This window comes from Copadichromis virginalis, linkage group LG10 (assembly GCF_057382275.1).
Source record: "Copadichromis virginalis isolate Kocher_CV1m ecotype Utaka linkage group LG10, C_Virginalis_male_GT1.1, whole genome shotgun sequence".
Lineage (NCBI taxonomy): Eukaryota > Metazoa > Chordata > Actinopteri > Cichliformes > Cichlidae > Copadichromis > Copadichromis virginalis.
This window is the reverse complement of record NC_140627.1, coordinates 4,386,322-4,674,679: the sequence shown is the minus strand read 5'-3', so window position 1 is coordinate 4,674,679 and position 288,358 is coordinate 4,386,322. Positions and strand designations below refer to the sequence as shown.

Below are 288,358 nucleotides of genomic sequence, written 5' to 3'. Positions count from 1 at the left end.
TAACAGTAAAATCTGAACGATCCAGGGTGCATGTTTTCCACCCCCTTCTGTGTGCCTATCAGAATAAATTCACTTATTAAGAACACTAGAAAAATAGGCTTTGTTCTTATACAAAGCCTATAAATATTCATTGATATTTACTAAAGATGATTCCTTGATGATGAATTAGAACGATATATACTTATGTTTACTTTGCAATAAATATTTGATTTATAAATATTCTCTTCATCCAACAGGAAAATAACTTGAAACATTACATATGTGTATCTGCGGGTTTAATTTTAGCTCTGACTTCCTTTTTACCTGTCGAGGATCAAGGTGGTGGTCGTGGTATGACTATGTCTAAGCACATTGGTTAAGCTAGTAAGCGAAGACCAGTGTTATAGTTCATGTTTCTGTGACAGATGTGTGGCAAAGCATAAGAAATGATTAGTTGAGACATATTGTGTCCCCCTGAGAAAAAGTGTACGACTTCTTTGGTCTGAATTTGCTTTATACTTTCTATTTATTTTGCTGGCCCCATGCTTTAGATTCCCCCAAGCCTGACTTTACAGGCCTGTGCTGGAATTACTAAGACTGGAGAAACGCTATTATTAACCCGAAGAAATCCAAGCGTACCCTGTATGCCGCAGATTATTTTTCTGTTTTTACTTTGAGGGATAGAGGGGCATGGGGCGAGATGCTGCCATGGAGAATTTTGTGTGACAGAAGCTTTCAGTTTGTCTGTCTATCACTTTGTTAGATGTGAGACATGTAGGATATAAATACACTGCCTAGATACCCTTGTCTCCATCCTTCGCCAACCCCACCCCCCCTCACGTGGTCCTCTGATTGCACATTGCCCGCCTCCCATGGCTCCTCATGGAGGCTGGAGGTCCGCCTGAGTGCTAAGAGTGCTTTGCCCTCCATGACTCTGATAAGGACCTCAAAATAGCAAAAGCCTCCGTCAGTGTCAAATTGGCCAGCCACTGCAGTGTAATGAGCAAAACCACTGACAGGGCAGATGCAGCACTTTTATTGCATTAGCCTTGTCTTCGTTTCTGTCTCCATGTCTATGAGGAGAGAAGAGAAATTAGAAAAAACATATGTGAACTGGCAGAGCAGGATCTATTTTACTGGCCTAGAGAAGTGTACCTTTTAGGAAACATGTAACATTGCAGCACACAGTTGTTTGGTCTCTGGATCCACGTCTATTTTACTGGTCAGATAAAATGTCTTCACCATGTAGACAGACAAGCTGAGCTGCATGCAGTGACCCAGATAAAACACCTGGGGCCAGCAGGGAAAAAGACTGCACACACAAGAAAGAGCTTCAGTAAAGGGTGAAATAAACATAAGATATATTGTACATTTTATTTTATTGTTTTAAGTTCTACGTGGAGGTTTTACAGTGCTTGCTGTGGATATAAAAGCCACCCACACAATTCCACCAAGTTCACAATTCAGTTGTGATTAAATGATCATATCTATAGTGCAAATAATAAAAAGTTTTTTCCAGTCTCAGATCACATTAGCCTGAATTGATTTTAAACATCAGTTATTTCCCATAATAGCAAACCATAACCAGACCTTAACATCTCCTCATTAAAGGAAATGACCTGAGCTATTTCTGTGTTTTAAATTCACACATTAAATAGTGAGACTAGAGCTACACTAGTCTGTCTTTTTACAGTTTTTGCCCGTTGCTTGAACACTATAAACCCATGCTCAGACTAAAGTAACACAACGTGAAGCTTTTGTTACCATACCTCAAACACATGTACCCATACCTTAAACAAAAGCGCTGCTTTGCACCCCAGTACCAATTATGCAACACTCCTACTCCTTTATGCAACACACCTACCCCTTTATGCAACACACATGGTCCTGCATGCTACACTCTATTTCATACATAAGACACTTCGCTCACAAAATGAAATCTCAGGGTGCCATTCGGAAAACACATGTATCCAAAATACAAAACACATCGGATAATTGCAACCACTCAAATACACACCTGAAGGCACTTACTTGCAAAACCGAACACCAATTAGCCAACTACAAAAAGCCCTCAGCGTAGCCATTTCAAGAACTTTGCAAGCATGGATGGAGGGAGAGCAAGAGGAAGAGGAAGAGGTAGAGGAGGAGGAGGAAGAGGAGGAGAAGGCCGAAGAGGCCATGAACGGACCCATATTTCTGATGAAATAAGAGCAACTTTGGTGGACCATGTCATCAACCATGGCCTGACTATGAGGGAAGCTGGGCAGAGAGTCCACCCACATCTAAGCCGCTTCACAGTGGCATCTGTAATACGAACATTCCGACTAGAAAACAGGTATGTCTTCACCTCCATACCTTCTGCTCTACTCAGATGGTTTCATAGCACTGTTCTACAATATATCACATTACCATATCAAGTGTACGGGGTGCTAATGCTCCTTTTGCAGCCAAAGTGGCTGATTCCTTATATTGAAGTACAGTGTTGTACAGTGGATGACACAGTACATACAGTAAAGTACTGTAAGAAAAATAAGCAAACCGATGACAATATGTGGTTGTATTCCTCCAGAATGACCCGAAGACCTTCTGGGGGAGGACGGCAACGCCTGTTCACACAACAGCAGGAACTTGCCGTTGTGGACCTAGTGAGGGCAGACAATGCCATCCGTCTCCACCAGCTACGACGGAAAATACTTGCAGACAGGCGAGTGTTCAGCAACATAGACCATGTGAGCATCACCACCATCAGACGCATCTTGGGTAAACTCAGCATCACCATGAAGCAGCTCTACAGAGTCCCATTCGAGAGGAACAGTGACAGGGTTTCGACATGCAAGAGGATATTTTCCCCGGTGCCCAGCGGGAGAGGACATTGCTTGCGATGTTGATGAGGTCCTGTGGCCAGACCCCAACAGACGGCGGGATCCATGAGCCCACTTATGCACAATTGTCATGGTTTTTTGTGTTTACAGTATAGTGTTTTTTCTATTGCAGTATTATTGTGTTGTGGTTTTTTTATTTTTTGCTTTATCTGAATTCATGGTACTGCGATGTACACTATTGAGTAGGTCTATTTGCGTTTTTGGTTGTTTGGAAATGTGTCTCCTGTAAATGTGCCTTCTGAATACACAATGGAAATCAAGGACTGCAGTGTTTTATATAAAGAAGACTAGTGTGTTCCCCCTGATCTGTCAGTGTTTGCATATGATGCAAGTATGTGTCATTTTGTCAACAGAGTTACATTTTGACAAAGGAATGTCAGGATTTGACAGCAGAGTTTAGGTTTTGGGAGTGGAGTTTCATTTTGGCACAGATGTGTATGGTATATTTCCCAGTGTTGTGTCGTGTTTACTTGTGTTTAGAGTTTTGGCACAATGAGCGACGTTTTGCCAAATGTGTTCAAGCAACGGGCAAAAACTGTAACAGCTTTTTTTGGACAAGTTTGTAATGCTGGTCAAGTTACACTCCATAGACACAATACATTTAGAAAAAGTTTCACAGGCGTGTTATTATTTGACTACGTGGCAGGATTAGTAAAAGCAAACTTTTATCCACCGAGTAAATGTTTCCACGTCTCTTGTTCTCTGCTGCCACTCACGTGGTTCTGTGCCATTATATGCCTGTCCCGAGTGAAATTACTTCAAAATATCATGAGACAAGTAGGAAAAAGAGACAAGTTAGAAAAGAGGGACGCGATCAATTTCTTAGTACAGTTTGCAACACAAAACTGCAAGAAACCACAAGCGTAGCCATAAATTAAGTGAAACTGAGATCTGGCAGACACACACCTGGATAACTGACAACTTCACTCCCTCAGACATAGACACAAGGATTCATTTTTCACAAAAATGCTAGCTGGCAGAAAAAGTCCATATGTATTAATGTGTGGTTCAGAAATGCCAAGATGCTTTCAGAGTCGGACCAGCGAGGCAGACAGAAAATGAACCAGACCACTGAGCTTGTTCACTCTGTGTATGAACATAGAATACTACACTAAATGATTTACTAATGCACTGACTCTGAAATGGAGTAACAGTGCATTATGTGAAAAAGCATGTCAGCCCTTAAGATATGAGTTAATTACTCAGTTGGTGAATCTTTGACTGTGTGAGGAGCTGAATCAGCAAAGTCCACAGAGCTTAAACAGCTGACTCTGTTGCCTTTCCATTATCAGCACTGAAGTGGTTTTGTGCCAAAACCGATCAATGACATCTAAACGTATGTAGATAGAGGTATTATTACTACATTAGGTTGTCCCTAATCTGTGTTCAGGGAATGTTGCCTATACTTAGAAAGTCTAGAAATACAAAAAATATAGTTTGAACTGTCAAAAGCATTGTCTCTCTGTCCCCTGATGTTATAATTGGGCAAAAACCCTGTTATAATCCTTTGGAGGTCAGTTACTTCAGCAGGGTAAGAAATAGACCTCAGAACAAACAGTCACTAGTTTGAGTCTTTCTTGTGTAAATAGGGTCTGTTCATGACTTCTCATAAGAAAGATTTATTTAAATTATTTTGTTCTAATAGTTTAAAAATAACATAAACCATTTTTTTCATACATTTTAAGAAAGCTGTCCAAGCAGCATTCAGTATGTGAACATCCAGTCTTTAGTGTTGGCATTGTTTTTCATTTGTGGCTACTTTTTTGCCTAAGACTAGACATTGAAAAAAGATGGTGAGCAAATGGTTTTTAAACTTTGAAATGCCATCCATCCATCCATCCATTTAAATTCTTAAATGCTGGAGCCTATCCCAGCTGTCATAGGGCGAGAGGCGGGGTACACCCTGGACAGATTGCCAGTCTGTCACAGGGCTAACACACAGGGATAGACAACCACCATGCCATGCCACCGTGCTGGCCCTACAGTGGCCAGCACGGTGGCATGGTGCCTCATCGACTAAGGGACCATGGCAGATAGCTGAAAAAGGCATCAGAAATTATTTTGGTATCCTGAATCTTTCTCTCCAATTTTGGACCAGCTTCATGTCTAAACTTAGCAGATCCAAGTATTTTATATAATCCAGTTTTTTTACTATGGGTGATTGGTATAAAGCATATAATAGAAAAATGTGTTCACAGTGTAAATTTTAGATGAGAGTCAGATGTATTGCCATACATTGAAAAGCCCCATTTTCTATGTCTTTGACCATATGTTTCATAATATGGCCATAATTTGCCATACACAGAATCCAGTTGGCATGCTGGCTTTCAGAGTTATTATTGGGCTGTACACTGTGACAAACATGGATACTACAGGCACAGTCTAAATGAATGTACTCCCTAGGACTAGCTGTTGGTCCTACCAAAACGATAAATATTTTTCCACAAGCAGTAAATGCAAGACCCTCTAAATTTCAAGGTGGACACACAATCAGGTGTGTGTGTGTGTGTGTGTGTGTGTGTGTGTGTGTGTGTGTGTGTGTGTGTGTTGTGCTTTATCCATCCATCCTCTTCCGCTTGTCCTTAACTAAAATTAACTTTAATGTCAAGCTATTTGATAAGTGACCATTGACTACAATCATTGCAGGCAGAGGAAGGATTTGGTGCAGACCAACTTTTAATATTATTATTTATCAAATTCTTTTATTACAGAGCTTAACATGGAACAATGGAGCACTTGTGACCTCTACTAGCATTTAGCAGCAACCCTATTTTGGTAGTTGACTGCACTGCTACAATGCTGCTAATGAGCCCAGCATACCAGGGCTGTTTCCATGCTTCCTAAAAGGCCATGTGACAATTTTGTATATCATAACCTATCTGGCTTTCATGGTCCATAGAAGATGAGACTACTGACTTTTTCATTTTTCATTTTTCTTATTCATTGAACCTTTTTAACATTTTAATAGATTGGAATCAAAGTGTGTACAGATATTAAATAAACCCCTCTAGAAGTTCAGATAATTAATGAACCAAATTAACACTATGCACCGATGTCCTTCTGTCTAAATTTAAATGTTCTATTTTTTTTTTCAATTACAGTTGTGTGCATTCTTGCTTAGTATGATGCAAAACTATCATTGCCAAGACCCAAGAAGAACTCCACTTCGTGAAACACAAGTGTTTGCTGCAAATACCAGCAATGCTGGTGAATGTTGACTCTCTTTTGGCAAAGCGAGCTGAGGGGATTTTGTTTCATCTACTTGCAAAAGCGCCAAAGCATCCATCTGGTATTTGAAAAGCTGTACATCCAATGAGTAAATCCAGTCACAATATTGCAATATTGCCTTTGATCACTGTGGGAATTTCCAAGTGGAGATGTTAGATGCATGCCAGTGCGAGAGGAAAAACAAATGGCTTGCCTGGGGTGAGAGAGCAGCCGAAGGCTTGTGTGCAGTCTGCTGGTACACGTGTCTGGCTTTGGCTATAATGAGGACACCACAGAGTCACTGTTTGTAGTGTTTACGGCAACTGGGGCACCTCAAGGTCACACAGAGTCACAATACACAGCAGGAAGTTTTTTCAAAAGCAAACAATTTGTCTATTACTGCTCACGTTTATATGCATGAGCATCACTGAAGTTTATGTCTTGATACATGCTCAATCATCCAGGTAAGTAAATCCCAAAAGATTGATTCTGTTCATCTGGACGTAACGTTTTCAGTGGGAGAAACGTTTCGTCAGGTGACTTCTTCAGTCTCAGCTGACTGCAGGTTTCCCCAACCTCATAAATACTACATTTGCACAATGACTGAAACCAGCCCACTGAATGAGCAATGGGCTGGGAGGTCAGTTCCTTGATCACTGAAGTTTAAACTTTTCACACGCTTCCAAGTCATCGGTTCTAAAAGCAACCTGTTCAGGCACCAAATAATTTGGCTTGTTGCCACTTTACACCTTCCTATTAGACCATGTAGTTACTGTACATAATGAAAGTTTTATGCAGGAATTACAGCCCCATCATTTGCAACAATTTTCTAAACCTCAGGAATCTTTCAGCCATGATTCATGTCCTGAACTATCCCTGTAAATCCCTGGGAACACCAACACCCACAGACTGTATGCTCACACCGGAGTGATTGAAAACACCTGCTAGATCCTGCTACTGCTACTTTTTACTCAGAGATTTGTAACATTTTGCTCAATAAATGAATATATAATAAAAGCTGGTGTTTCCATATGTTTAATTGAGTTGTCTTAATCTATTTTTTGGTTGTTGTTTGAAATTCAGAAACCCTATATAATAGTTTTAGTCTTTAGATGCTCATTAACCTGATTGAACAGGGATAGTTTCCTGCTCCTGCAGTGGACTTCAAAAGTGTTCTTCCTGAACTTAGAGGCTAATGGTAACAGCAGTGATTATTTAGAAGTTAAGATAATGATTCACTTTGAAAGGTAATATTGCTTTTAGCTACAGTGCAGTCATCATTGCAGAGACACTAAAACCACTTATGTGATTCCCTGGTGTCATTTTGATGGAAGAATAACCATCACTGTTATGTGATTAGTTTTAGAAACTTTATCTCTTTATTTCTCTCAACTTTACAGTTTTTGCCCACTGCTTGAACACATTTTGCAAAACTCCGCTCTGTGCCAAAACTGTACACACAAGTACACATGACACAACACTGGGAAATATACCATTCACATCTGTGCCAAATTGAAACTCTACTCCCAAAACCTAAACTCTGCTGTCAAAACCTGACATTCCTTTGTCAAAATGTAACTCTGTTGACAAAATGACACATACTTGCATCATATGCAAACACTGACAGATCAGGGGGAACACACTAGTCTTCTTTATATAAAACACTGCAGTCCTTGATTTCCATTGTTTATTCAGAAGGCACATTTACAGGAGACACATTTTCAAACAACCAAAAACGCAAATAGACCTACTCAATATTGTACATTGCAGTACCATGAATTCAGATAAAGCAAAAAAAAACAACAACAACACAATAATACTGCAATAGAAAAAACACTATACTGTAAACACAAAAAACCATGACAATTGTGCATAAGTGGGCTCATGGATCCCGCCGTCTGTTGGGGTCTGGCCACAGGACCTCATCAACATCGCAAGCTATGTCCTCTCCCGCTAGGCACCGGGGAAAATATCCTCTTGCATGTCGAAACCATCCATGGATTGCTGTCACCTGAATGTCGCCGCAGGCCTGTTCCATTGCCTGCAGAAGAGGCATGCGGGCATGTGGTTGGCGGTCATATACTCGCCATCTCCAAGCCGAAAAAAATTCCTCTATAGGGTTCACAAATGGTTAGTAAGGGGGCAAGTATACCACTTCAAATTGATTGTGGTTTGAGAACCAGGCCTGGACCAGAGCAGCCCGATGGAAACTGACATTATCCCATATCACCACAAACCTGGGCTGATCTGGTCTGTTCTGTACAACTATATCATGGAGAGCATCTAGAAATGTGAGTATGTGTTGGCTATTGTATGGACCTAGTATTGCATGATGGTGCAGAAGCCCTCGAAGGCTTATGGCGGCACATAATGTGATGTTTCCCCCGCGCTGCCCTGGGACGTGCACAATTGCCCTTTGGCCAATTACATTACGACCCCGTCGTCTTGTTTTGCTCAGGTCGAATCCAGCTTCATCAATGAAAATGTATTCATGAGGCTGTGCAGCTCCATCCATGGCCAAGATTCTCTGAAAAAAAGGGGAACATATCACTGTACTACAGTGCTACACATACAGCACCCTCACCCCATCACACAGGTACCTGTGTAGCTCTCAGAATAGATCCATGTGGTACTGATATGGTACATATTCAGCTGCTACTGGACTTCACCAATACTCTATTGTAAATGTAAGGGACAGTTACACGTACCCGTACATATTCAGCTCGAAGTCCTTTGACCGTGTCACTGTTCCTCTCGAATGGGACTCTGTAGAGCTGCTTCATGGTGATGCTGTGTTTTCCCAAGATGCGTCTGATGGTGGTGATGCTCACATGGTCTATGTTGCTGAACACTTGCCTGTCTGCAAGTATTTTCCGTCGTAGCTGGTGGAGACGGATGGCATTGTCTGCCCTCACTAGGTCCACAACGGCAAGTTCCTGCTGTTGTGTGAACAGGCGTTGCCGTCCTCCCCCAGAAGGTCTTCGAGTCATTCTGGAGAAATACAACCACATATTGTCATCGGTTTGCTTATTTTTCTTACAATACTTTACTGTATGTACTGTGTCATCCACTGTACAACACTGTACTTCAATATAAGGAATCAGCCACTTTGGCTGCAAAAGGAGCATTAGCACCCCGTACACTTGATATGGTAATGTGATATACTGTAGAACAGTGCTATAAAACCATCTGAGTAGAGCAGAAGGTATGGAGGTGAAGACATACCTGTTTTCTAGTCGGAATGTTCGTATTACAGATGCCACTGTGAAGCGGCTTAGATGTTCTCTGCCCAGCTTCCCTCATAGTCAGGCCATGGTTGATGACATGGTCCACCAAAGTTGCTCTTATTTCATCAGAAATATGGGTCCGTGCATGGCCTCTTCGGCCTCCTCCTCCTCTTCCTCCTCCTCCTCTACCTCTTCCTCTTCCTCTTGCTCTCCCTCCATCCATGCTTGCAAAGTTCTCTGTCAGTGCGCCCCAGGGTGGCTGTGGCTACAATGTAGCTTGCCATCACCAGTGTGTGAATGTGTGTGTGAATGGGTGGATGACTGGATATGTAAAGCGCTTTGGGGTCCTTAAGGACGAGTAAAGCGCTATATAAATACAGGCCATTTACCATTTACCATTCTTGAAATGGCTACGCTGAGGGCTTTTTGTAGTTGGCTAATTGGTGTTCGGTTTTGCAAGTAAGTGCCTTCAGGTGTGTATTTGAGTGGTTGCAATTACCCGATGTGTTTTGTATTTTGGATACATGTGTTTTCCGAATGGCACCCTGAAATTTCATTTTGTGAGCGAAGTGTCTTATGTATGAAATGGAGTGTAGCATGCAGGACCATGTGTGTTGCATAATTGGAACTGGGGTGCAAAGCAGCGCTTTTGTTTAAGGTAGGGGTACATGTGTTTGAGGTATGGTAACAAAAGCTTCAACTTGTGTTACTTTAGTCTAGGCATGGGTTCATGGTGTTCAAGCAACGGGCAAAAACTGTAATAGGGTAACATAATATTACTCTGCATTTTTTAAGAAGGCAATATCCTCATTGCTGTTTTATTCAACCGGGGTTAATCCGCTGCCTGACATGTCTCGCTCACCCTGTCCATCCAATTCCCAACAAGTGTGGTAAAAGTAAGATTGGCTGAGTAAGAAAGAGGGGGGGGGATTTGTGAACACAATGTAGGTTTAGTGAAGGCAGCTGGAGTTTTGAGTGAATGGAGAAAGAAGGAGTGTTGTTCTGAGTGCTAGAAGTAAATCTGAGACTTCAAGAAGTCTCCAGCCACCTCTATTATTCAAAAGACACAAGGAACACAATGAAAACAAAAGAGGCAGTGGACTGTGTATAGACGTGTGTGTGTGTGTGTGTGTGTGTGTGTGTGTGTGTGTGTGTTGTGCTTGGTTCAACTTCTTACCATGTCAAACTAGAATGTTTGATGCAGTCGGTGCATAATTCAGAAGCATTGTATCTGCCTATACTCTCTGGGACAAATTATACTATAGACCAACCAGAGGCATCAGTTTTGTTCCGTTTTTAATTCAGTTTAGTTCAGATTCCAAAGGGGATTTTCTTTTTGTGAGAACATTTATAGTATTAAGGGCAGCGGGCATCAATTTATATTTAAGGTGCTGATGCTGATTCAGTTCACTCACTGAAGTCTACCTTCTTTACCAGCTTTATAGCATCTAGGGTTTTAAAATCAGTTCTACAGCTCAAATGACATCTTTCTGAAGTCAATTAGTTAAATCCAAAAGGGGCAGTGAATATCAGAGTAGAAAAACAGATCACAGTCTGGACACAAAGAAAAATCAACAGAAATTTAATTTTGACTTCTGTTTCAAAATTTAAGGTGCATTTACATTTATCCAAAACAGTTGTAGTTCCTACTAAAAGAACTTGTGTGACTATTTAATTTGAGAAAATTAGCAGACAGTGTGATTTCATTTCAGTCAGTGATTTACAACAGTCGATGAGAGAACAAGGTGTAAGAATGGCTTTAGGTTTAGCAGACAGATAGAGATGGATGTCATCAGTGGGGCGATCGTGGCTCAAGAGTTGGGAGTTTGCCTTGTAATCGGAAGGTTGCCGGTTCGAGCCCCGGCTCTGACAGTCTTGGTCGTTGTGTCCTTGGGCAAGACACTTCACCCGTTGCCTACTTGTGGTGGTCAGAGGGCCCGGTGGCACCAGTGTCCGGCAGCCTCGCCTCTGTCAGTGCGCCCCAGGGTGGCTGTGGCTACGATGTAGCTTGTCATCACCAGTGTGTGTGAATGGGTGGATGACTGGATGTGTAAAGTGCTTTGGGGACCTTAGGGACTAGTAAGGCGCTATACAAATACAGACCATATAAACATTAAAATGTGTGCAAATTTTCCTTAAGATGTGACCCACAGGTAGGAGATAAATAATAAATGACAGAGCCCTGGGGAACACCACTGACAACTACGCAAGCTGAAATTATTTAATTGTACATATTGATTGCAATATGAGTACAATTTAAACCAGGCCTGTGAGATGTCAACAAGCATATTTTATCTCTTCAAAGGCATATCATGAGAGGCTTTATCAAAAAGGTAAATTCGCAATTGGATGATAATTATTTAGGTTGAAAGGATTTGCACCAGGTTTCTTAAGAATTTTAATGAATAAGAGACTAGGGAAGAATGTATAATGTCAGCTATTAAAGTGGAAGGAGGGGACAAACAAGATGAGTGGGAAGTGGATAAAGATGAGAGGTAGAAGGTGTAGATTTAACAAATCCAGATATTTCCTCAACAATTCAAGCTAGAAAAAAGAAGATGGGATCAGACAGTATATATATATTTGGACTGACCTAGAAGAGCCTTCTTGAGTGGTCAGTAGATGGTCAGTAGATGTTGTTTACAGTAGACAAAAGAGTCTTAGCTGTTCCTTCACCAGTAATTAGTGTTAAATAATATTCAGATTTAGCTGTAAATAGAGTGTTCTTATCATTTATGAACTACAAGACCAGCGTTAGTAATAAGGTGTTCCAAGCAGCAGCCTTTAACTTTAGCTGATGTAGTTATGGGGTGAAATAGAGAGTGGGGTGCATGAAAGAAAATGACAGAAAAAGAAATAATCAAAGTTCTCAAAGGAAGACATCGAAGTCTGCTGTTACAGAAGGATACCTATTCATCAGAAGTAGATAAATTGTGTCTATTAGGCAGGCTGTCATTGGAGAAGATAATAATAATATCAGTTTTCTTAATGCTGCATGAAATAGAGTCAAAAGAGTTTGATGTAGATAATATTAAACGGACATTTTTAGACCTCAGCTTATGGTCAGATATCGAAAGGTCAGATGCTGTACAAAATTGAAGAATGACACCAGAGAATAAAAATAAGCTAGATCGCATGTATATACATATATATATATGTATATATATATATATAGATATAGATATAGATATAGCTATATATAGATATATATATATATATATAGACATATCTATCGAGATATAGATATATAAAATCACCCAACACAATAAGACAATACTGTCCACCTCTCATCATGAGCGCAGGGGAGGGACAGATGCAGGAACACCTGATTAATTAAGCTGTGCAAAACCATCGGGTTGCTGCCAGGTCGCAGTCAAAAAGAAAATTAAACTTATAGTTGTCCAGCAGATTGCAAAAAAGAAGACCCTGGTGGATAAATGTACATTAAATACCCTGAAGAAGATTTTATTTGACCAAACTGTAGCAACCTCACTGTGTTAGTTAGCACACAGTGGCCTGTGTGATAGTTGAAGTTTTCTATAGGCACAAAATAAATGTATGTCTGATGGGCATGACAGAAAATATTCCAGTGGTGAAAATCCAGTGCTGGTGGTGACTTAAAAGAATTAAACAGAAGCTGAAGAAGCTCCACTGCTGTCTACTAATATACTGGTTTAACTGGGTGGAAGGTGGAAATGGAAAATGCAGAAGTTTCCAAATGGGGATGGCAGGGTGACAGCAACAGAATGAAGACTGATGAAAAAGAACTCCAGTAGAAAATGACAGCGTATACACTGTCCATTAAATGAAGAGACAGCAAATTTTCAGTGGAGGGCTCAACTGGCAGACTTTAACCCCCGAGTACACCCTTACTGCTTCCATAGTAAGAGGGTAAGCAGCCAGATGCTGCTAATCCATTCAATTAATCAATCATCAGTAGGTGTGACCACATCTATAAAAGCAGAGGTTTTGGTGGTATTTTACTGCAGCACTGGATAGTGAAGCTTCTATTAAATATTTAGGATGGCAGGTGAGAACTTTAATTTCTTTGATGTGAGCTTATCAAATTTTTGACACCTGTATAAAAAAGGTATCTGAATCAAAATTGCTTTCAAAGGCCATGCTCAGCTCTCCGCCTGCATGACCTGATGGTAGTCATGTCTGTGTCTGGCAGCAGGGATAGGAGGCTGGCTGAATAGCTACACAGTCTCTTGGCTTTGACCCATCTTTCCAACAATAAACATGGAGCCATGGTTCTGGATTTGAGTTAGTAGGGAACTTATATGTAAGGGTAAAAAAACATCTGATTCAACCACACTGCAATATGAAAATATTTTTCCACCAGTACTCTAAAGACAAATGCATTTTATGTAGGCTTCATTGTGCTGTAGTACATTGAAAGCACTGACATGCCTTGTTTGTATAGTGCAGGATTAAACTGGCATGACAGCAATGAAAGACTAAGAGTGGAATTTCAGGTCCATTGGAATGCCATTAGACATTACCATCTGGCTGATCCATGAATGATCGTATACTAGGAGTCATATTGGCTATGCAGGAGCTTTGATGAACAAATCCCTATTCTACAGCAGAGTGAGAGTCACAAATGGGCATCCAAACAGACAATTTAATTGAAGACATGTTTTGGTATTTTGGGTCTTTGTTTCTGTTTCAGTGTATGACTGAAATATAAATGACCCTTTCTCGGGTTTATTTATTCATGAAAAAAAAAGAATTTACAAGCAAAAGCACAGCTGAAGTCACATATATAGGTGAAAGGTACTTAGCTTCTACCTATATGTGACCAAAGGTCATTAAGCAATCAGCTGAAGGGCAACAGTGCACCAACACATCAGCAGGAACAGGAAGAAGGTTGAAATAGGTTTAAGCTAAACAAGGAATTCTCATTGGATCTGCCTTGACAGCTTCCATAATAATTTCAAACTCAAACAGAGAAACTAGCTTTTTCAGCTCTACATCATTTCCCTATGGGCTGTGGGAGCACAGTACATTCAAGCCCTTTGGTCTAATTCTGTTTGCCTCAATGAGACAAAGAAGAAAAAAATCACACAGTTTCAAACACAGTTATTTTCCACCAGGTTTTCAAGACACACAGCAGCTTGGAAAGCAGAGCGAGCTTTACAGACGAAGTGTTGAAAAAGTTTACAAGGAACAATGACAAGACGTTCAATGTGACGTATAAATCTCTGTGCTCCGCGACAGATGCTGCTGAAGTCACAGACAGTGGGAGGAAGACTGTGTTTATCAAGCACTCTTTTATATAACAATAGACATGCAGGTGTTTTTTAGAATCCTAATGACTACATACTGTGGGTAGGTTATGAGTTTGTAAATATTAGTGTTGTAATAACAGCAGGGCACAATGGGCACAATTAGACATATTATGTTATACCTTTTCTTGTAGAACAATTAGGAGACTAGACAGAAAACAGGGAACAGTGTGGTGGGAACAGGGGTGGTGTGCAACATATGTGGGAACTATAGATGGGTAGAAAACTAACATCCACAGTGACCCGGAAGAAGTAGCTCTGTACAATAATATCAATAGATGACAGCTAATATCAAAGCTGGAAAGTGCAACTGGACTAAATGATGCCCAGCCACACGCGATGACAGATGCTGAGCTAAGGATGAAGACTGTGGCCAGAGGAGATGCTTGCAGATGTGAACACTGCTCTGAGCCCAACACACGTCTACCGGTATCAGTGAAACTACTCACATATGCTACTGCCACACTAATCCTAGAATAATTTGGGTATGATCAAAGTTAACTACGGTGCAGAAGGTGAGCTTAATGAAAAAGAGGTACAACAAGATATTCATGAGTGAGGCTTTAGAAATTGCCAAGCAAAGGCTCACAGCTGTGGTCATTAGGCTCAAGGTATATAAGACGGAAGCAAATAATAAAATAAAAAGAATAAAATATAAGATAGAAATGCAAAGTGGCTGATGGCCCTAAGTGTAGACCACAGCAACTTCCCAGACCAAGAGCCAGTCAATATCTCAATGAGTCTTCGGAGTCGAGAGCTGCACAGCACAAGGACCTGACTGGAGAAAGTAACAGCACACCATGATTGCCTGACAATGCAGGACAATCTTGATCATTAAGAATCCCTGCAAGGGTACAATATCATCAAACTACTAGCTGATTACCTGCCTCGCCACAATATGGAAACTCCTCTCAGTCATCACAGCAACTAAACTGAATATGTGCATGGGCATGTGACCTAATACATGGGTACAGCTCAGAAAGACATTGGAAATAATACCAGAGGGCCAAAGCAACAGCTCTTGGTTGACAGAGCAGGTTGATAGACTCCAAGGCCAGGCAGACCAACCTGCGCACCACTGGCATTGACTACAAGAAAAACTTGAAACTCAATGCCCCACATGTGGATACTGGTGTGCTAATAACATTCATCAGGGACTTACTGGGACTGTGGAAGACAACACACAAATCACCATCAATTGTGTGCTATACCAAGGTGACGTATTGTCCCTGCTGCTGTTCCGCATATACATTAAACCCCAAGTCCATTCACTACCAAGAGTTGATATGAATTCAGGACTGAAGTGGTCATCAGCAACCTCCTGTACAAAGCGAACATCAAACTGTAGGCTGAGACTAAATAAAATATTCACAACTGATCCACCTAACCTCAGGATGTCATTTGAACTGGATAAGTAAATGGCCTGCATTTGTATAGCGCTTTACTTAGTCCCTAAGGACCCCAAAGCGCTTTACACTACATTCAGTCATTCACACACTGGTGATGGCAGCTACATTGTAGCCACAGCCACCCTGGGGCACACTGACAGAGGCAAGGCTGCCGGACACTGGCGCTACCATTCCCTCTGACTCATTGTCCAGTCATTTGGACTGGATAAGGAATGCTTGCAGGTGGAGCTACAAGAAGCCAGAATAGCACATATACAGGAAAGCTAAAACTAGCTGAGTGTTGCCAAACGGGAAGTCCAACTGAAGTCCAGCACCCTGAGGCTCTATGACCAACTGAAAAAGGACGTTTATGTTGACTAAAGGAAAAAAGTGGGGACAAATAGCCAAATGATATCACATTGGATATTTGCAGGATGACTCTGAGAAGATTGAGATTTCAAACTAAATAAATAATAAAAACAAAACCTGGAACAAAAGAGATAAGCTCTATGTCATCTTGTCAACAACAAGATGAGCATAATTTCTGATTTTTACTTTTTTTTAATGTTAAAATGTAGGAAAGGCAAGATTTTAGATTTTCATCTCATACATAATGATTGAAGTTCCCAAACGTTATTGAAGATGCACATTAAATCGAAGTATTTATATACACATTATAGAGTCATATTTATATATACATATTGGTACTTTGTAATCTTGGTGTTAGGAGGGTTTGTACATATTATTTGGTGTTTCCCTTAGTCTACAAACACAGCTTTTGGAACGTTGAGAAGCTTTGATTGCCCCTTTTTTGATAATCGAGTTTTAATGCTACATCACAGATTCCAAATACAAACCTAGAGAGCAGAGCCTGAACACAAGCGTGTGGTTGAAACAGCTACACCTGATTCATACCACAATATTGCCTGAATTACAGATTTTGATGTTATGTAATACAATTCAAATGCATTCTAGCATTATTAGACATACTTCTATATTTAGATACAATTGCTGCAGTAATGATGTACACAGTGAGCACTGTGCTTATTTTAAACGAGGCTTTTATGAGATCTATCACTGACAAATGTTGGTTGATCCTGTCAAAGACAAAAGCAGCTTAAAGTATATGAGATTATTTTTGCTGTTGTGAAACAGTTTGAACGAACCGGAACAGTTCGTATAGCATTTTTCAGGCTGCACCACTTGTCATCACAGACATGACATACAAGACTGGGGTTGCTCTTTCATGTGAACAAGGTGATACGTCAGCTGTCAATGGGATGACAGTTGCAAGCAGGTATGAGCAGGACTGGCCAGGTAAAGTTAATATTTAATTAAAGCCGGCCATATACTATTGGCCACAGTAACAGAGTGTTAAGTTCAGCATTTCACACATGATAGATTCCTCTAGAACTGAAAGAGTATTTACAGATTCATGTTTTATTGCTGGCCTTTATTATCTGTCAATGTGTTTTTGTACTCATATTACCAAATTTTTAATGTAGTCAAGGAAACTTGATATTTTTATTTTCTTAGTCAAAATGCTGTACACAGCAATACAGTATACAGAAGGCAGAGGTACCCTATTTATCTGCAACTGCAGATAAGTTACCATAACTACAGCATATGGCCCCAGTAGTGAGGGCCTCCCACATTGTGTCAACTATAAATTCTAGTCTGTGTGAGTGATGCTTTCGGTAGCTATGGAAACCTAATATAATAGAACCCCCCTCCCCCCTCCCTCCTCCTCCTCCCTGGCGCGCTCTCTCTCTCTCTCCGGTTTATCTCCATGTCTCTCTCCCTCTCTCCATCCCCAGCAAGGCTCTTCAGTCTACTTTGCGCATGTACAGTCAGCCAAATAGAGCATTGCATCGACTCCAAGATGGCGAAAACACGTCTGGCTTGGCTCTTGACTCTCCTCTCAACTCAGTGTAAGTGCAAAAATTATTTTAACCGACTACTACTTTGTCTTTTATCCGCTCGAGGAAGGTGGCCGCCAAATGCCATCCACTACTACATCTGTTTGGTCGATTTTTCTTTTACACCAACAGTAAGTGGAAAAGAGAGTGCCTCAGAAGTAACCGTGTAGACTCAACTAACGTTAAACTTAAACCAGACTGACAGCGAGTTCGGTCTCTTCGACGTGAAGTAAATATAGTTAATGAAGTGACCAAAATAGTCGCCATTTTTAACTTAATGTCAACGCGAGTCTGGCAAATGCACGGCTGGAGTGATTGTTTGAAGCGTCCATTGTTACTGAAAAACATCGCTCAGACTACTCTCAAGTATTGATTTTATTGGAATAATGCCGCCGTTAACAGGAGTGACAGATATATCTACATGTAACTACACATCAGGAAAGCAGGGCTGTCTGAGCTGAACGTTCAGATCTTCAGTTTAGCGGCACATTTGGAGTCGCTAAGCCGACACGTTTTCTGTGTGCGCGTGTCCTGGCTCTGAAAAAGTTTCTCTACAGTATGAAGACAAACTTTTCGTTGGGAAATTAAACATGAATCAAGGCGGTTTCGTAGCTTGTGCCGTTAACTATTTAACGCGGGTTTGAAGCTGCGGTGATGATGTTGGAAGTACTGACGCGAGATAACGGATTTTTCCTACAGCGGAATAAAAGCAGGCTGACCGCGGGAGGAGCCAGGCAGACCAGCAAAGCGTCCTCCACCCCCCTCCTCATCATCCTTCTCCTCCACTCCAACGCTTTCAAACCGCGACACGGCTGGTGAACCGACAAAGCCGAAATAAAATTAATTCTTTTTATGCTAACCGTATCCACCTGAAAGTCCTCATAACTTTATCAGTCCGATACCTAGAACAGAAAAACAGACACCTGTAAGAGCGGAGCGGTTTGTTTAAATAGTCATGCGCGAGCTCCTAGTTCCTTTACACGTTCCTCACACGGTTTGACGATATTTGTCATAAGACAAATAAGTCGTATTCATTCATATGATTTTACATAAATTTAAAATTTATTATTTGCTCAGAGCCGTGGGGAAGGGTCTTGAAGTTCAGGGTGCTACTGTAGACGGAAGGTGTTTTACGCTTGCGTGGTGGTGGTTGGGGGGAGTACTAGACTAAAAATTGTTAGTATACTTCATACACATTTTATTTAACAAGTCTGAGTCTGATTTTCAGTAAATATTCCACTCATCTAATGCAACTGGAAACTTAATTAAACAGAGTTGTCTTCCAACGAGCAGACCCCGAAGCACAAAGCAGACAAGAATAAACCAAAACAAAGATGAACAGATCCAACAGTCTGTTCCACACAGCCAGAAAAACACATTTTAAACATCCTGAAAGGACAATAACAAATACTGTGCTCTGTGAAAAGGTTCACACACCAATGAGCAAAGTCATTATGAAGCTAGAAAATGGTAGGCCAGTCTCTGAGGTTCAGTTCGATTGAAAGTTACTGTTCAAAAAATGTCTAGTGGGAAAAAGTTTGATGGCTGAAACGGCTCCTCGGATGCAGATAACATGTTAAACCCACTGCCAGTGGAAGTAAGTAAATGTGCCTGTTTATAAATCACTTTGGCTCAACTTCTGTTCTATAAACGTGCTATAGGATATAAATAAAACATGCACTATATTTTTTATAGTGCATGTTTGTTTATATTATATTTACTAAAAATTAATTTAACAAAATTCAGTGGGCTACATGCTGAACTTGGAGGATAGAGACAAAGCGTTGATCTAATGACAATACCAGCGTTGGTATCGATACTATCGATATCTAGATTGACCCGCCCATATCTGTTGTGTGAAGGAGTAATAAGGAGTAATAATAAGGAGTGGCAGGCTCCTGAGGGCCTCAAAGTTCTTCTCTGAGGTGGAACAAGTAGACAGCAAAGCAGATAACGACGTGGCGGCTGACATCAGGATGCTTTCCTGAATCAACTTGCCTCCTGTTGTTTTCTTTCTACAAGCTGGTGCTTTACCAACAAATGTTGAAATTAGTTTCTGTGATCTTGTTATAGCTAGCTAGCTATTTCAAATGATGTCACTAGGTGACTAGGCTATAATTAATATAATAATAAAATCTGTACAGTAATAACAGGAAATGTATTTGCTCCACTGGTTTCATGGTGTTACAGTGAGGAAACAAAATATTTGTTGCTGCAGTTACTTTAAAAAAAATTCTTTCTCATATCCCAACATAAAAATACAATTTAAATTTAGATAGATCGATTTTTATAGAAAACTGACTGCATCTCCGATATGTATCTGCCTTGTTGTAGGCATTAATTCCTTCCTTAATCTCATTTTTATTTATTTTTATTTATTAGCTTGGTGAAGAAATGCAACAAAATGTACTTAATTTGATGTGTAAATGATTCAGGAAACCTTGTTTTCGTGTGAATGCCTGAGAGGTTGGTAAGAATCTCGTGACATGAAATGGGTTGCTGGTTTTTCCCCTTAGATGTGAACAGACATATTGATCAAAGGGTACAGAAATAAGAACCTTTCCTGTGATATCGCACGTGTGTGACTGGGCTTATTCTCTTTGCTTTAATTAGGAGCAGCAGTGAAATCTGTTGCCGTGCTCTCAGCACATACCTCCAGGCTGTGTGCTGGATTACTTATTTATTTGCAATATATTTCAAAGTCAGTACTCTTAATGAATGATCCCTTGTGAAAACTCTGTGACAAGGCAGCACAACTGACATTTTCAGGGGAGGACAGTGAGCCGGTAAAGATTGAAGAATTTCTTTTGTCTTGCCTGGACGGGGCTTAGCCATGTGGTCTCAGTGGCTCCCAGCCTGCATCGCCACTGTCTTTAGAAAAGGAATGAATCTGGCTAGACAATCTGGCCACAAGCCATCTTATGAATTACTAATTGGTACTGAAAGGGTTTGATTCCTAATAGGTACCGACTGTAATTAGAATGCTTCTTGTATGTTGAAAAAGCTCTGCTCCCAATTTATTTTTTGAAGTTTTAAAATTGAGCAGAACTCAGTGAGAAATGAGTGTCACTAGCTCTGCTTTTGCTGTTGGTCACGCTCAGTGTTATTATCTGTCTCTGTGAGATGTGCTTGTTATTTTCTGTTCTTTGGGTAGCTATCATCCTAATGACCACACAGCCCTAGTCAGCCAAGCGAACGCTAAACCCAGCTCGGGCTGAACACGGCTGCACATATCAGGCCAATCATCTGACATCAGAGGGAAAGACGAGGGGCATCATTATTTTAAGTACACATGCTTACAGCAGACTTTCCAATCTGATCTAATGGAATGCACTGACGTTTTCCACTGCTGGCTCCACCTGAACCATTTCATGTAAAATATTCCAAAGAAAGTGCTAGACATCTGCCAGAACCTTCCTGCCAGCAGCACAGCCAAGAAATGTGTGGAACTGGAAGATGCTCAAAGTGGATTCGTATCAATATAAACTCTGAGATCACAAGCTCACTTTTATAAGAAACACTTGTGCAGAGCAACACACACCAAACGTAATTGTTGCATTTTTAAGTTACATAACTACAGCCTCGTAATTCACTCACAAACATTGTATTCATGTAAATGTTGTTACCTGGAAAGAGACTGAAATCGTGCAGATGGTTTTAGAGGCTCATTTAACCATCCTTCACTCTTGAAGTATTGCAGTCTCTTTCTGAACAGCTGACATTTTTATGAGTCGGCAGACTGCTAGATTGTTGTTAAATGTCATTATGTCACTCTGAGAATTTTGAACATGGGCTAAGCCACATGTAATTGGACCCCATTATGCTATTTAAACATTTTTGTGAAAAGAAAAAAGTCTTGGCTCTTTATTTGTCAGTTGTCACGGCAGGACTCTGACTGTGGCAGCACCCTGAGATGAATGCTGATAGTAGCTCCCGTACAAGCTGCTTGCTGTCAGATGCTTCTCTCCCCACCCAAAGCTTGTGAGCAAATGTTTGGAGCGCTCTCTGAATGGCATGGCTGTGGCCCCTGTGGACAAGTCTGATACAGTCTGACATTTTACTAATGGCAGAGTAAAACGGGGCAAACAAACCAAAAGGAGTCCCTTGCTACACAGCATTTGCCTGGTATGAGTCGAGAGTCTGTCGCTCCACACCCTTGAGTGAGAGGTGCAATACCAGCACATTCATCATGGTTCCAGGAAGCAATTATGCATTTTTGTGCTTGTTGCCTAACTGAAAGTTGTGTAATAATCTTGACAAAAAATCCCAATTCATTCCTGTAAGTCGAGGGGATATTTGTGCAATCCCTCCATGGGGGAGTGCCACATGAATCTTAGTGTGGAATGACCTGAAACAACTGTGCACGAGTGGGTGGTGGTCGTGGTGTTTTGAACAGCAGCATAACCAGAAATATGTGCATCCCTCCTCAACCTGACTGCGCATTAGCAAATGCAACATACCAAATAGAAAACATATGTAGACAGAATGCCTTACATCACATGAGCACCGACTGACAATCACAACCACCTGTTTTCCTTGGAGATAAAACGGACCACTGCTGATGAGCCGGCTGACCTCACCCAGCTCATCAGCAGAGCAGAAAGGGGGAGGACAGAAAGCTGGCCAATATTGTTAGTTGAAGGCATTCATCAAACATCTTCTGAGACACAAATCCACTTTAGCTTGACAGATAGAAGGATTTGGCTTGTTGTCCTGCTCACATTTATTCTCACTGTACCTGAGCGTTGAAGATGCTCGGTGTAAAAGGTAAACATAATGTTCCAAAAATGGCAAAAAAGCATGTGCATGCTTCAAATGTCAGTAAGACTAGCATGAGAACCAGCCTCCAGGCAGCTCATGCTCGCCAACAAAACAAAATGAAAATCTTGATGGCCTCGGTGGGTAAAAGGAATCTAAAAATTCTGGCTTTGTTTGTCAGCATGGTCCTATTTTCAACTGGAGGTTTAGTCAAGGGAGACATTCATGAGAAAAAAATTGCGTGTTGTGGAGTATTGAGTTTTGGAAGTTATGGCTCTGTTGTGATAGCAGGCTAATTGGTTGTTTATTTTGACAAGACATTATTACCGGGTGTTTAGGGTGTTTTAGATAAACAGGATAATCTCCAAGATGAGTCCTTACTGGCTGCCAAAGCTAAGGATGGCAGAAGACAGGCTTCCTGTTTGATTATCTCTCTTTGTTCACATGGCCTGTGTAGGGAGGAAACACCACGGCTATTCTCCTGCTCCTGTGTTCACTGGATTCTGCTGGAGTACATCAATAGTTCAAAAGGGACCATATCGATCAAACACTGGGATGCTGTCAGCTTAGTGAAGTGATTAGGGGTTTCATTAATGACATGGAAGAGGCAGTGAACTACATGTGGCTGAGCCGCTTGCGCTCGGAAAGGAAAGAGCTGGAGGCTGTGCTCCTGCTCAGAGTCATAACCAGATAATCGCTCTGGATTCATCTTTTGTTTACCAGGCTGTAACAAAAGGGCAATTACTGTCTAAAAATAGCTACAAGGCAGCGTCATCAAACAACCTCAGGTGTTTGATCACAGTTCATTCAAAACCACATCTACTATCAACTGTGCACAAAACTTGCATGTACAGTAGCTTAATAGTGTTCCAATGTGGTCCTAGGGCTGCACGATTTTGCATAAAATGAGAATCACGATTTTTTTGCTTAGAATTGAGATCACGATTCTCTCACGATTTTCTTTTCCAGTATAAATATTTATTGCACTTTTTAACTGCACATCAACTTCGTAACAGTTGAGACTGAACATAAAAACAACAAATGTCTCACATTTTGTCGTTGCTGCTTGAAATTCCGTCTCCACCGTTGCTCGACACTGCGTGTATAGAGCAGGAAGTGCAACAATAGAAAAATAGTTGCGGGACGGCACTGCGTAGCGTTTGTCTAGGGTGTTGATCATTTTCCTAAATCCCTCGTTTTGCAGTGTTGATGGGAGCCATATCTTTGGTCAGGTGATAAGTAATAGCCTCCGTAATTTCTTTGTGCCTGCGGGAGTTCGACGGGTATAGGGAAGCGCTGTATAAGGTTCCCGTTATTGATGTTTGGGTGGTTGACCGGGACGGATTTTCTCCTGCCACTTTCTCATCATCCCTGACGTGCCCTCTGTTGTTTTTTCCCTGCCAATTTTAGCAGCCAGGTTCTGTATCACGTGGTATAAGGCTCCGCCCTTGTCATTTGTTGAGCAGGAAGAGTGAGCGCTTGTTTTCATGCAGATTACGTATCTGCATGAAACGTAAAATGCGGTACAATTGTCGTCGTCTTTTTTTTTTTTTTTTTTTTTAAATCGTTGTCATTTGGAAATGAGATCGCACATAAGTATGAATCGAGGTCGCGATTTTCTAACGATTAATCGTGCAGCCCTATGTGGTCCCTTCAGTTCTCTCAGCTTTCAGTTCCATAAATGATATAATATAAGAGCAACAGTTGAAATAACAATGATAGATAACAAAAATCTTAAAATCAACCCTAAATTTTGAATGTGGTGGGGCTGTAGACAAGTGTTCACGTGAAAGAAAATGAAGCAGAGAGACTTCAGATGTCACAGGATAAACCAAATGGCTTTAAAGAAATCTGTTTGTTTTTTTTATCTGTTTGCTGTAAATGTTATTCTCCGAGTGAATTAAAAAAGATTTCAGCTCATCTGATGATGTATGCCACAAAAATAACATTAGATATTAAGGGAGCTCTGCTGAGATCCTAACCTCTTTGTGTGAGAGTATAAATGTGTGTTATCTTGTGTTGAGTTGGGGTTTCCCAATTCTCTAACTAAAGCTTCCAGAAATGTTGAGCATGACCTTGTGCCTCTCAGCACAAGCTGTACCGGGGATGAAATATGATGTTTGGCTGTTTTGAGTAAAGAGCTTTTGGAAGTTCCCCAGTTTCTGTTATTGCTTGGAACATGAGAATAAGGTGACAGGATGATGAACTGCATGTACGGAGCATTCATCTGTGCTAGGTAACAATGCTGTAATTAAGACTAGTATACCGGCACGTGTTATTACAGCAAGAACTCCCTTTGCTACACAGGAGCAGTTGGGCTTAAAGCTCATTTCCTTTTCTCACATCTGTTAGTCTGTAATTACAAGGAGGTTACTACACCTCCAGCCACCACCTCCGGGCTAATATCAGGCCTGCGTGATGTTTCTGTGGAGGTTGAATGGGGATCTGAGTGCACCTGCCAGACATGTGGTGTCTAAATAAAAGCATGCGGCATCTAACATGGGGTTAGTTTGGCTGGCCATGAAAGTAAAGCTCAGACCACAATCAAAAGCAATCAATAATAACCATCTGATTTCAGTGCTGCCCATGTGAGCTAATTGCTCAGCTGATTCAATTCAATTTTATTTGTATAGCACCAAATCACAACAGCAGTTGCCCTGAAGCACTTTATTTTGTAAGGTAAGAAGACCCTACATTAATACAGAGAAACACCAACAATTATACAATCAATATAAGTGAGCACTTGGCAACAGTGGGAAGGGAAAACTTCATTTTAACAGGAACATTGCTGCTGCTCTCTCTACCTCAAGGTTTCCATGTTTGGAAGCATGAGTAGGGAAGCACTCCCAGCATCATCATACCTTTCCAGATATGCATGTGGTCCCAAAACAGAACATTACCACTATTTATAAATGGCTGTAGATAGAAGCCTTAAACACTATAGAAATGCTGGACTTTATTAGTAATCCTGGGCTGTACTGTAATTTGTTGTTTAAAACATCAAGTGAATGTTAATTCTTTGGGGTTGGTCTAGTCAGTTTAGTAGTGATGCTAAATATCAGAGGATTTCATGGGAGTTAGTGGCATCCACTTGGAGGCTCTGCAAAGTGAGTTTTAAACAGCCCGGCTCAGCAGTGTGGGTCAGCCAGTGGGCAAGACCAGGACCTTGACGTTTTCAGCTTTAAAAATGAGGTTATTCATTACACACTGGGCAGTTTAACAATGTTAGAACAACGTCCAGCATCGTCGTTTTAAATGATAAGGACAAACGAATCACTTCTTAGTGGTTAGAAGTCTCCGTGTCATGAAAAAGACACTTTGTAGAAGCATCATACTTAATGGTATAGCTCTCCCATACTGCTAAGTCTCCTGTGAGGGGATTTAACTGCTTGGAACTCATCCAATGAGTCATTTGTGATGATTAAGTTACATATTACAAGATACAGATTACATTAGTTTCATCATAACAACATATGAAGGGATGGAAAGTGTTTCAGTGCGTGTGACAGAGAAAGAGAGTAGTGATGCAACTAGAAAATATTTGTTTTACACCAACGTCACTTCATTAGGACATAAATACTTCAGGTAAAAAGGTCAAAGTTCAGCATCCAGTCATCTGCAGAAATTTAACACGATCTCAAGTTCATCCTAAAATAATGCAGAATCCCAGAGGTGGCAAAAGTACAGACATTCTGTACTTAAGTAGAAGTACAGATACTTGTGTTAAAAATACTCTGGTCAAAGTTCAAGAACTGATTCAACTTCTGTCCTCAAGTAAAAATTTAAAAAATGTACAGAAATGTACTCAGAGGAAGAAAGTAAAAGTATTTATTTTTGTGAACTGCTAACTGAACCTTGTGCTTTAATAATGTAATAAAATGATAACAATACATTACAAATACAAAGTTTATATTGTTCTAATGTTTAATTCTAATGAATGTTGTACTCCTCCCGAGTCAGTTTCATAGAGCGTAGGTAATCACTGAAGTGAGGGTTTAATTAAGATGATGCTTAAGAATAACTGTCCCAACTTTAAAGTTTCCTGTTGAGGGCTGAAGTTTTCTTCTGAAAGGACTTTGGTTGACCGCAAGTACAGAAAACGGTCTTTGACTCTTCAGATGAAACAAAAAAGCACCTTTCTTACATCTTGTTTCCTAAATCTACAACAAACAGGCAAGCAACAGGATGTGATAGTGTCTAGATTTTATTATTTTCTGAGATTCAATGAGATGCAGCTTCATCTTGTTGCCTGGCAACCGCTCAGAGCCAAGAAATATTTTCAAATCAGAAAAATACCGAATCGAAGAGGTTAGAAACCAGAAATTTATGAAATGTCATTAATGCTGGTGGATTTTGTTACCACAGTAATTCACTGGTTTCTGTCTTTGTGCTGCTTGCTGTACAGAAGACTGGACTCGATCTTTCCAAGTTATCACATAAGAGTCTAAAAAACATAAACAATATTTTTAATGCAAATTCCAAAAGCTGTATCTATTTGTGATCAATAGCTGTGGTGCTGTACAAAGCCCACCAGCACTGACAGAAGTGCAGTTTGCATTCAGCTGACTGGACAGATAGCGTGGACAGATTGTAACCAGACCATGTGGCCATATGGTGTGAGCACTATGCCTTCTGGGCTACTTAGTGATAAATATGTTGAGGCTGCACTGGAATTGATAGCACTCTTTGGCTGCTTTGGAGCTTACCAAAGTACCTTGTGGTAGAAAGCGGTCCAAATGGCATTGATCTGAATGTTATCGATTTCTGTACACCAGTGGTTTTTCGGGTCAGAAAAGATGATGATGATGATGCTAGAGACCTTCATCTGTGTGCTCTTTCTCAGCATCCACGAAAAAAATGAAGTGTGGGGAAAATCTACCCTGGGTCTAAGTGTTGGTGTATGAAAGTAAAATAAATATTTAAAGAAAGTGAAATGGTTGATATGTAGGCGCATGAATGGAATTTCCTGATTATGTCACAAAGGATCATGAATGCCTGGATCAGCCTCGCTTTTTAGGTCTTTGCTTTGAATTATGCTTGAGCAGAAGCTCAGTATACACAGCGCTGTTGCCACATGTGTGTCAGGGCATACTCTGGGTAAGTGAGTGCCTTAAATATTTGTCAGGATGCCAGACATAGGTGACGAGTTTGTAACATGGTGGCTGGCCCGGCTGAGCTCCCATAGAGGGGGCTTTGCATGTGGCTCTGCTTCGTCTCCGTGACACGGAAAGCTATGGAGGGGGAAAAGGAAGAAGCAATTTGTGTGGATTTCACCATGACTCAGGAGTTTGTCAGGCATTCGTCATGAATGGAACAGATGGTTCAAAATGGTCAGGTTTATAAGACCGAAGCATTAAGCTGAGAATATTCTGTAATTCTAGCTCCTGAACTTAAAAAAAGATTACACAAGGCTATCCACCCAAAAAGCACTTACAAGAGTTCTGTAAATATTAAATTTCAATTTTAAATGCTTTACTCCATCTTAAACTGAACTAAATGAAACAGAAGAAGAAAAAAGGGGTAAGAATTAGAAGCAGAGGAGGAGCTAGTAGATATTTCACAGCCTTTCTGTTTTAAGGAATTTCCTGTATTTTTTCCTGTAACTGTAGTAATTAGACTAAATTGAGAGTTTGTCTACATTAAACCTCATATCCTGTATAAGAGCAGCTTTTTTCAAGACGATGAGGTTATCTGCTCATTTCCTTTAATGAGGGTGCTCCACTTCCTTTGTCATTATCATAGCTAAAATGGCAACTTCAAATGGTTCCACGTGCGGCAGCAGTAATTCCAAACGATTTTCCATGTCAAAGTTACACCAACTAAGGACGATAAAACGTATCAAATGCCTTTGTTTAGAGAGTTTTTGGCATTAAATGGTTCTCAGCTTTAACTTGATATTTGAGTCTTTATTTGAGACTAGTCAGTTAGTCAAATTTGTTTTCCTCGTTTTAGTCGACTAACGAGGAACGCCCCTACACCTGCAATTAATGATTTGGGCACGTGTAAGCATATACAGTACTGAATACTGGCTACTGAGGTGCAGTTTTCATTAAGCCACTTTATTTAGTTCAGTTGTGTTTTATCGCTACTGCATTGGTTTCTAGTGACAGAGCCGTTGCATAAAGGAAGCTAACAGCAAAATAGTTTTATTGTTTAGGTTTTTTTTTTAATAGCCATAAACTATGCTCAAGTGAGGTGAGAGAACTGAAAAACCTCCACGATTGTTTCACTGTTGGCTTTTCTCTTTGTCTGTCCAGGATCTTTGTTCATAACTTTAGCAGTTTAGGTATTATGTGGTTTCTAAAATCAGATTCAAATGGTCCAAGAGTGTTATTAGCGTCCACTTTTTGGTTCTTTTGCCTGATATAATGACCAAAAATCACCACTTTTAGAAAGGGGAAAAATATCAAAATATGGCTAATTTTAAACCTTAAGGCTGGACTACATATGTATATATTAGGGGTGCAACGATACACAAAATTCACGGTTCGGTTCGATACTTTGGTGTCACGGTTCGATATTTTTTCGATACAAAATAAAATGTTCATGCCTTTTTAATTTGTCATTTATTAAAATTATAAATATATATTTTAACTCAAAAGTACAGTTTTTAAATTTAACCCTAACCCTTGTGCGTGTTTTTTATTTTGACAGCGAATGTGCACCTGCGGACCACTTATGTGCAGCCCTGGTTATTTAGCTCGTCATATTGCAGCCACAGAAATTATTTTGTCCATGAAACCATAAAGCTGCACTTTCTTTTTGCCTTATAGTCTGATTTGTCATAACTTCTCCGTTTTGTGGTAAGCTTTTCTTTGGCTGTCACTTCTTCACCCTGACCTGTCTTATTTGGCTCAGCAGAACTGAAATATATATCCTGCTGCTTTTACACACACACACACACACATAACGGTCAGCGATTCTCTGCGCGATCAACCTCTCACATGTTTAAGCTTGCTGCGGGAGATTTCACTTGTCATGTTTGCATAGTAAGCTAACGATTAATAAGACGATGTCAGAGGAATTGGTGCGCAAATTATCATCACTCACCAATCAGTACTGTCGCTCTCTATACACAGTTCGCGCGATTGCAAAGTGAAAGCAAAAAACAAGCGCAAATTCAAACGCAACTTCAATATGTCACATATTCACAGTGGCTCATCGATGCCAATGACATAATTACCCAGCTACATTTCCGAAAGAATGCAAAAGCATTGACATATATTTTTGCTTCCTACGATAGGCCGACGGGCAGGGCAGAGATAGATTTTGGTAGCCCGACTGGAAAAATCTCTAGCCCCAGGACGTCGGGCTAGCGATTTTGCGAGCCCTGTATCTGATTGAGGAATCACTCATCTTTGGAAAAGAGAGTTTATTACAGGGAAATGGCTCTTTCCAAAATAAAAGCTATACTATCCGCTTCTTCTGGGCTATATTCTCAGCAGCATATTAAACATATCAGGTCCCCATAAGGAGAATCCTGTGCTAACGGCTGTCTAAATGACTCGGGTAAAGTTTGTAGCATGCATGCTTGTTGTTTTTGTCTTTGCACTAGGATGATGTTGGCGTAAATGTGCAGTCATATTCGTTGTGTTCCCACTAGTGCTTTCAGGTTAACCTCGTTAAAATGACCTTAACGCCACAACACGGCAAATCTCCGTTAACGAGCTACCCCTGATAGCTCTCTAGCCCCATGCACGGGGCTAACTGGCTAACACGCTAGCTCCCACCCATGTAATTGAGCATTGCGTGGCACATCCAACATACTGTTTTACTTTAGTCCATGAGCGCTTACCTTCAGGGTCATACGTCACATGAAAACCAAAATAATTCCAAACGCCAGATCTGAATGAGGGTGGGGGAGGTCCAATTTGCCATGTTGCAAGGTGAGCTTAACTTCTGTCACGCTAGCTTGTCCTGCGCTCTTCCTTCTGACTATGCTGTCTGTGTGGAGCGTTCAGTGGATCTGCGCTCGACAGTGCAGCCTAGGCGGAGTAGTCGAACGCAGATTCACTGAGCGCTCCACACAGACAGCATCGTCAGAAGATAAGTTGATAAAATAAATTACAAATGTTGTATTGTTCGATACATATGCGTACCGAACCGAAAGCACTGTATCGAACGGTTCAATATCGATACGAATATCGTTGCACCCCTAGTATATACATATAATATAAAAACCCAGAGGATAATGCTGCGCTGTTTTTCCAGACAGTACCAACAGGAGAGATCTTGCTGAGGTAAAAATTTTACCTTGTTCTTCAAGTGCTTCACTAGTTTTTACATTAGTGGCAGGCCCCTGCTTGCCTTGCTTATACTGAAAAACAAAGCCACTTCTGAGAGCTATTCTCTTAAAACCTAAGAATACAGAGAGCACAGATGTGTGGCTCCTAAAATATTCAACATACAAAAGCAAAAAGCCAACAAATAATTTATTGAGAAAATAAAAAAACAACAGCAGTAAGCAATGAGAACAAAAGCCATGTAAAGTTGATGGTGCGCCTCAGTATATTGTATATTCCATTTGTGTGAGGTGAAACAGAAGGAAAACAAACAGCAAGCCACAGTCCTCTGTACAGCCAGCGCACTCCACCCCAAAGTTGAACCCAAAGCCCCCTCGCAGCTTTTCATGCTGGCCCAATCTATTATGAGCTAGAACAATGATCTTATGGTTTCTTGAGCTTTTTGGCACACTTTCAGAGGAAATATTTATATCGCTTTGCTGACAAGCCTCTCGAAACGGCCTCCGTCCAGCTAGCGCTCAAGTGTAATGAACCCCCACCCCCAACTTCCCCCTCTACCACCACCGCCCTGTCCTTCCCTTCCCTTGTACAGGCTCACTCATGTGGAACTGAGTGACTGTACAGTTTTATCCCTTATCATCAACACTCAAGATCATCAGTGTTCACATCTGTGGGCGGTTTCCTTTGGGGCGATTGCTATCATGGTAATGTTCAGTGAGAACTGCTCTGCAGAGAGGAATGAGCTCTGAAGGACTGCTATGATGTGCTGCTATCTAACCCAAAGGCTCCAATCAGATCTGAGTAGAACAAGCCTTATGAATGGAACTAGACCACTTCTGTCTGTTCTATTATATTGTTTCCCTTAGATTATTGAGATGATGAATTTAAGCAGAATGAGTTGTTATCATGGCTTATAAGGGCTTTGCCTGCTGGTTCAGTGCAGTAAGTCTGTTCTATTCTACGTTCTAACTTGCAGTTATTACTAGGGATGGGTACCGGTAATGGCACCGGTTCTGACATAAACGGTAGTAACCAGACCGAAAAGCAGCGCACATTTTGGTGCTTTATTTCGGTGCTTTTTTTTTTTCCCTGAGATGTCATACACTTTGGATTCTAGCCAATCATTTTACCTTTCCGAGGATAGTAGGCGGGCCCAGGTACGTACGTTCTTTTAGAGCAGAGCTACAGATTAAAAATGCCCAAGGCGAAGCGGTCAAAGTCTGGCTGTACTTCACAGCAAAAGATGCAAACTCAGCAGCCTGCAACAAGTGCTTTAAGCTGATACTGTGCAAAGTAGGTAACTCCTAGAATCTGATGAAACACCTGGCGACGTATAGCATTTAGTTAAAAGCCGAGAAATGCGCCGTATTTGATAGCTTGCTGCGAGACCTCACGCCGGGCACATCTACTGCGGGTGTGGTGCCTGTTATCGGACCCGGAGTTAGCAACATCCCCCAAGAACCCGAAGAGGAGAGTCCTGGCCCCTAGCCCTGCCAGTGTAGCAGAAATGATGACGGATGATGATGGCAGCAGCAGCCGTTCTTCTCTGCGTGAGTAGCTTAATGTTGTTCGTGTGTAATTTACGTTGAGTAGGCTAACCACGACCGTGGCTTAGGGGGTTGGGAAGCGTATCTGTAACCGGAAGGTTGCCGGTTCGATCCCCGGGCTCTCTGTTCTGGTCGTTGTGTCCTTGGGCAAGACACTTTACCCTACCGCCTACTGGTGTTGGCCAGAGGGGCCGATGGCGCGATATGGCAGCCTCGCTTCTGTCAGTCTGCCCCAGGGCAGCTGTGGCTACACCATAGCTTGCCTCCACCAGTGTGTGAATGCGAGAGTGAATGAATAGTGGCATTGTAAAGCGCTTTGGGTGCCTTGAAAAGCGCTATATAAATCCAATCCATTATTATTATTATTATTATTATTAAATTAATGCATGTAAGGTGAACTAGCAAACACCATCATAGCTACATGCGGCTGTCTTCTTGTTTGATGGCAGATACTCCCTTCACCCTGGCCAAAAAGGGTAAAATGACCAAAGAAAAAGTGGAAAACAGCTAAACATGAGAGGTTTTTGGACAAAGTTTGTGTTTTTTCCATTGTTTAAGCACTGCTTCCAGCCAAGAGTAATACCATATATGCCCTATAGCTGCAGAAAAGGCTAACATTGTTATCTTTTTACAAAAAACAGCTGAACATGAGAGGTTTTTGGACCAATTTTGTGTTCTCCATTCTTTAAGCACCGGTTTGAGCACCGTTTAAGCACCGGCACCGTTTCAAAAGTACCGGTTTGGTACTGGTATCGGATAAAACCTAAACGCTACCCATCCCTAGTTATTACACAGGTAGGTTATCAATTCTAACCCACGACTGAGTCATTCCATAGTTGCACTGAATGTGAGCAAAAGCATTATCATTTTTATCGCTCTGAGAAGAGACAGAGATACATTCCACAGGGTTTGGATTTCATTACTGCATCGAGCGGCAGATGTGTGCAGGTTTTTGTTTTTGGATTTCCATGTAAGAACACCAGAAAGTGCATTATAAGCTGCTTAGGAATACATTTCTGATTTCTTACCTATAGGGAAAAGAGATTCAATTTATTGTTGCTTGTTTGCTTTTTTTTTTTTTAACTCATTCTCCTCGTATTTGGGGCAATCGACTTTGCTATGATTGTCACGAAGAGCAGACTGATCATGAACGAGGCACGTGTTCCATACTCGGCCACAGTATGCAGGAGAACACTAAGTAGTTACGCATGACGCAGGCAAAGACAGCAGGTGACTGAGGTCGCCAGCTGTCCTCTATTCTTACCATGAAAGTACTTTTAGATCTTTGCTTGTCCATTGTTCCCAGGACCAGTAAGTTGCTCTCCATTCACGTGCCGCACACCTTAGGACTTTGCTATGCGACTGTATACACAGTGGCATAGTTCATGTAACAGCCTGGAAATGGAATGGATGTCACGAAGCGGTCGGTCGCTGGACCGTCTGTTGCTTTTGTCTGGTAATTCCCACGGAAACCCATCAAGGATTCCTCCCTGAGCAGGTGATGGAAGTGCTCCCTCAGAGTGGGAGCGAATGGGAGGGGAGTGGCCAGCAGCAGGAGGCTCACATGCTTTCTCTCCCCAGCTGTTGTTTAAGCAGCATTCCCTGTCGCCCAGCTCAGCCACAGCCAGCCTGTGCAGTCTATTTGAGTGTATAGTATGCCTTTGCACACATTTGTTGTCTGAGTGGGCTGCTCGCTGGCAAATTCTTGCCTGGGTTGCACACTTTGATGGCAAAGTATTTAGTTTAGTTTTTCTCTCTCTCTCTTTTGACCATAGGCATATGACATAAACAACTGTCTCTTGAAATGAGTAACAGTCAGGGTTTGCTTGCAGCTCTGTCTTGCAGAATGGAATGTTTTTGTGTTTCCAGAATGTGCTGTATGACAGCAGGCATCTCCACTCTTTTAATTAGAAGTGATTTCAGATTGGAATAAACAATTTTTAGATTTATGTTGTGACTTTTTTTGCACTGGTAGTAGTTTCAGTGTTTTAAAATGTTATTGGTCAAACATTTTGACAGACAACAATTAATCACTTTAATCAAAAGCCAGAGCTTTCCAAAGACTGTTCTAAAGAAACAATGAGAACATTGTCGTTCTTTTCCTACGGATCATAACCTTGTCCCACTGCTTCCTTCATTTAAAGTCAAAAAATGTGGGGCAGTCCCTTCAATACTGCCTGCCTTTCAAAGCTCATTTCACCTGTGACCAGTCATTTCCTACACAGTGACGTACTTTTGGCGACCTCACATTCTGCACTCCTCCTCATGGCCGCCACGTTAGCGCTTACTAAGGAACAACAAAACAGTCAGAACAGCTTCCCACAGGATTATTCATCATGCAGTTGTCACAGTCTGCTGTACAGGAAATCTTTGTGAGAACGTAAACCTTTGCAGCAGTCATGTTTTTGACCTCGTGACTCTTTACTTGACTGTTTGACTTTTCGGGGGGTTTTGTGTGTATTTTTTTCTTTTTCTTTGTCACAATCAGCTGACTCTCTCTTCTGCCTGGTGCTAGAGATTTGAAATGTAAACAACAATCGAAAACGCTAAGTACACTTAACAGCACATGGAGTTTGTTAATAGCCCCGTGCAGAAGTATTGCTGTATGCTGTAGCTAGATGGCATATATCCGCTTTTAGTGCTAAAGAAGGGCACTTCATGACTGAGTTGTCTGTTGAAAGTCCTTCAGAGTTCTGTGAAATAAATTAGAATAGAATAGAATAGAATAGAATAATCCTTTAATTGTCCCACAAGGGGAAATTTGGTTGTAACAACAGCCAAAAAGACACATATACAAACAAAGAGTACACAGAACAGAAACATACACAATTTTTCTTACATATTTACATTAAGGACAATGGTTACTATATACAGAGTACTGTACAGTTATTAAATTAAATAAAAATAACTACAGATAAGAGGCAAACCCAGGTTGTAGTGCGAATCGGTTGATTAACTTATTGCAGTTACAGCGCAGATGTAAACATCTGTGTTTGGTGGGAGCAGTTCTGATTGTACAGTCTGACAGCTGCAAGGAGGAAGGACCTGCGGAAACGCTCCTTCGTGCATCTAGGATGCAGCAGTCTGTCACTGAAGGAGCTCTGCAGTTGTACCCATAAATTGTACCCATAATAAAATATTTGAGTGTTTTTAAATTGTAGAGAAAGAAAAGGGTGCTATTGTATCCAGCAGTGATCGGACATACATCATTACATCAGTCTAACTTCTTTTTCCTGCATTCAGTCCTCATCTGCACAAGGTGGCTTTTGTTCAAGGAAAGCAAACAAATGCTAGCTTAAAGGAAGCTATTGTTGTAACCATAGACTTTAGAAATACTGTTTTATTGAACTGATAGCATCTTGATGACTAAGCTGAACCCATCTGGGAGGCCCTGTTAGAAGACTATAAAAGCTTCCACGTCGTACATTTTTGTGCCACAAATATTCAGGTGAATAGTTCAAGACATTCCATGTCAGTCGTATTGTCTTTTAGCATCCACATTCAGCTGCCGAACAACAAAACATACTATTTTGCAAAATATATATATATATTTTGCAGTGAAGCTTAAGACCCTTAATGAACCGAACATCCACTCAAAAGAAGCACAGATATGCAATGTGTATAAAATAGTTATAACTGCATCTGGAATACAAGGTTAATATGATAACAGTATGCATAAACCTCTTAAGGCCATCTTAAAACTATCGGTTACATTGTTAAAGCAATGATCATACTGCAGATTATATTGTACTGGTAAAATACTTTTGTTCATCCCCACAGTATATTGACATTATTAAAGCAAAGCAGTTTCTCTCCTGATGCCAATTTCTTCTTCCATTCTTTAATTGACTTTAGAATACATGACATTTTTTCTCCATACTCGCCAAGTGCGCCTACTTGTAGGGTATGATTAAAAAAAATAGCACCTGCCTGTTGCCTAGGTCTCTGCTTTTTCCATAAACTGCATTTTTCTTTATCTCCTTTTGTCTTACACTTCAATGCAGCCTTAAAATTTATGGAATAAACGGAAAGCTGCAAGGCTGGGGGAATATTCTTCCAATGAAAACAGTCAGAATTTGAAGTCAGCATAGTTACACAAATTTGGCACGTCCCTAAAAGCTACATCACAAACCACCCTTTCATTTTAGCCCACAGCAGGCATCCTTGGAGCACGCAGGAAGTCAGGCAGATTAAACCTTTTGGACCTGCTAAGTCAACACGTCTCGGTTGCGTGGTGTTGTGTTATTGTTCCGTTGTCAGTCGAGCCTTAGCTCATCGTGACCGGCTACGCTTACTATCCACGCACTCAACAATGAGCGCTTATCTCTGCAGGCTGTGGCAGAGTGGATCAGCTCCCCCACTTCTCTGTCACTGTGTTGGTCAAATAGGGCATTATTAGGTAAAGGAACTGCTGGCTGGTCAGAAAAGGACCTGTGTTAATATGCCAACATCCAGATTAGCTTGATAGCTGCAGATGCGAGTGTTTCCAGATCTTTATATGTTTTGGGGAATTATTGGTTAATCCTTTATGGTGTGCTGATGGAAAGCTTCGGGAAAAAGAGGAATATTTCTGCTGAGGATCAAATGTGTGTAAGCGGGTTGTTAGTATACGGGGGGGTTATGGTGTGTGGTTGAAGGAACAGGCGGCAGAACGTCATCCATCCAGGATATAGGTTACAGCACAGTAGCAATAGTTATTTCTAAAAGCTCGCTCTTGATCAGTTAAAATGTTGTAACAATCAGTGGATTCCTAGAATTGTGAAATACTATTACCCATAAGCCTGTGCTGTAGCCATACAAATGTTTATTTTCATCATGGTTGGAAAAAGCCTGCACGGAAATTGTGTTCCTAATTAGGATTAAGGAAGGGGTCGGGCAGCCCGGACTAGAATGCGAAGCATTTGCAACGAGCGCCGCTGATGCCATCTGTGCGGAGTGTGGTGAGGAGCTAATTCTGGCACTGAGTGTGGCGTGATTTAACACAGAATTTCGTGGTAGCAGCTCATATTCAAGCCTGGGATTTGATTCTGACTGTAGCCAAAAAAAACTGTTACAGGGAGTTGAATTAGCCCTGACCCCCTCCTGTTAGATCTCCTTTAAGCTGACGCCATGGAGCTCCCCAATTCATCTGGACGTTCAACATGTGTGGCATGTCAGATTGCTCGCATAACAGAGATGCTGTGCCAGGGGAGGCCCGCTCAGCCTCTTGGCCTTGTGCTTCAATCTGTTATGACAAGGCGTTGTCACTGTCTCCCTCAAGAGGCTGACCTAGGCTAGAAAAATGAGCACCCAATTATTTCGTCATGAAGCATGGTCAAGGTTTCTCTCAGTGACCGTGAAAGTCAGGCAGAGCAACTCTTGTGTGCACTTCCTACCTGGGAGGGATCCTAATTAGCAGGCTGCTGGTGGTTGCTGCTGACAGCTACTATAAATAGTGTCTGGGCATTTGAATGCTAACCTGTTCTTACTCTGTTGAGGAATAGCTCACCAATGTAGGTTGCCCAAGATACCTGTGACATCACTGACATCAGTCAACATTTTAAAACTAACAGATTTCTATGTTAACATTTAGAATCTATGAAGAAATGCAGATTATATACACCTATTTAGCCCAAATATGAAAACCACAGCTCAAGTCGATGATATGGATTATGTCATCACAGTGTAATGTTCTGTTGGAAACTCGATTAAAACTCACTGAAGTCTAAGGAGAAAGGACGTGTAATATCTGTCCAAACATTGTTGCAGACCAAAAACAAGCCCGCGAAATAAAGGGCCTGAACTCCCCAGATCCTTAGGTAAACATTAGGGGTGCAACGATATTCGTATCGATATTGAACCGTTCGATACAGTGCTTTCGGTTCGGTACGCATATGTATCGAACAATACAACATTTGTAATTTATTTTATCAATTTTCCTTCTGACGATGCTGTCTGTGTTGAGCGCTCAGTGAATCTGTGTTCGACTACTCCGCCTAGGCTGCACTGTCGAGCGCAGATCCACTGAGCGCTCAACACAGACAGCATAGTCAGAAGGAAGAGCGCAGGGCACCTCCCCCACCCTCATTCAGATCTGGCGTTTGGAATTATTTTGGTTTTCATGTGACGTATGACCCTGAAGGTAAGCGAGTCGTGGACTAAATTAAAACAGTATGTTGGATGTGCCATGCAATGCTCAATTACATGGGTGGGAACTAGTGTGCTAGCGCAGTTAGCTCGTTAACGTGTTGGCCGTCCAGCCCCATGCACGGGGCGATCGGCGGTAGCTCGTTAACGGAGATTTGCCGTTTTGTGGCGTTAAGGTCATTTCAACAAGATTAACCTGAAAGCACTAGCGGGAACACAACGAATATGACTGCACATTTACCCCGACATCATCCTAGTGCAAAGACAAGTGGAAGCAGACAAAAAAAAGCAAGCATGCTACTAACTTTAGCCGAGTCATTTAGACAGCTGTTAGCACATGATTCTCCTTATGCTGCTGAGAATATAGCCCAGAAGAAGCGGATAGTATAGCTTTTATTTTGGAAAGAGCCATTTCTCTGTAATAAACTCTCTTTTCCAAAGATGCATGATTCCTCAATCAGATACAGGGCTTGCAATATCGCTAGCCCGACGTCCCGGAGCTAGCGATTTTTCCAGTCGGGCTACCAAAATCTATCTCTGCCCTGCCCGTCGGGCTATTGTAGGAAAAATATATGTCAATGCTTTTGCATTCTTTCAGAAATGTAGCTGGGTAATTATGTCATTGGCATCGGTGAGCCACTGTCAATATGTGACATATTGAAGTCGCGTTTGAATTTGCGCTCGTTTTTTTGCTTTCACTTTGCAATCGTGCGAACTGTGTATAGAGAGCGACAGCACTGATCTGTGAGTGATGATAATTTGTGCACCAATTCCTCTGACATCGTCTTATTAATCGTTAGCTTACTATGCAAACATGACAAGTGAAATCTCCCGCAGCTTAAACATGTGAGAGGTTGATCGCGCAGAGAAATGCTGAGCTTATGTGAGTGAGTGTGTAAAAGCATTTCAGTTCTGCTGAGCCAAATAAGACAGGTCAGGGTGAAGAAGTGACAGCCAAAGAAAAGCTTACCACAAAACGGAGAAGTTATGACAAATCAGACTATAAGGCAAAAAGAAAGTGCAGCTTTATGGTTTCATGGACAAAAGAATTTCTGTGGCTGCAATATGACGAGCTAAATAACCAGGGCTGCACATAAGTGGTCCGCAGGTGCGCATTCGCTGTCAAAATAAAAAACACGCACAAGGGTTAGGGTTAAATTTAAAAACTGTACTTTTGAGTTAAAATATATATTTATAATTTTAATAAATGACAAATTAAAAAGGCATGAACATTTTTTTTGTATCGAAAAAATATCGAACCGTGACACCAAAGTATCGAACCGAACCGTGAATTTTGTGTATCGTTGCACCCCTAGTAAACATCCGTGGGCACAAACAACACCATGCCTGATCAGTGGCACCCCCACATCCATGGCCACAGGGATTTCCTGCCAGCGCCACGGTGCCAGACACGACAGGATACTGCAAGGGGTCCGTGTCAAACTGAGCAACGTTTTTGGGGGAATTTCAAGAGATCAATAAAGCTTCCCTTTCAACAGCATTGAAGTATTAAACAGTTATCATAAATGTTAACCCGGCTAGCGCAATTGTTAATATTAGCAACATTTACCCCCTTAGCAATTGCCCGATAGCGACATTAGCCATCTGTTATCATTAATATAGAGGCTAGTGGACTGTAGTCAGATAAGAGATGAATAATTATTGAAGGGCTGAATGCGTTGTGGTATGAAATATTGATTGGATATCCAGCCGGAGTGTGGAGAACTGATCCGAGCAAATAAAGAGGGGAATCCAGAGTAGACCAGGCCGATCAGAAGAGCACAGCTGATGTAAAATCAGCCTGTGACCAGTTCGTCTTATTTTAGTATAAGTAGTACCACATGTTTCCATAATGCTCTTCTTCTACAATAATTAAGCTATTCAGATGTTAGGTACTGTGTTATTTGTTGGCTCTAAAATATATTTTAGCTTCATGATCTGTAATGAAATGATCTAATTACTTTGTAAAGCAAATGAAACCTCTATATTAGCTAAATATAACTTATATTTGGGAAAATTAGTGGAAAATTAACAAGTTAACTTTTTCCAGATATGACTTTTTCGCTATTCTGTTGTTGCAGGATGGGGTCAAAGTCTTCACCATGATGGTTATCAGGTATCGAGTAGTTTCCTGCGTATCAGTATCAAGTTTAAAATTCTAGTTCGGAAAAGAGTGCAGCACTGAAATTACTCTGCATCGCAGATACAAATCGATGGCATATCAGGATCTTACGACTTGATTTTCAGTCAGAGAATTTAGGTCTGCACTTCCACATTGTGTGCGTTTGATGGCTGTGGCATCACAGCACCCACTGACCATTGTTCTGATTAATTAGGCATTCATTCACTCCTCGAGCCTCAAACTATGGCACAAAACAAAGGTCTCCATTGGCATGCAGGGCCGCTGGGACCATGTGAAGAGGCTGTGTGACACCAAACAACTGGACTATTTTTGTACAACAGCCATCTGATTATCTTAGTACCAAGATGTTTCACATGACTTAATGAATGAGTAAACTTATCACTGGAGATCATTCAGTGTCGGTTAATCATTTCTAAATGCCTTGTTGACCAGATAAACTTGGGCAGCACACAAAGCTCATGTTTAAAGAGTGTTTGTACACTAATAGCAAAGTACACAATGCATTTATATGTGCTTCAGTATTCAGACAGTAGATCCAAGTGATTAGTACTGCTTCAGCAAAAGACCTATTATTAGATAAAAGCATATAATATTATACACACACATATTTTATATATATATATATATATATATATATATATATATATATATATATATATATATATATATATATATATATATATATATTAGGGGTGCAACGATACACAAAATTCACGGTTCGGTTCGATACTTTGGTGTCACGGTTCGATATTTTTTCGATACAAAAAAAATGTTCATGCATTTTTAATTTGTCATTTATTAAAATTATAAATATATATTTTAACTCAAAAGTACAGTTTTTAAATTTAACCCTAACCCTTGTGCGTGTTTTTTATTTTGACAGCGAATGTGCACCTGCGGACCACTTATGTGCAGCCCTGGTTATTTAGCTCGTCATATTGCAGCCACAGAAATTCTTTTGTCCATGAAACCATAAAGCTGCACTTTCTTTTTGCCTTATAGTCTGATTTGTCATAACTTTTCCGTTTTGTGGTAAGCTTTTCTTTGGCTGTCACTTCTTCACCCTGACCTGTCTTATTTGGCTCAGCAGAACTAAAATATATATCTGTCTGTGAAGGTTCTCAGTCATCCAGGTCATCGTAGTCAAATATATATCCTGCTGCTTTTACACACGCACTCACATAAGCTCAGCGATTCTCTGCGTGATCAACCTCTCGCATGTTTAAGCTGCGGGAGATTTCACTTGTCATGTTTGCATAGTAAGCTAACGATTAATAAGACGATGTCAGAGGAATTGGTGCGCAAATTATCATCACTCACAGATCAGTGCTGTCGCTCTCTATACACAGTTCGCACGATTGCAAAGTGAAAGCAAAAAAACAAGCGCAAATTCAAACGCGATTTCAATATGTCACATATTGACAGTGGCTCACCGATGCCAATGACATAATTACCCAGCTACATTTCTGAAAGAATGCAAAAGCATTGACATATATTTTTCCTTCCTACAATAGCCCGACGGGCAGGGAAGAGATAGATTTTGGTAGCCCGACTGGAAAAATCGCTAGCCCCAGGACGTCAGGCTAGCGATATTGCAAGCCCTGTATCTGATTGAGGAATCATGCATCTTTGGAAAAGAGAGTTTATTACAGAGAAATATCTCTTTCCAAAATAAAAGCTATACTATCCGCTTCTTCTGGGCTATATTCTCAGCAGCATAAGGAGAATCATGTGCTAACAGCTGTCTAAATGACTCGGCTAAAGTTAGTAGCATGCTTGTTGTTTTTGTCTTTGCACTAGGATGATGTCGGGGTAAATGTGCAGTCATATTCGTTGTGTTCCCACTAGTGCTTTCAGGTTAATCTCGTTGAAATGACCTTAACACCACAACACGGCAAATCTCCGTTAACGAGCTACCGCCGATCGCCCCGTGCATGGGGCTGGACGGCCAACACGTTAACGAGCTAACTGCGCTAACACACTAGTTCCCACCCATGTAATTGAGCATTGCATGGCACATCCAACATACTGTTTTACTTTAGTCCATGACTCGCTTACCTTCAGGGTCATACGTCACATGAAAACCAAAATAATTCCAAACGCCAGATCTGAATGAGGGTGGGGGAGGTGCCCTGCGCTCTTCCTTCTGACTATGCTGTCTGTGTTGAGCGCTCAGTGGATCTGCGCTCGACAGTGCAGCCTAGGTGGAGTAGTCGAACACAGATTCACTGAGCGCTCAACACAGACACCATCGTCAGAAGGAAAGTTGATAAAATAAATTACAAATGTTGTATTGTTCGATACATATGCGTACCGAACCGAAAGCACTGTATCGAACGGTTCAATATCGATACGAACATCGTTGCACCCCTAATAAATATATATATATATATATATATAAAAAAACACCCAGCACGCCCCTGCGGGCGGTTTATCCTTCAAGCTCGGGTCCTCTACCAGAGGCCTGGGAGCTTGAGGGTCCTGCGCAGTATCTTAGCTGTTCCCAGGACTGCGCTCTTCTGGACAGAGATCTCCGATGTTTTTCCCGGGATCTGCTGGAGCCACTCGCCTAGCTTGGGAGTCACCGCACCTAGTGCTCCGATTACCACGGGGACCACCGTTACCTTCACCCTCCACATCCTCTCGAGCTCTTCTCTGAGCCCTTGGTATTTCTCCAGCTTCTCGTGTTCCTTCTTCCTGATATTGCTGTCATTGGGAACCGCTACATCGATCACTACGGCCGTCTTCTTCTGTTTGTCTACCACCACTATGTCCGGTTGGTTAGCCACCACCATTTTGTCCGTCTGTATCTGGAAGTCCCACAGGATCTTAGCTCGGTCATTCTCCACCACCCTTGGGGGCATCTCCCATTTTGACCTCGGGACTTCTAGGTTATACTCGGCACAGATGTTCCTGTACACTATGCCGGCCACTTGGTTATGGCGTTCCATGTATGCCTTGCCTGCTAGCATCTTGCACCCTGCTGTTATGTGCTGGATAGTCTCTGGGGCATCTTTACACAGCCTGCACCTGGGGTCTTGCCTGGTGTGATAGACCCCAGCCTCTATGGGGTCTATCACACATATATGATATGTGATATATATATATATATATATATATATATATATAAATAATGAGTGGAAGACAAAAATGAGTCAAAATCCAGAACAGATAAATTTTATCACATTTATTTCTGGACTTTAAGTTAAATCTTGGTCAGAGTTCTTCTGTTTCTTTGCAGGATACTGCGCAGGACCCTCAAGCTCCCAGGCCTCTGGTAGAGGACCCGAGCTTGAAGGATAAACCGCCCGCAGGGGCGTGCTGGGTGTTTTTTTAATATATATATAATATACACGTGTGTGTGTGTGTGTGTGTATACATATATATTAGGGGTGCAACAATACACAACATTCTCGGATCGGTTCGATACTTTGGTGTCACGGTTCAATATTTTTTCGATGCAAAAAAATGTTCATGCCTTTTTGATTTGTCATTTATTAAAATTATAAATATATATTTTAACTCAAAAGTACAGTTTTTAAATTTAATGTTGCTGAAACAACAAAATAATAATAAAAAAATAAATTAATCTTGTTAAAATGACATTAACACCATAACGCGGCAAATCTCCGTTAATGAGTTACCGCGGATCGCCCCGTGCGTGGGGCTGGACGCCGTCAACACGTTAACAAGCTAACTGCGCTAATGCACTAGTTCCTACCAGTTGAGCATTGCGTGGCACATCCAATATACTGTTTTACTTTTGTCCATGACGCGCTTACCATCAGGGTCATACTTCACATGAAAACCAAGATAGTTCCAAACGCCAGATCTGAATGAGGGTGGGGGAGGTTCAATTTCGGGTAGCGTTGAGGCAGTTGCCATGTTGCAACTTCTGTCTTGCTAGCTTGCGCTGCGCTCAGTGGACCTGCACTCGACAGTGCAGTAGGGCTGCTCAGTTAATCGAATTTTAATCACGATTACGATCTGGGCTTTCAACGATCATTAACAATGACTGAGCCGATTATTAGCCCCTCCCTCGTGCTTTACTCTTGTGCTACTCCGTGTGGCAAATCGAGCGCACCTCTCTGCATTTCGAACACGCGTCACAACAATTAAGAGGACCCGAGGGAAGCTCGGAAAGCTAAGCAGAAGTTATTTGGAGAGGAGAGTGACTGCCGTTGTTTGAAAAGAGAGGTAAAAAAAAAAAACTTCAGTGGTGTGGAAACATTATGGGTTCGCGGAGTCTTTTTTATTTTATTTATTTATTTAGGACAGTGCATGTTAATGAACATAAATGTAAAAAAAAATAAATTACATGAATGTAAACATGCCAGATTATAGCCAAAGGCTAATTTCCATCTGTTGTCCTTAAACATAAAAAGGTAGACATAATAATTCATAAAAATTCATCATTCATTCATAATAAAAACTCCATCACCAAACTTACACATACACACATTCTGTTCCCAAATAAAACATTAAAACTATACAACTCATACATGATCACACACTTGATTTGTCCATAACCAGTTTTTAACCTTTGCCTTAAACAAATTGAGTGTAGAGCATTCTCTACTGGGTTGAGGAAGACTGTTCCACAGATGGCCACCCTTAACAGAGAGGACGTTCTGCCCAAATGCTGTCCGTCTGTGGGGTATAAACAAGTCTCCTCGGATTGTAGACGTGGATCAAGTAGACACAGTGTGTAAACTTTGCTCCGGTGTAGTAGCTGCACCACAGAGCAACACTGCAAAGTTCACTAAACATAGATCAGAATCAGAATCAGAATCAGAATGGGGCTTATTGCCAAATGTTGGGCAGGTTTACAACATTAGGAAATTGCTGCGGTGCTTCAGTGCAAACATAGTGTCATAAATAGCACTTAAATAGACATGGAAAAAAATAAAAGTAGGGATAAGAATTAAAAGTGCTACGTGGAAAGATATGTGCATGAGATATACATGAGAATAAGAATTAAGAGTGCTACGTTGAAAGATATATACATGAGTGCAGGTGGTGATCAGTGCCAAACATGGAATGATGCAGTGACACAGCGTAGGGTCATGTGTTAGTGGTGGGTACAGTCATATGGTTATTGTTCATGTGTCCAACAGCAGAGGGGAAGAAACTGTTCTTATGGCGAGAGGTTCTGGTGCGAATGGACCGGAGCCTCCTGCCTGAGGGGAGCAGGTCAAACAGACTGTGTCCAGGGTGAGAAGGGTCAGCTGAGATCCGAGCTGCACGCCGCAATGTCCTGGAGGTGTACAGGTCCTGCAAAGATGGGAGTCTGCAGCCAATCACCTTCTCAGCAGAGCGCACAACACGCTGCAGTCTCTGTTTGTCCCTGATAGTGGCTCCAGCGTACCACACGGTGATGGAGGAGGTGAGGATGGACTCGATGATTGCAGTGTAGAACTGCATCATCGTCCGTGTTGGCAGGTTGAATTTCTTCAGCTGCCTCAGGAAGTACATCCTCTGCTGGGCTTTCTTGATGACGGAGGTGATGGTGGGCTCCCACTTCAGGTCCTGGGTGATGGTGGTACCCAGGAAGCGGAATGAGTCCACAGAGGTGATGGGGGTGTCAGTCAGGATGATGGGGGGGAGTGGGGCTGTGTGCTTCCTGAAGTCCACAATAATCTCCACTGTCTTCTGGGCATTCAGCACCAGGTTGTTGTGGCTGCACCAGGACACCAGACGTTCAACCTCCCTCCTGTAGGCAGACTCGTCCCCGTCCGAGATGAGTCCAATAACGGTGGTGTCATCTGCAAACTTGATTAGCTTGACAGACTGGTGGGTGGAGGTGCAGCAGTTGGTGTACAGGGAGAAGAGCAGAGGAGAAAGAACACAGCCCTGAGGGGAGCCGGTGCTGATGGTCCGGGAGTCCGAGACATTCTTTCCCAGCCTCACATGCTGCTTCCTGTCCGTCAGGAAGTCAGTGATCCACCGGCAGATGGGATCAGGCACATTCATCTGGGAAAGCTTGTCTCGGAGATGGTCTGGAAGGATGGTGTTGAAGGCAGAGCTGAAGTCCACAAACAGGATCCTGGCGTAGGTTCCTGGGGAGTCCAGATGCTGCAGGATGAAGTGTAGGGCCATGTTGATGGCGTCATCTACAGACCTGTTGGCTCTATATGCAAACTGCAGGGGGTCCAGGAGGGGGGCCGTGAGGGTCCTGAGATGGGAGAGAACTAGGCGCTCAAATGACTTCATGACCACAGATGTCAGAGCCACGGGTCTGTAGTCATTTAGTCCAGTGATCCTAGGTTTCTTGGGGACAGGGATTATGGTGGAGGACTTGAAGCAGGCAGGCACATGACATGCCTGCAGTGAGGAGTTGAAAATGCCAGAAAACACTGGGGCCAGCTCGTTTGCACAGTGTCTGAGGGTGGCAGGAGACACACCGTCTGGGCCGGGAGCTTTCCGAGCATTCAGGTTCTTAAACTGCTTCCTCACATCTGCTTCATGAATATGAAGAGTTGTGGTGGGAGGAGGTGGTGTGAAATCCTCTTTTGTGTGGGGTGAGGAGGGGGGTGTTGTAGGTGAACGGTTTGAAGGTGGTGATGGCTCTATGGAGGGGGGAGAGGTGGGGGAATTAGTGTCCAAAGTGTCTCTATTGTTGGGGCCGTTGGAGGTGTGAAGGCTGCCTGATGGCTCGTCAAAACGGCAGTAGAAGTCGTTAAGGGTGTTGGCTAAGAGCAAGTCATCAGTGGAGTGGGGGGTTTTAGGCTTGTAGTTTGTGATATTCCTAAAACCTTTCCACACAGAGGCCGAGTCATTCTCTGAGATCTGCTGCTGCATCTTCTCAGAGTGCTGATGTTTAGCAAAGATGTTTACATTTTTCATTTATCTCTTATATTGCAAACATTTGCACTGTTATCAGTATTTGCACACTATTTTATATTATTTTTTAAAGTCATTATTCAATACATTGTTATTGTTAACCCTTTAAAGGCGGTCAGAGCGGCATGCTCCAGTTTGTGTAACTATTTTTAAATCCCTGTAGAACCTGAACCATGTAAGCTAGCGCAATATTTTTTTTTGCATATGAAACCAGAGGAGTTGTACTTACATCTTATGCCATCAGCTTGTCCTAGGTCACGGTTTCCTTCCACATATAGCTTTGCAAAAATTGCATAAAAAGCGCTTGCAGGAACAAAAACATAATATTCCAGAAACAGGCTTTGCCGATCCGATCAGCTGTTTGTAACACTTCCCACATTGAAACAGATGTCAGCGCGAACTATCGCATGTCCGCCATTTTCGCGGAAAATGTAGTTTTTTACTTGTAGGCCTTAAAAGCCTATACTAGTGTTTTTATAAGTCATGTTTACTTTTCTGAATAGTTTCTGGGATGCTTAGAACTCAAATTGCACTGCTGGAAATAGTTTATTTTTTTTATGCACATGCTGTTTTCTTTGCAAATTTGCATCATAGGATTGTTTTTTTTGTTTTTCCTGCAGTATATAAAAATTGCTGTATCTCCAAAATAAAACTATGAAGACACTCAAAATAAATTTCCTGCTGTTGTAAACTATTTTTTGCAACTTTTTTGTATTTAAAGTTTTGAGGGATAAACCTCTTAAATTTCTCCAAGTAGAAATATATGTAAAAAAACCAAAAACGATTTTCAATTTTTTTGTAGTTTATTGCACTTTTTTTGCAATTAATGTAGTTACTATGGACTTAATGCATACATATCATTAAAATATGGGCTATAACAGTTGTATTGATGTATAGCAACTTGAAATGCTCCCACAAATGGCACTACAACATGTAAAAAAATAATATAAGCTCTGGCGGACTTGGTTCTATAGTAGGTCTTAAAGGGTTAAATAAATATCGTCAAATAATCGAGATCTCAATTTCAGTGAAAATAATCGTGATTATCATTTTTGCCATAATCGAGCAGCCCTACAGTGCAGCCTAGGCGGAGTAGTCGAACGCAGATCCACTGAGCGCTCAACACAGACAGCATCGTCAGAAGAAAAGTTGATCAAATAAATAAAACATTTTGTATTGTTCGATACATATGCGTACCGTATATATGAGGTGCAACGCTACACAAAATTCACGGTTCGGTTCGGTTCGATGCACACACACACACACACACACACACACACACACACACACACACACACACACACACACACACAAAAACACAATATTATGAGTCATTAGACAGGTTATTCTACAGAATCATGAGTCTGTTATATATCTTGACATTTTCTATACGACTGATTTATATCTTTAAAGGAGAGAAATAAGTACAGTGCTGTTGTCAGTACCTTTGTGTCAGCTTATATTTTCCTGCAATTTATCAGGAAGGTTAAATCATAGACACACTGGCTAAAAATCCTGTTTTTAATGGGAACAAAAGGGCTGCATAGGAAATGGATAAAGTTAAGTTCCCCCAAGCACCAGACGTCCATGGATGTTGTTTTCTCGGCTTAATGTGGTCAGTCAGTCGTGGCCTTTATTTAGTCCAAAAATAGTCACTGAAAATTGGGCCGTGCTTAATCCATGAGATTTGATCCAATGTAGATGGGTCCAGCAAAAAGTTGCTGAGAAGACAATTTGGTAGACTTCTCAGTAGCCTTGAAAAGTGAAAAGGCGTGTTATCAGATTGTTTAGAGGACATGATGTACGAGGCTTCTTTCTAATCCAGCGAACCATTTTGCACTGATTTGACGTCTTTCGCAGTTCTGCTGGAACATAACTGTCTAAGAAGACCATTTCTGAGACGTCCTATTACACCTAGGTGTTTTTTTAAAAGTTGAAAGTTTTAGATTCGGCATTCGCAAGTTCAATCGAAAACTGTTGAGCTCACAAAGAGCTCTAAAATCTGGAGTGCACATCTCATATTTTGGTGGTATAGTCCCACATAAATGTACGTACCGTGTAACATGTGATGAAAAAGGACTAAGTATTAATATTTTACAGTTCTTAAACAAAGAAGAAGTGCAAAAACAGAAAGACATCCATGTACAGTTCAGCAAGGTGCAGGAGACTGTCAGCATATTTAAGAGAATAAAAAACAGGCAGCACAAAACGGTGTGTTTTAATCTGATCTAACGTGTCTTAAATAGAGGAAGGGGTCTGGGAGGGGTCTCTGCTTGCTTTTGTGTAAAAGTCACTACATGCCTCTGCTCTTAGGGACTTAGAAATGATGAAAAGAGAATGTAAAATGCTGATTTTACAAGGATGATTTTATAAGACTGGAAAAAAGATGTTTTTTTTACCCTTCACTCAAATGTAAGCATTGCTTGGAAGTTTTAAATACTAATTTTGCCAGGTGGGATTCTCTTATGAGAGACTGAAAGGTGAGACCCGAGTCTTCTAAAAGCTATTAAAAGTTGAAAGAGACTTAAAGGGTGGTAATGTGAGGATAATGTGAGTCGTCTTAAATGTGTCCATGTTTCCTAAACTGTTCTTGAATCCCTTAATGCGGCGCATTCATTGCAGTGACTGCCATAGTGGCAAGTGAAAGGCACTGTAAGGTGGAGGAGAAAAAGTTGCTTTTCCTCCACTCTGGCCCAGTCCTGTGAGCCAGTCATACTTAGCTTGAGGTTAAAGTGAGAGCAGGCCAGATGTAGACATTAACACTGACACAAAGTGACAGGTTCCCAGGCATTCAGTGACACCATCGGTTCCTCCCCGTTCCTCACCCCCTCCGTCCTCTCATTGGCTCAGGCCGAGTCTTTGACCCTCCTAGATCAGAGGGCTCACCAACACGAGACCTAGTCGGACTTGTAGACCATGGCTCGCAGCAGCCTCGTATGTAAATGCGGAACAAATTAGTATACAAGTCCTTGTAGGGAAAAGTAAACCATGTTTGTGTGCACCTGGAAAAGATATAATCTCTTTGAACTTTTAGTCAGACAGAATGAGTTTATTCACCAGGGGTCGAATAGTTGGTGGAAATAAAAAGCTTGTCTGAAACATTGCTCTTAGTCCAGGATGAGCAGGCTAGAGGGTGACTTAGTGTAACCGTCAGGATTCCTGGCTTTATTTGATTTAAATGCATCGTTTTAGGAAATAAGGACGACCCTTTTAAGTTAACTTTTTTTTTTTTTTTTTTTAAATCTATACCCACAAACGTAGATGGATAAGCATGCATCTCCCTCACCTCCGCTTCCTGCTCTTTGCTTTCATCTGTTTGCTCCTGTGCTTATTAAAACTGATTGTGTCCAGACCGCTTAGCATTCTGTACACACTCTTGGCCTGGACACTTTCATCTCTGAACATTATGATTCTGCAGGCTCAGTGCCACTTGGCCACAGTACAAGCCACTGTAACTGGGCTGATTCAAAATACTGGAAAGTCCTTACCTTAAAGGAACAGTTCAGCCTATTTATGTGCTGTCCTGTAAAGGAACTTAGTTTCTTACTGTTCGGATGTCTATATGATAAACGTGAAAATACATTCTAGCTTAGCACAAATAATGAAGAAGAATGATGAGTTCATATGAATGCAATATTGTATTCAGTGTTATTTACTGAGCAGATTCTATTTTATTGTTTAACAGAGCTAAGTTAGTTGTTGGCTGTAGCTTTCACATTTAAATGTGAAATTAAAACTACTTTGAGCAGCTCTCTTGGGATGAAAACATATTTGATTTGTCAGATTTTTCCTTCCTGTCACATTTGTGTCTCTTTCTGGGATCAAACTAAGGAGCTCCTGTTATTGGGCGGTTGTGTAAACCACTATGCTGTGGCGCATCTTAGCTTACCTGCTAGCAGTCTGTTAAATTGGCTTGTGTTTTTTTCACAGAACCCTACCAGAAGCACATCAAATCACCCAAACAACTAGAGCTGGGCGATATGAGATTTTTTCATATCACGATATGTTTTTTTTTTTTCATTTCAGGCGATAACGATATCTATCACGATATAAGCCAAATAACTATATTTGTAAGATTTAAATGTGCCGTTGCTCACAAGTAAAATGTGAAATAATCAGCAGCTTGTTTTTATTTAAATATTTATTTCCCATAATAAGTTCAACAGGGTAGATGTACTTAAGGAACATGAGACTTTTTCAGATAAATAAAGGCAAATATTGCAAACTACACAAAAGGCAGCCGCTAAAGCGTTTAAGTTTCAAAATAGAACAAACGAAACAGACTAAATTGTCAATTCCACTTAGAAACAAAATATTAATTCTAAAAATAAATCTTAGTTTGTTTTACAGAAGAACAGACAAAACTGACTAACTTTTGTCAATATCAAATAAACTGAGAACTAAAAGGAAATTCTCAATCTCTCCTTGTTGTATAGCTGAGCTTTTCAAACAGTTTTAACAGTTACTTTAGTCTGACAAAAGCCGAATGACGAATTAGCGCTTCCAGTCAGAGACTGAGGCTACGTCCACACGTACACGGGTATTTTTGAAAACGGAGATTTTCCGTTTTCGTTTTAAAAAATAATCCCGTCCACACAATAAAGGCAGAAATGAAGGAAAACGCTGCTATGAACATGCCAAAGCAGCAGGTGGCGCTAGATTCCTAACCGTGCAGAAATGTTGGCCAATCAGAAGTCTAGAAGCCTCGGTGGGAAAAAGTAAACAAAGCTGGGGCATAGAAGCAGAACCGAGTCGTATGTGTGGACGGACAGTAACTGTGTATATGTAAGCATTTAAACACTGCAGAGAGTAGAATTAACAGTAACAGTATTGTAGAAATTCATTTCACCGAAACAATAACGTGGCGCACAGTGTGACGCATGCACCAGTTTATTGTATTTCCAGACTTGCTTTCGGCACAATTTACAGTGCACGCTACTCTGTTTTTTGTCAGACTTGAAATAGCCGAAATACCTTCACACTACGGAACTTCTATGGCTCTTCCGTTCGACAATCTCTCCGGCATTGGAACCATCATCTGTTTTCTCTTCGGTCACGCTCGGTTGATTTTTCTAGTCGGCACACTCATTTCCTCCATTACGCGCTGGCTCCATTACCCGCTGGCTGCTTCCCAAACAAACACACGTGCGGCTTGGCACTTGTGCTGTACGTAACAAGTCACGGGACGTGACGCTGCGGCCGTGATTGGTTCGGCTCTGCGCTACTTAATTTGGATTGGCTGACCTTTTTTTTTTTTTTTTTTTTTTTTTTTTTTAAGAGGACAAGAGCGGCGAGGTCTATCGCGATAGCTTAATTTCTCTATCGAGTAAAAGTTATATCGCGATACATATCGTTATCGTTCTATCGCCCAGCTGTACAAACAACATTACATAACGTAAAGTTAGTGATCCAGTCTGTCACAGAGTGGATCCACAGAGTGGTCTGAGCTCTGGGGAGGCCAGTCCATGACTGATCACGTTCCACTGTGTGTTCTTCTGTCCATGTATGATTTTACTGGTGGTGTGTTTAGGATCATTTTCAATCAGACACTTCCACATGGTATTATAGATCAAAATCCGATGGTATTTTTTTGTATTCGTAAATCCATTAATTCTCACGAGATCCTCAACACACAGGAGGGAGAGGCTGATGATGGGACATGGGTGCCTCCCAGTCACCATGAACTCGTCTGTATAGCAAAGTATTCTAGAGTGAAACATGAGGCCATCTGTCCAACAGCTAAAGCCTGGCTGAAATTAGGTCACGCAACAGAACAATGGTCCGAACCAAACCAGCTAATCTACAGCAGAATTGCTGTAAATCAGAAGAATCAACATGTTGCAGTGGTCGAATCACAGTCCGAACCGGAACCTGACTGAAATTCTGAGACCATGAGATATAAACATAAACAAATGGTGACAAACCTCAAACAACTGAAGAATGGCGGACCAAAATTCCCACTGAGAGGCTGATAAAGTCATACTGAAAATCCATCCATCCATCCATTCTCTTTCCCTTATGCTTTTCAGGGTCGTGGGGGGGACTGCAGCCTATCCCAGCTGTGCTAGTGCGAGAGGCAGGGTACACCATGGACACGTCATCATAATGAAAATGATTACTTCAAATTATTGCTCCCAAAGGTGTTCAACAAGCTATTGAATTATTGGGTGTACTTAGTTTTACACAGGACTGTATAGCACACATAGACAACTCTGACAGTAATACAGTAGATTAAGTGAATATTGATGTAAATTACAAGCTCGGCAGGAGAAAAACAGGCCGCGTGTCGTATCACATTGTTGTATGTCCTGCTCAGAGGAACAGACATCAGTCAGTGAAAGATTGTTGAAAGAAATAGGTTCTCTCCAGTCGATAGAAACTGGTTTTCCCAAATGATCGAACAATGAGATTACACAGCGATGCAACATTTTAGGAGTTATTCCTCTATAATGTCCACATGTTTTTTCAGAGCTCCCAGCACACATAGACACCGGTGGCTGGGGATAAGGTTTATGTGGCACACCAGCCCCGTTGGATGGCCACAGCTGTGACAATACAACCTGGGGTCATGGTTCGTGCCAGCAGCCCTAAAACCTTTCCCTTGTAAGAAAGTTTCTGAGATCTGTTTAGTCACTTTCACCCACAGCTACCAAAACAGGTGGGATCCTGTCAAGCACTGGTCATCAGTCGGTGGTGGGAGGGAGACGGCGACTAAGAAAGAAACAGAATCCAGTTACTATGGAAATATCAGCAATATTGCTATGGGAACTGGAGCACCAGAGCATGCTTTGTCTAGGATCGAGCTGTAATCGTCTCTGAGAAAGAAGCTTATGGTAATATGCGATGCTCTTATGAATTAATTTGTCAGGCTTTGTGTCCCAGCTGAAATCATAGACTTTTATCAAATGGAAATTAGCATCTCCTCAGGGCAGAGTATGCACAACATGAGAGAGATTCAGCAATACACTGTTCAGCTTGGTGCTTACTTCCTGTCAGGGCACCAGTGTCTCAGTCCATAGCTTAAAGAGCTATGGACTGAGAAATATTACTGTTTACAGTTTTATAACTCTCATAGAACTACTGGGTACTATATAGAAGTTGTATAACAAATAACAATGTAAAGGTGCAAAATAACACAAATCTGTGACTACAGACTATAGTATGTATTGTGTTTGTTTTACTTTTAGTAGTAAGTTGTCCCTTATGGTGACATCGGTATAACCCAGTCCTCTAAATGTCATGGTGTGGTTTTATGTTTTATTCCTTTCAACACTTTAAAAATGTCACTCTTCCCTGGTTTGACCTGATCCTGCTCGGAGCTTACGTTGAACTTTTATGCACACTGACCACAAATGTGCCGGTCATGTGCCAAAACCAGTAACCCAGTTTGTATGAGAATATAAACTGGGTTACTGGGCGCTTTCTGCAAAGAAATTCCAACAGAAACTCCTTAAAGCGATGCTTCAGTAAAGCCAGAATCAGAACTGTCTTTGCACGGTGTTGATTGTGAAGGGCATGTCTTTATTTGGCTCTCTAATGCTACAGTCACATTAGGCAAAACTAGACCATGTGCAATAACTTGTTGCCAAGGGAGGAGGTCTGTCACGCTCAGTCAGTTAAAGCAACGTTAATGTGTCATAAAACAGAAATAAAACAAGTTGGCAAACATGTACAGCCTGTCTAGAAATAGGAAATCTGCAAAATTCTTCATGTTACAAGTCTGTTGCTCTTTATGCTCACACACAAATTCACATTATACAGAAATTTATGTTAACTACTAAAGTTCAGTCTTCAGCCAGAGCCTCAAAGATGTGAAGCCTCAAAGATGTGAAGCTCTGACTGAGAGAAAAAAAATTGACTAGTTGCAGGACGGCCTTGCTTTTATATTGGAATATAAGTCCTTTACTGCAAAGAGATGCATTGCAGACAACTTAAGCTCATCAGCATAGCCTGACTCAGATTGATTGCAATGTACTGGCAGTCTGTCTTCTTTTAAAAATTAGGAGACTGCAGCTGTTTGCAAAATTTCACCAATCTTCAAGCGTGATCGTTAGGAGGCTTGATACCTCCCACCAGGCGACCTGTGCAGTCACCCTGCAATCAAAGGTGGTCGCCCAGTGGTTGAGTTAATCATTTCAACTACTTGAAATCAGCCACCAAATATGAATAAAAATCAAAACCAGACAACGATCAGTTTTTCTTAGTCAACAGGAGGTTGCGGTCATCTTTTTAATCTAGCGTGACCGAGCCATAAGGAGCATCACTTGGTGCGTGACTTTATTATGATAAAGTAATTTCTGTAATTTTAGAAATTATTTTTAAAAAGTTTATTTGTGCTGATCCAATTCAAGAAAAAAAGTTTCATGACAAAAAAGGGGAAAAAAGGCAAACATGTCTTTGCCGAACATGTAAACAGTGATTTTTAACCAAGATTTGGTTAAAACGTCAAAAGGCCTGCAAATTAAAAGGCAGCGTCGCTGTGAGGGGACACTGTGGGAACAGGAGTTTGGTTCTCGTGTCACTTACATGCTTCATTTCTCCACCACCGCACACTCGTACTCTTCAGTAGTGATGTTGTTGTTTACTTCATTGGTTAGCTTGTTTACCTATGTTTAAATTGGAATCAAGATGCTGAACACCTATTAGCGGTATGTAGGTCATGTTGTTCATGTAACAGTAGCTATGCGACATTTGATGTATGTTCTTTTAACCATTCTGTGCTTCTACACGTGTTTGAATGCACGTGCTCATCCTGCGTCTGTGTGGAAAGGCTGTAAAGCTAGTCTTTGGTGTCTTTAAAGCAGAACAGAAAATGTGTGACACTATAGTAATGTTAGTAATGCTTATCATACAGTCTTGGAGAAGTCAGTGGTTGGTGACAGGCTGTGAAAGGAGGAGGAGGGTCCTTCTTTTCTGTTAAAGATTCCATATAACATATAATATTAAAAGCTTCTTGGGTGTCCCATTTGCTTGTAGACAGTCAGAGTTGGCTGAGAGGATCAGTGCAACTCAAGCAGGTGAAGACTTTCCAAACAGCAACTGTTGATAGTATGCAAAACTGGGTGTGCGTACTTTGATGTTTGAGCTTCCAAAGGGTGTGGGAATATTCTCCAAGGGCACGAGGTAGAGATGTTCCACGGGGAATATCACCGGTTGCCTAATTGAATCTTTCTATTTATGATACCGGCCTCATCTCGCCGGATTTACAGAGCAGCGGTACAGGAAACAAGCGCGGCGTCCCAGGGGAAACCACTGAAAGAATGGAGGGTTGTTTTTTTTTTATCAAGGAATAACCAACTCCTCTGTGCCTATTGTATTATTCAGTGATGTAAAACCTGGGGTGGGGTTTATGAGGGCTTTACACCAAGATTATAGAGAAAACCCTGCACCCATCATGGAGGCAGCAAGGAAGATTAAAAGAAAAAAACTTTGATGCAGATTTGCAGATTCCCTGATCTCTCACAGCTGTGTCCAACCAAGAAGCAAAAAAGAAAATAATTGCATATGTAGGTCACTGAGCACCTGCATGGTTTAAAAGCTAAGAATTGACATTACACCCAGCTTACGCCCGGACCCGGTCACGCACTGCTTAGCTATAACACATAGAGTAAGAGTTGCGTCCCATTTTCATGATGATGACCTGAACCTCTAACTAACTAATTATCACTGGCTTTATTGATGCAGGAGAGCAGAAGAAGACCTGAGAGGCTATTCAGGGATGGCAGAAGACAGACAGGATGAGTTTGGCATGATCAGGGAAGGATGTGTCAGACAGGCTGGAGCAGAGATGGGAAACACCGCTCTCATAACATCCAGTCAGCAGTTCCTGATACTTTGCTAGCCAGTCCAGCTGTGGCTCGCTGTTACAGAGCCGGGAAAGATGCAGTCTTTGCTGAAAGGATAGAAAGCAGTTGTTGGACTGTTCGGCTTTTATTTTATTCTGGGGTCAAAACATGTGACGTTCTTGCTGATAGGAAGCAGTTTGGTTGCTCATAGGGGGTCTATCTGTATTATTGGAGGGTCTCTACCCTACGTTATATTAGAGGCCAGCCTGTTTGAGTGGGGGTTTAATATGCATTCTTGGACAGCTGTTTCCACAGAAGACCTCTCAAGCTTTTTATCTCTACGTCAAGCTCACTTAGGAACCTAATCTGCACTAATACTGTCTGAAATAAGGAGGAGGTCAGGGAATGGAGGGGACTTCATTGCCTCTCTCTAACTGTAGATGAAACTGAATGCTGTGTTTAATGGAAAGTCGTAGAACTAAATAACTTAATTTTAATCATTCACAAAGAACTTCTGGTTTTATTACAACACACCATCGTCAGAGATTTTGGACTCTTGCCATTCTCGCATGCTTGGATTCAGTATTAGGTTATGCAGTTTGCAGTGCCGTTGAAATTTAAAACCAGAATTAAGCAGTGGCATTCCATCACGTGTACAAACTTTTGTCAGTAAATATAGTGCATGCATGAATGAAGAAGCTCTGGATTCAGTCATCGTTGCACTGCACATGTAAAGCAAAGATTACCCTTCAGTGATTCTTCATCAAATGAAATAACAAGAGCCGAGCTCAGGTACGAGGAGCTCTCAGTAACTGTGGAGGCTGGGAAGCATTTCTGCTCTGCGCACAGCCTTTTTATGCGCGCAGCGCGGTGGAGTACAAGTTAAAGAGGCGACATGCTTTCACTGGATTACCACATTTCTGTGAAAAAGTGCATACTCTAATTCTGCTCTTGTGCTGCTCTTTGTTGAAGTTCTCAGTCATACTTTCTGGAGCTGTAGGAAACTTTTTTTCATTTGGTGTTGTGAAGACAACTCTGTCCCACTTGGGACCAAACTTTGCCTTCTGTGTTGCTGTGTAACACAAGCAAAAAAATCAAATATGTCTCTGTATTTATTTAATATTTATTACAGTCCAGAGCGCCGTTGTACTGCTGAACATTTTCCTTCAAATAGCTTTGAATGTGAGTCTGCATGCATTTGACATCTTTTCTGCTTTATTTTTCCCTTCCTTTGCCACCAAGAGTTCAGGGTAAGTTGTAAAGCAGCGCCCTGAAGCTGAATTTAAAGTCTTGCTGTTGACCTTCTTAGCAGTTCAAATATGTGAGTGAAGGAGTATTTGAAACAGTGTTTTCTAATTAAAGAACCGTCTGTTATCATCCTGGTTTTTGTGTAAAATTTCATATGATGAGCGTAGCCTGGCTATGCAAAATTAGTAGCCTATAACGGTACTCGATGCTAAAATAGCCATATTTGGTCTCAGTGTGAGCCTGGTGCACAAAACGTGACTCCTAGAATTAAGCTTATTGTCACACATAGGTGCAACCGTTTCTTTGACAAGGTTTTATAACAGTCAGCAGCTAAAAACAAGCTGTCGTCTTGTTATGATCTCCGGGAAGACTGTGGGCTAATCAGCTTATCCTGTCTGCTTTAGCAGGTGACCCTACACACTGCTGTGCATCCAGATGACAGCTGGTGGAGGTCACGTTATCCCTGTTTGAGCAGGTTTCTTTGATTGAGAGGCCCAACACCCTTTCAACCACTAATTAGTAACTGACTGCACCAACTGTAAATATTTTCTGCAACTTTTAGGTGTGGGTTTAAAAATACCTTAAACAGGGGATTGGGTGGAGAGACTGGGGAAAGGTTTTAAAGAATAGCAGGAGCTGCATTTGGCTTCCTCGCCGTGCTGTAATAGACAAGCAGTAAGTCTAAATATTGTTATCTTGATTTCAAGATAACAGAAGTCGTGCGTGACGGCTCAAATTTGTGTAGAAAAACATGTTAGTGCAGTCATTTTTAGTTTTCCACAAGTTTTTAACAGATTTGTAAAATATTTGTTTTTTGTGAAAAGTGGTCTAATAAAGTTGTAACGTTGCACCTTTCAATGTACGTTTGCACACACTTTCTACTACTACTTAGCCAATCACACACACATTTTTACAGTACTTTGATCTATACCCAAGCACTTAACGATCAATCCACCGCCCGTCCGACTAGTAGATGACCCACTCTATGAGCTGAGCCACATCCTCCATAAAGATGAGGATTTCAAACCTAGCAACACTGTGCATCATACCTTGGAACTGTTTTGTGCCGGTGAAACTTGGTGACAGCTGGGACTTCCAGCTGTACAGTAATCCCAAAACTGCTTTTGGAATGGATACCATTAAGTTCCCAGAATGCCTGGACTACACTTAAAAGCCAGGTCCGTACCAGAAAACCAACCAATTTAAATGAGTGCTACCAATTCTGCCGAAGAAGAGTGACCAAATATCCAGCTAGAATTAGGCCAGAAAAAAGCTACAACATACTGAGGGACATTTAACAAAATATTAGTAGGGATGTAGGCCTATATTTGAGCCTCTGTTTAAGTATACTTTGGCCATTCTGTATATTTGAGAAAATCCAAAATAAATTCAAACCTGTGCAACCAAATCTTATTTTTTAAAGCCATTAAAGCTGTATAATCATTCCATCCTGGAAGAAAACAGAACAATTCAAAGAAATCATTAAAAGCCCAAATTACCAGGATATTCATGCCTATGAGAGTATATAACCACAACTGTATGTCTGGACTCTATGTAGCCTGTTTACTGTGAGCCAGAGTACTAGATATGATTGCAGCATCTCGATAGTGTTTGTTCAATAAACAAATTTAGTAAAAATAGATTATTGGTGACTCTGCATCCATGAGCCAGGCCATCATTTTATCTCCCTGCAAGTGTTGATGAGCAGGCTGGTAAGTTAACTTTGACATGGAAATGACTTTGTGTGAATTAATTTGCTGACCAAAGGCTGTCGAGATGATTCATCCATGGCCCATTGTTTGCACTTTTAGTCCAACACTGGCAGCATCGGGCTCAGAGAGAGAGGAAGGGGAAGGTAGAAGCAAGGATAGAGGGAGAGAGTAGGGCTCAGCAAGCTGTTGACCTACTGGTTTGGTGAGGTTTCCCTGAAAAGGGCACATGCCTCCCCGCACTGTGCATAGAAACAGCACACACACACCCACACACAGTGGTTTAACCAATACAGCTAAAAAGGGAAGATATTAACAGAACGAGGGCAAATAGTGCCTCTATGTTTAGATCATCACAGTTTTGTAGGAATTGACATTTAAGTTCCCTTTTATTGTGTCAGTGAAATTTAAGATGAGTGTTAAAAACAAGCCCAGCATCAGCTGGTATTGTATCATGACAGTCTGGAGAGTTATGTTGCCTTCTTCATCTTGCTTTGCAGGCTACCTGAGCGTGTTTGCAGTCGTGCTGAAGACAAATAATGCCTCACCGTGGACAAATGAGTTTGACAGTAAGAGCTCGAGACTGACGACCCTCAAAAAAAATACAAACCAGTCATTGATCTTGAATTAATGTCCTCGTATCACTTCCCGTTTCTGCTTACAGAAGTTGAGCTATCATGTGTGATTGAGTCTATTTCCACAATCAATCCCAGAATTGAATGGAAGAAGATAACAAGCGGGGGGCCAAGCTATGTCTACTTTGACAAGAAGATCTATGGTAATACATGAAGTAGTCTGTAAATAGTTTCTATATGTTACATATTTTTAAATATTCACCTTTGCTGTGTTTTTATTCTGGCAGGTGACCTTGAGAACAGAGCAGTGATCAGAGAACCTGCCACGTTACTGATAACCAACGCCACGAGATCAGACACAGCCAAGTATCGATGTGAGGTCACTGCTGCAGATGACCAAAAGGCCTTTGATGAGATTCTGATTGACCTGGTTGTAAGAGGTACTTTAACCTGCCTGCGCCACTGATCACGCTCTCTCTTACTGATAACTGCCAGAAAATGCTTCTAAACACAGAAAGCAAGTCATTATTGCGCCCTCAAAAGGACAGACCTCGCTCAACGATTCGCACGTCGGATGCTGTAAGATGAAACCGTGTTGTAGGTTGCACCAACCCTTTGGCATACATGTGAGGATGCGTTGTGACCAGACCTGCCCAGCTGCAAAGGCGTGTTCTAGGTTATAAAAGGAAACCTCTGAAACTGCATCTCCTCGGAATTGCAGTGCTAAAGAAAGCAAGCGCCGCGTGTTTTGGTGGCGTTTTCTGGCATGGAGCGAAAATCACGTTCCCGTCCACTCCCTGTCAATCCTGGCAGTCCAGTCAAACATCAGGGTCAGGGTGACATTAACCTTCAGAGTCATAAAGCCAGCAGCGTCGTGTCGATTGTGTTGGTTTATTTCTCCCCGTTGTTTACAGAGCAGAAAAGCCCATCTGTGCAAACACTCGCTACAGCGACAGTCATCGTATGTTCTGTTTCCCCACAGTGAAGCCAGTTGTGCCAAAGTGCAGCGTCCCGAAATCGGTGCCTTTGGGGAAGTCGGCTGAGCTGAGCTGTGTGGAGGAGGAGGGCTTCCCCAAGTCTCGGTACCAGTGGTTCAAGAACATGGAGGAGATCCCCGATGACCCAAAGACCAGTGTCAAGTTCTTCAACTCCTCATACACGCTCAGTACAGAAACAGGAACTCTGGTTAGTACTCGTGTGTGCGTGTGCTCGGACAAGGGCAGATATGAGCGCCAAGGGCGGGGCAGCAGGGACGGTGGCCTGACGCCGAGGGGTGGAGGCAGATATTTTGGGGAGACAGTTGATGGCGTGAGAGGGCTTGAGCCATGAGGGGAATCTGCTGTCCTCGTTTGCACATTCCTCTATTCTCTCTTGCTTTACAGCACAGCGAAGATGTGACACACGCTCACCGTTTGTCTTTAAGTGAACGTACTGGACGACAGTGCTGTAAACTAAGGAGGTTTAAGGAATGTTTTTTTCTACTGTTCTTATCTCGTTATTTTTAGAGTGCTCCCTGTAAACACAGTAATCACTCCTTTGCTATTTCCACATGGGAGAGGAATGGCAGCCAACTGATGCAGAGATTGGAACTGGTGAAATAGTTCAGAAGGGGAGTGTCAGCTTTATTCTCTTTAAAAAGCTGGAACTGAAACTCTTTGTAATGCTCTACTAATATTTACAGGTTAAAATACCTTAATCTCTTAAACAGTTGTATTTAAATTCAGTCCAAGTTTGATTTTTAATGTTTGGATCACGTCATCGTGATCATTTCCTGCACTCTCGATGTATTTAGACACCTAATCCACCTGCAATGTTAACACCTGTACTTTGACGTTCAGGCTTTTTTAACACTTGGAAAATGGGTGACGGTAACTGTTTGAAGATGACAATTTGTCTGAGAATTATTCTTAGCGTTATAAGTGTGTGTGAGAGGTGGGCACAAACTCAACAGATGCTTTTATTTTACTTTACGCTTCACTTTGAAATCACTGATATCAGTGTGTTTACATTTATTTGATCATTTTAATGTGTAATGTTTAGAATAACTTGAGGGGCATGAATGTCCGTGCAGTTACCACACACTGATGATCCAAAAGACGCCCAGTCATTTTTAAATGTAAAGTTTCACTTGTATGACCAGGGTGAATATTATATATATATATATGTGTAAGATGTAGCTTTAACTCCGTCCTTCGCTGAATCCAAAGTGCGCAGCAGACAGCAGTCTGTTTAATTTTCCTATCTTGCATCTCTTCACATGCTCATGGCACTGTCTCTGTATTTGCACAATGCAAATCTCTACCTGTCTGTCCCCTCTGCTCACAGTAACGGTCACTACAGTTGTTTCCCTCTGTAACAGCTGCCTGTGCGTAGTTCCACTCACCTATATTTATCTATTATATTAATTAGAATAAAACATCTGCATAAAAAAAAGACTATGAGCTTCACTTAGGGAGTTTGCATTAAGCAGAGGTTTGTCTTTTGTCTCACACAGAAGTTCATTTCAGTCAGGAAAGAAGACGCAGGCGAGTACTATTGTCGAGCGAAGAATGATGCAGGGCACACTCAGTGTGCACCCCAGAAGATGGAAGTGTGTAAGTATGCATGTTTCCTTTGGAAATAAATCTGTTGTGTTTATTGAATGCAGATAGTACTAGATTTGTTGAAAGGAATCCAAACGTCAGTGTTTAAGTTTTTTTTTTTTTTTTTTAACTCTTTATTTTGTACTTTTTCCTTTGTATTACATACGGACAAGACAATAATAATAATAACACAACAACAAACACACAAAAAAAAAAAAAAAAAAAAAAAAAAAAAAAAAAACACGAGAGGTCCCGCCCTATAAGGCTGACTGAGACTTATAAATTATCCATTTTGTCCACTGTTTTCGGTGTTTGTCAGATTTCAGTCTCAGAGTGTAAGTCATTTTTTCCATTGTATATATGTCCTCGATTACGTCCATCCAGTCTTCCAGTTTTAAAGGATCGCTTTTCAGCCAATTCTTTGTTATCACCTTTTTGCTTGACAACAACATAATCTTAAACAAATACCAGTCCTCCTTTTTTACATTTTCCCATATTCCAAAATACATTACTCGTGCCTCACACAGTACTTCATACCCCAGCACCTTCGTCATTGTTGCCGCGATTCTTTCCCAATATGATTTAATATATTTACACTTCCAAAACACATGTGAGTGATTGGCGTTCCAGTCTCCACATAATCTCCAGCATTGTTGGGGTGTTTTCAACTGCTTGCTTTTGATATACGGAGTAATAAAAAACCTAATCACATTTTTCCAGCCATATTCTCTCCATCGTCTAGAGCTAGTGGAGTTATGCTGTGTGAGACATAAGGATCGCCAATCATCCTCTGACAACTCAATTTGTAGTTCCGATTCCCACTTTTGTTTAATATATAATGTTTCATTCCTATTCGAATTTTGTAGGCCATCATATAATTTCGACAGAATTCCTGATGGAAGATTTTTATATGCACCTGTTATTGTTCCTATTATACGATTTCTTTCTCTCGAGAGCTTCTTTCTAATTTCTGTATTGTAAAAGTGTCTTAATTGAAAGTACCTAAATAAATCTGATTTATCCAATCCGAATTGTTTCTGTAGATTCTCAAAAGATTTAAATGTTGTCCCATCTATTAATGTACACATTGCTGTAATTCCTTTATTGACCCATCTTAAAAATGTGCTATCCCATTGTCCACTTTGGAATTTTCGAGAGTATGCAGGCCAAATCAGCAATTTACAGTCTTCTGTAATTCTATATTTCTTCATTATTGTCCACCAGAGTTTAATAGTAAATTCAGTGATGAGATTTTTGTTCGTGGGCTGGGTAGTTTCTTCTCCCAATCTTGCTTGTGGATGACATGATAGGCAATAATTTAACTCTATATGCTTCCATTTTGAAGTATATTCTGATGAACACCAATAAACAGTATATCTCAGCTGAGCTGCATAGAAATATTCCTTGAAATTCGGGAGGGCAAGTCCTCCTTTTTCTTTTCCTGATTGGAGTATTTTAAATCTTATTCTTGGCTTTGTCCCTTTCCAAATAAATCTACTAACTAATTTATCCCATTTACCAAACTGTGCATCTGTTATTTGGACTGGTAATGAGGTGAATAGGTACAATAACCGGGGAAGCACATTCATTTTTATTACCTCTATTCTTGAGCTAAGGTCCTTGACAAGCGGAGCCCATTTAATCAGATCTTTTTGGATTGTGTTACTAAACTTCACATAGTTTGCCTCGTATAAAGTACTTGTATCACTAGTTAAATAGACACCTAAGTATTTGATCTTATTTGAATCCCATTTTAGTTTAAGTTCATTTTGTAATAATTCTTTGGGGAAATAATTCAGACAGAGTACTTGAGTCTTTACGATGTTTAGTTTATATCCTGCGTTTTTACCAAAATATTTTAATGCTTTAAACAGCCAAGGAAAGGTCGTATCAGGATCCTGTAGATATATAATTATATCATCTGCAAAAAGACCTATTCGTTGTTCAAGTTTGGAAACAAAAACCCCTTTTAAGTCTGTACTTTGCCGTATATACTGAGCCAAAGGCTCAATATACAAAGCAAAAAGAGCTGGACTCAAGCAGCAACCTTGCCTAGTTCCTCTAAAGAGCTCAAAGCTGTCTGTCAAGTCCCCATTTATTTTAACTCTAGCCATTGGCCTATGATACAGGGATTGTATACACTTGATAAAGATACTGTCAAAGCCCATTCTCTTCAAAACAGCAAAAAGAAATATCCAAGAGACTCTGTCAAAAGCCTTTTCAGCATCTAAACTCACTAAGGCTGTTGGGATTTTTTCTCTATTAACTTCATTAATTATATGCAATGTGCGTCGTATATTGTCTTGTGTCTGTCGCCCCTTAATGAACCCTGTCTGGTCTTCATCCACCAGGTCAGGAAGGAACAGCTCTAGGCGTCTTGTGATTATAGATGTAAATAGTTTATAATCAACATTTAAGATGGAGATTGGGCGATAAGAATCACAGTTTTCCTTGTTTTTACCTTCTTTCGGTAAGACTGAGATGATGGCCTCTTTCCAGGAAGGTGGAATTTTAGCGTGTTTTATTGTCCAATTAAAAGAATCTATCAAAATAGGGGCCAAAACCTCTTTGAAAGTCTTATACCACTCATTGGGGTACCCATCACTCCCTGGACTTTTATTCGTCTTCAATCTCCTTATTGCCTTATCCAGTTCTTCCTTTGTAATTGGTTTGGTTAATAGTTCATTTTGAGTTGTCCCTATTGAGGGGAGGTCTAACTGATCCAAAAACTCTACAATTTCTGGTCCATTTTTCTGATCCGGTTGACTATACAATGTTTTATAATATTCTTGAAAGGTATTTTTTATCTGTGTTGGTTCATATAGTAGTTCCTTGGTATTTGGATCTCTAATCTTGTTGACTGCATTAGTTATTTGCATTAATTTTAACCGTTTAGCCAATACTTTAGTTGCTTTGGAGCCAGATTCATAGAATGTTTGTTTTGTGAATCTCAGTTTCTTTTCTATTTCCTCCATAGTCAAATCACTTAGTTGTTTTCTTACGTTTTTGATTTTTTCAGCCAAATCAGGACTCAAATCTGTATGCTTTTTTTTTTCCAAATCCCTTAATTGTTGTTCTAATTTGGACTGTGTAAGCTTCTTCATTTTTTTGAGGTAGCTGGTCCTTGATATCAAATACCCCCGAGTTACTACTTTCACAGTATCCCAAATTATTGTTGGGTCTATCTGATCATCCTTATTGTGGGCAATACAGGTTTGTATTTCTTTTTTGATCTCTTTTACCTCAGATTCATTATTGAGAATACCAATGTTCAATTTCCATAATAATTTCTTATTCTGATTATGTAGGTGAATGGTCAAATGAATGGCGTTGTGATCCGACAAGTCGGCTATACCGATATTGCATTCTGTGACTCTATGTTTATCACTTCTATTTATCAAAAAAAAATCTATCCTAGAGTAGTGTTTAAGTTTTTACTCGCATTTGAACTCCACAGATGATATTGACATAGTGGGGATCATCCTGGGAGTGCTGGTGGTGGTCGTTGTGCTCTTATGTATAACGGTGGGCATCTGCTGTGCTTACAAACAAGGCTACTTCTCCAGCCAACAGCAGACGGGGAACAAGTAAGATTCCAGACTACTAATGTAACTGTAACCAGCACCACTTCCACATGTCGCCCAAAAACCGGATGTGCTTTGTGTGTTTTAGTTACAAAGTTCCAGCTAAAGGAGATGGAGTGGACTACGTCAGGACGGAGGATGAGGTTAGTAGATAGTCTGGCTGTGTGGCCATTTGTACTTTTAGGCATTTTGTTGCTAAACGTCAATTGCAAATAAAGTGAAAATGCAGTCTGCTATACTGCTCCAGTTAGGTGCTAATATTTATGATTGAATGATTCATGTATCAATAAAAGTGATCAGGTACAAAGACCGGACAGAAAGTGAGTAAAAAAGTGTCCAAAGACAAACTTTGTTTCTGTCACTAATTCATTATGAAAACAGAATTCAATTAAATTCAAAGATTGGAGAAAAGAAATGAAAGTATTACTACTTGGTTGCTTTCTCAAAGCTTTCATTTGAAGGACTCGCCTGTAACTGTAACTACAGTGTGCTGCATGCTGACAGCGGTGATTACGCTGCTGTATTTAGTCTCCAGGTCTGCACAGGTCTGAAAGCAACAGCTACCCAAATACTTAGCATCGTGTTGCTGCCTGTAACAGAGAAAACAGGGCCTCTCTGCCCCTCATCATATTACTTTTTGAAGAACCTTTGAAAAGTTAAATTCAGATTCTGTGTGAGGTATCGGCTCAGCAACACTGAACACGGGAGTCTGCTGGGAACAATGAGAGCCATCATTTCACGGCAGGCAGTGCTGATGTCGTAGTCGACTAAAAGAGTTTGTTTTCCGACACCTGTCTCACTTAAATTCCCCTCAGCTGGCAGAATGTTGTTTTTCTATTATGCAGCACTAGAAAGGTCCAAAAAATCTCAACTGTTAAGCGAACTTGCAGAAAGCCTGGACATTACGATTTGTGCCAAATAGACAAGCAAACACACTGAGAGGAGAAGCGTGGAAAGAATGGCGCTCTGGCGCCGTGTGATAATGTAATAACGATGAGTTGTTTCCTGCGTGTTGTCTGCAGGGGGATTTCCGACACAAGTCATCGTTTGTGATCTGAAAAAGACGACGGGGGCTGTTGTGCTGAGTGAAAGCTGTGACACACGGGTCTGCCCTCCACACTGTCCGACCACGGAGCTGCCGCAGTTCGTGCACCGAGCTCTCAGCATGCCTGAAATCCAATTACACAAGCTTGCCAAATGTGGTGGATGACAATAATGTGTAAAAAAAAAAAAAAAAAGTATGCGCATAGGGACTGAGATTCATTTAACTTTATTATCTTCAACCGAGTTCTTTTGCTAAATTCTGGCGTTCTTCAGTTACAGTGATTGCATGGTTTTAAACTCTAAAGCAGGCGGCGAGCAGGAGTCACGTGTTTGTTGTGTCCAGTAGAACAGTCAGTCTATCATGACAGCTCTGTCTGCTGGCAGCATTCAGTTTCAAACCTTTTGTCATTTCTATAACATTTCTTTTCTACTGTTAAAATTTGTCAGACTATTTTTGATGGAATATATTTTAAAATGCCTATATATAAAGGTTTACTTTTTTAAGTATTTGTAAATGACTAACATGTTTTGGGGTTTTTTTGTTTTTGGGGGTGGGATTAAAAGAGATGATGTAACACAAACCCCTTTGCATAAAGTTGTAAGCATTTACACCTTTGCAGATGAAAGAAACAAGTGAAAATTGGCTCGTAGTAGCATATCGGCGGTCTTACATATTGAATTTGTCGGCTGGGATTGTCCAGCTTGTGTCATGACAGACTTCCATGTTGATGTTTGTAGATAGTCTTAGTAAGATGCTTTGAAGAGTGCCAGTCAAATGCTGTGAAACACTGTACACGATCAGTGCTGCGTTTTCTTGATTTTAAGTGTCCTTCTCTGCTCGCTGTTAATCTTGTATATATTGAAGTTGCTGTCGAGTTTAGCTGTCATACATGTGTAGATTTCTTCACTATATTAATCATAGTAATATTAATACAGGGTTTGTATGTTAACCTTCCAGACCCCGAAAGAAGATGGACAAGAATGATTGTGGACTGTTGACAAAGTAAATGGTATTTAAAATAGTTTCTGCTGATAATCAAGACAAAGCTGTTAGCGGGTTATTTAAACTACTAAATCTTCAGCTGGTACTGAAAGTCCCAACAACATGAGGTAGACCACATGCTGGAACAGCGTTTTTTACAGAGTTAACTTCTACACATGGCACAGCTGCTTTGTGTTCCAGCTGTGTGACACAGCCACCGGAGCCAGTGGCTTACTCACAACTGTGTGTTTGATTTCACCAGATGTGCAAAAGCACATTTTAGAAGAGTCCCAGGAGCAACTCTGCGCTTATCAGTCACTCAGCATGGTGATTTAGTATTCAGAATAAAAGACCCTGTTCAGGCTCAAAGCTCTGCGTCTCAGACCTTTCAGCAAGATTTGAAGCCGGGTGGAGAACAGAGCGAAACACATGACACGACGACAGACCTGCATCTGGTTTATTCCTGGGTTTAGCGACTGGATGTTTTAATTGGAGAGGAAAATAAATCTTTCAGGTTTTGGTTTTCTGAGCAAAGCTGATGGTGAACAGAACTGAGCTGACAGCAGTGTTACAGTGAGATTCGGCTGTCGGGGGTCTGGAGGGTTAACGCTTGTACTAATTGTAAATAGCTATTTGGTGTTTTTTGTTTGTTTTGTTTTTTCTCTTTCGCAAGATCATGTAAAGTGAAAAAATGTTTTCAAAACTCCCGTTTGAGGCGATATGAAACTCTTTCCATTTGTAGGACTGAAAGAAGGGTAGCATTTTATCAGATCATTCAGAACACGTGAGCAAGAGCTTCTTGAGGCAGTTTTTTAAAAGCATTGAGAACAAACAGTTCTCTCCCTCAGTGTTCGCTCTCTAACCAGACTTTTAAAGGCTGTAACCTTCATGCAGATAAGAAGAATCTCTTGTTCAGCTGTGCTCGAGGTTTTCAACAGAGGAAATGCGGTCAAATGTTAACCAATTATCAGTCGTGGTAGAGACGATCTGCCGGTCATTTGCACATCAACACTGAATCTAACGTGTTCCACTGTGGAAGTGTACTATTAGCCCAAATAAGGTCACAAATGAGTCCTGCTGCAGTTGCACAGTGTGGTGAGAATCAGACATTTCACCTCGTCATTTGTGCATAGTTCATTCCTCTTAAGTGCCTTCAGGCTTCAGACTAGTGCGGTTTCACGTGCACGGTCCCACCTCTAGCTTCTGCCGTGCAGTCACGGCTTCGTGATTTTCCTTTTCTTTAACCACAAGCGCGGCGTTTGAGAGGAATGATGACACCAAAAGTCTCCACTCCCCTACATATCTGCAAATTTGTAAATGGCTTTTTACATAGATTTGGAGCTGTAGATGCGTTGAAGTGAAAAATAATAGTGCCTCTATATTGTGGGAATTATTTTTAGTAAAGACATGTAGCACTATTAGAAAAAAACAGATTGAAACCCACAGCAGGGTGGTTTCTGTGAGCTCTGGTTTATAATGTCTTTATCCAGGTTTTCTAACACTGATTGGTATTTCAAAATAAAATCCCTAAAGAAAATTTGAAAGACCAATTTAGTCAGTACTGACTTTTTTCTTTTTGTTTTGTGTATGTTATTTATTCTTCTCTGTGCTGGCGGGGAAATGTTTCAGGTCTTCACAACACTGTTTAAACCAGGGGTGTCATACTCAGGGTCATAACACCGGCCCGCTGGACATCTTTCACACGTTTCGGACTTTTAAATGTATTTTCATAAATTTTGCAGCTTGTCCTAAGGGTGAAGACCTCTCCCACAGTCTTTCATACTGCATCAAAGTAATAAATAAATAATGAAATGACAGAAAAGTTACTGCTTTTTTTCCACTATCTAAAGTACAAAAGCCTGTATCCATGGTAAAGTAAGTAAAACTGGACATTTTTTTTGTGAATTAACAAAAACTTGCTCTTCTCCAGGACAGTCTGGTCAATGAGCAACCAGAACTTTTTCTGTCATTTTACACATTTGCTTTTTTACAATTTAAGCCCAAAGAGTCATGCTAGCATGTGTTTTTATTATACAGAGCAGCATTTCTTTATCATGTAGTAAAACTGAGACGTGCTGGTGAAATTGCACTTCTTTTTTGTATACTGAGATATTGCAGGGATTAAATGTGCAGCTACACTTATTTACATTTACAGAAAGGGAATTTTTACTAGTCTGGTCCACTTAAGACCAAAGTGTGACCCCTGATTTAAAATGAGTCCGACATCCCGGGTTTAAACATTTACCCTGTACAAAAACGAGGGGGCACAGTTGGTGTCAGGAAACACCAACCTTGTGTAGCGTTAAGAACGGCACCAATCTACAAGAAAGGAAGATGAAATTAAGAGCTGACCCATTCAATGATAAAGGAGCTGGGACTCTGCAAAATGTAAGTGAAGTTTATAATCCAGAGTTCATGGACAGTTAAGCTCACAAACAGCAAAGAAGTCTTGTATCGCATCTTTACACAGGTCTGCACTGACTCGACAGGGAGTCCTGAGCGAGTGTGTCTGCAGGCTGTTTCCAGGCAGTGATGGTGGAGGTTATACTGGCAGGTTCACTCTGTGCTGTCTTTCAGTTTAAGGATGGCTGCGTTCCAGTGATCCAGCTCTGCTGGAAGACTGATATACAGCGTACCTGATCCTCTGATCCAAATGTACACGCAGCAGAATGTCTTTTTGGGGCCTGCTTGGGTTATTTTTTGTTCATTTTAGAACCACTCTATTTGTGATTAATAAAACTCACTTCTAATATCACAAAGGTGTTTTGTGTCTTTTCTATTTATGGTGTGAGTGTAGTGAGGATTCTAGATCTGCACTGCCAGTCTTGTCATTTCACTGCTTGTTCCAATCCTCCTGGCCTATTCCACAGTCCCCCCACTGTTCACAGAAATCCTATTGGTCCATCCAATATCCCACCGACTGCTCTTTGTTGATCTAAAGCCATAATCTATTAGTGGGAGTTAAGCCATTTCCACTTTCCACACTGCAAAAAGCCTTCTTGTTCCTTTCTGGTGACTGTGCCAACTGGCAGCAGGTTCCTGGATAAAGAGCACTAAAATCAATGAGCCCAGAGAGGATAATATATCGTCCTTTGCATCACAGCTACTGAACACTTTTATTTATTTCACAGTAAAATCAATCAGTGCTGGCTTTATCGTCAGGCAGAAGGATGAAAAAATACCTACTTTTAAGAAGGCAGCAAGCCCTGTGTTCAAATTGTGATTAAATGTAGCACACTCAGTTCATTCACTGAACAAAGCACACAACGCTGCTCTGAAAGTCATGCAGCATGTGAGTCAGTGTTACTCCTCTAACAGTTAATAGGATGAAACACATCTGTGGTTAGTTGTACTGGTAACTCTACTGTAATAGTCAACATCCAGCAAATTATGGTGTTAAGTTAGTCTTTCAAAATTCTTAGCAAACACGCAGAGATCTTACTTGGGTCAAATGATGAACGAGGACCACTGAAGCAAATTACAATTGAAGTATGACAAGAAGTACCATGAACCCACAGTGGAAGAAGTGCACGAGGCCGAGGAAATAATTATGAAGGAAAAATCTTTAGTTTTGTTTGTGTGTGTGTGTGTGTGTGTGTGTGTGTGTGTGTGTGTGTGTGTGTGTGTGTGTGTGTGTGTGAGTGAGTGAGTGAGTGAGTGAGTGATACATTTTAAATATTTAGATAAACCTGAACTCACTAAAACTTGTGAACCTTAAAGTTTGTTCTTAATGTTCTTTGTTAAGACTAAGAAGAACAGCTATAGGTGGCATTTGCTGTGTGCAGCATCAAACTGATGTAAGTGTGTTACTATTAACTGAGAATGGGTTAAGATATTAAAACACTGTTTGTGTGTCCCACATGGTTCTTCCATTAAAAATACAGCTCACAGATAAATGTAGCCATTCTGGTCAGCACGGTGAAACAAAGACAGGTAACTACTAATCATTTCTGACACTTTCACACTAAAACTAATTTAAAAAAAAAAACAAAAAACCCTGAAGTGTCTGGTTTCCTCTGTTTGCCGTCTGTGTGCAGGACACAGTCCACAAAACTCTACTCAACACGTTCCACAAACATGGCTGCTTACAGTTTTATTGTCAGTGGAACAGCAGTTTGATTACATTTCGGGGGTTCATTTATACCAGCAGGAAGATCTGTTCTCAGAACCAGCAGGCTGACCTTTACAGTGTTAAAGGAAAACAGCAACATTTGCCACGGTGTGATTACAACCCAAACAAGTGAGGAGTTCAGAAACACACACACACAGGTTTATGCCTGTTTCGCTTTCTTGTATAATTTGTTCACTTGCATCTTAAATATTTTACAATATTATTCGAGGCGGGCCTCGCTCTCACAGTTGGACTCGATCGCTGGGCTCGGAATAGAAGTTTACCAGCTTTTTTCAACACAGCGAGGTCACAGGTATTCAGACAATGAGACAAACAAAAGGGAAGTCCGCTGAATCTCTCTCATGGGAATCTTGCCACACTGGTCTCTCGGCCACTCTTCGACACAGGCCTTCTGCACAGAGAAGAGGTTGAGTTGCAGAACAGCAGAAGGCAAACTTGAACACTGGGCCAGTACGAGGAGCTGAACCACACTACCAGAGCTAGTGCAATCTGGTGTCAACTGGAGGATTTCTTCAGCCTTAAATAGCAGAGGTGATGAATGACTGCCAGCAGATGTGAAGACTCAACCACCTCCAGGTGCACAAGCCCAGAGGGCGGGGACCCAGTAGGAGTCTTTGGATTCCTGGGCAACAATGGTGATGCCGTTTAGCGTTCACACATTCACATTCATATGTTACCGCCGTTTCCACGCCACATCTTTCTCACACCTTGACCACATATTCAGTTTGCAATGACCACTTTTATTAGGAAAGAGGACTTCTGGCAACCATTCCACAGTTTGAATACGCTGACAGTCAGAGAGTTCATCATAGATTTGAATGCAAATTTAATGCAAGAGCAAATGATTGAAAGAATTACTGACCACAAAAATCTAACAATTTCCAATGCAAGGGGAAAAATGAATAAATAATGAGAGATCCCTTCCTGTGGCCCTATAGTGTGTGGATCCATAACTGCTGTGGAGGAGCCAACATCAACTTAATTTTTACACCTTTATTTGTTATATGATGTTTTATTAAAATAAATGTCAGCTACAGCACAGGTGTTCCTCTGCCCACAGCAGATGCTTTGCCCCTAAACTGGTTAATCTGCCCAGTCTTCACCTCATTTCTCTCTAATATCTTCAAACATTCTGCATTTTCAGGGACTTTTCAGAGGACAGGGCTGCATTCAGTGTATGCAGAGCAGACACCACAGTGAGGGGAAAAAATGATACTTGACAGAGGGAAGTTGGCCATTTAGAAAATATCACAGTAGGATGTGTCCATGTCCAAGCAGGGTCTACAGCTGCACCTCACACTCCCATCGTCACAGAAATAATTGGTTTGAGTCGCACCATGACAGCTAGGAGGCATCAGCTTGTTAAAAGTTTTTAGTCATTTATCCAAAAAGGAGTTGCACAATTCATGTGATGCTGTTGCAGGACAATTTTAGAAGAAAAATGCTGTCAAAAATGAGTCATTGTTTTAAAAGAACATTTCTATCTCTCAGCCTTAAGGGGGCTGTTTGACTATTTTCATGTTGGATTCTAAAGCTATTCACAAAAAGAGGATCATTTTAATCTGTCTTTGTAAGCCACCAGAACTAATTAGGCAGTTAGCCTCATAATGAGATAAAGCAACACACACACACACACACACACACACACAAAATTTAATAACTGTTCCCACTCACTTCATATCTGAAACACTGCTGTGACTGATGTGTGTGAAGCATGTGGTTCATGTTACCAAAACTACAGGTTGCATAAAACAGCAACACTATGCTGGCTTTTAAAGGTTTTAGAGGATTTCCCACCAAGAGTTCAAATCTGAGAGTGAAAAAGACATGACGTGCCTGCAATGAGGGTGAGGATTTATTTTTCACATGAATATTTTTTTTTAAATGCTAAATAATGGCACAAAACATCAGGAGCTCAATTGCAAAAACCTGAGAATTTAGGAGGGCTCTCAGGTTTATCTGTCCTGCTGTGGTTAAACCTTGCCCTCTAGCAGTGCCATTAGAGAACCGGGTCCAGGGAAATCCTGGAGCCAGTTTTCCCTTTTCCCCACTCATTGGAGAGACCGAGTGAACGACAAAATTTAAACAGACTGCAAAAGATTTGTGTTTGTGGATTTATTGTTACTGCAGTCATTCCAGACACCACAATGAGCTTAGTTTGCATAAGGATGTTACAAATTGTGCACTCCTGACCTCTAGTGCTTAAAACTGGTACAACATGCAGTCAATATGAGTCAAAAGCAGAGGGGATTAAAAACGAATGGAAACGCATCATCATTATACTTACACAAGTCGATTTAGTACATTTCTAAACGTAGTTTCTATACAGTAAGTTTTTTCTAAGCTCCAATACTGTTTCATTCAGGCCAGGGCTGTACCAGTCCAACCTCTTCCTATTCTGATATGAGACAGATACCTTGGCAACAGTGAATCTACCAAAATTGAGAAGTGATGCAATTCATTGTTAAATTAATCTTGCTCTTTGGATAAAAGTACAAACCATTCTTTTATTTGTAAGAATTAGGCGAGACACATTTCCTCACACTGGAAATAAAATTTAGCAAACAAATCCAAGGAAAAAATATAGACCTACTGAATCGTGGTGCAGTTACATTAGATTCTCCTTCGTCTGCTTTGGTGGTTAGATCCCTGACTCTTCCTTTCAAAGTATCTTTGTGTACTCCCGAGTTGCTCACAATGCAATTTTGTCTCCCAATTTCTCCCAACAGAGTGCTTGGCATAGATAAACTCTGTATGAGAGTGTGTTAATGGGTGAATGTGACTTGCAGTACAAATTTCTCTCAGTGCTAAACTGAGTAGAAAGGTGTTATATGAGTACCAGTATACCCAGTATACCAGTAATACCCCTCCAAACTGTAACCCTTCTATAGCTAACACAGCTCCTGCATTGTAGTTGAGGCATGGAGTCATAAACACAGACCATCAGAACTGAACCAAACACTCTCTACCAATTGACTTGGCTGTTTGAGTCATGATCCCTTTCACAGATTGCATCACTAACACAAAAAGTGAGGGACTCAAATGATTCCATATGAAACCAGATCTTAAAAGCAGAGAAAGTTGAGGCTTGCAGGAACACAAACAGGCGTGGGAAATAATTAAAAAAGCAGCGAGAAACTTTAAGACTAACATATTAAAAACACATTTAAAAGATGCATCTCATATTTAGAATGTTTAATGTTAAAGTTCATGACAGTACAATTAGAAAAAGAAAATTTTTTTTGGAAAACAAAGTAAACTTCTGATCAAACTCTTTTCTCACTTTCTCACACTTACTAAAAATGTAAACAAATTTTGTTAAAAAATGTAGATGAATAGTACAAATGTACTATATCCACATAAACAAAAACATAATTATACTCAGAATAATACCAAGTATATTAAGAAGCGGGCAGCACACACAGCCTCACAGCACGAAGTACCCCAGTATCATCATCAAGTACCCCATCATCCAGCCATGGCGTTTCTGTGAGTTGTTTGCTTGTTCTCCTCGTGTCTTCGTGAGTTTCTCCCACAGTCCGGTTAATCTGAATGACATAGGTGTGGCAATGTTAGCCAGCAGATTGGTGACCTGTCCAGAGTGTACCCTGCCTCTTGGTCGCTGGGACAGCCTCAGCCTCCAAAAGAACATCTTGGTCAATCATAATTTGAAGGCCATTAAATTGTGTTTAAATTGGACATTCCAACACCTGTAAGACTTTACTCGGGGCAGTAGCAACTCAAGGAGGCCAGGAGTTGTGGCTTCTTCCGCCTGTTGATACTGCGCCTGAAAGGTGCAGAGGTGGGGTGAAGGGGAGGGTTACCATTGTTTGAAAAGTTGGCATTCAGCGAAATATTGCTCGTTATAATTTTTCATTTTAGCACCGAGAGTACAATTTGTCAAAAAAATTCATGAACAGAGAAACGAAACAAACTACAAAGAATAAAATTTCCTTCACGTGACTGTAGACGCATGCGTAGTCAGGCGGTTGTAACTCAAAATATGCAATAATCTGGGAAGCAGCTCGCGCTGGACTCCTCGCGGCAAACCGAGAACAAACTACAGTGTGTTCTTTCATTAGGAAGACAGCGCATTTCCAGCGGGATCCGGCCACAGGGCTTCGCTTGACTAACGAGCAGCAATGAGCTTTTTTGGTTTTGGTCAGAGTGCGGACATAGATATAGTTCTGAATGACGCCGAAACGAGAAAGAAAGCTGAGCACAGAAGCGAAGACGGCAGGAAAGACAAATATTTCCTTTTCTACGACGGGGAAACTGTTTCCGGAAAAGTCAACGTTACGCTCAAATACCCGGGAAAGAGGCTGGAGCATAATGGCATCAAAATCGAGTTTATCGGCCAGATAGGTGAGCAGCTGCTAGGCCTGAATTCCACATTCAGCCCCAGACAGAAGTAGCCAAAGTGTGACAGGAAATACTGGGTAGCTAGCTACATGTACTGACGACTATCAGCATGGTGTATTTTACAGCTTTAATGTGTAAAAAGTGACAAGAAACGCATTTAAAGTTCGGCCGTACTGCAGTAACAAGTGTCTATTTGAAGTGTCGGGTCTCGTGACAGATGTGGGCGCGAGCGACGTCAGCTGACTCGTCAGCCATTGGAGAGCCGTTACGTCTCAGTGACCTTTGGCCCTTCTTTTAAACATCTTCTGTAACGTACACTTTTTGTTAAGTCGCACTTTCGGTGCCTAGATTATCACATGTAAGTAAGAACTGAAGTATTAGGTGATTGTCACTTTTACTTTTGTTCAATCAAAGATGGCAGCCTGAGAGCTGAGAGTTTCAAGGAAACTGCTTAAAGGCGTTTCTGACGGTGCGGCGAACTGTGTATTGTTGTGTCTGTGTGTTTAAAACAGTGTTTATCAGATGATACCGTTTAAGTGACCTGGAAGTGTCTCTGTGGCGGCCATGATAAACGCTGTGATCAGTGCCATCCCATAATTCATAGTCGGAGGCCGTCAGACAGGATGGTCTACTAACTAGGCTATATTTATATACAAAAGCCCAGCCAGTTCACTAAAGCAATCACCACATTAATGCTAAGTACCACAAATTAGCAGCTAAAAAACCAGCAGACCCAGCAAAGGAGAGTATGATGTAGGGCTCACCTCTAACCATTCAGCATGTGAAATCAGTGAAGAGTTTAGGACAGCCAAAGTTTGGCTTTGCAGTCACCGCTTTAAGCCCTTCACCCAATGTGCCAATTATGCATTTATTCTTCCTCTCTCTTATTCCAAATAAAACTCATCTAAGAATGCATCACAACCGGAAGAGGCATAATTCTTCAGTGTTAGATTTAATGTTTAAATTACAGGCTGCAAATGTAATATTCGCCTCCTGAAATTATATATGCCATAGGACCAGCTGCAAAAATACCGCTGTCCACAACTTTCAGTTACAAAACTGACACCATGCCTCTTTAGCAAATCCCAGCAGTTGCATTTTAATGTTAAATAAGGGTTTATGCTGCCACAGACTGTTATTAGAATTGGCCCTATATGTACCTTCTTTAAAACATCAGCTTTTGTAATGGTTATTTTACTCAGGTGGTTCCCTTTTACAACCGGTATAAAATAACCGGGTAACGCACAGCAGGGTGAAGTAAGTGTTGTATTCCATGGTTCTGCACATTGTAGTTTCAACCCTGCAGATATCCAGTCTTACACTGGATATTTTTTTTTACTCTCTCTCAGACAAACTCAAACAGATTTCTCTGACATTTCTTATATATAGTTACATATTTGTTTGTTTACACTCTATCCAAGCTGGTTGTTGTTTGTTGCACTCTAGAAACATGCAGTGTGTATATATAGAGGTTTAGGACCAGAATACACTGCTGTATTTTTCGTTTCTGTAGGTAATGTCTACGTTATTTAAGCAAAACAGAGCCAAATCATATTCCACAGATCACAACTCCTAATTGTGCATTGAAAGAATCTGGGTGCTAAACTGGCCTGCCCACAGTACAAACCTGTCACCTGTTGGAAACTTCAAACACATTCTGAAACATGAACATGACAAACAGTGTCCTGCACTTTTAAGCAGCTGCAATGCTTTAACAAGCAAGAATGAGAAAACATTTTGGCCTACAGCATTCACGCTCCTTAGTTCCCAAACCTCTACAGTTGTTAAAAGAGGAAGTGATGCAACAAACACAGGCCTGCACAAACTGTTTCAAATGTGCTACTCACGCTAAAAACAAACTTAGAATAAATTTTTTCAAATAACAGCGTTGCTTAGTTTAAACATCATGCTGTCAGTCTTTTTTTCAGTTGGTTAAAATGATTAGCATTTTTCATTTGCATGTTAAAGTATCTCAGTTGATTTTGAAATAGTTGTGAGCAGATAGGAAATGGAAAGCAAACAGTAATAATTATAAAGTATGTAAATTCATTTCTGACCAGTCATTTCACTGAAATTCAGCTTGCACCATGTAGTCAGTGTGTCAGCACAGTGGGAGAAGTGGTCACTGTGAGGACTGTCAGTACACAATTGTCTTTGCAGTTCCTCAGATAAAAGAGTTTAAAATGACTTCAGCGATGGGCAATGTGTGACACTGTTAATTTGTGTTTCCAGAAATGTACTATGACAGGGGGAATCATCACGAGTTTGTGTCTCTGGTGAAAGACTTGGCTCGACCAGGGGAGCTCACACAGTCACAGACGTTTGACTTTGAGTTCACACATGTGGAGAAACCCTACGAATCATACACTGGTCAGAACGTCAAGTTACGGTAAGTTCTGCTCTGTCCTCTGCAAGTGGAATCGTTAATGGCTTGTTCCATGTTTTTGATGGCGTGCTATAACGCTGGACATTCCTTAACCTTTGTGCAGTTGAGGTGTTACCCTGTATTTCATTCGTATATGCTAAGCTATACATCTTCAATTTCCTGCTTCATATTTAGGAGTGAGAATGCTATAAATTTTCTCATCTTTGTTTTTTGTTTTTAAAAAAATGCTCTCTGTCAAGAGAGCCTAATGTCTTCTGTTCACTACCGAAGAAAATTTAAGCTTTTTGAAATTATGCCAAATTACAAAACTCTTAGATTTATCTCTAATAAAAACCTCTGTAACTTTGCTTTGCTTTACTTCAGCAGCATCAGATATATGTTGATTCATGGTTTTCTTATCTGCTATAAAAAGCCAGGCCAGGAAAATTGCCTTCATGTTTTTCTGTTTTATCTTCAGTTACTTTGACACAAAGGCATCTGCTGTGATGCTCACACCTCTGATGAAGTCTGACAAGTGTCAGTACTGATAAATGATTACAATAATAATATTTCTGACTATCTGAGTCAAAATTGAATTAAATTAAATCAAATCGAGACCTTGTGAATCAGAATTGAATCCGTTATAGAAATCAGTGACTATACCCAGCCCTACTTTCAAGCACCGGGAAGGTCCACTTTTAAGTCTTTAGTTGAGCTTTTTCGTCATCACTATCTTGCTGTTTTGAAACTAGATGTTTTGAGTAAGTGGTGCTCCTGACTAAGAAATTGAGAGACAGTGTGTACTCATGAAGATCTTCAAGTGGCTTCTTTTTCCCATTAAATTTGCATGTGAGGTTTTCAAACTAGTTCAAAGATATCTTTGAAGTTTCTTTGTAAGATTACTTCATGACATGCAAAACCATAACAATACTTGCTGTTACCTCTTCAACAACGTTGGTGGTAAAGAAAAGCATCTTCAGGTGCTCTGGTCCAACCCCAGCTTGCTTTACTAAACGTCAGTTACAAAGAACTACTTAAAATATGATCTGAAATGCAGATAAACTGCTACATTAGTTTGCCTTCACTTGTAAAAGTTGTGTGTTTCTTGTACACTTTGGTGTTCTCTGTTGTAGCAATACCTGCAGCATGCAACAGTGCATCTAAAGAGGGGCATGCTGTGCACACAGAGATGAAAATCTGTGTACTGGTCAGTGCAACCTCACATGCTGCTTACTGGCTGTTAGTGACATGCTCCTCTCTTGTATCCAAATGTTTTTGCATTTGCTTCCAGCTACTTTCTCAGGGCGACAGTAGGCCGGAGACTCAACGACATCAGCAAAGAGTTGGATCTTGTGGTTCACACACTCAGCACCTACCCCGAGCTGAACTCCTCCATCAAGATGGAAGTTGGCATTGAGGACTGTCTACACATAGAGTTTGAGTACAATAAGTCCAAGTATGATTTTCTTTTTTCTTTGCAATCAGAAATTGAAATGATCAAAGCAAGAGAGAATATTAACAGATTCCATCATCTGCTTGCAGGTATCACCTAAAAGATGTTATTGTAGGGAAGATTTACTTCCTCCTAGTGAGGATTAAGATCAGACATATGGAGATTGACATCATCAAGCGGGAGACAACTGGCACAGGCCCTAACGTCTACCATGAGAATGACACCATAGCAAAGTATGAAATAATGGATGGTGCCCCCGTCAGAGGTGAGGTCAGAGGCCTTTTATGGTCTGTGGTTCTGCTGCTTGTTGCAGCAGATCTCATTTGTTGCAAACTAAACCTGATTTTGTCTTGTGCTACAGGAGAGTCCATCCCCATCAGGCTGTTTCTGGCAGGCTATGAGTTGACCCCCACAATGAGGGACATTAACAAGAAGTTTTCTGTGCGGTACTACCTTAATCTGGTCCTCATAGATGAAGAGGAAAGACGCTATTTCAAACAGCAGGTACACAGACAGTGAGATCACACAAGATCTGTAGTTCTTCTGCTCACTCACACAGGTGACTGTTAATGACGTTCCAGCTGCTGTGGTTCAAGCAGTTTCGAGTACTGTGTCGTTCTTGGAGCTCTACTTTGTGTTTAGTCATAGTATCTAGGAATATGACCACTTTAGACATAGTAAAGAAAATGTGTACTCTAGAAATATCGTACTATGGATCTATAATGACTTTGTGTCTCTGGACGAGCTTTCTGCGGTTTGGGAAAAAGAACCCTTGGCGGGTGAGGGTTACAGGCAGGCAGCAAGTTCATGGGCTGAAAACTGAAGCCAGTCCAGAAATGCAGTTTCTGTACAGGGAGTGCAGAATTATTAGGCAAGTTGTATTTTTGAGGAATAATTTTATTATTGAACAACAACCATGTTCTCAATGAACCCAAAAACTCATTAATATCAAAGCTGAATGTTTTTGGAAGTAGTTTTTAGTTTGTTTTTAGTTTTAGCTATTTTAGGGGGATATCTGTGTGTGCAGGTGACTATTACTGTGCATAATTATTAGGAAACTTAACAAAAAACAAATATATACCCATTTCAATTATTTATTTTTACCAGTGAAACCAATATAACATCTCCACATTCACAAATATACATTTCTGACATTCAAAAACAAAACAAAAACAAATCAGCGACCAATATAGCCACCTTTCTTTGCAAGGACACTCAAAAGCCTGCCATCCATGGATTCTGTCAGTGTTTTGATCTGTTCACCATCAACATTGCGTGCAGCAGCAACCACAGCCTCCCAGACACTGTTCAGAGAGGTGTACTGTTTTCCCTCCTTGTAAATCTCACATTTGATGATGGACCACAGGTTCTCAATGGGGTTCAGATCAGGTGAACAAGGAGGCCATGTCATTAGTTTTTCTTCTTTTATACCCTTTCTTGCCAGCCATGCTGTGGAGTACTTGGACGCGTGTGATGGAGCATTGTCCTGCATGAAAATCATGTTTTTCTTGAAGGATGCAGACTTCTTCCTGTACCACTGCTTGAAGAAGGTGTCTTCCAGAAACTGGCAGTAGGACTGGGAGTTGAGCTTGACTCCATCCTCAACCCGAAAAGGCCCCACAAGCTCATCTTTGACGATACCAGCCCAAACCAGTACTCCACCTCCACCTTGCTGGCGTCTGAGTGGGACTGGAGCTCTCTGCCCTTTACCAATCCAGCCACGGGCCCATCCATCTGGCCCATCAAGACTCACTCTCATTTCATCAGTCCATAAAACCTTAGAAAAACCAGTCTTGAGATATTTCTTGGCCCAGTCTTGACGTTTCAGCTTGTGTGTCTTGTTCAGTGGTGGTCGTCTTTCAGCCTTTCTTACCTTGGCCATGTCTCTGAGTATTGCACACCTTGTGCTTTTGGGCACTCCAGTGATGTTGCAGCTCTGAAATATGGCCAAACTGGTGGCAAGTGGCATCTTGGCAGCTGCACGCTTGACTTTTCTCAGTTCATGGGCAGTTATTTTGCGCCTTGGTTTTTCCACACGCTTCTTGCGACCCTGTTGACCATTTTGAATGAAACGCTTGATTGTTCGATGATCACGCTTCAGAAGCTTTGCAAATTTGAGACTGCTGCATCCCTCTGCAAGATATCTCACTATTTTTGACTTTTCTGAGCCTGTCAAGTCCTTCTTTTGACCCATTTTGCCAAAGGAAAGGACGTTGCCTAATAATTATGCACACCTGATATAGGGTGTTGATGTCATTAGACAACACCCCTTCTCATTACACATCACCTAATATGCTTAATTGGTAGTAGGCTTTCGAGCCTATACAGCTTGGAGTAAGACAACATGCATGAAGAGGATGATGTGGACAAAATACTCATTTGCCTAATAATTCTGCACTCCCTGTATTGCCCAGTTGAAGCAGTTCACAGCTGATCCTCTGATTTTCTTAGTTATTTTTCCTTTTTTTGAGACCAGCAAAACTAAGTGAGCTTTTCTGCACTTTTCCAGGGAGACGTGTACTGTTTCTTTGTTGTTGTCTAATAAGTTAAGAAAAAAACAGAGGAAATGTTTGCATCCATTCATGGCTAAAAAAAAAAGTATAATAGCGGCTTGTGCATAAAAGTTCATAATGACCAAGATGAATAAAAGAAGGAAGCATTTGCACAATGAAAAATGTATGTGCGCTGTTCTGCACTTCTGAAAACACAGTCTCAGTTATCAATCAGTACAAGGACTGGGCTTCTGTCCAATCATGGTCCTGGGACTCTAGCTGGAAAACAAAGCTGATTGGGTGTCAGAGTCTTGGCATCAAGGCCACACGCCCCAATCTGTGTACACAGAGGCACTGAGGAGGGTTAAACATGTGAGAGGAAGAAATGTTTATAACTGAGAATGATTCAATTACTGGTAAATATGAGAGCACATGGGGCAAATAAAAAAAGACTATAATTCTTCTGGCAATCTGAGGATATTTTGCAGTTAGTTAATTGTTAATATTTTGAACTTTTATAGATCTGAGAGTTTACCAACAGTACATCCCCCTCACACCACCATGTATGTTGTTTTAATTTTTTCCAGGAGATCACACTGTGGAGGAAAGGCGACATTGTGAGGAAGAGTATGTCTCATCAAGCCGCCATTGCCTCGCAGCGCTTTGAAGGTACCTCCAATCCAGAGAAGTTCCTCGGCCATAACGCCGAGGAAGACACCGGCTAAAACCCAGCATGTGCTGCAGCGAGCGTCCGAACAGAGACAGCGCACGGACGTCAGTCTGAACTCTTAATGTGAAAATCACTCGTTTGCATCGAGACAAAATGCACTGCAGTGTTTGTCACAGCTGGAGTAGTGTGCTGAGCGTGTGTGTGCGTGTGCGTGTGTGTGTGCGTGTGTGTGTGTGCGTGTGTGTGTGCGTGTGTGAGGGTGGGGATGGATAAACCAGAGTCGGACTGTATTTGTTAGCAATTTTCAGCGTTTTCATTTGAACAAACAACCTTGGCGTACCAGCTGGTTCGAGTTTACCACGCTAAGACTGATGGTGTCAGCTAACTTCTCTGTCTCTCAAAACTGCACAAAATTGGCTTGTAAGTACTTAATTGATGCCTTGGCATTTATTGTACACCTCAGTGGGGTGAACTTCACCCATTAGATGCACTTAAATGTCATTTGCAGGTGTGTGTGAATGTAGAATACATGGCACAGAGCCATCTGGAGGTGTATTTCTGACACCGCCTTTCCTTTAAACTACTTACTTTGTGGGAAGATTGATACAGCAGCCATTCGACAAGTTAATGATGACTGGCTAAACAATACATGTGACGGCACGTGTGTGTGTGCTCACAAGAATGTGAAATTTGAACTCATGTAATGTTTTTCTGCCATGCCCTCTGCTGGAAAGAAATGCTTTTATTTCCATTTTGCATCTTAATTTTACATAAGTCAAGGAAACCAAACAGCAGTCTGAAAAAAACTATAATGGAAGAGACTTATTTTCATACATTCCAGAAACAGGCGTGACTACAGAGTATTCATTTGAACCCAAATCAGTTTGTTTCAGCCAGCACTGAAAACGTTTGATGCTTCAGTAGGTTACAGTATAGTGTCCCTTCCATCTTTTGTTACAGCTGCCAGTCACTGATAGTTTGAAACATCTCTGCCATTTGCACTGTGTGCTTTTCTTTTCTGCTCTCAGCACTGTTTATGAACTTGAGTCAAGAGGAGAAAGTTGGCATCACTTCAGATCTAATAAAGATAGTATTACACCTGCGCTTATTTACAAAGATGCGTGTTAACACAGTATAGACTCCTGAGGATGCTTCTTTGTCCCTATAAGGGTTTGGTGCCAAAATGTCTGCAATACTAGAGAACAGTTGCCACGGTGAGTTGCTACGCCCTGCGCTCCCACGTTTATCTACCAGTAAATAAATGGGTTTAGTACAAAGGCAGGTTTAGATGATGTGGTGAATGTATACTGAAGGCCTCTCTTTTATATTAAGCACTTAATGACATTTTGAAAATTAACAATCCCAGAACATTTTCTAAATAGAATGAGTTCTTTTGCTTTTACTTTTTAACTGCAGGTCAGGCAGAGTTTATTGGAGTTCTTGTGCCATTATTTGCTTTGCTTTTCTAAACTATGAGAGGACACTAATGAGTACAAAATGAGAAGCACTCGAAGCAAGCCCCTGGATCTTCTTGTCCTTCTGTCTTCTGCTTAACATGTATGTTTCATACTCTCCTAGGCAGTAGGGTCGGGTTTTCGCCATGCTGCTGTTTTGCTCTGGTGATTTGATTGCTGTCACCAGATGGCTTTTTAGATACTGTTGAAATATTAAGACTCGCAGCCTGAATTGTGTTGCTTTAAGCCAGCAAGACATGTTCTAATTCACATGTATAGAAGTTGAGCAAGGGGGAAAAAAACAGTTAATAAAGCTCTGGTAATATCTGATAAATACGACTGTAGGGACGGTGGTTTGTCACCTTCAAAGTGCAGGAGAGAGTTGAGAGGTGGGGAGATTTCAAAGACATTTAAATTGACAGAAACATGCTGGCAAGTTTCTAATGTTTTCAAAAACACACATTTTGTGCTGAAGGAAATGAATAAATAAAAATATCGGAATTGTTCTTAGCTTAAATGAGCACCTCCATGTATCAAGACAAGCAGGAGACCAGCACCTCCTGGTCTCCTGATAGATAAAAGAAAGCAAGCTTTCCCTTCTCTGGCCTCACTCTTCACCCTGATCAGTCTCAAAGAGCTCCTGCAGTATTTCTCGGCCTCACAGGGCACGCAGTTCATGCTCTGCTCTTTTCATGAATGGCCTGTGATTCTACTTTTTATCAGTACTGGTGAACTCTGACAACAGCGAGAATGTAAAACCAGAATAAACGATGAAATGTACAATATAAATGCACAATGTAAATGCAGCCCCCACCTTCTGTTTATATTCCTGTCATATTTTATCTTGTTTATAAATGTTGATTTTAATCATTTTATATTCCAATTATTCTTTGAAATCAAAGGGATTAAATAACGGAGAAACACGCCTAATGTTTTCGATGCACTTTTTTCTTACGTGAGTAGATTATCTCCGCTCTGAGTGAGACACGTCCTGGTGAACACATCTCTTAGTTACTGTGACTCAGTTTTGTTTTTAAACGGTTCTCTTCCTGGGAGTTTAAAAATGATCAACATTGGGCTCTGTGATATTCTGTATTTCAGTGTTGTCACAAGGGGGCAGGATTGAATCAGGTTTGGTTCTGATTTTATGGTACGCACAGGTGGTGATGATGATGATATCAGGAATAGTTGTGCCATGCTTGGTGGGAAATACGAACGACAAGTTAAAGATTCTGTTCTTAATAAACAACACGGGCTTCATGCTGGTTTTGTTTGCAGGTTCACAGATTCTAAACAGGGGCATGAAAGGGGGTTCAACTCCATCTTATATTAAAAAGATCTTATATTCAGCTTGGTGAACAGTATCATTAAAATTACAATTTCTTATCCTCGAGTACTAAAATACAGCAAGTGTTATACTTATCTTCAAAGACATTACCTCTGTAATGTCTTTGAAGATTTGACTGTAGAAGAAAGATTGGAATGCAGTTTTTGCTTTAAAAATAAAGCAGAAACTTTCATGTCTTGAGATTTTCTGCAGTCTTCAGAAAACTCAAAACTTTCAAATGAGTCATTCATTCAAAGTGAAAGTTTAACAGCAGCTGAAGAGCTTCCGAGGAGAATGATCTGTTGGCATGGTATTATATGATGAATGCACCTTCTTCATGTGCAGAAGAACTGAGTCCTATGTAAAAGAAAACCTTGCTGCTAAAAAAATAAATTTTACTAAATGAATGCAGAGCAATGGTCCTGTGACCTGACGGTTCCTGGGTCACAGAAAACTTCATGCAGGATTATTACACTTTTTGAATAATGGAATATTCAATAAGTGTGAACATTATGAGAATTTGAAGCCATGTTCACGAGACAGATGACTGCCAGTTCTGGATATAAGTAGCCTGAGGCTGTGGCTCAGGAGGTAGAGCAGGTTGCTGGTTCAATCCCTGGCTCCCCCTAGTCTGCATGCCAAATGTCCTTGGGCAAGATTCTAACCCCAAGTTGCTCTTAGATGCATCCATCAGAGTATGAATGTGTGTGGATGTTAGTTAGAAAGCACTTAAAGTATAGAAGAAAGTACTGGTGAGAAAATAGTGTCAAAGTTTTTCTCTGGAAAAGGAATATCAGCCGGAAAAACAGTCCAGATCTCACTCTGACTGAAAACTAATTCTGGAAATGAAAAACAAAGCTCTATGACAAGGTTCCTTTTGGCAAAGCTGGAACCAGCTTGATGAAGAATACAATCATTCAATAGTGAATCCATGGCTCACATAACTCAGGCCATTATAAAAACTTGAGGAGGTTACTTTTTTTTGTTTCACAAAACCAGAATCTTCAGCTATAAAATAAAACAGTTTTGCATCATATCTGTGATTCGCTACAAAGTGAACGTCCTCCAAGAATCAACATTCCAAACTTGTGTCTATAAACAGCTTTTTGCCAGATAGTTGTAAAAATTGGTGATGTAAAAACTATAACTATAATGATAATAATAATAAAATTATTACTAATAATACAGATAGTTCTGTAGTTTCAGTCACAGTTCTTTTTCAACGTAGTGATTTAAATCATACTATAAACTTTTTTTACATTTCAAATACTCAGCTACATCATTTATACACAGATTCAGATACCTTTACATTGGTAATGGCATTTTTATTTATATAACACATTTTATTATATATAAAGGGCCACTGAGTGTGGGTAGTTTTGGCCTTGAATTCTGAAGCTGTGCAAGTCATTCTTCAGTTTCGCTCTCAGATGTACGGTACACATGTCATGTGCTGAAATGAAAGGTATGACTTCTGTCATTATAACATATGAGTGGCTTAATTTATACGTGTGCATAACCTTCACATGTGTATTGTAACGGTGTCACTGTGCTCCTCGGGAGAGTGGATAGGTTTGCTGTGCACCTAATGGCTGAGTCATTAAAAGCCACAAAATGTGTGAGTCATCTGTGTAATGTATGCAAAGTCAGTACAGCTTGTGCTACAGAGACTGGAGTCACGAATGTGGATGCGCTGGAGTCCTTGTCCAGACTGCTGTTTGACTGGTGGCTTCAGGTCATTTGCTTCACTGCTGGACGTTTCTTCGGGCTGACAGAACTGACAGGAAGGTGTTTGGCTTTTATCCTCAGGCTGAGACAGTCTGTCATCGAAGCCTGCCAGGTGAAAAGCGAACTAAAACTGGCCTGGGATCATCTGTCGAGAGCAAGCAGGTGAGACTGGGTGTCCAGGTTTAGGTTCCTTCTTCCTTACTTTGATCCTCTTTTAGTAGCTCTCTGCAGTGACAAGGTTTTTATAATCACCCTCCATCTTTCCATAGGAAATAGGCCTGATTTGTCAGCCTGTCTAACTGTTCTTCACAAGTACAGCTGAAGTTTATTCTTTAAACTATATATCCCATTCCTGTAAATTCAATTCAATTCCGTTTTATTTATACAGCATCAAATCACAACAACAGTTACTTCAAGATGCTTTATATTGTAAGGTAGACCCTACAATAATACATACAGAGAAAAACCCAACAATCATATGACCCCCGATTAGCAAGCACTTTGGCGACAGTGGGAAGGAAAAACTCCCTTTTAACAGGAAGAAACATCCGGCAGAACCATGCTCAGGGAGGGGCGGGGCCATCTGCGACTGGTTGGGGTGGGAGAAGAAAGACAGGATAAAAGACATGCTGTGGAAGAGAGACAGAGATTAATAAAAAGTATGTAAATCTTTCCTACTAGACCCACACATCTGTCGAACCACTGACACCAAATATGACTAATTTGCTTTATGTCAGTGGACGTTCCAAGACAGGCATTTTGATGTGTGAGTGACTGGATGCTTTGGTGAAACACTGGTCAAAAGCAACTTTTGGTGTAGCCTGTTCTGCTCGAGTTTCTGAATTCTCTTCTGCTGGGAAGCAAAGTACTCTCAGAAGATCACACTTCCTTTTCACAATATCTATACTGTGTGTGTGTGTGTGTGTGTGTGTGTGTGTGCGTGTGTGTGTGTGTCTGAAATGGCCCATATCCATCTTACTTTGTACATCTATTACACAAGACCTTTCTCTTTCTTTGAGCTCTCTTGAAATAAACTGTTCAATCTGATCATCTGGACTTCCTGCTTTTGCATCATGGCTGAAAAAAAAACCACACACTGAGCAACTGTGGAAGAAATACTGAGCAAAGTTAAAAGCTGCCCACCCATGTGAGTACTCAGTCAAAGTGCTGAATAACCGTTCAAAAAGTGTGATCATTGCATTTCCATTTATTTGCAGTGTCAGGCACCTCGCTGTATTCTCTTTATTTTTTTATTCACCAGTCTGGGCCTTTTCTGCAGGTGGCTATGGTAGCAAAGTCTTTATTTGTGTAGAGTAAAATCAGGGCGGTAGCAACCCAACGTATTATGAATATAATGCAGTGAGCTTTTCTGGCGTTGTGTTGTTTTCACACTTCACATTCCTCACAGTCACAGTCCTCTTTGAGAACGAGCTGCTTTTGTGTTTTTAGGTTGGGATAACCTAAGAAAATATGTATGCATCACTTGCTCACATAAACGATCAGTTATTTTAATTGTAATTTATAAATCCTTGGACTTGAATAGAATATGTGTTTCAGGAAGATTCACGAAGGACTCCAAATGTAACACTTTGTGCATTTTACAAAGCGTGCCACTTTTTTCTTTCTAATGCATTCAATTTTATTTCTATAGTGCCGAATCATAACAACAGTCGCCTAAAAGTGCTTCACAGAAAAACCCCACCAATCAGACGACGACCCCCCGAGCAAGTACTCAGTAACAGCTGGAAGGAAAACCTCCCCTTCAACAGGAAGAAACCTCCAGCAGGACCTCTGGAAGAAAGGCTCATATTAATAATTTTCAGGACTATTGATCATCCTCTGAAAGTGTTAACTAAGAGCTTCGTAACCGGAGGCAGTGTTTCATCAGCTGAAACGTTTTCAGATGTATGCAGCTCATCTTTAAAACGTAGAATTTTCTCCACCCATATTTCCTCGAGAGGTTTTGTCTTTTCCCCTGCCACCACTGTAATTAAGAACACGTTCTCGAGGATTTGCCTGGTTAAATGGCAGTTACATTGACTCAGTGCATGCAGTCCACCTTGTGGTACAAATTTGCATGTTATGAAATACTTTTATATTCTCTCTCCTATGCGTTTGTGTGTGCCGGAGAAAATTAAATATATCACAGAAGATTCAATAGTAATGTGAAATATAGTTCTCTGTCATGATTTTGGAGTAACAGAAGACAAGAGTACTGAGGCATTGTTGTATTTGAGAACAACTTTTTTTTTACTGGCAAATATAAAAGACAGACATGTAGATGCTGAATCGGCTTCCTGTAGCTAATAAAAGTCTCCTCTTATGGGCATGTTTCCACATCTATGTGGCCGTCCTCTGTTACTTGGGTATGACTCCTTTTTTAGAGCCTTCTAGGTGCCATAATATGGAATCAGACTGGCACATGGGAACCAAAGGATGTTGACCATTACAGTTGGGAACAATACTATTTATGTGACATGACCCCTGTCTGACTTGTTAGGATGCTTATTCGAGCACAAAGATAATATTCATCTCACTGACAGGCTTTTGTTCAGTTAATTCAGACACAGACACGGAGCATTCTGGATATATTGAATAGACGTATTGGTGTCTGCCTGGTTATGTGGCATTTTAAAAGTCTGAACGAGGTTTATATTGGAATATCGATTCTTTTAATATGGTGCTGCAGGTTTATTCAACCACCGAAACACTTATCAGCTAAGCTATAGTGTCATCCTTACACCATCACGGAGTATGACGGCGAATCCTGTGTCCTATTTTCTCATGCTTTGGGGTTGGACATTTCCGACAGCCGGTGAAGGCAGCACAGAGAAAGCGCCGCTCCTCCGCTCCAGCTAGTATCGCTCCACTCCGAGGTGTGCACGCGGAGGAGAGGGTTTCTTTTTGTACAAGTTTTCTTCTGGAAATACCGTCCTGTGACTGGAGGGAATGGGGAATTGACCATACTCGGGCTTCCAGCGGGAATGAAAACTGTGAGGAAGATAGCGGTGATCGTTTTTTCCCTCCAGAGGAGAAACCGTAAGTGACAGACTGAAAGGGCTCGTGCGCCTTGCTGTCCCGGGGGAGTCTTTTTTTGTTTAGTGTTAACCCAACTAACTGTGATCACGACCACTGGCGCGCTCTCCTCGAGGCCGGGGACTCGCTCAATGATATCCTCCAAATACTTAGTGTCTGACGTGTATGAGTGTGTCCGGTTAAGCTGCGATGAGGAGGGAATTTAACAGCGGTGAAGCTCCAGACGTAGACGGCGAGAGCTAAGCTCCCCTCGCCAGCCAGTCAGCGGTGGTCAGGGACCGCAGACCACAACCACAAAACCAGGTACTTTTAGTACATTCATGCTACATGCTCGCACTACGTGCTTTGCTCGCCTTTTTACCCCTCTAGATAACGTTATTTAGAGCCGCAGTGCTGATGAGACGGTGGCGATGGTGGTGTCTGAAGGGGGGATTCGGGCACAGCGCGAATAATGTCTCGCCAGCTAAGCGAGGCTTGCGTGGAGTTGCTAAGTCCCCCTAGTTGTGCAAATTATATTGAAAATCTAGTTGGAAAAAGGGGCAGATTAACAGCGCTTTGCTTTAATTGTGTGCTCCACGCCCAGGATGTTAAGAACAAGAGAATTTCGGGTGTATTTGTGATATTTTGTTCTGTTCGGCTCTACAATTTCCGAACTTAAAAAGAGTTAATCACTTTCACCGGTATGAGAGTTGGATTAAACACAGACTGTGTGACGTTTTCTGAACCAGGTGATGCCACATTCACCTGGACCTGTGTCTGTTTGTGTATGCTAACATTAAACTGCTCTTTTTTTTGTATAGAGATATATCTGATATTTCACGTTTACTACCGTACAGTACTGCAGTTCATTGCAATCTCTTTTTGGATGTTTATTATATATCAGTAAGAAGGAGTTGGCCCTGTTTCTTTGCATTTGGTATTCTCTTTTAAAATGATTTCGTTTCAAATGTTGAATCTTAAATTAGATGTCATCCATATGGGAGTGTCTGAAAGCTTCCTATTCCCTCACATGTTATTTGATCCACAGTTCCCATGGTCTTCTGATGCTTCATGCCTTGTATTAGATTACAGTTTAATCAGACATGTATTGAAGCCTTCGCTCCCTTTTTTTTTTTTTAAATCAGGCAAACCAACTTAAAACACAGAGGAATGTACACATAACATCTCATTCATCACAGCTGTACATCGCTGCCACATTCAGGAACTAAATGCCTTGCTGAAGGGCACTTGGAGTTAAGTTTCTGGGGAAGATTTTGTTTTGTAATTGTCTCCCTTGTGCAACATTTCTCAGTTTGCATGGATGATTAGTGGGAGCAGCATGCCTGTGAAACCTATCACGTTTGAGCCTGCACCGTGATTGGGCTGAAACAGTTTACAAGCTATGGTTTGTTAAGTATTTTGCTGTCAGGGTCACGGTTCAGTGCAGCGAAAACATGACTGCAGCAGTTCCATTTCCCCCCCCTCGGTGTGTATTTATGAGAACAAACACTGAGTTCTTAAATACATTTCGGTGACGACTGGCATTTCCAGCATGTCGGTGCTTGATGTCTTTTCTGGTCTAACCCTTTGCTCTAGTTCAGTATCTTTTATATCAAGAAATAACCCCACTTGTCTCACGGTGGCTCCTTACATTTTTGCAACTTTACCCTCAGCTGCAGTCAATTTCCTTTTACTGCAGGAGCAGCTGACCAAATAAACCCATTGTAAGGTTGACTAACCTTTTTCTTTATTATATACATGTTCTGTTCAATTCATTTTTAAAAAATCTAGTAATGTAAAGACCCTGCAATAATACAAAGAAAATGACAACAACCAGGTGACCCTCTATAAGCAAACACTTGGCGACAGTGTTGGGACATGTAGCTGTGATAAAATAATGTAAATTGTTGGGAACAAACTTGTGTTTAACAGAAATATGAGACATAGATAGAATTAGTTCCATCTATGTTATGAAAGAATAGAAAAGGTTCGTGATGATGAGTAGTGCTGCATCTCGACAGTCATTTGGTTAGAACAGAATTAGACATGTTAGTTAGGTTGATGCAGAGTGTAGGAGGAGTAGCTGTAGTTTTTGTTTTTTAAATATAGAATATCATTGGTTATTGATACTTGGGATGTAGCGAACAGGATTTATGAAGGACTTGTATTTTTACATTAAAGAATTGCCCTGTTGTGCAGCTATCCTTATGACTCTGCGTTATTGCACCTGCTCTGTGTTCTACATTGTAATCAGTCCATTTCTGGCCTCCTAAAATATCCTGTCCTCCTAAAACACATTTGAATTTCAGTGGCCAGTTTTTACCAGGACAATTGAAGGATATATAAAAGTCACTTGGCTGAAAAATGTATGCCGATTCTAACAGAAATATTCTTGCTAGCTCAAAATGAGTTATGCGTGACAGATTATAGGCTAACAAGTAATTTACAACAGTTTAAATGCAAACAATCATTTATTTTTGGTTTGTTTGGCAAATACTGGAAATCAGTTTTTGGCACATCACCTGACAGCAGTACACATCAGAATATTAGGAGTAGGAAATGTTAATGGAAACTTAAGCAACAGTGTTACCAAACACGAACTGGACACAGTTGAAGGCTCAAAAAACACGAGCGCATTGGTGAAACGACGGGTCTGAGAAATTTGTCAGGGTGGAGATATTTTTGGCTATTTAAAGTCCAACAAAGAAGCAGGGAAGCATTCACTGCAAACACTATGAAAAGGATGTTTCCACGACGGCAGTAATACTAAAAATCATTTTTTAAAATCATTTGAAGTGTTGCCATCATCAACAGTGTATATTTAACCGTTCATCTGCAAAACGCAAGACTTTAATGTCCCAGACTCTTTCTCTGTACGACAAAAAAATGAACAGACAGTGACGTCACAAATTGCGTTATTGTAAAAGACACCAGGCCAGAAAGATAAGTTGCCTGATTAAAGTAACCAACTTGTTACGAACTCCCTGGTCATGAACCTTTCCCTCAGCCAACTCTTTTCCAGCAGTACAAAGTGTAGAGAGATGGCTGAATAGCTGTGTCGTACTTCGGTTTTGTGGTCAAGTCGCACATCTGATCCAAATATGACTCTCGCTGCCCTTTCATTGAGACAGCACTGCTCTTCTTGTGGCTTTAAAAAAAAAGAAGCCAGATCTATTCCTTTATCTTGTGGCATAAGTGGACCATAACTAAAGAAGTTTAGTATAGATTTTTTTTGTACTTCTATTTTATTTATTTACAACTAGGGCTGGGCCATATTATACCGTTCACGGTAATACCGGTATAATGTTAGGCAACGATAGGAAAATGAAATATAGCGATAGAATGGGAGTAAAACGCGCATGCGCAGTGCCTTTGTTTTCATACGCACATGGCCGATTGTTGAGTGAAACAGATGAACCAGAATTGGTTTGTAAAAATGGTGCAACTTCCGTGATGTGGAACTGGTTTGGTGTTTGTCCGTCAGATACACAACAAAGCACATTTTTTTGCAGAACATGCAAGCGGCCGTTGTTATTGTCGTATTTGTCGGACTAAGATGCTCTTAAATCTGGGAGTAATCTGGGTCCTAAACTCCGTATACTTCAGGTCAAACGAACACTGCAGCATCACTAAGAGTTAAAAACTGTCTAAATTCTTTCATCTTTAATAAAACGATCAGCATTGCTGCTTTACCAGGTGTAACTATAAAGTTTAACTTCCAGGCATCCATGAAAACAAAAGTTATTACATTTAACGAGTTAGAAGTTAGCAGGAAGCTAGCGGAAGTTAGCTCGCTAGTTTCGCTAGTTACCGAAGCATGATATTGCATGTTCTGACTGAGAGATTTCTGAAAAAAATCAAACGTACAGCTCTGCTATCACTTCCAACATAAATGAAGACAGGAAACTAAACAGCAGTGACGTTTGTAGGGTTACTGAAGTTGGGCTAGCTGGTATATAATGATGTGCTACGTGATCGCTAGCGACACAGCTATGTTAGCATAACATAAACAGTGAAGCTGGAGGACGAACACTAACACTTTTCCACTTATAAAAGTTAACGTGAAGGTTCTTCATGGTTAGAGACAAATGCAATCGCATGGCAGGATGCTGTAAAAGGACCAAACTTCAGTCAGGAGAACAACTGAGATAATCCATCCACAATACGAGGTTAGTCATTAATATACTGCAACAACATGGGAATAGAGCAGCTGCAGAGAATTCAACATTAATGAATCAATGGTACAGAAGTGGAGGAAGCAAGAAGAATGAGTTTAATAAAGTTTGATTTATCTGACTGCTTTGTTTCGCTTAATGTGCCTTATAATCCTGTGCACCTTATGGTCCGAAAAATACGTACTGCACACTGCAGTTTAATGTTGCAAAGCACCTCTTTTTAACTTCAGTGGATATTATACATGGTTATGCTCAGGATATGTCAGCCCATTTCTACTGGAAATGCCTTTTGGTTAAACTTTCAGCAAGGAATTTGCATTTGCACTGTTACATTTTTATAAAGCTTTAATGTACATAAAAACCAGCTTCTTAAGTGAAAATAAATGGAAGGTTGTCTTTTTGCGCTAGTAATGTTGTGGAGTTGTATTTTGTCTCGCATCAATTATATCGTCGGTTATATCGTTATTGCAAATTTTCAAATATATATCGTGATAAATATTTTTGGCCATATCACCCTGCTCTATTTACAACTGACAACAAAAAAGACAACCCTGCATCACTTTCTTCTTTCATCACGTCACAGGACTGTTGTTAACTGACCCCAGTAGGAAGCGGTATTGCTTTTGTTTGCTGCACCCTTTAAAAGATAAATGTTATAATTATTGAGCTGTGACTGTGCAAAAACTACTCTAGAAGAGTTAAAGAATAACAATATGGAGCTGGAAATTAACATATTAAGTCTGGTTTTATAGAATAGTTCTGGATCAGTTTAGTGAGCCTGCACAGGTATTCAGCGTTAAGACAACAGTTTTAATATCCAATAGCGATTGGCTGAAATGTACACACAGTGTGGAAACAGAGTGGACAGAGGCTTGCTTGTAACTTAGGCATGCAAATCTCACCATGCAATGAGTCTGGTGTCATTCTTTTGCAATAAAGTGCAGCTGTCAAAAAGCATGGGTGGATGCATAGTTTTCATGTCATAGGGTCATTATGACACGGCAGAAGTGGGATAGTCATAGTAAATCATGTCATCATTTATGAGTAATTTAGGGTTAAAGATTTGGGTTTTGCTCTATTCAATGAATTGTTTTACTTCACTTTTGGAATGATAGCTGTGATATTGAGATTTGGAACAGGATTCCTGTACAGCAATGTTATCATTGTAGCTTGAATAAGTGTTGTGTTCACAGCTGACAGAATTAAAGCCAGATTCAAGCTCATGAGAAAATCTACAGCCATACCCCCAAAAAAGGAAGAGCTCATATGTTACTCATCAAATGACTCTTAGGTTTTATTCAGACAAAGCTATCTATAGACTCCATGAATATACCACAGTTATTTCTGTGTAACCCTCTTCAAGTGAAGCTCTTCCACTCTGGGATGCGTTTTTCTTGGTTATTACTGCAAACGGTCTCATTTCAGTTTGGTGTCACAGGGAGTTGTTTGTTGATGAATTCCTAAGCTTTTTATCAGGCCGTATTAGGATGAGGAGGGGTTGGATTAGTCCTTTGTGAAATGGTGAAATGTCAGGCTTCAGAACTGTTTCGGCTTTGTGTCATTTTTTATAACAAGACTGTTCACATGACCAAGATGAAATACTAGATAAGTAATTGCTCTCCAAACCAAACATGACTTGGAACTGTGGTGTTTCAGTTAGTTTCTGTTTTAAATAAGATCTTAATGAAACTGTGTCGTCAGCTTTTTTTATTTACTGCGTGTTTGTTGGTGAAGCACTCTGTTATGTCACACCAGGTATCATGGTGGGTGAGATGGCTGTACCAGCCATTTTACAGGTGGATTGTCAGACTATCCCAAATATCTTCAATCACATTCTTATAGCGCTGTGCAGGATGACGTAGCACTTGTATCATGATTTTTTTAAGGTTCTATTAGGAGTAAATAAAAATAAATTCAGTGTCTTTTATGTACCGTATTTTCTGCACTATAAGGCGCACTTAAAATCCTTTAATTTTCTCAAAAATCGACGGTGCACCTTATAATCTTCCTTATAAGCCTTATGTTTGTATTCTGGTTGTGCTAACTGACCTTGAACCGATTTTATGTGCTACACGGCGCTCAAGAATCTGTCAAAAATGTTTTAGTACGACTTTGGTGAGCTACGAAGCCGCACCGCTTGATGGATTGTTGGAGCATTACGACTACCATAGTCAGGAGCCTCACGGACTCGGAGTAATTTGGGTCCTACACTCCGCCCACTTCAGGTCCCAAAAACAAACAAACACTGCAGCATCACTGAGAGTTAAAAACTGTCTAAATTCTTTCATCTTTAATAAAATGATCAGCTTTGCTGCTTTACCAGGTGTAACAATTAAATTTAACATCCAGGCATCCATGAAAACAGAATTTATGAAATTCAATTGAGTTAGAAGTTAGCAGGAAGTTAGCTCGCTAGCTTCTATCTAAATACAATATAGCATGTCCTGACTGCGGGGTTTTGGAAACAAATTAAAACGTACAGCTCTGCTGTCACTTCCAGCATAAATGAAGACAGAAAACTAAACAGCAGTGACGTTTGTAGGGTTACTGAAGTTGGGCTAGCTGGTATATAGTGATGTGCTACGTGACCGCTAGCGACACAGCTATGTTAGCATAATATAAGCAAGCTAACTTTTTTCCCACTCGATAAAAGTTAACGTGAGTGTTCTCGGTGGTCAGGAACAAATGTAATCGCATGGCAGGATGCTGTAAAAGGACCAAATTTCAGCCAGGAGAACAACTGAGATAATCCATCCACAATATGAGGTTAGTCATTCATATACTGCTGCATGGGCTGGGCTGTAGTTACATCGTAAGGTTTTAAAAACTGAGCTTAAATAAATGATTAGCGGTAATAAAAGCCGAGGGAGCTTTTTGAGATCAAATAGAAGAAAATACAAAACATTAAACATGTTAACAACATAAAAGCCATATTAAACGCAGACTACTTTAGGCCTGGAAGTAGGATTCCTCACGTCATCACTTAATGACCGGATATAATGATGTGCTACATGATCGCTAGCGACACAGCTATGTTAGCATAACATAAACACAGCGAAGCTGGAGGATGAACGCTAACTTCCCGATGGTTAGAGACAAATGCAATCGCATGGCAGGATGCTGTAAATGGACCAAACTTCAGCCAGGAGAACAACTGAGATAATCCATCCACAATATGAGGTTAGTCATTAATATACTGCAACAACATGGGAATAGAGCAGCTGCGAGAGAATTAAACATTAATGAATCAATGGTACGGAAGTGGAGGAAGGAAGAAGAATGAGTTGAGTAGAAGTTTGACTTATCTGACTGCTTGTTTCGCCTAATAATCCAGTGCACCTTATGGTCTGAAAAATACCTTGGCTAAATCTTATTTTGAAAGGTTTTCATCACGTATTGTATACAGAAAGGAAATGGTAAAGCAATGTGAAGTTTATCCAAACAGTAAATGCATGTTAAAACGATCAAGTCTTAAACAAAGTCGACCTGTAAGCAGTGCCGTCTGGTTTGAGACACAATAGTTAAAGAAACGAACCAAAACTCAAAGGACACTGACTGTCCTCGTCCTCCTGTTATGCAACCAGCTGCTTTCTTTTGTTGTCTTCCCGAGTACGTGAAACCTCCTTCACCCTGAAAGGTCTCCTTGTTTGTCTCAGTCCTCGACAGCCACGCACAAACACAAAGCCAGACGTGGCCTCTGACCCCAGGCACAGATACTGACGCACTGTGCGGGGCTGTGTCCATTATTATTCCTTTCTGTATGTTCATTAATGATGCAATATGCATACACTGCTGTCCTTGGGCCCTGTCCCACAAATACATGGGGCCGCAGGCTCTCTTGTTCTTAGTGTGGATAAAGCATCTTGCTCCAAGCTTGCTGCACACTCTCAGTCCTCTGAGGATGCTGTGACATTCCCAGAGGAGATTCCATTCCCCCGTAAACAATCCTGGCATTGACACAGGCGCTGATTAGCAAGTTGCCAGGGTGTTTCCACAATGGCCCAGCAGAGGATAATGAGATCGGATCTGGAAACTAAAGTTCTCATTCAGGAGTTTGTTGGCAACCAGTTGTGTGAAGCAACCGTCTTAGGAAAAGTGTAGAAACTCAGCAGATCGTTCTGGGAAGCACTGGAAGCTGTCAGCGATTTGATTCGGATATTTTTCTGTCAGCAGTTGGTGTCAGTTGCTGGGGAAAGGTGTTGGTGAAAGTAGAGTGCCACTGTTCTGTGAGCAGGATAAAAACCTGTACCTTCTATTTCTGAATTACTCTTGAAGGAAAGATTGCAGCAAAAAACTGAGCCCGGAGAACAATGTTTTACAATTTGTATATATAATGATCGTAGTGTATGTATACACGTCTTCTCTGTACCCTGAGTGCCACCCATTGTGTCAGATACATTGTAACTAATAAATGTTATTCTTGACTAGCAGCCCAGAATAACATCCTCTTGAATACTTTCTGTAAGCTTGTGTTTTCGCATATTCAAGGTGAGGAAGATTGTTCCTGCATTAAACTATTTTTTTCTATGTTTTAATCACATTTTATTTAGAGGAATGAACTTTAAATCTAACTGCAGTTTTTCGTGTCACAAAGTTATTCCAGTTTCTTTGTCATAACGTAGCCTCGTGTCTATACGTGCTTGGCTCTTCTTGTTTTGTTCATACTGAAGTGTGGATAATAACCAGAGTTCAGCAGAGTTAACCTTGGCCCTTAAAATCAACCTCCCCCAAACTTTTAAGGTCATGTATCACAGCACTTAGGGTCAGTACTTCATTTGTATAAACAAGGAGCCCTCATAAACACTTAAACTACCAACTTTTGATTGGATGAAAGAAACCAGTTCTCCGTTTTTAGATTTGACATTTGATGAGCTCTATAATAATGATGCAGTATGGTAAAAGCACAAAAACAGCCAGGCAACGATGCAATGGAAACAAACAGCAAGACTTAGTGATATTCAGAGTGTTTGTTTTAATTCCAGGTTGCAAATATCTCTCAAAACTATGAAATGTTGTTGATTGAACATTTTCTGATGCATAAACGGTAAGAAGTTTAATAATAATTTACCAATGTGTTACAAGTGAGTAAAAACTTCTTACTCAACCACAATAAAATTCACTGAAAATATTGTTGGATAAATGAAAAATATCATTTTGCATGTTAATATAAAAGTTTTTAGGAAAAATGAAAATTTGTTTCACGGTCACTTTCATACGTCACCACAGTAATTTTAGGTCTTCATACTGTCTGTGTGCAGCCGCTGTGCACGGCTCTGCTTTCTATTTTGTCTACTTTACTGGCAGATTGTGCAAAAAGCATGGTGGTGTGAATGTAAAACCTTTGTCACTGTCTGACATCTCATTAACGGGAGCAGAACAAGACTTTTCACAGAAAGTTTCTGACATATCTGGAGTTGTATAACTTCAAATCCACCCTTTGAGTTTTCACAGTACATTATAACTACAAGAACATGTTAAGCCCTAGCTCTATAACTGCTGACAGCTAACAAAAATTAGCTGTCAGTAGTTTGGTGATTTCATTCAGCGTGGAGGGCACGTTTGTTACTTGCCATTCTAATTCTGCCGTGCCGTCAGAGGCGAAGCATTTCAATGAGAGCTCAGCTGTACGCTAACTTTGTAAAACAATTCAACAACCCCGCTCTCTATGCAGCGACTGGTCAGGTGTGCAGTGCTGTGAAACCAGACAGGGTGTGAATTTCATCAGGGCGACGATTCTTTGATGAGACGGTGTCAAGTGTGCACCGTTGTCACTCAGTTCAGTTCGGTCTTATTTACACAGCACCAAATTACAACAGTTTCCTCGAGGTGCTTTGTGTTGTAAAGTGAAGAAACTGTAATAATATAGTAATTGAGATCCCTAAAGTTTATAAGACGGTTGAGCCAATCCCCTAAGACCTTTCAGTGCCATTAGACGTGCTGGAGGAAGTTAAAGGCAGAAAAATAACTTTATATTAGCTGTAAGGTAAGAACTCTAAAAACTGATGAGTATTGCAGGTTGTTCAACTGTGCTGTTTAAAAAGGTTTAGTCTGTTATGATTGTTGGAGTAGAAGAGAAGAAATTAAAGAGACACATTCCTTCCTTGTTGCACTTGTAGGCAACAAGTTGCTAAGCACTTACAGTGACTGCACTCTGAGATCCTGGAATTAAAAATGTCAGTGTTTGTTTTTAATGGAACACTTGTGTCTAGGGCTGGGCGATATGGCCTAAAATTCATATCGCGATATAATTTGAAGCATGTGCGGTAACTATATATATCGCGATATATTCTTTTCTTCTGTATGACGTATTTTCCACACTATAAGGACTTAAAATCCTTTAATTTTCTCAAAAATCGAGAGTGTGCCTTATGTATGAATTCTGGTTGTGCTTACTGACCTCGAACCGATTTTGGCGAGCAGAAATCTGTTAAAAAATGTTTTAGTACAACTTTGGTAAGCCGCACTGCTGGATGGATTGTCAGAGCATTACGGCTGCCGTAGTGAGGGAGCTTCGCGGAGTAATCTGGGTCCAAAACTCCGTCCACTTCAGGTCCCAAAGTCAAACAAACACTAAGAGTTAAAAACGGTCTAAATTCTTTCATCTTTAATTAAATCATCAACGTTGCTGCTTTATCAGGTGTAACAATTAAGTTTTACATCCATGCATCCATGAAAACAGAATTTATTAAATTTAACAGGAAATTAGCTCGCTAGTTTACACCTAAACATTTCATACCATGTTCTGACTGAGAGATTTTTGAAACTAATTCAAACGTACAGCTCTGCTACCACTTCCAACATAAATGAAGACAGAAAACTAAACAGCAGTGGCGTTTGCAGGGTTACTGAAGTTGGACTACCTGGTATATAATGTTGTGCTACGTGATTGCTAGCGACACAGCTATGTTAGCATAACATTAGCACAGTGAAGCTGGAGGATGAACGCCAACTTTTTTTCCACTCATTAAAAGTTAACGTGAGGGATTCTGGTGGTCAGGGACAAATGCAATCGCATAGCAGGATGCTATACACGGGGCAAACTTCAGTCAGGAGAACAACTGAGATTATTCATCCACAATACGAGGTTAGTTATTAATATACTGCAACAACATGGGAATAGAGCAGCTGCAAGAGAATTCAACATTAATGAATCAATGGTACGGATTTGGAGGAAGCGCAGTTTTTGGCTTTCCTCATATTTCAAAAGTGCTTCATGTCTTTGCTATGACTGTCGCCCGCCATAATTTGCAGATGATAATGGTTTTAGCCGCTGCGATGCTTTCGACCAAAACAGGCGCAGCTTGATGACATCATCAACATGCGCTATCGCGATAGAGCCATATAGTCAAAATCTCTATCGTTGGCCAAATTTATCATTTCTATCGTATATCGTTTATTTCGCCCACCCCTACTTGTGTCTTGATGGTTGAAATAACAATCACGTGGTTAGGCTAATGGAGGAAAAGAAATAATGATTAACATTGGACTTACTCAGGCTGGAGGTGAAGGTGGCATGTTAATTATCATAATGACTTTTATAATTATTAGTAACATTTGTAGAGGTGGGAATCACCATACATCCCACGATACGATATTATCACAATACTTAACGCACGATACGATATTATTGCAATTTTTTAAAAATATTTTGCGATATTCAGATTCTGTACATAAAGGTAAACTTTATCAATATTCATTTTATCTAATATCAAAGTCTCACACTCAGTCTTTCTCTCATTTCAGCCAGTTTTATTGTTGACAAACTGAACGGTTTGTATTACAGTCTAGTCCAACTTAAATGAATGCAACCATCTGGTACAATTATAGCTATTCTGAACTATGCAATTTATGAAAACTATGCAGCCCATTCAGCAACTGAAGAATTTGAAAGTAAATTAAAAATATATATAATTTTACATTAAATAAAAAAGTTTTAAACTTAATTAAAATAAAACATGTCTTAAATTAAAATAAGTAAACTGTCACGTTTATTCCTGCCAAAAAAAAAAGTTAAACACATTTGGACAGTGAAGGAATGTCAGGATTCTTGCTCAGAAAAAGGAGCTGATCAACATGCTCTGAAGTCAGAGCATGTTCCAGTCCACAAAAACTTATTTTGTAACAAAATATCGATTTGTGCTGTCCCTGTATCGATACATTATTAGCAAACAAAATATCACGATACTACACAGTATCGATTTTTTTTCCCCCACCCCTAAACATTTGTCAAAATAAGGACTTATGATTAGATTTTAAGGTGTTTTATTAGTGTTACAAAGAATTTGGATTCTTTTCTTACTTCATTATAAAAAGGAAAAATATACTGTATAATCTACCAACAAATCAAGGGTTACACAAATGTTAAGCAAAACTGCCAAATGTAACTCTTGTAATTACAGTTGAAGATCTTTATGCATAAAAATGATTTAGTTACTGTAGCAGTCGTGGTTAACATAAAGGCGACCAGATGATGGGGAAAAAAACAACCACAACAGGCTTTAGTTGTTTTCCAGTCTCTGAATATATTTCCCCTAAAGATACCAAGGTTCAACATCTCAACATGAACATCCCAGCCCCCAAAAACCCTCCTTAAATAGCTACCGATCATACCACCAATAAAATTTAAGAGATCCTCCCTGATGCACTACCAAGAAACGCATACAGTGAAATACTGGACTCATTTTAACACGCCCCACATACATCTGACTACAAAACAAACCCCATTTAAATAATATACAAACAAACGGAATCAAATCAAACTGTAGATTCAGCCCACTCTCATCTAATGGTTAACCCCACTGACGGTGGATAATTAGGGAATTCCTTTCAGATGAAGGAAGCTGACCTCAAAAGGAAGCGTGGTTAGTGGACTTCAAAATAAAAGCATAACAAAACCAAAACTTCCTGTCAGACATTGCGTGTGCTTCACTTTAGTGAGGGAGGAGCTTCCCCCGCACCCACACAGTTACTAAAATAAAAACACAGCACTCGGTGTGAAACACATTGAACATTTAGACCTCACAGTTAAGGAGGAATAACAGAATAAGAAACACATTTTTAATAAATTCTTGTAAAAGTAGAACGGTGAAGGTTTTTCACGTTGTCCACCGCTCTCCTTCATCAAATGTCCACACCGCTCCACCTCACCTTGTCACCTCTTTTCTTCAGGCCTGAAACCTTTCCAGTTCAGATTCTCTCCTCAGGATTTCATCCTTGCCTAGCTTAGCTCTCCACACAAGCCCCACGTTGCTCTGCTTTGCCCAGGCTCACTGTCCCATCGGCGACTCATTCAGCACTGCAATAATTATTCATCTTTATCTAACTGCAGTCCCAGTTGCACTGGATCGTGATGTAGCAACCTTCATATTAAATGTGTGTAAACAACATGTGTTAAGTAACAAAGCCTGCAACAATTGTTGTTCTACACTGATTTCTACGGGGTTAAAAAGGACTCTCTTGGGGGTTGTTGGCCTGTTTTTTGCTTTTTAGCCCACACACCCCAAAATTCACTATATGATGAATAAATCATTTTCAGGAAAAGTCATAAAATAAGAGAGAATGAGGTTTTATTTGAAGAGTTGCATGACTTCAGAATAAACACTGGCAGATCTCTTTGCCTTTTGTTCACTTAAGCCTGCACAATATTGCCACCTGATAAAATTGAAAAATATATATAGCTGGGATTTTGTGCCTTGGATTGAGGATTTTAACCAGTGTCTTACGGCCCTGCTTTTCCATCATGTGAACACATGAGTAATTTCCATCCATCGTTTTTTCCCCCTTTCGTATGAAGTACATGTAGTGCGTGCTTTAGGGGCACTCGGTGAAGTCGTAGGTTTACTTTGGGTTGCTCGTCACCAACTGCTAGTATCTGCTCCTTCGTAGCCTTGCTGTACTCTGCTGTGTTTGGGGTGAAGTACCGTGCTTCGTTGAAGATTGTTAGTTTTTAGTTACTGAATCGTCATCGCAGGCAGACACCTCTCTTCCTCTCAGAGATGCCCAGGCTTATCTAATTGTTGTGCACAGTAAGGAACGCAAACACCCGCTGCTGCTATAGCAGTAATGTGACAAGGTAGTGGCACATTGTTCCTATTGTAGAATCTCCATCCTAAATTGTATGTGTGTAATGTTCAGAGATTGTGCAGCTGGGACTGAAAGCACTTATTTTCTTTGTGACAGCAGTATCTGGTAGAAGTCAGAGCTATTTACTTGCTTATCATGAGGCAGACGACATTTAATGTCTGGTGAGTGAAGCACATTGTTTCCATCCCCTTGTTTTTTTGCACCCAGTTATCCTATTGAATGAGACGCCTGTTATCTGTTGTGTTACAGGCCCTGAACTTTTTATTTTAAGCTCATTCAAGATGATGTGCAATAAATAGATTGAGTTCATTTCTCAGTGTGCAGATTAGTGACCCCTAGTTTTGCATCTGTGTACGTTTCCTTTTGAATATCACAGTCCCTATATTTTCTTTCATAATGCGTAAGGTTTTACGCGCTATCACACAGTCAGGATGTTTTCTTAAAAAAGTCAAATCATTGTTATATTATGGTTGAATGACTTGGAATAGGTAACAAACATGTTTAAATTGTAAGCTGTTCTGTTGTTGTCTTTTAAATCCATTTGATATTTTTATTTTATGTGTCTCTTCATAACTAAATGCTTTCTTGTTGTTTTCTGTAAAACGAGGTTTGGTTACAGGTTTGGTTGGACTTGATGCTGTTATATTCTAAGCTGCCAAACACACCTTGAAAGACTTGGTGACTCTTTAATCATGTTTGATGTCAGTGGGGAAAGCACACAGCACCAAAAAACAACGTCACCTCACAGAAAACTTGTTCGTGTGATTTTTGCATTTTAACCGTTCTGTTCTTTATGTATATACGACTTTTTGTACCACTTGGCAGCTCAAAATGCTTTATGGAAAACGACATACGCCAAAAAGCCCAAGCATAGTCTCTTGCTCTCAGATACACACAGACTTGCACAGAAGCCTCTGTGTAGATGACTGGACAAAGAGCAGTAGCTTTACTTTAAATAAAGTTGATTCATGGTATAACTCCAGGGAATCATTAAATACATTTGCCTACATCATGCCCAGAGTAGCATTTGGCAATTTGCTAGTTTACAAATCAGTCAAAGAAACTTCAGCTACAAGATAAATGTCTCCACACATTCATACAACACTTTATTCTATGCTCTTTAGCCATGGATGTGAGGTGGACAATCTGGAATCACCAGTATACCAGATATAGATGTTCTTAGACTGTGGGAGGAAACCCCACAGTACCCCTGTGGACACAGGAATTGCACATTTAAAACTAAATGTGGAACATTTAAAAACTACACATAGCTGCATAACATGTTGTGTTATTTTGTGTTTGTAATAACAATACCATAATGCTTTTCAGACCAAAAGAGCAAACTATTTAAATTAAGTGCAGCATTTACAAAACTATTATTGAGATCTGTTCAAAGAGTTAATGCTAACAACATCCAAAGTTTTATTCTCATGTTATCCTGAAATGCACGTTACCATTTTGTTTCAGTCAGCTGCATTGTGGTTGTAGAGTCTGTTATGGTCCAAAATGTTTGTAATGGCTAATGTTGGACGAATGCTTACCTAATGTTACTAACGTTATACCTCACAGTAAAGTTAGCAGGCTATTTAGCAACCATCCTAACATTTTGTTTTTGAGATTCACTGTACAGTTTAGTGCAACTACAAGTGCAGTATTAAATACTGAGTGAACGTGTGTAAATGGATATTTAAATATAATTTTAGCACTTAATCAGTCTAATGTGTGTATTTCCTCTAGATCTCTAGGTTTCCAGTTACATCCTTCATTCTCACTCCTTCAGGTGAATCTGTTGATAATCATTTAGCTAACAGTTACATCCTTGTGTGTTTGACATTCGATTAGGGGTGGCTTTCAGTATGGATGTGATGAATAGCTGTACAAGTTGCCAGCTTGGATATCAGCACATTGTGTTGGAAAAAGTTAACTGCTCCTAGCAACTACAGGGTGGACTGAACATGCTCTCTGTGCTGTCTGCTCATTGGCCAAGGTAACAGTGTCAGGTTGAATGAATCAGCTGAAATGATGTGGCAATTCTGTTAAAATATCAGGTGATTGCAATGGCTCGGGAAAATATATGGGCTCATTTCGACAGTCATGGTGTTTTTGCGCAATATAGTAGACACAACATTTCTGTGTATCCAGTGTGAGCTAATGACCCAGAGTGGCTGAAACTGGTTGGGTGCTGCAAAGAGTTAGAGATCAGTTATATTATAAGCTCTAACATTTTCTTGGTGAAATCAGTGATTCAAGTTTAATTTAAAATGTTTTGAGGAGGACTTCCGGTTTGGCGGGTCGTGTGATGGCTGTGTAGGATAGTTGCTCCCGACATTTTTTCTACCCCAATTTACCTAACTCGAAACATAAAAAGTTTGGATTTATCTTTGTGGGGTACTATACCAAGGAATAGAAATGCCCAGAAAATCCAAGAAAAAGGATGTAGGAGAACGTACTGAAGCGGAAGAAGATGCTTCGTCGCAAGCTAGCAGCAATATGGAAGAAGACCAGCAACCCGATGCTAACGCCACAGCGAAGGACCACCCAGCTACGATGGACATGATATTAAAAGAATTACGTGCTTTTAGAAAAGACACAAATGATCAGTTTAATGCTATAAGGGAGAAGGTCGTCGGCATTGGTATAAGACTCGACGAAGCAGAGGGACGCATAGACGTAATGGAGACTCGAATCCAGGCCTCGGAGGAGCTGCTAATTGAAATGTCAAATTTTCAGTTGCGATGCGAATCTAAGCTACTGGAATTAGAGGGACGGTCACGTCGCAAGAATCTTAGAATATATGGCGTGAGGGAAGGGGAAGAGGACAAATTTCCATCCGTTGTCAATTTTGTAGAGGTTCTATTTGAAAAGACAATGAGTCTCTCCCGCCCCACGGTGTTGGGAATTGAAAGAGCACATCGAGCCGGTGGCAAAAAAACCCCGGAAGGAGCCCCTCCATGCTCAATTGTAGTTAAACTCGCACGTTATCGTAACAAAGAAGACATTATTAAGAAGGCCTGGCAGGCTAAGGGCTTCAACTTTATGGATTCTAGGATATATGTGGACAATGACTATGCCCCGGAGATACAAAGAAGAAGAAAGGAATATGCGACAGCGAAGAAGGTGCTTAAAGAGAACAATATTCGCTTCCAGACGCCTTTCCCGGCCAAGCTAAGGGTGTTCTACAGAGAGGGAATTGTGACATACAACACGGCGCACGGAGCGACTACCGATATGGTGAAGAGGGGATTATCGGTAGAAGTTGTGAAAGACAGAGACTCATTCTTGGATCAAATAAAACAGCACACTTGGCAAACAAGTACGAAGAAGAAAGGTGGAAACTCGACTCCAAAGCTGGGTTTCAAGGAACGCCTTCAGATATTTAGGCACCAAGATGACAGTGGATAAACAGCAAGTGTGTGACGGAGCACTATACTAGAGGTAAACTCAAGAATATTGAGACCTAAGATGAACTGAGAATATGAATTTTATTTCGATTTACTTGTTTTGTTATATAATTAGTTAATCTTATAAAGAGGGCATATAAAATTACATTAAAGTCGGGTCATTTATTTGCACAATAAGTTGGACCCTACAGACCACTGGGCTTTCGGCCTGTGTGCCGGAGAGGGCACTCTTCCACAAGTGGACAGAAGAGTTTTTCCCTCACCAAATATAGCTAATATAGCGATTATGTTTTTGGAAGTCAACATGATTATATGTTTTCGTTGTATAATGTTTTTTTTTTTTTGGTTTTTTTTTTTTTTTTTTTTTCTTCTTTTCTTTTTTCTCTTTTTTTTTCTGTTTTGGGGGAGTACCTTTCGATCTTTGGCTATGGTCCGTGTACTTTTCGGTATTTGAAGTTTCGTTTCAGAAAGTATAATTTAAAAAAGAAAATGAGACACTTATTTAATTCTCAACTTAAAAAGCTAAAATGAAAAACGTAAAACAATTGTTTTTTTCATTTTGTCCTTTCGCACATCAGAAACGAAAAACCCAAGAAAAAAGAACGAGAAAGGGCCCTTTATTTATTTTGTCTGAACCGGAAGTTTTAGTAGGTCAACAACCTGTACAAGTGATGCGCAAACTTATGGCAAACACTGTAGTGTGGACATCATGACGTTGGAAAAATACTCAGACGTGATCATGGAGATGGCAAAACAAGGCCTGTCATCGGAAATTATATCAGAGCGTCTGTCATATGAACACGGGGAAGTGAGAGGATTTTCTGCGAGAAATGTTAGAAAGTTTTGTGCTGAGCAAATCACTAGCTGTCGACTCTCGGACACACGGTTGGAGCTTGAGGTGACACAAGCTATAAATGAGGTAAGGTACTTTCTTCCTTCACCTTATGACTGTGTATGGTTGTCTTAACTGGGTTGTAAGGGGGTTAGTCTAGACTGTGTGCGCGCGCCCGCGCGTTTTAGCGTCTTGCGGGTGGTGGGTAACGTTAGTTATTTTAAAGATGTCTCTCACTGGTATTTGTACAGTTAATTAGCACAATACTTTAGCTTTACACATTTGCTTTCAGAATAAGCTACTTTACATTTGTTGTTCTAGTAGTAGCATGATCTTTTATTTTAAACAGGTGGGCCCAACATATGGCCGCAAAATGATGAAGGGCTATCTGTCCACAAAAGGGGTACATGCTGCAGAGGGACGAATTGGGTCAATTTTAAGAGAGGTGCATCAACCTTATCATGAAGCAAGACGCCAGGTAGCCTATGTTATTTAATCTTCCACTAGAACTGTATTCCAATGTTCTTTGTCATATTTGTGATATACATCATGTAATGGTAGGGCCTAATTCTGTTTAACAGATGTACGCCCTGCTTTAACAGTTACTTGACTCTTCCTCAAACGTATGATCAAATCTGCCTTTATCCAGTCAGCTGTCATTTATTTTTGTGATTTTTTTGTAAGGGAGCTCGGAATCTTAATCCCACACCGTACCATGCTGAATGCATGGGGCACAAGGTTCACCTGGACCAAAACGAGAAACTTGTAATGTTTGGAGTCACCCATGTTTTAGCTGTAGATGGATTCAGTAAAAAGATTGTGAGTCATTCCACAATGCCAATCAAAAACAACTTGAGCATCTATGAATATGTTTTCAGGTAATACAACCTCTCAAACCATTTATTTCATCTTAAGTGTTTTGATGGACATGTTAGTCATATTGGACATGAGCTGCACCCAAATTTACAATATTTGAATTTAAATTAGACATGCAACAGATGGGTCTGGTTATGTTCCTGAATATAATATATTAAGAACTTACCAAACATTTTGATCAACATTTTCTATTAATGTAAAAATAAATAAAATGGAATTGCACATGAATCATTTAACTACTTTATTGCAATTAATCAGTGTTCATTTATGAATGGAACAAGGTTCTTGGATTTCCACATATCTTTCAATTGTTCTGACATACATCTAAAGTCTGAGCATGACAGTGACATTGCAAAGAAACTTAAGAAATATATGTTGTCCTACTACAACTAAAATATTACCCAAAAAAACCATGAATGAATACATTCAAAATAATAACACCTTTGCTGGTCTTAAAGCCAAATAGTTAATAAATGTTCTTTATTTTTCCTGTACCAGACCTGCAGTGATCACCTATGGTATGTGGGACCAGGTGCGAGTAGACCATGGAAAGGAATTTTATTTAACACTGTTCATGCAAGAGATGCTGTCACATCATCGCTTCAATCAGGAGAGACTGCCTTATTTACAGACCTCATCCACAAGAGTAAGATTTAAGTACCATTAACATCAGCTGAAATTCTTATACTATTACGTGTACTACTACGTACATTTAAGACATGTTTCTTTTAACTCTTTTAGAACCACACAGTTGAAAGGATTTGGCCTGAAATCAACAACCGTGTCAACTACCCACTAAAAACTGCCCTACTCCAGCTGATGGACCAGGAGGAGATGGATATGGAGGATAACCTTGCAGACCTTTACAGGCAGCACTTGGGATCTGCACTCAAAGAATATTCGACTTTTGGAGTTGATCCCTTCACAACCGAACAGGACAAACTTAGAACAGAGAGTCATTTTGCAGAAAAATATCCTGATATTTCACATTTGTTTTTTAGAACCGTAAATGGTGACTTTATGCCATACAAAGAAGCTCTGCTCTGTCTCATAAACATAACTCAGAGAAATGTATGAACCACTGCATCTGTAAACTGTACAGAACAGACAAAAAAAAAAATCAACTGACTGTAAACATTTGTGTGTACACACTACATTACTCCTCTGCAAAAAAAGATTTCAATACAGAAAATGCAGCTGTTAAACCAGTAATTTGTAGAACTCCGTTGTTACTCTCCCTGCATTTTGCACAGTGCTGTGATGTCTCTTGCCACTGTTCCACACATGTCTTGCAGCCAATAATGCTTCTGCAGCACAGTGAGAACACTGGATCCTCAATGATGTCTGCAAAAGTAAATCAGATAAGTGAGACTGTTATCCATTTATGTTGAATTTAGTTCAAACTATAGGTTCAAAGTCAGTCTTGACATAAATTTACAGACAGCATGCAGAATATTTTTGGTTATTCTGTAATTCCTCTTGTTCACGCTGTTCTGAGAAAGTCCCTGTCTATATTTTTGTCTATAATTGATGAGGGGCAAAATCAGTACATTTTCTCAATTAGCAAGGAAGAAAAATGAAAAAGTTACAGGTACTTGATTCAATATATGCAACTACAGTCCCATTTTAAATGTGAACTTTTTAGTTTTACATTACTGTGAACAGTGTACCGTCACCCATACTGACATTGTAATCAATTTGAAAAGCTATACTTTCATAGTCAAGATTGCAAGGAGAACCCAAATTAAATGTGCATGTAAACTTTTGAATGTTATGTTACAGTAGACCTGCATCTTGATTGTCTGTGCCTAAGTATTTAAATGGACACTGCTGAATAAAGAGCCTATGTTTGGTAAAAAAATGTTTGTCCAAAGTAATGATTGAATGTGGTTTGACATTGTTTTAATTGTAATTAAAATGTTAGTGTAGATGTAATGTATTTACTAAGCAACATTTGAACATACTCATACAAACCACGCAGCTAAATCCCTCCTTGAGTGTCTGCAGCTTGGGGGTTGTGACTTTCTGGGCAACTGCAAGATCAGTGAGCTCTTTGATTGCTGCTGTGACAGCTGGCAGACTTTGAGATGCCAACACCAACTCTTCTATTTTGTCACTCACTTCTCCCAAACTGGCACTGTCATCATCTTTACGGCTGCTACAAATAAAAATGGATAATCAGATGTCAAAGCTACTTACTGGCTTAAAGAAACATCACATCACTTACTGATAGATGATGATTTATGTAGTGATGTCTTACTGCTATTATAGGATTTAAATCAAATTAATTCTTCTATATTGATGTTCATCCTATAGTATATACATATTTATTCACATACCTCAGTTTCTTCCTCTTTGTTCCCTGGAGGCAATTAAAGTCTTGTTCAGGCACAGCAAGAATTTTTCGTGCATTTTGTCTCCAGTACTGTGACCCTACAGATGAAAAACAAAACCAAAGAAACCTGTTTAGAAGCCAATACCATATTACCCAATAAATATTACAAAGAGTCTGGTAAGACATGTCTCTCCATAAGATATGGGCTTTAGCTGTAATATTATGGCTCACCTGTTGTGCCCTCCGACTCCAGAATTGCATTGCCCTGTGCATCTGTCAAAATTATTGGGTTGTAATTACCAATGGCATCTTGCACTTTTCCTACTATCCCTTGAAGCGTAGCCTCAGACTCCAGGAATCGTACAACCACCATTCTATTGGGAATCAACCTCCCACCAACTACATCTGCAAAGTACACTGATCTGTAAAACAAAACATAATAATTTTACATATCTTGTAAAAGACAGCAGGCCACAAATCCATTCAGTGATTGCTATAGGCAAATTGTACTAAAACAGCTTTGCTATTCTTAACAATTCAACTATCCATGCACCTTATGTTTCTTTTTATTTTGCCTGTTCTGTAATTTAATATTCAAGAACACAGACTCATCCTACCTCTGAAATGTTTTGGAGGACATAGGGGAACTTGAAGTAGCCTGCTGTGAACGTGAAGGTGCAGATGCTGCCACAGCTGGTGCTCGCATAAATGCAAAACGCTGCCCGCTGGAACCTGCTGTTGGAATTGACTCCATGTCTTCTCCGTGGACTTCATAGTGACCTCTGGGTGTAAGGTCTAATGCGCTGAAAACACCAGAGACCGCACCGGGGAACATAGCCACGTTTGAATCATCCGTGATGTACAGAGTATGCGCGGATACCTGTTTAAGAAAAGTTTCCGTAAATCACGTTGCTCTGCTAACGTGTTACTCCTGTGCACACGGTTAATAGGCTCTAAAGGCTTACTTATTAGCTAGTAGCCGGTAAAAGTCAATGAATAACTATTTACACATTAGCACATGTGCACAATTCACATATTAGCACAATGAAGACGGCTAGACATAGTATTAGTAAAAGTAGGCCTACATGAAATCACCAAATGTTAACGTTAGCCGTTCCGCAGTAAGGAAGAACAATAACGTTCATAAAAAAACTGCTGAAAGCAAAGTTTGCGAAGTTTACATATCTACCTGAAAGATGCGACCCAGTTTTTCTGCAGTCATGTCTTCGTCCCGGAGTGTCACTCTCTTAGTTTTCCTAAAAACAACGTAATGGTCCATCCTCTGTTTATTCCAGTGTAACTTTAAGGCCGTCGATCTCTTGTGTGGGGGACGGTGTGCGCGCGCCATAAAAAAACGCGCAGAAGAAGTACTTCCCGTTTCAGACATTGAAAATGCGTCTATTTTTTTGTTTTTGCGCTAGTATACTTTCATTATTTGAATCACGAAGAAATCCAAAAAAGCACGTCTAATTTTAAGTGTATGACGGCTATTTGTTACCACCGAATGAAAAAACAAGTTATTTTCGCCCATTTTATTCTTTATCAAAAATTTAAAAAATGAAAATTCTTTTAAATATCGTTTTTTCGTTTTGGTTTCTGAAACAAAACTTCAAATACCGAAAAGTACACGGACCTGCTATGTACAGAGATTGGAATTATATAAGGTCGTACATCAATGCCCTGTAAGGTAACTAAAATAGTGTCATTTAATGTAAATGGTCTGGGGAGCCATATTAAAAGAAGTAAAATTATGTCAAAAATAAAAAGAGAACAAATAGAAGTTGCCTTTATACAGGAATCTCACTTATTGAAGCTCGAACATGATAAATTAAAGAAATGGAAATTTAATCAGTATTCCTCTTCCTGCCCTCAGAGTCCTAAAAGGGGTGTGGTAATTCTAATCTCTAGTAGGTTAAATTTTGAATGCATCCAAGAAATCAGTGATAAGGAGGGGAGGTTTGTGTTAGTCAAAGGGTACCTGGAGGGTATACTGATTACTCTTATAAATGTATATGCTCCCCCAGGATCAGAGATAAAATTTTTCAAAAAGGTTTTTGAATTGATTGTTGGAGAGGCACAAGGTACTCTGATTTTGGGAGGAGATTGGAATGTTCGCCTCAACCCGTCCTTGGACTCATCAAACCCACACGCTCCGGGATTGAATAAAACAACCAAAAACATCAAATTAATCTTAAAGGACGTAGGGCTCATAGATGTATGGAGAGAACTAAACCCCAACAAGAAGGATTATACCTTTTTGTCTCACCCTCATTCATTTTATTCTAGATTGGATTATTTTTTTATGTACCAAAAAGATTTTAGCAGGGTGATCAATTGCAGGATAGGAGTGATGGATTTATCAGACCATGCCCCATTGTACCTGGAAGTAGTGCTTGGATACGAAAGAAGAGTTACATCCTGGAGATTAAATACAAGTATTCTAAGCACGATGAAAGAACAAATTAGTCAAGATATAATAGATTATATAGCGGAAAATAATAATGAAGAAGTTTCCCCAAGTATTCTATGGGACGCCCTAAAAGCAGTGATAAGAGGAAAACTCATAGGTTACAGCGCTAATTTAAAAAAGAAGAGAAATGAGCATTTAAGAAAACTCCAGACACAACTACAATATCTTGAAGATGCCCATAAAATAAGCGCAGTTACAAACTTACAATTAGAAATACAAAAGAAGAAAAACGAAATCGATGAAATTTTTTCAAGTGAAATACAAAAAAATATGGTTTTTTTAAAACAAAGATACTATGAGGTAGGAGGCAAATCTGCTAAATTACTGGCTTATAAATTAAAAAAACAACAATTAGAAAATACAATATATAAAATAAAGGACCCTCAAACAAATAACATTGTGTATAAACTTGAAGATATACAGTCAGCCTTCCTAAAATTCTACAAAGAACTATATACACAACCTAGAGTGGATATTAAAGGTATGATATCTTTTTTAGATTCATTCGACTTACCAAAGTTGAATGAAAAACAGAATATAACCCTAATCAAGGACATATCTGAATTTGAAATTAAAAAAGCTATTACAAAATTGAAACCGAATAAATGCCCAGGCCCAGATGGATTCCCATCAGACTGGTATAAAGAAATGAAAGAGGTACTGATTCCTTTGATGAGAACATCATTCAACTATATTTTAAAGACGCGAGTAATTCCCCCATCTTGGAATGAGGCTTCTATCTCTATAATAGCTAAAGAAGGAAAGGACAGGCTTGACTGTGGAAATTACCGCCCCATTAGTGTTCTTAACCAGGACTTTAAGATATTTACATACATTCTTGCCAAAAGAATTGAAAATATTCTTGTTCAGATAATTAGTTTGGATCAGACTGGTTTTATTAAGCAGAGACAAACGCAAGATAATGTTCGCCGAACACTACACGTTATTGATTATGTTAGGAAAAATAAAATTCAGATGGTCCTTATGAGCTTAGATGCAGAAAAGGCCTTCGATCGGGTTAATTGGGAATTTTTATACAAAGTCATGGATAAATTCGGATTTCATCAATCGTTTATCAGGATTATACAAGCATTATATAAATCACCAAAGGCAAGAATCAAAGTTAACGGGGCGCTTTCAAATGTTTTTAACCTACAGAGAGGGACACGTCAGGGTTGTCCTCTAAGCCCCTCACTCTTTGCTCTCTTCATAGAGGCCCTGAGTCAAAGTGTAATACAAAGCAATACTATTACTGGAGTCAAGATTAGGGGTCGAGAGCATAAGATTTCCTTGTTTGCTGACGATATTTTGATTTATTTGACAAATCCAAACACTACTTTCCCCAAGCTATTGTCACTTCTGGAGATCTTTAGTTCAATATCAGGTTATAAACTAAATATATCGAAGACTCAGATATTAACTTTTAACTATGAGCCCAATTATGAAATTAAGGCTAAAGCCAATTTGAAATGGGAAACGGAGCAGATGAAGTATCTTGGAGTAAATATTACTAAAGATCTGTCTAAGATATACAATGCAAACTTTAATCCTTTAAGTTATAAAATAAATGAGGATATTAAAAGATGGAATTTATTACCATTTTTAAATTTTGAATCACGTATAGATACAGTTAAAATGAATATCTTGCCCAGGATGCTCTACCTATTCCAAACACTCCCTGTAGAAATAACTGACAAACAATTTCGGGAATGGGACAAAATAATCTCTAGGTTTATATGGCAGGGGAAAAAACCACGGATTAAGTACCAAACTATTCAGTTGGCTAAAGACAAAGGAGGGTTGGGGTTCCCATGTTTGAAAGACTATTATATTTCTGCTCAATTGAGGACATTAGTGTGTTGGTGTAATGTAGATTATCAAGCGAGATGGAAAGAACTAGAAACAGTGACCTTAAAAGATTCTCCAATTCAGGCAATTCTAGGGGATGTGACACTTATTAAAAAACAAATTCATCAAGGAAACCAATGGATTAACCTACCTTTAAAACTCTGGTTACAATTTCTTAATAAGAATGATTGGATTGAAGAGGTTAGGATTTTAAGATGGTGCGCTTTTGACAGTGATTTTTTTACCTAATGAATTAGACGTAAGATATAAAAAATGGTCTGGACAAGGTTTAACGGCATATTGTATGTTTTACGATAAGGGAATTCTTAGGGACTTCCAATCAATAAAAGATCAATACCAGTTAAGTAAAACGGACTTTTTTAGGTTCTTACAAATTAGGCATCATCTATATAATTTTATACCTAAGAGAACAGATCTTTTTTCTTTACCTGTTCTGAGTATATTTGTCAAGGCTTATCAGGCTGACACAGGCCTTAAGGTGATTTCAAGATTGTACAAGGGTATACAAGAGGTTAAGAAGTGGAATACTACCTACATAAAAAAAAAAATGGGAAAATGAAACAAATATAGCAATATCAGATAACATTTGGTATGAGCAGTGCGCTTTTCAGTGGAGAATTTCTAGTTCTAATACATGGAGATGTTACGGTTGGAAGAGTATCTGTAGGTTTTTTATTACCCCTGCACAAAGTAAACATTATTTTAATCACTCTAATTGCTGGAGAAATTGTGGGGCCCAAGGAGTAAAACATTTTCATCTGTTCTGGTCTTGCCCAAGGATCAACATTTTTTGGGTATTGATCCACTCTGAGTTGCAGATTATTTTTGGTATGCAGCTTCCCTTTAATTGGGACGAACTTTTGTTTGGATATTTATACTCAGTAAATGTAGATAAAATGTCTAAGCAGTTGTATGGTATCCTGAGTTTGGCTGCCCGTAAAATTATTACCAAGAAATGGCTTAGTGTGAAAATTCCATCACTGGGTGATTGGCATGAGACTGTACATGGGATGTTTAAAATGGAAAGAATTACCTTCATTAAAAGACTCCAGTTTGATATATTTAGTGAAATTTGGGGTAAATGGAAACACTACATCCGGTTAAGGAGACCCGATCTTGTTTGAATCTCTGTAACTATATATGCCACATTTCTGAATCGTTATGTGTTTATATGTATATGTTAGTATGTATGAGACTACAAGTGAACACATATGTAAGTAGGTATGTGTATGTATGCTTAAGAATATGGGTGTGTGAGTGAATATGTGTGTGCGAGTACATACACACTAGAGGGTACACCCGTCTGTTTTTCTTATTTTTATTTATTTATTTTTATTTATTATTTACGTCTGTTCTTGATTATATGTTTATTTTGGATTATTTGTGTTTATATAGGTTGTTTAATAAAAAGAGAATAACAAAAAAAAAAAAAAATGTTTTGAGGAGCTTTAATGACTGAATAAGTTGCAGTGGGGGGGAAAAACCTGCTCATGTTTCACACTCCATCAAAGATGTGTAGAGCAGAAGCGCCCTCTGTAAAGTGCCTGCTTGTGATATTTAACACCGTCCCTTGGCAGACAGACTTTGTATTCATCGTCTAAAGGTGAATTGAATTAACAAGGTCATTCTCTTGACATCCAGTCTCCAGAGGCTGAAGACAGTAGACTTTAAACAAGGCATCAAATATCAAGCATAAGAGGGCAGATAAAAACACATAGTTGCATCACACATCAGATTTCATCTGGAGTTTATTCTGGAATGGCAAACTGTCGGCTAGCGGGCATACGGGCATCATTGTGAGACTGAATTGTAAAGACCACATTTGAAGTCCCATTTTTACAACTTTGGCAGAGGAGTTGACAGAGAAATCCTCTAATAGTGAACAGTGACGTTACCTTTGTCTTTTAAATTCTGCACCTTTTCCGAGAGTGATGTCTTGCAAGGATGTTGAGCAAACCTGCCTTGTCATGCCCTAATTCCTGCAAAGCTTCAAATAACCTCATGAATATGCACTACTGAAGGTCAATGTCATACTGAAATGTGCAAAATAGCAGCAGGAAATGAACCGCGCTGCAGGGTTTCTCTCCATTTTAGGCATGAAGCTTATATTCTCTTGAGATATTTACCATCTTACTTTAAGTTCAGTAAACCTTCATTCATTTTCTACATTACACAAGTTAAAGCATCCAGTAATAAGAGTTGCAATCTTGATTAAGATCCACATTTATGTGTAAAAATCAGATGAATGCACAGAGCGATGTGCTGCGTTTTAGCGTCTTCCAGTTTGTTTTGATTTTGCATCTCACAGCAAGTTCAAGTCCATCCTCAATCCTTTCATGAGCCTCGTTTTCAAAAGTAACAGGCAGCCGGTTTCAGCAGTTTCAGTGCCCCAAAAATCAAATCTCTTAAACAAATGAAACTGCACGCTTGTTTCCATTGCAACATCCCGAAGCTCCTACGTGTTGTTTCCATAAGAACGGTAAATTTCACCGTTCCTTGAATTGTTTAGCCTAATGTGATGGCCTGTTTGTTTTGCCTGTTTCACAGTGCGCTCTAATTTGAAATTGCTGCTCCTCTTGAATGGAAAGTCACAACTCCTGCAGCTTCATGCTTTAGTGTGCTGGCATTTTGTGTGTCTGTAGGGGAAACACTGTTTTGATCAGTGGCTTTTCATACTAATTTCTCAAAGAAGAACTGTATATCTTTATGAAGAGACTTTTTTCATTTTCATAGGTCTGAACTGTAGGTGGTCACATTCAGCAGCACTTTGATAAATAGAGCGTGTCCTTCAACAGGACATGTTTCAGATACGATTATAGAGATATGTGCCTTAATGTTGTAATTGTACTGGGGAAAACGACTTCAGAACATTTATTATTAGGAGTTTTAGAGTCTTAGTGTGGCCTTTTGAAGGACACCATCAGAAACCTGCTATGGTTGAATGCAATTAGACCTGTTTCACGTTTTAGTTTATAACAGAATCTTAAAATGGTAAAACAGCACTTTATCTTTGGAGTGCTGCATCAACCAGCTCTCCACTGGCTGGAGGTTCTGAGTCAGAGTAACCCTGCAGCTCACGGAGTCCATTAGGGGGAAAAACTGCAGAGAATTGAGAATTCCTCTCAAAGTGTTGCATAATTAAGTAGGCGGCTCTTGTGAGTGACAGTTGTTTTCTCTTGTTAATTGTTAGCTTACAATTACAGAATAAGTCAATGTAAAGAGCAGATTACTCAGTGTCTCTAAGTCATTTTTTGATAAACCTGTTCGTGCTCGATAAACAATAAAAACAAAAATCTGCTTTGTTTTTAAATGACTGGCTGGCTAAAAACATCTGTTTCAAACTGGCAGATAAACAATAAAAACAATCTTTTCTGTTCAGTCTCAAAAAAAACGTTCATGTCTAAATTATGGGTACACTATCCTTCTAAAGAGCCCCAACACCTAAGTTTTCAGCGTCGTGCATCTGCCCCACACAATCGGCAAAACCAGCGATGAATGGAAACTGTCCAAAGCTGTTGTGGAGAACTTGTTTCAAAGGAGACGAATGATTAAACAGGTGCGGTACAGAAACAAACAAAGAAAAGCCTCTACGCGCTAGCGTCACAGACTAAGATGGAGCACAAGATGGCTTTCAGTAAACAGAAAGGTTGTCATTTTCACCGGAGACGAGGCTTTACTAAACAGCTGTGCAAGTGAAAGCAGCACCAACCACCAACCAGAGTTCAGACCTCAGAGAAGGATGACCTCTCTGACCTGGCAGATAAGAGGGCAACTGTTAGATTTGTATTGTTGATTGTCATTTATGCTTAGAAATATTTAACCATATATGCTTAGGGAGTGTGATCCATGCCAGGACACTCTGAGTAGAGGAATGTATGCACCCCCCTCTACACAGAGTTAATAGGATGAGACATCCTTTCTATCTACAAATGATTATACACCTCTAAGCATATATGGTTAAATATTTCTAAGCATAAATGACAATCAACAATACAAATCTAACAGCAACCTTTTCAGTCCAAATATCCCCATGCAGACGTGTGCATCTTTTAAAGTATTTCCTTTTTTACTCTAGTTCACTCCAGTTTTGTTTGTTTTTTACAATTGAATTTTCTGGCAATTATTTCAAAGCTTTAAATTATTTAGCCTACTTTGTTTCTCTTCATGAAAAATAAATTCATGATTTTTTTTTTTTTGTGCAGGTCACACTGTGTGAAATATTGATGATGGTTTACTTGATAGCTGGACAATGGAGAGCACTGAGTGCACATATGAGCACTGTCATGCTAGCTGGGTAGAAACCAGCATTTGCCTAATTTTATATTCTGAACTTGTATTCTGTGTATTTGTTTACATTACCACATTCATCTGCAAGCCAAACGTGGGTCTCAGTCCACAAATGTCTGCTTAAAGTTCTTTGTGGATTTAAAAACTTTGATTTGGAAAGCCTGTAGATCTCACACAGTTTCTTAGGATGCACATAAATGTATATATTGTTGTTCGGGTGCTTTTGTTGGCTATTCATTATTTGGTTGAAATACTGTCTGAAGTCATTCACTCGCTTGCTCTGAATTTTCTGGATTATTGGCTGCACTGTTCTCACTTTGATGTAAATTGGTCAAACTGGACATTACACAGACATCATACAGACTTGATATTACAGAGGGGATGGTGTGAAGATGTTTTATTTTATTTCACATTGTTTCTCACCATTAGCCTTAGCTCGTTTGTCAAAGTTAGCAACACAGTCCAAATTTATTTCACCATCTAACACGCTCCTCATAGTTGACCTTTTAAAATCAGTCACACCTTGCTCGCTTGGTCCTTAGTTCTATCACATCTTCCCCTTTGGGGAGGATATTTTCTACAGAATCCAGTCCTGTACTGTTGCAGAAAAGACAGCGCCTGCCTTGTCCAAACTGTTGGGAAGGTTTAGTTTTGTAAACAGGAGGTTTTTGTGTAATTTGTGGGGACTGTGCAACTTGTGTTGTGAGGTTATATGACCGTCCAGCTCTGGAAAGAATCTCTCTTTGATTTTATTTGGTTAATTTCTCTACAAAAAGTCTTGCTTTATTCTTGCCTCAAGCCATAGATCGCTGTCTGCTGTTGATTGATTGAGCTCTTGTGTATATTTTTCGTAATGGAGTTGAGCTGTCCTGGCCTCATTAATCAGTGCGGGAGAGATGGTAATGAAGACGAGACATGCAGGCATGCATCTGGTCAGTGAGCCATGGCTAGCATGCTATTCTGTTGCTGTGAATTCTGTCAGAAATAATTGACAGGAGAGATGCTCGGCTTGGACGGGGGATTAGTTTCGGCAGTATTTTCAGCTTAGCTTTCCGGGAGATTTATGTCCTAGGTTTCCTGATAAATCGCTTATTAGTGTTTGTCACCATGACTCAGCATGTCGTGTTTGGGCCGGGATGCCATCCTGCCACATCCTTCTCCTCTCCTGTCTACGCGACGGTGGCGACACGCCTAAAAGACTTCTCGCTGCTGCAGAATTACTCCAAAGCAGGCCATTAAACAGATTCACTGCAGAATCCATGAAAAATAAAATAAAAAATAAAATAAATATGAAGCCCCAGACTCAGTGGAGTTGGCTCTCATTGTGGTTTCTGCCTTGTCTTTGGACTGTGCCGCTGCTGTTGGGTCTCCTGTAAAGCTGTAGGATAATGGGTCTGTCTGAATAATTAAAAACAGACTCCAAACAAACTGGTGCTTTTACTGCTACTACTTGGAAAACCCATTAAGTGGCATTGTAAAGGATTTGTTCACATGCAGGTGCAATTTCTAAGATGCCTGGTGGGCTCTGTTCCTGTGAAGATGGTTTGTTTAGTTAATTCATGGAGCTTCCCCCTGATGAAACGTCGTACACGCTTTTTTAAAAATAGATGTTGTTCTAACTCTAAATTAGCTGTGTGCTGTTTGGATTTCACTTTAGCGCCGTTTCACTGGGTTCACAGGCTGTTAGGTAAGGAAGGTGCGTGGACTGTGCTCGTTCACAGGGCAGGTGATTCTGCCGCACATTTCAAAGTGACCTTGGGTATGACACTGAAACCTTAATCAGTCCCAGTGGTTAAATCAGCACCTTGAATGGTAGCTTACTGTCATCAGTGTGTGTGTGAGTGGGCGCAAGTTGCATTTAGCACTTTCACTCACATTGTTTTGGATAAAACTGCTACATAAATGCATTTAAGTGGAAAATAAGCCCCGTGTCTCTCACTGTGGAGATGTGTAAAAGTTATGTGCCCCAACTGTTTGGCCTGTTTCGCCATATAATGATCAATCAACATTACAGTAGGTGGTTTGCACTATACCTGGCACCATATGCCCACCCTCCTCAGAGTCGCAGCACAGCACAGGTTTAACACTTGTGTCGGTGCAAAGTTCCCGTGTTTAACTATGACTTATGGCTGAGCTGAGGCTAAACACAAGTGACCCAGGGATCACATGTTTCATATATTTACTGACTATGTGTTTGTGGGCTCATACTTTTAAATAATAATAAGACATGGTCAAGGATTGTCCAGCACAATTAAAAAGTTGATTGAAATCAGTCTGTTTAGGTGAGCCGTTTCAGCAATAGTGTATATTTGCAATATCATACAAAAATATAACCGACTTTCAAGGAGATGATCACGTGGTTTCTGTTTCTGTGTGTGGTGAAATAGTGCTTTCTTCAGTGAGAGGGCACAACACGAAAGCAGTTTACAGTAAACACCATCCTGTGACAGCTGATAAACACAGGCTGAAAGCACATTTTGCCTGAAGTGTTGCTCTTTGCTTTGTCACACTTGAGTTAGCCAAAGCATTTTCATATCAAAGAGGCTGTGTGATGTTGGCTCTTCATACCAACAAAAACTTTAAAGGTCACTCTCTGGTCACCTCAGATAGATTTAGATATAGTTTAGAGCCCAGCTGATGATTGTTTTATTGTCGCAACAAATAGTCGATTACTGCATGAGTCTCTGGGTTAGTGGCAAAAACACTTGCTATGCCGATTGGTGAATAAACATCATATCAAAATAATAACATGGTTGAAGAAATTCTCCTGTCTCCGCTTTACTTTTTAAATCTTCATTCATTGGCCTTTATAAATGTGGATGCATACATATTGGGGAAAAAAGCTCATATGGACCGATATATCTGCCACATTATAGTACGGCTGAAGCTGGCTGTCAGCTGTATGTAAGCTTTCGCCTTGGTTTGATGTCTTTGTGGGTGGTCAGAATCAGAATACCTTATTAATCCCTAAGGAAATTATGTGGGTTACATTTGCTCCAAGACAGTAATAGCAACACACTAAACTATTTAATAGGGGTGCAACGATACTCATATTGATATTGAACCGTTCGATGCAGTGCTTTCGGTTTGGTACGCATATGTATCGAACAATACAACATTTTTTATTTATTTTATCAACTTTTCTTTTGACGATGCTGTCTGTGTTGAGCGCTCGGTGGATCTGCGCTCGACAGTGCACCCCAGGCGGAGTAGTCGAACGCAGATTCACTGAGCGCAGGGCAAGCTAGCGAGACAGAAGTTAAGCTCTCCTTGCAACATGGCAAATTGAACCTCCTCCACCCTCATTCAGATCTGGCGTTTGGAACTATTTTGGTTTTCATGTGACGTATGACCCTGAAGGTAAGAGCGTCATGGACTAAAGTAAAACAGTATGTTGGATGTGCCATGCAATGCTCAATTACATTGGTGGGAACTAGTGTGTTAGCGCAGTTAGCTCGTTAACGTGTTGGCCGTCCAGCCCCACGCACGGGGCGATCGGCGGTAGCTCGTTAATGGAGATTTGCCGTGTTGTGGCGTTAACGTCATTTCAACGAGATTAACGCTGACAGCACTAGTGTGAACACGACGAATATGACTGCACATTTACTCCGACATCATCCTAGTGCAAAGACAAGTGGAAGCAGACAAAAACAACAAGCATGCTACAAACTTTACCCGAGTCATTTAGACAGCCGTTAGCACATGATTCTCCTCATGGGGAACTGATATGTTTAATATGCTGCTGAGAATATAGCCCAGAAGAAGCCTATAGTATAGCTTTTATTTTGGAAAGAGCCATTTCTCTGTAATAAACTCTCTTTTCCAAAGATGAGTAATTTCTTGATCAGATAGATTTTTTTTTTTTTTATTACTTTGTTGTTTCAGCACCATTAAATTTAAAAACTGTACTTTTGAGTTAAAATATATATTTATAATTTTAATAAATGACAAATTAAAAAGGCATGAACATTTTTTTTTTGTATCGAAAAAATATCGAACCGTGACACCAAAGTATCGAACCAAACTTTGGTGTCATGAAGAAAAACGCCGGAATAGGATAAGGTAATAAGAATAAGATACTGTATACAATAGAATAAAATACAACGTTGTCAGAAAGAGAGAATTGTACTTGGTGTGTACACGTGTGTGTTTGGTCAGCTGCGAAGTTCTTGTTGTGGAGTTTGACAGCAGAAGGAAGGAAAGCCCTGTGGAATCTCTCTGCCCACCATCGTGGGTGCTGCAGCCACTGAAGGAGCTGCTCAGTTCTGTCAGGGTCTCCTGCGTGGGGTGGGAGGTGTTGTCCAACAGGGAGCATCCTAGAACAGAGCTGGCAGTCTCTTCCTCTCCCCGGCAAAGATGCTGCTGCACCAGCAGACCACACCGTAAAAGATGGCTGAGGGCACTATCACTATAGAGTCATAGAAGGTAGACCAGTTTATTGGTCAGATAAACACCAATGTGTCAAGTTTAAGAAATGGCACTATACACATACAAATCACTCAATTATACATATCAAGAATATTACAGAGGTGATTATAAATATCAAGAATATTGACAAAAAATATTACAGGGGTGGAAGATATGATTGAGATTTGACTCTAAATGTGAACTTTATTTGCTATTTTAACGTAGCGTGTGTGCAAAAGGGTGTAACTCTATTGCAATGTTTACAGTGCATTAGATGGAGCAGTTGTAGAGGGAGATGGCCACAGGCAGGAATGATTTCCTGTGTCGTTCAGTGGTGCTTTTTGGTAATCTCAGTGTATCACTGAAGATGCTCCTGTTACTAGCCAGCACGTCATGAAGTGGGAGGGAGGCGTATTATACAGCATTGTCCTCATCCAGGACAACATCCGCCTCTTAGACACCACCCTAAGAGAGTCCGCCTCCATCCCTACAACATTACTGGCCTTGTGCATCGTTTTATGGAGTCTGTTGGCATCTGCGACCCTCAACCTGCTGCCCCAGCATGCAACAGTATAGAAGATGGCACTGGCCCCAACAGACTCATAGAAAATCCTAAGCATTGTCCGACAGATGTTGAAGGACCTCAGCCGCCTTAGGAAAAAAACAGAGATGACTCTGGCCCTTCCTTTAGAGTGCAGTGGTTTTTTTAACCCAGTCCAGTTTATTGTTTATGTGTACTCCGAGGTATTTATAGTCCTCTACAATGTCCACATTGACCCTCTGGATTGAAACAGGGGTCAAGGTTTTCCTGGTCCTTCTAAAGTCCACAATCAATTCCTTGGTCTTTGACGCGTTGAGCTGCAGACAGGCCTGTGTTACACAAGCCTCGCCACTTGTGGGAAATGTTTGGATATGAAAGAGATTTTTCTCTTGCCACCAACAACATTTTTCATGTTTCTGCTGCCATTTGCCAAGCTGCTCCCTTTTCAGATGCACCACTTTAAATTCACTTTGCTGTGTGAATGTGAAGCAATGAAAGCAGCGAGACCAAGGAGCATACATGGGAGTCACTCGAAAGACTGACAAGTAACCTACTTCTGATAACTGAGTTTTGTTTATTTTAACTAGATGAAGATGTTTAAGTGACAGTTGAAATGAGCACTTTTACCTCACTGTGGTATTTGCATCATTAGAGTACAGATGCATGTTTTTCTTGGTCTTTCTGCTGCCTGCTCATTTTTCAGCTTGGTAATTTAGATCCACATCTCACTTTGTATTGTATTATCTCCTGTGGTAATTCACTAAACGTGTTCACCCCATGGTGTGGTGTTGCGAGTGGGTACCTTATCAGATTTTTACCTCCTAATTATCAGATTTTCTTACCCAGTCCTACACAAGGGCTCCTAAATCAGCTTCAAGGACACTCATGTTTTGCCTGCTCCTAGTCTGTTTGCTGCAATAAGTTCTATTTGTCTGGATACATTTCCTGGTCCAGGTGAATCACATCTTGGCTTTCTTTCTTTGGATTATCCCTCCCTGCTGCAAGGCAGTGATAATGAAGTAGAGCAGTGAAAAGGGTGTTTTCATACACAGTTTTTATTTTTTTGAAAGTACACCAGATTCTGTTTTAATGAGCTCATCCCCTCCCGCGATTCACATTTGGGTGTGTGTCTAACAGGAATCCAACTATTACTCAGATGAGGTCAGGCTCGCTGCAGACCACGCATCACATGAATCTCTTTGGTTATTTAGCACAAACAGGTTTTTGTCTCTTTATAACAGTCAAATAGAGCTGCAGAGGTTAGTCAGTGAATCCATCACTCAGCTAATCGACGTTGCCTGATCCACTGTTTTCCTGTGGAAATCGGCTGCTTATTAACGGTTGCTATGGTTTGGGCAGGCCTCTTTTTCAGGCAAAACTCATGAATAATTGCACACATTGTGCCTTCCTTGTATTATAGGGCTGTTCGATATAACGATATATATCGGATGACGATATAAAAAAATCTATCGTTTCATTTTACGCTATTGTTTGTTTCGTGGTGTTGCAAAATAAACTGTTTACGGCAATATTTTTTTCATCGTTCTGATGGTCACTGTAGTGGCTATATTAATTTCTTAAAGTTCTCTCTTTCTCTTATATTTAAAATAACCACACTACAGACGGACAAGCATTTGTTTTTATGCGTTGTCGTTAGCAACAGCGACGGTAAAACCACCGCGTGTCCGCTTGTTCCACATAAACCTTTCACAATAAAGCTCAAGATCCTGTTGAGACTTTTCAAAATAAACTGAATCACGTGAAAGATGCAGATTATTTACGGATGAGAAGCAAAAAGGAGCCGTCAGGTGCTAAAAAATAAACCTTTGACTCAAACGTTAGAACAGGCTTTTCCCCGCAGCACGCCGTGTAATAAATACTTACAAAGAAAACGGCGTACGTTAAAACGTAGGTCTAAAAATGTATAGTTTCATACATCGTTAAAACACTCGACTCCAGCTACACAACGCCCAGCTGGAAACACTTCACACAACTCGAGCTGCCCGAGATTCACAGAATTTACAGAAAATGTAAAATTTTTGTGATTTTACATCATTATCAGACAATAGATGTCTTATATCGGGACATGAGATTTTGATCATACCGCACAGCCCTACTTCTTCTTAAAACTGATGGGGTTTTTTTCTTTCTTTCTTTTTTTTTTTTTTACCTTAACGTGCTACTCTCACATTGTATTTTGCTATTTACCATTATACCATTGCTTTGGGGTTATGTGTGGTCATTCACAATAACTTCACAAGGCCCCAGCCTCGTTGTAAATACAGTTCATTCTGCGCTTGGGTGGCAACTCATCAAAATGATTCTCTGTGTAGGGAGATGCTCATTATTTAAAATTCTCCCTCTGTTGTCAGCAGTGGCCTCAGTGCCTGCTCTTTCATAGGAGTCTCATTTTAAAAAGAAGACTGTGCAACAAGTGAAAGAGCAGCTGCTTTGGCCTTACGAGACATGATAATGGTAATTGCTGTAACAATGTAAAACTGTAGCTTCTGAGAGGATGTGAATTAGGTCAACAATGTCAATTCAACAGCACTACCTTTCTAACATCATACAGAAAGTGAACCCAACATCAATACGGACAAAACAACGAGTCAAAATAATCCAAATATAAGGTCCAGCTAGAGCAGGGCAATATGGCCAAAAATATTTATCACGATATATATTTGAAAATTTGCGATAACGATATAACTGACGATATAATTGATGCGAGACAAAATACAACTCCACAACATTACTAGCGCAAAAAGACAACCTTCTATTTATTTTCACTTAAACAAGAAGCTGGTTTTTATGTACATTAAAGCTTTATAAAAATGTAACAGTGCAAATGCAAATTCCTTGCTGAAAGTTTAACCAAAAGGCATTTCCAGTAGAAATGGGCTGACATATCCTGAGCATAACCATGTATAATATCCACTGAAGTTAAAAAGAGGTGCTTTGCAACATTAAACTGCAGTGTGCAGTACGTATTTTTCGGACCATAAGGTGCACGGGATTATAAGGCACATTAAGCGAAACAAAGCAGTCAGATAAATCAAACTTTATTAAACTCATTCTTCTTGCTTCCTCCACTTCTGTAACATTGATTCATTAATGTTGAATTCTCTGGCAGCGGCTCTATTCCCATGTTGTTGCAGTATACTAATGACTAACCTCGTATTGTGGATGGATTATCTCAGTTGTTCTCCTGACTGAAGATTGGTCCTTTTACAGCATCCTGCCATGCGATTGCATTTGTCTCTAACCATGAGGAACCTTAACGTTAACTTTTATAAGTGGAAAAGTGTTAGTGTTCGTCCTCCAGCTTCACTGTTTATGTTATGCTAACATAGCTGTGTCGCTAGCGATCACGTAGCACATCATTATATACCAGCTAGCCCAACTTCAGTAACCCTACAAACGTCACTGCTGTTTAGTTTCCTGTCTTCATTTATGTTGGAAGTGATAGCAGAGCTGTACGTTTGATTTTTTTCAGAAATCTCTCAGTCAGAACATGCTATATCATGCTTAGGTAACTAGCGAAACTAGCGAGCTAACTTCCGCTAGCTTCCTGCTAGCTTCTAACTCCGTTAAATGTAATACATTTTGTTTTCATGGATGCCTGGAAGTTAAACTTCATAGTTACACCTGGTAAAGCAGCAATGCTGATCGTTTTATTAAAGATGAAAGAATTTAGACAGTTTTTAACTCTTAGTGATGCTGCAGTGTTCGTTTGACCTGAAGTATACGGAGTTTAGGACCCAGATTACTCCCAGATTTAAGGGCATCTTAGTCCGACAAATACGACAATAACGACGGCCGCTTGCATGTTCTGCAAAAAAATGTGCTTTGTCGTGTATCTGACGGACAAACACCAAACCAGTTCCACATCACGGAAGTTGCACCATTTTTACAAACCAATTCTGGTTCATCTGTTTCACTCAACAATCGGCCATGTGCGTATGAAAACAAAGGCACTGCGCATGCGCGTTTTACTCATATTCTATCGCGATATTTCATTTTCCTATCGTTGCCTAACATTATACCGGTATTACCGTGAACGGTATAATATGGCCCAGCCCTAGGTCCAGCTTATGAATAGCAGTTACAGAGGTCTTTATATGAGCTCTGAACTCTCTCAAGGAGACACAAGATTTCAGCTTTAAAGTGCACTGAAGGTTATTCAATGACTGAGGTGTAAAGTTGGACAACGTTGTGCTACTGAGTTAAAAAATGATGTAAGAAGCAAACTAGAGGAACACAAATCATAGCAGCTGTTTGATGTTATTCAGGGTTTACCCAACATGGCATTGAACATGAAGCTGCTAGTAAAACTGCCTCCTTAACTAAATGAAGGCCAAGAAACCAGATTATAAAGTGCACAGTGATATCAAGATGTTTGATATGAAACATAAAGAACTGTGACACACAAAGTGCAAAAGTGGCAGCGTGCATATAAATAGTGTCGTCATTATCAAGAACATAAGTGCTTTTAATCAGTAAGGAAGAATACAACATTGTATTAACAATTTTAATAGATTTTTTTTTCAGTAAACTCATACAAAAGAAAGCATTTATAAAATCAACAGACTGAAGGTTGTAGTTGTTACAGTTTTGTATTTTCTAATTAGTTTTAGTTTTTGTCTGAAAGCTTTATTTTAGTAAGTATTCAGGACAACACTTTGTAAAGTCACACGACTCAGTTATGTAGACGGTGCCGAGTCAGACCTTTCACCAGAGTAACAAAGATAAAGACATTTCCTGTGTATTTCTATTTTGAGTTAATTTGTAAGTTGTTGTTTTTTTTTTTTCAAACATCTTTTTAAAATATATTTTTTAATAATTTCAGTTGACCAAAAATATTTTTATCACATCCTAATCAAGCTTAATTGTATCCTTCATGTTGCTCTGTGTGCGTGGATCACACTGCAACACTATTATGAATTATAAATGTGTGTTTTTGAGTTGCCTTAAGGTCTCTAGCTCACTCGTGTTCTGGATTCAGTTTGTCTGTAACATTTCCTGATTATCTTAATCAAACGTTAAATATCTACTCAAATATACACAGAGACTGAGAGAAAGTGCTGTTCTCTTTAGTCTGATGCTAATCTGATAAGAACATCTAGGATATGAACTGCAAGTTGCCCAAAAACGTATTTGGTGATGATAACTAAAGCACTTGTAAAATATACAATTTTAAATTTTTGTTAACCTAATTAACTGAAAAAGAATTAATAAAATAAGAAGAGTCATGGTTTCTCTTTTTCACCCGCCAGCATGTTAAACTGGTTTAAATGCCACGGAACTGCATAAAGGATGGCTTTGGTATTACAGGAAGGCTTCAAGTCTGAGCTTCTCTTAACGTTTAAACAAGTGACGGCCTTCATTTAATTCAATTCAAGTAATTCAGTTCACTGTAATTTCACACAAATGCTGTGTTGTGTTGCATGTGGCTTCAGATCCACGGGTTCCCTTGTTCTAAAACTGAACTGAATCAGGAGTTTTTGTTTTTTAAATTATTATCTTATGTAGTACTATGTGTACATCAGAGACGAGATTTTGAAAAATCAGTACATGTATTACAGTAAAATCAAAAGAAAAGATAAAATAATGAAAATGTCATTGGTCTTTCTTACCATTCAGTTGAATCAGAATGTCTAATCTGAGGCTTACATCCAAATATGAATATTGGGGAGTTAAAAATTTCCTGTAAAACTCCATATTTGAGCAAGCACTTATTGTTGGTGACACTATTTGGATGGATGGGTTCCAGGTGGTGCTTTAATTATAACTGAGAAATATTTTCTTAAATATGGACATGACATGTTTCATTCACCGTCACACATGAATATTTGATGCTGCAGAGTTTACTTTGTGTCTTGTAACTGATGTGTGGTGTTATTGGAGACCTTTTTTTAATGCAAGACAGTGCAGTATGTTTTCTTGTGTGTTTTCACTTGTGTTGGGTGTTAGAGAAACTTCACTTTCTTCCTCAAGGACGCTTTGACAGAACAGATGGCTCTCTTGAGGATCCAACCTGTAACCTTTGCGACGTGTCGTGTGACCTTTCAGAGCAGTTTCTCTCTAATCGACAGGCAGCTCTGCTCCTGGCATTACTGCTGCATGAATGGAGAATAAAGGCTGATTGCAGCGATAACACTGCAGGCACATTCATTAGTTGTACACAAAAAGGTTTCCTAAACATCAGAGTGGTTCCTGCCACAAGTGTATCACATTGTACCCTTTAGAATGATTGTGTGAAGGCATTTCTCCACACACTGTTTTGTTGTACATTGCTGCTGGCACTAGCTCAAGGGTTCAATGGTTCTCCCAGTGCTGATGAGGCTCTGCAGAATAGAGTTTAACACAGTGGGAGGAATGTTGGAAATGGGGAAGAACCTCATTAAGCAAAAAACACAAGTCACTGTAAATGTCAGTCTTGTAGTGGCGTGGGAGTAAGATAAGAACCCAGGCACTGTTTAAAAAGGTAGTTTGATTTTAAAATATGTTCCTTAAAATGTTGAATAAACCTGTGAGTGAAATAGTGGATGTGACTTTTTTTTTTAGTACCTACTTGACTGGGGATCAAAGTGATCTCTTCCGGTCCTGCATTTCTTCAATGATCCCACCCACATTAAGGTGGTACTCTACTGTAATGGACAACAAAAACAGTAGAGCCAAGCCGAGTAGGTGCTAGTGCAAAAAGGCTCTGGAAAAAAAAATCAGAGGAAAGGTCTTTGAATTAGAAGTTTGTTTCACACGCTGCCTTCTGTTCATGTAGAATGTGTGTTATGATGTGAGTATGAAGGGTGCACAGTTACAGTGCAGGCCCCCTGCCGATGTGCTCTTTAGTGATCCCAGTGGGTATTTTCAAGTAGTTTATTTGAAAATACCCACTGGGCCGTTGTGTCTCTTTACTGGTAAGGCTATATGTGGAATTCCTATTTTGTACACCTCCCAGCACCACTCTTAATCCCTGCTCAGTGTGAATGTACTGGGAAAGAGGCATGAAAAGTCGACAAATCTCTGTTTATACTGTTACAGATAAATGTGGCAGAACTGAGCCGGCCTGCTGCTCACTCTCTAAATGATGTTTGTCGTGGGAAACTTTAATGACCTCTTCATTTTGCGAAACAACTTCTACAAATTGCTGCTTGCCTGTCCGTATCAGAAAGCATGAAATGGTTGCATATTGCTGGTATTCAGTGAGCCTCTCAGAGACACTGGAGTGAAATGCTCCATTCAAAGCTCAATGCTGTTGCTAGGTTGTCAAAAACTGGTCCAGAAGTGTCCAGGTTGCCATTACTGGCTAATTTGCACATCAATGTATTTGAAGTCTTTCAAGTTAGGGAAAGGGCTCCACTGGATGGGCCCCCAGTGGTTTATCATTCTGTGCGTGTTCGAGGTCGAGGAGGTCAGCGGTGTCAGAACAGGAGGCGACTACATGCTGGCGCTCCTTTGGCGTGTTTTAGCCACAGTAGTGAAATGGCTCTATGGAGGTGGCGTGTTTGTATGTACCCAAATCTACTACTTTACTTCAGATATTTTAATGACTGTTGCAGTTCTCCATCAGCCCCTTTAAGCTCCAGTATGCCTGCCGTGTTGGTCGCTTCACGTGGCACCAGTAACATCTATAACAGCCACTTGTATTTATAGAAGGAAGTGAATCTCTGAGGTTCTGTACAACCTGAGACTCCTCTGTCTTCAGCCCAGCCATGGTGGCAGCGGCACCATGTTACAAAAATCAAGAGATGTGCGACAGGTCAAAGCCAGTCGAGGTGACATCAGATCCATCGTGCCACAGGGTGATGGATCAGCGTGAGCACAAAAGCACCCTTCACCTGTCAAACAGTTTCCCTGAACTCGAAAGTTTGAACTACTTAAAACTCTAACTTACCCATCCTATAACTCATTATACAGGACAGTTGAGCTTTTTCAGTGGTTTCCATTCAAGGTTTCGTGGAGGTTTTTACTATTAATGTTGGTGCTTCCTAAAAGTCTGTTTAGATTATTCCTTAAACACAAACATGATGAAACAACTAGAATATTTACGTGGTGTCCACAAAAGGATAAATGGAGACCAAACGAATAATTCAATTCACATTTCTCCAGGATGAGGTGACATCTCATGTCATATTGATTTGTTTTATCTTCTTTTTTTGAAGTGTCACAGTTTGGTGTTTTTTGGAGCCAGAAATTACTATACAAGGATAAAAGGGTAGCATGCTAAATTATATGCTATCGCTAGCTAGTTTAGATGGCAAGTTGCATCAGACGTGTATGCAAGGCTGCAACGATTCGCCGACATAATCGTCGATGCAGAATTTTATTGACGTGTCATATTCTAAATGTGTAAATGTGTTATTTTAATACACTACAGCAAGCGATGGGGGCACTAACGCCTAAATCATCTGCTAAGACTGCTCTCAGTACTAACGAAGAAGAACGTACTGTGAACAGCAAAGTAGGAGGAAGTTTAAAAAAATGGAAACAGATTTAAAAAATAGAGTGAAAGCATTAAACAGAAAACAAAGTTAAATGCAGACTGTTCAAAGTAGAACTTTCCTTCCATGACAGCATTTTTCTTTTCAATGCTGCTATCATTTCAGTAATTAATGTCCAGTACTCAATGCAGCTCTGTTTATAGACATACAATTTCTGCTTTGTTTTAATCTCATAATCTCAGATTTATTTATTTTTTAATGCTGAAGTCATTACTGTACAAATCTGAAGTGCTAGAATTACTGTTGAGCTGTAACAGAGAAAAGGTAAATGAGAGAAGCTCATGTTGCAGACGAGCATCAAGTCTCTGTCTCTTTAAATTGTAGCTGCTGTGGCTTAAAGTGAAGGAGGGATGAGTGAACTTCGCCTTGCTGATATTGATTTAATGTTGAGTGACCTGTTTATATTTATGACTCACTACCGCACTCCGGAGACGCTCTGCTTCGTGACATTGAACCGAAAGTGACAGAGGCAAAAGATAAAAAGTTAAAATGTGACCTTTATGGGAATTAACATTTTCACACTCGTTTCTTAAACTGAAATGTAATTGAATTCGATTTTTATTTTTAAAGAAAAACTACAAGTAAACTTAAGATCTTAACCGTCACATTGTCTGAATTTTTCCAGTTTTCCATGTTCCAGTTTTTGGACCTGGTGCGTCCCCTAGCTGATACATTTGGGAGCATGGATGGTTGCATTTGCATTGAGACAATAATTACATCTTCATATCTATTTTTTTATGTTTGTTTGTTTGATTAAACATGAAAGAAGACATGTACGTGGACCGGAAAATATTAGAACATTGACTTATTCTAAGTAAAGGAACATGCTCGACTAGTTGACTAATCATCACCATTGTTACTAGTAGGTTCCAGATGTGGTAGCCGTTTAATACGACCTCGGGGTAATAAACTTAGGTTTATCAGTTTTTCTACTGTTAATTTGTCGTGTTTGAGTAATATGTGAACATCTTTTGTAGTATCGTGTTTTTTAATATCATATTCTTTCCATTGGTTTATTTTAAGTGTCTTTCTTTTTCGTCGTCTGGAGTATAATGTGTAATGTTGATAATGCGTGATGCAAGCTGTTAATCGGCATGATTAATGGTGACTAATGGTTTGGAATGCCCTTTTTATTAGTTTTTTTCACTACTTTAACTTGATATATGAGGGTGTTTTTTAGTTTTAGACTAGTCGGTTAGTCTAATTCTTTTTCCTTGTTTAGTCGACTAAGAAATTAGTTGTCCTGATGATCCGTTAATGCATTGTAGGCTCAGGGGGCTAGCTTATCCCAGTGTCAGAATGTAAAAGTTGGGGTACACAGGGCCACCAGAGAGAGACAACCACATACCAGAAGGGTCTGCTACAGAAATAAACGGCTGAGCGAGCCAAGCATAAAGTCTGAATGGCTAAGTCACTGTGGTAACTTGAACTAAACACCTAACCTGTTCTGGAGCATCTTATATTCTGAGTTTTGGTTTAACATCAGCTGGAAGTGCCAACTTTTCACAGAGCCTTTAATTTACAGTATGTTTGAGGTACATTGTATATTCTCACTTTAAATGTGCAAGTTGTTAAGCCGTACCTAAGTAAAACCACTGAAACAGCGGGTCACATTTTCACAGCAACGAGCATGTATTCATTTGGTGCAGCGAATGTGTAAATGTTGGTATTCTTTATTATAATCTGCCAAGTCCGGAAATACAGCTTCTAGAACAAAAACCAAGAATACTTCTTCAATCAGTTTAAAATGTCAGAGCTTTAATGTTCAGTCATCACAGTGGAAATAAACAGCAACGCGGAGAGTGAGCCAGCAAAGGCAAACAAAACTATGTTGACCTTCCTTCGTAGAACACCCCCCGGAGGTCTGAACCTAGAGCCTTTTTGCTGTGAGATGAGATTGCTAACCGCTCCCAGTTGGGCTCTAGTAAGCTCAAGATTTCCTGTTTTTGCCATTCAGATTAGAGTGAGGATGTTTATTGTGTAGAGACTATTGAATCTTGATTTTTAATCTCCTGTGAGATGAGCTGAGGCTCTGTCCTCTCTCAAGGTCAGCCATGTTGTGGCTTTTTCTGCTGCATCAGGTGTTCGTGGGAAGCTCACCCTGCTTTGCTGTGCCTGGCTGCCTGCTTGGTATACACAAACTCGCTTTCTGTTAACAAATGCACACACTTCATTCCGTCTGCACACGGTACCTAAAGGGATATGTGTTTCCATACCCACAGCATAAACAGGCGGATGAAGTCACACAAAAAACATCTAGTTAATGTCAAATGGGATGAGCTGCCTTTGTGTGTGAGTTAACAGTAGCTCAGGGCAAGCTGTGTTTCCAACATGAAGCCCATGTCCATGTCAACAACTTGCCCGGGTTGTGCCAGGCCAGTCCGCTTGTGCATAGCAGTCAATACAGCCACGTGCTGCAGGTCAATAATGTGGTGGTTAAAAAAGGTGAACTGCGCTGTGCAGCATACAGAAAAGTTTATCATCTTTCCATTCAGACTTACTGCTTATATCAAAGACGGTCACAGGTCAAAAGAGTTCGTCGCTTTTCGATTGGTTTGGAAGAAGCGTAATCACTCTGGATTCAAGTGCATGCTTGTTATTTTCAGGACAAAGATCTCTGAGTCACTTAACTCATTCACTGCCAGCCATTGGCAGTGAATGAGTTAAACCCATTGACTCATTCACTGCAATTGACGGCTATAGACGTCAATGGCAGTGAATGAGTTAAATGTCTCAAAAGAAGGTGAGGCAAATATTTGGAGTCTCTAATACTGGCATTAAATTACTATCCATGTTAATAGATGACATGTGCCTTTTAAACATGGTGCCTTTTTTGCCTGAGCTACACTCTGTGTGCACCAGAGAGGCCGGAGGATTACGTATGCCCGGCAAGTCTGCCTCGGATGTAGAACCAGCTGCTTCAGTGTGGCTTGTGAAGATCCTCTTCCTCCTACGCTTTCTCCTCTCGCGCCCCACTCTTGGCACCATCCTCTTGGGATTACAGAGCGTAGCCATTGACTGCCACAGAAATCTGGCTCTTTGGCTCCCAGGGGATGTAAAGTTCTTGGTCATTCCTGTTGTGTCACTGTGATCTATTTTGTTGCACTGACATGTTAAGATTTCCCTGGGAGGTTTTGTGGTGGGTGGTATTACAGAGATAATACCAGAGATGCGAAGATGTTCTCTCCTGTGATTATAGTCACGGTGATGATTCAGTGGGTGGGTGATGAGCGCTGTTAATATTCCCTAAAGTCACCTTAATCACTGTACAATGCTCCCACTATGTGTGCTTGGCACTGAACACAGGAAGGAGTGCTAGCTGTTTCTATGACGTGCAGAGACCCCTCAGGTAGTAACTTTATTCCATAGTCACATGATGACAAAATAATTTAAAGCATTTTGCAATTCATTCATTTGAAGGAAAAACATAGTTTTGGTTCAGGTTATAAGTCTGATGTGTAATAACTTCAAAGGACTTTCAGCTCCTACATGTTTCTGCTTGAACACATAATAACCTGCATCCGCTAAATGGAGCAAGATGATATAAGGTGTGATTTTAATAAACAAAGAACAAAGTGAACACACATTTAAAGATTCTCGGTTTAAAAACATTCAAAGGCTGCAGGTGGATCTTAAGAGCAGTAGTGAACGGTAACTATAGCTATACGTACAGGTTGTTTAGTTGTTATAAGTGATGGATGCATCGATGGTGTCAGTTTGTAAGCCTCACATTTCCTTGTTTGCGCCTTTTGATATATCAGGGTTTGCATCTTATCGTGATATGTTACATTACTGTAAATTAAATCTTTGTCGAACTGTTGCCTTTATAGAATAAGCACTTGAAGATATTAGGAAGTAGTCATTTTTCAACACAGAAAATAATTTCTGGTAAGTAGTAAATTACATGATTCTTATATAGCGCTTTTCTACTCTTCGTAGTACTCAAAGCGCTCTATACAACATGCCATATTCACACCCATTCGCACAAGCACAGTCTTCTATAATTTCAGTGCTTACTAACTACCATTCATACACATTCGTACTCCGATGCATCTGAGAGCAGCTTGGGGTTAATATCTTGCCCAAAGATATTTGGCATGCAGACTGGTGAAGCCAGGGATCGAACCACCAACTTCTTTGCATGTGTTTACTTTGTCTCACTCCTTCATTTAACAGATATGTTGTTTACCAAAGAGTAACTGCCACAGGCTGCAGTAGACTGTAAAGCAAACAAACTGTTTTTTACCAGACTAACATGAGAAATCGCTGCGCATGATGGATAAGTTGAAATGCTGCTGCACAACCAACTCGACCAGTCAGAGGCCGGTGTTGAGCTTTTTGGTAAGCGTAGTAACTTTTGGCGTGAGATTTGCATTGCTGAACATCCTATGCTAGCATTCTGCTTGTAGTTTGTGGCTGACGTTGATGAGGGTGGAGAACACATTCGTTTGCTATAACCTTTTAGGACTTTCTGGAATGTTTTTGGAACTTTCCCTTGAAATCAGACCTACTTGTGGAGATGTGAAAAAGAATGGCTGACCAAAAGATGCGAGGACTGTAAAAAGACTGTTTGAGGATGGAGACTTCAGACAGCACAGCTACCGCAGCGGGAAAGCCGATGGAGCTGATGATGTTGTTTGACTTTTGGTTCACATTGGACAGCGTGTGCCATGTGTCGTGCAAAAGTCATGACTTATCTGGTCTGCTGACTAAAGTTAATTTGTTTTTGTTTTTTTTCTACCACCCCAATCTCACCCACCCCCCCACCCCGCCCGTCTTCGCACATCTTTTCCTGTGTACCTTTTACACCACATCATGTTCTCAGTCTTGTCTCTTTTCTTATTCCCCACATTCCTCTCCATCCCTCTGCTTTCCCCCCCCTCTGTCGAGTTCCTACATGTGATTTCTTTTTATATCGTTCCTCTTTCTCCCTCTTGCTCTACCTCTTCACATCCTCCCCCTTCCCTCCCGCCCCCTCCCTCTCTCCCCCTCCCTCTCCGCTTCTCTGGCAGGCTTCTCATTGCAGTGAGTCAGTATCATGGAGGCAGGCAGCGGGGCTGCCGCAGCAGTGGGGAGTGCAGCACTGGGTTTACTGGGAGCCACAGCCACATCCAGCCATGACATCTTGGACAGGTAAGCGAGCTGCATGAGGCTGGCACACACCCCCAGGAACACACTGCCCCCGACGTTCTCCATCAGAGTGGAGAGTGTGTGGAAGAGAAGGACCACACCTTAGGGCTTTGAATAGCATGTTAGTTTGTTTATACTCAGAAAACAGGTATGGAGAGTTTGTGAGCATCTGTGTGTGTTTTGGGGGTGAGGTCGGAGGATGGGAAGGGGTGTGTGTGTGCTTGCTTACTTACAGTAAGTGAGCCCATCTTCTTCTCTCTGTGCATGCGTGTGTCTCGTCTTCTGTACCATTACTCTCACTTCATGTGAGGCAAATGCACTGGCAGGCAGTTCAGTTTTTCAGCTGATAGTTGGAGAATCTGGTTTGTGCTCGTAAGAGTGTGTGTGTGTTCACGCTATGACACAAGGGGGGAGTTACTTGGCTTCCTCTGTGCCTGAAGGAGAAATGACACCAGGGTATGCGCATGCAGAGGAGGAGGGGAGGCATTGGTAAACGTGCCTGAGCGCTGTAGCTTTGCTGATAGGTTGAGTTTGTACAGCCCCCCCCCCCCTCACACTCCAGCACACACACACACAGACACACACACACACACACACACACACAGAAACCGTAAAGCCCCATAGCAACTAGCCATCACTGCTGGAAACTCCTCATTCAGACTCCCAGATCCCAGCTCCAAAAACCAGTGTCCCCATCGATAGGCTGAGTAGATCAGCTTTCAGCTAGTTACGTCATCTCTACAGCTGTGCACCCACACCCACACGGACTGTCGTCACACACACCCTCCCCTCAAGCATGCACATTCACAAAAACGCATATGGACTTTCATCCAGTAAACACGCATGCTTCACAGGGATGTTTTAGGACAAACACTGCTGTAGCTGTTCCAAGGTATGCCTCCCTGTGCATAGCGAGCTCTATCATGAGCCAGCGGGTGCTCCTGGAACATTCCGGTTGTTACGCTCTCTACCACTGAGGTATAAGTAATCTCCGACACGTTCCGGGGATCTCCTTTGACACATTATACAATGTGAGATTGCATAATGAAGGGAATGAAGGCTGTGAGTCATTTAGCTGTTATTTCCTTACTATTTCTGTTAGTCACCACTCGCATTTGATTGACGAAGACAGATTTTCTGCAGCCTTCTCTGAACTACACCTTTATGCTGTTCGTCTGAGCAGGTAGACAGAGGCCTCTGTCTATCTCGCCAACGTTACTGCTAATGTGGGCTATTCTCGCTGCTGGATTAGTGGCGTGTCGTGCGCATCTGTCTGTGTTTTTGCAGATGTGCTGTCTAGCTTAGTTTTTCTATTTTTTGCTCATGGTGTTGGGGATTACAGTTAAGGCCGCTCAGCTCTTCCACCTGCCCCTTTCTCAGTGCCCCTCCAGTCCTGAACTGGGTCTAAATCCTGTACTGAGGTTACCATGGCAGCAGCAGCTTAGCATATATGAGACAGTGGTCCCAGCAAAGGGAAACTATGAATTGGATGATTCCTTTTTTGCTAAATGTTTCCTGATGATGATGATGTATAAAGTATCTATACAGGAGTATGTCTGCTCAACCTGACACTGCAGATTATTTCTTTTTTCTGTGTGGGTAGGAGAAGGTTTTTGGCTTGACCTAGTGCAGTATAAAAGTAGCCGGCTGAATCGTGGTGGACAAAGTTTGATCACAGGATCAGGAGCCGGGACTGACGAGTGACGAGAACCCCAATTGGGGACACGAGGGCCTCAGGAGGTGACGCAGAGCTGAATGCTGTAAAGCTGCATGCTGTTTTGGGATGTCGTAATCAAGTCTGGGATAAGCGGACCACAGAGCAGGATGGAGTGCAGGAGGAGGCCTATGCAAACGAACCAAATGGATCACATTGCTGGTAATTTAAGGCGGGCGCAGGCTGCTGGGGGTATAGCTTTCATGTGTTGATTCAGGGATCTGATAAAACGTTAATGAGTAACTTGATGTTTATCTGAGCTCACAAGATGTGCAGGTTTGAGCTGAGAGTGCAGCATGTTTTTTAACATGTCACCCAAGGGCAAGTATGTCAGTTTTTACTTGTGAATATACATTTACTTTTTGTTGTTAATACTGCTAAACACATTAAAACAACTGAGTCTTTCTGCTTTGACAAGTCTGAGGAAATATCCTTGATTATGTCATAGTGTTGTCATCGTTTGTGATATTGTGTTTTTGGCGATTAGGTTTAGAGACTAGTGTGCAAGATCTGAGGAAATTACCACAGCAAGGGTCTAATGAAAGATCATTTTGAGTTGCATTGTGGGAAATCTCTGCCTTTGCTCCTTTCTGATTGTTTTGATTTTGCAAAATGTTCAGAGACATATTACGTTGCAGCCTTTTAAACAGAGTGGCTGGGTTTACAAAGCATACACAGCTTATGAGTCTATGGGGAAGAAAATGCCATCTGATTCAGGATAACATCATTTGTCTCGTGACTATGGAAGTTAATCATGAGACAAGTTAAATCTTTGAATAGGAAACATAATGTTTGGATCTTGGGCAATGTGGTGACAAATGTCCTAATAAGAAAAAATAACTTTCCTATATGTAGCACATGTTGTACATACATGTCCAGACTCGAAAACAAGCATCTTAAAACTATATAGCGCAGAAGTCCCACCCACTTGTTTTTCAAACCTGGGTTTGCGAGGGGCAGCCAGTGAGAAGAAAACTGCCTTAAAGGGCACCAAGGCCCAGTATAAGATACATAGGAGTTATGTGTTAATTGGGAATCATGCAAAGCTGCTCCAGCAAATTCTAAAGAAATAAAGGTGCAGTTTGAAATGAGCAGAACATGTCCCCTTTAACAAACTCTTCCAAGTGAATTAATCAGAGAGGCTTCAAATTCAGATTTGGTTCGTGTCCTCTGAAGAGCGTTGCAATGCATCATTATGGAAATTGCGACTTTTCATTGAACAGTGTTTCATTGAACATTGTTGCCGTGGCAACATCCAGGCATACAATGTGCGGCCGTGAAAAAGAAAGTTGTTTTAACACAATTGTACATTGTCCAATGTTCCTATGCTGAGAGAGACATTCTGTGTCGTAGGGCAACAGAAAGCCGACAGTAGATGTATTTCCACATGTGATGTGCAGCTTCGTAACAATTATGTAGATCCATTCACTCTTAATGTCTAAGAGTGAATGGATCTACATCAGCGGTCCCCAACCTTTTTTGCGCCACGGACCGGTTTATGCCCGACATTATTTTCTTTTCTAAATGTACTTGTATATTGTTCACATGTTGAAATAAATTACCAATCAATCAATCAATCAATTATTTTCACGGACCGGCCTTTAAGGTGTCGCGGATAAATACAACAAAATAAAACTAGTACCGGTACCGAAAAAAAGAAGATTTATTCATAACACACGTGAAAAGACCCAGGAAAACAGAGTTAACGATAAAAACGATAACAAAATAACGCTGAAAACCGATAAAAACCCTGAAAACCAGACATTTCACGCTTGAGCCTCAACTCTCGCGGCCCGGTACCAAACGACTCACGGACCGGTACCGGTCCGAGGCCCGGGGGTTGGGGACCGCTGATCTACATGACGCCAAAGCCCCTCAACTCTCTCACACTAATGAGCACAAAGGTACAAGGACCCAATCACTGGTGCTTGGAGATTTAAAATCTTTTAGTCCTTAGTCACTAGTCAGCAATAACCCAGGAAAATGCACTTTTTAAATTATGATTACATTTATTAAGAGAAATAAGCTGTCCAACCTACCTGGCTTTTTCTGGAAAAAGTAGTTACCCCCTCACTTGTCCCAGACCTCTTTTACCTTGTCAACAGTCAGTGTTCATGACTCAACAGCAAGAAAGAGAATGGAAAAAAATGGTATCCAAGGGAGAAAGCCACTGCTGGACTAACAGGATCATCTCACTTTTACCAAAAAACATCTTAATGATCCACAAGACTTTTTAAAGGTTTGCATTTCATTACATCTGTCATAAAACTAACACAGCATTTCATAAACTGAACAGCACACCACCAGTCAAACATGGTTGTGGTAGTGTAATATTCTGGGGCCGCTTCAGGACCTGAACAGCATCCCATAATTGATGAAACCATAAATTCTGTTCTCTGAAAGGAGAATGTTTGGACCTTGAAATCAGCATGTCCACCTCTGAATTTAACATAAATAATAATATTGTAATAAAAATTACAAAGTGTGCCACTTATCGCAAAGTTCATATCTGACCCAACAGCATCATTATTCATATATATTCGTATATATCCACATACGTATCTTAGATTTTTAATAATATATGCTGCCCAGCAGCCACGCTACTCTTTAATGGTTGGTTAATGGTTATTACAGTCGAGCATTTATTCCATGCCCAGTTTTTGCTGAGCAACAGATATACTTAATCAATAGCAGAGAAATATTTATGGAGCCATCAAGACATATTTCAGTTGAGCATTGATAGCTGCTGACCCTGTAGTGCTGTTTAAAAGTACAGCTGGAGCACAACAACATGCCGGATCAGAGCTTCCCCTTCATAGGATGAAAACAGTTCATTAGTAACTGGTAGAAATATGTGGATGGAAGTCCCGTCTGTGATGCCATATGTAGGACAGATAAACTGCCTCACTGGGATGGCAGCTAAACTGCTGGCTGACTGGAGAGACTTCCAGCCTGTGGATGAGATCCAAAACATGCATAAGGTTGAAATCCTGTGCGCTGCCTACTGATGGATTCCACCCTGTTTGCTGTCTTTCTATCCATTTATTGCTGCTCTTTGCTTTCCCAGATTTTTTCCTTTTAAATGGGAAATGACATGCATCAGACTTTACTTTTGATCTGCTCAAAAGAACATTTTATTATTATTATTGTTATTATTGATATTTCATAGCCGGTCAGAGAAAAAAGCCCAGTTTTCGATTGAATTTTCACGTATTGATGCCCTGAATAGAACATGCCATTTTTCCAATTGAGGTTTTTTGTCAGGCACGTTAGTTTCCAGTTGATGCTCCATGGATTATCCAACCCAAAATTATAAGTATCAAAACTTTATAAAAAATGGTCTGGTCTTATTAACTTAATATCTAGAATTTTAGTTATTGTACATTATCAGGATGTTCTTTGTGACCAAGACGTGAGGTGATGCAAGAGTTAAAATGAAAAACCAGAGTGCATCAAACTATTTGCAACATGAAATGTATTTAACTTTGCTTTTGGAACCTTGGGAATCCTGTTTAACTTGGAGTTAGATGGGAATCTAAAATAAGGGAGGAAAATGACACCTGTGGAACCTGTTATATGCAGTAGCAGAAGAAATGCAAACTGATACCCCTGAAAACCACGTTGTTAGTTGTTAAACCAAGAGAAAAAAAAACTAGTGGACTTTTTTTCTTCTTTCTGAGACAGAAAACCTATAAAATGTTTTAAACGGAGCAAATTATAAATGGACGAAGTCAGGAATTGGCCAAACAAATTCACCTCAAAATCCAAATCCATTTTGGAGCTGTGTGAAACCACTAATACATTTCCTCAGTAGTTGCTGATATGTGAGGTGCTTTGCTCCATGTATAACATTGCAAGCACAAAAAGTCAGTTTAGTTTGCTGGCTGATGTTAGCTGTGCTTGCAGGTTTTTTTCCATGTCGGTATCAACATCCCCGGTGCAGAATGCGGTTACACCCTGCTTTGGATGCTTGCTTATATTTCAGTTTGATCTGATGAAGCTGATGTCCAGCTGCTTTGTTGTTTAAAAAAACAAAGCAAAACAAAAAGAGATCAAAGTAGTGTAGATGAGTGCTGGTTAACACGGCTATCATCTGTTTTCTAGCCCCCAACACGTTTACAACTGTCATTGTAACATCTACTGACAGAACATTAATAATGTCTCTGAGTTCCCACATTATGAACTGATCACCTGCATGTCTTTGGACTGTGGGAGGAAGCCAGGTTACCTGGAGAAAACACACAGGGAGACTTGCTGACCCCATACGGGAAAGCCCCCGCTCACAGTGAGGTGCCACTGCTAAGCACCACATCACTGTGCTGCCTCTTAGCATTCTTGTCAAATCCAAAATCAACCAAAATGCAGATTTTTGTCCTCTCATGAAGCTGAAAAATCTCCAGAGAGCACCACGAGTACCGAGTTCTGCCATTTTTTCGTAGACACAAAACAAACAAATGTTACTGTGTTGCCTGCATAGTTGTCAGGCTTTGGTGGCGCTACAGCAGTGTCTACATGACTGATTAAAAGTGTGATAATCAAACATGGTTTTAATGATGAAGCTGAATGATAACACTGATTGTTGGGCATTTCGGCACTGAACCCAGCAACGTCTTCACCGGTATTGAAAAAGGTGTAATATGATGTAATCATGGTAGTCGTGAGATGCAAGGGTTCTGTGCTTCAGTTTCACAGCTCCGCACCGGAGTTGTCAGAATCCCAGAGATCTCACTTCAGAGGCTTTATGGTGATCACATTCAGGCAATGATATGATGTGCTTCATGATAGAACTGTGAGATTCTGATAGCTCTGTTCACCTAAGGCGAATGCAGAGTTAGTCATATAAATGTCAGGAGGCCATACCTTCATCTGTCTTGAATAGGACGCAACCCTTTGTTTTTAAAGCATGTGCTTTCAGGTTTCATTCACCAAACAACTGAGTTATATTTACACATCGGCCTACCGGCAAATGCCCAATGGCCAGTCCAGCTGTGTTAACCTGCAACCAAATCTGCAGCTCCACACAGCAATGTTACGACTTGGATTATATCGTATAACTCGTAACTCTTATGCTAGCTCCCCCCTGTAGCCTACTGTCTGAAATACCCGACGGTTGCAATAATTCTTTAAGTGTTATTTTTTTGGTATTCTAATTTCACCGAAGTTTACTAAACTCAACAAACTTAATATTACTTACCGGGACATTTATTCTCTCCTCATTTTCTTTCGCCGAAAAATTGTTTCCTGCGGTGCCTCTTTCGCGCTTGGCTCTCCTACCTTTGCTAACGTGATGCTCATAGTGCAAAAGCCGATGCTGCATTCACTTACACTCGGATATCTGAGCTTCACTGTGAAAACATAACCGTCCATTTGATATTTGATTGAATTTTATTGTTTTAGCTTCGGGGTGGCACCTGGGGTGGCCAGTCTGGTTGGGAGGGTGGTATTTTTTTTTTTTTAGAGCTCTGGCAGTGCTCATCCTTTTCCACCTTGCACAAAGAAGCAGTCCTGATGATGGGTTAGGGACCTTCTTCAGCCCTGTCCAGCTCTTCTGGAGCTCTTCAGGAGGAATCGGACTACCTGTGCAACCTCTGTAGGGTTAGATATCGCCTCATGCTGTCAGTTATGACATTGACCCTAGCTTGTAAACAACAGAAAATGTGAGTAGGGAAAAGTGTCAGTGGCCTCCACCTGTAAAGCCACTGCTGTTTCCCGGGGTTGTACCACTGTTGCCTCTGCAGAGCACCTGTTGCTAATTTTGTTAACACCAAAGCAGCTGAAAATGATTAACAACACCCTCTGCTACTCGGCTGCCCAGGACAATATCCTGCAAGTTAACGTGATGCTATACTCAGATTAAAATGTGTTTCTTTTCTTTTTTGGCTGTGTGTGTGTGTGTGTGTGTGCGTGTGTGCGTGTGTGCGTGCGTGCGTGCGTGCGTGCGTGCGTGCGTGCGTGCGTGCGGTTTTTAGTGAAATTTCAGCTCGGTTTCGGGATATTCAATCACTGAAAGGAAATGTATTAAAACAACAGTGGGGAACTAAAACTAGTTCCACCTCTGTGAGGGAGAGACTTCCTAAGCCTTTTATACGTCTGAATATCTGAAATGTGAATACTGTTCCAGTACCAAAGATGATATAGACTCATTTATGCCTCTTGCCAGAGAAAACATTCCACTGTATATAAAACATAAAGAAATAGAAATTGCAGAGAGTTAAAACCTTTCGCTTCCTTTTTGATGGTAATTAGCCCAAAGGCTTAGGAAGTCTCTCTGCGTCACGGAGGTGGAACCAGTTTCAGTTCCCCACCGTTGTTTTCATTCATTCCCTTTCAGTGATTGAATGTCCCGAAACCGAGCTCGAATTTCACATAAAAATTTCTGGAGCCAGAGGCAGCTCCTAGAAGCTGGTTATGTTATATTGGATAGCCAGGCCCTGCCCAGCTGCTTCTCACGTTAAAGTACAGTATGTTGATTCACAGACTAATCAGTGTCCTAGCAAGTCTGTCTGTAATAGCGATGAAGTTGGCTGAGTTTTTAAATTGCACACTTTTAAAACACAAAGTCATGGAAGGAACCGAAAGAAACAACTGTCACCGTCAGTGCAATAAACTGCTTTCTTTCAGTTCTGGACGTGCTGATTCACTAGCTTATTCCTTGTGGATAAATTATTGACTTGAAATATCAATTTAAACTAAACAAATTCACTTAATTCTTGTGAGGCCGAACATGAGGCAGTATACTCCCTGCAGCCCCCATTTGCTATTTGCTGGATATCTCTTTCACCAAACCAGTGCCATGATATTCTCTGGAGGGTAATATTGGCAGTTCTAAAAGTGGCATGTATCCATGTGTGTTCAGTTCAGTACAGAAAACATGTTTATGCTCTTAAGAGTTGCTCTCATAAATAGTGATCAGAGCCACCCAAACTGGCATTACTAGTTGTTGTTGTGCTTTGTCTGTATTTATTCATGTCTCATCTCTGACTTTGTGCCGTTTACCTTTAGACTCGCCTTCATTTGCAAATTACTGCTCGTCAAGTGAGTGATTTCCGTCTTGTATGCATGAATATTTTTATTCATGCTTTCAAATGCTGTTCTGGACTCATTCTTTGTGAGTGACTCTCAGATCAATATGGAAATTACTCTCAAAGTTTAGTTGACCCCAAGTCCCAAAGGTACTACAGAACTGTAATGGAAGCATCTCAAATTCATTTCACAGCAGGAGAACAAGCCTAAACATTCAGTCATAAGCATTCACTCCAGCCAAAAGAAGAACAACAGATGGTGTCCCCACAGCGTCCAGTTGTCGTCGTCATAACCAACCATCACAGTCAATCAGTCAGTCTGGGATTACACAGAGAGACGACGCTATGATAGGAAAAAGCCACAATCAGTCTGAGGAAAACTCACTGACACCATGACAGGATTTAAGTGTTTTATTTGTCGTTCCTTACATCAGATCTGGCTTCACAGATTTGTTCTTTTGTCTTCTTTGACGCGTGTCACTCATTAATCAATTATATTTATTGGTTATACAATCATAGAATTTACATAGTCTTAGTTTTTCATTAATGAGTATTAGGGGGTATTCTGTTTGTTATGCGATGGTAAACAAAATATCTTCACGTTTTGGTCTCTTCAAATAACTTGAAGATGACACTTATTGCTCTGGTGTTACAGCCACAGCCCTCTAATAACTATTCAGCCAACCCTGTAATGTACATACTGGTGGCTTGTGTCTGCACAGCCTGGCCTGATTAGTTTTGCTAATTGCAAAGTCTGCTTCAGTAATGGCTCAGATTGTTTATTAGTGGTGTAACCATTTTCTTTTCCACAGTTGTTTTATTGTCCTTTTCAAACCTCTGGGGAAAAAGGAAAAGCATGATGATAGTGGGCTAGACTCCCATTTTATAGCACAATGTTTAAAATACAAACTATAGATGTAGCCACAGTTTAGTGAAGTGCAGGTGTTGGTAAATGTTTTTGGTGTTTCTGTCTTGGCGCTGGACGCGATAAATGAACGGTGTGTCTGACTAACAGAGACGTACTGTAGGCTAATCTCAAGGTAGCACCTCCCCAAAGCAAACCCTGCTTTATCCTCTGTTATTCTAGTGAGACCACTATGCACAACACGATCCTCACGTTATATTCATAAGACTTGAAAATAGCAATTGAGACTCATCAGGAAAGGGTTTACTGAGCTTGTAGTTAATTTGCTGAACAGTAGATCTTTATGCAAATGGACTTTTTGCAGAGCTGCCCCATGCTTCCACGTTGGCTTCACTTTTCAGGCCCAGGAGCCACATCCATCTTTTAAATACAGTTTATGGTATTTGTCCACAGGACTTGGTTAACGAGGGCAGCACAGCATTTCCTGACAGCGAGGTCTGGGTTTGTATCCACCATCTGGCTGGGGCCTTTCTGTGGCGTTTGCGTGTTGTCCCTGTGTTTGCACGGGTTCTCTACGGATTCTCCGGTTTACGCCATTAGTCCAACAACATGCGCCGTTGGGTTAGGTTAAAATGACCACATGTGTGGTTGTGACTGCTATCTCTGTGTCTAGGGAGTAGCCTGCCCTGTGGTAGCTGTCATAGTCTCCAATGGAGCGTCCTCTTTATCTTCAAACTAGTATCTTCATTTGAAGGGTGAGACCTGCACCAGACGGACCTAAAAATGCATGAAAAACCACAGGATTTCTGTTCGTGGCTGAGGACATGTTGAGTCAGACATTCAGTGGCTCCAGTACTGAGGCAGCCTAATAGAGGAGAAATGAGAAAGTTGAGGTTCAGGATAAATGTGGGGAGAGATTCATGGCTTTCATTTTCAGAGCAAAAAACAAGCTGCTGTTGCTTTTCGTGGCGTAAAATTGTGATGCTGATGGAAATGCTGGAAAACTAGTCAAGACTGAAACTTTCACACAGTCTCGTATGTGGAGTTCGTTGCATTTGATCTTACACAATTGGAGAGAGAAAGATTTGACTCAGCAGGCCGGGAGCTTAGCAGAGGGAAGTTTTCTGTCAGTTTCTCCTCTTATCTGTTTTTGTGGCTGGGAAGAAGGTAGGCAGGAAAGCAGAGACGAGCGCTGTTCAAGATGAGCAAGCTTTTCTGGCTGCAGTCTTATAAGAATGTTTGACAGAGAAGCTGTGGAGGGCAGTCTCTTTCTTTTTACATGCAAACTCGGAGGCATTCTGAGAAGTCTGTGATTTCACTTCACTTTTGAACAGAAAAGGTGGCACTGGGCGAATAAAATGCACTAAAACGGTTGGCCTTTCTGTGGTGTCTCAAAGTGCTTCACACTTTGTCAGTAGTTCCTCAGCCTTCCCTGATAAGTGCTGCTCAAAGCTTGTCATCATGCTCAGGCTGTGCGACAGTAGTCAAAAAATTCTGAAGGCCTTCTCACAAGTTATTTCATATCATTTACCGTGTGGCCAGCGAGCTGACTTTCAGGATAAATAACTGAAGTCAGGGAAGAGCCCAGATAATACTGGCCTGTCAGAGATACTTTGGTATTGGATTGATGTGTCCAGTATACATGGGAATGCTGCTGTAATGTATAAACAGTGTCTCACACTCTATTTTTATTTTTAAATCTAATCCAATATATCCATATTCTCTCATCACCACCCAAGAACATCCAGTATTGGTTGTTTGTGGGATGAAACATTTCATGCAAACTGATTTGTTTGTAATCACATTTTTTTTTAAATAAAATATTTCTTTCCAAGAATGATGTGTGGACACATCTGCTATGTGCACTCACATACTTTCAGACTAAGACACTTTTAACAGCACATGTACGATGAGCTAGCATGATACTTTTCGTTGCCATGACAAATGGATTATACCTTCCCTCCATAACTTTATCAAACACTTTTACACAATCCAACCAAAGCTCTCGATGGCTCTGGTTCAGATTCAGCACTCTTTAGAAGAGAACTGTCACAGCAGTGTGTTTGGGCACAGCGCTCTAGTGTCTCCAGTAGAACAAATGTTAGTTGGATTTGGTTAGTATGGAAGGAAAGAAGCTCCGCTGACTGGGAGGCCCGACTGGAGGATGGAGATTAAAGAGCTGAAGAACATTCAAAGGGATTTCCCTTTATTTTAGAACTTTCCAGAATTACCTCTCACTAAATATTTAATCTTGCATTAAAGGAGGACGTGACATCACTGAGTCATGGAGTAGCTTTATTAGACTCTCCATCAAGGAGAACGCGGCATTTTGCCAATAAATAAAAGCCATAATACTTTCTGCTGGTTCTGTTCCAGTAGCCTCTCTTAAATTTATCAACCTAGTATATTGAATAATGCATAATGAGTCAAATGCAAAACGCCTGAAATAAAATAGAATAGAGTAGAATAGGCCTTTATTGTCATTGTACATGCATAACGAAACTGTGGGTGCTCCACACTATCAATGCTGGAATATACACTCAACAAAAATATAAACGCAACACCTTTGTTACTGCTCCCATTCCCCATGGGATGGACGTAGAGACCTAAAATTCATTCCAGATACACAATATAACCATCCCTCCCAAACAGTGGTCACAAATCAGTCCAAATGTGTGGTAGTGGGCACATCTGCTATATTGAGATAATCCATCCCACCTCACAGGTGTGCCACATCAGGATGCTGATCTGACATCATGAGTAGTGCACAGGTGTACCTCAGACTGCCCACAACAAAAGGCCACCCTGGAATGTGCAGTTTTGTCTCACAGCAAAATGCCACAGATGCCACAAGCAATGAGGGAGCGTGCAATTGGCATGCTGACAGCAGGAATGTCAACCAGATCTGTCGCCCGTGCATTGAATGTTCATTTCTCAACCATAAGCCGTCTCCACAGGCGTTTCAGAGAATATGGCAGCACATCCAACCGGCCTCACAACCGCAGACCTCGTGTAACCACACCAGCCCAGGACCTCCACATCCAGCAGGTTCACCTCCAAGATCGTCTGAGACCAGCCACCCAGACAGCTGCTGGAACAATTGGTTTGCACAACCAAACAATTTCTGCACAAACTGTCAGAAACCGTCTCAGGGACGCTCAACTGCATGCCCGTCGTCCTCATCGGGGTCTTGACCTGACTCCAGCTCGTTGCCGTAACAGACTTGTGTGGGCAAATGCTCACATTCGATGGCGTCTGGCACGTTGGAGAGGTGTGCGCTTCACGGATGAATCATGGTTCACATTGTTCAGGGCAGATGGCAGCTGAGAATGTCCCAGTTCTTGCATGGCCAGCATACTCACCGGACATGTCACCCATTGAGCATGTTCGGGATGTGCTTGACCGGCGTATACGACAGCGTGTACCAGTTCCCACGAATATCCAACAACCTCGCACAGCCATTGAAGTGGAGTGGACCAACATTCCACAGGCCACAATTGACAATCTGATAGACTCCATGCGACGATGTGTTGCACTGCATGAGGCAAATGGTGGTCACACCAGATACTGACCGGTTCTGGGTCCCCAGACCCCCAATAGCGCAAAAAACTGCACATTCCAGGGTGGCCTTTTGTTGTGGGCAGTCTGAGGTACACCTGTGCACTACTCATGATGTCAGATCAGCATCCTGATGTGGCACACCTGTGAGGTGGGATGGATTATCTCAATATAGCAGATGTGCCCACTACCACACATTTGGACTGATTTGTGACCACTGTTTGGGAGGGATGGTTATATTGTGTATCTGGAATGAATTTTAGGTCTCTACGTCCATCCCATGGGGAATGGGAGCAGTAACAAAGGTGTTGCGTTTATATTTTTGTTGAGTGTAATATAAGTAGCAAACAGCAAGAATAATTAGCAAACAGGAGAAATTAATACAATGAAGAGGGATATACAGTGGGGCAAAAAAGTATTTAGCCAGCCACCGATTGTGCAAGTTCCCCCACTTAAAATGATGACAGAGGTCAGTAATTTGCACCAGAGGTACACTTCAACTGTGAGAGACAGAATGTGAAAAAAAAATCCATGAATCCACATGGTAGGATTTGTAAAGAATTTATTCGTAAATTAGGGTGGAAAATAAGTATTTGGTCACCTCAAACAAGGAAAATCTCTGGCTCTCACAGACCTGTAACGTCTTCTGTAAGAAGCTTTTCTGTCCCCCACTCGTTACCTGTATGAATGGCACCTGTTTGAACTCATCATCTGTATAAAAGACACCTGTCCACAGCCTCAAACAGTCAGACTCCAAACGCCGCCATGGCCAAGACCAAAGAGCTTTCGAAGGACACCAGGAAAAGTATTGTAGACCTGCACCAGACTGGGAAGAGTGAATCTACAATAGGCAAGCAGCTTGGTGTGAAAAAATCAACTGTGGGAGCAATCATCAGAAAATAGAAGACATACAAGACCACTGATAATCTCCCTCGATCTGGGGCTCCACGCAAGATCTCATCCCGTGGGGTCAAAATGATCATGAGAACGGTGAGCAAAGATCCCAGAACCACACGGGGGGACCTGGTGAATGACCTGCAGAGAGCTGGGACCAAAGTAACAAAGGTCACCATCAGTAACACACTACAACGGCAGGGAATCAAATCCCGCAGTGCCAGACGTGTTCCGCTGCTGAAGCCAGTGCATGTCCAGGCCCGTCTGAAGTTTGCCAGAGAGCACATGGATGATACAGCAGAGGATTGGGAGAATGTCATGTGGTCAGATGAAACCAAAGTAGAACTTTTTGGTATAAACTCAACTCGTCGTGTTTGGAGGAAGAAGAATACTGAGTTGCATCCCAAGAACACCATACCTACTGTGAAGCATGGGGGTGGAAACATCATGCTATGGGGCTGTTTTTCTGCCAAGGGGACAGGACGACTGATCCGTGTTAAGGACAGAATGAATGGGGTAGAGATGGCACGATACCACTTTTTTATGTCCGATACCGATACCGATATCATAAATTTGGATATCTGCCGATACCGATATGAATCCGATATAGTGTTTTTTAATCAACAAAACTGTTTTTTAAAATATCTTGCTGCATTTTGCAAGTCTGCAAGTTCATACTCAAGTTTAAAACAACAACTACACTAAAGCTATTCTGTTATACCTGTATACAAAAAAAATATTTCATAGTTCAGCAATACTGATCAATCTAATAAACTTAGACCTACACCATCCTCCCTGTTCTGGTATTTTAAAGAGTACTTAGCGTAAATATTAAGCAACCTAACTAATAGGGTTCCAACTCCCAGCAACAACAAAAATAAATAAATAAAAAATAGGGAACCACCCCTCACGCTCCACCTCATGATGCTTAATCAACGTAATCAACCTTAATTTGATGCAGTGTGAAAAAAAATGCACAGAAATCAATTATTTTTCAAGAAATATTAAATAGATTCAACATCTTTCTTCAACAAAATTGCAGACTGCACAGATGGTACCTTCCCAAAGGAAAATGTACTATAGCTTACTAGGGTATATTAGACTTAATAGTCACTATATACAGTAATTGACTTCTATTCATTTTACATCAAATTAAAACTTTGGGTGTCAGATAATTATTTATTAAAAGCTCGACATTTTAAATGAGAATAAGAAAGAAAAGTATGTCTTTGTGCCCCCTTTTCCCTGTTAATGCCCTATCGGCCCCCCTGGCTAAACTTTGCTAGATCCGCCCCTGCACAGTTACCAGCCGTCAGCTACGTAGAAAAAGATCCTGGTGTAGAAAGTAATATTAAATAAATTGTAACAACAGCTTATCAAGCTTAAACGTGCTGCTGTTGTTCAGCCGCTGGTTTGCTCTTTCTGGCGCAAAGTGGACCAAAAACAAACAAGAGAGACTCACGACAGAAAAGCCGATCAGCTGATCATTTAAGCAGTTTCACGATTGAAGTAGCAGCCGGAAAGCGAGAGGCAGTCGCTTGTTAAGCTTAACGTGGGAATGCTTTACAAACATTCAGAGATGGACTTACACACTTGCTTTACTTCTCTCGGGATAACTTTGTCGGAGATGAAATGCCAGGTTGCTAGCGAAGCTCCAAATGCTATCCAGACCACCGACAGGTCCCGCATGCCACAGCTGCTCTATCACGTGATGCATACTGCTCCGACGTTCTGAGGCGAGTTACGGCGTGTTGCAAGTTTTGTGAGGTGCTTTCGTGATATTTAATGGATCGGATTACATTTTTTATTTTTCTCCGATATCCGATCCAGTAATTTAGGTCAGTATCGGACCGATACCGATACGTAATATCGGATCGGTCCATCTCTAGAATGGGGCCATGTATCGTGAGATTTTGAGCCAAAACCTCCTTCCATCAGTGAGAACTTTGAAGATGAAACGAGGCTGGGTCTTCCAACATGACAATGATCCAAAACACACCGCCCGGGCAACAAAGGAGTGGCTCCGTAAGAAGCATTTGAAAGTCCTGGAGTGGCCTAGCCAGTCTCCAGACCTCAACCCCATAGAAAATCTGTGGCGGGAGTTGAAAGTCCGTGTTGCTCGGCGACAGCCCCAAAACATCACTGCTCTCGAGAAGATCTGCATGGAGGAATGGGCCAAAATACCAGCTACTGTGTGTGCAAACCTGGTAAAGACCTATAGTAAACGTTTGACCTCTGTTATTGCCAACAAAGGTTATGTTACAAAGTATTGAGTTGTATTTTTGTTATTGACCAAATACTTATTTTCCACCCTGATTTACAAATAAATTCTTTACAAATCCTACCATGTGGATTCATGGATTTTTTTTTCACATTCTGTCTCTCACAGTTGAAGTGTACCTCTGGTGCAAATTACTGACCTCTGTCATCATTTTAGGTGGGGGAACTTGCGCAATCGGTGGCTGACTAAATACTTTTTTGCCCCACTGTAGATACAAAACAAAAATATATATACAAAATAAAGCGAGAGGCACATATTAGATGGTGCTTGGAAGTAGTCCAAAGAAAAGACTTCATCTGAATGGAGTCTGTGTGAGTGGCTTGAGTGATGAGGGTTACTAAGACCATGGCTCAGTTTGGTGAGGTGGGTGGGCAGAGTGGGGTGTGGGGGGATATAGTGTTTGTTAACAGTCCCAGGGGAAGAAGCTGTTTGTGAGTCTGGAAATGTGGGACCTGATTGACCTGAGGCGCCAACCAGAGGGTAGCGGGTCAAACAGGTGATAGGTGGGGTGCAAGGGGTCACCTGTGATGACCCTGGTTTTCCTGACACAGGAGGATCTGGAGATGGCCTCCAGGTTATTCTTCCTCAGGACACAGAGGACGTGCAGCCGCTGCTGGGCCTTCTTTACCAGGGTCGAGCATCATAAACCAGAGGACTTTGGTTTATTATGAGTAAAATCAGTTTAAGTCAGTTTCCTCACTTCAGGTCAATCAGCGCAGTGCAGTTACAGACAGCTATATCTCCCTGACCTGTTGTTCAGTCATGTCTAATCAAGGCTTTTTATCTCTCAGGCTTTTCAGCGAGGGTCTTTGCTAGGTTGACTGGCTTTATCGGGCCCACAGGGAATCAGGTCATATCTGTACTGATGAATGTTCAGGACCTTGTTTTGGATTTTGCTGCAGTTGGAATGAATAAAATGCTTTCACACTACTTTTGTTGACTGTTGAATGTGTCAGTTGGTATAGAGTGTGTTTATTGTTCAGTGGGTCTTAGCCCTGGTTTTAAATCTCTGACTCTACATTAAATTGTCAGGCAGAAGAAAAGCATCATACCTTGAGTGAATGATGAAGTAATTTACATGAAAAATTCTGTAAAAAGGTTTGGGAGTAAAGAGATGTAGTCATTGCTAAAGTTGGCTTCCGATATCTCGTCTCAGAGTCTCGAGCCCTTAAGTCCAATTATCTCAATGCAGAGATCTTGTCTCAGAGTTAGTTCGGTCTGTCATCTTGCAGCTGCTGCAGATCTTCCATTCTTCCCAAAACTGCCTTTTTTCCCCCTCTTTCAATTTCCTCTCTTGTCTACAATGGTTAAAACACATCCTTGAGGCAACTGTTTGTATGTGAATGAGTGAGAGTGTGTGTGTGTGTGTGTGTGTGCGAGAGACGGCTCTATGGAAACAAGGTCAGTTCAGACAGATGTCTCATCAACTTCAACTTGTTCTCTCAGAGTATTGCAAACTCATTTGCCCTCATCAAATTATCCACTGTTCATGTCATGTTTCATTTCCTGACTGTTACATTCGAGATGCCTCGAACTGGACCCTGCAATCCATACATATTAAGTTTATAGTCATGGACAAGTGATAAATCCTCTTTTAAGGATCAGCATTTTATGTTCTGCAGTTTAATAGGTTTAAAATGACACTTCCAGACATTTATTGAAAATAAACCCAAGCTTCACATCCTTTTGATTACTGGATATAAATGATTAAAGCATAATAAGTGATTCGTTTTAGTGTCTAAATACAGTATTTTGCCTTCTGGCATTCCACACAGTTGTGAACAATTCAACTGATACATTTGTTTAGTACCTGAGGCACTGATCTCAAAGTATACGAAACTGAACATGCTTACATATGAACTTACTTCTTCACACACCCAAATAACCCAGAACATAAGGAAATAATAAAAAAATAAAAAAAAGCAAACAAAAAAACTACATCTTATGCAAAAGGTACAGTCTGATGGGAGACTCTAAGGTCGTTGGATGTTGCTAGGATAGTAGTCTGTAGGATAACTTTGAAGTGAAGTTCAGTGAGCTCCTGTCCTGAAGAGCACCACAGATGTGATGTTTGGGAGGATCTATGGTACTGCATGGGGAAGTCAAATAAACAAACTGGTACCCAAAAAGTTGATTCTGTGTACCTGGACGCAGCGCTTTCAGTGGGAGAAACATGTCCACCCCAAGGATCTGCTCTGCCAGCACAGACAGAGTAAAATAGAGTGCCAGAAGGATTACCATGATTTATACGTTGGGGGAACCAAACAACCTCTGGCTAAGCGGATGGCACAACATAGAGCTAACTTTTCATGCCAGGATGAGGATGTACACATCTTGGGCAGGGAGGAACACTGGTTTGATTGGGAAGTCAAGGGGGACATTTCTTTCAGTGTCATGATTGCAGCAATTCCCCAACTCTCTGTGAATGGTACTCAGCCATTGATCCAATGGTCATCAGAATCAGAAAGGGTTTTATTGCCAAATGTTGAGCGGGTTTACAACATTAGGAAATTGCTGCAGTGCTTCAGTGCAAACATACTGTTATAAATACTGTTATAAATTAAGCTTAAATAGACATGAAAATAAAAATGAGAATAAGAATTAAAAGTGCTAAGTAGATAGATAGATATATACATGATATATACATGAGTGCATGACAATTTGCATTAATAACCAAGAAATTGAAGTCATGGCCCATTGTTCGTCAGTGGTGCTAGTGCCAGCCCTTGTGCAAATGTACTGTTTATAAAGTTGGGGAAAGTCAGCTGAGACTGAAGAAGACTGAAAACGCTACGTCTAGATGAACAGAATCAACTTTTGGGGATTTCCTTACCTAAGTGATTGAGCATACATGAAGATGTAACAAACCGGTATGCTATGTGGCTAGCTAGCATCACCCAACATGCTGTTCTGCAGTAGAATTTTGTAAACGTAGTAATTGTTGTAGAGCTTGTATTTAAAAAAATAAAAAATAAAAAATAGAAAGAAATGTTATTGTAATTAACCCCATTGAAGAGAGTTGGGTTTTGGTTATTGATAGTTTTCTTTTATTAAAACTTGTGACACGTAAAGAACTGTAAGTGTGAAGAGTGCTCGGTTATTACAGCTCACCTCGGTATGCTCCACAGAGCTGGTAGCACTGTGCAAAAGATTTGAGCCCACCCCGTTTTGTTTTTTTTTGAAAAAATATTTCTTTATATTTTAATGCAAATATAGTATCTCTGGTTCAACTTGTCTTTAGTATGCATAGAGGTGGTCAGCATACTAGTACAGGAGTCTATAACCATCCGTAAAACCCAGCCTGTGTCGTACCAGTGGTGATGGGAATCTTGTCAAAATTTGATGGAATTATGAAGGTAGAAAGTGGACTTTGATCCACCATGTAATACCATCTGGAAAGCGTCTGATTGGCAGTGTCTTTGTTTTTCAGTATGACAATAATCCCAAACGTATTATTTTATATTTTCCTAGCAAAATATAAAGGAATAAAGCTATGTATTAGATTTAAATGCATTGAAAAGCAACATTTGGGATTCTATTTATTCACTCGTACTGGATAAATTCATATTTCATGAAGTTGAGATCGTTATACCAGGCATTTGGCATAGCACTTTCACATATATACATACACTAAGAGTGATACTGTGATAGTCCAGTGTGTGCCATTTGAGTTCTAAGCTTCTGTTTGTGTGTGTCTGGCTGCAGGGGTCTGAGACCTGGACGTCATCTGGAGGACGACGACCTTGTGCCTGAACTGGCTCACATCCATCCCAGAGAGAGACCAGACTGGGAGGAAACCATCAGTGCCATGGTGAGAAACACTTGACTTTTTTTAACATGGATTTTTAATTAGAAGCATCATCCATCTTTTCTTTTTCTTCTTTTTTCTTTCTTTCTTTTTTTTTTAAACCTACCCACTTATGCTCAGAGTGAGCTGCTTGAAATATCACCCTGTGGCTGGGTGACTCCCCCTCGCTGGGTGATGGTAACAGGGTGTTAAAGAACCGTTATAAACCAGATTAATAGTGCTTGCTTGTCAGTGAGTACTACATCTAGAAAGAAATGTGGCCTGTGAAAGTAATCTGATGCAATCTTTTTTCCAAGGAGTATGTACGTGTTCCTCATTCCTTCATTCTGATGGGACTTTAAGTTTGTGTGTGTGTGTGTGTGTGTGTGTGTGTGTGTGTGTGTGTGTGTGTGTGTTTTTTGTTTCCTTTTGTTTTTTAAATGCACTAAGACACAATTTCCTGTATTCCTGTATTCAGACTGTTCCAGATAAGGAGAATATACCTTTAACCAGTAAATGAAAAATGGATTAAGATTCTTATATCAAGCAGGCTTATCACTGTAACGTTCTGCTGATTGTTGATTGTTGATGGTAGAATATTCGGGAGGGAAGAAATGTCATAAACTGGCTTGTTGCAACAGTGGCATCCTGTTATAGTACGACAGTGAAATTCAGCGACAGTGAAATTCAATATATTTGTATACATTTAATGCAGGACTGTCAGTTTCTACCATCAGTTCAGCTCCATCAACAAAATACATCATTAGTATTTGCAAACATTAAAAAAGCTTTGAAGAAAAAGGGAACCAAAATCCAGGTATCTGAGGTCCAGATGACTCCAGCCTGCAGGGGAAATTGTGCACCTTTCACTTTTGCCATGCATTTGTGTCGCCAGCTCATTTTGCTGTGTTTGTCAAATGTGATCTATGTAAAACCTTTAAGTTGAACTTATTGTTTTGTCCTGTGATCACCGCACTTCAGTAAAGTCAGTCATTCCTGACACGTCTGATCCATGATCCAGTGAGAACACCTCCCCACCCTGTCGGCTTGTTTGTTGCCTGTCACTTCCTTATCAGTCTGTTTTTAAGCCACTGGGCCGATGACATGTCTGTCTCTCGTATTGAAAACTGTCTCTCTTTTGCTCCCAAAAGCCTGCTGAACCTTAATGCAGACTGTTGGTGTTCTAAACCTACCACACTCCAAGCTCTTCGCACAGATCGGTCATGTACAGATCGGTCTGATTATTTCATCTCTCCGTGCTCGTCCCATTCACCAGACGCCATTCATTCATTATTTCCTTTCCTCTTATTTAGTTCGGGTCTTGCTTCCTGCATCGGCAGCACCGTGAAAATGAGGCCGTCTCCATGGTAACATGTCGAGCCACCCGTGGTTGGCGCGTGGTTGGAGCGGTATCACGACTGCTCATTTCGATCGGGCAACAGAGAGGAAGAGAAACAGCAAGAGAAATCTGAGCAACCTATTGAATATTATTTAGAGAGGCGGTGCTTTTAATACTGCGTGTGTGCGATTGTTTGCTCAGTTTGCGATACGGCTGTGTCCACTGGGGCACTATGCATCATTTATGTCTCCAGTGGTTGGAAGACATGATGAAAAGAAGTGTGAACAACTTGGTGTAAGCTGTCACACCAACGCCCTGGTGCACTGTGTAGGCTAGATCATATTCTAGTAGAACAAAACCCGCACGCACCCGTGCAACGTGATCATCATCAGCAACTTAAATACCTGCAGTCTACATGACATGCAACATTCCTATTTTAGCAACGATACAAGATAATTCGGTTCGTTTTTTTATTTTATTTTATTTAGATTTTATTTTGTCTTACCAACAAGCGCTTGTTTATGTTCAGATACAGAGTGTTTGTCTGTAGTGGTAAAAAAGTTACAACTGTAATTGTAGCGAGTGATGTAGCTTTAAAATGAAATCAAAAAACGATGTTAGTAGCTCACAATCCCCCCCCCCCATTAAATCTTCATGTGATGCAGAAACGCAGCTCTGGCTGTTTGATGTGTCCGGGCTTCTTGTTGTGTATGTAAAACGCAAGGCATGATATCGCCCAATGAGAACACAGTGAGTTTATACATGTCGTCAGAGCTGTGAAAATGAGAACTGTGACAGGCACAATACTGTGTTTTGCATTAGCACTGTGAAACGATGAGATTATCACCACGTTTTGTGTGGCAGATGACTGAAAAACAAAGGTACTAAGTATTTTATCGCTGTTCAATTCATAGTAGGATGCAAGAGGGTAGATGTAAGTGTGTAGTAAGCTTTATTACCAAATAGGACTAATCATTGCAGCCAGCTCACTGATGGTTAAACAAAAACTGTAGTAACCAATATAACCACCTTCTCACTGGCAGCATAACTTGAGAGAGCAAATTTAATCCTGCTGTACAGAAACAGCTACAAGTGCTCCATCTTTCACCTCTACCTGGGCCCTTTTAGCACCTGGAATAGAGGTGGTGCAGAAAGTCTCAGTGGTCTGACCGCATATGCAAAGCACCGTACCTGTCAGCGGCTGTGGTGAGGTTACAAGCTGAATGAATGAAGCTTTCACAGTTCTGTAACCTTGCCTAAGTCATGCTCCTGTTTTCTTACACAGCTTCACAGCGAGTAAATCCACTGATTAAAATCTGCTTGCACTAAAGTAGATTCCCCAGACTCTTACCACATCTGCTTTTGATTTTCAGTCTAATTTAAGCTAAATGATGCGAATGGCTTTATTTTTGAACACGATAACAACCAGAGTGAGTGGCTGTCGGTGAATCTGTGTGGGGAGTGGTCTTTTAGTCAGAGACTGCAGAAATGCTTCTCAACCAACTGTGCCTGATGCTTTTAGATGTTCAACATAGTTTCCAAGTCAAACTGTTGTTGTCATTGTTCATAATGCTCAGATTCTTCCATCTTATGTATAAGAATTAAATGACTAAAAATAACAGTTCCTGACTTGATTCCTGCTACTGAGCATGAGTTAAAAATCAGTCGGTTCTGGAATAATCTTCATACAAAAACAGGACTGACTGTGATATTTTAAGTCTGCACAGTACACACTATGGACTGAACGCTGTTTCATAACATGTGTAAGTGTGCAAAGACCTTGAAACACTCCCTCGGCTTGTCCATTAACCACATGTATGTGAGGCATTCATGACATTACTATACATTTAAATTAGGGATACACAAATGTAGCTTTTTCCAGCACTAATATGCTACAGATGTCTGCCAGGCTGCATTTAAGTGTTGCTTTCGAAAATAAAATGTAATCTATGTAATGTAATAAAATGAATCTAGTAATTATTAGTAAAATAATAATAACAACAATAATAATAATAACAATAGAGTGAAGATCCAATTTTGATTGATCTCCTTTATTTGCAGTCATGTTATTTCAGCTCGGTGTGAGAGGAGGATTTGCGTCATACTGCTGTTATTTACAGTCATCCTTACACACATTGTAAAGCTGACAAGAGAAATGAAATATTTATCAAGGTGGCAGCAGGTTATGTTATAGGAAGTGCAATAAAAGCTTCGGAATCAAACATAACAAGAATGAGAATGAGCAACATATGAGAGAGAAGAAAACAAAAAAGCCTTGTTGTTGATGAAGCTGCTCAGCTGTCAGCTGACCACAGTCTGCAGTTTAGTCAAATATTATTGCAAAGCATATAAAGAAAAGCTGTTGGTGATGGAGGCGTGAAGTATCTTCACGCTGCTGTTGCTTGACTGTTAACTTCCTCCATGCTAAGTTAGCGTTTCCGCTACCAGCTGAGACGCTGCTGCTCACGGCTGGCGTGGTAAACACTGAACAGAACTACAACAATCACCCTCGTAGATGTGCCCATTTTCACCCATCAGGCCCTAGTTGGCATGTGTACAGGTATTCTTCAGACATCTTTAACACTTGTGTTTTCTGCTCTTGGCTCTGTATGATGTGAGTGAGGGGATATCCCTAATAAAACTATTCTGACTGTGAGAATAGAAAAGCCCTCCCACATGCTGTTCAAACCTTCTGCAGCGAATCAGAAGAAAGCTGGCTTAAAGGAAGACGGGCTTGTTTTAGAGGGTGAATTGAGATAAATAAGGATTAATGTGTCCTGTGAATCATGCAGAATTACTCTGCCAGAGTCCGAGAATAAAAAATATGAAGTTTAAAACAGCAAACGGAAAGTGCACATATGAAGCAATTCAAAGACCAGGATGAGCTGGGAGAAAATAATAATTCTCAAAGGAATCATACTGTTGTCCAGTCAACTAACAAGCTGCACACGTGTCAGTCAGCAGGATCAGCAGGGCTCAGCTCATCCAAACACATTAGATGGAGTCAAACAGCATATTGCTGTACAGCACTGGTTACACAAGGCTGTTAGGATTTTTGGAAAGTCATTACCTGATCTGATCTAAGCAAACTGGTGCTACACATAAACCTAATTAACTGAATGATGTGCAGTTGTATGAATTAGCTGGCTCCGCTCATTAAATCGATGCTTTGGATCGGACTGGAAGTGTGAGCTCTCATGTTTGTGTGCTTTGTTTTGGTTTTTTTAGGCAAGGAGTGCTGAGATCCCTGAGCTGAGGACTGAGCCCCTCATGCGCTCATGCAGCAGCAGCACAGCCAGCATGAAGGTCAAGAATGTCAAGAAGTGAGTGGGCACGTGGACACACAAATTTCTGATATCGCTCCAAACTGGCTGTTTATCGAGTCTGTTTCTGTGCCTGCCTCGTGCTTTCGCTCCCTCTGTTTGCATTGCCCTCGGCTTTTTCTGCTAATCATACACACTCCAAGCTGTTACCATATGAAGAGAATGAAGTGCTAACCAAACTGTGTGTGTTGCATTTGCAGACTTTGCTTCACCAAGGGCCATTTCCCAAAACTGGCAGAGTGTGCTCATTTCCACTATGAAAATGTGGACTTTGGTACAATTCAGGTACAGTCTTGAAGCTTTTTGATTCCTTCTCTTGAATTTCTTAATGCTTTACAAACACCTGGTGTGAGAAAGGGTTAAAGCTGGTGCGGCATGTGTGCATCAGTAGCATGGCTTTTAAAAACTTTGATTGGGATTATGAGTTTAAAATTACAGCGCCACAAATGTCAGCGATGTTGTGGATGAACCTTTGCACAGCTTATTGAAAAATACTCGCTCTCACTGAGAAGAAATTGGCTGATGATATTTGTAAAGACTGAATGAAGCAGGACTTCTCCACATGATGTCAGGTAGAACTTTTTTGCCATTGATGCATGGAGATTGTTGGTGTTTGCTATGGTTTCCTGGTTCCTTAAATGCCCCATTTTGCTAATATAATATAAATATAAGATCTTTAAAAAGTTTTCTTCTACCACAGTCTCTCCTGGAGATTCCTCCACATAGCTCCCTCATGTCTTTGCCTTTATTAACCTTAGTGGCTGTTGAGTCCCAAGCTGAGTCACAACTTGCTTTGCCAGCAGTTGTCTTTGCAGTCTGTTTTGATGTTTTTAAAAGTCCCCCCCATGCTTTAAAATATCCAAACTAGGAACTGTGAACCAAGTGTTTTTTAATCCCACCTGCACCCTGGTTAAATATTTGAATTGTTTGTTACACTTTCTGTGTGGAAAAGGATTTTTTTTTTTAACTAGTTAAAAACAAAAAAAATCAAATGGGAATGCCTGAGTAACTCAGTGAAAAGCCTGTGCCCCTGTAGTACAGGTATGTCTGATATTTCATTTGATTATTTTATTTTACTGTATTTTTTGGACCATAAAGCGCACCGGATTATAAGGCGCATTAAGCGAAACAAAACAGTCAGATAAGTCAAACTTTACTCAACTCATTCTTCTGGCTTCCTCCACTTCCGTACCATTGATTCATTAATGTTGAATTCTCTGGCAGCTGCTCTATTCCCATGTTGTTGCAGTATATTAATGACTAACCTTGTGTTGTGGATCGATTATCTCAGTTGTTCTCCTGACTGAAGTTTGGCCCGTGTATAGCATCCTGCTATGCAATTGCATTTGTCCCTGACCATCAGGAACCTTCACGTTAACTTTTATCGAGTGGAAAAAAGTTAGCGTTCATCCTCCAGCTTCACTGTGTTTATGTTATGCTAACATAGCTGTGTAGCTAGCGATCACGTAGCACATCATTATATACCAGCTAGCCCAACTTCAGTAACCCTGCAAACGTCACTGCTGTTTAGTTTTCTGTCTTCATTTATGTTGGAAGTGATAGCAGAGCTGTACGTTTGAATTTCTTCAGAAATCTCTGTCAGAACATGCTATTTCATGTTTAGGTGGAAGCTAGCAAGCTAACTTCCTGCGAACTTCTAACTCAGTTAAATTTAATAAATTCTGTTTTCATGGATGCCTGGATGTTAAACTTCATTGTTACACCTGGTAAAGCAGCAACACTGATCATTTTATTAAAGATGAAAGAATTTAGACAGTTTTTAACTCTCAGTGATGCTGCAGTGTTCGTTTGTTTTTGGGACCTGAAGTGGGCGGAGTTTCGGACCAAGATTACTCCGTGAGGCTCCTGACTACAGTAGTCATAATGCTCCGACAACCCATCAAGCCGTGTGGCTTTGTAGGTTAGCAAAGTAATACTAAAACATTTTTGACAGATTCTTGTGCGTCATGTACCACATAAAATCGGTTCAAGGTCAGTAAGCACAACCAGAATAGTTGGGTTGCGGTCACGTGGTTCTGATGACGTGCGGAGGCAGCGCGATTTTTGAGTGGAGGGCGGAAGTAAACATGGAGGACACTGTGGAGAGTCAGGAGAGCAGCTATTGTGCAACTTTAGACCCCGTTTCTCGGGAGAGATATAAACAGATAGTTAAAAAATATATCGGACGTGATCCGTATTCTTTGAAAATGTCCGAATACACCACAGAAGTAAAGGATTTGCCTACTATCGAGGATGTGGATATCACCAACTACTTGGTCCTACAGACTTCTTACTACACTAGGCAGCAAATGAAAGCTTTCAAGAGTCTGGAGGCGTACAATTTTTTTGTCAGCGGGTGGGTCCACAACCTTGGAACAAAACGTCTCCGTGATGGATACAGTTTGGTGTTTGCAAGGGTGAGTGTTTGTTCTTATATTGCTTTATCTTAAACACGCTAACAGTTAGCGGTAGCGGCTTTAACGTCAACAAACATGCCACATCCTTAGGACTTCGTTAGAGTGACAGTTGTTTGTTTCAAGGTAAACCATTCTCAGCGGTCTAACGAGACACCTCTGAAGACTTGGGTAATTGCAAAGGAGGATGGAGAAGTGATTGCAGCTCATTGCAATTGTATGGCAGGGTTAGTAGCCTGTTCTCCACTGTCACTAGGCTCAAATCCGGGCTCTCAGCCGTCTGTTGCATATCCAAAATCGCCTCTGCACATCGATGCTGTTCTGCCTTAAGCTTCATTCTTTTCTCTCGTTTGAGAACTGATTCCGATCTGGGTTTTCGTTCGTAGCCGAGATTGACCGTCGGAGCCCAGTCCTCCGACTCTTCGTCATCCAAAGCACTTGGGCAGCCTATAGTCCCAATCAAGTCAATATTAGACTACTAACTTAAAAGCACTAAGTAAACGAGAATTTAACGACAACCTAATGCTAATAAGTTCGTTTGCAAACATAACATTACCTCTGACGAAGTGGTCGCTGCAGACACGGGCATTGGCAGACTCTGCTCCTCCCGACTGTAAACGTAAATTTAAAATCCATTTTTTCCTACGTTTTTCGGTTAGAATTTTCCATTTTTCTCCTCTTCGTTGGGCTATTTTTGGTACCCTAAAATACCGTTTATCAGTTTCTCTGGTCGACCTACTGGAGCATCCGTAAACACAACAGGACATAGGCATTTTGCGTACTGTCTGTCTGTGATTTTGCGCTTATCTTTTTCACTTCCGACCGCCAGTCAAATTTCGCGCTTTACGTCGACGTCACGTCTACGTCAAATGAAACCTAGCTATTTAACATAAGGCGCACTGATGATTTTTGAGAAAATGAAAGGATTTTAAGTGCGCCTTATAGTGCGGAAAGTAGTTTATTTTAGTTTTACCAAACATTTATTCACTGATCTTTTAAATGTTTAATTTTGAAGTTGTGCTTTACGTTTGTGAAAGATGATGATGTTCAGCACCACAGTGCAGTAAATACAGCTGATCTCTGACTCTTACTTTGGTGACTGGTGGGGTTGTGAGGTTAAAATATCTATCTTATGAATCCTTAAACACATTGTCAAGAGGAACTGTGCTGCAGTCAACTGTAGTGAGAGCTTTTTTTTACCCAGCCAGTTTTGTCATTACTACAAGAAGCCAGTAGGGGTCACTAGTCAGCTAAATCAAACCCACTGCTATTGCAACGGCAGAGTGAGAGTTTGCTGTGTTGTATTTTACGTGCAGGTCATTTGTTGATCTAACTCCACCCGTCCACTCATTGTATACATCTCAAGCTAATTTAAATTGTCTACAGCCAGTAGATTGGTTGTCCTTTTGTTTGGCCAGCTGATCCTTTCCTGGTTTTCATATGCCTTTAAGTAGCCTTGTGTCTTTGTGTTGCCTCCTGTGTACTTTTAGTATTCAGTGCAGCTCCTGCCTCTTCTTCTGAGCCAGCTGAACCCCAGTGGAAACTCATGTCTTCTGTGTTTGCTTAGGGATTAATTATTTGCTATTTGTTCCCCATGTCACTCAATATATTATGTCTTATCTCGCTTCAACCAAACATGTTTGCTTGTTTAATGAATTGGTCACAACTGCATTCTATTTACTTGCTCCCTAATGATTCTGACACGGCATAAATAGTAAAGCTTTTTATAAATGATAAGTGAGAATGTTGATGCCCAAGAAATCATTCAGGGTGTTTCATAGACACGCTGCTGCACATTTTTACATCTTCTTCACAGATTCTATGAACAGCACAGATTTTCACATTAACTATATTTCATTTTTCCTTATGCATCTCCACCATTGAAGTGAAAAAATCCCAAATAAATAGTAATGTATGTGGAGCAGGTCCAGTGAGGTTTTATGTTTCCTCTGTGCTGGACTGAGGCAGGGTAGGACTTAGGTTCAGCTTTGGAATTGGGCCTTCTGCTGGAATACTTATTCCATTATTCCATTATTATTATTTCACTTCCATAATAAAAATCTTTGCCAGAGGAGAATGTGAGTCACACAAAGTTTTGTTGTGGAAAAATAATAATGGCACAGTCCCACAAGCCCTGAGAGCACCACTTACGTGGCAGTCCTTTTCTTATGATGCTGGCTTTGTAGATGGAACGTTTAACTGACAGACTGTCAGTCGTTCTGGCAAAGATGGAGACATGGCTTAACCTTTACTTTCAAAGTCTTTTAAATCTTCTCTGTGGCTGCTCACAGAGTGGTCTGTTCATTACATTTTAATGTGTCCGTGTGCTCTGTGTTGATTCACTGTTTGCTCCGTTTTGACACAAAGAAGTGGCATTACTGGTCACATGTTTGGGGTTTTCAGCCAGTCGTGCTGCTGATGAAGTGCTGTTCTGATGTAATCGTAAAAGAGGCCGTTTCAGACATATTATTTTTGGAGATTTGGTTAATGACAAGTGCTGAATAGTGTATGCACACTTGAGTGCAGCCAGCTACACATTTTTGTGTCGATTTGGGTTTTAAAAAGCCAAAATGATGCGATGCAGTCTTACACTTTAATCAATTCAGATTCAGACTATAAAAAATGAAAACAATATCATGCATTGCTTTTGTCCTCAGAGGGTTTCTTTGCAGTGTATTGACAACTGTGACTTGCTGTGAAATTTAGTCCAGACATCGTATTCCTCAGAGGAAGAATCTGGTTTAAATGTTAAATAAATGAAAACAAAAGCATAACCTTACAGTGGTGTTGACAAAGTAAGGTTCTTCCAACCTTCTTCTGTCTGACTGTACCTTAACAAGACTTCCAAATTAATCTAGTGCAGAACTTTTTGCTTATTTAGTTGCTTTGATGTTAGAGAAACTTGTTGCCTTAAAATACTGTTGCTCTAAAAAGATTTGCAGGCCATACAGAAAGGATCTAATGACAGCAGCTTTTCCTTTTTGTACATTCTATGCTGTTACAAATCTGAATAGAGTCACTCCAAAAAGACTATAATTGATTTGATGATGGTGCTGTGACATCAGACACAAATGCATCACAAATGATCTTTGGAAAATATAAAAAAATATCTTTTTATCTTGACAGCTGTTCGAGACTAATTATAATAACCATTATGCCTAATTTTTGCACTTCTGAAAGCATTTAAAAACAATGGCACTAGATAGAAGGTTGTTACTAACTGACAGCTGACACTTCAATGCTACACTATATGAACAAAGAATAGTATATTTAGGTTTTTCTACAAATATCTATGACATTTGTCTGAGCTTATTTTCCAACGAGGTCATTTGTGGCATTTCTCTAAGAAATACGTTTGATTGTGGTTCTTATGTGAAGCCACAGGTGGTTCAGAATAGGTTTTACTTAAAGAAAGGAATCCTGGAACGTATCCCAGCTGTCATAGAGTGAGAGGTGGGGTACATCATGGACAGGTGACTGGCCTGTTGCAGAGTTTTCATCTGGATTATGATAAATGTGAATGTTTTATTTCATCACTTAGAGGGGGAAAAAAAGATGTTTTTGAATGTTGGCACCGAATGTCTAACACATGTAGTAGTAGTGGTAGTAATAATAAGGACTAAATCTGTGACCTTAGCTACATCCTGGTGCCCTGTGGCTGCACAGTCATGTATGAGTTTGATTTGGCAGACATTGATGTTTTGGAGCAAACAGAAGCAGGAGTGATGGCTCCAAGTAGGACTCTTGTTTGTTTCTCTGCAGCTCTCATTAGGATGAGTAAGCCTTCCTTTCTTTTAATTGAACTAGCTTCAGGCGGATCTAGCGCAGACTTCACATCAAAGTGAGTGGTCTGAAAAAATGCAGTTTAGGTCATCTTGCTATGGGTGGCCATGAAAGTTTGTATTGATTTTGGCACAGTACTGTTGGTGCACTCTTGAGAATCTATTAAATGTCAAAACTTAGAAACCTATTAAGTTGGATGTAGAGAGGGTGGATGAATTGGTATTGATTAACCTTGTCTGACACTTTAAATCCTCTGTGCATTGGCTAAAACCATTCCTAAGAGAATGGATAAGTCCCTGCTGATATTTGTGTCATTCTGTGCTGCTGTGTATGCTGTCCTCCACTCTTTCTGAAGCTAGTGCTTGAGGCTGGAATCTGAAGTATGCAGAAGAGACCTCAGCCAACTGAATTCACTGCTGGTTATTTAATCTACTTGAGACAGATATGGTTTTGCACCAAATGATATACACGCCATCTAAAACAACGTTGATATCAGTGCATGGGATAAATTAAATGACAGGTGAACAGTTGGATGTGAGATGAAAGGGCAGATTTAGATACTCTGGTCAGATTGATTTCGTTCTGTTCTCATTGTATAGGTCACAGCAGTAGTCAAGGAGCTTTAAAAGGTAAAGACCCACAATATTAGATATATTACCTCAATAATTAGGTAATTCTTTATAAGCCAGCACATGGTGACGGTAGTGTGAAGCCTTTAAGGTTCAGGAAGAGGCAGCGCATACAGAGTTGAGGATAACAAATTGAGCAAAGCACAAACTGTAAACTACAGAAGGTGCTCAGTGCATCGTGGATGTTCCTCAGCAGCCCGAGCACCTGATCCAGCTCTAAGCTAAATGAATATTTTAATCCTAATGTTAAAAGTATAGATGTGTGTGTCTCCTGAAACTAAACTAGAAGCTGATTCCTCTCTAGAAGACTGATAGCTGAAGACTCGACCTTGTATTCTATATTAGTTGTTAATTTTTAATTAATACTGTTTGTCAGAATGGCTCTGGCCTTTCCTCTGTGACCTGGCACACTGTCACAGTGTGTTGGCCCATGCATGCACTGCCCCCCCATAGTCTGTGCCCTCCATGATGTCTCGGTTGAATCGCCCCCAGCTTCTCGCTCTTCCTCTTAGCCCCTCCCAGCCTTGCAGGCCAAGGGCTGCATGACAAAGTCTGGAGCCAGAGACCAGCAAAGTAAATGTATTGACTTCATCACCACTGTCCCACTGTGCCTGCCAACTAGCCAGCCAGCACCACTCACCCTTATTGTTGCTCATTAGCCTAGCATTTTGCCCTGCCTTTTCCACATTGACCACACTGAAGACCACACAGTTACACATTTTACTAATAAAATGTGTGTGAGGGTGAAAGTCACACAAACAGGTCCTTTCCAGAAACAGTGTGTGAGTGAGACAGTAACGGGCTGTTTCATTCTGTCATTTAGTCATTTCTGTTATGCATCTCTGTCTGGGGTGCAGTTATAACACTGTAATGTAAAGTCTCCAGAGATAAGTTGACATGGTCACAAAAAACAGGCAAGCACGTGGACGGCTGCTCGGACTGCCTCACTCACCGTCTGATGATGAAATTTAGGTCATCAGACCCACACTTGGTCTGTGCTCACAATCTGTGCTTCTCTTACACTATTTGAAGCCTTCGGCCTTATTTTCTTCCGTTTTGGCTCATTATCTTGGTGTAGGATGAAGTCTGCATCAGCCAATCTGTTTGCCTCTGCTTCAACACATTTCAACACAGTATAGTACACTACTACTACGAGCAGGACAGTACTCTCCCAGAAATGCATTAGAGGGAGTAGTAGTGCGATTTGTTCCAGCACCGCCTTTGTACACACACAACAGCACTGAAGACACTAATAGGACTGAAACACTGAACCAAGTACAATGCCATAAAGTGCATTATGGCAGACTTATAGTAAGAAACATTGAGTGTGACTTTTAAGGTGGATAATCATGGAAATAAACCAGTTTAACAGCTGTTAAGAGCCTTAACAAATATGGGAGAGACATGGTTTACAAAGTTATTAACCACATAAAACTTTACATTGGCATTTGTTAGTGTGTCAGCAGTTGGATGAGTGATTGAATGTTAGGTGTGTAATGTGAGCCCTAAAGTAACCAGTTCAAAACCAACCAGACAAATAACACGGTGCAGGGTGAATGGAGAGAGAGAGAAAGCTGAGGTAACCACATCTTAAATGCTCCGAGGAGAGTGGCCAGGTGCTCCCAGTTACCGCACCTACCAGCAACCTGGAAGATGACACGTACAAGCAAAACACAGCAGGCGCAGGCCAACGCAGAGGGCTGTCAGACACATGTGAAAGAGCGCCCCCTCTCTCATGCTGACGGTGGTTCAGGCAGTTATTGAGGGTGTGATTTGTGTGTGGGTGAATAACAGTAGCAGGGTGTGTGTGCAGCCATGTATGTGACGAAGACTGACGTCCCTCTCAGGGCTCCTTTAGACCGCCTTGCTGTGCGTTGCTGTACAGCTGATGTGTCTCAGCTGCTCCTGTGACAGACTAGAGGAAGGGTGATGAGGGCCTGTCTTTATTTGTCTCTTTTCTTACTCCTCCATTCGGCTTTCTAGCCATCTCCTGCTCGAGTCCATCCCCAGCATCGACACAAAATACGCTTCTCCTGCCCAGTCACCCCCTCTGCTCACAAAGCACCGTGAGAGATGCATTCCCTCCCCCCCAGTGGGACCCAATCCATCAGCTGCAGTACAACTCCAAAGCATACAGCCAGGCAACCCGTCATTTAGAAACACAGGACACTTAACAATAACCTGCAGGTTTTCTAATGGGTTTCCATCTGTATGATATTTAGGGTCATACTGTGTGGTTGCCTGGAGAAAACAGAATGAGGGCCTTGGCCGACAGAGAGATGATGTCAGACCCTTTGTCACATGTTCATTCAGAGGACCGCTCTCCACTGCCTGTGAGCTGAGGATGATGTAACGCTTGGATGCATTCTGCCCTTGTTGGGGAAACAAAAGACCAGCCAGAGCCCCCATATACACACACACACACACACACACACACACACACACACACACACACACACACACACACACACACACACACACACACACAATAACCATGAGACACAGAAATAATTTGAGCACCACAATGCTGTATGTCAGTGAAAGGTCTTTAGAGTTGCAGTGCTTGTAGACATTGATGAATGGCATCTTGCAAGTTGGGTAAGAGTGCGCACACTCAACGTTAAAGTAGTATAAAGCTGAAGAGTGGAGGTGAACTCAAAGGTTGAAAGGTCCTAAAAGTTTCAATAACAACAAATGTAACAAATGCATTAATAAATACTGCTAGACTTCAGCACTTTCCCTTTAACTAGAGCAGTGCCTGTTCAAGGGCAGTATAATAATGTTTTTATGCCTACATTCTACACATGTTACATGCATGCAAATACATCACCTGCTCCTGTGACAGACTAGAGGAAGGGTGATGAGGGCCGCTCAATTCCATTACCTATGGGGTAATGGAACTGAGGTAAAAAAAAAAAGAAGAAGAAAAGAAAACTTAAGGAAATGGCTTAAATTTTCATTACCATCAACACATCATCATCAGACAATCATGTTCTAAATTAATTTGTGCTGAGAATACACAAATACATTATATTCCAGATCAGTCCATTTTGAAAATTTTGAAGAAACATAACATAAATAACCACTTTTTTCATGCTGCAGTGGTTTAATAGGTCCTCTTTAGATTAATCAGGAGTGCTTTTGAGATCTTGGGTCTATTCCACATAGCTATGATGCTTTATGTCTTTATATTTTCTTTCTTTGTTGAGCTCAACTGGACGTATCAGACGCAACATTTCCTGTGAAGCAGAGGGAAAGCTCTCCCCACCAGCGACCATTAAGATCAGTTAATGTGTATCACATGCATGTGCGAAACAGGATTTTGTCATAAGGCAAATAGATCAGGTCTGCAGGCACATGTTCCCACTGTGCTGTTTTATATTTTATGATTTTCCCACAAAGAAGAAACATTACCGGTCCACTCTGTTCCCTGTACCCTGTCTTCCTATAACATTTGCAGCTCGACTGGGCTGATTGATTTCCCTTTCCGCCTTTACACTTGACAAACCACGCTGTCCTGTCCTGACCTGCGGGGCCTAGAGTGAGGTTAACTCCTAGAAGCGCTGAAAGCACATTCACAAAGCCTCATTACTCATTTCTGCTCTTATAAAAATGAAGTTGGGCTTAAGACAACAAAGCTGCAAGCTTGTCATGGAGATACTTTTTCTTTGGTGTTTTCTGCATTCCAGTGTGAAACAGAATCATTTCAATGACATAAACCCAGGAAGAGAAGTGCTTGCATGTCCTCCTTTGTGTTCGTCAGTTTTTTTCATCTATTTTGGGTCCTTGACCTGTGAAACATCGTCCAGTTAACTTTCTGCATTTGGACAAATATTAGCGTATTATTTGGAATATTAGCGATGCTGTGCTTTTGTCTTCACTCAGTGCAGGAGAGCCAGTGCCAATAAAGGTTGCTGTAACAGATGTTTCATTACCAAAGATGTTGATTACTGCTGTCATGGTCGTTTGGGTTTCGTGCAGATGTTGAGCTCACTGATGCACTTTTTTTCCCCAGAATGTTGTATTGACAGTCTGAAAATTCCCACCCTGTGTCTGGATTGTTCTTGTTTGATAATCTTACTTAAATTGAGAGTCCATGTTGTAGGTTCACTGCAGCAACATCCATTTTCAAATACCGCACTTCGAATCTTTTCCAGATCTTTTATGGGCTTCATAAAATAAAAAAATACTGAATGAAATGCACGCATCTTACCAGCTTTTGGGTGAATTTCCAAATTGTATTTAAGCTCCCAAAAACAGGAAACTGTTTAGAAATGACCAATTCCTGTCGTATTTTTGTTCAGGCCCTGAAATCAAAGCTGAGAGTTTGCATGTTCATCAAATAACTTGAATATGTTTGCATGTAAGTGTAAACAACGAATTGTTTTCAAGTTCCAAAATGTATAGATTTATAATCTGTGTGCAAATATATGTACGCTAAAGTAAGAAAAGGATTTTTTGTTCCAAACCATCATCTCATCCCCTAACAGCGACCTCTCTCCCCCTGTTTAAATTCCATTGCTCTCCTCAGTACGGTTAGATCCCCATTTTTATTTTTATTTTTTTAGCTTTAATGATTTTAGATCCAGCTCCTTCACACTGCAGCAAAGGCCCACAGGCAGCCGTGCACTCAAAACCCCTTCAGCTCTACATCCGAGTAAAAATACTACAGTGTGAAAATGGTGCCACTGGAGACCCGCCATTTATTTTTAGTCATATTTTATGTTCTGCAAACTTCAGCCTGTAATCATAACACATTAATAAGAAGCTCTGACCTAGTGTACTGACATACACTTTAATAACTAGTAGAGAAATTTGATTTAATAAACTCATTCTGTTTGCGTAGTAGCGCAGGCGAATTTATTGGCCTGACACTTTTGTGTCAGGTTCTTGCAGCCGTTTGGACCGATCAGCTCTGCAGCAGAGAAAACAAAGTAGAGCAATCTGGGCTGCCGAGCACTGCTGCTCTATTTCGATACATCAAAATAATGTTGGTATTTTATTTTGAAGTGTTATACGTATAATTAAAAATATCATAAATGCTTGATACCGATCACACTGTTATTTTTATTCACACATTAGGGTAGCGTTTCTGTCGAGCCATCTGTTTGCCACGTTGGTCTGGACTGAAATATCTCAGTATCTGTGTGATGGATTAGACACAATGTGTAATATGCATAAATATTTTCTAGGCAGTGTGGTTAGTCTTCAAGGCTCACCATGAGGTTAACCTTTGTAGCTCTTGGTGACGTGTCTCCATTGGAAGTGCGTGTTGCAAACAACTTTTGTCCGTCAGCGAGGTGTGTATAGTAGAAACCCCACACACTCAGTGCCTGACTGCAGTTCTTTTCAACCTAACTTGGGTGTCTCTAATAACTAATTTTAGAGTCAGAAACAAAACTTGAGATTTCTCCACTGCTGTATTTTCTCCATAGCCAACACAGGAACGTGGGAAGTAGTTGTGTTCAATCAGTGCTTTTAGCTTTTTGTGTCTGCAAGTTGGACTACAGTGATGTTTCCTGGAACAATAATATCCGACCTCTGCGCATGTGGTTTGGATAAATCAGTCCAACCTGTCACTGGCACAGCAGAGCAGAGACAGGATGAACTGGGTCATCATTGGATTATCATTTGATATTCATAAGCAGACTTATAGTAGAAAACGAAGTGAAGCAATCGGTCAGAGCAGGCGTCTCAGCTGAGCAGCTCACGGCTTATGTGGAAATCTGTGTTTTTATGAAGGCTTAGAAAGTTTTGGCTCAGTGGTGACTGCTGTCACATTGCCCCATTCCTTTGGTAAAAGATAGTGCAGGTGGTGTTAGAGATATTATTTGTGATCGTCACACCATCTTGAGAAATCTGCGTAGAAGGACCGGACACACACACACACACACACACACACACACACACACACACACACACACACACACACACACACACAGAGCAGTGTACTTCTAGGGTTTGGCACACACACTTCCCACTGCTGCTCTCCTTCGGCGTTGTACACGCCTTCTGAAGAACCCTCCCCCTCTCCACTCCAGCGTCACTAAAAACAGTCGAGAGCTCGTCAGTGCCATCACCACCACCTGTCCACTCACCTGCCTGGCACCGCCCCTTGAGCTCACTGCACCACCCCTCCCCTGCAGCTGAGCCAGGGACCACACCTCCGCCACTGTCTGTACCCATAAGTTGAATTGGACTGTGTGGATATTTGAACTGTTTGTTTGCATGTTTTTCACGCAGAACTGGGAGAGACTTGCACCCCCCCATGCGGCTCTGTACCCTCGTGGCTATTACCTTTTTGGTAAGCCAGGCTGTTTGCAGTCTCTTTTTAATCCATCTTATATGTGGATGGTACACGTGAAGTTGCCACAGCTGATTCAACTTCTGCTTCAGTTTTTTTTAAGGTAGCTGGCTGGGAGCAGACCCTTTAGCAGAGCGTATTTTTGGTGACTCTATTTCTACTTTGCAAGTGGGGTAGGCTCGGAGCTTATTTAGGTCATTAGGTTATATGAATAGCTTCCCATTATTTACTGCATTTGCAGATCATCACTTATTGAAAAGCTTAATTGGGTGCATTTTGAAGTTTGATAATGGGAAGTCATGGTAATTGTTTTCTTGGAAGAGCTGAATGTCTCCTCAGTAGATCACTTTCAGTCAGATGCCACTTTGCTTGAGGACAGCACAGCGAGGACTGCAGATGTGGAAGGAGGGAAAACAGCTCCCTGGCAAGTGCACACACACCCTCTCCCCTCCCTTTCCTTCTCCTCTGCTCCTCTCTCTCTCTCCATCCCTGCTCTTTGTCCTGGGAACATACCAACCAGAGAGGGTTAAGAGGAGGCGAGAAGGGGGAGGGGTGATCCAGCATGTCAGACAGGGAAGAGGAGGAAAAAAGAGAATAGCATGTGGTGCAGGACACAGAGAGCAGACGGTGAGGTTGCCAGAACAGGACTTTTTGTTTTGTTTTTTGGACATTTAAACCAGGTTGTTTCCATTTATGTTTTGCTGCTGCTAGTCAGATTTTCAAAGTTGTGTTGGGTGCCAGCCTCCAGAGAAAGAAGGTTTAAAATTGGGCATCCCAATGGTGGAATGGAAGAGAAGGCAAAATGGAGGAGATGAAAGCTGTCCCGTTGAGTAATCCACCAAACCGGCTTTCATCCTCTAACACCAGCTGCTGATGATATTGTTGCCCCCTCCTCTCTCTTTCTCTCTCCGGATCCCACACTGGGAGTGCTTACACTGTATGTGAAAGAAAGTGGGGAGCTGACATTTACGTCCCGCCAAGGGGAATTGTGCTCTGTGGCGGAGAAACCCAAGCTTGGATGTACATTCTTAGACTTGAGGAACAGAGACTGGACAGGTGTTGGAGCGTTAAGGAGCTGCATGAAGGGAAGGAACGTAAACCAGAGCTGACCTACTGTAAGTATGAGGGCTTTTTCTGCCCTTTCAGTTCTTTCTGTAACAGTGTTCTGCTGCTGCGGTTACAGAGCTGTGCTTCCCCGTTGTCCTTGTGTGCCTGCAGGACTCGTGAAAAAAAGCTTGTGGCCGAGATATCGGTGTGGCACTGCATGCAGAAACCTTTGTTAGAGCGACAGCTGAGTTTAACACGGATCTCCAAGTAAATGTCTTTGGAAAATGATCAACGTGAAAGGGCTTTTCTCTTTCTTTTAGGAATTCCACAGGCCAGCTTTTACAACACTGTAAACAAGAACAGCTGAGGGACAGACCATCCAGTGATATATATTTTTCCCCAGTATGACCATATATAGCACAGCATGACCACAGTGAGGAAACCAGTGTGGGTTTTTGTTGTTGTTTTGACTTTTTTTTGTGTGTTTTTCTTTTGATTTTCATGACATTGATCCAAATCCTTCATGTCAGCCTTGTTGTTATCTGTGGGTAGGTTTTGAACTTAAACCAGTATATCCAGAATTCTTCAGTATTTCTCATTTCCTGTGAAAGGCAGTCTGTTCCTATGCTATTATTCTGGAGCTGTGGTTTTTGAAACCATAGTTTGCCAAGTACTGGCAAGATTGCAGCTGCCTTTGTGGTCACAGGGACAATGTGTGCTAGTGCAGCACAAGTTGGATTGAAAGCGAATTGCAATGTGGCGAGCTGCAGGAAATGCAGAAAACAGGCCTAGAATGGTAGGTAACGTGTGCGGCATGCTTCCCAGTTTGGGTGCATGGGAGCATTTGCAGGTTCTCTTCAAAAGTTCTTAATAAAAGCAGACGTGCTTGCTGAAATGGCAAAACTGCTGCCTTTGTTTTGAAAACCTTCATCACAGCTGAAAATGTCTCTGGGGTGCTCACTTCAGTTCTGTTGTTTTTCAGCTGGGAGCCAACCTGCAGTTCACTTACCCCCAGCCTCGTTTATTCAGTAGATGCTATCTGTAATTTCTACATGCTGTCAGCAGAGATGATCATCGGGGACTTGGGAATCACAGCCAGGGTCTCTCTAACCGTTATCATCATAGTTTGAGAAAGTGTCTTTCTGGGAAATAAAACAAAAGTCTGTGTTTTGTTCATACACAGTGTGAATCATATTAGGTGTAATGTTCTAGGAACTAGTGTTGAAGTGGTTTTGCCATTATTAGTGTACAAAACTGTAGAGAGAAACAGACATGTAGTCTCACCGCTCACCGTGCCACAGATATTTTACTGGTGTTCCCCTGTGGTAACCAGGAAATCAGCATCTAGCTGAATTACTGCTACCTTCTGATGATAAAGACCTATTACATCATATCATGCACTAGTAAAAAAAAACAGGGAAAATATATTTAAAAAACATTAACAAACCATAGAAATAATAAGACTGTTTGAGTATTTAAAAGATTTTGGAGCCATTGTCCTGCTATAGGGAGGCTGCTGCCTTTGTGCTTGGTCTGCAGCTTGGTTTAGGTGTTTGGGAGATATCAAAGTGATATTCACATGAATCACAGGACCCGAGGTTTCCCAGCAGAACAGATCATCAATATATTCAATTCACCAGTCAGATTTTGTTGTTGTGGTTAATGTGACAGCTGCCTGGAAGTTAAGAAATCCTTCGCTTTGTGTTTACTTTGTGTTATTTTCTGAGCATGTTAGTATTCTGGCTTCAAACCCAACAGATCTGACTCTAAGCTTGGAGTTTATTCCTCTTTTTACCGGCCTTGATTTGCTATACAATAGATTTTAGCTACATAAGCCTCTGTGACTTATTGTAACCCTGCTATTGCTGTGCTGGCATTACTTTGCAGTATTGTTTGTTTCTCAGGTAATATTAGCTGCTGTATGTATATCCCTGCCACAATCAAGGTGATCCTGAGATTGCCACTGAGAGGCATGATGTTCTCTTTGTTCACAGTATCATCTTCTTTACATAACATTTTTTTTAACCTTTAAGTGTTTTGTGACCAGAAAGTTCCTCATCATCCCAAATTGAGTCGTAACCGTTCACATGCACATAAATGTATTGCAGAAACAGCACAGAGCCTTTCGTGTGCTGGATGGAGTCCCACAGTTTGCATGACAACACACTCGGATATTGCTAAATCAAAAAGTTCCACAGTGACTGCACCCTGAAGCATTTCCAAAAGAACTTTGGGTGCAAAATATTGATGCTCAGCAACATCATGTGGAACAACTTATAATCACACATACACACCACTTGCTTAAGAGCAGAGCAGAGTAGCACTTTAATGTCCCTGAGAGGCAATTTGGCTTATACACAGCAATCAGTAATAACAAATACATACAAGCACAGCAATAAATTGAAATAAACAGTGAACGCAAAATACACAAAAACTGAAAGAAGCCAGAAACCAGACAAAATGGCTTTTGTTTAAAAAGCCAGTACCTGATGGATTGAATGACCTCATGTCTTTCCTTTTTATTGCTGAGAAACAACTTTACCAAACAAACCCTGACAGTAACAGTCACATAAAAGTCACTAAGACAAAAGACTGCATGGAGCAGTATTATGGGGTTGGATAGGATAAAGAATGACCTCATATGTATAACTGCCACTTCTAAGGAAGTAGAACCTCCATCAAGGAAACTGAACTTATCCAAAAGGCGGCTTTTAAATTTGCAGCAGTGCTTTCACACTTCCTGCATTTTCTGTTTTTTGTCAGATTGTGATCAACAGATCATGAAAAAAACAAATCTTCAAAATAAAGAATACTTTGATAATGACATTGATGAATCATTTATAAACACTAAAAATGTTGTCAGGTTAGACGATACAGTCATACTGGTGACACTAGTGTCCTAGTTCTAAGTTGATAACAGCCTGTTTTATCGATTGGTCCATGTGTGCAGTCCAGACCAAAATACTTTTAAAAAGCCACGTCTCGCCCTGGTCCAGTCACCACTGAGCAGCTGGACTTTAGATGGGTTTTTATGTTGTTTTTGTTGTTGTTTGTGTGTTTTTAAGCAGTGTGAGCAGCCGGTGACACGCCATTCATTTTTACACCATCAGCCCAGTTCGTGATAACTTTGCCAATTTATTACTTAGCAAACTAAGTATTTCCTGATACCTGGAAAACCAAAACTTGCATCAGCCTCAGATGATTTCTGTGAGGCCAGGTGATTAGCCAGATTCTGCATTGTCTGACTCAAAACATATAGGATCATATCTATGCTTTATCATCTAAGGAGGCTTTCCTTAACTAAAGCAGAGAAAACACAAAGGAAAAGGAGAACGTGACCAGTTTTTGGATAAATTGTCATCCTCTTCCTCCTCCTCACCTCAAGCCTGATCTCCTGAACTGAAGTCAGGTTCAAACATACGAAAATGTGCGTAAACGAGCTCATTGATTCCCGTTGTTGTCAGCCAGAGCTGTTGGTCCTACAGCAGCCACTGTAACTAGGATTAACTACTGACATCTATTGGTTTTACTGTAACAGTTGCATGCAGCCTTCTTTGTCTTTGGGTACCCGCAATCTCTCTTTTTGTGCCCATCACCACCTCTTCTCTAGATTTTTGTTGCTGTTTTTCACTTGAGTTGTATTTTTACATGATATTGAATCATGCTAATCAATGCTAACAATCCAAGATCAAAAGTATTGACAGAAATACTCTTCTTTTGTTTAGTTCTGACTCCGATGTTAACAGGTTAATCGAAGGTAGCATTTTACTTTACTATCATGAAAAACATTAAATGCTGATGTTAACATGAACACTTTTAGTAGATTTTTTTTTAAAAAACAGTTAAAAATTTCTCCACGTCCCATCCACGTTTGGGACCTCTTTCTCCTGTGGACTTGTTCCAAAAGTGCATCGCTGTGTTTTTGGGTATTAACTTCCAAGTACAGTTCAATTTGTTTTTGTTTTATTAGCTTTTATCCTTTTCAGTGCTTTACTTGTAAACAATTCCCTTGCTTTTATTTTGAAAGTTAAGTGGCGCTAACCAGCTAACCTTGGCTGTTTCCTGTCTTCTGTTTCCCTCTTTCGAGGCTGACCAGTCAATATTCAACAACTGTATTAAATCAAACTTGCTTTAATGGGATCCAGAACACTTCCATGTGTTTTCATCCCCCGCACTGGCACAATGACATTGTTCCGACAGGCTCTGTTTAGTGGACCCACACAGCACATAAATACCCTCGATCTCAGTTTTTATGTCTGCTGTTGTGAAAGCAGAACTTTTGTTTGTGTTAACACAAAATGCAGATCTAACATAATGATGCAGCAAATGGGATAGAAGATAAAAATGTTTCATGAGCGGGTCACTTACTCTTTCACAATTTCACAGTTAATACAAAAGTTAAAAATTTGTTTTTTTTAATTTGTATTTTACAAAATGTAATCACTTTTTTATTCAAAATAAGAGTGTCTGCAAACTTTTTCAGTTTTCTCAGTCGTACAACTAATTCCTATCAATAAATCAGCAACCAAACCTCCCTGCAGTAGACTGGCAACCAAAGACCAGGCATAGATTTGGGGAGAATAGAAGTGCCACATAATGGCATTGACCTGGTATTCATTCACATTTGCAAGTACAGAACGTAATGAATATATATTCATTCTTTATGTTCTGTATTTATTTTTATTCTGACGTGGAGACAAATGATTCATAGATGGATGGATGGGCTGCCCTGAAAATGCTGTTTTAAGTTCTGAACTTCCTGAATCTCTGCAGTGGAGCCAGTGATTGCAAACATTAGCACAACTATCTGACATGATAGCTTCTCCTATGGGAAATAGAGCAGGTTCAAAAGCACCAGCTCTTATATAATGCAAGATTAAAACACCTGTTCAACTTTTCTTTGTATCACTGGTATAAAAGAGGGATTGGGAAACCACATGAGGCTGTTTCATTAAATGGCTAGTATCAAAGAAGAGACAATAACAGTATGTTGAACACAAAGACGTGCGGTTTTGAACAATTAAATCTGTTCAACCAGTCTTCCCTGCCTCAGAATAGACTGGTGGGATGGCAACCTGTCACCATGGCTACGCAAATTATGTCATAGTGGCAATGTGCACTGGAAGACCCCAATTATGAGGTGTCTCTGCATACAAGACCTAGTGCCAGATGATATGACAACATGTGCTATAAATTTGGTGAATACCGTTTCTAGTGTTAGGCTGTTCTTACACACTTTTCATATGATTTTTGCAAATTTACCTCCTATAAGATATTTGGCTACCTGATAGTACCATATCACCCCAATAGAGTACTTTGCTCTTAGCGAGCACTTACTATATTCCATCAGCATGGTGGCCGTTGCCTCTGTTCACTTGGAGCTCATAACTTTAATTATCATTATATCCTTTTATTTCCAGGATCATAATTTACATCAATTGTTTGAATTTGTCTGACAGATGTTGTATCTCGGGTTCAGCTTGAGATCCTGAGAAGTGCTGGAGCTTAGCTTTAGGACTGCTGACGCAATCCAGGAGTGAGCTACATTCCCATAAAGAAACACTGAAAAAGAACCTCTGGTTCTCTTTGCAACCACACTCAGTATCTCACTATGGGAAGCACCTTGTGGCGTAACCAATAACAGAAGCTCCACTACCACCACATCTTTCTAAAACAGACCAATCACTTCAAGGACATGGAATCCCCCTCCCCCTTTTATAATAGCCCCTGGTTCCACACCAGGTACTCACTTTCTTTCCTGTGAAGATCATTAGAGTGGTCCTGGACCATAGAGCATGACATGCATTGCCAGAGGTTACAGTTTGCAATGAAACCATCCAGGTTCAATAGCACGGCATGTTCATTGGGTGCAGGGGGAGCTGAAAGGGCTTTGGACAGCAAAGTTTCTTCTCTTGTAGGCTGAAGGGCAGGAAGCAATGCACTGGAAAAGATAATGCATGGATACCTAAATGGATTTATGTTCCCTCAATTCTCACTTCAGCAAATACAAATTCATAATTTTGAATGCCCTTTAGGGCATAGTCTAAGAATAGCAGACCCTCTTTTTCAGACTGGCACTCACCCTTGGGGTTTTCTCCAAGTATGTTAAGGCAACTCTGAACCCTTGGCAGGCGGCAGGGCTCAGTGTGTTTGTATATTTGAAAGATTTTCTAGTATGTGTGAAGAGGCACTGGAGAAAAACACCCAGGCACTATTATGCAGCCTGTCTGGCTTGATTTTCATCATCAATTGTATCAAGAGTGTGCCGTCTCCCACTCTGAATATTAAATATCTGGACCTTGAAATGAACAGTTTCTTTTCAGGGTTTTCTATCGAGAGGTTGCATGAAGAAAATTTTCCTGCACATTGCTCTGTTTCCCAAGGGAACCATGGTCTCTATTTCTTGCTGCTCCTGAAAAATTGTCATGTCTCGGTCAGGACAGAATGCAACAGTGGTGGTGTATATAAACTGTCAGGGATGCACTTGTTTCGTGACATTACACAAGCTTTCTTTCTGCCTGATTATGTGGAGCAGCAAGCACCTCCTGCCGACTCATGTTCCTGGTGTGTTGAACACCAGAGCAGATTTGCTCTCCAGAGGGAAACCACTGTACGGGGAGTGGATGCTCAACCACAAAAAAGTCCATCAGCTGTGGGTCACGTTCAGACAGATGTCCATAGATCTGTGTGTTTTCATGCAATGCAAACAATGTCCTTTGTTCTTTAAGAAATGAGGGAGTGTTCTTGAAGTGACTGGTGTGTATATTAAACAGGCATAGTGGTAGTAGAGCGTCCATGACTGGTCATGCAAGTGGAGCTGGGTCTTCAGAGAACTGGGGTTACCCTGGTAACCAAGCATTAATGAATCCCTGTTTTTTTTTATAAGAGAGTGAAGCATTTCAACAAAACTTCCCTACTTGCTTGGTCACCGAAAAACGTGCTTAGAATAAGTATGGAGGGGCTGGTCGGCCATCCTAATATATGGGGCAGAGCCTTGAGTGTAGCTCAGCAGGTCACTGGTGCTTCTGTAGTTCATCATGCCAAAGCAGTTCTCTGTAGAGAAAGATGTAACGTTAGAAAAAGAAATGAACTGACTTCCGTTAACTGAGGACCGAGGTCTACTATTACAAGTTTGTGTGTGGATGGCACTTTGATATGGCCCAAGCCCACAAAACTACTCCTGAAACCATTCATGAGCCTGCGTTTGTCACATATGTCAGGCAGAGATGCATATGATAAAACAAGGCAAGATAAACCAATACTTTTTAATCATATTTAAAGAACCACAGTTGCTTGAAGTAACCCATGTTATGCTCATCGAATGCCTCAGACCTTCTCTTTGTTTTTCAGCTGTCCCTTGGCGATGAACAAAGCGAAGTGCCGCGGAATGGCTATGAATCTAAGGAGCTGGTGTACTTGGTTCATATTTACTGCCAGGTAAGACTGCAAACTCCTGTGCATTGGTGGTGCATTAGTGTGTGTATGTAAAACAAAAAACAAACTTGGCTGTGGGAAGTCTTTATTGTTCAAGCTCGGGTCCTCTACCAGAGGCCCGGGAGCTTGAGGGTGCTGCATAGCATCTTAGCTGTTCCCAGGACTGCAGTGTTCTGGACAGAGATCTCAGATGTTGTCGATGGGATCTGCTGGAACCACTTGCCCAGTTTGGAGGTCACTGCCCTAAGTGCCATCACCAGTTTGTCCATCTCTATCTGGAAGTCCCAAATGATCTTAGCTTGGTCATTCTTAACCACCCTAGGGGGCACATTTCATTTTGACCTTGTGATTTCTAGGCCATACTCAGCACATGCTTTACTGACAGGCTTGTTCCTGAGCTGCTGCTGTTTCTGTGCCGTCTTTCAGTCTCAATATCATCCATCATTCCATCTGCCGGTGGCACATGCTGTGAGAAAGTGTAGTGACTACACTGATATAAAACCAATAAATTATACCTGCTTTAAATTTGACTGTTGTTGTCTCTAACTTTGCACAGTGATGAAGCATTCCTTGTCATTTTGGATCAACTTCTAAAGTTCCCATTCAATTATTTTTTTTTAGATAAACTTCAGTAATGTATGCCAAGTCTTCTCCACTATGTCAAAATGGCAACTTTTCAATCTAATTTTTGAGAATCAGATGATATTTGGCAAGTTGTGTGGGTGCTGAGCAACTATTGTTGGTCTGGTCAGTCCTGTGCTTTGAGGCACTATGTGCTGGCACACAATGGGACTAGCTTGATGGAGATATTAGCTTCATATAAACCTGAACATATTTATTTATTTATTCTTTGTACTGCAGTCACTCAACTTTTTAAGTGTGTCTTATAATTTGTATAACGATGCACAAACCACATAGGCTCCTGTTTAGCCGAACACATACACCTCAAATGTTGAATAGCACCTGTTGAGATATCAGCAGACTTCTCCCTCTCAACAGGTCATTTCTGAAATGCCTAAGCTGTTATCTGAAAGAAATCAAAGTTATGTAGGAAATGAAAAGAGCTGTGGATGAATGCCACAGCTGGGAGAGTGATTTGAAGAATGTGGGAAGGAAGGCTTCACAGTTTAAATCCTTCGACTCATTTTCAGAAAGAACTAGAAACGGGTTGTTGCATTTTTTATGGAGTATTTTTATTTTTTTACTTTGACTGAAAAATCTAAATTTCAAAGCTAATTGGCTAAATTTAAGAAAAGCACTGATTTTATTTAAAATTAATTGAAAATTTACAAATCTTTACACAGCTGGATTCAACCAGAGATATGAAGTACAGCAAACAAACAGACGTGCAAACCAGATGCTCATAAGCTTTGCCTTGTGACACATTTTTATTCCAGTTTCATGCATTCAAATGTACAGATTATCTTCAATTTGCAGCACCATGGCAATGGCACACAAGTATGTGGCGGGGCACTTGGAAATTGTAACTACTTAAAGTCATTGGAATTACTGCTAAATCTACACTAACCCTAACCCCAGTTTCAGTTCCACAAACCCAGATAGGTGGGTTAACTTGGAGAAGCATTTGTAAGTGGGACAGGGAAGCATCGAGTTCCCCAAGCCAACAGAGCTCTCCCAGTGGCATCTCTCCCAGCCAGCTCTTTAAAACAGCGCTGGAATCAGTGGGCTGAGTGTTGCACTGCAGTCCCACTCGTGCAAGTCCTTGCCTCAAAGACAGTTTTTCTAGGCCAGATCAAAGCAGAAGACATTTTTTGAACACTAGTTTCTCTGAGAGGGTTTTTGAGGTTTCTTGTTGTTTAAAACAGAAATAGCCAATACACGGAGCAACTGTTATTTAAGTTGTTATTTAAGTTAGATTTAATTTAGTGGTTTGGAAACAAAATTATTCTATTATTTATTCTACAAGCGAGGGCTGGATAAGGTGTCGATGATCAGTGAATACTTTTTAATACAAAGTAGACAAATCTGTGGGCGACTTGAGCCCCTTTTTAGATTTTTTAAAACATTTTTTTAAATCTTAGATACTCTTCCATTGATTTAGAGGAACAGATAATTTGTTTCCATGTTTTATCAGTCTGTTTATGAGGAACGTTTGTAAAACGGTGTACAGACTTGGCCTTTTAAACTCTAACAAGACAAACAATGAAGTGCTACATATATAAGAACTCTTTATCATTTGTTGCAAATTGCATGTAAAATGTTTCCTACTCTCAAGCTTATGTTGTATCTGACAGCTAAGCTCTGCTTTTTATCATTTGAATTTAACCTTAGCCCAATTTAATAGAAATATGTATCCCTTCAGTCAACTGTTTGTGTTCTCTCTTCTTTTTGGCGGTTACGCTTGCATTGTTCCGAAGGGTCGAAGTTGGATTGTGAAGCGCAGCTATGAGGATTTTCGTGTCCTGGACAAACACCTGCACCTCTGCATCTACGACCGACGCTTCTCACAGCTGCCTGAGCTGCCTCGATTGGACAGTCTGACTGATCAGTCTGAGGTATTGGAGCATCCAGGGACTGTGAGCAAAATCAGTGCCTTATTTTGATCAACACCCTCAAGGCTTATTATTTTTACATTATGTATGCAGAAACTGTAGATTTGTGGAAACCTGTATGGCTTAAATCCCAAAGTGATTTGTAGTCTTGCTGTTACAGACTTTTATCAGTATTCTGAGCCAGACTCAAGCTTAGATCAGAGAATAATAATAATAATGGATTGCATTTATATAGCGCTTTACAATTCCACTATTCATTCACTCTCACATTCACACACTGGTGGAGGCAGCTACAGTTGTAGCCACAGCTGCCCTGGGGCAGACTGACAGAAGCGAGGCTGCCATATCGCACCATCGGCCCCTCTGGCCAACACCAGTAGGCAGCAGGTGAAGTGTCTTGCCCAAGGACACAACGACCGAGACTGTCCGAGCCGGGGCTCGAACCGGCGACCTTCTGGTTACAAGACGAACTGCCAACTCTTTGAGCCACGATCGCCCTTAGAATTCATTGTCATGAGGCATTAATATCGATAGTGGGAAGCCGTGGTTTACATGGTTTTTACATGACAGAACTTTGATCTCAAACATTCTGCTGATCAAAGTTTTACTGTTTTATAATGTCTCAATTTGGGGAATTGTGGTACCAGAAACTATAAAGCTAAATATCCCTTGTAACATTAGGTCAGAGCTAAAGTCATTTCAAGTTGTTTGTGTACTTTTATGCAGACCTCATCATTAGCTGGAAAATGTGCTGCCTTTGTGAACACATAGCAAAAGCAAGCAGACTTTAAACCATTAAAAGGGATCTTTAACTATAATGACTTGTTTTGGCAGCAGACTTTGAAATTTACTGTGTTTGTAATGAATTGTTGCACTAGTAAATGGCACTATTGTGAAGTAAATGTAATGACACTAACTGCTCTCTGTGTTTTTGTCCATGTTTAGTCAGTTTCCCAGATGTTGTTGGCTTACCTCTCCCGGCTCTCAGCAATTGCTGACAACAAGATCAATTGTGGGCCTGCCCTCACGTGGATGGAGGTAAATACACTTCCTGTAAAAGAATAATTTAACTAAAGGACTGCTGAAGTTACACATAACCATCTAGTATTTATTGATATAGATAAAGTAAATATTATCAGGGACTTCAAACATTCATAGGTATTAATTTATTCCTATCAATTGTAACTTAAGCCCTGCAGGTTGTCTTTGTACCCTTACACATTTTCAGTCTGGAAGCACCAATAGAAACATATTTAGTGCACTCTTATATTAGCATTTGTTAGCTGATGGCTGCTTCTGTTAACCTGACATGTAAGTTTTGGGTTTGTGTTTTCATCAGGTGGACAATAAGGGGAATCATCTGCTGGTTCACGAAGAATCGTCCATCAATGTTCCAGCGATTGCTGCTGCTCATGTCATAAAGCGCTACACAGCCCAGGCCTCAGACGAGCTGTCCTTTGAGGTGACGGTCACGCCTTTTTCCTTTTTAATAGAAACAGATCTGTAGCTTCAACCATGTCACATACATGAATGAGAGATGGGGGAACATGATGTACTTTCTGTTTTTGTCCACTGCACCCAGCTCTCACTTGTGACTCCTTGTAGCCGTTGCCATATAAAAGTCTGGGCAATGGCTTCCACAGAACCTGATGGTTGTGAATCATTCTGTTAATATCAGCTCCTTCACTAGCACACACAGAAGAGTGAGCTCCAGGAAGCTTGAGCCATCAAAGTGCTGTGGAGAACAGTTAGGTTACTGATGGGGCGAGGCATCACACACAAGCCTCAGCTTCATTAGCTTGCTGCCAGGAGAAAGTCCCTGATACAGAGATGATCCAAAGGTTGGCGATGAAACGTGTTTAGGCAGGTTAATATGGTTAATACTTGTTTTCCTTATAGCACTGCAACAAGGTGGTTCTTGCATCTGACTAAGATGCCTCCTGGGTGCTTTCTGTGTGAGGTGCCTACCAGGAGGAGGCCACAGATAGACCTAGGAGACATTAGAGAGATTCTATTGCTTGGTGGGAGGTGACGGCTGGGGAGAGGGAGGTCTGGGTTTCCCTGCATAGGCTGCTGCCCCTGCAACACCCCAGTTAAGCAGAAGATGTATGGATGTTGTCTTTAAAGGACAAATATACATATATGTAGAGAGTTGTCTCTGTGTCATTAGCTTCAGTAACTCAGTGTAGTCTATTGTTGCTTTGCTTTCATTTATCTCTGACTAACTGGTGTAACTTTGTATGATGTAAGATAAATCACGGTGGCGGGGTGTGTTCTGCGATGCCGTGCAGGGAAGGCGGACGCACCTGCACGGCATCTGCAATCATGCCCCGCCGACTTAAATATTGCACTGGGTCCTGTGTTTGGTGTTTATGCGTACGGCTGGCAGCAGGAGAGCTGCAGCCGTTGAGTGTACTGTTACAGCAACTTTGTGTGGGAGAAATAAAGTATGCTGCAAAGCATGTTTGGGTCTGCCATGGTCATTCACAATCACTTTTATTACAACAGCATGTGACTGCTCCCTCTCCAAAAGCTGTACTGGAGTTTCAAACTTTTTTTTAAAGCTGTATTAAATTGTGGAAATAAAGATTTCTACATGCTGATTCTCTAAACAGTAAAAAGTGACTGTCCAGTGACTTACACCTTAAAATTCTTAGTAGACCCATGCTGTGTTACTGAGGCAAAACCCTGATAGAGCTAACAGCTTATGAATGCTTGTTTTGTCGATGACTAGTATTAGCGCACACTCTCACTTACTCTGTGTCAAAATATGAGAGTGAATTCTTTACACCTATTTTTTAAACTGGCTTTGTAGCAGTTAATGTTACACAGATGGTGATACAAGAGGAAAACAAACTGAAACAGCAATAAAGATGCCTTCGGTCCAGATATTACCAGTAAATAAATATGAAAACTGAGTAGGTGTTTGTTTTTTTGTCTTTCAAGACAAGCTTTTCAGCTCTAAACAATCCTTACTAAATATGCACTTGTAAGAGGAAGTCAGCTTAGATGTATTGTCGTTTCAGTTATAACAATCATTGATGTCAGCTTGTTACTCTCTGCAGGTTGGCGACATCGTGTCTGTGATTGACATGCCCCCTAAAGAGGACACCACATGGTGGAGGGGCAAGCATGGTTTTCAGGTACGCTGCTCACAAAGCACATTGAAACAAACTCGCACGTTCTTTCCCTCTGGCTGTAAACTTTTGATATGACTTGTATTTGAGGTTTTCAAGGACAAGGAGCTTCTTTGTAAAGTAAACTTCAAATATTTAAGAGTCTGCTGAAAGGCAAAGGGAGATACAAATCCACCTTCATGTGAAGCTTTGGGGGAGATTACATGAGTTAATTCATATTCCTACGCTGTGTGCATATATAGTCAGTCATGTGCTGTTCATGGTTTTATCTTTTTTCATGACACTGCATGATTTTCTCTTGGTACTAAAAATATTGCTTGTTTCGTGAAGAGAAGATAAAACCATGAACAGCACATGACTGAAGTTAAAGGAGCTGTGTGTAACCTGGCAGTCACAGCTGTTAGAAAACTGCAATGGACATTGTCAGAGTGTTTATATTGAGTCTAAGTTGACTGATGAGACAAAGCAACCAATGCTAGATACATGTTGTGTAGTTGGCTAACCCCGATATGTTGGCTGTTACTGTAAGAAGAAAGTATTAGCATGTATATTTACCTTGTGCAATTGATTTACTGATGCCTGAAATCAAGACTGTTTGATGTTACACAGAAGTTAGTACACAAGTAGGTATAATGCATTAGCTGTTAGCAAGCTAGCTAACTAGCATTAACACTAAGACTTAATTTTGCTAGTGGCAGAATTAGCTAGCTGTCTCTTAGCTGCAATGTAAGAATATATGTGATGCCATTCTTAGCATATATAATGTAAAGAATAACTTAGGCATTCCATTTTCAAATTACGTTGTATGCTAATATTCACATAAAGTAATTTAAAGAATTGATTTGCTAAGTAATCAAATGGAGCATACTATGGTGTTGTTAGCATAGCTGTTATTGGACACATGCTCATACTGTTAAAGGCCTATGTCATTCTACAAATGTCATTAAAACTTCATTAACTAAACAAACTGCTTCCATATTAATAGCATTTGGCTCCAGCTTCATGGATCCACTTAGCTCTTATTGGCTACTGAACTAATTGGCGTTATAAAGAGGGCATTGGCACATTCAAAATTTCTTAGTTTTCACTCACGGAAAGCACAAACCTGTTGGACAATATATACTAAAGAGCAGGCAATATTGTAAGAGGCATAAACACTATAAAAAGCAGTGCGGAGGTCCTGTTCAGTTAATGGAGGTAAGGTACCAATCAGCTGCTGCTGCCCAAGTTAAAATACCTGTCAGTCAAAGTAGTCACAATACTAATGAAGTTAGTCAAAAAGCTTGCTTAATCACTATTTAACATGAATCCTATCAGTCTAAGAAAACACTTAAATCGGCAGTTGTATTTTGAAATGAAGGTCATCAATAACACAGGAGAACAGTATGCCCACTGTGTTTGTGTGTATGAAACTTTTACCCAGACAAGTGTATACAAAACACTCTGGGCAAGATTTGCTAAGTGGGTGTTCAGGTGTAAAGGAGGCCAGCATTCAAGCCAAACAGGGGGCTGCGTTGGTGGTGCTTAACTGATGAAACAGTGAAAATGATCTAGAAATTATTTCATTAATGCGCTTAAAAGAAGACACCAAAGCCCGATGTGGAAGTTTATAATACTAATTTTACAGCAGTTGCTTTTCCAGGTTTTTGATAGGTCACATCATTGGCTGGAAGATGTTGCCTTACGCCGAGCTCGGCCTTCTGCCTGACAAGTCTTTATTTTTGACAGATCCCCCAACATTATCACCCCCGCTGCTTCTCCTGACTGGCTCTGTCCAAATAAATGCAACACCCCAGGCAACAGTGGGTGCAGTGTGATAGTTTATGTCTATGAAAGGATCTGGAACAATCCCCACATACCCACATGTATAGTTTTTGCTTCCTGACCATAACCAGATCCTATTGTGATTACAGCGATGAGGAACTAATTGTTCCTCATTTAGTTTGAGAACCTATATTTTAAAGGTTATGTGATGTTGGTGAACAGTCCAGCCCTAGCAGGATGTTTACTGATCATTTATGTTTAACTAGCTACAAATAACTAGCTTCCTCTGGATTACAGAGTTTCTGAACACTTGAACACATGTAGGCTGGTCTATACTTATAGATGTTTTATATGAATGAGAGGTTCACTCAGTTTGTCACATTTGAACTTTGTTAACAGTAAAAGCGAAGTGAAACTCAAATCTAGGATGTCTTGGTAGAACTGATGGCTGATGACACCACCAGTAGGGGGCAGTTGATGATGCCAGAAGTGGCCTGTTTGTACCACTAATACTCCTGTGTTTTATTGTATAATGTAAACTTTAGGTTAAAATCCATAATGGGTAAAGAGCAGCTCCCCCCCCCCCAAAAAAAAAAAAAAAAAAAAAGATATGCAGAGTAAATGTCGAGTGAACAGTAAAACTCCCTTGGAGGATTTCAAACACCAGGTAGTGATGCAGGAAGGCAGGAGAGTGTGAGGAGAGGAGAGGGAGGCATGTTAGTTTGCATGTCACAGCATAGGGTGTTGTGTGCTTTAACTAGCTTGCAAGCTTTGTTTCTTACTGTCCGCATTCTTTCAGATTTAAGAGCAACAAAACAGAGCTCATGGTTGTTGGTCTTACTTTTTTATCCTGTCACTGAATTGAAGCCTTCCTTCTCCTTTCCGTCAGGGAATCTTATTTAGAATAGGCTACTGTGCCACTATGCCACATAGGCTACTGCAACATGTCCAAAACTCTGCTATCAGGGTTCTGACGCACATTTAACTGGTTTCCACAGTCTGGTCCACCTGGGCTGGCCCACAGTAAAATCCTCAATGACAGTTTCTCTCGACATGGCATTCAGTCTTTGAAACTTCACTGCTCTGACACTGGGTGGCTTTTAATTCCTCTTTACAGGCTTTGTAGCTCTGTAAACTACAGTCACAATTGGGAACACAGTGACTATGTACAAATGGAGTGTTGATGTGCAATGAACTTGCAATTGTATTGTTTTTCTTTTACCCCCATCCGTAAAAGGCTGATGGGAGGATATTGTTGATAACTTGAACGAGGTGATGTAGGAGTTTCAAATTGATACCTTAGGTGTACGTACGAGGAGGCTGAGGGATAGCACTGTCAGGTTGCTGGTTGGGATTGAATGGGCTCAATACATTTGAAAGTGAAAGTGAAATTCCTGCGAATAAGATAATCCTTTATTAGTCCCACACCTGGGAAATTTTGGGGAAATGGTGACGTGGTTTCTCCAGGATGCTGGTTTAATTGCAAGATACTATAGGTGCTCTGCAACCTCGCTTTTATGTTCAGTAAGAATACAGTGAGAATGCATCCAGCTGGAAACCAGCTGGTTCTAGTTCCTTTTTAACACTGACATGTGTAGATGAGTTTTGCTCAGTCTATCTGCATGTATAAAGTCAGAGTTAGGCCGCCATCGTTTGGAGAGAGTGCCACCCACCAGGTGACGTGTGCAATTGCCTTGTGATTGAAAGGATTCACCCAGAGGCTGAGCATGCAACACCCTTCGTTGTTGAATCCCATAACTGCTTCCAATTGGTCAGCAAATGCAGAAAAAAATCAGTGCAGTCATCAACCAACAAGGCGGTTTGCCATCCTGTTTTTAATCTGAGTGTGTCTGAGTCATAAACAGACCCTTTTGAATCCCACTTTTTCCAGACTGCCATGTAGTCTGACCTGCTAACATTATTTGCACTGTTTTGTTTTTTTTGTATCCTTGGGCAACCTGAATGTCTATTTTTGCTAATTAAAGTTAATGTGATCATATTCAAATGTAAAACCTGCTACAAACCTAAATGACCCACTGTAATGATTTTATCTGAGTTTTGCTTCAGTTTAGAAGGGAAGTGTTTATGTAACGTGATGACAAAATGGTAAAAATCAGCCATAAATCATATAACTGATATGGCAACCACTCCTTAACATCTCTACGCCCTTGGGTGCCATTATTGTCTTCTAAAATGTGATTGTCTTTCCTCCCACCTCTCTCTGTGCTGTAACTCTTTCCAGGTTGGCTTCTTCCCCAGTGAGTGTGTGGAGCTCATAAATGACAAAGTGCCACAGTCCATGACCAACTCAGTGCCAAAACCAGGTACTTATTCTCCTCTTAAACTATTAACAGGAAATGTGTTAGAAGGGCGTTATCACTGATGGCGGTTAATGTCTCACTGATATCGCTGAGGTTTCAGGAAAGAGTTCGATCTGTGGTGAGTGATTTGACTTTGGGTATATATTAGTGTGCATGCAGTGGTCTAACAGACTCTTTGGGTCAGTTTAATGATTTGGGTATTAAAAACAATAGATCCTTAGTGAATATTCTCACATTATTTGATCCTTTTACAATACAGCAGAGGAAAAAATATTTATTGGTAATATTATAGTTGATACTTTTAATCTAAAATGAAATGGAACAATAAGAACTCTGTTACAGACATCTAATATATAAGCAGGTTATGATTTTACTGTGAAAGGAAGCCTGTAATTCTGACACATGATCAGCTGAAAGAGGCCTTTACTCATGATTTATTGACTCAGCCATATGCAAATCCTCTGCAAATAACTGCTAATCTATTGCTGTCCAGAGCAAACAGATAAGCTCTTTAGCACACTCCAGAGAGTGTCAAAGACAAGTGTATAACACAAACCCTCTCAGAATCAAAGAGAGCACTCGACAGTGTTTTTAGCGGCTTGAGCTAAACATTGTCATCAGAAATAGCTGCTCAGATCCTATTGCTGTAAGATGTCTTGAATAAATCCACATCACATGCTCCAAATTTAAACATTGATTCAACCACTATGACTCAGCGTCACAGCCAGCCCGCTGGCATTGGGTTGGGCAAGTGGAGCTGCTTTTCCAAACCATACCAAAGCCTCATTCTGGGGTCTCTATTAAGTGAGGACACAAGACAAAAGAAGAAATTGAAGAAAAATAAAGTTAAAGTAGAGAGGGTGGTTATTGCTTGTGGGCTTTCTGGAGCTTTTCGATGCCCATGTTATCTGATGTGCAGCTCAAGTATCAAGCATAATGTTGTTGATCCTTCCAGATTGTGACTAATACCAAATGGATCTTGTTGCAGTGCACACACAGCACTCTGTTCAGTCCGAGGCTAGACTGTGCCTGCTGTCCCACTCCCTTGCTTTTAAGAAATATCTCAATGCTTGTTGCTGTTTTTTGTTGTTTTTGTTTTTTGCATGAGCCCTATTTCTGATATCAGAGTATCTGCACGTGGTCAGGAACTTGATTTTGATATAGACACCAGATTTTCCTCTTATTGTTGATTAATTCTTCAATGATTGGGTTTCTGTTCAGTGTATGAGCTAAAGTAGGGCTGTTCGATATATATCGGATGACGATATGAAAACGTTCATATTACGCTATCGTTTGTTTCATGGTGTCGCAACATAAACTGTTTACAGCAAAATTTTATATTGTTTTGATGGTCACTGTAGTGCCTATATTAATTTCTTAAAGTTCTCTCTTTCTCTTAAATTTAAAATAACCACACTACGGACGGACAAGCGACTGTTTTTATGATTTGCTGTTAGCAACAATGACGGGAAACCCAGCGTGTGGCTCCGCAGTCCGCTTGTTTTTCCACATAAACCTTTCACAATAAAGCTGAAGATCCTGTTGAGATTTTTCAAAATAAACTGAAATGATGACAAACAGAAGGACCAGTCAAAACTAATCGAGGACCTAACGGTGCGTTCACACTGAACGCGATAGACGCGACCAGAGCTTCAGGTTTACATGTAAAGTCAATGAAGGAGCACGATGAAGCGCGACTGGGGGTCGCGCGAAACTTCAGAAGTAGATTTGCGTCGCGAAAACGCTTTTCTGCCTGATTCGCACAACCAAGTAGCTCAACTGATGCGTTTGAAGCGCAAAGTAAAATACACGCTGCAGTTCGTGTGGTGCATTCTGTGCATTCGCGCTTATCGCGTCTACCGCTCGAGTTGGAAAAATCTGAACTCCAGCATCAAGTCGCGCCGCGACAACCAATCAGCCTGGTGACGTGATGCTCTGACCCAGTTCAAAGGGTCCGGCCAAAGCCATTCATTCTAGCAATCAGTAGTTTTCTGATGAGGCAGAAACAATGTTCTTTTTTTTCCTCCTCCTTCTCCCTGAGGCTCTTCCACTTTAAGGGTCCTTTTTATTCCTGTCTCTCTGTAAATAGTTATATTTTATATATTTGCGTTTAATGTTTTTCTGTTTGAGCATCTTAATATTATTTCAAAACCATTTTTGTAATATAAGCAAAAAAGAGCCGTCAGGTGCTCAAAAGAAACCTTAGACTCAGATGTTAGAACAGGCTTTTCCCCGCAGCACGCCGTGTAATAAATACAAAGAAAAAGGCGGTCGTTACAACTTATGTCTAAAAATGTATGGTTTCACGCATCGGTCAAACCACTCGACTCCAGGTACACGACGCCCAGCTGAAAACACGCAAGTCAAGTTGCCTGAGATTCACAGAATTTACAGAAAATGTAACATTTTTGTGATACATATGGTTGTCGGGACGATAAATGTCTTATATCGGAATATGAGATTTTGGTCATATCGCACAGCCCTAAGCTGAAGTCTTTGTTTCCTGAAACCGTGCAGATGGCCAACTAGTATTTACAGGACACTAAACGAGAATATCTTGGCTCAGGAGTATTATTATAAGTCACAGATTAAAAAGTGGAATGTCTTTGTACATGTTTCAAAATGTGCATCGTTTGCTCTCCACTGTCTCAGTACATCATTAATGCTGTTGCTATCTCATTGCACATGGATGTACAGTAGTGTTGGCATGTGTTTTGATTTGTTGCATTTGACTGTGACTCCTCTGCTTCAGCCTCCCCCTGCTCTGGCCTGCCGCCTGCTTCTTGGAGTCTCTTTCCCCCCTGTGCGTGTTGGTATACACACTCCACCTGCCTCTCTGCTCACACCACCCTCTCTTGTTCACACGCACATACATATAGAAGTATTTTCACATTTACACTTTTTTTTTTTTTTATGATTTTGTACATCACAAATTTGATGAGCATAAGTAAAGTTATAATCCTTAAGATTTTAGTCCTGTTTGATTTATTGGCACTAACAATGTTTCATAAACTAGCTCCCCAAATTCTGCGGGCAGTAAACAAAAGAAATTGCTGTCATATTTATCTTCCATCACTAGAACCAGTTCAATAAAAACCACCCCATTATTCATCTAATCAAAAGTTGTTTTTGCTGACCTGCAGTCATTTCATTCCTTTTTTTTATGTGCCGCCCTAATACCTTTAGTGGCCCACCCCTATCAAAACATTCTGAAGGCACCCCTGGTTGATGGAGCAACAACACGAGCAAGAGTGGCCCACAGACTGGTTGTAATGCATGCTTTATACACTGCCTCCATCTGACAACAGAGCTCACTGCAGGCTGACGGGCAGACCCTGGAATGGGTCTGCCTGTGTTGTTGCTATGTTGTAATTTGTAGACTCTTCTCAAAGTCTACAAATTACACTTCCACTGGCTTACTAAACTCCCATCCACACTTGAATTTCCTTGATTAGATAAAGACCTGGTCCAGAGTTCCGTGATCCGGACCACATTGGTCCTCCCGAATCCAAAGTTTGGCTAACAGATGGACTGTCCTCTCTAGTACTCTGGCATAGAGCTTCCTAGGGAGGCTGAGGAGTGTTATCCTTGTGTAGTTGGAGCACACACCCCAGTTCCTCTTCTTAAGGATGACGATCACTACTCCAGTCTTCCACAGGCACTGCCCAAGATGTCCACCTGATATTGCAGTGGCGTGTCGGCTAACACGGCCCTGTAACACCCAAGGTCTTAAGGAACAGGGTGACTCTACACTCCAGGGGCTCACCCACCCAGAGGTTATAGGAGGTTATAGAGTGATAGCAGAGTTGCCCCTGTACTACACAGTTTGTGAGTAGAGCACTGCTTTGCCTTTCTTGAGTCAGTTTTGGCAGATGGAAAGTCTTGTTCAGTGGGCTCACCAAACTTTTCCTACAAAAGAGTTTTTAGATCAGCTACTGCAAAAACCGCATTTTGCTCGGCCTGCCTTCAAGTTGATGGCTCCACTGTCTACAGTCTGCTTATAGGACAGCACAACAGTATCCGAACACTTTGCAGCGCCTCCTTCAACAATGAGGGTGTGAAACATGAATGTATTATGGCCTGACTGATTAATGGATTGATTCTTATATAGCTTTTTACAACATGCCACATTCACCCATTCACACAAGCACTTTTTTCTATGCTTTTAAGTGCTTTCTAACTAACACATACTTAGGGTTAGCATCTTGCCCAAGGATATTTGGCATGCAGGGGATCGAACCACCAACCTTCCAGTCAGCCTGCTGAGCCTGATGACCTGCTCTACCTCCTGAGCTACAGCCAGCTCATTGGGATGACGGGGATGATGTCAAAGTTCTACTGGAGGTGGAAATTGAGATAAGAGCCTGGGACACTCCTGGGACACTCCCAGAACACCCTCACAATACGTTTGGGTGCGCCAGACCTAATTAGCATTCTCTCCCACCACCTGTTCCATCACATCACTGGGTAGTGATCAGTTGGCAACATATAACAACAATAACTGAACACCACTTGGGTTCAACTCAATCTGGCCATTCATCCTGCCCTTACAGGTCTCACTGTCGTTGTGTAGGTGAGCATTGATGTCTCTTAGTAGGACAATGACATCAGTTGGAGCACCCTTCAGCACCACACCCAGCAACTCCAAGTAGGCTGGGCACTCTGAACTGTTGTTCAGTCCATAACTGCCGATGACATTCAGGACGTATTGCTCACCGAGGGCAACTCCATTCTGACCAGACTCCCCTCCAGCCCCTCATGGGGGCTGCACTTGGAAAGACTGTTTCCACAGCCCCCCACCCTTGACCATCACCCAAGCCACATTGTACCTGACCACTTTACTGTGATAAGGTGGTGAGGGGTATGCATGCTTCTCTCAGGCAAATTTGAAAAGAAATTAAAGAAGCCACTTCTTGTTCATAGCTGTTTGTGTGTGCATCTGCAAGCCATTACCTCATGTGTAGGTATGTAATTTAAAAAAAAGATGTGAGTTCATAAAAATCCTAAGGATTATAACTTCAAAGTTAAACTGAACTTCTTTCACTTTTTTAAATTCATGTAGTTTTTTTCATTCAGTATTCATTTTCATTCAGTACTACAACTATAATTATGTGTTCTGTTACCTGCTCTTTTAAAGTGTCATTTCCTCAGTTTTCCAAAGTGCACAGTTGATCTGCTCTCTAACTTGAAGTGCTTCTCTCCCTTTGCTGATTCTCTCATGTCTCCATCATCCATCCATCCATCCAAATGTCTGTTGGCCCATCTGTCCATCGGGATGCATGCAGACTTGGAGATGGAGAGTGTAATACAGGACAGTGCATGGGTGGCCGACCCGCTAAACCACTACAGCATAAGTTCAGGTAGACCAAAAAAAGCAATCAAAAACCCCCTTGGTGTGTTGCACCACCACCACCTGCTAACCAGAAATTAACTCTTCTCCTTTGAGTGATGTGTTTGCACTGTGTCGCCTTGTTAGGACTAGTCCTAGTGTGCCTGTCACAGTACACTTGTTAACACGTGCTGTTATTTCTTGTGCACTTTTTTGGTGTTGCTCTTTTAAACCTTTTCTTTGACCTTTAACACAGTCTTTCCTCCACACTCTGACGGTGGACCATCTGATTGTAAATTATCGGTAAAGCCACAATAGTGTGGAAGTGTGGAGGTTTTTGCAGTGTTTGTTTATAGTTTTCTTCACTTGACTCGGCACATTATTATCTTTGTTTTGAAAACATCTGTCAAATGCAAATAAGTCATGTTTCCATTTAAATTTGTTACACTTCTTTCTTTCGCTCCAAAGTCCTTATTACTATGTGGATATTTTATGGGTGTGTTTAAATATGTCACATTGTATCATCTGTCTGTAAAAGAAAATAGCATTGCTTAATATATTTAAGTTTGGCAAATAGATTTGGGGGGTAAGTGAACAGTCTTCCCCCTCCAGCCCCTGTTCTTTTCACTGCCATGGCCTCTTTAGGTGTATGTAAATCAGTCTAGGGGTGAGCCAGGTTACTCATTGTTGCTGAATATCCTGTCTGGATGAGGGCCAGCTGTTTGTGTGCGTCTGTTTGGTCAAAGCTGTAAGGCCATGGCAGGGTACCGTGGTGCTAGGTCCCAGCCAGCCTTGATTTATTTAATCCTTTCACAATGTGAAGGCCTGTAAACCCATCCATTGAGCTTTAAGCTTTGTCCTGCAACAGTAAGAATCTGTCTCCCTCTCCATGGTGACTGAAAGAGCACATTCCTGCAGGGAGCCACACAACATTGGAAAAATATGCCTCCGCTGCCCAGATCAACGCAGTTCACCACTAACCTTTGCCGCTTCCCAGTAAAATGATGGAAATTGTTAACACACTGTGCTGTTCCAGTTAAAATAAAGACCATACAAGCTAGGAGCTATTAATCCCTCATACCGTGTGCTCGCCCTGTGTTGCAGTGGAAACTGGGATCAAACTGTACTAGCTTCATGGTAAAGGGGGAAAAAAAAGAGTTGTGAACTTTCAATAAACAAGGAAGGTTCGACTTCTTTTCTCCCCAGACAACCCATAAGACCTACCAGTTACTGACCCAGATGCACCCCCCCATCCCCCTCCTCAGTGCAGGCTTCATCATGTCTGGGGACCAGTGATTTGGGCAGCTGTGAGCATATATGAGCCAAGACAGCTGCTTATGTGAGGGAAATGAGGAGAGAATGTGTGAGACAGAGTTAGATTTGTCTCCTGTTCCAAAGGATCTCAGATCATTTCCTGGTGCTGTGAGACTGTCCAAGGTCTGCGTAATGTGTTTATCTGCAGCGTCAATGAGACGCTGTTGTTGTAAACTGCACCTTTGTATGGGTGGTGCCTTGGATTACGTACTAACAAGTCAGGTTATGCTGTAAACTGACTGTGCGTGTAAGGAAGGTCATTGCATCAGTGACACAGAAAACATTTGCTAATAGAGATCCTTACTTGTTAGACTTCTTTCACACTTCAGTGCACTGCAACATTATTTTGACACACACAAGCCTCATTAAAGAAATACATTTCTCATGATAACTGTGCGACTAAAAAACATAGAGGCATGTATCCAAACTGTAAGAATTAATATTTACTACCGTGTTTATGTTTCAGACAGCATGGTGTTCTTCTCCTGTCCAGTTAACTTGGCATCCTTGTACTTCTGGCATTCCAGAAGTCAAATGGATTATTCATGTCCATGCAAAATACCAGCTGTGTGATGCTTAGTGTAGCACAAAGTTCTCATCCTGTTATATGGTACAAGATAGCAGGGCAGAAATTTACTACTTCCTGTCTGCAAGATCTATGAGGAGACAGATAAGCTAAAGTCTCAGTTGAGTTGTACATATTAAGTGAAAGTTCTTCATGTGTAATGTAAATATTTTTACTTTCTCATCCCATTTTAAGCTGTTTGGTGGTTAAAGTGCCTTTTAAAACACATACATTGGAAGTGGAAGACACAAGCTGAACAGCTCATTTGAGCCAGCTTTTAATAGCCTGGAAGGTTCAGGTGAGCTGCATTAGCTGAAGACCCCCCATGTCATCCAGTTATTACTAAGACTACACCAAGACTTCCTTCCTTCCTTCCTTGTATATTGATTTCAGTGTAAATATTAATAGCACTCAGGAAGGTGGAAGCAGTCTCAAACCACATAAAAGTATTACAAATTTCATTTTTTAAATCTATGAACTGCGTTTTCTGAATCTCACTGCATGTGTGGCTGCTGCTCTGTAGGTGTTCTGTCATGTGTTTTGTCCTAAAGGTCAAAGCGCCATGCTCACTGTGTCTTGTTTATTCAGCCCCATGGCTTCTATTAGAGGTCCTTCTCGTAGGAAGTTCAGAAAGAAAGTGGTAAAGGCCTCTGCTCTGTACGCAAGAGGTTGCAAAACTAAATGTTCTACAGAAAAAAGTTCCTCCAGTAATTTTAAACTGGTAACACTGATGAGTATACAGAATGCCACTGCTAAATTTGAATGATTTAAAGTAGGTAAACAACATAAAATAGTGGTAAATAGTGGTAAATGCCTACCTACTGTAAGGTAGTGTTGGCAGCTTCTGATACTGGGAACTTCAAAGGGGAGGACACTTTGTTGGAGATGCTCAGAAAAACTCAAACATCTGATACACGAAATTAGAAGCTACTGTATCTTTTTAAAGCTCAGCAGATGAGTAACTTCCCTCTGAACTGTTGTGTGCAGGCGTGTTCATAAGGGGAAAAAACAAATGAATGGGAATGCATTGCAAAGAACTAGTGTATACTTCAGTTCAGGGCTTGAGTGAACGTACTGTAATTATCCAAGGAAATGTGTCTGTAATTCATTAAATATGCATCAGCTTAAAGCAGTCACTTGCAGTGAATCGGGCTGCCTGGAGTCTTGTGATCTTGGGTTAGCAACAGTTAGTTAAATAATAGTTTTGTTTTGACTCCGAGTGTTTGTTTGCTGAGGGACTGAGCTAGTTAATGAAATAACAAGATAATGCTTTCAGGGGGTCTTTAGGGGGCAGAGTTGACATAACGTCATGGCTAAGCTAAATACTTACAGGTTTTTTTAACCACACTTAAAGTGTTAGAGTGTCTTTTTGAGGTCAGTCGGCCAGAGGCACTGGGCAAGTTGGTCTTGTGTGTCTGGTTTGATTGTGTCAGGCTGGGAGGTCTCTGAAATGATCCTGGTGGGAGAGGGGGGGTAAGAACGAGAAGTCATTTTGGAATTTGCTTCAGCTCAACCATTTATGTACCAGCATAGTCTCTCAAATGCACCCAATCCCCCCTCAGTAAAAAGAAAACAACAACAAAAACTAATTACCGAGTTATTGGGGTTTTTTTTAAATTACCTTTGAAGGTCTTGAATATTACGAAGAATAAAACTAGGGATGCTGCTTGTTAGGAGTGTGTCGTATGAAGTAGCATTTTCCACTGTGCAAGCACCTCTTGCCTGCTTTGACGCCGGTGTTGCCTTCAATGCTGTTACAAGTATCGGGTATTTAGCGCAGTTCAAAGGCCGTATTTAAGGGAAATTGACTTTAAGGCTTTAGTACAGGTGGCTACAATCACCTACATGACATGACGTCTAATCAGTCATCAAAGTAGCTTAAATCTTTTGTTCCAAGTTAACAAAATTATTAATAATTAATAAAAATTCGTTATTTTTGTCCGAAACAACCGGTGAAAGCTACGAAAGCCCATGTGTCCGGGAGCATTTGAAGGCATCAGCGGCGTGGTCTTAAACCGATAGGCTGCAGCTGTATTCGGACTCTGACAGAGCGAGAAAATAAAGTCTGCGGTGTTTCACTGCTCTCCAGCCTTAAACTTTAAACTTTTAATGTCTTGGTTGACGAGACCTCGGTGCTTTTAGAGGAGTTTTCACCGTCGTTTTGTACAGGTGCGACTTTAGCGAAAGAAAAAGCCAAGTTGTACTTTGGACTTTGGAAAAACTGTCATAACGCTTCTAGGCAGGTCCAGTGATATGGAACAGAGGTAAGGAAATGCGTTTGATTTGTTTCGAGTTCACATTGTGGAGCTAACCTTTATTCGGAAACTTTCGGGGTTTCCTCTCGTTTTTTATATAGATTAAGGGATTTGGATGACGTAAGGCTGATGACGTTTTAAAGAAATTAGGGGAGAAATTTTGTGCTGTATGACTCCGTATTTTTCCAGTTCCTCTCTCTTTAATTGTGTTAAGTGTGTTAGGTTCTAGTAACGTATAATTACATAGTAAATGTTCGTGTAATGTCATCTTACATCTCTGAACTTGCACTTCAGGGAAGCTTTGCGTCAGCGTTTGAAATATGTGGTTTATAGGATGTCGACGTGTTATCTGGTTAAACATTTAGCGGCAGATGATTACTCAGAACCAAAGACAGCTCAGTCCTCTATCGCTGGAATTTGAATATTCACTGAGCGAGCACTTTATTAGCAACACGTGTGCAGTTTACACCAATGCAGCTTTGTCATAAATTCAGTTTTGCAAAGCTCCGACACTTTCAGATATTATGCTGTTGTTGGAAAAGTGCTATTACTTTCATCGTTGACATGTTTAGTGGTGGTGTAGTGAGCTGTATAATGCTGGAAACTGTGCGTATAATTCTAAAGCAGGATTAGAAAAATAAACGTTTGAAATTAGCGTTTTATAAAGGTGTGAAGAAATCGGAGCATTTAATAATTAAATAAAATAACAGTGAAGAAAAGTGGTCTTAGAAAAGATTGGGTACAATACTCGGGCAGCCCTGAGCCCACATATTACAAACTCTGGCTGCATCACCACCTGCAAATATAGAATAAAAACACTTTCTGTCAGTCAGAACATACAGCAGCATGTAAGAATATCAGATGTTTGCCTATATACATTATTATTAAGGACAAACTGCACAGAATGTTAGGAAATAAATACATTGCATTTACTTATTTATTTTATTTATTTTCGGGTTGAAACAATAATTGCTTGGCCAAACAGAACCCAGCTAAATCCACCCCTCTGTTCCCTCTTCCCTCCCCATGAGATGAAACAATGAGGCACTTTGCTCCTGATACCATTGCACACTTGGGCCTTCTGTCCAAAAGGGTCACTATCACTCACCATTGCCTTGTAATAGGCACATATTGCTCTGTTGTGCACAGTGAACAGGCATGCAGAAACACCAACATGTGATTTGTTAATAGCTGGAAGCACAGCATCTTCTCCTGTTATGTTGCATTAGTTTTACAAGTAATGCAGACATTTTCTCTGCAGTAGTTGCCTTTCAGTGGACAAATGTCCCTTTTTCATACAGTTAATGTAATTTTCTGGCGGTTCCTCCTGGTATAATACGAGCTTTTCAAGACACAATGAAAGCAGTGTGTGTGTTTGTATTTTCTGGCGCTGCTTTGATGAGTTGGTGCAGAGTGCTAACTTGGGAATTCGCAGACGTTTACAGATACTTTTGGTGGCCTGTGAAGATTTGACTTTAAGACGAATACACTAATATGTAAACCAATATATTTTTGGCACATCTGTGAAACAAATTTCAGCTGGAAACTTTATTCTCAGAGCACGTAGATGTTTGAATCTGATGATCTACACGGAGTGCTAAAGAGGAGGGGCCAGTGTCTGAATTCCCCACCATTCCACTCTCTCGGGGATCCTAGCTAACGCAATAATAGCATCCTGACGCCCCAGTGAGCTGTATCCACACTTGTCAATGGTTGTGTATCCAGTGAACATTAATACAGAGTTGTTATATTAAATGTCTCAGGCTTGAGTGTGCTGCCGGGCAGTGCTCTGTCTGGAAGCAGTAGCACTCTAGCATTGCTCTGAAGCTGCACTCTTCCCCCAATCTGTGTCCTGTGCAAAGCTCCCTGCTAATTAAAAAGAATGAGGTGGTCTGTTTTGGGTTTGAGAGCATTAAGGAAGCTTGATGTTTGCTATTATGTTGCTAATTGTTCCTACAATTATGCTTGGCCTCCTTTTTTGCCTAGTCCAGCCTGTCACAGCCTCTTGGGGAAAGAGCTCGTCACAGTTACAGTCTGTTAAGGGCAGTAACTGAAACCTGTCAGTCACCCTGGGACATTATAACCATCCTCTTCTGTGTTTAGCTTTGTCATATCTGTTGTGGAAGCAAGATTCAGTCATGGACTCTCATGATTTCTTCGTGTCTGTCAGTCGTTGCATATGCTCGCTGGATCTCAGGCATGGTTTTGTCAAATCAGAGTGAACAGAGATGTGATCAAAAGAGAGGCATCGCAGCAAAGAATGTCATAGAAATATAACTTCCAAGGAGGGCAAGGTTGCTTTACGTGCAGTTTTTCATGTTCTCCTGAATTTAAAGTTAATGTAGATCATGCCTTAAAACTTAAATAAGAACCCAGAGGGGCTGGGGGTGGCTGCAACGTTGCAAGGCCTGTAGCAGAATTGTCATCAGATATTGATGTCATCTGAGTTTGAGTTGAGCTGTTTCCTTACTTTGAAATTATTACAATTGCAGCTCACAATTCAAACTTTACTTCATGGGGAGGATCTATTGAAATAATGTCCAGCGGCATCATGGGCAATGTAGGATACAGCATTGGTGCTTTTTTGTTTCATACATAGTAATAACTCATGCTAGAGTCATAACAACTTGGAACGTAATATTTAAAAGCTCTTGTGCACCCCAACTTGTGATTATTTATTTGTCAATTTATATAAATGACCACCCAATTCAGTCTCCACCCCCAGACGTTGGTGTAATAAGCCAAGGCTGCGCGGTCAGAGAAGAGAATGGAAACTAATAACAAAAATAAGAAATCCAGGACATCCACCTATGCCTGGAGCAGTAAAGGAAATGGAAGTGCATACCACTTTCTCAAGAAGCAGATGCTCTGATGTTGTTACTGTGGTGCAACAAAGGTGCTAGGATAAGGTATAAGCTATCTGAAACATGTAATGAAATGTTAATGTCCTTTTTTATGTTGATGGTCTGAAGCATTATTTGAGACAAGCTGTCATGTTCACAGTTGTGAGTGGTGAGAAACTTGTTGTGAGTGCGGCTTCAGTTTTTCTTTGGTTTTAAAAATGTTCCCGTTGGGACACCCAGTCGCTGGTCTACCCCCTTAGGTGCCACGAGCTACAAATCGTGTAATTAATGTCAGAGAGAGTTTTTTTTAAAGCCTACATCAGTCCCACTATCGTTAAACTAAAAGCCTTTTAACCAGCTGGATTTCAGCTCCAGTGCCGAGCACGCTCAGCCCCCGGGCTGTCATCTCCTTTGACAGTGAGCAGATGGGAGTCTCTGTCCGTCCTCCAGAGAATCATGGTTGTTTTTGCACTTCTTTCTCAGGTCTTACAGAACGTTGGAGTTGTTTAAAAAGGAACGTGTCATTGTAAACCTGCACAGTTACAAACAAACAAACAAACAAACAAACAAACAAACAAACAAACCAAAACATACTTGAGGCCCTTTTTGATGTCTCAACAGAAAGTCAACTGTGCTGTCTCAGCGGTTTTGTGTGTGGGCATGGCAGCAGAAGGAATCTCTCCCTGAGGGGTAAACTGTAGCCCTGCTTTCTCCTGAAATGGAGCGATCAGTTCTTAATTCAGAGCTGATTGTGCTCCTTCATTAAAATGCTTCTCTACAGACAGTGTTCAACGTTTTGTTGCACACAGTTTATCTGATTGGAGTAGGAAGCCCTTAGCTGACAACGATTCAGCGTCAGTGAACACAAATTGACAGGATTGGTAGCATGTTGTGGAGTAGTTGGACTGATGGTACTGAGAGTCGGTACCAGTGAAACACTTCCTCTTTGCGCCCCCCTGTGTGCACCATAAAATCCATTAAGCTCAAAAGTAACTTTCCTTTCCCACCAGCTTGTTAGTTTTTACTGTCAGCTGGATGTTTGCGTCTAAATGTACTCAGCGGACCGTCAATTAAGTCAGCGTAGTTTGCAGTTTGCCTCAATAGTGTGTTGTTAATATGCAGAAGAGGCAGCTTCTAATCCGTTTTCACCTAATAGTTTCTTGACAAGTGGCTCTCGCTCAGTGGCTGCTTATTTTTAAATGATGTATACAACAGGACATCTTTGAGTTCATCTCTATCAAGGCAACCTAAAGTCTTCACAACGTCTGTTAATCAAACGGCTGCTCAGATATTGTTACTGTCTTAACATCATCTTCCAAACGCGGCTCTTTCACTCGGGCTGTTTCGTTTCTGGCGATTGAGATCGGTAAGCAGTGGCCTACTTTTAGTTGGACTGCAGCGGTAGCAGAACGCAGTCTGGCAACAGGCAGCAAAGAGAAGCCTCATTTTTAAAAAGATTTGGCATCTATTTAATGGAATTTGCAACTCGTACATTTCTTCCAGTCTGGAGATAACAGAAATCTGATATGAAGGTAAAATAAATATAAATCAGTGAAACACATGAGGAGTGTAAGGGCTGTGATCGTGACTGCATTTAGAACGGGTTGAAGGAATGTGTCCTGGAACACAAGTTTTTTTAAAAAACTGATGCGACACATCAGTTTTTCCACTCAGGCAAGAGTCAGTTGGAAGATATATATAAGTTCCAGATGTTGCTTTCACTTCAAGAAGTCAGTGATCAGTAGATACTATAGGTGTTAGATGATTTCCTCATACTTTCACTGGTTCTTACTGCTTGTTATTCTCAATCAACGCAGTCTGTGTCAGATTTCAGTAGCATGGATGATCAGTTCTCCAAGTTAAAGAGAAAAAAATAACTTTCAGGGTGACAGAAAGTCAAACAAGTAGTTAGTGTGAAGGGTTGGAAGGTATAATGATCAAAAAGAGGCAACTTAAAAAACAAAACAATAATAAGTAAAGAACGTCTTGACTGAAGTGGTTGATACAAGCTGAGAGCAGACCGCTGACGTCTGTGAGGGCAGACACACAAAAGATTAGACATGGTTTCATTCTCTGTGATGACTCAGGCTTAACTCTGAAGCTTTCCAGTGTGGTGGAGGTACACAGAAGGGCAGCTGATAATGCTTTAAGAGTTTTAAAGTGATCCGTGGCTAGACGATATAATGTGAAAATGAAAAACGTTCCCAGTAAGGAAATCACAGCATTACCCATCGTCTTTTTTAGGGTCGACACAGACCCAGTTTTAGGTTTTAAATGCATAAGAGTGCCTCTTAAATGTTATATTAAATAAAAAGCTCTGGCAGATATTATGACCTTTGTGTCGTTGGGGTTGGTTCCGACCCCGTTATAATAGAAGACAATTAGGGCTAAAACTGAAATCATAAACACACTCTGAGCTCACTAACACTGTTAGAGAGAAGTTAGGGGCTTCTCTCCTTCCCTGAACAAACGGCGCCCTTTATCCCTACTGCTTCCCTGGAAAAGTCCAGACGGACAGTTACAGGGCTCCGCGTTCTTCAGGTTGTTTTTACAGACACCATCGCTGTTGTTTCAATATTGTTCACAACAAAACGTTTGAAAAAATAATTTTTTTTGCCCTTTTCTTAGAGTAAATATGTATAAGTCTAAACAGACCCATAACACCACAGATGTTACTATAGTTAATATTTACATAAAAAATAAATAAAACAAATATATTTTAGAGATGTTTTCTAATACTCCTCAGTAATAGTAAGATATTATAACAACCTTTTTTAAAACATTGAAAATGAGAGGGTAAACTGTAACAAAAGCCCCGGGGGCCATAAGAAAAATAATAAAAACATACTTTTTATGGTTAAGGTAGCTTAACGAGGTAACCAGTAGGTGACAATCAAACTGGATGATGAACCCTGTTTTAAGGGTTTTTTGTTTTTTTGTTTTTTTGGTGACCCATTAACATAAGAGATGGTAGCAGAAAGCTAACATAAGAGGAAGGTGAAGTTTATTGAATACCCACTCTGCTCTTTGAATGACTGACACAGTGCACCAGTATACCATTATGCTTCTGTGAGCGGTGAATGGAAACATGCTGGAGTTTTTGTGCATTTTGTTTTTTCCATGTTGTTGTGAACTAAATGCACGTTTAAAGGACATTTGAAGCTTTCATGAAGCAAGTCTACACAACTGTGTCAAGTAAAGTGACCAGAGAGTGTAAAACGACTCATCCTAGCAGTCAAGAATTCTGTCCTCCCAAACAGGCAGCTTATCTTATTCACTGGATAGCGTTTCCACGTCTCTTCAAAGTAGCGAAAACAAATGGTGTGTAATTTAAGGAGCTTATGGATTTTCTCAGACTATCTGATTGATATGGGGGGGGGTGTATCTTCTCTTGAATAGATGCTCATGGATGTGAGGGACTCCTTTGTAATTGCCAGGAAGGCGGTATTTTAGAATGAAGACGTTGCTTAAGGAAATTACAGATGCATAAAAGAGGAGTTTCCGTTACAATGAAGCTGAAATTCACAATGGGACAACCTGAAGCGATCTTGGGGGTTTAGTTGTAGTGCATGGATGCATCTTGTGGGAAATCTGAGCCTTCACGTATTGCTGTGTGAGGGATCTAAAATGTGTCCTTCCTTTCCTCCCTCCCTGATTCCTCAGTGTCTAAAAAGCACGGGAAGCTGATCACCTTCTTGCGCTCCTTCATGAAGTCCAGGCCCACCAAGCAGAAGCTGAAGCAGAGAGGCATCCTCCGGGAGAGGGTGTTTGGCTGTGACCTGGGAGAACACCTCCTCAACTCGGGACATGACGGTGAGTGACAGAGCATTACAAAACTGCAGCGTTTGAAACCGTTAATGATATCAGTAGTCAATCGCATAATTGTGGCTAAAAAAAAGCTTTTTTGCTCTTCAAATATTGGAATTTTAATGGAAATTACAGTCCAAATGTCTGTGCACAGAGTGGTTACATGTTGAGCGGTTATGTAGCTTACTCTGACAGCCTACGTAAAACCTTTCATTTTCTAGATTAGGATACTGCACTGGTAAGCATTCTTGTCATCTATCTTACTTTTCCAGTTTGCTTGGAGAGTTTAGAGGCTGGGTCGCCTTAGCTGTCGTTGTTGAAGTTGGTCCAGAGCCCTTTTTTTTGCCCGTTGGCCGACACTCTGTCCTGCTGGAGACACTTTGTCCCGCTGTAGCCATGGTAGCCACGCTGTAGCCTTGGCTTTTAGGAGTGGATGCTGTGACATCCACGTGAATGCCAAGTCCCGAGGTTTCCCGGAAGAACACTGCAGCATAACCAGATTATTATTCACTTCACCTGTTATCTTACAGTTGTTTGAATGGCGTCCGCCTCATACGGCATGCAAATATGAGCTTGTAGCTCATCTGGTTGCACTGAAGATGTTTGCTGTATTGAAAGTCCATCTGCAGCCTGGTATCTGGCTATAATGGTCATAATGGTGGCCTGATTACACCCTAACATCAGCTCAGCTAATAATACTGCTCTGTTGTTGAGCACTGATCAGTAACTTAATTTTAGTTCAGCTTAAAAGCCCATTTGTTCAGGTTAATGGATGACATTGCATGTGTGGACGTGCAGGATTCTCATTTGGCCAGCACATTTGTTTACAGCGATCACAGTTCAAACCATGTAATAGTATAGTCGCCTATCAGTGGGTGCTCTGTCACACATTTGTGGGTGAAGGAGCTGGACTGACCTCTGGAAATCCTGCCCTACCTTGTAAGGGGAGACGTGAGGTCTCAGTCACATGGTGCTCGGTCAGACAGTTAAGGTGTTTACTTGTGAGGAAGACCCCAGAACAACTGCTTCTGCAGAACGGACACCTTAAAGAACAGCCTGGATAAATTTTGATTCTGCAACTGTTTAGTTTTGATGAAGTCATTTTGTTTCTGAGTCCAAAGAAAAAATATTACGAAGGTTCCAAAATAAAACTGTAATTTTTGGAAAAGCTGTATTAAAAATTCCTTGCTACTGTTAACAGCACTTGGGAAATACTTAAAACAATTTTAAAAAATAAAATTTTCATAGGGGGGCTAATAATTTTGTCGTCATCTGTAAAAGGCACATGAATTCTACTTATCTTGCCTTGGAAGTGCCTTAAACCTGCGTTCTTTCTGTCATCATGTTGTGACTCCTCCGATTCTAAAATACAGTATGATTGTACAGACGTCTGTAGGAAACAGCGCTTGCTCCCAGCACAACATAAAGATTCATTGTAGCCCTTCTTGTAATTTGTATGCCATCTTTCAAAACCCAGCTCATGTGATACATCCGTGAGTAAGGGATAAAGGGTTTTCACTTCTGGTTGAACACAGGCCAGGTTAACAGTTTAAAGTGCTTTTAAAAGATGAGGAAACAGTCTAGTGATTTCCACATTTAAACACATGCTGTGCATCTTTGTGGAAAGAGATACTTGTAACAAGTTCTTCCCACTCGGTCCTCTCCTGTGCGGTAGAATATCCGCTTGTTTGTTCACATTGAATGAATGGCCTTATTTTCTCTCTGGCTACATGTGGAATTTGAACAGCTGCTTCAGCAAGTGTCCCACTCTGTCAATCTAAAATGATGTGTGAGCTGTGGGGAGGCCTCCTCGTACATATACACACTGTCCTTATCTTCCATAGACACGCTCACATAGACGAATAACATGTCTGTATTATGCATAGCTCCTGAAGGAGAATGAGGAGACACTAAGCTTTTTCGTGATTTTAGCGGTCTACCACACAATCACTGGCTCGGTGATTGGTTGCCTCACACGCTGACAGTTTCCTTACAGACTGCCTGCATCAAAACAGAAAATGTTTTAAGGCAACCTAACAGTACCAGGTCAAGAAATGCATGATTCAGTATGCGTATGTGTCCACTCTAGCTCCGAGAGTGTTTTTCCATCAGAAAACACAAAAAAGTTGGTCCACCCTCAGTATCCTGGCATCTTCTTCTGTCCTGCTGCTCAGCAAAGATTGAAAATGATGAATTGCCGTTGTTTTTGTTTGACAGTGCCCCAGGTCCTCAAGAGCTGCACGGAATTCATTGAGAAGCACGGCGTGGTGGACGGCATTTACCGCCTGTCTGGAATTGCTTCAAATATCCAGAAATTGCGGTAAGGAGGCACAAACTGACCGACATCCAATGCTTGGGACTCAACACTCAAAGTACTTTATACAACATGTCTCTCTCACCCATTCACACACACGTTGATGCTTTCTAATGATCACACTTTGATGAATGCATCAGGAGCAGCTCAGGGTTCAGCATCTTGCATGCAGATTGGAACAACCGGGGATCGAACCACCAACGTTCAGATTAGTAGATGACCTGCTCTGCCAATCCTGAGCCCATGTGACACTCTGACATTGTGTAATATTATATGGAGAAAAGATTGATGCATTGCTGGGAAAAGATCTTTGCAAACAGTACTGGAAAGTAGAACCGTTTCATGGCCTGTCTCAGCACTCACATGTTAGTTTGTTGACTGCAGTTTGTTGCTTTGTCCTTTTCTCTCCCATCAGGCATGAGTTTGACTCTGAGCAGATCCCTGACTTGACCAAAGATGTTTACATCCAGGACATCCACTGTGTTGGCTCGCTCTGTAAACTCTACTTCAGAGAGCTGCCTAATCCACTGCTCACCTACCAGCTCTACGAGAAGTTCTCTGTAAGTAAAACACTAATGTGGGCTACAGGGCTGCTAACTGTTGCAGATTGGCCGTGACTGACTGCTGACTTTTCAAATTTGATCTCGATAGAAAAGAAATAAAACAGGTTTATCTTATAGGAATTCTTGAAATTCCTCCTCCAGTCATGGGCCATAGACACCCCTAAAATAATAGCACCGCATTCGACACACCCTGTCATTAAAAATGCAGCAAACCACTGTGTGTGACTTGGAATAAAAACTTTCTCCAAGCACACCAGAGGCATCCCTCAGGATGAAGTAAATACTTACTGGTTGCTATGGCAGCTAGACTGAGGAGGGGGGCTTCGCGGTTACAGACCGATGTTCTGTCTGTGCCCTATATATCAGCATGAACTTGGGATATCAATGGATTAAGCTTAATGTGGACATAGCGCCAAATCCCATTACTGTCAGTCTCTCCCTGTCTCCTAATCTCTTGTTTTGCTTTCACTCGAAGGAGGCTGTATCAGCAGCGACAGACGAAGAACGACTCATCAAAATCCATGACGTCATCCAGCAGCTTCCGCCACCGCATTACAGGTTAGTGTAGAGGCACATTGCCCCCCATTGGCAGGCTAAGGAGCTGCAGGGTTACAGACTGGCTGTGCATTCAGTTGTCTGTCTGATGGTGTTAGAATCAGAGCTTTCTGTAATGCTGTTGCACTGAGTGGAATCTTTGTCTGTGTTAGGATTAATTGAATTTCCCAGACTGTGTGAAATTTGCAACTGGCATTCCAATAGGGATTAAAGCAAAACGCTGATGCTCTGAAGACAGTTTTATCATGTCCGTTAGCGTGCACATCACTGATGGAGCAAGTTGAATCTGAATATGTGATTCTTAGGACCTTGGAGTTCCTCATGAGGCACCTTTCCCGCCTGGCAGCATTTAGCTACATAACCAACATGCACAGTAAGAACCTTGCCATCGTGTGGGCGCCCAACCTGCTGAGGTGAGAGCTCATCCTGCTTTCTTTCATTGTGTTGAATGAATTGTAACTCTTCATCTGTACATTTGCTCAACTGGCTGGAGACTTCAAGATGCCTCTAATGAGCTTTTTAATTTCAAGTATAAGAAATAAAAGTTGCTGTTCTTTTTGGTGCCACACACTCTGGGTTCTTAGACTGGCCTGATTTCTAATGTTTGCCACACAAAGTACACTCTGTCTGTTTTTTATAATGAGTCATTCTGCCTGAACTGAAGGGTTTAAGCAGCCATCACATGTTGGAAATTCATCTCAGAATGGTTTTACTCAAATTCCAATTTTCTTTAACTGAGTTAAAGAAAATTTCACTTCTGTTTTCGCGTTTTCTCTTGTTGTCTCAGGTCAAAACAGATTGAATCCGCCTGCTTCAGCGGCACAGCAGCCTTCATGGAAGTTCGAATCCAGTCTGTAGTGGTGGAGTTCATTTTGAACCATGTTGATGTGCTTTTCAGCACTAAACTCAGCTCACTAATAAGAGAGGGAGCAGGTATAGACATCCCGCCAGCGTGCACACATTAAGCTAAATTCAAATAGTTTGCCACTGATCGTTTTTCTGCTACATTGTCAGGTCACAACTCTTTGTCACGGCCAAAGTCCCTGCTGGTTTCATCACCCTCAACAAAGCTTCTAAGTCTAGAGGAGGCCCAGGCCAGGACCCAGGCTCAGATCAACTCTCCAGTCACTGAAGACAGCAAGTACATTGAAGTGGGTGAAGGTCCAGCTGCTCTGCAGGGCAAGTTCCACACCGTCATTGAGTTTCCCACAGAGAGGTCAGCTGTTTTCCTGTTTTATTAATGTCTATTATAATGGAAAAACCTTGCATGGTGCTCCTTCTGCTGGTGTTTTGGTGAGACTGCAAGACTTTCTTGTCCATCATCGTTTTCTATTATAGGAAGAGACCGCCTAACAAGTCGAAGAAGTCTCCTGTAGGTAGTTGGCGTTCTTTCTTTAACCTGGGCAAGTCTTCCTCTATGTCCAAGCGGAAGTTGCACCGCAATCCCAGTGAGCCTAATGAGCTGAAGGCTATGGCTCTCGCTGGTGAGTGCTCACGCCGCATCTGCAGTAAAAACTGTCTGGAGCTAATCAGCGTTGTGCAGCAACAAGAGCTTAACAAAATACACCAAAGTGACAGCAGTGAATGTTGATGGTTGTGTTTCAGGAGGAAGAGGAGACACTGCAACATTAAGGTCAGCCAAAAGTGAAGAGTCACTGAGTTCCCTGCATAATGTTGAAGGTAATTATTTATGACCTCCACTTCACTTAAACTTGGAATAGAAAGCTTAATCGGTCGTTATCTTTATCGTTTGTGTTCTGTTCTTCCGCCAGGCGAGTCCAAGGTGTACCGTCCTCGGCGACCGCGCTCCAGCAGCGATGCTCTGTCAGCCTCTTTTAACGGCGAGCTGCTGGACAGCCGGCAGCACTGCAACTCGTATGATAACCTGGATGGCACAGAAGACAGCGACGGAGACGACGGACCCATCTGTGTGCCTGCTCTTATCTCGCCTCCACGCTCAGCAGGTGAAGACGTGGACCTCAGCCCTCCAGACATCGGGATGGCCTCCCTGGACTTCGACCCCATGTCATTCCAGTGCAGTCTCCCTGACACCTCCTATGCCTTCCCCCTGGATGATTCACCGGTCAGGGCTGAGGGCTCCACTTTAAAGAGGAACCGGGGCAACATCTGTGGCAAGACCAATGGCTCTGATCTCATCTCTGCCTCCTTCATCAGCAGCTTGACTTCCCCGCTATCCACCGATACCAGCGTGAATACAGGGGAAAAGGCAGAGAACAAGAAGCTGACTGCGTCTTACTCGTACACTGATAAACCCACACAGGCCGTGTCACCTATTAAATGTGGAAAGGCCGCCAGTTTGACACCTTTTGTCACTTCAGACACTTTGTCCGCAGAAACACGTGGGAAGATTACAGCTGGACAGGCTGTCTTTCCACAGTCTTTATCTTCTCCTTCGATATGCAAGGACTCTCCTACATTGATGGGCAGTGTATTGCTGAAAGTAGCTGAGCCATCGCTAAGTGAAGTTTTTCAAATGGAGCTGAATTCTAAACTGGCAGCCTTTGACAGTGTGGACAGCCGAGAGGTAAAGGGAGAGGACGGCGTGCAGCAGGGACCAGCTGCTAATAGCCAAGAGCACCAAGGTAGGGCAGCGAATGAGATACATACTTTCGACCTGTTCTTTAGATGAAAATAAAAGTAAAGTGTTTGTGTGTATTTTTTGCCAGGTTTAGCTTTGCAAGGATTTCATCTTAAACCTTTTTCTTCCGATGTCTGAGCACCTTACTTACTCCCCGCCTTTTCCCCACTCTTAAAGCACCTTAAAACCTTCCCGCCTGTTCCACAATCACCTAGAGCTCTTGCTTATTCATGCTTCAACTATAGTTCCCTTGTGTTTTTTGTGTTCCCACTAGGAGTCACAACTCTGGACTCTTCAAAGGACCCAACCCCTTGTTCCCTCAACTCTACAGCACCCTCTTCTGTCCCTCCTCCTCCACCTCCTAAAAATGCTGCCCGCATGTTGGCCCTGGCCCTGGCTGAGTCTGCTCAGCAGGTGTCCACTCAGTCTCAACTGCGGTCTTCTGAGCCCTCAACACCGCTGTCCCCTCTGCAGCCGCATGAGGCCTCCAGCTTCCAGGACTCGCCACATCCTTTTGTCCTACAATTCCAGACTGCCTCAGAAGACGGAGCTGGACGAGGAAGTACTCCCCCACCAAACAGTGCTGCTACAAGTGTGATCACAGTTTCATCTCATCCCTCCACTTCCAGTCCTTCAAACAAACACCAGCCACCAGAGTTAACCAGCATGATCACTAAGCCATCAGACAGTGCCAAGTCCTCTATAACTGCATCGCAGCCAGACGTGGACCCCCCACCAGACACTCCACTTTACAATTGTGCCCCACTCTCCACATCACCCAGCCGGAGTTCTCCAACCAGGAAAAGTCCAGAAAGACAGCAGCCTGTGACAGGACCAGTCCCACTTCATAGTAACTCATCCAATTCCACTGCAGCCACAACCCCCAGTGGCAACAACAAGGAGAGTGGAAACTTACAGCAGCATGGTCCTGAGGTAAGGATATCACGTTGGCTGGTCCCAAGAGGTCCTAGCAGTGAATCTCAAAACTCACTGTTTTGGGATTGAGTATGTTCTCAGCACCACCTCCTATTTTTGACAGAAGTTATCCTCGGTGTAGGCTGCAAGTCTCTACCTGTATGTATGTATATAGGTATTTTTTAAATAATTGACTGTATACCACTACTACTCTGCATTCAAATACTCTGATACTTTAGATACTTACAGTTCATATTGGAAAAGTCTTGTGTTACTATAAAAAAAAATGCACAACTCTTATTTTTCTTTTCTTTCTTTGTTTTTTTCCCTAAACCTGATATAAATAATGACTTATCCTGTGTTGGCCTCTTTTTCTCAGGTCAAACCAGAGGAGAAGGCACCACCCCCAGTTCTTCCAAAACCACCAGAACAGCCAGCTCAGAAGCTGAAAAGATCAGTCCCACCACCCCAAACCCAAACTCAGCAGCAGAGCCAAGCCCAAATACAACCTCCAGCTCAGACACAGCCTCACACACATTCCCAGACATTAGTCCAACCCCAGCCTCATCTCTCAAAGGCTAGCGCAAGAGTCGCACCCACCTCTGCTGAGCCTGTGGAGAAACCTTGGGAGGCCATAAAGCCAGTGCAGCCCTGTGCAGAGTCTGGAAAATATCACGACTCCTATGGACCCACTCCTCCTGCCCCTCCTGTTCGCACTATAGAGAGCAAACTGGCCACAGCAGCACTCAGCCACAGTGAAACCTCCTACCATATCCTGGGTGAAGGTCCTCCGTCTGGCCATATGGAGGATGCTCTCCCTCACCATCCTCTTTCTCCTCGTAAATCTTCCACGCACCAGCCAGCCTACCTGTACCACGCTAAAGGAGAACCCGTCCTAATTGATCCTCCAGGAGCTGCATACTACCACCAGAGGTCTGTAACTCTGGGCCCGCAGTCTATACCACACCACTACCAACCAGACAGTGTCCCTCCACACACCTATGTGTCAAAGTCTGAGCCTCAGATACCCTACAGTGCCCGAATAGATAACAGATACAGCACTTTAGGCCCCAGGTCCTACCATCACTCCATCAAGTCCAGAGGAAACCCCAGGAGTGTTTACCTAGCCCCAGGGCCTGGGCACCAGGGCTACAGTCATGACAGAACCCATGGCTATCCCACCATCCGCAGAGTGCACTCGCTCCATGTTCCTTCCAGCATTCGCTCAGTGCCCATCCAGAGGACTGAAGTTCCTCCAGATGACGACATGTTCTTCTACCACCGACCGGTGTACCAGTGCAAAGCCTACCAGCAGCCCCCGCAGCAGTCCTCGCAGGCAGACTACCATGTTACCCAGCTGCAGCCTTACTTTGAGAACGGACGAGTCCAGTACCGCTACAGTCCATATTCTGGTTCAGGCCCATTGGAGGCGCCTTTCTATGACATCGACCCATACGGCACTATCAGAGTCAGGCACCTTCACTCCTACAGCGGCCGAGATGCAGGAACACTTCCTGGGCGTCCTGGTGGGAAGGCGACTGGGTATCACTACCTCACTCGCCACATTCTTCCTCCTGGGAAGGAGCACAGTTTTGTGAGCAGGGACATGCCCCCCGGGCATGGGAGCAAAGAAGTTGCTGCTTACTTATCCTGGGACCCAGAGGAGTCCGAAAGGTTGCGTATGCATTCTATCCGCAGGGAGAGCAGGGCCAGGCTTAAGGTTAAAGGCCCCGTCCTCTCTCAATATGACAACGTGGGCTTGTTCACACCAGCAGATATATCAGGCTATGAAACCCTGCACCTGCGCAGTAAATCTGACCCAGGCAAAGCTGTGCTGATACCGTCTGAGAGCAAAGACGGCCGCTACCTGCCCAGACAAATGGTGTCGGACCCTGAAGCCCTCATGTACATGGAGACTGACAAGCATGTCCAGGGCAGCGGAGTGGGTGACAAGCCTGATGCACTTTCCAAGCAAAGCAGCTCCAAGAAATGCCAGTCCTCTCACTCCCTCCCCTCTGCTCTGAGCCACAGTCTCTCTCACCAGCAGGAGAGCGGTCGGCACGAGGCCAAGTATGAGCCCGGAGACGACGGCAGCAGGTCTAAACACAAGAGGAACTTTCAGGCGCGTTACGAGTGTCCAGATTCTGACCACCACCAGAGCAAAGTGAAAACATCAAGCGGCTTTCACAGCACAGACGATCAGTCATCAGCCCCCAGGGAACAAATCGGCCGCTCCAAACCCGAGCGATCGCACAGCGTCCGAGAGCAGCACTACAGCCAGGCCAAAGCAGACCTAGACAGAGACTACTCGTGTCAGAAACACAGCACGAAAGCAGTGCAGTCCCACTATGACAACTTGGACGATTACCACCCAGTACCTCAGCCTCATGCCCCTGTTCAAAAACATGGAGCGTCCAGCTCCTACCCAGCCCCAGGATTTCCAGTGAGCCACAACAACAGAGCTTACTCCACAGCTCTAGGTCAGGGGGCCTTTATCCAGACTAGCCTGGCCATGCAGAGGCCCGAGACAGAGATTCATACAGAGTGAAGCATTTAGGGGGAGGTGTAAAATAATCTGAAGCTGTGTAGAAGAAAGACTCTGAGCTATGGTTGAGCAGCCTCTGCAGGACAGTGGACTGATGTATCACCAATATTTTTGCTTCTCTGTATTTTTAAAGAATTGTAAAGAATATTGTAAGACTTTTTACAGAAAGTCCTGAATGTATACCTGAAATTATTGTCCATGAGGTCTTGTTGTTGTGATTGATTGAGACAGTAGCCGGTCATAAATGTATAATGATATGAAAGACGTGAGGTACTTTTACTAGGAACCACAAAAATGTAAATTATATATACTATATATACAAATAGAAACACCCATAAAAAGGGATTTTAGTTTGGTTTTTGTTTTTTTTTATATGGTGTGTCGCTGGGTATGAGCATCAACTGGGACTAAGGTTTGCATTTTAGAAATGCATGCACTCTATCTCTTACAGAACAGTTCTGTGTACTTCTCTATCCATTGCGTTCTCTCTGGATTTCACAGCACAAGTCGTTTCAGGAGGAGGATACGTGTAGGTCGACGCAGGGCCACCTGCTAATGTGACAGAAGCAGCGTGTCCATGTTTGTTTTGAAGAATCTGAGCAGGAGGTTGGATGAGGACCTGCAGCCGGGTACTTTGAGTTAATGTAGTGCTTGTCAATGTCTTTATTTTCTCTGACTGTGCCATTTTTACGTAACTTTGTTATAAACTGATTACAATGACTTCTAATGGAATGTGTTGGTACTCGTGTTCTTCATTAGAAGAGGGACCAAATGACTCGGCACAGTTCTTGCACATATGGGATAAAGATGGGAACGTGGATGAATGCCTGTTGTAGCACCAGAACTGTAAGGGGTTATTTTTCTTGTCCCCCCCCCGAATCAGATTGATGGTACTTTCTGTGCTAACTGAATAAAGCTGGAAACAATGTCCTTCTGAACAATGTGGGGAAGAACACATTGTTGCTGCTTTGTTGGGGAAAAACTTGGATGAGCCTTAAATTTTGTTCCTGCAATCCATACATTTTATTTTTCCTGTCATAATACATAAATGCATGACGATTCTCGATATGTCAAGGTTGAAGGATTATTTTGATTTTTGTGGGTTATTTAGTTTCGTATCACCTTGATGGTTCTTTTTTTTTCCTTTCTTCTAAGGATATGTGGGACAATTTTCTTTTCGGGCTGGAAATCAGTGTATAGTACATTCATTTGGTATTATACTATAAGCCCTTTCGGGGTAAGCATAATGGATGGATTACAATATGTTTCAACTATGTCCAAATCCAGGTTGTACTCTGTAACTGTTTAACTTCTATATCGCTTGCAGGTTCTGCTCCTCTTGCCTTATGTAAAGCCTCTACCTTTTCAGATGGGGCGTTGATGTAAGGCATTATGTACTTGAATGTGAAAACACTCGTCTCAAAATAGAAGTTATCTACAGTTAGATATGAAATAAATAAAACTGTTCAGGAAGAGATAGAATCCATGGCTTTTGTGTGGATCTGAATGTTTCTCGAAAACAGAATCGCAGATATCAGAAGTGTTACGAGTGTATCTTAAATTAGTGACGTCACTAGAGTGATGACTGATGCTTTGAGCAAATAAAGAGCTTGAATATAAAGACCGACCGTCGACAGATTTAAAGTGATGAATACAGGTGGTATTTTCAAAGTCCACATGTAGTCGTGTGAGTCAGCCTTTCCCCTGTCTCTCTGAAAAAGATAAATAAAAACGTTCATGACGCACCACATTCATAGCATCGCAGCCGCATCTTCTAATGTAGTCCAAGTCTAGTGTTAAAAGAGCCTTGCTCAGGATGTTGAACACCAATTCCTGCTGACAGATCATTGCTGCAAGAAACATGACTGTTTTCTCCATGTACCCAACTATTTACTACATGATTGAAATAAGTTATTACAGTAAAAAGTAGGTGTGGAAAAACATCGCAGTTAGCTGAAATGAAAATAAACTATACTTTTGACAAAAATAAACAATATTGTGTTCCCTATAATTAAATGTAATTTAGTCTTTATTGGTTCAGCTACATTTACACACACAGCTTACCTGATGAGGCTTTGATGGACAGGTGAGTCAAATGAAACTTATCTGAACTATAATAACTTTGATGTAAATGCGCTGTGATGGACTTCTTTTCAGAGCAACACATGACTTACTGAATAGCAGAGTGTTGGTGGCTTTATGCAGCTCTGCAGTTGGAGACCCGGCTCAGTAACTTTACATGGTCTGGACTTTGTGGCTGAGTTGCTCTGGTTTCTTAAGTTTGCAAAAACACCAGTTACAACTGATGGTGGAATATATCGGAAGGAACATTTTGGAACAGTAGCATCTTATTGCAGGACCATGCTCAAATTACATTCAGTGCTTTGGAACGACCCATTTGTTCCCAAATGTTTATAAAGCCAGACTGCATGGATATGTCCTTTTGTTTTATACACACGGTGCAACGGGACTGAAAACAACTGAAGATTCACAGGCATTGACCAGTTATTTGGTCCATTTCCCCCTCCTGTGGATGAAGCACAAATCTCTGGGGTAAGCTTTTATTTAAAAAGGAAATGCTTGCTGCAGGAGAATCAAGAGAATGCAACGTAATCCCTGGTTCAGCTGTGATGATGACCAGAATGCCATATGTATTTTAAAATGACAGCTCCACAAACCCCATGGCTTTCTCAATTTGACCAACAGGGGGATCTAAAATGCATAAGAATATTAATTCCTTTCCAGAGAAACATTTATGAAAAACATAAAGCATATATAATGAATCAGCTTTTTAAAAAATTAATGTAATTGTCTTACCCCAACTTTGGTATAACGTCTAATGCTTAAAAGTGACCAACATGAAGGAGAATGTGTTGAAATCATTCCACCACCACAAGAACAGAAACGCTCAGGTTTGGCAAGAGAACTGCAGAGTTTGGAGTTGTGCTTGTACTTAGTTTCCCTCCTGTTTCATATACTGATCAGAAACCTCGTGTAAAAAAGACAATTGCAGTAGGACTGATATGATGACACAGCTGTCATGTTTGTCATCTAAATTCAGTTTCTCGTTTGAATTTATAACGGAGATCCATAATTACTAAAACAGACAAGTAGTATTTTTTCATTTCGGTTAGCGCACTTACATTATATTTTTAGCATGATAAAGAGAAATGTTTTTCCTTTAGACTTGAATGTATTTTTTAATTAATCTGGACTAATTTATGTTGCGAATAACAAATATTTGGTTTGTTATAAAAAAAAAGTTCAGTGTTATCCATTTCCTTCTCCTTTCCCTACTGTTCGAAGTCAAAGTGTGCCCTGATATTTATCATATTCTCTCATTGGTTTTGCGTTTTACATTTGTTAACACGCGGTTTTGAGGCAAAGCGTTAAAAAAAAAGTCGAAAACGTAATTATTTTATGATTTTCTTGATCTAGTGTTTTCTACATCGTTGGAGTGTGAAGGAGAAAACTTGAGGAAATGAAGTTAGATTGTTTACAAATGTTACCATTGCATTGTGGGAGACAGATGATTGACACGGGCGCCATTTTGCTCCCGCTCGCTCTGCTTCCATTGTGTGAGAGATAGTAAATATCTGACACTGCCAGACAACCAGAACACACTTCTATCCTTGCGAAGAAAAGAGACAAAATTCACCCCCGGTAAGTAAAAAATTCCTTAATTATTTCTTAACTAAGAACAATAGTCACCATTTGGTGAAGAAAATAGAGTAGATAAACTTATTTTTTTGCTTTAATATCGTGTTTTTTCGATGGTGTTGTGAAAAGAGAAAGCAGCTTCCCCAGGCAGAGAAAAACGGCTCAGTACTTCCACTGCCGAAATATCTAGTCCACTTTCAGCGGCGATTTCTACCTCGCTTTTTCGCTTTAAAATACCTCTACTTCATCAGTCTTTGACTGTTTTTCGATACGCTTACTTGTCTACTACGATTTGTTAATGCTCTTGTGAGCACACATTTTCTGTTTTGGTGGGAAAATGTCAAAGTTTACATCCCGCTCGTTGCCTGTGTATTGGTAGGTTCGTTTCGGTCTGCGGCCATAATCTTGCGGTATGAGGCGGAGTTAACAATACTTGTCCCGCCCTAAAATACTCCTGGCTGAAACATCATTGGTTTGGGTGTACAGTGGAGCCACAGCTGATTGGTGGGATTCAGAGTGACGGCCTGTTAAAGGTTGTGATTGGCTAAATTGGGATCCCACAGTCTCTAGATTGGCTAAAGTCTTTGTGTTTGTGCAGCGGCCAAACCCGGGGGAAAAGTTTTATCAGGAGGTCCAAAATGACTTAAGAACCAAGTATTTATAACATGTTTAATTATAGATCCGTTAATAATTGATACAAAAATATTAAAAACTCAAAATGCATAATTACTTGATAACAAATAAAACGAAGTGGTAAAAGGGGGGAAGTTGTATGTTTTAATTACTTATATATATTTCAGAGCTGCTGCACTGAATATTGGAAACTTTTAAATAATTTAGTTATTTATCTGAGTTCAAGGCCACTAGCTTAGCAGGATCATTTGTCCAGTGTGCAACGATTAATGTCACGATGAAGCGAATAGAAACAGATACATTGTTTGGGGTTTTTTTTGTATTCCGTCAGGTGATACTCTGTCGTAATGGCTCGTACCAAGCAGACTGCTCGTAAGTCCACTGGAGGAAAGGCTCCTCGTAAGCAGCTGGCCACCAAGGCTGCCCGCAAGAGCGCCCCTTCCACAGGTGGTGTCAAAAAGCCCCATCGTTACAGGTAACGTTCATTTTGAGTCACATTAATTGCTCCTTATCATATCAGACGTTTAATGAGCAATCTTTACCCTGCAAATTCTGCTCGGAGCCACAAAAAGTATTTTAATTAGGGAGACTCAGCCTTAACTGTCAACATTACTGACAGGTGTAAAAATAAATAAATAAATGATTGTACTGAGCTTGAGGTCATGCGTTTCAGGCCTGGTACGGTGGCTCTGAGAGAGATCCGTCGATACCAGAAGTCCACTGAGCTTCTGATCCGTAAGCTGCCCTTCCAGCGCCTGGTGAGGGAGATTGCTCAGGACTTCAAGACTGACCTACGTTTCCAGAGCGCTGCCATTGGAGCTCTGCAGGTGAAGCCACACTGCTATGTTGGATGTGGGAAGGAGGTCCATGCTGTTAACAGTTTGTTTTTTTGCTAGTAGAAGCTTTGACATCACTTTCCTTATTCTTCTAAATTTGTTTGATTAGGGTTTTTTTTCCCCCAAACTGTTTTTTAGCACTTAGTACGATTAGCGGCACTAATTTTTGATTCATCAATGTGTCTCTGTAGAGAGGTTTCCAAATGTTTGGTCCATGAGTTTAACTTGTAATGTGAACTCTGAAGGGTTTTATATTATATGCAAGTCTGTCTTGTCCTTTGTTATGACTTTTAAGGGGCTGTTAGAGAATTACGTGCTTTCAGCTGTCGATATTTAAGGACTACACTTAAACCAATGCAGCAGATCAAAGTTTAGGTTCTTTTCTCTTATATTACAACATCATTAATATGTACTGCTAATGTTGTTTGTGTTTATCCCCTGCAGGAGGCTAGTGAGGCGTACCTGGTGGGTCTGTTTGAGGACACTAACCTGTGTGCCATCCATGCCAAGCGTGTCACTATTATGCCCAAAGACATCCAGCTGGCACGCCGCATCCGTGGAGAGCGCGCTTAGATGGCCTCCCTGATGTTTCATCTGTGTCCTATTTTTCTTTACCCATCCCTGCCTTTACTCGTTCATTTTACTCCATCCACCCACCTCCACCCGTCCCTATTCCATTCTCTCCCCAGCCTACCCAGCTTCTCGGTAGACTTTAGAGTAATCTTGATTATGAAGAGATAGAAATATGTTGAAGTCTGATCAATTTGTAATTTTTATTGTCTTCACCAAATGTTTTAGGGTACCTTCTTCGTGCATGTAAAGGGTTGGCAGATCAGATGCACATGTGCACACATAGGCAAACATGCATTCCTGGGTTTGGGAGCTACTTCAAATCTGGAAGCCCATCAGTAAGCTCACCTGGAGTTGAGCAGGTGCAGTTTTTGTGGCAAACGGAGCCAAAGCAGAGGGACAAGGCCGAGGGGTTAGTCTGCTTAAGGGGAGCCACAACTTCCACAGCAGGGTGCTATTAAAACTAGTCCCGAGGCCTCCGCCCCCTCTGAACATCCTCCTGCTCAGTGCGTCCTTCTGCACCCCGACTCTCCTGTTGCTCTGCAGCTGTAGCTTTTCAGTGCACCTCCGTCACCTGTGAAACCTGCTCGTTTGTTTGTGTGCTCCTGTGAAAACTGATCTTCCAAACCAGCTGTGCTCAAACAAAAATCTCTTGGTTTCTTAAGAATATTATTGTTGTGGATATGGTGTCTATTTTTGTTTTACACATCTAATTCATAGAGGAGCATCTCCTCCTTTACCACTTATACAGTTATCAAAATAGGAGTAAAAAGCAATTAATAGTATCAACATTATCAGTTAGGGTCTTTTTGTTTGCAGTGATTTGTTACAGAAAATCAGGAAGGGCTTCTCCATTTTCCAAGGAAACTTCAATTCTAATGGCAGCCACGAGGGGGCGGGGTCTCACTGTCTCCTCTTCTGTTCACTGTAGATTAGTCGTCACATTCAGCCTCCATCTCTCTGTCACCACAGATTAGCATTATACTTGTCACACCAGTATGAATTGACATAGTGAACCTCTGCATGTTTAGGGTCTGTGTGTCTCCTGCAGCTTCTCTACACCTGAGCATATAATCTGTCCCTTATCAAAATTTGGGATGCACAGTATAACCTCATACTTTTTTCTTTTATATTTTTCTTATTCCTTGAGATTTTCAGACGTATAAATAAGCTGATCTTTGTATTTTCCAAATTTCTCATATTATGGTGGTAATAAATAGATGTTAAAACACGTGGATGAGAGTTTGTGTGTCATGTTTGCGTTACGTATGCTGCAGTTCAATCTGAACAGAAAGCTGTGCTGTTTATCAGTGCAGAGAAGCCAAACTTCCACATGGGGGAGACCTTAAACAAATAAGGATTTAACGGCCAGCAAACTCGTCAGTAAAAGAGTCCATAAACATAAGTGACACATGTTCAAAGAAAAAGTAGAAAAAAACGCTGCCAGAACATCGTACAGAGCCTCTAATGGGGACAGGGTTTTCACAGGCAAAATATTTAGTAACTGAATTTTGTGTAGTAAAAAATGATGTATTTACATAAAAGTATTTTCACCACTGAAATCACTCATGAGTCAAGTAAGGTGAACAAATCCTGGAGAGCTAAGTGGGGGGAAAGCACCACGTGTGGCAAATTAATACAGGTGAGAGGTGAAAGAAATGTTATTATTGGACATACAAAACTATGCAGGTCACAGTTTGGCATTTAGCATGTTAAGGTCTGAATGTGCCTGTGAACTATTTCAATGGAGTCCAGTTTTTTCCCACTGCAAGCATAGAAGGAATCTGAAGTTTACTCGATTAAAAAATGAACTCTTTAAGCTGCTTATTGTCTGCTCCTCAGTTTCAGTGGGAATGCTTGTATAGATGCGCATAAGAGATTCATGTGTCCTGTGTATAAATAAATAAATAATAGGCAAAATACAAACAAAAACTTTGAGAATTACCTCCCACTGGTGTCACCTACTTTGTTAATATTTTTAACTGTTGCATTTTGTTTGTTTGTGCTAGTTTGTTCCACAGAAACCTGCAAAGCTTCTAACGTTAGGGTGAGTCCTTTCTTTATTTCACAAAAGACAGACTTTACAATAAAACATGACAATGCTGTGCAGCTCCACATAAAGTAGGACACCTGGTCCCTCTGTTGTCAGCATGAAGCTGTAAACATTCATTCTTTGAATCTCCACTGGAGAAAATCTACATGTATACAGAGGGAATGCAATCCACGCTTCCCGACACATGTTTCTACTGTATATCCTGACCATTTACTATTTCCTTCCCACCCATATCTGGTGTATTTGGAATAAAATATTCTCATCTACTTCATATTTCATTATATTTTTATTCTACTAAGTTTCTTCTCAGAATATGATCATATAAAAAAATTACTGAACATAAAATGATTTGTTTATTATAGTAAATTAATCTATTATAGTAGAATATAGTAAATGATAGTAAATTAAACTAATCTATAGATGCAGAAAAACTAGATCCTCAGTTACTGAAAAGGTTATCTAAGAAATCTAAGGTACTGGAGAAAGAGATTTCAGTTTCATTTTACTTAATGTATTTTATGAGTATCATTATTATGCTTTAACAGAGAAAGCACATTTAAAAGCACTAAAACTGAGCAACTCTGTCGCAAACGTTGAGCAATACACTCTCTGGATCATCTCGAAACCTGGGTTTGAATTAAAAGATCCCTGGGTAAGCTAATGGCTACCTTTTCTGCAGACAGAGATAACACTTGCGTCCGTGTTGTCTATGTTTTTTGTGGCGTTCCTCAGGGCTCGGTTCGCTTTTATTTTCAGTGATATGCTGCTACTCAGCCAGTTCTTTTACCGTATGGGCGTGCTGCCCCTAGTTAAAATATTATACTCATATTTCTAGGAATACAGGACTATTGCAGTTCTTAAAGCATAGACAGACAAAATGAGAGCATTTTGCTTATTTTTTTAAGGGGGATGGACGTTAAAATAGATATTTAGCCATAACACTACAATATATTCCCCACAAATCAAAGTCCAACATTTTCTTTATTTAGTTTTAATCAGGAAACAAAAAACAGGAGTAAAAATAATAATCTATTGCTCCTAAAACAGTAACAGTTATAATATTCATCTAGCATTGCATATAGTATTTTTACAACTGCAAGCACTGCTGGAAATGTTGCCTCACACACTCAGTTAGGTATGCTTATGTCCACATCACTATCCAGCAACATTTGTCACCAACAAATGGACACAGCTGGAATGAAGACAGAAACAGCTGCTAACATTTTTCCATCCTTTTTTCCTAGAATTCTATGATTTCTTCCAAAATCATGCTCACATTCCCACTGCTACCTGTTTTTGTAATTACAGTGGGGCCAGTGAGAGCCAGAGATTTTCCTTGTTTGAGGTGACCAAATACTTATTTTCCACCCTGATTTACGAATCAATTCTTTACAAATCCTACCATGTGGATTCATGGATTTTTTTTTCACATTCTGTCTCTCACAGTTGAAGTGTACCTCTGGTGCAAATTACTGACCTCTGTCATCATTTTAGGTGGGGGAACTTGCACAATCGGTGGCTGACTAAATACTTTTTTGCCCCACTGTATATGCTTTGTTCAATTGTCACCATGTAATGTATTATGATAAAGTCAGGCACAGGCTGTTTGCAGAAGTGGTTAAAGGATAGGTTAACAAATCGTTAGAAGTACCGAACAAAGTGATGGTAATTTATATGAGAATACTTTTACAGATATATGCTGATTAATGATTAATTGATTATCTGCCATTACTACCTCCTGCCATGCAGATGAAAAACAAAACACTTTCTGTGTGATAACTGAAAGTGTTTTGTAATAACTGTCTTTTTTTGTACCTGATTTTCACTTACAGCACAGAGGCATATCTGACTGGAAGAACGCTGTGTACAGTGGTTGTGTGACTGGAGGAGCTATTGGCTTTTGCGGTATGTAACTTACTTTATTAACTTACATTACAGCAAATTTATGCATTTTGTCCACGTGTTTATTTTTCTGTTTTGCAGCTGGTCTGAAGGCTGGTGTTTATTCTCTGCTGCAATTAAACATGACTTGCAGTGAAGCTCTATGGAGTGGCTCGATGGACAAAAACATAAATATTACACATGTGGCCCAGAAAAAGAAGACTCGCGTTGTGAGTTTGCTAACCCTGATGTTTCCCTGCACATCAAGGATTGCTGTTAAAGCAGAATTGAAGTGTACTGTTCAAACACAGGGATTTTAAGTGGCACCATAGTGGGTTAAAACAAACAAACAAACAAACATAAAAAAAAGACATGTCGGTTTTTCCTGTGACTTTCATATTGTGGACAGTTAGAGCAAGGAATGCCAATTTCTCATGGTGAATCTTCAAAGACAGAGCAGAGTGGGTCTGCTTCAGTGGCGCACTGATCAGGTAATGAAAGCTGAACTTGTGTGAATTTCACTCTGGGTCAAAACTCAGATGAGCAATGTTCTGCCTGTAAAACATTGGTTTGATGTGTAAGTAACTAATCCACACCAGGATTATTTATAATAAAAGAATTTTTTTTAAAATTGTGGATTTACTACTTTTCCTTGATTATTAAAGGACTACAACACCCAAACTAGTCATTACCTTTGCTTTAATTTTTCCTTTTTTTTATTATAGCGAAAGTAGTCTTCAGGAAAAGTTCTCCAGGCTTCTTGAAGGACATTCAATTCAATTCAATTCAATTCAATTCAATTTTATTTATATTGCACCAAATCACAACAACAGTCGCCTCACAGAGCTTTATATTGTACAGTAGATCGTACAATAATAGATACAGAGAAAAACCCAACAATCAACAATATGACCCCCTATGAGCAAGCACTTTGGCGACAGTGGGAAGGAAAAACTCCCTTTTAACAGGAAGAAACCTCCGGCAGAACCAGGCTCAGGGAGGGGCGGTCATCTGCTGCGACCGGTTGGGGTGAGAAGGAAGACAGGATAAAGACATGCATTCAAAGCTCTTCTTTGGATGTTGGCTGCCTTTCCTTCCCTTCTCTGTCAAGATGATCCCACTATTCACTAATGTTGAGGTCCAGGGTTTGGGGAGGCCAATACACAACTGATAGCATTCCATAATGTGTTTTTCTATTTGAAGATGGTGGTGTTGTAAATGCTATTGTATAATTACGTTAGCACAATGGTGATAGGAAGTAGGGGTGGGTTTTAATAATCGATTCATCGATTAAAATCGATTCTGGATTGGATAACGTGACATTGATTCATTAAAATCCTGAATCGATTTTTTTATATAAATGTATTTTGCCCAAAATTCCAGAATCTCAGGTGAAACGTCACAAAATTTTGACGACCACCAAACATTTAAAACAGTGAATGAGAGCAGGTACACGGCTTCTGCACAAAGACGTAAACACAAAGCGCGACCCGCAGATCAGAATCAGTGAGATGTGGCCTTTCTCACCCGACCGCACGGACACGGTCGGGGCTGAAAGCTGACAGCTCGCTGATTCTGATGTTTCGGCGGGTCCGCGCTTTGTGTTTACGTCTTTTTTGCACTGATTCTAAAGCTGTTAGTTTGATCTCTCTCCAAACAATATTGACCAAACCAGCAGCAGCAACCCTGTTCGAACATAAGAGTGTCCATAAGTGCACGTGGCACCAGGACGCTCTAGGCCGTAGAGTGATGTAGGACACATGTAGCTTTGGAAGATGGGTGCAACATTGACTGTCCAGCTCAGCTCAAAATTCAGTGTTTAGACATTTTCCTAGCTCTCCCATCTTCTTCTTCTTCATCCTCCTCCTCCCTTGGTCTCCTCCTCGAACCGCCTAGTACTGGGTTGGGGGGCAATAGCACAGGAGCATCCTGGCCATTGTCTCCATCGTCATCTGTGTCACTATCAGGAACACTTTCAGTGTCGCTCTCAGATCCCTCATCTTCCCACCACCTGATTTCATCAATAATTGGATCTTCTTCTGCTACATTATTGTACACGGGTTGTTCTATTTCTAGAGGTGGATTTCTTTCTGTGTAATCTCCTGCTCCCATCTCTGCTCTATTAATGACCAATGGTCGTTCTATCTGTTGGGGTGGATTTCTTTCTATGTTATCTCCTACTCCCATCTCTGCTCCATTAATGACCAAGGGTCCTTCTATTTCCTGGGGTAGATTTCTTTCAATGCCATCGCCTACTCCCATCTCTGCTCTAAAATTTTCCCAGGGTCCTGCTATTTCCTGGGGAGGATTTATTTCGATGCCTCCTACCGGAACATCAACTGCCTCCTCTTGTTGTGGCAGTTGATTATCAACTAAACCACGCAACTGATTGATTTCAATCCAGGGGAACATCCTGTCAACTGCTCTAAGATTTCCCTGTTGCAGCAGTGCCAAAAGCAGCTCATTGACTGCTAGTCCTACACCAACATGGTTTTGTTCACCATCGTCATGGTTTTGTGAGCCGTCTCCTCTATCCATTTTTTGAAAACAGTCTGCTTTAATAGACTGGAGGAAACTGGTCGGTACAGCTGTCAAACTTTAGCTGATTGGTACAGAACTTTTAAAATATCCTTGAAAAAGAGTTTAAATCTCTTTAGGAAACTGTTTAAAAACACGAAGCAAATGTGAACTAATCGCAACTGATTGCTGTGAGGAACACTGCGAACTAACGGCTATTTAAGGATTTTCAGATCAAAGTCAAGATTTTGATTGGTTGTGCTTTGAGCTGACTTTTGTGACGTCATCGAATTTGGTTCATTGTGATGACGGTCAACGTTCTGCTGATGAAAAAATGTCGCCGGTGACTGAAACTTTTACAGGAGAAGCATTTCCCACAAAGCCTTGAATGAATTATAGTGACAGAAAGGGGCCACAAGATGACGCCATTTTTCACGTAGTAATTCGCGCCTCAGAGACGTCGTTATTTTTCAAAAAGAAAAAAGAAAAAGAAAGAAAGAAAGAAAGAAACAGCAACAACTACTAAACAGAATTTTTACACGTTCATTGCACATTTGTAGGAATGTTTAAATATTTACTTTTTATTAATTACTTTTCATTTTATCTTTATTTTTAAAATCACTGTGCACTGGCAGACCGGGGAGGTGGTCCCCATCTTTAAGAAGGGGGACCGGAGGGTGTGTTCCAACTAAAGGGGGATCACACTCCTCAGCCTCCCTGGGAAAGTCTATGCCAGGGTGCTGGAAAGGAGAGTTCGTCCGCTAGTAGAAACCCTGAAGACCAAACCGCTGTTGACTTAGCATGATCTGTTCTCGTACCTTGTCTGTAAAGTCAGCGCATACACGGCGCACCAGTTTCGCCGTCATAAATCTCTGGAGGCGCACATCCAATTCACCAAGGACTGGGTGCAATTGTGAGTACGCCGTCATTCAAACCAAGTGAAGTCAGCTTGAGTACTACGAGTAAAATGCGTTTGATTTCCCTCCGAACATTCAGATTAGTGCAGCATAAATTCATTCATGAGGGGAAATTACAGTGAGAACGTGTGGAAGCTCTGTTAGATGGATGCCATAGTGAGTTCAGTGCACTGATGTGACATTGTCCTGAAGGATTTAGTTATTCTCTATGGTTAATGAAATTACACTAATTAATTCATATTTATTATAAATAATCCTAATTACACATCTTGCTTCCGTGTTTGTGTGCTGTGTCACTAAATACATTTTAGTGACACATTTTATTTTAGTTTTATACATTGATTAATGACCTGCAGAATCGCCTGCAGGTCCCTCTGTTGTCAGCATGAAGCTGTAAACATTCATTCTTTGAATCTCCACTGGAGAAAATCTACATGTATACAGAGGGAATGCAATCCACGCTTCCCGACACATGTTTCTACTGTATATCCTGACCATTTACTATTTCCTTCCCACCCATATCTGGTGTATTTGGAATAAAATATTCTCATCTACTTCATATTTCATTATATTTTTATTCTACTAAGTTTCTTCTCAGAATATGATAATATAAAAAAATTACTGAACATAAAATGATTTGTTTATTATAGTAAATTAATCTATTATAGTAGAATATAGTAAATGATAGTAAATTAAACTAATCTATAGATGCAGAAAAACTAGATCCTCAGTTACTGAAAAGGTTATCTAAGAAATCTAAGGTACTGGAGAAAGAGATTTCAGTTTCATTTTACTTAATGTATTTTATGAGTATCATTATTATGCTTTAACAGAGAAAGCACATTTAAAAGCACTAAAACTGAGCAACTCTGTCGCAAACGTTGAGCAATACACTCTCTGGATCATCTCGAAACCTGGGTTTGAATTAAAAGATCCCTGGGTAAGCTAATGGCTACCTTTTCTGCAGACAGAGATAACACTTGCGTCCGTGTTGTCTATGTTTTTTGTGGCGTTCCTCAGGGCTCGGTTCGCTTTTATTTTCAGTGATATGCTGCTACTCAGCCAGTTCTTTTACCGTATGGGCGTGCTGCCCCTAGTTAAAATATTATACTCATATTTCTAGGAATACAGGACTATTGCAGTTCTTAAAGCATAGACAGACAAAATGAGAGCATTTTGCTTATTTTTTTAAGGGGGATGGACGTTAAAATAGATATTTAGCCATAACACTACAATATATTCCCCACAAATCAAAGTCCAACATTTTCTTTATTTAGTTTTAATCAGGAAACAAAAAACAGGAGTAAAAATAATAATCTATTGCTCCTAAAACAGTAACAGTTATAATATTCATCTAGCATTGCATATAGTATTTTTACAACTGCAAGCACTGCTGGAAATGTTGCCTCACACACTCAGTTAGGTATGCTTATGTCCACATCACTATCCAGCAACATTTGTCACCAACAAATGGACACAGCTGGAATGAAGACAGAAACAGCTGCTAACATTTTTCCATCCTTTTTTCCTAGAATTCTATGATTTCTTCCAAAATCATGCTCACATTCCCACTGCTACCTGTTTTTGTAATTACAGTGGGGCCAGTGAGAGCCAGAGATTTTCCTTGTTTGAGGTGACCAAATACTTATTTTCCACCCTGATTTACGAATAAATTCTTTACAAATCCTACCATGTGGATTCATGGATTTTTTTTTCACATTCTGTCTCTCACAGTTGAAGTGTACCTCTGGTGCAAATTACTGACCTCTGTCATCATTTTAGGTGGGGGAACTTGCACAATCGGTGGCTGACTAAATACTTTTTTGCCCCACTGTATATGCTTTGTTCAATTGTCACCATGTAATGTATTATGATAAAGTCAGGCACAGGCTGTTTGCAGAAGTGGTTAAAGGATAGGTTAACAAATCGTTAGAAGTACCGAACAAAGTGATGGTAATTTATATGAGAATACTTTTACAGATATATGCTGATTAATGATTAATTGATTATCTGCCATTACTACCTCCTGCCATGCAGATGAAAAACAAAACACTTTCTGTGTGATAACTGAAAGTGTTTTGTAATAACTGTCTTTTTTTGTACCTGATTTTCACTTACAGCACAGAGGCATATCTGACTGGAAGAACGCTGTGTACAGTGGTTGTGTGACTGGAGGAGCTATTGGCTTTTGCGGTATGTAACTTACTTTATTAACTTACATTACAGCAAATTTATGCATTTTGTCCACGTGTTTATTTTTCTGTTTTGCAGCTGGTCTGAAGGCTGGTGTTTATTCTCTGCTGCAATTAAACATGACTTGCAGTGAAGCTCTATGGAGTGGCTCGATGGACAAAAACATAAATATTACACATGTGGCCCAGAGAAAGAAGACTCGCGTTGTGAGTTTGCTAACCCTGATGTTTCCCTGCACATCAAGGATTGCTGTTAAAGCAGAATTGAAGTGTACTGTTCAAACACAGGGATTTTAAGTGGCACCATAGTGGGTTAAAACAAACAAACAAACATAAAAAAAAGACATGTCGGTTTTTCCTGTGACTTTCATATTGTGGACAGTTAGAGCAAGGAATGCCAATTTCTCATGGTGAATCTTCAAAGACAGAGCAGAGTGGGTCTGCTTCAGTGGCGCACTGATCAGGTAATGAAAGCTGAACTTGTGTGAATTTCACTCTGGGTCAAAACTCAGATGAGCAATGTTCTGCCTGTAAAACATTGGTTTGATGTGTAAGTAACTAATCCACACCAGGATTATTTATAATAAAAGAATTTTTTTTTAAATTGTGGATTTACTACTTTTCCTTGATTATTAAAGGACTACAACACCCAAACTAGTCATTACCTTTGCTTTAATTTTTCCTTTTTTTATTATAGCGATAGTCTTCAGGAAAAGTTCTCCAGGCTTCTTGAAGGACATTCAATTCAATTCAATTCAATTCAATTCAATTCAATTCAATTCAATTCAATTCAATTCAATTCAATTTTATTTATATTGCACCAAATCACAACAACAGTCGCCTCACAGAGCTTTATATTGTACAGTAGATCGTACAATAATAGATACAGAGAAAAACCCAACAATCAACAATATGACCCCCTATGAGCAAGCACTTTGGCAACAGTGGGAAGGAAAAACTCCCTTTTAACAGGAAGAAACCTCCGGCAGAACCAGGCTCAGGGAGGGGCGGTCATCTGCTGCGACCGGTTGGGGTGAGAAGGAAGACAGGATAGAGACATGCATTCAAAGCTCTTCTTTGGATGTTGGCTGCCTTTCCTTCCCTTCTCTGTCAAGATGATCCCACTATTCACTAATGTTGAGGTCCAGGGTTTGGGGAGGCCAATACACAACTGATAGCATTCCATAATGTGTTTTTCTATTTGAAGATGGTGGTGTTGTAAATGCTATTGTATAATTACGTTAGCACAATGGTGATAGGAAGTAGGGGTGGGTTTTAATAATCGATTCATCGATTAAAATCGATTCTGGATTGGATAACGTGACATTGATTCATTAAAATCCTGAATCGATTTTTTTATATAAATGTATTTTGCCCAAAATTCCAGAATCTCAGGTGAAACGTCACAAAATTTTGACGACCACCAAACATTTAAAACAGTGAATGAGAGCAGGAACACGGCTTCTGCACAAAGACGTAAACACAAAGCGCGACCCGCAGATCAGAATCAGTGAGATGTGGCCTTTCTCACCCGACCGCACGGACACGGTCGGGGCTGAAAGCTGACAGCTCGCTGATTCTGATGTTTCGGCGGGTCCGCGCTTTGTGTTTACGTCTTTTTTGCACTGATTCTAAAGCTGTTAGTTTGATCTCTCTCCAAACAATATTGACCAAACCAGCAGCAGCAACCCTGTTCGAACATAAGAGTGTCCATAAGTGCACGTGGCACCAGGACGCTCTAGGCCGTAGAGTGATGTAGGACACATGTAGCTTTGGAAGATGGGTGCAACATTGACTGTCCAGCTCAGCTCAAAATTCAGTGTTTAGACATTTTCCTAGCTCTCCCATCTTCTTCTTCTTCATCCTCCTCCTCCCTTGGTCTCCTCCTCGAACCGCCTAGTACTGGGTTGGGGGGCAATAGCACAGGAGCATCCTGGCCATTGTCTCCATCGTCATCTGTGTCACTATCAGGAACACTTTCAGTGTCGCTCTCAGATCCCTCATCTTCCCACCACCTGATTTCATCAATAATTGGATCTTCTTCTGCTACATTATTGTACACGGGTTGTTCTATTTCTAGAGGTGGATTTCTTTCTGTGTAATCTCCTGCTCCCATCTCTGCTCTATTAATGACCAATGGTCGTTCTATCTGTTGGGGTGGATTTCTTTCTATGTTATCTCCTACTCCCATCTCTGCTCCATTAATGACCAAGGGTCCTTCTATTTCCTGGGGTAGATTTCTTTCAATGCCATCGCCTACTCCCATCTCTGCTCTAAAATTTTCCCAGGGTCCTGCTATTTCCTGGGGAGGATTTATTTCGATGCCTCCTACCGGAACATCAACTGCCTCCTCTTGTTGTGGCAGTTGATTATCAACTAAACCACGCAACTGATTGATTTCAATCCAGGGGAACATCCTGTCAACTGCTCTAAGATTTCCCTGTTGCAGCAGTGCCAAAAGCAGCTCATTGACTGCTAGTCCTACACCAACATGGTTTTGTTCACCATCGTCATGGTTTTGTGAGCCGTCTCCTCTATCCATTTTTTGAAAACAGTCTGCTTTAATAGACTGGAGGAAACTGGTCGGTACAGCTGTCAAACTTTAGCTGATTGGTACAGAACTTTTAAAATATCCTTGAAAAAGAGTTTAAATCTCTTTAGGAAACTGTTTAAAAACACGAAGCAAATGTGAACTAATCGCAACTGATTGCTGTGAGGAACACTGCGAACTAACGGCTATTTAAGGATTTTCAGATCAAAGTCAAGATTTTGATTGGTTGTGCTTTGAGCTGACTTTTGTGACGTCATCGAATTTGGTTCATTGTGATGACGGTCAACGTTCTGCTGATGAAAAAATGTCGCCGGTGACTGAAACTTTTACAGGAGAAGCATTTCCCACAAAGCCTTGAATGAATTATAGTGACAGAAAGGGGCCACAAGATGACGCCATTTTTCACGTAGTAATTCGCGCCTCAGAGACGTCGTTATTTTTCAAAAAGAAAAAAGAAAAAGAAAGAAAGAAAGAAAGAAACAGCAACAACTACTAAACAGAATTTTTACACGTTCATTGCACATTTGTAGGAATGTTTAAATATTTACTTTTTATTAATTACTTTTCATTTTATCTTTATTTTTAAAATCACTGTGCACTGGCAGACCGGGGAGGTGGTCCCCATCTTTAAGAAGGGGGACCGGAGGGTGTGTTCCAACTAAAGGGGGATCACACTCCTCAGCCTCCCTGGGAAAGTCTATGCCAGGGTGCTGGAAAGGAGAGTTCGTCCGCTAGTAGAAACCCTGAAGACCAAACCGCTGTTGACTTAGCATGATCTGTTCTCGTACCTTGTCTGTAAAGTCAGCGCATACACGGCGCACCAGTTTCGCCGTCATAAATCTCTGGAGGCGCACATCCAATTCACCAAGGACTGGGTGCAATTGTGAGTACGCCGTCATTCAAACCAAGTGAAGTCAGCTTGAGTACTACGAGTAAAATGCGTTTGATTTCCCTCCGAACATTCAGATTAGTGCAGCATAAATTCATTCATGAGGGGAAATTACAGTGAGAACGTGTGGAAGCTCTGTTAGATGGATGCCATAGTGAGTTCAGTGCACTGATGTGACATTGTCCTGAAGGATTTAGTTATTCTCTATGGTTAATGAAATTACACTAATTAATTCATATTTATTATAAATAATCCTAATTACACATCTTGCTTCCGTGTTTGTGTGCTGTGTCACTAAATACATTTTAGTGACACATTTTATTTTAGTTTTATACATTGATTAATGACCTGCAGAATCGCCTGCAGGTCCCTCTGTTGTCAGCATGAAGCTGTAAACATTCATTCTTTGAATCTCCACTGGAGAAAATCTACATGTATACAGAGGGAATGCAATCCACGCTTCCCGACACATGTTTCTACTGTATATCCTGACCATTTACTATTTCCTTCCCACCCATATCTGGTGTATTTGGAATAAAATATTCTCATCTACTTCATATTTCATTATATTTTTATTCTACTAAGTTTCTTCTCAGAATATGATAATATAAAAAAATTACTGAACATAAAATGATTTGTTTATTATAGTAAATTAATCTATTATAGTAGAATATAGTAAATGATAGTAAATTAAACTAATCTATAGATGCAGAAAAACTAGATCCTCAGTTACTGAAAAGGTTATCTAAGAAATCTAAGGTACTGGAGAAAGAGATTTCAGTTTCATTTTACTTAATGTATTTTATGAGTATCATTATTATGCTTTAACAGAGAAAGCACATTTAAAAGCACTAAAACTGAGCAACTCTGTCGCAAACGTTGAGCAATACACTCTCTGGATCATCTCGAAACCTGGGTTTGAATTAAAAGATCCCTGGGTAAGCTAATGGCTACCTTTTCTGCAGACAGAGATAACACTTGCGTCCGTGTTGTCTATGTTTTTTGTGGCGTTCCTCAGGGCTCGGTTCGCTTTTATTTTCAGTGATATGCTGCTACTCAGCCAGTTCTTTTACCGTATGGGCGTGCTGCCCCTAGTTAAAATATTATACTCATATTTCTAGGAATACAGGACTATTGCAGTTCTTAAAGCATAGACAGACAAAATGAGAGCATTTTGCTTATTTTTTTAAGGGGGATGGACGTTAAAATAGATATTTAGCCATAACACTACAATATATTCCCCACAAATCAAAGTCCAACATTTTCTTTATTTAGTTTTAATCAGGAAACAAAAAACAGGAGTAAAAATAATAATCTATTGCTCCTAAAACAGTAACAGTTATAATATTCATCTAGCATTGCATATAGTATTTTTACAACTGCAAGCACTGCTGGAAATGTTGCCTCACACACTCAGTTAGGTATGCTTATGTCCACATCACTATCCAGCAACATTTGTCACCAACAAATGGACACAGCTGGAATGAAGACAGAAACAGCTGCTAACATTTTTCCATCCTTTTTTCCTAGAATTCTATGATTTCTTCCAAAATCATGCTCACATTCCCACTGCTACCTGTTTTTGTAATTACAGTGGGGCCAGTGAGAGCCAGAGATTTTCCTTGTTTGAGGTGACCAAATACTTATTTTCCACCCTGATTTACGAATAAATTCTTTACAAATCCTACCATGTGGATTCATGGATTTTTTTTTCACATTCTGTCTCTCACAGTTGAAGTGTACCTCTGGTGCAAATTACTGACCTCTGTCATCATTTTAGGTGGGGGAACTTGCACAATCGGTGGCTGACTAAATACTTTTTTGCCCCACTGTATATGCTTTGTTCAATTGTCACCATGTAATGTATTATGATAAAGTCAGGCACAGGCTGTTTGCAGAAGTGGTTAAAGGATAGGTTAACAAATCGTTAGAAGTACCGAACAAAGTGATGGTAATTTATATGAGAATACTTTTACAGATATATGCTGATTAATGATTAATTGATTATCTGCCATTACTACCTCCTGCCATGCAGATGAAAAACAAAACACTTTCTGTGTGATAACTGAAAGTGTTTTGTAATAACTGTCTTTTTTTGTACCTGATTTTCACTTACAGCACAGAGGCATATCTGACTGGAAGAACGCTGTGTACAGTGGTTGTGTGACTGGAGGAGCTATTGGCTTTTGCGGTATGTAACTTACTTTATTAACTTACATTACAGCAAATTTATGCATTTTGTCCACGTGTTTATTTTTCTGTTTTGCAGCTGGTCTGAAGGCTGGTGTTTATTCTCTGCTGCAATTAAACATGACTTGCAGTGAAGCTCTATGGAGTGGCTCGATGGACAAAAACATAAATATTACACATGTGGCCCAGAGAAAGAAGACTCGCGTTGTGAGTTTGCTAACCCTGATGTTTCCCTGCACATCAAGGATTGCTGTTAAAGCAGAATTGAAGTGTACTGTTCAAACACAGGGATTTTAAGTGGCACCATAGTGGGTTAAAACAAACAAACAAACATAAAAAAAAGACATGTCGGTTTTTCCTGTGACTTTCATATTGTGGACAGTTAGAGCAAGGAATGCCAATTTCTCATGGTGAATCTTCAAAGACAGAGCAGAGTGGGTCTGCTTCAGTGGCGCACTGATCAGGTAATGAAAGCTGAACTTGTGTGAATTTCACTCTGGGTCAAAACTCAGATGAGCAATGTTCTGCCTGTAAAACATTGGTTTGATGTGTAAGTAACTAATCCACACCAGGATTATTTATAATAAAAGAATTTTTTTTTAAATTGTGGATTTACTACTTTTCCTTGATTATTAAAGGACTACAACACCCAAACTAGTCATTACCTTTGCTTTAATTTTTCCTTTTTTTATTATAGCGATAGTCTTCAGGAAAAGTTCTCCAGGCTTCTTGAAGGACATTCAATTCAATTCAATTCAATTCAATTCAATTCAATTCAATTCAATTCAATTCAATTCAATTCAATTTTATTTATATTGCACCAAATCACAACAACAGTCGCCTCACAGAGCTTTATATTGTACAGTAGATCGTACAATAATAGATACAGAGAAAAACCCAACAATCAACAATATGACCCCCTATGAGCAAGCACTTTGGCAACAGTGGGAAGGAAAAACTCCCTTTTAACAGGAAGAAACCTCCGGCAGAACCAGGCTCAGGGAGGGGCGGTCATCTGCTGCGACCGGTTGGGGTGAGAAGGAAGACAGGATAGAGACATGCATTCAAAGCTCTTCTTTGGATGTTGGCTGCCTTTCCTTCCCTTCTCTGTCAAGATGATCCCACTATTCACTAATGTTGAGGTCCAGGGTTTGGGGAGGCCAATACACAACTGATAGCATTCCATAATGTGTTTTTCTATTTGAAGATGGTGGTGTTGTAAATGCTATTGTATAATTACGTTAGCACAATGGTGATAGGAAGTAGGGGTGGGTTTTAATAATCGATTCATCGATTAAAATCGATTCTGGATTGGATAACGTGACATTGATTCATTAAAATCCTGAATCGATTTTTTTATATAAATGTATTTTGCCCAAAATTCCAGAATCTCAGGTGAAACGTCACAAAATTTTGACGACCACCAAACATTTAAAACAGTGAATGAGAGCAGGAACACGGCTTCTGCACAAAGACGTAAACACAAAGCGCGACCCGCAGATCAGAATCAGTGAGATGTGGCCTTTCTCACCCGACCGCACGGACACGGTCGGGGCTGAAAGCTGACAGCTCGCTGATTCTGATGTTTCGGCGGGTCCGCGCTTTGTGTTTACGTCTTTTTTGCACTGATTCTAAAGCTGTTAGTTTGATCTCTCTCCAAACAATATTGACCAAACCAGCAGCAGCAACCCTGTTCGAACATAAGAGTGTCCATAAGTGCACGTGGCACCAGGACGCTCTAGGCCGTAGAGTGATGTAGGACACATGTAGCTTTGGAAGATGGGTGCAACATTGACTGTCCAGCTCAGCTCAAAATTCAGTGTTTAGACATTTTCCTAGCTCTCCCATCTTCTTCTTCTTCATCCTCCTCCTCCCTTGGTCTCCTCCTCGAACCGCCTAGTACTGGGTTGGGGGGCAATAGCACAGGAGCATCCTGGCCATTGTCTCCATCGTCATCTGTGTCACTATCAGGAACACTTTCAGTGTCGCTCTCAGATCCCTCATCTTCCCACCACCTGATTTCATCAATAATTGGATCTTCTTCTGCTACATTATTGTACACGGGTTGTTCTATTTCTAGAGGTGGATTTCTTTCTGTGTAATCTCCTGCTCCCATCTCTGCTCTATTAATGACCAATGGTCGTTCTATCTGTTGGGGTGGATTTCTTTCTATGTTATCTCCTACTCCCATCTCTGCTCCATTAATGACCAAGGGTCCTTCTATTTCCTGGGGTAGATTTCTTTCAATGCCATCGCCTACTCCCATCTCTGCTCTAAAATTTTCCCAGGGTCCTGCTATTTCCTGGGGAGGATTTATTTCGATGCCTCCTACCGGAACATCAACTGCCTCCTCTTGTTGTGGCAGTTGATTATCAACTAAACCACGCAACTGATTGATTTCAATCCAGGGGAACATCCTGTCAACTGCTCTAAGATTTCCCTGTTGCAGCAGTGCCAAAAGCAGCTCATTGACTGCTAGTCCTACACCAACATGGTTTTGTTCACCATCGTCATGGTTTTGTGAGCCGTCTCCTCTATCCATTTTTTGAAAACAGTCTGCTTTAATAGACTGGAGGAAACTGGTCGGTACAGCTGTCAAACTTTAGCTGATTGGTACAGAACTTTTAAAATATCCTTGAAAAAGAGTTTAAATCTCTTTAGGAAACTGTTTAAAAACACGAAGCAAATGTGAACTAATCGCAACTGATTGCTGTGAGGAACACTGCGAACTAACGGCTATTTAAGGATTTTCAGATCAAAGTCAAGATTTTGATTGGTTGTGCTTTGAGCTGACTTTTGTGACGTCATCGAATTTGGTTCATTGTGATGACGGTCAACGTTCTGCTGATGAAAAAATGTCGCCGGTGACTGAAACTTTTACAGGAGAAGCATTTCCCACAAAGCCTTGAATGAATTATAGTGACAGAAAGGGGCCACAAGATGACGCCATTTTTCACGTAGTAATTCGCGCCTCAGAGACGTCGTTATTTTTCAAAAAGAAAAAAGAAAAAGAAAGAAAGAAAGAAAGAAACAGCAACAACTACTAAACAGAATTTTTACACGTTCATTGCACATTTGTAGGAATGTTTAAATATTTACTTTTTATTAATTACTTTTCATTTTATCTTTATTTTTAAAATCACTGTGCACTGGCAGACCGGGGAGGTGGTCCCCATCTTTAAGAAGGGGGACCGGAGGGTGTGTTCCAACTAAAGGGGGATCACACTCCTCAGCCTCCCTGGGAAAGTCTATGCCAGGGTGCTGGAAAGGAGAGTTCGTCCGCTAGTAGAAACCCTGAAGACCAAACCGCTGTTGACTTAGCATGATCTGTTCTCGTACCTTGTCTGTAAAGTCAGCGCATACACGGCGCACCAGTTTCGCCGTCATAAATCTCTGGAGGCGCACATCCAATTCACCAAGGACTGGGTGCAATTGTGAGTACGCCGTCATTCAAACCAAGTGAAGTCAGCTTGAGTACTACGAGTAAAATGCGTTTGATTTCCCTCCGAACATTCAGATTAGTGCAGCATAAATTCATTCATGAGGGGAAATTACAGTGAGAACATGTGGAAGCTCTGTTAGATGGATGCCATAGTGAGTTCAGTGCACTGATGTGACATTGTCCTGAAGGATTTAGTTATTCTCTATGGTTAATGAAATTACACTAATTAATTCATATTTATTATAAATAATCCTAATTACACATCTTGCTTCCGTGTTTGTGTGCTGTGTCACTAAATACATTTTAGTGACACATTTTATTTTAGTTTTATACATTGATTAATGACCTGCAGAATCGCCTGCAGGTCCCTCTGTTGTCAGCATGAAGCTGTAAACATTCATTCTTTGAATCTCCACTGGAGAAAATCTACATGTATACAGAGGGAATGCAATCCACGCTTCCCGACACATGTTTCTACTGTATATCCTGACCATTTACTATTTCCTTCCCACCCATATCTGGTGTATTTGGAATAAAATATTCTCATCTACTTCATATTTCATTATATTTTTATTCTACTAAGTTTCTTCTCAGAATATGATAATATAAAAAAATTACTGAACATAAAATGATTTGTTTATTATAGTAAATTAATCTATTATAGTAGAATATAGTAAATGATAGTAAATTAAACTAATCTATAGATGCAGAAAAACTAGATCCTCAGTTACTGAAAAGGTTATCTAAGAAATCTAAGGTACTGGAGAAAGAGATTTCAGTTTCATTTTACTTAATGTATTTTATGAGTATCATTATTATGCTTTAACAGAGAAAGCACATTTAAAAGCACTAAAACTGAGCAACTCTGTCGCAAACGTTGAGCAATACACTCTCTGGATCATCTCGAAACCTGGGTTTGAATTAAAAGATCCCTGGGTAAGCTAATGGCTACCTTTTCTGCAGACAGAGATAACACTTGCGTCCGTGTTGTCTATGTTTTTTGTGGCGTTCCTCAGGGCTCGGTTCGCTTTTATTTTCAGTGATATGCTGCTACTCAGCCAGTTCTTTTACCGTATGGGCGTGCTGCCCCTAGTTAAAATATTATACTCATATTTCTAGGAATACAGGACTATTGCAGTTCTTAAAGCATAGACAGACAAAATGAGAGCATTTTGCTTATTTTTTTAAGGGGGATGGACGTTAAAATAGATATTTAGCCATAACACTACAATATATTCCCCACAAATCAAAGTCCAACATTTTCTTTATTTAGTTTTAATCAGGAAACAAAAAACAGGAGTAAAAATAATAATCTATTGCTCCTAAAACAGTAACAGTTATAATATTCATCTAGCATTGCATATAGTATTTTTACAACTGCAAGCACTGCTGGAAATGTTGCCTCACACACTCAGTTAGGTATGCTTATGTCCACATCACTATCCAGCAACATTTGTCACCAACAAATGGACACAGCTGGAATGAAGACAGAAACAGCTGCTAACATTTTTCCATCCTTTTTTCCTAGAATTCTATGATTTCTTCCAAAATCATGCTCACATTCCCACTGCTACCTGTTTTTGTAATTACAGTGGGGCCAGTGAGAGCCAGAGATTTTCCTTGTTTGAGGTGACCAAATACTTATTTTCCACCCTGATTTACGAATAAATTCTTTACAAATCCTACCATGTGGATTCATGGATTTTTTTTTCACATTCTGTCTCTCACAGTTGAAGTGTACCTCTGGTGCAAATTACTGACCTCTGTCATCATTTTAGGTGGGGGAACTTGCACAATCGGTGGCTGACTAAATACTTTTTTGCCCCACTGTATATGCTTTGTTCAATTGTCACCATGTAATGTATTATGATAAAGTCAGGCACAGGCTGTTTGCAGAAGTGGTTAAAGGATAGGTTAACAAATCGTTAGAAGTACCGAACAAAGTGATGGTAATTTATATGAGAATACTTTTACAGATATATGCTGATTAATGATTAATTGATTATCTGCCATTACTACCTCCTGCCATGCAGATGAAAAACAAAACACTTTCTGTGTGATAACTGAAAGTGTTTTGTAATAACTGTCTTTTTTTGTACCTGATTTTCACTTACAGCACAGAGGCATATCTGACTGGAAGAACGCTGTGTACAGTGGTTGTGTGACTGGAGGAGCTATTGGCTTTTGCGGTATGTAACTTACTTTATTAACTTACATTACAGCAAATTTATGCATTTTGTCCACGTGTTTATTTTTCTGTTTTGCAGCTGGTCTGAAGGCTGGTGTTTATTCTCTGCTGCAATTAAACATGACTTGCAGTGAAGCTCTATGGAGTGGCTCGATGGACAAAAACATAAATATTACACATGTGGCCCAGAGAAAGAAGACTCGCGTTGTGAGTTTGCTAACCCTGATGTTTCCCTGCACATCAAGGATTGCTGTTAAAGCAGAATTGAAGTGTACTGTTCAAACACAGGGATTTTAAGTGGCACCATAGTGGGTTAAAACAAACAAACAAACATAAAAAAAAGACATGTCGGTTTTTCCTGTGACTTTCATATTGTGGACAGTTAGAGCAAGGAATGCCAATTTCTCATGGTGAATCTTCAAAGACAGAGCAGAGTGGGTCTGCTTCAGTGGCGCACTGATCAGGTAATGAAAGCTGAACTTGTGTGAATTTCACTCTGGGTCAAAACTCAGATGAGCAATGTTCTGCCTGTAAAACATTGGTTTGATGTGTAAGTAACTAATCCACACCAGTATTATTTATAATAAAAGAATTTTTTTTTAAATTGTGGATTTACTACTTTTCCTTGATTATTAAAGGACTACAACACCCAAACTAGTCATTACCTTTGCTTTAATTTTTCCTTTTTTTATTATAGCGATAGTCTTCAGGAAAAGTTCTCCAGGCTTCTTGAAGGACATTCAATTCAATTCAATTCAATTCAATTCAATTCAATTCAATTCAATTCAATTCAATTCAATTCAATTTTATTTATATTGCACCAAATCACAACAACAGTCGCCTCACAGAGCTTTATATTGTACAGTAGATCGTACAATAATAGATACAGAGAAAAACCCAACAATCAACAATATGACCCCCTATGAGCAAGCACTTTGGCAACAGTGGGAAGGAAAAACTCCCTTTTAACAGGAAGAAACCTCCGGCAGAACCAGGCTCAGGGAGGGGCGGTCATCTGCTGCGACCGGTTGGGGTGAGAAGGAAGACAGGATAAAGACATGCATTCAAAGCTCTTCTTTGGATGTTGGCTGCCTTTCCTTCCCTTCTCTGTCAAGATGATCCCACTATTCACTAATGTTGAGGTCCAGGGTTTGGGGAGGCCAATACACAACTGATAGCATTCCATAATGTGTTTTTCTATTTGAAGATGGTGGTGTTGTAAATGCTATTGTATAATTACGTTAGCACAATGGTGATAGGAAGTAGGGGTGGGTTTTAATAATCGATTCATCGATTAAAATCGATTCTGGATTGGATAACGTGACATTGATTCATTAAAATCCTGAATCGATTTTTTTATATAAATGTATTTTGCCCAAAATTCCAGAATCTCAGGTGAAACGTCACAAAATTTTGACGACCACCAAACATTTAAAACAGTAAATGAGAGCAGGTACACGGCTTCTGCACAAAGACGTAAACACAAAGCGCGACCCGCAGATCAGAATCAGTGAGATGTGGCCTTTCTCACCCGACCGCACGGACACGGTCGGGGCTGAAAGCTGACAGCTCGCTGATTCTGATGTTTCGGCGGGTCCGCGCTTTGTGTTTACGTCTTTTTTGCACTGATTCTAAAGCTGTTAGTTTGATCTCTCTCCAAACAATATTGACCAAACCAGCAGCAGCAACCCTGTTCGAACATAAGAGTGTCCATAAGTGCACGTGGCACCAGGACGCTCTAGGCCGTAGAGTGATGTAGGACACATGTAGCTTTGGAAGATGGGTGCAACATTGACTGTCCAGCTCAGCTCAAAATTCAGTGTTTAGACATTTTCCTAGCTCTCCCATCTTCTTCTTCTTCATCCTCCTCCTCCCTTGGTCTCCTCCTCGAACCGCCTAGTACTGGGTTGGGGGGCAATAGCACAGGAGCATCCTGGCCATTGTCTCCATCGTCATCTGTGTCACTATCAGGAACACTTTCAGTGTCGCTCTCAGATCCCTCATCTTCCCACCACCTGATTTCATCAATAATTGGATCTTCTTCTGCTACATTATTGTACACGGGTTGTTCTATTTCTAGAGGTGGATTTCTTTCTGTGTAATCTCCTGCTCCCATCTCTGCTCTATTAATGACCAATGGTCGTTCTATCTGTTGGGGTGGATTTCTTTCTATGTTATCTCCTACTCCCATCTCTGCTCCATTAATGACCAAGGGTCCTTCTATTTCCTGGGGTGGATTTCTTTCAATGCCATCGCCTACTCCCATCTCTGCTCTAAAATTTTCCCAGGGTCCTGCTATTTCCTGGGGAGGATTTATTTCGATGCCTCCTACCGGAACATCAACTGCCTCCTCTTGTTGTGGCAGTTGATTATCAACTAAACCACGCAACTGATTGATTTCAATCCAGGGGAACATCCTGTCAACTGCTCTAAGATTTCCCTGTTGCAGCAGTGCCAAAAGCAGCTCATTGACTGCTAGTCCTACACCAACATGGTTTTGTTCACCATCGTCATGGTTTTGTGAGCCGTCTCCTCTATCCATTTTTTGAAAACAGTCTGCTTTAATAGACTGGAGGAAACTGGTCGGTACAGCTGTCAAACTTTAGCTGATTGGTACAGAACTTTTAAAATATCCTTGAAAAAGAGTTTAAATCTCTTTAGGAAACTGTTTAAAAACACGAAGCAAATGTGAACTAATCGCAACTGATTGCTGTGAGGAACACTGCGAACTAACGGCTATTTAAGGATTTTCAGATCAAAGTCAAGATTTTGATTGGTTGTGCTTTGAGCTGACTTTTGTGACGTCATCGAATTTGGTTCATTGTGATGACGGTCAACGTTCTGCTGATGAAAAAATGTCGCCGGTGACTGAAACTTTTACAGGAGAAGCATTTCCCACAAAGCCTTGAATGAATTATAGTGACAGAAAGGGGCCACAAGATGACGCCATTTTTCACGTAGTAATTCGCGCCTCAGAGACGTCGTTATTTTTCAAAAAGAAAAAAGAAAAAGAAAGAAAGAAAGAAAGAAACAGCAACAACTACTAAACAGAATTTTTACACGTTCATTGCACATTTGTAGGAATGTTTAAATATTTACTTTTTATTAATTACTTTTCATTTTATCTTTATTTTTAAAATCACTGTGCACTGGCAGACCGGGGAGGTGGTCCCCATCTTTAAGAAGGGGGACCGGAGGGTGTGTTCCAACTAAAGGGGGATCACACTCCTCAGCCTCCCTGGGAAAGTCTATGCCAGGGTGCTGGAAAGGAGAGTTCGTCCGCTAGTAGAAACCCTGAAGACCAAACCGCTGTTGACTTAGCATGATCTGTTCTCGTACCTTGTCTGTAAAGTCAGCGCATACACGGCGCACCAGTTTCGCCGTTATAAATCTCTGGAGGCGCACATCCAATTCACCAAGGACTGGGTGCAATTGTGAGTACGCCGTCATTCAAACCAAGTGAAGTCAGCTTGAGTACTACGAGTAAAATGCGTTTGATTTCCCTCCGAACATTCAGATTAGTGCAGCATAAATTCATTCATGAGGGGAAATTACAGTGAGAACATGTGGAAGCTCTGTTAGATGGATGCCATAGTGAGTTCAGTGCACTGATGTGACATTGTCCTGAAGGATTTAGTTATTCTCTATGGTTAATGAAATTACACTAATTAATTCATATTTATTATAAATAATCCTAATTACACATCTTGCTTCCGTGTTTGTGTGCTGTGTCACTAAATACATTTTAGTGACACATTTTATTTTAGTTTTATACATTGATTAATGACCTGCAGAATCGCCTGCAGGTCCCTCTGTTGTCAGCATGAAGCTGTAAACATTCATTCTTTGAATCTCCACTGGAGAAAATCTACATGTATACAGAGGGAATGCAATCCACGCTTCCCGACACATGTTTCTACTGTATATCCTGACCATTTACTATTTCCTTCCCACCCATATCTGGTGTATTTGGAATAAAATATTCTCATCTACTTCATATTTCATTATATTTTTATTCTACTAAGTTTCTTCTCAGAATATGATAATATGAAAAAATTACTGAACATAAAATGATTTGTTTATTATAGTAAATTAATCTATTATAGTAGAATATAGTAAATGATAGTAAATTAAACTAATCTATAGATGCAGAAAAACTAGATCCTCAGTTACTGAAAAGGTTATCTAAGAAATCTAAGGTACTGGAGAAAGAGATTTCAGTTTCATTTTACTTAATGTATTTTATGAGTATCATTATTATGCTTTAACAGAGAAAGCACATTTAAAAGCACTAAAACTGAGCAACTCTGTCGCAAACGTTGAGCAATACACTCTCTGGATCATCTCGAAACCTGGGTTTGAATTAAAAGATCCCTGGGTAAGCTAATGGCTACCTTTTCTGCAGACAGAGATAACACTTGCGTCCGTGTTGTCTATGTTTTTTGTGGCGTTCCTCAGGGCTCGGTTCGCTTTTATTTTCAGTGATATGCTGCTACTCAGCCAGTTCTTTTACCGTATGGGCGTGCTGCCCCTAGTTAAAATATTATACTCATATTTCTAGGAATACAGGACTATTGCAGTTCTTAAAGCATAGACAGACAAAATGAGAGCATTTTGCTTATTTTTTTAAGGGGGATGGACGTTAAAATAGATATTTAGCCATAACACTACAATATATTCCCCACAAATCAAAGTCCAACATTTTCTTTATTTAGTTTTAATCAGGAAACAAAAAACAGGAGTAAAAATAATAATCTATTGCTCCTAAAACAGTAACAGTTATAATATTCATCTAGCATTGCATATAGTATTTTTACAACTGCAAGCACTGCTGGAAATGTTGCCTCACACACTCAGTTAGGTATGCTTATGTCCACATCACTATCCAGCAACATTTGTCACCAACAAATGGACACAGCTGGAATGAAGACAGAAACAGCTGCTAACATTTTTCCATCCTTTTTTCCTAGAATTCTATGATTTCTTCCAAAATCATGCTCACATTCCCACTGCTACCTGTTTTTGTAATTACAGTGGGGCAAAAAAGTATTTAGTCAGCCACCGATTGTGCAAGTTCCCCCACCTAAAATGATGACAGAGGTCAGTAATTTGCACCAGAGGTACACTTCAACTGTGAGAGACAGAATGTGAAAAAAAAATCCATGAATTCACATGGTAGGATTTGTAAAGAATTGATTCGTAAATCAGGGTGGAAAATAAGTATTTGGTCACCTCAAACAAGGAAAATCTCTGGCTCTCACAGACCTGTAACGTCTTCTGTAAGAAGCTTTTCTGTCCCCCACTCGTTACCTGTATGAATGGCACCTGTTTGAACTCATCATCTGTATAAAAGACACCTGTCCACAGCCTCAAACAGTCAGACTCCAAACTCCGCCATGGCCAAGACCAAAGAGCTTTCGAAGGACACCAGGAAAAGTATTGTAGACCTGCACCAGACTGGGAAGAGTGAATCTACAATAGGCAAGCAGCTTGGTGTGAAAAAATCAACTGTGGGAGCAATCATCAGAAAATGGAAGACATACAAGACCACTGATAATCTCCCTCGATCTGGGGCTCCACGCAAGATCTCATCCCGTGGGGTCAAAATGATCATGAGAACGGTGAGCAAAGATCCCAGAACCACACGGGGGGACCTGGTGAATGACCTACAGAGAGCTGGGACCAAAGTAACAAAGGTCACCATCAGTAACACACTACAACGGCAGGGAATCAAATCCCGCAGTGCCAGACGTGTTCCGCTGCTGAAGCCAGTGCATGTCCAGGCCCGTCTGAAGTTTGCCAGAGAGCACATGGATGATACAGCAGAGGATTGGGAGAATGTCATGTGGTCAGATGAAACCAAAGTAGAACTTTTTGGTATAAACTCAACTCGTCGTGTTTGGAGGAAGAAGAATACTGAGTTGCATCCCAAGAACACCATACCTACTGTGAAGCATGGGGGTGGAAACATCATGCTATGGGGCTGTTTTTCTGCCAAGGGGACAGGACGACTGATCCGTGTTAAGGACAGAATGAATGGGGCCATGTATCGTGAGATTTTGAGCCAAAACCTCCTTCCATCAGTGAGAACTTTGAAGATGAAACGAGGCTGGGTCTTCCAACATGACAATGATCCAAAACACACCGCCCGGGCAACAAAGGAGTGGCTCCGTAAGAAGCATTTGAAAGTCCTGGAGTGGCCTAGCCAGTCTCCAGACCTCAACCCCATAGAAAATCTGTGGCGGGAGTTGAAAGTCCGTGTTGCTCGGCGACAGCCCCAAAACATCACTGCTCTCGAGAAGATCTGCATGGAGGAATGGGCCAAAATACCAGCTACTGTGTGTGCAAACCTGGTAAAGACCTATAGTAAACGTTTGACCTCTGTTATTGCCAACAAAGGTTATGTTACAAAGTATTGAGTTGTATTTTTGTTATTGACCAAATACTTATTTTCCACCCTGATTTACGAATCAATTCTTTACAAATCCTACCATGTGGATTCATGGATTTTTTTTTTTTCACATTCTGTCTCTCACAGTTGAAGTGTACCTCTGGTGCAAATTACTGACCTCTGTCATCATTTTAGGTGGGGGAACTTGCACAATCGGTGGCTGACTAAATACTTTTTTGCCCCACTGTATATGCTTTGTTCAATTGTCACCATGTAATGTATTATGATAAAGTCAGGCACAGGCTGTTTGCAGAAGTGGTTAAAGGATAGGTTAACAAATCGTTAGAAGTACCGAACAAAGTGATGGTAATTTATATGAGAATACTTTTACAGATATATGCTGATTAATGATTAATTGATTATCTGCCATTACTACCTCCTGCCATGCAGATGAAAAACAAAACACTTTCTGTGTGATAACTGAAAGTGTTTTGTAATAACTGTCTTTTTTTGTACCTGATTTTCACTTACAGCACAGAGGCATATCTGACTGGAAGAACGCTGTGTACAGTGGTTGTGTGACTGGAGGAGCTATTGGCTTTTGCGGTATGTAACTTACTTTATTAACTTACATTACAGCAAATTTATGCATTTTGTCCACGTGTTTATTTTTCTGTTTTGCAGCTGGTCTGAAGGCTGGTGTTTATTCTCTGCTGCAATTAAACATGACTTGCAGTGAAGCTCTATGGAGTGGCTCGATGGACAAAAACATAAATATTACACATGTGGCCCAGAGAAAGAAGACTCGCGTTGTGAGTTTGCTAACCCTGATGTTTCCCTGCACATCAAGGATTGCTGTTAAAGCAGAATTGAAGTGTACTGTTCAAACACAGGGATTTTAAGTGGCACCATAGTGGGTTAAAACAAACAAACAAACAAACATAAAAAAAAGACATGTCGGTTTTTCCTGTGACTTTCATATTGTGGACAGTTAGAGCAAGGAATGCCAATTTCTCATGGTGAATCTTCAAAGACAGAGCAGAGTGGGTCTGCTTCAGTGGCGCACTGATCAGGTAATGAAAGCTGAACTTGTGTGAATTTCACTCTGGGTCAAAACTCAGATGAGCAATGTTCTGCCTGTAAAACATTGGTTTGATGTGTAAGTAACTAATCCACACCAGGATTATTTATAATAAAAGAATTTTTTTTTAAATTGTGGATTTACTACTTTTCCTTGATTATTAAAGGACTACAACACCCAAACTAGTCATTACCTTTGCTTTAATTTTTCCTTTTTTTTATTATAGCGAAAGTAGTCTTCAGGAAAAGTTCTCCAGGCTTCTTGAAGGACATTCAATTCAATTCAATTCAATTCAATTCAATTCAATTTTATTTATATTGCACCAAATCACAACAACAGTCGCCTCACAGAGCTTTATATTGTACAGTAGATCGTACAATAATAGATACAGAGAAAAACCCAACAATCAACAATATGACCCCCTATGAGCAAGCACTTTGGCAACAGTGGGAAGGAAAAACTCCCTTTTAACAGGAAGAAACCTCCGGCAGAACCAGGCTCAGGGAGGGGCGGTCATCTGCTGCGACCGGTTGGGGTGAGAAGGAAGACAGGATAAAGACATGCATTCAAAGCTCTTCTTTGGATGTTGGCTGCCTTTCCTTCCCTTCTCTGTCAAGATGATCCCACTATTCACTAATGTTGAGGTCCAGGGTTTGGGGAGGCCAATACACAACTGATAGCATTCCATAATGTGTTTTTCTATTTGAAGATGGTGGTGTTGTAAATGCTATTGTATAATTACGTTAGCACAATGGTGATAGGAAGTAGGGGTGGGTTTTAATAATCGATTCATCGATTAAAATCGATTCTGGATTGGATAACGTGACATTGATTCATTAAAATCCTGAATCGATTTTTTTATATAAATGTATTTTGCCCAAAATTCCAGAATCTCAGGTGAAACGTCACAAAATTTTGACGACCACCAAACATTTAAAACAGTAAATGAGAGCAGGAACACGGCTTCTGCACAAAGACGTAAACACAAAGCGCGACCCGCAGATCAGAATCAGTGAGATGTGGCCTTTCTCACCCGACCGCACGGACACGGTCGGGGCTGAAAGCTGACAGCTCGCTGATTCTGATGTTTCGGCGGGTCCGCGCTTTGTGTTTACATCTTTTTTGCACTGATTCTAAAGCTGTTAGTTTGATCTCTCTCCAAACAATATTGACCAAACCAGCAGCAGCAACCCTGTTCGAACATAAGAGTGTCCATAAGTGCACGTGGCACCAGGACGCTCTAGGCCGTAGAGTGATGTAGGACACATGTAGCTTTGGAAGATGGGTGCAACATTGACTGTCCAGCTCAGCTCAAAATTCAGTGTTTAGACATTTTCCTAGCTCTCCCATCTTCTTCTTCTTCATCCTCCTCCTCCCTTGGTCTCCTCCTCGAACCGCCTGGTACTGGGTTGGGGGGCAATAGCACAGGAGCATCCTGGCCATTGTCTCCATCGTCATCTGTGTCACTATCAGGAACACTTTCAGTGTCGCTCTCAGATCCCTCATCTTCCCACCACCTGATTTCATCAATAATTGGATCTTCTTCTGCTACATTATTGTACACGGGTTGTTCTATTTCTAGAGGTGGATTTCTTTCTGTGTAATCTCCTGCTCCCATCTCTGCTCTATTAATGACCAATGGTCGTTCTATCTGTTGGGGTGGATTTCTTTCTATGTTATCTCCTACTCCCATCTCTGCTCCATTAATGACCAAGGGTCCTGCTATTTCCTGGGGTGGATTTCTTTCAATGCCATCGCCTACTCCCATCTCTGCTCTAAAATTTTCCCAGGGTCCTGCTATTTCCTGGGGAGGATTTATTTCGATGCCTCCTACCGGAACATCAACTGCCTCCTCTTGTTGTGGCAGTTGATTATCAACTAAACCACGCAACTGATTGATTTCAATCCAGGGGAACATCCTGTCAACTGCTCTAAGATTTCCCTGTTGCAGCAGTGCCAAAAGCAGCTCATTGACTGCTAGTCCTACACCAACATGGTTTTGTTCACCATCGTCATGGTTTTGTGAGCCGTCTCCTCTATCCATTTTTTGAAAACAGTCTGCTTTAATAGACTGGAGGAAACTGGTCGGTACAGCTGTCAAACTTTAGCTGATTGGTACAGAACTTTTAAAATGTCCTTGAAAAAGAGTTTAAATCTCTTTAGGAAACTGTTTAAAAACACGAAGCAAATGTGAACTAATCGCAACTGATTGCTGTGAGGAACACTGCGAACTAACGGCTATTTAAGGATTTTCAGATCAAAGTCAAGATTTTGATTGGTTGTGCTTTGAGCTGACTTTTGTGACGTCATCGAATTTGGTTCATTGTGATGACGGTCAACGTTCTGCTGATGAAAAAATGTCGCCGGTGACTGAAACTTTTATAGGAGAAGCATTTCCCACAAAGCCTTGAATGAATTATAGTGACAGAAAGGGGCCACAAGATGACGCCATTTTTCACGTAGTAATTCGCGCCTCAGAGACGTCGTTATTTTTCAAAAAGAAAAAAGAAAAAGAAAGAAAGAAACAGCAACAACTACTAAACAGAATTTTTACACGTTCATTGCACATTTGTAGGAATGTTTAAATATTTACTTTTTATTAATTACTTTTCATTTTATCTTTATTTTTAAAATCACTGTGCACTGGCAAACCGGGGAGGTGGTCCCCATCTTTAAGAAGGGGGACCGGAGGGTGTGTTCCAACTAAAGGGGGATCACACTCCTCAGCCTCCCTGGGAAAGTCTATGCCAGGGTGCTGGAAAGGAGAGTTCGTCCGCTAGTAGAAACCCTGAAGACCAAACCGCTGTTGACTTAGCATGATCTGTTCTCGTACCTTGTCTGTAAAGTCAGCGCATACACGGCGCACCAGTTTCGCCGTCATAAATCTCTGGAGGCGCACATCCAATTCACCAAGGACTGGGTGCAATTGTGAGTACGCCGTCATTCAAACCAAGTGAAGTCAGCTTGAGTACTACGAGTAAAATGCGTTTGATTTCCCTCCGAACATTCAGATTAGTGCAGCATAAATTCATTCATGAGGGGAAATTACAGTGAGAACATGTGGAAACTCTGTTAGATGGATGCCATAGTGAGTTCAGTGCACTGATGTGACATTGTCCTGAAGGATTTAGTTATTCTCTATGGTTAATGAAATTACACTAATTAATTCATATTTATTATAAATAATCCTAATTACACATCTTGCTTCCGTGTTTGTGTGCTGTGTCACTAAATACATTTTAGTGACACATTTTATTTTAGTTTTATACATTGATTAATGACCTGCAGAATCGCCTGCAGGTCCCTCTGTTGTCAGCATGAAGCTGTAAACATTCATTCTTTGAATCTCCACTGGAGAAAATCTACATGTATACAGAGGGAATGCAATCCACGCTTCCCGACACATGTTTCTACTGTATATCCTGACCATTTACTATTTCCTTCCCACCCATATCTGGTGTATTTGGAATAAAATATTCTCATCTACTTCATATTTCATTATATTTTTATTCTACTAAGTTTCTTCTCAGAATATGATAATATAAAAAAATTACTGAACATAAAATGATTTGTTTATTATAGTAAATTAATCTATTATAGTAGAATATAGTAAATGATAGTAAATTAAACGAATCTATAGATGCAGAAAAACTAGATCCTCAGTTACTGAAAAGGTTATCTAAGAAATCTAAGGTACTGGAGAAAGAGATTTCAGTTTCATTTTACTTAATGTATTTTATGAGTATCATTATTATGCTTTAACAGAGAAAGCACATTTAAAAGCACTAAAACTGAGCAACTCTGTCGCAAACGTTGAGCAATACACTCTCTGGATCATCTCGAAACCTGGGTTTGAATTAAAAGATCCCTGGGTAAGCTAATGGCTACCTTTTCTGCAGACAGAGATAACACTTGCGTCCGTGTTGTCTATGTTTTTTGTGGCGTTCCTCAGGGCTCGGTTCGCTTTTATTTTCAGTGATATGCTGCTACTCAGCCAGTTCTTTTACCGTATGGGCGTGCTGCCCCTAGTTAAAATATTATACTCATATTTCTAGGAATACAGGACTATTGCAGTTCTTAAAGCATAGACAGACAAAATGAGAGCATTTTGCTTATTTTTTTAAGGGGGATGGACGTTAAAATAGCTATTTAGCCATAACACTACAATATATTCCCCACAAATCAAAGTCCAACATTTTCTTTATTTAGTTTTAATCAGGAAACAAAAAACAGGAGTAAAAATAATAATCTATTGCTCCTAAAACAGTAACAGTTATAATATTCATCTAGCATTGCATATAGTATTTTTACAACTGCAAGCACTGCTGGAAATGTTGCCTCACACACTCAGTTAGGTATGCTTATGTCCACATCACTATCCAGCAACATTTGTCACCAACAAATGGACACAGCTGGAATGAAGACAGAAACAGCTGCTAACATTTTTCCATCCTTTTTTCCTAGAATTCTATGATTTCTTCCAAAATCATGCTCACATTCCCACTGCTACCTGTTTTTGTAATTACAGTGGGGCCAGTGAGAGCCAGAGATTTTCCTTGTTTGAGGTGACCAAATACTTATTTTCCACCCTGATTTACGAATCAATTCTTTACAAATCCTACCATGTGGATTCATGGATTTTTTTTTCACATTCTGTCTCTCACAGTTGAAGTGTACCTCTGGTGCAAATTACTGACCTCTGTCATCATTTTAGGTGGGGGAACTTGCACAATCGGTGGCTGACTAAATACTTTTTTGCCCCACTGTATATGCTTTGTTCAATTGTCACCATGTAATGTATTATGATAAAGTCAGGCACAGGCTGTTTGCAGAAGTGGTTAAAGGATAGGTTAACAAATCGTTAGAAGTACCGAACAAAGTGATGGTAATTTATATGAGAATACTTTTACAGATATATGCTGATTAATGATTAATTGATTATCTGCCATTACTACCTCCTGCCATGCAGATGAAAAACAAAACACTTTCTGTGTGATAACTGAAAGTGTTTTGTAATAACTGTCTTTTTTTGTACCTGATTTTCACTTACAGCACAGAGGCATATCTGACTGGAAGAACGCTGTGTACAGTGGTTGTGTGACTGGAGGAGCTATTGGCTTTTGCGGTATGTAACTTACTTTATTAACTTACATTACAGCAAATTTATGCATTTTGTCCACGTGTTTATTTTTCTGTTTTGCAGCTGGTCTGAAGGCTGGTGTTTATTCTCTGCTGCAATTAAACATGACTTGCAGTGAAGCTCTATGGAGTGGCTCGATGGACAAAAACATAAATATTACACATGTGGCCCAGAGAAAGAAGACTCGCGTTGTGAGTTTGCTAACCCTGATGTTTCCTTGCACATCAAGGATTGCTGTTAAAGCAGAATTGAAGTGTACTGTTCAAACACAGGGATTTTAAGTGGCACCATAGTGGGTTAAAACAAACAAACAAACATAAAAAAAAGACATGTCGGTTTTTCCTGTGACTTTCATATTGTGGACAGTTAGAGCAAGGAATGCCAATTTCTCATGGTGAATCTTCAAAGACAGAGCAGAGTGGGTCTGCTTCAGTGGCGCACTGATCAGGTAATGAAAGCTGAACTTGTGTGAATTTCACTCTGGGTCTGTAAAAACTCAGATGAGCAATGTTCTGCCTGTAAAACATTGGTTTGATGTGTAAGTAACTAATCCACACCAGGATTATTTATAATAAAAGAATTTTTTTTTAAATTGTGGATTTACTACTTTTCCTTGATTATTAAAGGACTACAACACCCAAACTAGTCATTACCTTTGCTTTAATTTTTCCTTTTTTTTATTATAGCGAAAGTAGTCTTCAGGAAAAGTTCTCCAGGCTTCTTGAAGGACATTCAATTCAATTCAATTCAATTTTATTTATATTGCACCAAATCACAACAACAGTCGCCTCACAGAGCTTTATATTGTACAGTAGATCGTACAATAATAGATACAGAGAAAAACCCAACAATCAACAATATGACCCCCTATGAGCAAGCACTTTGGCAACAGTGGGAAGGAAAAACTCCCTTTTAACAGGAAGAAACCTCCGGCAGAACCAGGCTCAGGGAGGGGCGGTCATCTGCTGCGACCGGTTGGGGTGAGAAGGAAGACAGGATAAAGACATGCATTCAAAGCTCTTCTTTGGATGTTGGCTGCCTTTCCTTCCCTTCTCTGTCAAGATGATCCCACTATTCACTAATGTTGAGGTCCAGGGTTTGGGGAGGCCAATACACAACTGATAGCATTCCATAATGTGTTTTTCTGTTTGAAGATGGTGGTGTTGTAAATGCTATTGTATAATTACGTTAGCACAATGGTGATAGGAAGTAGGGGTGGGTTTTAATAATCGATTCATCGATTAAAATCGATTCTGGATTGGATAACGTGACATTGATTCATTAAAATCCTGAATCGATTTTTTTATATAAATGTATTTTGCCCAAAATTCCAGAATCTCAGGTGAAACGTCACAAAATTTTGACGACCACCAAACATTTAAAACAGTAAATGAGAGCAGGAACACGGCTTCTGCACAAAGACGTAAACACAAAGCGCGACCCGCAGATCAGAATCAGTGAGATGTGGCCTTTCTCACCCGACCGCACGGACACGGTCGGGGCTGAAAGCTGACAGCTCGCTGATTCTGATGTTTCGGCGGGTCCGCGCTTTGTGTTTACGTCTTTTTTGCACTGATTCTAAAGCTGTTAGTTTGATCTCTCTCCAAACAATATTGACCAAACCAGCAGCAGCAACCCTGTTCGAACATAAGAGTGTCCATAAGTGCACGTGGCACCAGGACGCTCTAGGCCGTAGAGTGATGTAGGACACATGTAGCTTTGGAAGATGGGTGCAACATTGACTGTCCAGCTCAGCTCAAAATTCAGTGTTTAGACATTTTCCTAGCTCTCCCATCTTCTTCTTCTTCTTCATCCTCCTCCTCCCTTGGTCTCCTCCTCGAACCGCCTGGTACTGGGTTGGGGGGCAATAGCACAGGAGCATCCTGGCCATTGTCTCCATCGTCATCTGTGTCACTATCAGGAACACTTTCAGTGTCGCTCTCAGATCCCTCATCTTCCCACCACCTGATTTCATCAATAATTGGATCTTCTTCTGCTACATTATTGTACACGGGTTGTTCTATTTCTAGAGGTGGATTTCTTTCTGTGTAATCTCCTGCTCCCATCTCTGCTCTATTAATGACCAATGGTCGTTCTATCTGTTGGGGTGGATTTCTTTCTATGTTATCTCCTACTCCCATCTCTGCTCCATTAATGACCAAGGGTCCTTCTATTTCCTGGGGTGGATTTCTTTCAATGCCATCGCCTACTCCCATCTCTGCTCTAAAATTTTCCCAGGGTCCTGCTATTTCCTGGGGAGGATTTATTTCGATGCCTCCTACCGGAACATCAACTGCCTCCTCTTGTTGTGGCAGTTGATTATCAACTAAACCACGCAACTGATTGATTTCAATCCAGGGGAACATCCTGTCAACTGCTCTAAGATTTCCCTGTTGCAGCAGTGCCAAAAGCAGCTCATTGACTGCTAGTCCTACACCAACATGGTTTTGTTCACCATCGTCATGGTTTTGTGAGCCGTCTCCTCTATCCATTTTTTGAAAACAGTCTGCTTTAATAGACTGGAGGAAACTGGTCGGTACAGCTGTCAAACTTTAGCTGATTGGTACAGAACTTTTAAAATATCCTTGAAAAAGAGTTTAAATCTCTTTAGGAAACTGTTTAAAAACACGAAGCAAATGTGAACTAATCGCAACTGATTGCTGTGAGGAACACTGCGAACTAACGGCTATTTAAGGATTTTCAGATCAAAGTCAAGATTTTGATTGGTTGTGCTTTGAGCTGACTTTTGTGACGTCATCGAATTTGGTTCATTGTGATGACGGTCAACGTTCTGCTGATGAAAAAATGTCGCCGGTGACTGAAACTTTTACAGGAGAAGCATTTCCCACAAAGCCTTGAATGAATTATAGTGACAGAAAGGGGCCACAAGATGACGCCATTTTTCACGTAGTAATTCGCGCCTCAGAGACGTCGTTATTTTTCAAAAAGAAAAAAGAAAAAGAAAGAAAGAAAGAAACAGCAACAACTACTAAACAGAATTTTTACACGTTCATTGCACATTTGTAGGAATGTTTAAATATTTACTTTTTATTAATTACTTTTCATTTTATCTTTATTTTTAAAATCACTGTGCACTGGCAAACCGGGGAGGTGGTCCCCATCTTTAAGAAGGGGGACCGGAGGGTGTGTTCCAACTAAAGGGGGATCACACTCCTCAGCCTCCCTGGGAAAGTCTATGCCAGGGTGCTGGAAAGGAGAGTTCGTCCGCTAGTAGAAACCCTGAAGACCAAACCGCTGTTGACTTAGCATGATCTGTTCTCGTACCTTGTCTGTAAAGTCAGCGCATACACGGCGCACCAGTTTCGCCGTCATAAATCTCTGGAGGCGCACATCCAATTCACCAAGGACTGGGTGCAATTGTGAGTACGCCGTCATTCAAACCAAGTGAAGTCAGCTTGAGTACTACGAGTAAAATGCGTTTGATTTCCCTCCGAACATTCAGATTAGTGCAGCATAAATTCATTCATGAGGGGAAATTACAGTGAGAACGTGTGGAAGCTCTGTTAGATGGATGCCATAGTGAGTTCAGTGCACTGATGTGACATTGTCCTGAAGGATTTAGTTATTCTCTATGGTTAATGAAATTACACTAATTAATTCATATTTATTATAAATAATCCTAATTACACATCTTGCTTCCGTGTTTGTGTGCTGTGTCACTAAATACATTTTAGTGACACATTTTATTTTAGTTTTATACATTGATTAATGACCTGCAGAATCGCCTGCAGGTCCCTCTGTTGTCAGCATGAAGCTGTAAACATTCATTCTTTGAATCTCCACTGGAGAAAATCTACATGTATACAGAGGGAATGCAATCCACGCTTCCCGACACATGTTTCTACTGTATATCCTGACCATTTACTATTTCCTTCCCACCCATATCTGGTGTATTTGGAATAAAATATTCTCATCTACTTCATATTTCATTATATTTTTATTCTACTAAGTTTCTTCTCAGAATATGATAATATAAAAAAATTACTGAACATAAAATGATTTGTTTATTATAGTAAATTAATCTATTATAGTAGAATATAGTAAATGATAGTAAATTAAACGAATCTATAGATGCAGAAAAACTAGATCCTCAGTTACTGAAAAGGTTATCTAAGAAATCTAAGGTACTGGAGAAAGAGATTTCAGTTTCATTTTACTTAATGTATTTTATGAGTATCATTATTATGCTTTAACAGAGAAAGCACATTTAAAAGCACTAAAACTGAGCAACTCTGTCGCAAACGTTGAGCAATACACTCTCTGGATCATCTCGAAACCTGGGTTTGAATTAAAAGATCCCTGGGTAAGCTAATGGCTACCTTTTCTGCAGACAGAGATAACACTTGCGTCCGTGTTGTCTATGTTTTTTGTGGCGTTCCTCAGGGCTCGGTTCGCTTTTATTTTCAGTGATATGCTGCTACTCAGCCAGTTCTTTTACCGTATGGGCGTGCTGCCCCTAGTTAAAATATTATACTCATATTTCTAGGAATACAGGACTATTGCAGTTCTTAAAGCATAGACAGACAAAATGAGAGCATTTTGCTTATTTTTTTTAAGGGGGATGGACGTTAAAATAGCTATTTAGCCATAACACTACAATATATTCCCCACAAATCAAAGTCCAACATTTTCTTTATTTAGTTTTAATCAGGAAACAAAAAACAGGAGTAAAAATAATAATCTATTGCTCCTAAAACAGTAACAGTTATAATATTCATCTAGCATTGCATATAGTATTTTTACAACTGCAAGCACTGCTGGAAATGTTGCCTCACACACTCAGTTAGGTATGCTTATGTCCACATCACTATCCAGCAACATTTGTCACCAACAAATGGACACAGCTGGAATGAAGACAGAAACAGCTGCTAACATTTTTCCATCCTTTTTTCCTAGAATTCTATGATTTCTTCCAAAATCATGCTCACATTCCCACTGCTACCTGTTTTTGTAATTACAGTGGGGCCAGTGAGAGCCAGAGATTTTCCTTGTTTGAGGTGACCAAATACTTATTTTCCACCCTGATTTACGAATCAATTCTTTACAAATCCTACCATGTGGATTCATGGATTTTTTTTTCACATTCTGTCTCTCACAGTTGAAGTGTACCTCTGGTGCAAATTACTGACCTCTGTCATCATTTTAGGTGGGGGAACTTGCACAATCGGTGGCTGACTAAATACTTTTTTGCCCCACTGTATATGCTTTGTTCAATTGTCACCATGTAATGTATTATGATAAAGTCAGGCACAGGCTGTTTGCAGAAGTGGTTAAAGGATAGGTTAACAAATCGTTAGAAGTACCGAACAAAGTGATGGTAATTTATATGAGAATACTTTTACAGATATATGCTGATTAATGATTAATTGATTATCTGCCATTACTACCTCCTGCCATGCAGATGAAAAACAAAACACTTTCTGTGTGATAACTGAAAGTGTTTTGTAATAATTGTCTTTTTTTGTACCTGATTTTCACTTACAGCACAGAGGCATATCTGACTGGAAGAACGCTGTGTACAGTGGTTGTGTGACTGGAGGAGCTATTGGCTTTTGCGGTATGTAACTTACTTTATTAACTTACATTACAGCAAATTTATGCATTTTGTCCACGTGTTTATTTTTCTGTTTTGCAGCTGGTCTGAAGGCTGGTGTTTATTCTCTGCTGCAATTAAACATGACTTGCAGTGAAGCTCTATGGAGTGGCTCGATGGACAAAAACATAAATATTACACATGTGGCCCAGAAAAAGAAGACTCGCGTTGTGAGTTTGCTAACCCTGATGTTTCCCTGCACATCAAGGATTGCTGTTAAAGCAGAATTGAAGTGTACTGTTCAAACACAGGGATTTTAAGTGGCACCATAGTGGGTTAAAACAAACAAACAAACAAACATAAAAAAAAGACATGTCGGTTTTTCCTGTGACTTTCATATTGTGGACAGTTAGAGCAAGGAATGCCAATTTCTCATGGTGAATCTTCAAAGACAGAGCAGAGTGGGTCTGCTTCAGTGGCGCACTGATCAGGTAATGAAAGCTGAACTTGTGTGAATTTCACTCTGGGTCAAAACTCAGATGAGCAATGTTCTGCCTGTAAAACATTGGTTTGATGTGTAAGTAACTAATCCACACCAGGATTATTTATAATAAAAGAATTTTTTTTAAAATTGTGGATTTACTACTTTTCCTTGATTATTAAAGGACTACAACACCCAAACTAGTCATTACCTTTGCTTTAATTTTTCCTTTTTTTTATTATAGCGAAAGTAGTCTTCAGGAAAAGTTCTCCAGGCTTCTTGAAGGACATTCAATTCAATTCAATTCAATTCAATTCAATTTTATTTATATTGCACCAAATCACAACAACAGTCGCCTCACAGAGCTTTATATTGTACAGTAGATCGTACAATAATAGATACAGAGAAAAACCCAACAATCAACAATATGACCCCCTATGAGCAAGCACTTTGGCAACAGTGGGAAGGAAAAACTCCCTTTTAACAGGAAGAAACCTCCGGCAGAACCAGGCTCAGGGAGGGGCGGTCATCTGCTGCGACCGGTTGGGGTGAGAAGGAAGACAGGATAAAGACATGCATTCAAAGCTCTTCTTTGGATGTTGGCTGCCTTTCCTTCCCTTCTCTGTCAAGATGATCCCACTATTCACTAATGTTGAGGTCCAGGGTTTGGGGAGGCCAATACACAACTGATAGCATTCCATAATGTGTTTTTCTATTTGAAGATGGTGGTGTTGTAAATGCTATTGTATAATTACGTTAGCACAATGGTGATAGGAAGTAGGGGTGGGTTTTAATAATCGATTCATCGATTAAAATCGATTCTGGATTGGATAACGTGACATTGATTCATTAAAATCCTGAATCGATTTTTTTATATAAATGTATTTTGCCCAAAATTCCAGAATCTCAGGTGAAACGTCACAAAATTTTGACGACCACCAAACATTTAAAACAGTAAATGAGAGCAGGAACACGGCTTCTGCACAAAGACGTAAACACAAAGCGCGACCCGCAGATCAGAATCAGTGAGATGTGGCCTTTCTCACCCGACCGCACGGACACGGTCGGGGCTGAAAGCTGACAGCTCGCTGATTCTGATGTTTCGGCGGGTCCGCGCTTTGTGTTTACGTCTTTTTTGCACTGATTCTAAAGCTGTTAGTTTGATCTCTCTCCAAACAATATTGACCAAACCAGCAGCAGCAACCCTGTTCGAACATAAGAGTGTCCATAAGTGCACGTGGCACCAGGACGCTCTAGGCCGTAGAGTGATGTAGGACACATGTAGCTTTGGAAGATGGGTGCAACATTGACTGTCCAGCTCAGCTCAAAATTCAGTGTTTAGACATTTTCCTAGCTCTCCCATCTTCTTCTTCTTCATCCTCCTCCTCCCTTGGTCTCCTCCTCGAACCGTCTGGTACTGGGTTGGGGGGCAATAGCACAGGAGCATCCTGGCCATTGTCTCCATCGTCATCTGTGTCACTATCAGGAACACTTTCAGTGTCGCTCTCAGATCCCTCATCTTCCCACCACCTGATTTCATCAATAATTGGATCTTCTTCTGCTACATTATTGTACACGGGTTGTTCTATTTCTAGAGGTGGATTTCTTTCTGTGTAATCTCCTGCTCCCATCTCTGCTCTATTAATGACCAATGGTCGTTCTATCTGTTGGGGTGGATTTCTTTCTATGTTATCTCCTACTCCCATCTCTGCTCCATTAATGACCAAGGGTCCTGCTATTTCCTGGGGTGGATTTCTTTCAATGCCATCGCCTACTCCCATCTCTGCTCTAAAATTTTCCCAGGGTCCTGCTATTTCCTGGGGAGGATTTATTTCGATGCCTCCTACCGGAACATCAACTGCCTCCTCTTGTTGTGGCAGTTGATTATCAACTAAACCACGCAACTGATTGATTTCAATCCAGGGGAACATCCTGTCAACTGCTCTAAGATTTCCCTGTTGCAGCAGTGCCAAAAGCAGCTCATTGACTGCTAGTCCTACACCAACATGGTTTTGTTCACCATCGTCATGGTTTTGTGAGCCGTCTCCTCTATCCATTTTTTGAAAACAGTCTGCTTTAATAGACTGGAGGAAACTGGTCGGTACAGCTGTCAAACTTTAGCTGATTGGTACAGAACTTTTAAAATGTCCTTGAAAAAGAGTTTAAATCTCTTTAGGAAACTGTTTAAAAACACGAAGCAAATGTGAACTAATCGCAACTGATTGCTGTGAGGAACACTGCGAACTAACGGCTATTTAAGGATTTTCAGATCAAAGTCAAGATTTTGATTGGTTGTGCTTTGAGCTGACTTTTGTGACGTCATCGAATTTGGTTCATTGTGATGACGGTCAACGTTCTGCTGATGAAAAAATGTCGCCGGTGACTGAAACTTTTATAGGAGAAGCATTTCCCACAAAGCCTTGAATGAATTATAGTGACAGAAAGGGGCCACAAGATGACGCCATTTTTCACGTAGTAATTCGCGCCTCAGAGACGTCGTTATTTTTCAAAAAGAAAAAAGAAAAAGAAAGAAAGAAAGAAACAGCAACAACTACTAAACAGAATTTTTACACGTTCATTGCACATTTGTAGGAATGTTTAAATATTTACTTTTTATTAATTACTTTTCATTTTATCTTTATTTTTAAAATCACTGTGCACTGGCAGACCGGGGAGGTGGTCCCCATCTTTAAGAAGGGGGACCGGAGGGTGTGTTCCAACTAAAGGGGGATCACACTCCTCAGCCTCCCTGGGAAAGTCTATGCCAGGGTGCTGGAAAGGAGAGTTCGTCCGCTAGTAGAAACCCTGAAGACCAAACCGCTGTTGACTTAGCATGATCTGTTCTCGTACCTTGTCTGTAAAGTCAGCGCATACACGGCGCACCAGTTTCGCCGTCATAAATCTCTGGAGGCGCACATCCAATTCACCAAGGACTGGGTGCAATTGTGAGTACGCCGTCATTCAAACCAAGTGAAGTCAGCTTGAGTACTACGAGTAAAATGCGTTTGATTTCCCTCCGAACATTCAGATTAGTGCAGCATAAATTCATTCATGAGGGGAAATTACAGTGAGAACGTGTGGAAGCTCTGTTAGATGGATGCCATAGTGAGTTCAGTGCACTGATGTGACATTGTCCTGAAGGATTTAGTTATTCTCTATGGTTAATGAAATTACACTAATTAATTCATATTTATTATAAATAATCCTAATTACACATCTTGCTTCCGTGTTTGTGTGCTGTGTCACTAAATACATTTTAGTGACACATTTTATTTTAGTTTTATACATTGATTAATGACCTGCAGAATCGCCTGCAGGTCCCTCTGTTGTCAGCATGAAGCTGTAAACATTCATTCTTTGAATCTCCACTGGAGAAAATCTACATGTATACAGAGGGAATGCAATCCACGCTTCCCGACACATGTTTCTACTGTATATCCTGACCATTTACTATTTCCTTCCCACCCATATCTGGTGTATCTGGAATAAAATATTCTCATCTACTTCATATTTCATTATATTTTTATTCTACTAAGTTTCTTCTCAGAATATGATCATATAAAAAAATTACTGAACATAAAATGATTTGTTTATTATAGTAAATTAATCTATTATAGTTGAATATAGTAAATGATAGTAAATTAAACGAATCTATAGATGCAGAAAAACTAGATCCTCAGTTACTGAAAAGGTTATCTAAGAAATCTAAGGTACTGGAGAAAGAGATTTCAGTTTCATTTTACTTAATGTATTTTATGAGTATCATTATTATGCTTTAACAGAGAAAGCACATTTAAAAGCACTAAAACTGAGCAACTCTGTCGCAAACGTTGAGCAATACACTCTCTGGATCATCTCGAAACCTGGGTTTGAATTAAAAGATCCCTGGGTAAGCTAATGGCTACCTTTACTGCAGACAGAGATAACACTTGCGTCCGTGTTGTCTATGTTTTTTGTGGCGTTCCTCAGGGCTCGGTTCGCTTTTATTTTCAGTGATATGCTGCTACTCAGCCAGTTCTTTTACCGTATGGGCGTGCTGCCCCTAGTTAAAATATTATACTCATATTTCTAGGAATACAGGACTATTGCAGTTCTTAAAGCATAGACAGACAAAATGAGAGCATTTTGCTTATTTTTTTAAGGGGGATGGACGTTAAAATAGATATTTAGCCATAACACTACAATATATTCCCCACAAATCAAAGTCCAACATTTTCTTTATTTAGTTTTAATCAGGAAACAAAAAACAGGAGTAAAAATAATAATCTATTGCTCCTAAAACAGTAACAGTTATAATATTCATCTAGCATTGCATATAGTATTTTTACAACTGCAAGCACTGCTGGAAATGTTGCCTCACACACTCAGTTAGGTATGCTTATGTCCACATCACTATCCAGCAACATTTGTCACCAACAAATGGACACAGCTGGAATGAAGACAGAAACAGCTGCTAACATTTTTCCATCCTTTTTTCCTAGAATTCTATGATTTCTTCCAAAATCATGCTCACATTCCCACTGCTACCTGTTTTTGTAATTACAGTGGGGCCAGTGAGAGCCAGAGATTTTCCTTGTTTGAGGTGACCAAATACTTATTTTCCACCCTGATTTACGAATCAATTCTTTACAAATCCTACCATGTGGATTCATGGATTTTTTTTTCACATTCTGTCTCTCACAGTTGAAGTGTACCTCTGGTGCAAATTACTGACCTCTGTCATCATTTTAGGTGGGGGAACTTGCACAATCGGTGGCTGACTAAATACTTTTTTGCCCCACTGTATATGCTTTGTTCAATTGTCACCATGTAATGTATTATGATAAAGTCAGGCACAGGCTGTTTGCAGAAGTGGTTAAAGGATAGGTTAACAAATCGTTAGAAGTACCGAACAAAGTGATGGTAATTTATATGAGAATACTTTTACAGATATATGCTGATTAATGATTAATTGATTATCTGCCATTACTACCTCCTGCCATGCAGATGAAAAACAAAACACTTTCTGTGTGATAACTGAAAGTGTTTTGTAATAATTGTCTTTTTTTGTACCTGATTTTCACTTACAGCACAGAGGCATATCTGACTGGAAGAACGCTGTGTACAGTGGTTGTGTGACTGGAGGAGCTATTGGCTTTTGCGGTATGTAACTTACTTTATTAACTTACATTACAGCAAATTTATGCATTTTGTCCACGTGTTTATTTTTCTGTTTTGCAGCTGGTCTGAAGGCTGGTGTTTATTCTCTGCTGCAATTAAACATGACTTGCAGTGAAGCTCTATGGAGTGGCTCGATGGACAAAAACATAAATATTACACATGTGGCCCAGAAAAAGAAGACTCGCGTTGTGAGTTTGCTAACCCTGATGTTTCCCTGCACATCAAGGATTGCTGTTAAAGCAGAATTGAAGTGTACTGTTCAAACACAGGGATTTTAAGTGGCACCATAGTGGGTTAAAACAAACAAACAAACAAACATAAAAAAAAAGACATGTCGGTTTTTCCTGTGACTTTCATATTGTGGACAGTTAGAGCAAGGAATGCCAATTTCTCATGGTGAATCTTCAAAGACAGAGCAGAGTGGGTCTGCTTCAGTGGCGCACTGATCAGGTAATGAAAGCTGAACTTGTGTGAATTTCACTCTGGGTCTGTAAAAACTCAGATGAGCAATGTTCTGCCTGTAAAACATTGGTTTGATGTGTAAGTAACTAATCCACACCAGGATTATTTATAATAAAAGAATTTTTTTTAAAATTGTGGATTTACTACTTTTCCTTGATTATTAAAGGACTACAACACCCAAACTAGTCATTACCTTTGCTTTAATTTTTCCTTTTTTTTATTATAGCGAAAGTAGTCTTCAGGAAAAGTTCTCCAGGCTTCTTGAAGGACATTCAATTCAATTCAATTCAATTCAATTTTATTTATATTGCACCAAATCACAACAACAGTCGCCTCACAGAGCTTTATATTGTACAGTAGATCGTACAATAATAGATACAGAGAAAAACCCAACAATCAACAATATGACCCCCTATGAGCAAGCACTTTGGCGACAGTGGGAAGGAAAAACTCCCTTTTAACAGGAAGAAACCTCCGGCAGAACCAGGCTCAGGGAGGGGCGGTCATCTGCTGCGACCGGTTGGGGTGAGAAGGAAGACAGGATAAAGACATGCATTCAAAGCTCTTCTTTTGGATGTTGGCTGCCTTTCCTTCCCTTCTCTGTCAAGATGATCCCACTATTCACTAATGTTGAGGTCCAGGGTTTGGGGAGGCCAATACACAACTGATAGCATTCCATAATGTGTTTTTCTATTTGAAGATGGTGGTGTTGTAAATGCTATTGTATAATTACGTTAGCACAATGGTGATAGGAAGTAGGGGTGGGTTTTAATAATCGATTCATCGATTAAAATCGATTCTGGATTGGATAACGTGACATTGATTCATTAAAATCCTGAATCGATTTTTTTATATAAATGTATTTTGCCCAAAATTCCAGAATCTCAGGTGAAACGTCACAAAATTTTGACGACCACCAAACATTTAAAACAGTAAATGAGAGCAGGTACACGGCTTCTGCACAAAGACGTAAACACAAAGCGCGACCCGCAGATCAGAATCAGTGAGATGTGGCCTTTCTCACCCGACCGCACGGACACGGTCGGGGCTGAAAGCTGACAGCTCGCTGATTCTGATGTTTCGGCGGGTCCGCGCTTTGTGTTTACGTCTTTTTTGCACTGATTCTAAAGCTGTTAGTTTGATCTCTCTCCAAACAATATTGACCAAACCAGCAGCAGCAACCCTGTTCGAACATAAGAGTGTCCATAAGTGCACGTGGCACCAGGACGCTCTAGGCCGTAGAGTGATGTAGGACACATGTAGCTTTGGAAGATGGGTGCAACATTGACTGTCCAGCTCAGCTCAAAATTCAGTGTTTAGACATTTTCCTAGCTCTCCCATCTTCTTCTTCTTCATCCTCCTCCTCCCTTGGTCTCCTCCTCGAACCGCCTGGTACTGGGTTGGGGGGCAATAGCACAGGAGCATCCTGGCCATTGTCTCCATCGTCATCTGTGTCACTATCAGGAACACTTTCAGTGTCGCTCTCAGATCCCTCATCTTCCCACCACCTGATTTCATCAATAATTGGATCTTCTTCTGCTACATTATTGTACACGGGTTGTTCTATTTCTAGAGGTGGATTTCTTTCTGTGTAATCTCCTGCTCCCATCTCTGCTCTATTAATGACCAATGGTCGTTCTATCTGTTGGGGTGGATTTCTTTCTATGTTATCTCCTACTCCCATCTCTGCTCCATTAATGACCAAGGGTCCTGCTATTTCCTGGGGTGGATTTCTTTCAATGCCATCGCCTACTCCCATCTCTGCTCTAAAATTTTCCCAGGGTCCTGCTATTTCCTGGGGAGGATTTATTTCGATGCCTCCTACCGGAACATCAACTGCCTCCTCTTGTTGTGGCAGTTGATTATCAACTAAACCACGCAACTGATTGATTTCAATCCAGGGGAACATCCTGTCAACTGCTCTAAGATTTCCCTGTTGCAGCAGTGCCAAAAGCAGCTCATTGACTGCTAGTCCTACACCAACATGGTTTTGTTCACCATCGTCATGGTTTTGTGAGCCGTCTCCTCTATCCATTTTTTGAAAACAGTCTGCTTTAATAGACTGGAGGAAACTGGTCGGTACAGCTGTCAAACTTTAGCTGATTGGTACAGAACTTTTAAAATATCCTTGAAAAAGAGTTTAAATCTCTTTAGGAAACTGTTTAAAAACACGAAGCAAATGTGAACTAATCGCAACTGATTGCTGTGAGGAACACTGCGAACTAACGGCTATTTAAGGACTTTCAGATCAAAGTCAAGATTTTGATTGGTTGTGCTTTGAGCTGACTTTTGTGACGTCATCGAATTTGGTTCATTGTGATGACGGTCAACGTTCTGCTGATGAAAAAATGTCGCCGGTGACTGAAACTTTTACAGGAGAAGCATTTCCCACAAAGCCTTGAATGAATTATAGTGACAGAAAGGGGCCACAAGATGACGCCATTTTTCACGTAGTAATTCGCGCCTCAGAGACGTCGTTATTTTTCAAAAAGAAAAAAGAAAAAGAAAGAAAGAAAGAAAGAAAGAAACAGCAACAACTACTAAACAGAATTTTTACACGTTCATTGCACATTTGTAGGAATGTTTAAATATTTACTTTTTATTAATTACTTTTCATTTTATCTTTATTTTTAAAATCACTGTGCACTGGCAGACCGGGGAGGTGGTCCCCATCTTTAAGAAGGGGGACCGGAGGGTGTGTTCCAACTAAAGGGGGATCACACTCCTCAGCCTCCCTGGGAAAGTCTATGCCAGGGTGCTGGAAAGGAGAGTTCGTCCGCTAGTAGAAACCCTGAAGACCAAACCGCTGTTGACTTAGCATGATCTGTTCTCGTACCTTGTCTGTAAAGTCAGCGCATACACGGCGCACCAGTTTCGCCGTCATAAATCTCTGGAGGCGCACATCCAATTCACCAAGGACTGGGTGCAATTGTGAGTACGCCGTCATTCAAACCAAGTGAAGTCAGCTTGAGTACTACGAGTAAAATGCGTTTGATTTCCCTCCGAACATTCAGATTAGTGCAGCATAAATTCATTCATGAGGGGAAATTACAGTGAGAACGTGTGGAAGCTCTGTTAGATGGATGCCATAGTGAGTTCAGTGCACTGATGTGACATTGTCCTGAAGGATTTAGTTATTCTCTATGGTTAATGAAATTACACTAATTAATTCATATTTATTATAAATAATCCTAATTACACATCTTGCTTCCGTGTTTGTGTGCTGTGTCACTAAATACATTTTAGTGACACATTTTATTTTAGTTTTATACATTGATTAATGACCTGCAGAATCGCCTGCAGGTCCCTCTGTTGTCAGCATGAAGCTGTAAACATTCATTCTTTGAATCTCCACTGGAGAAAATCGACATGTATACAGAGGGAATGCAATCCACGCTTCCCGACACATGTTTCTACTGTATATCCTGACCATTTACTATTTCCTTCCCACCCATATCTGGTGTATTTGGAATAAAATATTCTCATCTACTTCATATTTCATTATATTTTTATTCTACTAAGTTTCTTCTCAGAATATGATCATATAAAAAAATTACTGAACATAAAATGATTTGTTTATTATAGTAAATTAATCTATTATAGTAGAATATAGTAAATGATAGTAAATTAAACTAATCTATAGATGCAGAAAAACTAGATCCTCAGTTACTGAAAAGGTTATCTAAGAAATCTAAGGTACTGGAGAAAGAGATTTCAGTTTCATTTTACTTAATGTATTTTATGAGTATCATTATTATGCTTTAACAGAGAAAGCACATTTAAAAGCACTAAAACTGAGCAACTCTGTCGCAAACGTTGAGCAATACACTCTCTGGATCATCTCGAAACCTGAGTGTTGGAGCTATTTGTTCTTTATTTTTTATTATTTTGAAATTAGTTAAAGTTTGTTAGTTTATTTATATTTTGGGGTTTATTTGTCGGTTAATATTTTGTTTTAAATGATTTGTTTGTTTGTTGTTATTTTGTTAAATTAGTCAGTAAGAGCTGTAGGGCCATTTTGTTTCTATAAATAAAGAGACTGGTATAGGACCAGCATGCATTGGGGTGGGCCTATGGTTTTTTACCAGAGCAGGAGAAGCAGTAGGAAGGATCTTGTTTGCCAAATGGATAAATAAACCAAAATCAAAACTCTCAACTAAAAGGTTTGGACAATGGACTTCTTTTGCCTGCGTACGAAATATTACCTCAGTGCAGCAGTGGCTTGTGGACTTTAAGTTGTGGGACGTTTGATCATGCAAAAGTAAAGGAATTGCCACTACACAAAGTAAAAAACCTTCCCGTGGACAAAGGAATAATTCTTCATTAATGGATATAAGGATTTCAAGGATCACCGTCGAACTCGAATAAAAGTTATTGGATCGTCTGGTGAGTAATCCAGACGGATTTGATGTTGAAGCCTGGATCAACATGTCACTCGTTCGTCAAAGCTGGTGAGTGATAATATTGTTTAAGCCGTAAAGGAAAACGGTGAAGCTATTGGAGTTTAAAGACATTATTTCACTACAAAGACTGATGAACTGAGTTTTGACGTACTAAATTGGTGCAAAATTGGATCGCTAATTGAAACATGCCAACGCCCTCTGTGGAAATGTTTGTTCGCTGCAAAAGGCAGGTAAATGGATGTCATGTTTGTACTTTAGGCTATGGATTCTCAGTGTGCTGTGCATCTTTATAAAGTTTGAAATAATCCAAGAAGACAATAAAAATGTCGGATATTAAGAGTAAACGAGAGGATGACACTGAGATGCAAGCAGAGAAAAGAAGTGTTAAATTTACGCCAAAAGGTTTGGATTTGTATATAAAGACATGCCAAGAAAAGCGCAGTTCAATGTGTAAGCAAGCATCTAAGTACATGGGGAAAATTTCCGCTTTAATGACCTCACATGAAAACGTTAAGGAAGTGTCTTCTGAATTTGGGAAGTTTATTAAATGCTATCAAGATGCAAACGCTTTGCAAGAATCCTTTTTAAGTTTGCCACTGCCAGAAGATGAAGTGAAAAGGCAAGTTGCACATTTTCAGTCGAAGGTGACAGCATTCTCTGTTTTTATGGACAAAGTAAAGGTTTGGTTGCAGGAGGCGGGCGAGCCTTATACTGAACAAAACAATACTGTTCGCAATGATAAAGCTGTTGAAAGTTTGGATGAAATAAAACCTGAAGACAGTGTCTCTAATATCTCAAGTGTAAAACCACCTTCAAAAACCTTGTCACAGCAAAGTCGAATTTCATCAACATCTTCCGCACGCATTAAAGCTGCGGCTGACAAGGCAGCGCTCATGGAGCGACTCGCTGCATTAAAGAAAAAACATTCTATCGAAGCGCAAGAGGAAAAACTGAGAAAAGAAAAGGAGAAACTGAGAAAAGAAAAGGAGACATTATCCTTGGAAACAGAGCTGGCAGCCACTAATGCAAAGCTTCGTGTCTTAAAAATAAATTCAGTTTGTAGCTCTGAGCATTCTGATGGAATGAACTCTTATTTTGAAAGAGGGCACGTACAAGAAGCGCCTAGTTTAAATCCTTGTGCCGATACATTTGTTCCAACATCAAGAGATTACTCTGGTATAAATTCTGCATCTGAATCACAAGTAATCGTACCTAGACAAAGTCAAACCCAACATCAGGTTGATGATTCAGCTCAAGTGACGCAGCAAACACAGCCTCAGTCTCCTACTTTGACTGGGAACTGCACGAAGGAGATTGTAAATATTCTGCAAAAACAAAATGACATCACTACTTTGCTTGTAAAACAAAACTTATCTTCTGTCCTCCCCGCCAGAAACATCCCTGTGTTTGATGGAGACCCTTTACAGTACAGATCATTTATGAATGCCTTTGAAAATGGAGTGGAAGCTAAAACTGATAACTGGAGCGACTGTTTGCATTTTTTAGAGCAGTTCACTAGGGGGCAGCCTAGAGATTTGGTGCATAGTTGTCAGCACTTACCACCTGAGCAGGGCTATTCCACAGCCAAAGATCTTCTTGAAGAACATTTTGGGAACGAAAATAAAATTGCCTCTGCATATATGGAGAGGATTGTGAGTTGGGTACCTATTAAAAGTGAGGATGTGAAAGGTCTACAGTCATTCTCTCTTTTTCTTCAAGGATGTTCGAATCTAATGCAGCAAGTTGTTTATATGAAGGAGTTGGATTTGCCCTCAAATATGAGAATGGTTGTTATGAAACTTCCATACAAATTGAGGGAAAAATGGAGAGTTGTTGCCTATGAACTGCAGGAACAAAATGGTTACAGAGCAGTATTCACTGATCTGGTTACCTTTATAATAAAACAGGTAAAAGTAGCATCAGATCCAGTGTTTGGCAACATCCAAGACTCACAATCTGGAAGCAGCTTTAAAGCTTCAAGTTCTACCAAGCAAAGGAGAAAAGGAAGTAGTTTTGCCACTAATGTCAGTACAGTGCCAGGAATCAAAGCTCAATCAACTGGAAGCAGAACAACTTCCGTTGTTCTGCGTAGTTGTTTGTTTTGTTCACACAGCAACCATTTACTAGAGAATTGTAAGCAGTTTAAAGCTAAAACGCATCAGGATAAGTTGACTTTTATCAAGGAAAGGGGAATTTGTTTTGGTTGTTTAAAAGTTGGTCACACAAGCAAAGACTGTAGGAGTCGTTTGGATTGCGACGTGTGTCACCAAAGGCACCCAGGGGTTCTTCATATAGAGCGAAAGGATCCAGGTGCGTCTTCGGAACAAACTCAACAGAGGACAAACTCTAATGTCAACTTTTCAACTGCAACCACTCAGACATGTGGGTATATTGGGGCTGGTCATGAAGTTGATGCAATTTTTTCTATAGTTCCAGTTCAAGTTAAGAGCCAAAAGAGCAATAAAATTGTGCAAACCTATGCGTTTTTGGATCCTGGAAGTTCAGGTACATTCTGTACAGAAACTCTGGCAAAAAGACTGAATGTAAAAGGTAAAAAGACCAATATCTTTTTGAGAACAATGAGTCAAGATAGGATTGTTAGTACACAAGTTCTGTCTGGTTTGGAAGTGTCTGGTTTGGAAGCAAATGATTTCATGCCATTGCCAGATGTTTTGACTCAAAAGACTATGCCAGTTTCTACAGTTAATATTCCCCAGCAAAGCGACATCGATCAGTGGCCTCATCTTAAACCTGTTAAACTGTACAACGTTAATGCAGATGTGGAGCTACTGATAGGCACTGATGCTTCCAATGTTTTGGAGCCATGGAAGGTGATAAACAGTGTGGGAGGTGGACCTTATGCTGTAAAAACAAAAGTTGGCTGGGTCATAAATGGTCCCCTGCGCACTGGAAGTAACAGTGGAAATAAAACCAACTGCACTGCTGTAACAGCCAATAGGATTTCTGTTGAGCGTCTTGAAGACATGTTGATTAAACAGTACAATCATGATTTTAATGAAAGATCATCAGAGGAGCAGACTGAAATGTCTAGAGAGGATCTGTGTTTCATGGATATTGTTAGTAGTTCAATAAAGCTTATTGGAAATCATTATCACATTGATTTGCCTTTCAGGAGAGAAGGTTCCAGTTTGCCAAATAACCTCTGTGTCGCGGAGCAGCGTCTCCAGAGTCTCAGACGGAGATTTGAAAAGGATACTCATTATAAGGATGAATACACTAAATGTGTAAACAACATGCTTGAACGAGGATATGCCGAGTTTGTGCCTGTAGATGAGTTGCACAAAGATGATGGAAAGGTGTGGTACATCCCTCATCATGGAGTGTATCATCCCACAAAGGGCAAATTAAGAGTTGTATTTGACTGTGGAACAACTTATAAAGGAGCATCATTGAACAGTCAGCTTCTACAGGGACCTGATCTCACAAACTCGCTGGTTGGGGTTCTGATCAGATTTAGACAAGAGCCTGTTGCATTAATGGCGGACATTGATTCCATGTTTCACCAAGTTCACGTCTCAGAAAAACATGTCAACTTTCTCCGTTTCCTGTGGTGGCAACATGGCAACACTTCAAGGTCTGCACAGGAATGCAGGATGAAAGTGCATTTGTTTGGAGCTGTATCTTCGCCAAGTTGTGCAAATTATGCTCTACAGAGAACTGCAGATGATAATGCACAACAGTTTCCAGCTGAAGTGGTTGATACAGTCAAAAGAAACTTTTATGTGGATGATTGTTTGAAATCTGTTGCTTCAGAAGAGGAGGCAGTGCACATGGTGAAGAGGCTGACAGATATCTGCGCTAAAGGAGGATTTAAGCTTTCAAAATGGATCAGCAACAGTCGCACAGTGCTCATGTCAATCCCAGAGGAAAGAAGAGCAAAGGAAATTAAGGATCTGGATTTGGACACAGATCAACTTCCAGTTGAGAGAGCACTGGGTTTACAGTGGTGCATAGTAACAGACAAGTTCCAGTTCAGAACCTCCCTGCAGGACCGTCCAACAACCAGAAGGGGCATTTTGTCTGTGGTCAGCTCACTGTATGATCCTTTGGGAATCTTGTCTCCCTTCAGTATGCCAGCTAAACTGTTGCTACAAGAGCTTTGCCGACAAAATTTGAAGTGGGATGAAGTTATTCCCCACTCTCTTTCCCAGCGGTGGCGTGATTGGCTGGAGGATCTCCAGCTGATTTCAAAGTTTAAAGTGGAACGTTGCATTAAACCAAATTGCTTTGGAAGACCAGATAGGGCACAACTTCATCATTTTTCTGATGCAAGTCAAGATGGGTATGGAACGGTGTCATATTTAAAGTTGGAAAAGAATAACGTCACGCATGTTGCTTTTATCCTGGGAAAGGCTAGAGTTGCTCCTCTCAAGCAAACTACAATTCCCAGGTTGGAATTGACGGCTGCAGTTCTTGCAGTTCGGGTGGACAGGCTTCTGCAAAAGGAGCTGCAAGTCAGGTTGGAAAAATCAGTTTTTTGGACTGATAGCACAACAGTACTGAAATACATCTCCAATGAAACCAGAAGATTCAATACTTTTGTTGCAAACAGAATTGCTGTTATTCGGGAAGCAACAGATGTGAATCAGTGGAGATACGTTTCTTCTAAGGAGAATCCTGCAGATGACGCATCCAGAGGTATGAGAGCTGGGGATCTCCTCAAATGTAGGAGATGGATAAAAGGGCCAGAATTTCTCTATGAGTCAGAAAAGGAATGGCCTAAACTGGATGTGGAGTACAGTGTAATTTCTGCAGATGACCCAGAGGTCAAAAGGGACCTGACAATGAATGCCATTGTGAGAGAATTACAAAATCCTACCAGCTATTTTATCCTCTACTTCTCGTCTTGGGCAAAACTTAAAATCTCTGTAGCCTGGCTTTTAAAGATGAAAGAGGTCTTGGTGTTGTTGGCACAGAAGAGGAAAGAGTTGCTTGCTGCAGGTTTGAATAAGAATGATCCGGAAGGTCAGAAAGAAGTGGAGATAAGAATGGAAAGATTTAAGACCACTTTGAAGAAAGGAAATCTCACTCCAGAAGACTTGGCAAAGGCAGAACAAGCTATTCTTCAATATGCACAACAACAGAAATTTACGACTGAAATGGCTTTAATCCGCAATGGCCTCAAAGGAGTCTCTAAGGGAAATTGTCTCTATAAACTTGATCCAGTGTTGGATGCAGGAATCCTCAGAGTGGGTGGCCGATTGAATAAAGCAGCCATGCCTATGGAATTAAAGCATCCTGTAATTTTGACAAAAGATATGCATGTGTCAACACTGATTTTACGCCATATCCATCAAAGGTTGGGACATGCAGGAAGAGCACACATGCTGTCAAAACTAAGACAAAATTACTGGATACTAAATGCAAATTCTGCTGCCAGGAAAATCATCTCTCGTTGTGTCACGTGTAGACGCAACAGAGGAAAGTTTGTTGAACAAAAGATGGCGGATCTGCCTGAAGAGAGAGTCCTGCCAGACATAGCCCCATTCACAAATGTTGGAGTGGACTATTTTGGACCTATAAGTGTTAAAAGAGGACGAAGTCTCCTTAAAAGGTATGGAGTTCTTTTTACTTGTTTCACCAGTCGTGCAGTACATCTGGAGATTGCATGTACACTTGATACAGACTCTTGTATAAATGCTGTGAGGAGGTTCATCTGTAGACGAGGCCCAGTTTCGACCATCAGATCTGATAATGCTACAAATTTTGTTGGGGCGAATCGAGAGTTGAAAGAAAGTTTGACTGAGCTAGACCATGCCAAAATTCAAAAGGCTTTTGTTCAGGATGGCATGAAATGGAACTTCAACATCCCAGCAGCTTCTCACCAAGGCGGTGTGTGGGAGCGTCTCATTCGTTCAGTAAAGAATATTTTAGCCTCAGTTCTTAAGGAGCAAGTTCTGGATGATGAAGGACTCCACACAGTCTTCTGTGAGGTTGAAGCTATAATGAACGACAGACCCATTACTAAAGTTTCAGATGACTCAAATGATCTTGAAGCACTGACACCCAATCACTTGTTGTTGCTGAAAAATAAACCAGTTTTTCCACCAGGACTGTTTCATCCAAGTGATTTGCATGTCAGGAAAAGGTGGAAACAGGTACAGTACATGGCAGAGTTGTTCTGGAAGAGATGGCTTTCTGAGTACCTACCTTTGATGCAAGAAAGACAAAAATGGATGAGGACTAAAAGATGTCTTATACCTGGAGATGTTGTTTTAATTGCAGACGCTACAGCTCCAAGAGGATCATGGATGATGGCGAAAGTCTTAAATGTAAACCAGGATGCAAAAGGCTTGGTGCGTTCTGTGAGACTACAAACAAGGACCAGTGTTTTGGAAAGGCCAGTGACAAAACTTATTTTGCTACTGGAAGCCTCATCGTGAAGAAAATCATCAATGAAAATTAAGGATTTGTTTAAGGGAATAGCTCCTCCTTTTGGGACTTTAAAGTAATTGTGATAGTATGCACAATTAGGGGCCGGAGTGTTGGAGCTATTTGTTCTTTATTTTTTATTATTTTGAAATTAGTTAAAGTTTGTTAGTTTATTTATATTTTGGGGTTTATTTGTCGGTTAATATTTTGTTTTAAATGATTTGTTTGTTTGTTGTTATTTTGTTAAATTAGTCAGTAAGAGCTGTAGGGCCATTTTGTTTCTATAAATAAAGAGACTGGTATAGGACCAGCATGCATTGGGGTGGGCCTATGGTTTTTTTTACCAGAGCAGGAGAAGCAGTAGGAAGGATCTTGTTATTGCTTGCCAAATGGATAAATAAACCAAAATCAAAACTCTCAACTAAAAGGTTTGGACAATGGACTTCTTTTGCCTGCGTACGAAATATTACCTCAGTGCAGCAGTGGCTTGTGGACTTTAAGTTGTGGGACGTTTGATCATACAAAAGTAAAGGAATTGCCACTACACTGGGTTTGAATTAAAAGATCCCTGGGTAAGCTAATGGCTACCTTTTCTGCAGACAGAGATAACACTTGCGTCCGTGTTGTCTATGTGTTTTGTGGCGTTCCTCAGGGCTCGGTTCGCTTTTATTTTCAGTGATATGCTGCTACTCAGCCAGTTCTTTTACCGTATGGGCGTGCTGCCCCTAGTTAAAATATTATACTCATATTTCTAGGAATACAGGACTATTGCAGTTCTTAAAGCATAGACAGACAAAATGAGAGCATTTTGCTTATTTTTTTAAGGGGGATGGACGTTAAAATAGATATTTAGCCATAACACTACAATATATTCCCCACAAATCAAAGTCCAACATTTTCTTTATTTAGTTTTAATCAGGAAACAAAAAACAGGAGTAAAAATAATAATCTATTGCTCCTAAAACAGTAACAGTTATAATATTCATCTAGCATTGCATATAGTATTTTTACAACTGCAAGCACTGCTGGAAATGTTGCCTCACACACTCAGTTAGGTATGCTTATGTCCACATCACTATCCAGCAACATTTGTCACCAACAAATGGACACAGCTGGAATGAAGACAGAAACAGCTGCTAACATTTTTCCATCCTTTTTTCCTAGAATTCTATGATTTCTTCCAAAATCATGCTCACATTCCCACTGCTACCTGTTTTTGTAATTACAGTGGGGCCAGTGAGAGCCAGAGATTTTCCTTGTTTGAGGTGACCAAATACTTATTTTCCACCCTGATTTACGAATAAATTCTTTACAAATCCTACCATGTGGATTCATGGATTTTTTTTTTTTTCACATTCTGTCTCTCACAGTTGAAGTGTACCTCTGGTGCAAATTACTGACCTCTGTCATCATTTTAGGTGGGGGAACTTGCACAATCGGTGGCTGACTAAATACTTTTTTGCCCCACTGTATATGCTTTGTTCAATTGTCACCATGTAATGTATTATGATAAAGTCAGGCACAGGCTGTTTGCAGAAGTGGTTAAAGGATAGGTTAACAAATCGTTAGAAGTACCGAACAAAGTGATGGTAATTTATATGAGAATACTTTTACAGATATATGCTGATTAATGATTAATTGATTATCTGCCATTACTACCTCCTGCCATGCAGATGAAAAACAAAACACTTTCTGTGTGATAACTGAAAGTGTTTTGTAATAACTGTCTTTTTTTGTACCTGATTTTCACTTACAGCACAGAGGCATATCTGACTGGAAGAACGCTGTGTACAGTGGTTGTGTGACTGGAGGAGCTATTGGCTTTTGCGGTATGTAACTTACTTTATTAACTTACATTACAGCAAATTTATGCATTTTGTCCACGTGTTTATTTTTCTGTTTTGCAGCTGGTCTGAAGGCTGGTGTTTATTCTCTGCTGCAATTAAACATGACTTGCAGTGAAGCTCTATGGAGTGGCTCGATGGACAAAAACATAAATATTACACATGTGGCCCAGAGAAAGAAGACTCGCGTTGTGAGTTTGCTAACCCTGATGTTTCCCTGCACATCAAGGATTGCTGTTAAAGCAGAATTGAAGTGTACTGTTCAAACACAGGGATTTTAAGTGGCACCATAGTGGGTTAAAACAAACAAACAAACATAAAAAAAAGACATGTCGGTTTTTCCTGTGACTTTCATATTGTGGACAGTTAGAGCAAGGAATGCCAATTTCTCATGGTGAATCTTCAAAGACAGAGCAGAGTGGGTCTGCTTCAGTGGCGCACTGATCAGGTAATGAAAGCTGAACTTGTGTGAATTTCACTCTGGGTCAAAACTCAGATGAGCAATGTTCTGCCTGTAAAACATTGGTTTGATGTGTAAGTAACTAATCCACACCAGGATTATTTATAATAAAAGAATTTTTTTTTAAATTGTGGATTTACTACTTTTCCTTGATTATTAAAGGACTACAACACCCAAACTAGTCATTACCTTTGCTTTAATTTTTCCTTTTTTTATTATAGCGATAGTCTTCAGGAAAAGTTCTCCAGGCTTCTTGAAGGACATTCAATTCAATTCAATTCAATTTTATTTATATTGCACCAAATCACAACAACAGTCGCCTCACAGAGCTTTATATTGTACAGTAGATCGTACAATAATAGATACAGAGAAAAACCCAACAATCAACAATATGACCCCCTATGAGCAAGCACTTTGGCAACAGTGGGAAGGAAAAACTCCCTTTTAACAGGAAGAAACCTCCGGCAGAACCAGGCTCAGGGAGGGGCGGTCATCTGCTGCGACCGGTTGGGGTGAGAAGGAAGACAGGATAAAGACATGCATTCAAAGCTCTTCTTTGGATGTTGGCTGCCTTTCCTTCCCTTCTCTGTCAAGATGATCCCACTATTCACTAATGTTGAGGTCCAGGGTTTGGGGAGGCCAATACACAACTGATAGCATTCCATAATGTGTTTTTCTATTTGAAGATGATGGTGTTGTAAATGCTATTGTATAATTACGTTAGCACAATGGTGATAGGAAGTAGGGGTGGGTTTTAATAATCGATTCATCGATTAAAATCGATTCTGGATTGGATAACGTGACATTGATTCATTAAAATCCTGAATCGATTTTTTTATATAAATGTATTTTGCCCAAAATTCCAGAATCTCAGGTGAAACGTCACAAAATTTTGACGACCACCAAACATTTAAAACAGTAAATGAGAGCAGGTACACGGCTTCTGCACAAAGACGTAAACACAAAGCGCGACCCGCAGATCAGAATCAGTGAGATGTGGCCTTTCTCACCCGACCGCACGGACACGGTCGGGGCTGAAAGCTGACAGCTCGCTGATTCTGATGTTTCGGCGGGTCCGCGCTTTGTGTTTACGTCTTTTTTGCACTGATTCTAAAGCTGTTAGTTTGATCTCTCTCCAAACAATATTGACCAAACCAGCAGCAGCAACCCTGTTCGAACATAAGAGTGTCCATAAGTGCACGTGGCACCAGGACGCTCTAGGCCGTAGAGTGATGTAGGACACATGTAGCTTTGGAAGATGGGTGCAACATTGACTGTCCAGCTCAGCTCAAAATTCAGTGTTTAGACATTTTCCTAGCTCTCCCATCTTCTTCTTCTTCATCCTCCTCCTCCCTTGGTCTCCTCCTCGAACCGCCTGGTACTGGGTTGGGGGGCAATAGCACAGGAGCATCCTGGCCATTGTCTCCATCGTCATCTGTGTCACTATCAGGAACACTTTCAGTGTCGCTCTCAGATCCCTCATCTTCCCACCACCTGATTTCATCAATAATTGGATCTTCTTCTGCTACATTATTGTACACGGGTTGTTCTATTTCTAGAGGTGGATTTCTTTCTGTGTAATCTCCTGCTCCCATCTCTGCTCTATTAATGACCAATGGTCGTTCTATCTGTTGGGGTGGATTTCTTTCTATGTTATCTCCTACTCCCATCTCTGCTCCATTAATGACCAAGGGTCCTTCTATTTCCTGGGGTGGATTTCTTTCAATGCCATCGCCTACTCCCATCTCTGCTCTAAAATTTTCCCAGGGT

General features: G+C 40.7%; 7 protein-coding genes and 1 long non-coding RNA gene across 10 annotated transcripts; 6 read left to right on the top strand and 2 right to left on the bottom strand.

Annotated features, from left to right (window-relative positions):
• The first annotated feature begins 17,732 nt into the window (after positions 1-17,732).
• On the top strand, positions 17,733-71,821 carry LOC146699709 (junctional adhesion molecule 3B-like). Its single transcript, XM_085469549.1, has 9 exons — positions 17,733-17,905; positions 60,796-60,864; positions 60,960-61,073; positions 61,158-61,310; positions 61,853-62,055; positions 63,365-63,464; positions 66,910-67,039; positions 67,125-67,179; positions 68,059-71,821. The coding sequence occupies exons 1-9, from the start codon at positions 17,764-17,766 to the stop codon at positions 68,092-68,094; spliced, it is 1,002 nt and encodes a 333-aa protein (XP_085325675.1). The 5' UTR covers positions 17,733-17,763; the 3' UTR covers positions 68,095-71,821.
• Positions 71,822-77,165: 5,344 nt separating this feature from the next.
• On the top strand, positions 77,166-86,915 carry LOC146699708 (vacuolar protein sorting-associated protein 26B-like). Its single transcript, XM_085469548.1, has 6 exons — positions 77,166-77,559; positions 79,789-79,945; positions 81,213-81,377; positions 81,464-81,639; positions 81,736-81,878; positions 84,454-86,915. Exons 1-6 carry the CDS (start codon positions 77,337-77,339, stop codon positions 84,589-84,591), a joined length of 1,002 nt encoding a protein of 333 aa, XP_085325674.1. The 5' UTR covers positions 77,166-77,336; the 3' UTR covers positions 84,592-86,915.
• A 4,954-nt stretch (positions 86,916-91,869) lies between these two features.
• Positions 91,870-224,175, top strand: arhgap32b (Rho GTPase activating protein 32b). 3 transcript variants are annotated; one of them, XM_085469544.1, is made up of 25 exons: positions 91,870-92,384; positions 140,663-140,970; positions 161,007-161,112; positions 165,656-165,750; positions 165,951-166,035; positions 187,278-187,364; positions 189,740-189,877; positions 190,820-190,912; positions 191,214-191,336; positions 192,940-193,017; positions 197,018-197,099; positions 199,849-199,899; positions 202,382-202,456; positions 213,066-213,215; positions 215,427-215,529; positions 215,939-216,083; positions 216,562-216,644; positions 216,947-217,054; positions 217,429-217,574; positions 217,656-217,857; positions 217,980-218,125; positions 218,247-218,321; positions 218,414-219,244; positions 219,515-220,173; positions 220,535-224,175. In XM_085469544.1, exons 2-25 carry the CDS (start codon positions 140,876-140,878, stop codon positions 222,701-222,703), a joined length of 5,925 nt encoding a protein of 1,974 aa, XP_085325670.1. In that variant the 5' UTR covers positions 91,870-92,384; positions 140,663-140,875; the 3' UTR covers positions 222,704-224,175. The 3 variants fall into 3 exon arrangements, with proteins under 3 accessions (XP_085325670.1, XP_085325672.1, XP_085325673.1); XM_085469546.1 differs by lacking the exons at positions 199,849-199,899; positions 202,382-202,456; XM_085469547.1 differs by lacking the exons at positions 91,870-92,384; positions 140,663-140,970; positions 161,007-161,112; ... (8 more) ...; positions 199,849-199,899; positions 202,382-202,456 and adding an exon at positions 206,257-206,568.
• LOC146699707 (uncharacterized) lies at positions 110,169-112,504 on the top strand. Its single transcript, XM_085469543.1, has 5 exons — positions 110,169-110,638; positions 110,901-111,029; positions 111,236-111,429; positions 111,926-112,073; positions 112,169-112,504. Exons 1-5 carry the CDS (start codon positions 110,429-110,431, stop codon positions 112,502-112,504), a joined length of 1,017 nt encoding a protein of 338 aa, XP_085325669.1. The 5' UTR covers positions 110,169-110,428.
• On the bottom strand, positions 112,584-115,385 carry LOC146699706 (uncharacterized). Its single transcript, XM_085469542.1, has 6 exons — positions 114,952-115,385; positions 114,380-114,642; positions 113,994-114,184; positions 113,767-113,860; positions 113,392-113,585; positions 112,584-112,771 (listed from the first exon to the last, which is right to left on the bottom strand). Exons 1-6 carry the CDS (start codon positions 115,147-115,149, stop codon positions 112,584-112,586), a joined length of 1,128 nt encoding a protein of 375 aa, XP_085325668.1. The 5' UTR covers positions 115,150-115,385.
• On the bottom strand, positions 168,108-169,038 carry LOC146699705 (uncharacterized). The gene is made up of 2 exons (XR_014922651.1): positions 168,721-169,038; positions 168,108-168,611 (listed from the first exon to the last, which is right to left on the bottom strand). It is a non-coding gene; the product is annotated as an uncharacterized LOC146699705 (long non-coding RNA).
• Positions 224,176-226,243: 2,068 nt separating the features above from the next.
• h3f3c (H3 histone, family 3C) lies at positions 226,244-229,634 on the top strand. The gene is made up of 4 exons (XM_085469541.1): positions 226,244-226,363; positions 227,325-227,468; positions 227,667-227,820; positions 228,274-229,634. The coding sequence occupies exons 2-4, from the start codon at positions 227,341-227,343 to the stop codon at positions 228,400-228,402; spliced, it is 411 nt and encodes a 136-aa protein (XP_085325667.1). The 5' UTR covers positions 226,244-226,363; positions 227,325-227,340; the 3' UTR covers positions 228,403-229,634.
• A 48,326-nt stretch (positions 229,635-277,960) lies between these two features.
• Positions 277,961-279,625, top strand: LOC146699702 (uncharacterized). Its single transcript, XM_085471458.1, has 2 exons — positions 277,961-279,207; positions 279,611-279,625. The coding sequence occupies exons 1-2, from the start codon at positions 278,215-278,217 to the stop codon at positions 279,623-279,625; spliced, it is 1,008 nt and encodes a 335-aa protein (XP_085327584.1). The 5' UTR covers positions 277,961-278,214.
• The last annotated feature ends 8,733 nt before the right edge of the window (positions 279,626-288,358 follow it).

Coding starts and splice junctions, on each gene's coding strand:
- LOC146699709 (XM_085469549.1), top strand. CDS start 17,764: ATGTCTCTCTCCCTCTCTCCATCCCCAGCAAGGCTCTTCAGTCTACTT. Junction 61,074..61,157: donor CTTTGACAAGAAGATCTATG/GTAATACATGAA, acceptor TTATTCTGGCAG/GTGACCTTGAGAACAGAGCA. Junction 63,465..66,909: donor ACCCCAGAAGATGGAAGTGT/GTAAGTATGCAT, acceptor TGAACTCCACAG/ATGATATTGACATAGTGGGG.
- LOC146699708 (XM_085469548.1), top strand. CDS start 77,337: ATGAGCTTTTTTGGTTTTGGTCAGAGTGCGGACATAGATATAGTTCTG. Junction 79,946..81,212: donor GGTCAGAACGTCAAGTTACG/GTAAGTTCTGCT, acceptor ATTTGCTTCCAG/CTACTTTCTCAGGGCGACAG. Junction 81,378..81,463: donor TTTGAGTACAATAAGTCCAA/GTATGATTTTCT, acceptor ATCTGCTTGCAG/GTATCACCTAAAAGATGTTA.
- LOC146699707 (XM_085469543.1), top strand. CDS start 110,429: ATGACGTTGGAAAAATACTCAGACGTGATCATGGAGATGGCAAAACAA. Junction 110,639..110,900: donor TGACACAAGCTATAAATGAG/GTAAGGTACTTT, acceptor TATTTTAAACAG/GTGGGCCCAACATATGGCCG. Junction 112,074..112,168: donor TACAGACCTCATCCACAAGA/GTAAGATTTAAG, acceptor TAACTCTTTTAG/AACCACACAGTTGAAAGGAT.
- LOC146699706 (XM_085469542.1), bottom strand. CDS start 115,149: ATGTCTGAAACGGGAAGTACTTCTTCTGCGCGTTTTTTTATGGCGCGC. Junction 114,185..114,379: donor TCCTCCAAAACATTTCAGAG/GTAGGATGAGTC, acceptor TTTGTTTTACAG/ATCAGTGTACTTTGCAGATG. Junction 112,772..113,391: donor TAGCTGCGTGGTTTGTATGA/GTATGTTCAAAT, acceptor TTACTTTTGCAG/ACATCATTGAGGATCCAGTG.
- arhgap32b (XM_085469544.1), top strand. CDS start 140,876: ATGGAGGCAGGCAGCGGGGCTGCCGCAGCAGTGGGGAGTGCAGCACTG. Junction 189,878..190,819: donor GTCTGACTGATCAGTCTGAG/GTATTGGAGCAT, acceptor GTCCATGTTTAG/TCAGTTTCCCAGATGTTGTT. Junction 217,858..217,979: donor ATTGAGTTTCCCACAGAGAG/GTCAGCTGTTTT, acceptor TTTCTATTATAG/GAAGAGACCGCCTAACAAGT.
- h3f3c (XM_085469541.1), top strand. CDS start 227,341: ATGGCTCGTACCAAGCAGACTGCTCGTAAGTCCACTGGAGGAAAGGCT. Junction 227,469..227,666: donor AAAAAGCCCCATCGTTACAG/GTAACGTTCATT, acceptor CATGCGTTTCAG/GCCTGGTACGGTGGCTCTGA. Junction 227,821..228,273: donor CTGCCATTGGAGCTCTGCAG/GTGAAGCCACAC, acceptor TATCCCCTGCAG/GAGGCTAGTGAGGCGTACCT.
- LOC146699702 (XM_085471458.1), top strand. CDS start 278,215: ATGTCGGATATTAAGAGTAAACGAGAGGATGACACTGAGATGCAAGCA.